A 245002-nucleotide genomic window follows, 5' to 3' on the forward strand; every position below is an offset into this window, starting at 1 on the left:
AAAGGGAATAGGTCTATAGGATTTGACACATGGCCTTGAATTTGAGCATGCCATTTTGATAACAGCTGGTTTATTATGTCTGTTTAGCAACTGTAGTCAGAGCAAGTCTAGGCATTAGCACTGAGCTCAAGGCATAGCTGAGCCATAGGTCACCTCGCATTTCTACCATCTGGCAAAGAATGGTGGATTTTCCATTGTCTGTTATTACCAACTCAGTTCACACATTCAACAAATACTGGATTGGCCAAAAAGCTCATTTGTGTTCTTCTATAACATTTGGTGGAAAAACCTGAATGAACTTTGTGGCTCACCCCATATTTAAGTGCCTGCTATGTACCAGGCACGGTGTCCTGGAGACTCTGTGGAGGGCAGAAATTAACCAGGTGGAGGGTGTATCATGCAAAGTCCCTGTGGCAAAAAGGAAGGGGGTCGGGCTGTCAGAAGAACAGAGAGGATGGCCCTGCGGCTGGAGCAGAGAGCGCGCCAGCTGCCTGCGGTGCGAGGAGGCTGGTGATATGGGCAAGGGCCAGACCTCCCCACGCCTTGCGGGCAGAGCCATAGCTGCAGACAGCATGGCAGGAAGCTGTTGTCTCCAAACGTGTTGCCTTTCAGCAACAGACTGACTGTCATTAAGACCTCAATAGAAAGACAGCATTAGGGAGGAGAGTGTGAAAGCATGATCATGACTCATTCAGAGGAGGTAACCCAAGGGTGGCACATTTGTATTTGGTTCCCTCCCAGACAAAACCACAGGTCTTGCCCCCACAGTTATCCTCCGTGATAACAACAGCTCATCTACACTGAGAGCTCAGTTTGTGCCAGGCACGACTGTGAGCACTTGATTGCCTCACGAAGCTCCATTACGCCTCCGTGAGATACGAACTACTACTGTCCCTTTCTGTTTGTTTTGGAGAGACATGGAGAGATTAATAACTTGCCCACAATTGCATGGCTACTAATTCGGAAGACTGGGAACTAATTGGAAGACTGGGAGCTAATTAGGAAGGCTGGGAACTACTTAGGAAGACTGGGAAGTGAACTCACGCTTTCTTTCTCTGGATGGACAGTTGATGATGGTGATGTTCAAACATGATGGTGGTTTTGTAGGGCTGGTCCGTGTTGAATTTTGTTTTGTTTTGTTTTTTACTGACCATTTAAAAAGTCTTTATTGAATTGTTACAATATTGCTTCTGTTTTATGTTTTGGTGTTTTGGCTATGAGGCATGTGGGATCTTAGTTCCCCGACCAGGGATGGAACCTGCATCCCCTGCATTGGAAGGTGAAGTCTTAATCACTGGGCCATCAGGGAAGTCCCAGAAATGGTTTATTTTTATTCAGAGAAAAATGGAAGCCATGATGAGGTTTCAAGCAGGTGGTGACACAGTCAGATGGCATTTCCTCTCTGTTTGCACGGATGATGGACAGCTGGTAGAGCATCATCCCTCCTGTGAGGTGATACACAGTCTACGAAACCACAAAACGAAGGAAACAGTAACAGCTAATTGAAATTTTAGGGGAACTTCAGATATAATAGGTATGATAGAGTTACTGCTTTTCAGGCTGATTGAATGAGCTCACTTGATGTACGTGCTGTCAGAAAATTGCCCTGCCCCAGGGAGCCACGTAACACCTTCTTGGAAACAGGATTCAAATGTTTGGCTAGATGTTTGTAAAGCCTGGATTGATACTCACACATCCTATACTTTGGGGTAAGAAACAAGAGTACTCTGGAAACCACCTGGGAAAATTATGTGGAAATTGTGGTCTTATGTATGTAAGCAGCCTACGTATAATCCAGGGAGATCAGTTAATTGCCAAAAGCCTTAGGGCTCGTCTGCAAATATCATTGCCACCACTGACAGCAAGTACTGTGTTTTGAGGTTTTTGGTTTTTTTTTAATGAACTAGAGTTGATTTACAGTGTTGTGCCGATCTCTGTTGTACAGCAGAGCAACTCAGTTATATACATATAGACATTCTTTCTTATATATTCTTTTCCATTGTGGTTTATTACAGGATATTGAATATAGTGCCCTGAGCTACACAGTAGGACCTTGTTGTTTATCCTTCCTATATATAATAGTTTACATCTGCTAATCCCAAATCCCAGGCCTTCCCTCCCCCACCCTCTCAAGTACTATGTTGTGATGGTCTGTAATTACACGGTATTTGGTCCATGGACCCATTAATAAGAGGGACACAGATATTCATTTAATTGATGGGCTGAAATAGTCCACAGTCAAACCAACATTTGTTGAGTACCTTTCTATACCAAACAGTATCTCATTTAATTTTCAGAGCAGAAGAGGCAAGGGAGATGAACGCCCCCATTTTTAGAGATAAGGAGCATGCCCAGAGTCTCTCAGTGCATCTGGGAGTAGGTTTAGGGTTTGATTGTAAGTCCACTTGGCTCCAGAGCTGGTACTCTTGGTTCTCGCTATGAAAACATGTGAGATTTCATGCCCATTGTCTGTATGTCTATCCAGCATTCAGGAAGGACTGCTTTTTTGCAGACAGGGATGTGAAAGTGTGCTGGTCAGCTGGCTACTCAAACCTGGATGCTGGCTGAAGCAGCAATACTATATACAGTCTGTGCTCCCTTCCCTTTTACAGTGAAATGAAGAAAGACTCAGCTATGGGGCTGTTTATCCAGACCCACACCTGGGGGCTGCCAGGCGCCCTGGCACCCCCCTATCAGCCTGGCAAGAGTTGATGGAGGGTGATCTCTTTTGTCCAACAGCTGCAGAACCAGGAACTGCTGAAGGCAATGATGAGGAAGGCTGAGCAGGAAATCAGCAGCAAGGTGATCGAGACGATGAAGAGACTGGAGGACCCTGTGCAGCGCCAGCGGGTCCTGGTGGAGCAGGAGAGGCAGAAGTACCTGCACGAAGAGGAGAAGATCGTCCGGAAGCTGTGGTGAGTCCGGGCCCTGCAGTCAGTCCCTGGTTGCCTGCATAGCTGGTCAACCTGAAAGGCAAGCCTGTCTTGGCCAAGGAGGCGGCCCTTCCTAGGCAGTGTTCTCATCCTCTTTCTTTGCTGTGCTGTGTGCACATTAGAGTTCTGCTGGTTCTGGATATCTTCGGACACTCGGCTCGTGCCCTCCATCCGAGGTCAGGAAATTGAACAATCCTCAGGTGACTGAGCTTATTAGTCTCTTTGGAAGCATCACACTGTTGTGTAGGGCTTGGCAACCCATCGAACTAAAAGGAGCCAGTGGCACAACCCAGTGATAAATGGGAAGTCTGAATTTAATCTCAATAAATTAAAACTAATAGCCAAAATAACACAGCACTAAAATTATCCGCCTATTATTCAACTGTAGTTAAAATCACAAAAGAAGAATTTCAGTGTAAAATATGTCTGATGCACAATGAAAGATGCTGCTTTGAATGCTACACATCTTCTGTGAGGTTCTTATTGAAAGCATCTATCAAGTCACACTACTGAAATAAGCGGAGTTTTATTAGGCCCCAGTCACTGGGGCAGGCCCATCTGTTATGTTAATGTATGTTTTGTTATGCAGTGAAGATTTATCATAGAACAGTTTCACCTTTTAGTATAATGAATAGTCATTTGTGTGGGTTCTTCTAGTGTTGGTAGTTCTCCTGTTTGTTTTTTTTGAGTTTCACAAAGCCATTTTAATTTTTTAAATTATTTTTTAATACTTTAAGTATTTAAAATACTTTAAAATATTTTAATTTTTAAAGATTTTGCTCCATTTACAGTTATTACAAAATATTGGCTATATTTCCCATGTTGTACAGTACATCCTTGTAGCCTGGCTTACACTAAATAGTTTGAACCTCCTGCTCTCCCACTATATTCCCCTTCGCTGCTCCCACTGGTAAGCACCAGTTTGTTCTCTGTATCCGTGAATCCACTGTTTTTTTTTGTTATATTCACTAGTTTGTGAATTTTTTAGATTTCACGTATAAGTGATAAGCATACAGTATTTTTCTCTCTCTGACTTGTTGTACTTAGCATAATGCCCACCACACCCATCCATGTAAATGCTGCAAATGGCAAAATTCCATTCTTTTTTGTGGCTGAGTAGTATTCCATTGTAGATGTGTAAATTCTCTTGCTTTTTGGAAAGGGGAAGCGTCCCAAAATGGGACTGTAAGGGAGCAACTTTCAAATTCTTTCCATGACTATACTCACCAGAAACCTACAGGATGGGGAGTGTTATGCTCATTGACCTCTTTGATATTTGAGCTGGAGCTTATGTCAAATCAGATGCCAACCCAGTGTGCCTGATTAAAATTAGAATACCCTTCTCAGTGGCAGTCTAGAGAGTCAGATAATAACTTTGACCACTCTTCATCAGCACCTCAAAAACAGGCTCCAAATTTGTGCTTAGTCCCTGCACTTACAGACAAGCACCCCCCGAGAGGTGTTACGGCTGTTGTTTGTCTCAGATGGGTCTATGACAGCCCAGCTGTCTACAACTAGGTCTCAAGGTTCTCCTTGAAAAGTTCCTTTAAAACAATATGTAGCCTTTTAATGTTTTTATAGAATTGCCAGTTAAATTTTTCTCCCTGTTTTATTGAGATGTAATTGACATGCAGCCGCATATAGTTTAAGGTGGACAGCATAATGATTTGACTTCCACACATCATGAAATTATTGCCACAATAAGTTTAGTGGATATCTACCATCTCCTATAGATACAAAATTAAGGAAACAGAAAAAAACTTTTTTTCCTTCTGATGACAACTCTTAGGATTTACTCTCGTAACAAATTTCATAAGTAGCATATAGCAATGTTAATTATATTTATCGTGTTGTTGATTACACGCCTAGTCCTTGTAACTGGAAGTCTGTCAGCTTGCTGCCTGCCCCACACTCAAGGTTCTGGCGCTGGAATCGCTGTCTGCTTACTGCCACCTAGTGATTCTTCAAATCAAAGCTCTTTTCCTGTTTCTTTAATAGCAGGGGTTTCTACTGTCAGATCAGCAAGCAAAATGAAATCATGCACACATCTGTTTAGGGTGGGGTTGTTGACGTGCTCAGGAGACAGGATGTTATTACTGGTGTGTTTGTTGAAGTGGGAGACGTACCCTCAGAGGTGAGTATGTGTGTGCACATGCACCCCGTCCAGAAATCAGACCCGTGATCATTCATTCTCTTTGCATCCTGGAGAGGACACTCAGTCCTTACTGATGGGACAGTCAGTATAAACCAGAGGTTCTCAGGGGCAAGTCTGTTCCCCTCGTGACCCCTGGGGACATTTTAACAATGTCTGTGGAACATTCTTGTTTGTCTCAAGTTAGGGGAGGTTGCTACTGTCATCTATCATAAATGGGTGTTGGATTTTTGTCAAAAGCTTTTTCTGCACCTATTGAAATGATTATGTGGTTTTATTCTTCAGTTTGTTGATGTGGTGTATCACACTGATTGATTTGCAGATACTGGAGAATCCTTGAATCCTCAGGATAAATCCCTCTTAATCATGGTGTATGATCCTTTTAATGTACTGTTGAATTTCGTTTGCTAGTATTTTATTGATGCTTTTTTTTTTTTTTTTGTATCTGTGTTCATCAATTATACTGGCCTGTAATTTTCTTTTTCTTGGGGCATCTTTGTCTGGTTTGGTATCATGGTGATGGTGGCCTCAGAGAATGAGTTTGGGAGTGTTCCTTCCTCTGCAATTTTTTGGAATAGTTTGAGAAAAGGATAGCTGCTGTCTCTTCTCTAATGTTTGATAGAATTTGCCAACAAAGCCATCTGGTCCTGGACTTTTGTTTGTTGGAAGTTTTTTCTTTTTAATTAATTTTTATTGGCGTATAGTTGCTTTACAATGTCGTTAGTTTCTCCTGTAAGCACTGTGAATCAGCTGTATGGGTACATATCCCTCCTTGGGATTTTCGATTCCCTCCCCATCAGGTCACCAGAGCACAGTAGCTTCTCGTTACTTATCTATTTACACACAGTATCCACAGTGTGTATGTATCATGGCCATCTCAATCCCCCAGCTCATCCCACCACCCCTGCCCCCTTTGGTGTCTATACATTTCTTTTCTATGTTTGTGTATCCATTTCTGTTTTGCAGATAAGATCATCTGTACCATTTTTCTAGATTCCATATATATGTGTTATATATTTTTCTTTCTTACTTCATTCTTTATGATAGTCATCAACAGAGGAATGGATGAAGAAGATATGGTATATCAACAATAGACTATTAGCCTTATAAAGGAACAAAATTGGGTCATTTGTAGAGATGTCAATGGACCTAGAGACTTTTGAAAGTTTTTTAATCACAGTTTGAACTTCAGTACTTATGACTGGTCTATTCATTTTTTTTCTGTTTCCTCCTGGTTCAGTCGTGGGAGGTAGTACCTTTCTAAGAATTTGTCCACTTCCTCCACATTGTCCATTTTGTCGGCTTAGAGCTGCTGCTCCTGGAGGCTACTGTGTCAAGGTCAGGGGTGCTGCTAAATATCCTACAGCACACAGGACACCCCTCATCCCCCTGCAGAAAACAATGACCTGGCCACAGAGGTCAGCGCCACGGTAGAAAAGCCTGATCTGCGGCAACCTGGGCCTCCTCTTGCTGTCTCTCTCCCTCTTTCTCCTCTGTCACATCAGCGTCCACGCAGCCCTCCCTTAGCCGGCATCAGCGCCGCTGAAAACAAAGAGTGGGTCCTTTGTCAGCCAGGTGGCGGATCCAGGCCTCCCGGAGAAACCTCACCTCACACCCCAGAAGGGTCTCTTAAGCCAAACCAAGCTACTCCTCCCTAGCTGCTGCTCCCACCTCCGTGGGCATGGAGGGACCCGCGGTACTGGGGGGAGGCCAGCCGGCGAGGCCCAGGGTCCTCTGCTCTCCACTGTCCGTAGGGAAGGCCCCCGCGCTCACTCCACCTGTGGTCGGCTTTCCCCCTAGTGACCTGGAAGACTTCGTTGATGATCTGAAGAAGGACTCCACCTCGGCCAGCCGCGTGGTGACTCTGAAAGACGTGGAGGATGGGGCTTTCCTGCTGCGCCAGGTGGGAGAGGCCGTCGCTTCCCTGAAAGGTGAGCATCCTCCTTGGAGGGGAGGGGAATCCCGACAGCCCGTCCGACGGTGAAGGATTCTTCCGTGCACATGGGCAGGTGTTCGTCCAGCACCCACCGTGCTCTGTTCTGGGCGCTCAGGATGCATCCCTGAATAGCAGAAGAAGCGCCTCTCTTTGCCAGGAGCTGGTATTAATATTTTAGTGGCTGCTGTAACATTTAGGAATAAATGATTCGAATAACCCTTTCCCTTCTCTGGGCTCTTACAATGCACCAGGGCACCTGTGCCAAATTCACTGATACAGCTCGGGGCCCAGTGGACACCCCCCACACAGAGACGGGAAATGAGACCTCGAGGGGCTGCACCCTCCACCCAGGTCACATTGAACCTGCTCTGCCTCCTGAACCCCCACACTTCCCAACCGTGTCCAGTGTTGGGGTCTGAGGGGGGCCTGCTAGTCTTGCCTTTGCTCCTGTGGCTCACTCGCTGTTCTTGGTCTGCAGGAGAATTTCCAACCTTACAAAATAAGATGCGAGCCATCCTGCGCATAGAAGTGGAGGCGGTGCGCTTCCTGAAGGAGGAGCCACACAGGCTGGACAGTCTTCTGCAGAGAGTGCGTGGCCTGACCGACACCCTGACCATGCTGCGGAGGTGAGCGGGCGGGCCGCGGGCGGCGCTGGGTGGGACCTGAGAGTCTGACACCAGACTTGTTGATTCTGATCTCATGGCCAGGCAGTCAGTCATATTTGGACGTTCTTATCTGTTCCAGTCCTGGTGTTGGGTGTCAAGAGTATAAGAATAAACCAGACAGAACCCCTGCCCTTATAAAACTTCCTTTCCCACATGAGAAATAGACACAGCTACCACATAAACCACCTCCCAACAGCATCAGTCCTGAATTTTCCTTTTTTTAAAAAAATAGAACTAGGAAAATTACAGAGATGCTACCCTTTAGATCTTAAACCAGATTTGAGAGCCAGTCACAAGCATAAGTAACATCTAAATTCTTGGGAGAATTTTAATCACTATCATCTTTTGATAGGTTTGCAGGAGAAATATGTTAAAAGTGCAGTTGACTTTTAGATGAATTATTAACCGTAAGGAGCAAGTGAGATTTTTCTAGTAATAGTGACCTCAAGGAAAGAGCCTCTTTTGAGATGCTAATGCTACAAAGAGCTCTATAATCTCCTGCATAAGTTTCAAGAGGCCAGCAAAAATCTGAATTAAGGCAACTCTTGCCTCTTCCTGCAGTGAAAACATCCGGCTGGGTACAGGAAGAAATTGTACTTGAATTACATTTTCTCATAGGCTCACTACTGTAAATTGCCAGAGTGAACTTTTTCTTCCAGTAGGATAAAAATATGTTAAAAGGATTCTTCATTAAACTCTTACCTAAATGTGGTAACCCAACCACAAAGCCTAAATCAAACCTTCCTTATTAAGTGTTTACACAGATAGCAGGCTGGCTGGTAACAGTGCCCACCCTCCCTCTCTTCCCTGAAAAACAATTTTAAAATATGATATAGATAAAGACAGTTAAGTCACTTTAAAAATAAAATAAATATAGCCTCCATTAAGCTGCCCATCACAGGTCTTTATATTATTTAATTATTTCTTGGGATCTTTCTAACGTGCTGTGGAAGACACAAGAAGGAAGGTAGGAATACACATGCCCCCAGGGATGGGCACATGTCCTGGCGCCCGACAAAGACAGAGGGGGTGACAGTCATGGTTCAGAGCAACTTGAGCGGGTTGGGAAGATGCTGGAGGGGTTCTGTGTGTCTTGAATTTGAGGTGCTGGAAGGACAGCAGAGCAGAGTTGCCCAGGAAGCCCTTAGAAATGCAGACTGAAGTTCAAGAGACAGTTAGAAGGAGTCCTTGGCCTCACTCAGAGGGAGGGGGAAAGAGGTTTAGAGTTGAAAATTGCCTTCATGTAGGTGATTACTGAAGATGGAAGAGGTAGCTCTGACAGGAGAAGGAAAGGAGGAAACAGACCCTTGGGGATTTGAGATTGAAGGAACCAGACAGTTAAAGAAGTATCTTGTTTTCAAAGCAAAAGAAAAACACATTTTGGTAAGAAGAGAATGCGGGGCTAATTAAAAATTATGGGTTGAGTATCACGTTTGACATGCCTTTCATTTGACTATGTTGATCGGAATTAGACCATCATCATCTTCACGATAATCCACAGAAAAGTACCTGAGGCCCACAGAGGTGAAGTTGCCAGCATTACAGGGCTAGAACACGGTAGCTGATAGTCGAACACAAGCCTGTCTGACCCTGAAGGTCATGTCTTTCCCACCATAGTGTGGGTGGAGCTGGACAGAGCATCAGACGACTGCCTTTCCCCCCACCCCCCACAAAGCAGAGGAGGATGAGGACTAACCCGCAGTCAGATTCACAGTCACTCTCGATGTTGCAAAAAGGCTAGTCAGGTCCAGGTGGGGTGGCCAGATGGCTGAGCTGTAGGAAGAGCAAGTAAAAGGAACTGGCATGTAAACCACCCTCCCGAGATATGCAGCAGTGAAAGCAAGAGAGAGTGGAGGAAGCTTTGGGTCAGAACCGAGCACCCGAGAGCTGCCCAGGCCTGGAATAGGTGCAGGCAGTGTGCTTAGAATCATGTGTCCACTCTAGGACAGCACCACCCCAACAGTGGACACAGCAGCACGGGTGGACCATCTCCTGAGGGAAGAAGAGGAAAGCCGCTGCTAAAGATCACTCGGAGGCAGTTCTGTTGCTATGGAAACCCTCAACTCTAAGCTGCTACTTGGGGTTTTAGCATGTCTTAATTTCTGCAACAAAACTCTCGCCTGGTCTGCAGATGACACAGCACTCAAGTAAATACCGTACAATGAAAATGCGCAGTACCTGGTTCACTGGTTGATGCTGCTGTGTGGTCTCTTCCCAGGCATGTCACTGATGGGCTCTTGAAAGGCTCGGATGCAGCCCAGGCCGCGCAGTACGTGGCTATGGAGAAGGCCACGGCCGCCGAGGTCCTGAGGGCCCAGGAGGAGGCCCCCCACACCTCGGGCCAGCCCCTCCCCGGCGCGGGCGTCCCCGGCGACGTGAAGGCGGAAGTGGTGCCCCTGACCGTCCACCACGCGCAGAGCTCTCCCGTGGTCATCCAGCCGTCGCAGCTCTCCTCCGCGCTGCTGAACCCCGCCCAGCACGCGCCCGGGGGCCCGGGCCCTCACCCCGCCAGCGCCCCTGCTGCCACGCAGGAGGCCCCCTCCGCTCTGCCGTCCCCGCAGATGCCCGGGGACGGCTCCTCCGTGCAGAGCCTGTTCATCGAGGAAATCCACAGTGTGAGCGCCAGGAGCAGGGCGGTGTCTATCGAGGTAGGTCCTCCTTCCATTTCTCCTAATTCCGTGAAGGGGGAAGGATGGGGTCCTTTCCCACCAAGAACTGACAGTCTGGTTGTGGAGACAATGGATATATGTATCAAAGATGTATATAACTTTATATTTTTATCAGAAAATAGATTTCTGATATTTTTTTGATAAAAATATAGTTTTCTATTTTATATACATATATGATAGATTTTTTTGTTTCAATGGCCAGACTAAGAGAAAGGCCATCAGATTTCAGAGAAGAATCAGGCACCCAACCTGTAGGAAGGTGAGACAGTGGTATGCTGGTCAGTGTTTAACAAAGGGGAAGAGCCTGATTTGTAGCATTTGCCAGTTTCTGTGGTGGAAAGACTTAACCATTACTGATTTTGAGTAAAGCAACAGTGTGACATCACTGAATGTGACTCTGGGAGGAAAGGTGACAGTCAGCGCCCTGAGCCAGTGTGAGCTGGCTCAGACACACCACTGGTGAACGCAGGGTTCACCAGTGACCTGGAAAATGAACTAGAGTCTGCATAAGCAGAGAAGGCTGATGAGGGCATTCTCAGATACAGAAGGTCGGGCCTTGAGTACACCTGTTTACTGGGAAGAGGAGGAAAAACGCTGGCCAGAGGGGCTGGAAGCTGACTTGGGAGAGATTACTCCCCGGTCTCAGATGACCACGGTTTTATTCCATGGATATCAGAGAAATGCTGCTGCTTGGACCAGTGATAAACGTGGTGTCTTCAGAAAATTCATGTGGAAACAGTATGCAGAACTGATTGAGGTGGTGGGTCTCAAATAAAGGATGCTGGATGGGAAGTTGTTACCAAAGTCTCAGAGGAGACAAGAGAGAGAGGTCTCAAAGTCACAGGGTATAGAGAGGAAACCTGCTGTGTTTTTAAAATATTCTTTTCAGCAGGAGCTGGAGTCAGTGTTCGTGCAGCACACTGCATTCCCCTGGGTCTCTCCTTCCCCTTCTCTAAAGTTTCCTCCACTCAGGACTGTGTCCTCGGTCCCCAGTCCTGCCTCTCTTGCAAGTCAGCAGTGGATAACTTATTTCAAGAGGTGACATCTTAAAACCACGAAGGTCAGAGTCCTGGCCACTGGACCTCTGAACACGAGGCGGCTCCCCTCTGCTCCAGACTCAGAGGCTGTGCCCCCGAAACTAAGTTAGCTGCTTATAAAATGCGTATTGTAAGATGGGGTGAAATGTGATTGATGATGATTCTGCCTGTCAGGGTGGGGAGGAGGCTGCAAGCACATCTTGCTCCTGAAAGTTAGTGGACCTGCCACATTAAACATCTCTGCATTGCAAAGAGGTCAGTAGGATGATTCTTTTATTTAAAAATGTCTATTGAGAATCTACTAGGCATAATTACCATTGTTATGTGTGTATTTTAAATTTCAACAGCACATTCACAGGTCACCTCTGAAATGCTCTGATTCTGGTAAGGAGGCCCGAGTCTTCCTACTGGCTCTGCCTTTGAGCTTGATTCACTCAAAAGATGTTACTGAGCCCAAGTGAGTGCCAGGCCTTCATAGGTTCTGGGGTAGGCAGTAAACAGAAGGGACCAGGCTCTGGTGATGATAAATGCTAGGAAGGAAAAAACAGGAGGCTCAGGATGGTGACAGTGCTGGCTGTTACTCCTAGAGAATGAATCTTGGGCAAATCCTTCATCTCGCCGGGCCTCCGTGTTCTCACTGTAAAATACATTGATTCCGTGATCTCCTGGGTCTTTTCTTATTCTCACAGTATAAGGTTCCACTGATCCTGGTACTCATTTCCACTCTTTTTTGAAATGATAATGTAACATGTCAAAATCACAGGAAAATGTTCTTTCAAAAAATGTACAGATATTTTAAAATGCATTTTATGTATTTCTGTGTAGAGACTGTAGAACTTAATGGAGCTTAGAGATTATCTCAATACCCGCTTCATTTGGTAAATAGTAAAATGTGACCCAGAAGGTGATACGGCAATTCTTTTGACAGCAGCAGAACTAACACATAGGATTAGTGAGTGTTCTGCTGTTTATTTCTATCATTTCCTCTATGATGAAAGCTCAGTGTAGAAAAAAAGAAAGTTATGGGCTACATGCCTTTGAATGTGTATCTCTATGTCCCTCTCATGAGTGCTGGGAGAGGAGAGTATGTAGTAAGTGCTCAGTAACAATTTAGTGAATGAATGGTTGGGTTTCTGAGCTTGCTGCTGTGTGAATGAACATCACTTGGGTGTCTGTGGCAGCCTGTTTAAGGAGATGTAGCAGACAGCATAAGGGTCAGGTTTGTCTGATGTGCAGACATGTCCCTGGACACAGAAGCCAGAGCATCATTTGACCAGTGCTTTCACTGAGTTATACTTTCTCCCACCCCAGCATCAAATCTCAAAACTTACAATTCACGTTCCCGTCTGACTTTTGAACTTTCTTCATTGCTGTTTTCCTTTAGAAAGCAGAAAGGAAATGGGAAGAGAAAAGGCAAAATCTGGACCACTATAATGGGAAGGAGTTTGAGAAACTCCTAGAAGAAGCCCAGGCCAATATTATGAAGTCAATTCCAAACCTGGAGATGCCACCAGCCTCAGGCCCCCAGCCAAAGGGTGATGCTCCAGTGGACAAATTAGAACTTTCAGGTAAGGTGCTATCCGAGCTGTGTGGGCTGATCACCCACAAGGGCACAAGCTGGCAAATGGGATCAAGCTCTCACTTCCTAAAGATCTTATATAATATTGTACCTCAACTATGCCTCAATAAAAAACTTTTATAAGTTTTGGGTGCACAATAGTGATTCACAATTTTTATGGGTTATATTCCATTTATAGTTATAAAATAGTGGCTATATTCCCAGTTTTGTACATAAATCATTGTAGCTAGTTTATTTTATACATAATAGTTTATAACTCTTGGTCCCTTACCCTTATCTTGCCCCTCCTCCCTTCCCTCTATACTCACTGGTAACCACTAGTTTGTTCTCTGTATCTGTGAGTCTGATTCATTTTGTTATATGTGTACTACTTTATTTTTTTAATTCCACATATAAGTGATAGCATAAAGTATTTGTCTTTCTCTGACTTACACCCTCCAAGAGTCCATGTTGTAAATGGCAAAATTTGATTCTTTTTATGACTGAGTAGTATGCTATTGAATATATACACCACACCTTCTTTATCCATTCCTCTGTTGATGGACACTTAGGTTGCTTCTATATTGTGGCAAATGTAAATAATGTGACTATAAATATTGGGGTACACGTATCTTTTCAGATTAGTGTTTGTTTTGGGAGGATATATACCCAATAGTACTATACTACTGCTGGTAATTCTGTTTTTAGTTTTTTGAGAAACCCAATACACACAGATGGCCAACAGTTATTTGAAAAGTTGTTCAACATAACCAGGGAAATTTATTAAAAAAATCAAGATAACACATGTTAGCAAAGATTGGGGAAAAGAGTGCCATCGTCCACTGTTGATGGGAATGTAAATTTGTACAGCCACTATGGAAAATGGTATGAAGGTTTCTCCAAAAATTAAATATAGAACTACCACATAACCAGCAATCCCACATCCAAGTATATATTCCAAGGAAACAGAGTCATCTCAAAGAGATATCAACACTCTCATGTTCATTGCTGCATTATCTGTGAAGGGATATGGAAAAGTTCATAGCTAAAATGATAACGAAGATGTGATATGCATATGCCTATTATATATACATGTGTACATTATACTTATTGTATATTTATACATATAGTCTGTGTATATGTATATAGTGTATACACATGTATATGTGTGCATAACTGTGTTATATATATATATATATATATGAACATTATTCAACCATAAGAAATAAGATATTCCTGCCTTTTGTGACAACATGGACAAAAAGTGAAGTGAAGTCACTCAGTTGTGTCCAACTCTTTGTGACCCTATGAACTGCTGTCCACCAGGCTCCTCCATCCATGGGATTTTCCAGGCAGGAATACTGGAGTGGGTTGTCATTTCCTTCTCCAACACGGATGAAGCTGGAGCATATTATACGAAGTGAAGGAAGCCAGACAAAGAAAAACAAATACTGTATATCCTCACTTATAGGTGGAATCTTCAAAAAAAAAAAAAAAAAGTGAACTCACAGAAGCAGGGAGTCACGTGGGGATTAATGGGGGCAGGGAGGCTAGCAGAAGGGGGACACAGGGTCAATGGGTACAAGCTTTCAGTTACAAGATGAATACACTCTGGGTATCTCAGGTACAGGCAGGTTGACAATAATTAATAATACTTAATGTATACTTGAAATTTGCTGAGAGAGTAGATCTTAAACATTCTCACCACACACACACGTACAAAACTATGAAGTGATGGATGTGTTAATGATTATGTTAAGAATTTCACAGTGTTTATGCTTATCAAATCAACAGGTTGCATACTTTACATATGTATAATTTTGTTCAATTATATCTCAAATCTGGGAGGAAAATAAAGTCCATTTTAACAAGAAAAAAATTTTTTTAATTGGAAACAACAAACCCTTAGATGTCTCTAGAGTCTACTATTTTGATTTTTATTGACTAGTTCTGTTGAAGAACTATAACCATAGCAGGAAAGCTGTGTTCTGCGTTAGGATTCTAGAATAGTATACACTAAGGAAAAATGTAGCTTCTGCCTTTCTTACAATTTATGACCCTTTGCCACAGCTGGGGGAACAGGAGGGCTGTGTTTAAATTGAGACCTCTCCTTAGAAAACACCAGATTTTATGAGCTCCCAGAGGGATGTTAGATCACAGTGAGGATTCACATTTTTTTTAATCAAAATTATTAGATGGTATATTTAACCAACCACACTATGGAAATTAAGCATCACTGTCTCCATAATAATATAAAATAGCTGTTAAACTCAAGCTGGTAAATCTTCAACCAGTTACAAACCATGTGCCTTATTCTGATCTTAAAATTATGGACAAAGACATTATTTTACATGCAGCCCAGTGCATTTCAAGTTGGTCAGAGACAGAACCTTTGTCATTACACATGGGAGGGAGACCAGAGCCAGGCTGTTGGCCTTGGGACGGGACCCTATAACCCAGCACCCTCTGCACAAGCCAGAAACCGTCCACTGCAATCACTGGCCTGTCACCCTGATGACTTACCCAAGCCTTTATTAAAAATTTCAGTAGAAAGTCCTCAAGCACCTCCTCTGAACAACTCCACGTCATTTGCTCAGAACAGACAAACACTCCTGGGAGGCCAGGCCTGTGAGTCCCCAGAGTTGGGGCAAAGGCCAGCTGGAAGCTCCGATTCCGAATTTCTGGCTTTACCACATTTGTGAGCTCTTGGATAGAGTATTGGTAAAAGGAGGAAGGGAAGGATGTTGATACACGACAGGAATGAAGCTGTTTGAGTAAGAAATGCCTTTTTCTGGGCATTTTGGCAGGAAAGCTCAGCAGATAGCTGCATCTCCTAACCTTTGGTGTCAGTACTCCTTTCTGATTCCCTCATTTCTGCATTTGCTTCTTCCTTTAATTAGCAGAGAGACCTTTTCTAACCACATAACCACAACCAAAAAAAAATCCACTTTCTCCCCAACTCTGTCCTGTGACCCCCATCTGCCTCCCGCTCTCCCTCTGGCCCTTCCTGGGCCAGATTCTACTCTCACCTCCTCCGCCTGAAGCCTTCCTCCAAACCCTCCTTTTCAGACTCAGGGATGAAAGCTCTGGAGGCCCTGCAAGGGGTTCTGACCTTTCATTTCTCCAGGTAAAAGTTTTTTGGGGTAAGAAATTTGTTTAAAAGTCACACTAAGTAATACTTGCATAGCATTTGCTATAAGCCAGGCATTATTTTAAATGCTTTATGTGCATCAAACCATTTAATCTTCACAACACCCAGTGGAAACAATATTATTAACCCATTAAACAGATGAGAAAACTGAGGCAGAGAGAGGTTAATTAAATTGTTCAGGGCCTTTCTAGGACTTCAAACCAGTCAGGCTTCAGGGCCTATATTTTTAGTTGTTGCACCATGGAGAGAAGAAAGAAGTTTTGAATCAAGTTGCACTGACATTCTAGAAATACAGTGGACTTTCTGGATGTTATCTTAAAAGCTGATTTTGCAATGACACACTGTTTTCCAGAAGACTCTCCAAATTCAGAACTGGACTTGGACAAGCTAGGGGGTAGGTCCCCACCACCTCCTCCTCCACCTCCACGGCGGAGCTACCTTCCAGGATCTGGGCTCACTACCACGAGGTCGGGCGACGTGGTCTACACTGGCAGGAAGGAGAGCGCCACTGCTAAGGTCTGATGGGTGAAGCCCTGCTGAACTGGTCTGTGGGTTCAGATGATGTCCCTAGACAAGGTCTTCTCTGCTCTCCTTTAGAACATAAAAGGTAGCAAACAGGAGAGAATGAACTAGATCTCCAAGGAATCGCCACAGATGGGAAAATGTCAGTCAGTATACTATTGGAATAGACTCAGCCCCAGGAGTTTCCTATCCTTACTTGACTTTTAGCTGCAACTATGTGAAATTCAATTCACCAGCTACTTCCCCAGCGAAGCACACTAAGACGGAAAATGGGGGCCTGAGGGGCAAGCACAAGAAAGATCATCTTACAAAGGTAACTGCGATTAGCTGACACTGTTATAGGCGTCAACAGAGGTTCAGAGAGCTTTCACTTCCACTTAATCTGGCAAGCTTTGTCTTTTATGTTAAATGAAAATACAGTTTCCAAGGAGGACCTTTCTAAAAGGCATTGAAGTTAAGGAGTTTTAATACTTCATTTGCCAAAATGACACCTTGGGCAAGGAAAAACCCAAACTACATGCGAGTGGACAAAACAGCCTTTTAGCTTGATCTGAAGAGCTAGGAAGCCGAGGCACCTAGCAGTGAGGCAGTGCATGCTCTTCTGTGATCTGACCCCCCTTTTGCCAGCACCTGGGGGTGAAAAGCCAGTAACTGTGGTTCAAATCTTCCACAGGCAAGCAGTGAAGATGCTGGACCAAGTCCACAGGCTAGAGCCACAAAGTGTCCGGCCGAGGAGCCGGTGACAGCCTGGGCCCCATCGCCACCCCCTGTCACTGCTTCTGCAAAGGAGGAGGAGGAGGAAGAAGACGGAGACAAAATCATGGCAGAACTTCAGGTATGTGGAGAGGTGACTGACCGTGGCTCCCGGCCGTTCCCATCTGGGACCCCGGCTGTGTCTCTCACAGATTCATGAGCCAGAGCAGGCATGGGGAGAGCCCTGTGGGACCTGGGCCATGTCACCTGCATCTCTGGGCTGGGCCTCAGGTGGCGCTGAATATGTGTAAGGCATGACCATTGCATAAAACAGCTCAGGAAGCGTATGCCCAAAAATTAATTCCAAGCTTTCCTAGCTCTGGCCAGTAGGATTTACTTTCCTTCCAGTGTGAACAGTCTCTGCTTCATTTTAAAAGCACTTATTTAACACATTATTGACTGAGGGATTTTTGCAGAAACTAAGGCCCATGGCCAGCAGTTTGTTAAGTGAATACTGAAACATCTCAGGTCACTACCATTTGGGTAACAAAAGACCTATGACTACGTTTGTGGTCAATAATGAGTTAAGATGGGGATTAGAAATACCAGTCCTTTCTAAGGACTGATTCAAGCCCCCTTCGAGTGGGGCACCCTTCTTCCACTTTAATTCTTAGAACGACAGGCCTGGGATCATGTGGCCTTCTGTCCTCCATGCCGAATTCCCAGTCAATGTCAACATCATCTTTTCGGGTATTCCAAAAAGCAGAATGATCTTGATTCCCATTTTCTTTGGTCTATTTGAGAAATGTTACTGTATTTTTAGATTTTTATTTGTTAGCAGACCCAGTCTACTCGTAGGAATGATGAAGGGGTGTAGGACTACACCCAGAGTTGGTCCCACATTCAGATCCTTGGTGTAAATCGGCGCCAGGTGTACACTCTAAGAACTTGTCTAATCAGTCATAAAGCACAATTCCTAGACCAAAGTCTATTTGTAGACTATTTCATTTTGATTCATGAATTAGTGTGGGACTTTTCTGCCCCTTCGGTGGTCAGATCAAACCTCTTTAGGGCTCCGGAACATGTTCGCCAAGGTACCAATGGTTTTGTGCAGCCCAAGGATCTGCCTTCTTCATTTGGAGCAGGAGAACTTTCAGACCATGCTACATGTCCACCTTCGCTCTTCCATCCTGCTCTCCATGGTAACAACTGCCAACATTAAGCTGCTTGGGTTTTCCAAGGAAAGCCGAGCTGCTGGTTTATTTGTCACATGCATGAGCCCTGTCTAGCCTCATTAAAACTTGGACTGGCCTGAGACATCCCCTCCATTAAACAGTTTGCTTACAGGTTTTTAGACTGGTCAGAGAATCTCATTCATAGGAAGCATGGATTATAGTTAGTGACTCATGAAACAGTTGAGTGCATGGAGGCCTTATCCACTGGGGGCCCTCTGACCAAGACACTGGTAGGTCAAGGCTACTGGCTGCTGGGCATTGGTGCCTATCCTAAGATGCACAGGCAGATGCTGGGGCCATTCATTATAGCATTTGCTCCCAAATTATGGAGTAAATAACAAATATGAAGGGGAAGAGGACAAGCTAGTGGAGTAGAAGGATGTCAGCTTATCTGCTCTCACAAAAACACCAAAACCATAACTAACTGCTGAACAGCCATCAACAAAAAGGACTAGAACCTACCAATAAGAGACACTCTACATCCAAAGACAAAGAAGAAGCCAAGATAAGATGGGAGGAGGGACACAGCTGCTGCTATAACATCAAATCCAGTACCTACCAGGTGAGAGACCCACCAACTGGAAGATGACTGTATCGCAGAGGTTCTCCCACAGGAGTGAGAGTGTGGAGCCCCACACCCAACTCCCCAGCCTGGGGGGCTGGTGTCAGAGGAGCCCGCACAGCATGTGGCTTTGAAGGCCAGCAGGGTTGGCGTCAGAGGACTCCACCGGATGGAGGGAAACAAACTCCACTCCTAGAGATGCACACCAGGTCTTGTACACTCTCAACCCAGGGAGAAATCAGTGACTTCATAGGAGCCTGGGCCAGACTTCCCTGCTGGTCTCAGAGCGTCTCTAGGGAGGTGTGAGGTCACTGTGGGGTCAGAGATACTGGAGGCAGACATCCTGGAAAGTACTCATAGGTGTGAGCTCCCCAAGCAGTCACCATTTTGACCTGGCCCCACTCAACAGCCTGTGGGCTCCAGTGCTAGGACACCTCAGGCCAAACAATCAATAGGAACACAGCCCCGTCTGAGCCCACAGCCCCCTCTAAACACCCACCCCTTGACACAGCTCCACCCACCAGTGGGCAGGAAGCAGCCACTCTCACCGGAAAGCCTGCACAAGCCCCTTAGATCAGCCTCCTCCCTCAAGAGGCAAACACCAGAAGCAAGATGAAGGATAACCCTGGAGCCTGTGGAAAGGAAACTACAATCGAGGAAAGGGAATCAATCAGTGTGATACACCCATATTAACAAAGAATAAAAACCATATGATCATCTCAAGAGATGTAGAAAAAGCTTTTGACAAAATTCAACACCCATACATGACAAAAACTCTGCAAAGTGGGCATAGAGGGAACCTACCTCAATGTATTAAAGGCCATATATGACAAACCCACAGCCAAATCACTCTCAATGTTGGAAAACTGAAAGCATTTTCTCTAAGATCAGAAACAAAGTAAAGATGTCCACTCTTGCCACGATTATTCACCATAGTTTTGGAAGTCCTAGCCATGGCATCCATAGAAGAAGAAAAAAAATAAAAAGAATCCAAATTGAAAAAGAAGTAAAACTGTCACTATTGGCAGATGACATGATACTATAAATAGAAAATCCTAACGATGCCACCAGAAAACTACTAGAGCTAATCAGTGAATTTGGTAAAGTTGCAAATTACAAAATTAATGTATAGAAATGCAAGGGATTTCTGTGCATTAACAACAAAAATATCAGAGAAATTAAGGAAACAATCTCATTTACCATAGCAACAAAAAGAATTAAATACCTAGGAAAAAACCAGTCTCTAAGGAGGTAAAAGACCTGTATTCACAAAACCACCTAAGATACTGATGAAAGAAATCAAAGATGACACAAACAGATGAAGAGATATATACCATATACTTGGATAAGAAGAATCAATATTGTGAAAACGAATATACTATCCAAAGCAACCTACAATTGAATGCAATCCCTATCAAATTAACAATGGCATTTTTCACAGAATGAGAACAAAAACTTTTTATGATTTCTGTGGAAACACAAAAGACCCCAAATAGTCAAAGCAATCTTGAGAAAGAAAAATGGAGTTGGAGGATTCAGGCTTCCTGACTTCAGACTCTACTGCAAGCTACAGTGATCAAAACATATGGTATTAATAGGCAGGATAGAAAGCCCCAAGATAAACCCATGCATCTATGGTCACCTAGTCTATAACAAAGGAAGCAAGAATATACAATGGAGAAAAGACAGCCTTTTCAATAATCTGTGCTGGGAAAACTGGACAGCTGCATATAAAAGAAGGAAATTAGAATACTCCCTAACACCATACACAAAAATAAACTCAAAATGGATTAAAGACCTAAATGTAAGTCAGACACTAGGAAGAACATTCTTTGACATAAATCACAACAAGAAGTTTTCTGACCCACCACCTAGAGTAATGAAAACAAAAACAAACAAGTGGGACCTAGTTAAATTTAAAAGCTTTTGCACAGCAAAGAAAACTATAAACAAGATGAAAAGACATCTCTCAGAATGGGAGAAAATATTTGCAAACAAAGCAACTGACAAGGGATTGATCTCCAAAATTTACAAATAGCTCATCAAAAAATTAAAAAAAAAAAACAATAAATGGGCAGAAAACCTAAATAGACATTTCTCTAAAGATGTACAGATGCCCCCAACATCACTAATTTTCTGAGAAATGCAGACCAAAACTACAGTGAGGTATTGCCTCACACCAGTCAAAGAGACCTCACACCAGTCAAAAATCTATAAACCAATAAATGCTAGAGAGGGTGTGAAGAAAAGGGAACCCTCTTATACTGTTGGTGGGAATGTAAATTGATACAGGCAACTATGAAGAACAGATGAAAGTTCCTTAAACTAAATATAGTACCACATATGATTCAACAATCCCACTTCTGGGCATATCCAGAGAAAACCGTAACTCAAAAAGACACATGCACCCCAGTGTTCATTGCAGCACTATTTACAATAGTCAGGACATGGCAGTAACCTAAATGTTCATCAGAGGAATAAATTAAGAATAGGAAAAAAAAAAAGAATAGGTGGTACATATATATACACACACACACACCAGAATACTACTCAGCCATCAAAAAGAAATAAACAATGCCTTTTGCAGCCACACAGATGGGCCTAGAGATCATCATAATAAGTCAGAGAAAGACAAATATATGATATCACAAATATCAGTTCAGTTGTTCAGTCTTGTCCAACTCTTTGTGACCCCATAGACTGCAGCACGCCAGGCTTCCCTGTCCATCAGCAATTCCTGGAGCTTACTTAAAACTCATTCCATTGAGCCAGTGATACCATCCAACCATCTCACCACCCTCTGTTGTTCCCTTATCCTCTGGCCTTCAATCTTTCCCAACATCAGGGTCTTTTCCAATGAGTCAGTTCTTTGCATCGGGTGGCCAAAGTGTTGGAGTTTCAGCTTCAGCAGCAGTCTTTCCAATGAATATTCAGGACTGATTTCCTTTAGGACTGACTGGTTGGATCTCCTTGCAGTCCAAGGGACACTCAAGAGTCTTCTCCAACACCACAGTTCAAAAGCATCAATTCTTCGGCACTTGGCTTTCTTTATAGTCCAACTCTGACATCCATTCATGACTACTGGGAAAACCATAGCTTTGACTAGATGGACCTTTGTTGGCAAAGTAATGTCTCTGCTTTTTAGTATGCTGTCTAGGTTGGTCATAGCTTTTCTTCAAGGAGCAAGCATCTTTTAATTTCATGGTGCAATCACCATCTGCAGTGATTTTGGAGCCTCCAAAAATAAAGTCTCTCACTGTTTCCATTGTTTCCCCATCTATTTGCTATAAAGTGGTGAGACCAGATGCCATGATCTTAAGTTTTCTGAATGTTGAGTTTTAAGCCAACTTTTTCACTCTCCTCTTTCACTTTCATCAAGAGCCTCTTTAGTTCTTCTTCACTTTCTGCCATAAGGGTGGTGTCATCTGCATATTTGAGGTTATTGATATTTCTCCCAGCAATCTTGATTCCAGCTTGTGCTTCATCCAGCCCAGTGTCTCTCATGATGTACTCTGCATATAAGTTAAACCAGCAGGGTGACAACATATAGCCTTGATGTACTCCTTTCCTGATTTGGAACCAGTCTGTTGTTCCATATCCAGTTCTCACTGTTGCTTCCTGACCTGCATACAGATTTCTCAGGAGGCAGGTCAGGTGGTCTGCTACTCCCAAGCTCTTTAACAATTTCCCACAGTTTGTTGTGATCCACACAGTCAGAGGCTTTGGCGTAGTCAATAAAGCAGATGTTTTTCTAGAACTCTTGCTTTTTCGATGATACAATGGATGTTGGCAATTTGATCTCTGGTTCCTCTGCCTTTTCTAAATCCATCTTGAACACCTGGAAGTTCTCAGTTCACATACTGTTGAAGCCCAGCTTGGAGAATTTTGAACATTACTTTGCTAGTGTGTGAGATGAGTGCAGTTGTGCAGTAGTTTGAACATTCTTTGGCATTGCCTTTCTTTGGGATTGGAATGAAAACTGACCTTTTCCAGTCCTGTGGCCACTACTGAGTTTTCCAAATTTGCTGGCATATTGAGTGCAGCACTTTCACAGCATCATCTTTTAGGATTTTGAAATGACTGAACCTAAAATATGACTTATTTACACAACAGAAACAGACTCACAGACTAAGCAAACAAACTTGGGTTACCAAAGGGGAAACGTTGTGGGGGTTATAAAGTAGGAGTTTGGGGTTAATGTGTACACATTACTATATATAAAATAGATAATAAGCAAGGACCTACTGTACAGCACAGGGAATTCTACTCAATATACGATAACATAAATGGGAAAAAAATTAAAAAACCAGATATGTGTATACGTACAACTGAATCACTTTGCTGCACACCTGAAACTAACGGAACATTGTCAATCAGTTATATGCTAATGTTAAATAACAAATACAGTATAAACAATCAATCATGGTATATAAATCATGACCCACTTTGATCCAAATGAAAGCAAAACACTAGGTAATTCCAATTTGTGAAAGGTGAACAAGCACTAATAATCAAAGAGCTGTAAGCTTTTAGGCTTGTGAATAGTCCTGCACTGCCCCCCCAAGAGAAGTAATTTCTGTGTTCCAGCACTTGAGGATATTTTCCTCCACTGATATCTAAATGGCTGGGATGCTTTCTTTGAAGGCTACACAAAGGCAGAGTATCTAGCTTCCTGCTGTGTTATTGGTGGTCAGGTGACAGTGGTGAGTAGAGGGCTCTAACCCTAAGGTAACCACCCTCATCAGTTAGCCTGCTGCATTAGAAAGTCAGCCAGTGGCCCCACTGGAGCCTTCGCCTCCACAGGCTCTACAGAGTTAGGCAGCCCCCAGCCCCGCTGAGGCAGGACAAGCAAGGAGCAGCTGCAGCCCCAAGTGCAACTGTGGGACAACTTTCCTGCTTCATGTCACTGGGCATCAGAAGGAGAAAACCACTGGCTCTGAAGTCCAGGGTCTAACAGCCCAGTGGAGATGGCGAACGGCCTTAGTAAGCAGAGCCAGGGACCTCTCCAGGATCAGAGAGGACAGGGTGTCTAAGCAGGGGACCGGGAGCCAGAATGGCTGGGGAAGATGCTGGGCATCAGCTCTATGTGTATTTTAAAACCTGTGCTGGGAAGTTCATGTGGGGAGGGCACAGGTTATTCTTTGTGTCTACAGGTATTTCCAAATGACAGTACCTGACATTAAGAAAATATGAGATGATTATTTGAAATTATTCATTTAAATAACTGTTCTTTAATCTTGCCTGCACATTAGAATAATTTGAGGAGTTAAAGTCCTATGACACTATAAAACTCCTAGAAGAGAGCATAGGCAAAACATTCTCAAACATAAATCATAAATAAATCAGTATTTTCTTAGGTCAGTCTCCTAAGGGTATAGAAGTAAAAACAAAAGCAAGCAAAATGGGACCTAATCAAACTTACAAGCTTTTGCAAAGCAAAGGAAACCATTTTTCAAAAATGAAAAGATAACCTATGGGATGGCAGAAAATATTTACAAATAATGGGACAAACAAGGGTTTAATCTCCAAAATATACAAACAGTTCTTACAGCTCAACAACAACAACAAAAAATCAAAAAATGGGCAGAAGACTTTACAGACATTTCTTCAAAGAAGACATACAGATTGCCAAGAGGCACATGAAAAGATGATCAACATCACTAATTATTAGAGAAATACAAATCAAAACTATAATGAGATACCATCTCACAATATTCAGAATGGCCATCATTAAAAAGTCTACAATTAACAAATGCTGGAGAGGGTGAAGGAAAAAGGGAACTCTCCTACAGTACTGGTGGGAATATATGTTGGTACAGACACTTGGAAAACAGTATGGCGGTTCTTCAGATCACTAAAAATAGAACTGCTGAGTGGAAGGCAGCAATTCCACTCCTGGGCATATACTGGACAGAGCTCTAATGGATTGGATACTATAAAACTCTTTAAGAGGAAAACACAGGCAGAACACTCTTTGACATAAATCACAGCAAGATCTTTTTTGACCCAAGTCCTAGAGTAACAAAAACAACAGTGGGAACTAATTGAACTCAAAAACTTTGCACAGCAAAGGAAACTATAAACAAGACGAAAAGACAATCCTCAGAATGGGAGAAATACTTGCAAACAAAGCAACTGACAAGGGATTAATCTCCAAAATAAACAGTTCATGAAGCTCAATACCAAAACAATAAACAACCCAATAAAAAAATGGGTAGAAGACCTCAACAGACATTTCTCCAAAGACGACATATAGATGCTCAAGAGGCGCATAAAAAGATGCCCAGCATCATTAATTATTAGAGAAATGCAAATCAAAACTACAATGAGGTGTCCCCTCACACTGGTCAGAATGGTCATCATCAAAATGTCTACAAACAGTAAATCCTGGAAAGGGTGTGGATTGAAGGGGACCCTCCTACAGTGGTGGTGGGAATGTAAATTGATACAGCCACTATGAACAGTATAGAGTTTCTTTAAAAAATAAAACTAAAAATAGAACTACCATATGATCCAGCAACCCCACTCCTGGGCATATATCTGGAGAAGACTATAATTTGAAAGGAACATGCACCCTAATGTTCACTGCAGCTCTATTTACAATAGCCAGGACATGGAAGCAACCTAGATGTCCATCAACAGAAGAATGGACAAAGATGTGGTCCATCTATATTGGGTTTGCCAAAAGGTTCATTTGGGTTTTTCTATAACTCCTAAACCAAAAAACCTGAAAAAAGCTTTTTGGGCAACCCAACACAGTGGAATTCAGTGCAGTTCAGTTCAGTTCAGTCGTGTCCAACTCTTCATGACCCCACGGACTGCAGCACGCCAGGCTTCCCTGTCCATCACCAACTCCCGAAGCCTGCTCACACTTATGTCCGTCTAGTTGGTGATGCCATCCAACCATCTCATCCTCTGTCATCCCCTTCGCCTCCTTCCAGAACAGTATGAAAAGGCAAAAAGATATGATGGTGGAATTACTCATCCTTAAAAAGGAACAGATCTGTGCCATTTACAGAGTCATGGATAGACCTAGAGACTGTCATTCAGAGTGAAGTCAGAGAAAAACAAATATTATATACTGATGCATATATGGGGAGTCTAGAAAAATGGTACAGATGAACCTATTTGCAAAGCAGAAACAGACACAGATGTAGAAAACAAACATACGGACACCAGGGGGTAACGGAGGGCGGTTGGGATGAGTTGGATGCTGGGATTGACATGTACACTACTGTGTGTAAAGTAGATAACTAACGAGAACCTGCTGCGTAACACAGGGCACTCAGCGCTCTGTGGTGACCCAGGTGGGAAGGAAACCCAAAAGGGGGATGTGTGTGTACGTATAGCTAACTCACTCTGCTGTACAGTGGAAACTAACACATTATAAAGCAACTCGACTCCAGTTTTTAAAAGATAAATGCACCCTTATGTCCATAGCAGCACAGTTCACAATAGCCAAAACATGAAACATCCTTCATGTCCACAACAGATACATGGATAAAGAAGATGTGGCACATGCATACAATAGATACCATTCAGCCATAAAACAGGATGAAATAATGCCATCTGTAGTAACACGGATGGGCCTAGAGGTTATCATACTAAATCAAGCCACGAAGAGAAAGAAATACTATCTGATGGCACTCGTATGTGGAATCTAAAAGGTGGCACAAATGAACCTGTCTTCAAAACAGAAGCAGACTCACAGAGGACAGACCTGTGGTTGCCAAGAGGGGAGAGGATGGGGGGGGCTGGGAGTTGGGGATTCGCAGATGTAAACTATTATATAAAGATATATAGTATGGATGAACAAGGTCCTCGTACATAGCACAGGAGCTATATTCAGTATCATGTGATAAACCATAATGGAAAGGAATCTTTAAAAAAGAACGTGCGTTATGTATATAACCGAGTCACTTTGCTGTACAACAGAGATTGGCACGATATTATAAATCAACCCTAGTTCCATTAAACAAAAATTTGAAAACTTAAAAAAAAAAGTCCTACAGTGCAGAGTCTGGCTTAATTCTCCAGGCGTAGCCCAGGTAATGGTATTTTTTAACTGGATGTCATGCAGCCTGACTGAACCAGTAATTTCAGGGAACGTCGCTGCTTGGGTTACTCTCCTGCTCTTACCATCGTATGTGTTGTCGCTCCCTTTCTGCCCTAGACACAGTTGATGCTTTCTCTCTGAAAGCTGGCTGCCCTCACTCTGTTCACTAGAGTTTCCCTCCACTCCTGTAACTACAGTCATTAGTTTTCAGAGACAAGTCTGTGGGGTTCTGGTTGCTCCCAGGCTGCTCAAAATTCACTTTATTCTACAGCAGAACAGTCCAGAGCATGGGAGTATGTTGCTACTGCAAACAGTGAACTGTTAAAGATGACTTCCATTTTAAGGTTTAAAAATTTACAGTATCTTGTGCCCTTTCATCTCAATAAAACTGGCAAAAATATACTGGAAACTGGAAGGATAGCTTCTTAATTCGTTTACACAGTCAGCATTTTTAAGGGTCAAAACTCTTTCAAACTTAGCCCTACTAAGTACAAATCAGGTTCACCCAGACAGAATTAAAGGATTTCAAAGGCTCTGTCCATTTCATCTTGGCCCCAAAAATAAGGGCTTTGCTGACCCGAGGTCAGCTGGGGAGCTGGTTTTCAGGGCACCGACTCCCTAGCCCCAGCGTGTCCCACATGCAGGACCAGGCTGGGGTCTCAACCGGGAAGTCCTCTGGATTCCCAGCTGTTCCCTCTGACCGCCTCACTGCACTCCATCCTTGTTAACCTCAGTATTTTAATTCCTTAGGCATTCCAGAAGTGTTCCTTTATGGATGTAAATTCAAACAGTCATGCTGAGCAGTCCCGGGCTGACAGCCACGTTAAAGACACTAGGCCGGGGGCCACCGCCCCACCCAAGGAGAAGAAGGTAACGTGGCAGTTACACGTTGGCCACCCCGTGGACCGTCCTTCTTTCCTGGCTCTGACACTAACATCGCTCTGTGCTTGAGCTTCTGTGCGTTCTCTTTTCCTCACCTTTCCCCCACCCCCTAAACTAACGGAGACACAGCTTGGGGCTCACTAGAGACCTCTGGTTCGGGTTTCCAGAGTGGATGCTGTGTTCTGCGCACGGCACACAACCGTAGATGCAGAGTTAGGCCTTTTCTCCCCAAACCAAAGATAAGACATCATCTAGATTCTCTAGAACTCTTAAGAGAAAAAAAACGGAAACATGAAGCAGGTAGCACTTTTTCTAATTTTTAACGTGTCTTCTGGACCAAAGATGTCTACATTGAAAGTAAGCAAAAGCTTTAGATTCCAGAAAGAAAATGCACAGCAAAATTGTTGACCTGCCATCCACAGGTGTATCCATGGAGACGTTCACACATGTTTGAGGATGCCCGAGTTTTTGTTACTACTACAGATTCTCAAGGTGCACCTTCCAAGTCAACAAGCTCAGTATCACTTTAGTGCTGCTATACATTGTGTCATTCTCAAAGTTTCCAAAGAGATAACTAGGCTCTGAAACAAGGTCACTGTCATGACATAAGGACTTATTTAAAGAAAGTGAAAGTCACTCAGTCATGTCCTACTCTTTGCGACCCCATGGACTACACAGTCCATGGAATTCTCCAGGCCAGAATACCAGAGAAGGTAGCTGTTCCCTTCTCCATGGAATCTTCCCAACCCAGGGATCAAACCCAGGTCTCCTACACTGCAGGCAGATTCTTTACCAGCTGAGTCATCAAGGAAGCCCCTCGTGGCTTAGCTTAAAGTCCTTTCCTCTACGGACTTTAAGGAAAGGAGATTAACCTGAATGTCTGAACTTCAACTCTGTAAATTGAATCTGGAGCTTTGGTGATTTTTGGAAACAGTCATCTTCTATGAATGAAGCCTCTTAGTTTCAGGGTAAAAAGTCTTAACATCTTCTGCCAGGAACTCGTATCTTAGAATTCAAAGCTTCTAGCTTCCTTTAAGTAAAGTCAAAGAAATCAGCCATAACATAGAGCCAGTAGCTACTTCATGTAGGTACCTCGGTCCAGGGATAAGTAAGTTCAGTGAAAAGATACAGGATCACAAAACCAGAGGGCTATTCAAGCACAATCCTTCAAGAGATGCAGATGCTGGCTTATAGCTGCCAGCCATCCCAGAGCCTCATGTCAACTCCCCCTGCCACGTATTTGGCAAATGAAACTGTTAACCAGGTGATAGGGGGATCTCTATGCACCAGGGGAGATTATTGTTGATTTACCTTTCTCATGAAGAAAATCTCCTATTAGTATGAATTGAATGTGTGACAGTCACAATGGAAATACGTTGCTTCTTCAGTCTGAGCAATTTCCTTCTGTGGCCTTATAGAAGGCTCTGGTGTGTCCTGAGTTACGTGCTGCACTTGAACCAGTGTGACTGTTTCTTCTAAAATACTAACCAGGAGCTTCTTGAGGATCCCTCCAGAAACTCATCATCTCACTGTAGAAATATTCTAATTTGCTAAAATGCTGCATGGGGTTTCTTGCCCTACAATTAGAAATCCATATCCCATCAATCACATAGATCTCAATCAAGGGTCCATCAAATACAGAGCAAGTCTATACTGATTGTCCAACACCAGGCCATTAAACACTAGGTTTAATTACAGGTGTTTTTTCTGGATAATCATGTTGAGTAGACTTATCTCCTTCATAATAACCATGACTGTCAGAACTGTCCCCAAATTGTTGTCATTATTAACCTCTTCCTGGGCTATTCATCTTCTCTTCCATAAATCAAATGTTTCTTAAAATTCTTCTCCTCTATTGTGAAGTGCTAGCCTAGTACTTACTTGTATAACTTATGTTTCTAATTTTGGTTTCTTGTCCAAATGCTTATTACCTCTGCTTCACCAGTTGTCTGAACAGTCAAATCTCAGAGTCCCAAAACAGATACATTCATGAGACTTAATTACATTTCATGCAGAGTCTTGACTATCTGAGACTAAGTTATCATTGTGAGATTACATGACAACTGTGAATAAGTTACCCTTGATAAAGTTAATTCACTTGCTTTGATCCCTGCCTTCATTTTTCTAGCCCGGCACCAAAAACGCTAGGTCATGTGAAACCTACACTTGACATCTTTACCTTAGTGACTTTCCATCAGAGGAGAGTCATTTTCCTTTGACGAAGCAGATCCATTCTTGCTGCTAGATCTGTTTTAAAATACATATATTTCTGGGTGGCATTTGAAATATTTCACTGGGTATGACGTGGACTGACCAATCAGAACAGATGCCAGTCCTAACCCCCCAGTAAATGGGGTCAGCAGAACAGCAGCCCTGCACATGCCAGCTCCTCCTCTGGGTATATTCACACTCAGGTCCTAGCAGACTATGCTGACTCCCTCTTTGGAGTTGAAATCTTAAGACAAAACCTCATTTATTTTTCTTCTTAGAACATTTTACATCTAAATTTAAAATCTGAATTTTAAATCCCACAAGAGATACTGTTACACTGTAGCAGCTGACCCTCACTGAACCTGTCTGGGGCCCGATGGGGATGAGGAGAGGTTAAACGGGAGGTGTTTGATGGCTGCCGCGCTTCGGACCCTCTGCCGTATTTCCACGTGATTAACACTGACTTTGTCGTTTCTCTGTTACTCCTTGGATGTGTACAGACACTCTCCTTTTCCGGCTGGGCAGTAGGGTTGATCGAGGCTGTCCCTGGTGGGGCCTGGGCTCTTGTGCTTCGTTATGTTGTCATTGCTTTAAACCCAGCCGCCTTCTTGGGGTCATGTCCCAGTCTGCTCTGACCACCTCTTCCTCTTGGGCTTCTGCAGCCAGAAGAAGGGCCAGCATGGCCCTGGAAGTGACAAGGCGGGGCTGGTGTCAGGGCTGTGGACGGGGCCCGAGGCTCCCCCCAGGCAGCGCGTTCTCCACACCCAGTCCTCTCCACTGGGCTCTTACCCTCTGAATCTTGGTGGGAACCTCAGACACATCTCCCTCTAAATCAGAGCACCCAGCGTCTCAAAGCTGAATCATGACGGCACAGTCACCACTTCAGCCTCAAGTATCTGTTTTCTAAGTGTATAGATGACATTTTGGAGGCACTGTCACTCTGAATAGGGATTTGATCATCTTGGCTATGATTAGTTTGAAGGTTATTTTGACACTTTGCTTGGCAAGTGCAAGTACAAACTACAAGTATGTTTTCAAAGCTATGATTTGACCGGGAAAAATAATGGTTTTGGGGTTTATTTTTTAATCTCAAAGTACCACATCCAACCAATGCAGAGCCCTTATAGATGATCCCCATACAAGAAGCATAGCTAAGACTGAAATAACCATCTGGCAGAGATGTGGAAACTTTCCTGGTCTAGTTCCTTGGTTTATAAGCAAGAAACCTGAGGCCCAGGGAAGTGAGATGACTTGCCTAAAATAACAGTTAAGTGGCAGATCCGAGCCAGAATCAAAATCTGCCTGCTGATATATTGTGCTTTCTACAACGCCACCCCAATCCTCTGGTTTTAGAGTCGGCTAAGCTCACAGTCAGATGGTGAAAAGAGGACGTGCTGGTCCAGAATCAGTTCCTTTATATTCTCTTAACTGCTCCCCCTACCAACATTTGAAATCCTTGAAGCATTTTGCTAATTGAGATTTTCATCTTGTGCAAACACAGGGCATTTTTGGAAGTTGGAGAACCAAGCAACCCAAGGTAAACAGCTGTAGGCTTGGACTGGTGTGTAACAGACGTGCTTGGCCCGCATGTTTTGGAAGTGTAATTAAAGGAACACTCTAGTTGTAGTCCACTTTGGGGGCGGGGGTGTGGTTTTGTGGAGTAACGTGTCCTACACTATTCTACCAGAATTTGGAATTTTTCCATGAAGACGTACGGAAATCTGATGTTGAATATGAAAATGGCCCCCCAGTGGAATCCCGGAAGGTGAGTTCACCAGATATGTGTTCCAACTGATACCATGCAGATTGATTCCCTTCCTCTGCAGATCCATTTCTGATCACTCTGTGTGGTTTCCCCCCTCCACTCTTCCTCTCAGGTTACCCCAGGGGCTCTCACACCTAGTGACCATCCTAAGTGGGAAAGAGGAATGGAAAATAGTATTTCTGATGCAGCAAGAACAGCAGAATACAAAACTGACATCTCAATGAAGGAAAGTTCCCTCTCCACTAAGAGTTTACTTAGAGACAGTAAAAACCATTCCCAGAAAAATGTGTCTAAGGTCAATTCTAGTTTCTCTGGCGTTAGTTCATTCGAATATGAAATCAACAAAGGACCTAAAATCTCCGGGCTGCAGTGCCCTGCATCTGACGCTGAGAATCAGAAGATGAATTATGGGAAGACAAAGGGGGTGAGTCAGCAAGGACAAGAAGATTCAGAGAAGGGTCACCTTCCCTCTCCCACCAGATCAACCGAATTGACGACTCGTGATGTCAAAACTCAAGACCAAGAAGTTCCCATGACAGAATTTGGCCAAGTTGTCCTAAGACCAAAGGGAGCTAAGCATGCTAACACGACCCCTAGTGAGGAAGGGGAGTCCACACCAAGTTCTCCCAGCGAGGAGAAGGCAACCGACAACATTGCCTTCATGATCACCAAAACTGCAGTCCAAGTTCTCTCCAGCGGGGAGGTCCACGATATAGTGAGCCGACAGGGGGAAGATGTACAGACGGTCAACATTGACGCAAAAAAAGAGACGATATCCCAGCAGGAAGGCACTGAAAGTGAAGAACCTGTGGTGTGCCTGGACAAGAAACCCGTGATCATCATCTTTGATGAACCCATGGACATCCGGGCTGCATACAAGAGACTTTCAACCATATTTGAGGAGTGTGACGAGGAACTGGAGAGAATGATGAGGGAAGAAAAGATAGAGGAAGAGGAAGAGGAGGAGACTGGAGACCCTGCAGTCCAGAATGACACTCCCCAAAAGTTTCCTAAGGAGGGGGCTTTGGGCAGCCCTCGAGCAGGGCAGGAGGCTAAGAGTAAATTGCAGCCACACTTCCTTTCAGTGGAGACAGGAGTGTCAGGAGGACAGGAAGTGAATAAAACTGAGCAGATCAAGTTCAACGCAACCGATTCTCCAAGCTCAGAAAGCCAGGGTGACGTGACCGATGACCAGTTTGAAAGCCCCAAGAAAAAGTTCAAGTTCAAATTCCCAAAGAAGCAGCTTGCGGCTCTCACGCAAGCCATTCGCACAGGCACCAAGACTGGGAAGAAGACGTTACAGGTGGTGGTCTACGAAGAGGAGGAGGAGGATGGCACGCTGAAGCAGCACAAGGAAGCCAAGCGATTCGAGATCAGTAGGTCTCCATCTGAAGACGCCCCTAAAAGCTTGCTCAGGAGACTAGAGCATCCCAACCTGGAGAGCACTGCTCCGGTTTCGAGAACTGATGAAATCAGAAAAAATACCTACAGAACGTTGGACAGCCTGGAGCAGACCATCAAACAGCTGGAAAATACCATCAGTGAGATGAGTCCCAAAGCCCTAGTTGAGACCTCGTGTTCTTCCCACAGAGATTCTGTTGCAAGTTCATCCCACACGGCCCAGGAGGCCGGTCCCCCGTCCTTGCTAGTCCTGGATGAAGCATCCACTGCCTTAGAGCCCCCCTCATCTATACCTTCAGCTTCACGTAAGGTATCTTGGTCTGATGGAAAAATGAAAAGAGCCAGCTGCTTTCTTAAACCTGCCATAATCACCATTAGCAAAGGGTGTCTTGTGATTGACTCGCTTCCTTTCAGGTGGCTCGTTGTGTTTTGTTGTCTGTTCACCATGACCCCTTTCTCTCACACTTCTTCCCTCGCCTTCAGAACAACAACAGCTAGGTGTCTAACAGCTAATCGATTTCTGTTTTTACCTCTGTTGCTGACTGGTGTTGGGAAAACCCCAAGGATGCTGGGCCAGCTATTTGCCGTTGAAGTGATTGCTCTGATACTCACATTAAAATCCGTTTGATCAGTAGTGGGGCAGTTTCCTTGTTTGATTCTCCGAATTAACCCCAGTGGTGTCTCCTGATGTCCGTCTCCTAGATCTGTCCTGCATGTAGGGCTGTGGCTTCTCACGTTGAGCTTCTCTGCACACAGTGGGGTGGCCTCGGATGACCCACTCACACCATCCTTTCTCTCCCCCCTCTTGCCGCTCCTCCCCACAGGGCTCCAGCGGGACCCCTCAGACGAGCAGGATGCCAGTCCCCATGAGTTCCAAGAACAGACCCGGAAGCCTGGACAAACCTGGCAAGCAGTCCAAACTGCAGGATCCCCGCCAATACCGCCAGGTAGTTTTACCTTAAACCCACTTTTGGATGGACACTCTTGCGCTTAAGAGAAGCAAGTCACTGACTTAGTTTATACCAAATATTGCATTTTTTCTTTGTTAAGATATGGTTTATCTAGACATCCTGGATTTGGGGGCATGAAGAGAGAGTCTCAAAGCCTTTGTTGAACTTCTCACCACGCTTTTGCATGCTCGCAATAAAACATCTTTCACTGTGTGACTCCAAAGTTGACCTGTAAAAACAAGGTGGCAGGCCAGGTGGCTTTCCTTGGGGGAGTGTAGTGGTTCATCAGAACACCTAGGGAAAACCGAGAGAAAAGGCTGCCCTGAAAGTCACCAGTACTAATGTGTGTGTGGACTGCATCGTACTAGAGGCCCATTAACCATCATGATGCCCCACCCCCACCCCAGTAACAGCCCCCGCATGCCCCCCGCCGCCCCCCGAACCCAGAGATGGTAGGAGAATGATGTGCCTGTTCTCCAAGTGCTCTTCTTCCTTCTTCCCTGTTCTGTACATCCTCTGCCCGGCACTTGGGGGGTTTCTACCAGGCCCAGTACAGCATGACAAGACTTAGCTCAGGCCTTGAACTGGTTTAAGTTTGGTTTGGTGTCTTTGATTTAATGATCCTCAGAAGGGCTGTGTTGCCAGAGCCTGTGGACTGATGGTGTTACCAGCTTTCTGACAAACTGTCTCCCGCCATCTTTGTTTGCAGGCTAATGGAAGTGCTAAGAAAGCTGGTGGGGACTGTAAGCCTACTTTCCCCTCCTTACCTGCTTCTAAGATTCCAGCCCTTTCTCCCAGCTCTGGGAAAAGCGGTTCTCTGCCTTCTTCTAGTGGTGACGGCCCTAACCTCCCTAATCCGCCTGCTACTAAACCATCGGTTCCTTCTAACCCTCTCAGCCCCCAAACAGGACGACCTGCTCCCTCCGCCTCCCTGATCCCCTCTGTCTCTAATGGCTCCTTAAAGTTTCAGAGCCCCGCTCATACAGGTAAAGGTCACCATCTGTCATTCTCACTGCAGACTCAAAATGGCCGAGCAGCCCCTCCTTCCTTCTCCTCCTCCCCGCCCTCCCCTGCCTCCCCCACTTCACTGAGTCAAGGTGCAAAGAGCATCAGGAGCAGCCACACTCCTAGCCTCACCAGCTACAAGGCACAGAACGGAAGTTCAAGCAAAGCCACCCCATCCACAGCAAAGGAAACCTCTTAAAGGCCAAATCCAATTAAACACAAGTTGGAGTTACATTTAAGAAAAAAAAATTTTTTTAACAGTCTTACTGTTTTCACAAGAGAATGTAACATATTGCTGTACTTTGAGGCTTAATGCAAAGTATGTGCTAAATACTGGATTAATAGACTTCAGTAAAGCTTATTTTTTTTTTTTACTTTGTTGCTGTTCTAATTACATAGTGTTGACTGTCTCTATTCAGTACCTGTTAAATGAAGCAAGCATGTGTTACCAAAAAGGAGAGTATGGCGAGAGAGAAGGGTGTGTGTGAGACAGGAAAATAAAAAATGTATTAAGCATGTAAAACATGTATGATTCCAGAATTTTAGTATGTTTTGTATAAAAATATTTTTCATTACGGAGACTAGAAGTGAACAGAGAAATACACAAGTGTGACTATACAAATTGTAAAACAGATACTATTATATTTCCTTTTATTTTAGTGTTATTTAGCTTTATTACAGATTTCTATTTTTGTCAAAACTTCATGGTTCCTTTCGAGATCTTTTTTGCCAAAACATTTTGATACTATAGCATTGTACATTTGAAAGTAGCGTGCTAGACAAGAAGCCAATGAACTTCTACACAAGCCGACACAGAGGCACATGTAGAAGGCAATTATCAACCCTACTGCACTGCCATAAAAATTATGTATAATAATTTGCCAGCCCAAGCAAGCTAGTTCTGCTTTTCTTTCTTTTCAACATGTTGGGATTCTCTAGTTGTTTTCTTTGCAGTATCTAAATCCTCCCTTTGTTTTCTGAGACCTGGTAACCCACACTACTGCATTGTGGATTTTAAAATGTACACTTCTGTACGGTTCTGTAAACTGATCAATTTTTGTAAATATATAAATAGACACCAAAAATACTGTATGTGACAGCACATAGAGTAGTTTTCCCACACCAAAGTTCATTTTTATGCATGCTTTAAACATCTATCTTGGGATGGGCAGAAATGGGACTTCCCGGACATTTTTAAAAAGCAACAAGTTTGCACAGCTAGAGTGTTTTTGTAAATAAGTGTATTTGTATAACACAGTCATGTAATATACAGAACTATAAGCAGAGACTTTGCAAAACTAAATAAAGGGCTGCATGCTTACTATTTTTTGTACCTCGTCCCTATAACTACTTCCTAGTCAAAGAACAAACATAACTGTTACCAAGTTAAATGCTTTTGGCTTTGAGGGCATGATAAGAAAACATGTAACCAGATGCAGATGGGTTTTCTGAAAGCTCTGGGGCAGTGCATGGTGAGTTTCTGAGAAATTCATTACAAATATAGTGCCTTCCCATGAAACCTCCGACCTTCTTCGTGGCTTAGCAAGGGTTAGCTGACAGCAAGCAAACCAGATAGAGTGTCTACCACCCTCCTTTCCTAGATGGACTCTTACTAACTTTTGCTTCTTCATCTCCAGTAGAAGTAAAGTAGAAATAAAATGCCTTTATCACTAAGATTTTGGTTTTTTTGAGTTCTCAATTTTAAATGAGATCACTGGTCTAGAGGGAAATATTCTCACTAACATTACCCTATTATGTATTCATTTTAAATATCAGCAGAAAAACTAGTGAAAATAATACCAAGATTATGAACTGACTACAAGAAGTCTCAGGGACTTGCTTATCATTATTTTTTGACCCTCCACCCCCAATATTTAACTTGGTTTGGTGCTAAATACAAATGTTACTATTGCTTTAGCACCTGATTATTAATGTTCTCAGACTTTAGGTTTACTGAGCTGGGATGCCTTCACCAGAACTGTTAGTACATCTCTACTAAGTAGTCATTGTAATCACATGTTTCATGGTGCACTCAGGGCAGGTATCTTTTTTGTCCACTTTTAAGGCAACGCAACTGGCACAATATGCATATTGCTGCATGAGGTGTGCAGTGTGCTGATCTGACTCACATATGTCATGAGATGATGACCACACTAGATTTAGTGTCCAGAGACGACATACAGATGACCAAGAGGCACATGGAAAGATGCTCAACATCAATAATAATTAGAGAAATGCAAATCAAAACTACAATGACATACCACCTCACCATGGTCAGAATGGCCATCACTAAGAAGTCTACAAATAACAAATGCTGGAGAGAGTGTGGAGAAAAGGGAACCCCTCTTACACTGTTGGTGGGAATGTACACTGGTGCAGCCAATATGCAACACAGTACAGTGTTTCCTCCGAAAACTAAAAATAGAATTATCATAAGATCCAACAACCCCACTCCTGGGCACATACCCAGATAAAATTATAATTTGCAAAGATACACTCACCCCTATGTTCATAGCAGCACTACTGACAAAAGCCAAGGCATGGAAGCGACCTAAATGTGCACTGACAGAATCGAGAAGACGTGGCACATGTGCACAGTGCAGCATCACTCAGTCATCAGAAGGAATGAAATAATGTCATTTGCAGCAACAGGGGTAGACCTAGAGACCCCATACTAAGTGAAACACAAATACCATGTACATCACATATATGTGGCATCTGAAATGTAACAGGAATGAACATACCTATGAAAAAACAGACTCAGACACAGAACAGGCTTGCGGTTGCCAAGGGGGAGGGATGAATGGGGGGCTTGGGCTCAGCAGAGGCATGCTGTTATATACAGGACCATCAGCAAGGTCCTCCTGTATAGCACAGGGAACTACATGCAATATCCTGTGACAAACCATCATGGAAAAGGGTAAGAAAAAGAAGATGTATGTATATGTGTAACTGAGTCACTTTGCTGTACAACAGAAATTAACACAATATTGTAAATCAACTTCAATAAAATTTTTTATAAATTAAAAAGAAATAAGTTTAGTGAACATCCATCGTCTCATATAGATACAAAATTAAAGCAATAGAAAAGAAAGTCATTATCTTATACTTTTTAAGTATAAAGACCTCCAACATTTTAATCATGTCCCATAATCTCAACAACTAAGTTATATAAATTATAATGTATATGTTACAATGTATATTGAAAATATATACACAAACTAGCTGTTCATGTCAGCTTATTTGCTCTTGTGCATGGACAAGCTGAGAATTCTTTGTGAGCCGCTAAACACAGTTTCCAGTTGGAACGTCAGACTTCCCGGAGCCCTAGCCAGGATGCACAGGTGAAGGTCAGCATCAGCCAATGTAATGAAGGCTGCCTGCTCAGGAAGTTGGAGGGGAAACTACCATACCTGAAGGGATTGAACCCAGGTGCCCAGAGCTCCCTTCACAAAAGGGCACCTTGGTTCCTTTAACTGAGGGAATGATGTCAGGTAGGGTGAGCTCTCAGATTTTGTTAAACCACTAGTAACAGACTCTCACTCAGTTCAGTGGCTCAGTCATGTCCGACTCTTTGCGACCCCATGGACTGCAGCACGCCAGGCCTCCCTGTCCATCGCCAACTCCCAGAGCCTACTCAAACTCATGTCCACCACGTCGGTGATGCCATCCAACTGTCTCATCCTCTGTCATCCCCTTCTCCTCCTGCCTTCAGTCTTTCCCAGCATCACAGTCTTTTCAAATGAGTCAGTTCTTTGCATGAGGTGGCCAAAGTACTGGAGTTTCAGCTTCAGCATCAGTCCTTCCAATGAACACCCAGGACTGATCTCCTTTAGGATGGACTGGTTGGAGCTCATTGCAGTCCAAGGGACTCTCAAGAGTCTTCTCCAACACCACAGTTCAAAAGCATCAATTCTTCGGCACTCAGCTTTCTTTATAATCCAGCTCTCACACCCATACATGATCACCATATGGAAAAACCAGAGCCTTGACTAGATGGACCTTTGTTGGTAATGTCTGCTTTTTAATATGCTGTCTAGGTTGGTCATAGCTTTTCTTCCAAGGAGCAAGTGTCTTAATTTCATGGCTGCAGTCACCATCTGCAGTGATTTTGGAGCCCCCAAAAATAGTCTGTCACTGTTTCCATTGTTTCCCAATCTATTTGCCATGAAGTGATGGGACCAAATGCCATGATCTTAAATTTTCTTTTAAGCTCATCATTCAACCAACTGGCTGCACCTGAAAAAAGATTCTTAGAAATAAACCATGGGGGCTTCTCCGATTCTGTCAATAACCAATCCATCAACCAGGTCACTTGCTGGCTATGCAACCTGGGGCTTGTCTTGGCTTCCTTGTCTCTTACTAGAAAATAGTAATGGAGTCTGCCTCACAGGGACACTGCTGAGGTTAAACATGATGTAGTAATGAAAACTTTTAGGACAGAGCCTGACATATAGCACACTCAATAAAGATTAGTTGGGGTCGGTGTCTTTGTCACTGCTACAATCATGACTGGAAACTTCCCTTAAAAACTGGCTGGCTGGCTGGGAGGGCAGCACAAAAGCGGGCAGGCAGGGAGTAAGACATGTCTCACTGGCTGGAGGAGTCTAGAAGAGTGACCATATGGTGGCAGTGAGGGCACTGAGCCCTCACTGGTACAATATAGAACTTTTAATAGTGTCTCAGCACTAAAGAGGCTGCTTTTATTTTAATGCTGCTTGAGGCTGAACTTCTTTCCAAAATAAATACATATTTCTAAACAGACTAGGAGCCAAGCCAAGGCCCTCCAATTGTGGTTACAGAAAAGTCCTTGGTGAGACCTATTTTGCATTTTTTTCAAGCCTGGGAGGAAATGTCCCCAAATCACTCCACCCAGATGCCTTGGGTGGTGAGAGGTGCTGGTGGCCATCCCTGAGCTGAATCCCATGAGGAACAGTGGACACAACTACTAAAGGGGACCCAGAGCAGGGGTGGCCAAGCCTCACCCCCAGCCAGATTCATCTCAGATGGCTTCCACCACCTGCCCTGTGATTAGAAGGAACTTTCTCCCCTCTTCGTGTTCTGTAAATGACAGCATTTGAGAACAACCAGGAAACCCTTTGGGAGGGAGTCAAGGAATAAAACTGCTTCAACCCAAAATTCAAAAGTTAATTTTGCTAAAGTAACCAGGGGATATCATCTAGGAAAACACACCACTCAACCACGCTCCTGAGGGGAGACTGTCCAAAAGGAAGAACTGGTCACAAGAGTACTTTAGGGGACAGAATCCCAGACTCTGCCAGGGCTCTTGGCCCTCTAGCTCCAGAGCCACTTTAGAGACAAGCTCTCCCTGGAGGCAGGTAAGTCAAGTCACACCACACACACTCCACCAAGAAGGTAGTGGAGCTCACAGTGGAAACCTTAGATTTACACAAAATGCTGAATTGATTCAACAGCCTTGCATGTATGGGTGTGTGTAAGTGTTTAATCCTCAGGTCTGTAGTCACATCAACAATAACTGCCATCTGTCCCCTATCACGAGCCAGATTATGGGCTAAAGTGAAGTGAAGTTGCTCAGTCGTGTCCGACTCTTTGTGGCCCCATGGACTGTAGCCTGCCAGGCTCCTCTGTCCATGAGATTCTCCAGGCGAGGATACTGGAGCGGGTTGCATTTCCTTCTTTAGGGGATCTTCCTGACCCAGGGATCAAACCTGGGTCTTCTGCGTTGCAGGGAGATACTTTGGGCTTCCCTGGTGGCTGAGATGGTAAAGTGCTTTGCATATATTGGCTCTTAATCGCTCAAAAGTGTGCGAGATACTTCCTGCCCTTATCCTCCTCCCATATAGCTGCAGACACAGGCTGGTAAGAGACAGAAAGTGCAGGTCAACCATCTGGGATGAGGCTAGATGATAAGCACTTGACCATTCAGATCAGAGTAGGCAGTGTTTCACTCCTGGACCAAATGGAGCATCATTCAGGAAGTCGTCCATTTAGGGATTACTGGATGGCAGATTTTGCCTGCCTCAGTCAGTCCTAAGGGAAATCAACCCTGAATATTCATTAGAAGGACTGATGATAAAGCTGAAGCTCCAATACTTTGGCCATCTGATGCGAAGAGCTGACTCATTGGTAAAGACCTTGATGCTGGGAAAGATTGAGGGCAGGAGGAGAAGGGGATTGATAGAGGATGAGACAGTTGGAAGGCATCATCAACTCAACGGATATGAGTTTGAGCAAACTCTGGGAGATAGTGAAGGACAGGGAAATACAGCATTCTACAGTCCACAGGGTTTCAAAGAGTCGGACATGACTGAGCAACCTGAACACCACCACCTTCAAACCCTAATGGCAGAAAGCAAAGAGGAACTAAAGAGCCTCTTGATGAAGAATTGATGCTTTTGATCTGTGATGCTGGAGAAGACTCTTGAGAGTCCCGTGGACAGCAACAGAGATCAAATCAAGTCAATCCTAAAGGAAATCAACCCTGAATGTTCACTGGAAGGACTGATGCTGAAGCTGAAGCTCCAGTATTCTAGCCACCTGATGTGGGGGAGCCAACCTATTGGAAAAGACCCTGATACTGGGAAAGAGTGAGGGCAGGAAGAGATGGGAGCGAGAGAGGATGAGAAAGTAATGACAGAGGATGAGAAGGGAGCATCATCGACTCAATGGACATGAGTTTGAGGAAACTCTGGGAGACAGTGAAGGACAGGGAAGCTGGGGTGCAGCAGTCCATGGGGTAGCAAAGAGTCAGACATGACTGAGTGACTGAATACCACCACCTTGAAAAGAAGGGGTAGGCAGAGAAGTGCTCAAGTCAGGGAATTAATAGTCTCATCTTACATCCCTGGAGGGCAGGTGAAGGTGGGTGGGTAACTCAGATCATGACTCTTTTTTTCCTTGAGCCCCAGGAGGACTTAAACCCAAAGGGCATGGGGCAAGGACAGCAGAGAAACCCAGCCAGGTGACCCCAAACATCCCACCCCTCCTGAACAGGCCACCTACCCTTTCACCACTGTCAGGCCAGGCCACGCCCCAACCCCTATGGCCACGCCTTCTAGACCACTCCTTAATCACAGCGCATAATCTTCCCCACACCTGGTTGAACTGCCCCTTTTCCGGTCCTGGGGTAAGAGGCTCCCAATTGCCTCCTAAAAGGCATTTCTAGAGGGTTTGTTTCCTGAGGCTTCCCAGGCCCAGATGTGAGTGGGCAGTTTGGCCCCTCAGCGAGCCTCTGAAATGATCCTTGCTTTTAAATTACAAATGTTTTAACAGTAAATGCTGGAGAGGGTGTGGAAAAAAGGGAACCCTCTTACACTGTTGGTGGGAATGCAAACTAGTACAGTCACTATGGAGAACAGCGTGGAGATTCCTTAAAAAACTGGAAATAGAACTGCCATATGACCCAGCAATCCCACTGCTGGGCATACACACTGAGGAAACCAGATCTGAAAGAGACACATGCACCCCAATGTTCATCGCAGCACTGTTTATAATAGCCTGAACATGGAAGCAACCTAGATGCCCATCAGCAGACGAATGGATAAGAAAGCTGTGGTACATATACACAATGGAATATTACTCAGCCATTAAAAAGAATTCATTTGAATCAGTCCTAATGAGGTGGATGAAACTGGAGCCTATTATAGAGAGTGAAGTAAGCCAGAAAGAAAAACACCAATACGGTATACTAACACATATATATGGAATTTAGAAAGATGGTAACAATAACCCTATATGCGAGACAGCAAAAGAGATACAGATGTACAGAACAGTCCTTCAGACTCTGTGGGAGAAGGCGAGGGTGGGATGATCTGAGAGAATAGCACTGAAATATGTATATTATCATATATGAAACAGATCGCCAGTCCAGGTTCAATGCATGAGACAGGGTGCTCAGGGCTGGTACACTGGGATGACCCTGAGGGATGGGATGGGGAGCAGGTGGGAGAGGGGTTCAGGATGGGGAACACATGTACACCCATGGTGGATTCATGTCAATGTATGGCAAAAACCACTACAGTATTGTAATTAGCCTCCAACTAAAATAAATAAATTTAAAAAAAAGAAAAAAATTATAAATGTTTTGTAAGAGATAAAATGATTGATGACATATCCTACCTACTTTCCCAGCAAGACATAATATAATGCCCTAACTAATGATAACATAAGGAAGCTGTCACAAGCCTATACCTGATAAGCAAAATTCAATAACAAATACCTTCCACTACATTTGGAGACAAGCCACATGTTTGCTGATATGACTTATTCCAAACCGTGAACAACTCTGTTTAAAGCTTCCAACAAAGCAAATTATGAGTCTCCCTCATTTTACCCATTCCTGGAAACTGTATTGCCTATTTTAAGAATGCAGGGGCAGAAAAAAGCTTCTTATTTGCAAAACAGAATTACCCTCTAGACTCAGATCATTATAAACAGGTTTTCACTACATAAACACCCAGTGGGACCTCACATGGTCCTGCTTGGAGGGGACAGTTCTTCCTCGGCAGCTCACTGCAGGACACCTAGTATCCCTGGCCTGCATCCATGTAATGCCAGTTTTGTCTCCATCACTGTGACGACCGAAAGAAAAAAAACACATCAGATACCGTGAAGTGCCCCTAACGGGCATTGCTGCTTTGGCTGAGAACCACTGGCATAGAATAAGGAACACGGACTCCACAGCTGAAAAATGCAGGGCCAACTCCAAAGGCACAAGGATCCAGCAGAGAGGATCCAGGCCAGAGACACCCTCCCCACAAAATAACAGCACTTAGGGTCCATGTGTAGAGTTCAGGTCTACTTGTATGTCCTTCTGCCTTTTCTGGAATGTTCCCATGATGCCACTAACCATATTAGCATTTTTTCTCTCTTCATTCACACCTGGAAGAGCAAGCGATCAACGACAGAAGAAATCCCACCTGTAAGTCACTGCAAGGAGGACAGCAAGAGAAGTCTCGAAACGGTCAGGGGGAGCGAGTTTTTCTTTTCTAAGAGCTGAGCCTCTGGGTTTAGCAAGGGGCTGCATCATTTAGAACCAGGTCCTAACCTGCTACAGACACTTTCTCCTCTCTGATTAAATGTGAAAAGATGGGGAACAGAGTGGTCAGTGGGCTACAGCCCAGCAGCCCAATCTTTCATGTGGGAGAACCCCGACTCACATTCCAGGTTCTCAAACATAGCTACAATCTGGGATCATATAGAAGGCTTTAAAATGCTGAGGCCTGGGTCTTACCTGCAGAGATTCTACATCAGGGATCAGAAGTGCTGCCTGTTCAGGGGACTGTCAAGTCTTTCCAGGTGATTCTAATGGGAAATCAGGGCTTAGAATCACAGTCTCACACTAGGAAAACAGCAGTTTAGGAATATTAAGAATAAGCTCTCTCTTAAAAATAAATGGAATGGAATTCCTTTAAGGTCATCAGCTGAGTTTTCAGCAGAAACTGCAGGCCAGGAGTGAGGCAGGATATACTTAAGTAGCAAAAGGGAAAAACCTACAACCAAGATTACTCACCCTGCCTAGCAAGGATCTCATTCAGATTCAGCAAGGATCTCACTCAGATTCATCAGAGAAATCAAAAGTGTAAAACTGACAAGCAAAAAGCTAAACGATTTCATCACCACCAAATCAGTTCTTCCACAAAAGCTAAAGAAACTTCTTTAGGTGGGAGACACAAGAGAGGAAGAAAAGATCTGAAAAAATAAACCCCAAATAATAAAGAAAAGAACATACACAGCAATAATTATTTAAATGTAAATGGATTAAAAGTTCCAACCAAAGGACCGACTGGCTGAATGTATACAAAAACAAGACCTATATATATATACACTATCTTCAAGAGATCCGCTTCAGACGCAGAGACAATACAAACTGAAAGTGACAGACTGGAAAAAGGTAATTCCATGCAATTGGAAATCAAAAGAAAGCTGAAGTAGCAATACTCATATAAGGTAAACTAGACTTTAAAATAAAGATGGTTCTAAGAGACAAGGAAAGACTACATAATGATTAAGGGATCAATCCAAGAGGAAAACATAAAATTATAAATATCTATGTACCCAACATAGGAATACCTCAATACATAAGGCAAATGCTAGCAGCCACAAAAGGAGAAGCTGCCAGTAACACAATACTAGTGGAGGACTTTTAACTCTGCTTACACAAATGAGCAGATCACCCAGAGAGAAAATAAACAGAAGCCTTTTTTTTTTTTTAAGTATTCAAAATGTATTCATAATCTTACCTGGCACACAATGCATAATAAAAGTACACATGCAAATATCAAACCAGCAACTGAAAATTTCCCAGAGATTTGCCTTATTAAAATAAGCCCCATTTCCAATGGTTTCAAAGTGCAGTTAAAGGATAAGTTACCTTATTTCTTTTTAGGAAACACAAACTTTAAATGACACCATAGACCAGACTGACATAACTGATATTTATAGGACATCCTAAAGCATCAGAATGCATTTTCTTCTCAAGTGCACACAGAACATTGTCCAGGACAGATTACATCTTGGGTCAGAAATCAAGTCTCGGTAAAATTAAGAAAGTTGAAATCAAGCATCTTTCAAACCACAGCACTGTGAGATTAGAAATTACAGGGGGAAAAAAAAACTGTAAAAATCATGAATACATGGAGGCTAAACAATACTCTCCTAAATAACCAAGAGTTTACTGAAGAAATCAAAGAGGAAATTTTAAAATATATAAAAACAAATGACAATGAAAACACGATCCAAAACCTAAGGAAAGTAGCAAAAGCAGTCCTAAGAGGGAAGTTTATAGCAACTCAATCCTACCTCAAGAAACAAGAAAGATCGCAAACAACCTAACCTTATCCCTAAAGCAACTAGAGAAAGAACAAACAAAACCCAAAGTTAGTAGAAGGAAAAAAAATCACAAAAAATCAGAACAAAAATACATGAAATAGAAATGAAGAAAATAGAAAAATAAATCAATGAAACTAACAGCTGGTTCTTTGAGAAGATAAAACTTACAAGCCATTAGCCAGACTCAACAAGAAAAAAAAAGTGAGAGGATTCAATTAATAAAATTAGAAATGAAAAGGGAGAAATTACAACTGACACCACAGAAATACAAAGGATCATAAGAGACTGCTATAAGCAACTATATGCCAATAAAATAGACAACCTGGAAGAAATGGACAAACTCTTACAAAGGTACAACCTTCCAAGACTGAACCAGTAAGAAATAGAAAATATAAACAGACAAATTAGAAATAATTAAATTGAAACTGCAATTAAAAATCTTCCAACAAACAGAAGTTCAGGACCAGATGTCTTCACAGGAGAATTGTGTCAAATATTTAGAGAAGAGTTAACTCCATTATTCTCAAAACTCTTCCAAAAAATTGCATAGGAAAGAACACTCCCCAAGCTCATTTTATGAGACCATCATCACCCTGATAGAAAAACCAGACAAAGTTACCACAAATAAAGTAAATTACTCACCAACATCACTGATAAACAGATGTAAAAACCTTCAACAAAATACCAGCAAACAGAATCCAACAAGTATCAAAAGGATTATACACCATGATCAAGTGGGATTAAAGAATTAAAAACCACATGATCATCTCAATAGGTGCAGAAAAAGCTTTTGAAAAAATTCAACACCCATTTATGATAAAAACTCCCCAGACAGTGGGCATAGAGGGAATCTACCTCTATCAACCTAATAAAGGCTACATATGACAAACCCACTGCAAACATTCTCAATGGTAAAGAAACGAAAGCATCTCCTCTAAGATCTGAAATAAGATAAGGGTGTACATTCTCACCACTGCTATTCAACATAGTTTTGGAAGCTCTAGCCATGGCAATCAGAGAAGGAAAGGAAAAGAATTCAAACTGGAAAAGAAGAAGCGAAACTGTCACTGTTTGCAGATGACATGATAGATGACTTCACATAGAAAATCCTTTAGGAAAATCTTTAGATGCCACCAGAATACTACTAAAGTTAATCAATGAATCTGATAAAGTTGCAAGATACAAAATCGATGCACAGAAATCTCTTGCATTCCTAAACACTAATCATTAAAGATCAGAAAGAAATTAGGGGAAAATACCATTTTTTAATACTACAGCAACAAGAAGAATAAAATACCCAGGAATAAACTGATTCAAGGAGGTAAACCACCAGTACTCAGAAAACTTATAAGACACTGATGAAAGAAATCAGAGAAGACACAAACACAGAGATATACCATGTTCTTACATAGGAAGATCAGTCAATATTGTGAAGATGACTATACTACCTAAAGCAATCTGCAGACTCAATAAAATTCCTATGAAATTACCCATGGCATTTTTCATAGAACAAAAAGTTTTATAATTTTGTATGGAAACACAAAAGACCCCAAATAACCAAAGCAATATGGAGAAAGAAAAACGGAACTGGAGGAATCGGGTTCCTTGACTTCAGACTATATTGCAAGCAACAGTGATCAAGACAGTCTGGTACTGGTACAAAACCAGAAATATACATCAATGGAACAAGATAGAAAGCCCAGAGATAAATCCATTCACCTATGATCACCTAATCTTATGACAAAAGAAGCAAGAATATACAATGGAGAAAAGACAATCTCTTCAATAAGTGGTACTGGGAAAACTGGACAGCTATATGTAGAATGAAATTATAACACTCCCTAACACTATACACAAAAATAAACAAAATGGATTAAAAACCCAAATGTAAGACCAGACACTATAAAACTCTTTGAGGAAAATATAGACAGAATACTCTTTTTCAAAAATCACACCAAGATCTTTTTTGACTCACTTCCTAGAGTAATAAAAAATACAAACAAAAATAAATGGGACCTAATTAAGCTTAAAAGTTTTTGCAACACAAAGGAAACCATTCAGTTCAGTTCAGGAAACCATAAACAAGGTGAAAAGAAAACCCTCAGAATGGGAGAAAATATTTGCAAGCAAAGCAACTGACAAAGGGTTGATCTCCAAAATATGTAAACAGCTCATGAAACTCAGTATCAAACAAATGATCCAATCAAAAAATGAGCATTAGACCTTAGTAGACATTTCTCCAAAGAAGAGATACAGATGGCCAAGAGGCATGTGAAGAGAGGCTCAACATCAGTAATTATCAGAGAAACGCATATCCAAACTACTATGAGGTATCACACCTCATATTGGTCAGAATGGCCATCATAAAAAAAATCTATAAACTATAAATCCTGGAGAGGGTGTGGAGAAAAGGGAACCCTCTTGCACTGTTGGTGGGAATGTACACTGATACAGCCACTATGAAGAACAGGATGGAGGCGCCTTAAAAAACTAAAAATAGAACTAACATATGACTGAGCAATCACACTATCAGGCATATACTCTGAGAAAACCTTAATTCCAAAAGATTTTGGAATTCCAAATGAACATCCCAATGTTCATTACAGCACTACTGACAATAGCCAGCACTTGGAAGCAACTTAAATGTCTGTTGACAGACTGAATGGATAAAGAAGATGTGGTACATGTATACAGTGGAATACTACTAAGCCATTAAAAGGAGCGTCACTCAGTCATTTTTACAGACGTGGATGGTCCTAGAGTCTGTCACACCTAGTGAAGTAAGTCAGAAAGAGAAAAACAAATATCATATATTAACACATATATGTGGGATCTAGAAAAATAATACAGATGAGCCTATATGCAGGGCTGGTATAGAGATGCAGATGTAGAGAACAGACATGTGGATGGGTTGGGGGGGGGGGCTGAAGGTGGAATGATCTGGGAGATTGGAGTTGATGTACGTGCACGGCCACCTGTAAGAGAGACAGCCAGTGGGAGCCTGCCATAGAGCCCAGGGAGCTCAGCCTCGTGCTCTCTGATGACCTAGACGAGTGGGATGGGAGGGATGCCCAAGAGGGAGGGAACAAATGCAGGCATACAGCTGATTCATTTCATTGTACAGCTGAAACTGACATAATAGTGTAAAGCAACTACACCCCCAATTAGAGAAAAAAACCAACCCTTGCAGATACAGAGAACAAGCTTGGTTACAAGTCGGGAGGTGGTAAGGGAGGGTCAAGATAGTGGAGGGGGATTAGAGATACGAACTATTGGTAATAAAATAAACAAGATGCAAGGATGTGATACACAGCACACGGAATATAGCAAGTATTTTCTAATAACTTCAAATGCAGTATAATCTATAGAAATACTGAATATGTTGTACGCCAATATTTCTTCAATTAAAAAAGGAAAAAAGGAAAAAAAAATACAAAAAGATGGAGGCTAAACAATATGCTACCAAACAACCAATCGATCACTGAAGAAATACAAGAAGATCACAAAACACCTAGAGACAAATGAAAATCCAAAACCTATGAGATGCAGCAAAAGCAGTTCTAAGAGGGTCGTTTACAGCAAAACAATCTTACCTCAGAAAATGAGAAAAACTGCAAACAACCTAAGCTTATGCCTTAGAGAAAAAAGAATACAGAGTCATTAGAAGGAAAAAAATCATAAAGATCAGAGCAGAAATAAACAAAATAGAGATGAAGTAAGTAGAAAATGTCAGTGAAACTAAAAGTTGGGTCTTTGAAAAGATAAAACAAAATTGATAAACCTTCAGCCAATCAAGAAAAAAAAAAGAGAGGGTTCAAATCAACAAAATTAGAAATGAAAAAGGAGAAATTATAACTGACATCACAGAAATACAAAGGATCATAAGAGATTACAACAAGCAATTTTTAATGTATGCCGATGAAATGGACAATCTATAAGAAATAGATAAAATTCTTAGAAAGACACAATCTCCCAAGATTGAGCCAGGAGGAAATGGAAAATATAAACAGACCAATCACAAGTATTGAGATTGAAACTGTGATATAAAAGCTCCCAACAAACAAAAATGCAAGACCAGATGACTTCATAGGTGAATTCTATCAAACAATTAGAGAAGAGTTAACATCTATCCTGAAACTCCTCCCCAAAATCACAAATTCTGTGTGACCACCCAACATCTTGATACCAAAACCAGACAAAGATACCATACACAAAAAAGAAAATTACAGGCCAATATCACTGATGAACTTAGATACAAAAATCCCCAACAAAATTCTAGCAAATCAATAATACATTAAAAGGATTATACACTATAATCAAGTGAAATTTATCCCAGGGATGCAAAAATTTTTCAATATCCACAAAACAATCAGTGTGACACACCATATTAACCCACTGAAGAATAAAAATCATATGATCATCAACAGATGCGGAAAAAGCATTTTAACAAAAGCCACCCCTTTATGATAAAAACTCTCCAGGAAGTGGATATTGAGGGTGCATACCTTAACATAATAATGGCCATACATGACAAACTCACAGCTAACAACCTATTCAACAGTGAAAAGCTGAAAGCATTTCCTGTAAGAACAGGAACAAAACAAGGATGTCCACTCTTGATACTTTTATTCAACATAGTCTTGGAAGTCCTAGCCATGGCAATCGGAGAAGAAAAAGAAAGAAAGGAATCCAAATTGGAAAAGAAGTAAAATTGTCACTGTTTGCAGATGACCTAATTCTATACATAGAAAATCCTAAAGATGTTACTAGAAAATTACCAGAGCTCAGAGCTCAGCAATGAATTTTGGTAAAGCTGTGGATACAAAATTAATGCACATAATCTCTTGAATTCCTATACAATGATGACAAAGGATCAGAAAGAGAAATAAAGGAAAACAATCCCATTTACCATAGTAACAAAAAGGATAAATGCCTAGGAATAAACCTACCTAAGGAGGTAAAAGTCCTGTACTCAGAAAACTGTAAGACACCAATGAAAGAAATCAAAGATGACACAAACAGATGAAGAGATATACCATGTTCTTGGATTGGAAGAATCAATATTGTGAAAATGAATTTACTACCCAAAGCAATCTACAGATTCAATGCAATTCCTATCAAATTAACAGTGGCATTTTTCATAGAATTAGAACAAAGATTTTACAATTTGTATGGAAACACAGAAGACCTGAAGAGCCAAGCAATCTTGAGAAAGAAAAATGGAGCTGGAAGAATCAAGGCTATACTGAATTCAAGAATTCAGGCTATGCTGCAAGCTACGGTAATCAAGACAGTATGGTACTGGCACAAAAACAGAAATACAGATCAGTGAAATAGAATAGAAAGCCCAAAAATAAACTGATGCACCTATGGTCAATTGATCTATAACAAAGGAGGCAAGATTATATAATGGAGAAAAGACAGTCACTTCAATAAGTGGTGCTGGGAAACTGGACAACTACATGTAAAAGAATGAAATTAGAATATTCTCTAAAACCATACACAAAAATAAACTCAAAATGGATTAAAGACCTATATGTAAGACCAGACAACATAAAACTCTTAGAGAAAAACATAGGAAGAATACTATTTTACATAAATCACAGCAAGATCTTTTTTGACCCACTTCCCTGAGTGATGAAAATAAGAACAAAATAAGCAAATTGGACCTAATCAAACTTAAAAGCTTTTGTACAGCAAAGAAAACCATCAATGAGATGAAAAGACAACCCTCGGAAGGGGAGAAAATATTTGCAAACAAAGCATCTGACAAGGGGACTAATCACCAAAATCACAAAGAGCTCATGAAACTCAATTAAAAAAAAAAACACCAAAGAATCAAATCAAAAAATGGGCAGAAGACTTAAACAGATATTTCTCCAAAGAAGATATATAAGATGGCCAAGAGGCACATGAAAAGATGCTCAACACCACTAATTAGAGAAAGATCAAAACTACAATGAGATATGACCTCACACTGGTCAGAATGGCCATCATCAAAATATCTACAAACAATAAATGCTGGAGAGGGTGTGGAGAAAAGGGAACCTTCCTACACTGTTGGTGAGAATGTAAATTGGTGCAGCCACTATGGAAAAAAAGTCTGGACGTTCCTTAAAAAACTAAAAATAGAGCTACCAGATGATTCAGTAGTCCCACTCCTGGGCTTTTACCTGGAGAAAACCATAAACTGAAAAGATATATGCACCCAGCGTTCACTGCAGCACTATTTACAAAGTCAAGGCATATGGATTAAGAAGATGTTGTACAAACAACGGAATACTACTCAGCCATCAAAAAGAATGAATAATGCCCTCTGCAGCAATACAGATGGACTTAGATTATCATACTAAATCAGACAGAGAAAGACAAATATGATATCACTTGTATGTGGAATCTAAAAAAAAAATACAAATGAACTTATTTACAAGACAGAAACAGACTCACAGAATGAGAAAACAAATCTTTGGTTTCCAAAAGGAATTGGCTAGGGCAGCATAAATTAGGAGTTTGGGATTAACATGTACACACCACTGTACATAAAAGAGATAGCAAGGACCTACTGTGTAGCACGGGGAGCTCCATTCAACAGTTTGTGGTAACCTAAATGGTGCAAGAATCTGAAAAAATGACACAAATGTATGTATAATGAGTCACTTTCCTGCACACCTGAAACTGACACATTATAAATCAATTATATTCCAATATTAAATAAATGACATAAAATATGGTATAAATAATCAAATCATTGCATAAATAATCATGATTCAGTTTATTTCAAATGGATGACAAAGCACTAGATAACTTCTAATTTTTGAAAGGTGAATGAGCATGAATAATCAAAAAACGGCTTATCCTGCACTGGCCCCAAAGAGAAGTAATTTCTGTGTTCCATCACTTGAGGATATTTCCCTTCAGTAAGATCTAAATGGCTTGGATGCTTTCTTTGACAGAAAGCTTTACAAAGGTAGAATATATATCTAGCTTCCTTTTGTATTACTGGTGATCAGGTAGCAGTGGTGAGCCAAGTGCTCTAACCCCTAAGGTAACCAACCTCATCAGCCAGTTGCTGCATCAAAAAGTTAGCCAGTGGCCCTGCAGGAGCCTTTGCCTCCACAGACTGGAGAGTTAGGCAGCCCCCAGCTCCCCCAAGGCGGGACAAGGAGCAGCTTCAGCCCCCTGAGTGTAACAACCTTCCTGCTCCGTGTCACTGGGCATCAGAAGAAACCACTGGTTCCAAAGTCCAACAGCCTGATGGAGGCAGAGAACGGAATTAGTAAGCAGAGGCCTGGGGCATCTCCAGGATCAGAGAGGGCAGCTGTCTGAGGAGGGGACCAGGAGCCAGCAGAACCAGAGAAGATCCCAGGCAGCGGTTCCACTTGTACTTTAAAACCTGTGCTAGAATGTTCATGTGGGGAGGGCATGGTTATTCTTTGTGTCTACAGATATTTCCAAATGACAGTACTTAGTATTACAAAAACATGAGGTGATTATGTGAAATAGTTCATTTAAATAACTGGTCTTTAATAGTGCCTGCACAATGGAATAATCTGAGGAATTAAGAAAGTATTATGAGACAATAAAACTCCTAGAAGAGAGCTTAGGCAAAACATTCTCAGACATAAATCATACCAATGTTTTCTTAGATCAGTCTCCCAAGGGAATAGAAATAAAAACAAAAATAAATAAAATGGGACCTAATCCAATTTATAAGCTTTTGTAAATCAAAGGAAGCCATTTTTAAAACAATGAAAAGACAATCTACAGAATGGACTGGGAGAAAATATTTGCAAATAATGAGACAGATAAGGGCTTAATCTCCAAAATATACAAACAGTTCAAATAGCTCAACAACAACAACAAAACCCAATCAAAAAATGGGCAGAAGACTTTGTAACAGACATTTCTCCAAAGAAGACATGCAAATGAAAAGATGAATCAGGCACATGAAAAGATGCTCAACATCAATAATTATTAGAGACATGCAAATCAAAACTACAATGATGTACAACCTCAAACCAGTAAGAATGGCCACCATTTAAAAGTCCACAAATAACAAATGCTGAGGAGAGTACAGAGAAAAGGAAACCCTTCTACACTATTGGTGGGAATGTAAGTTTGTGCAGCCACTCTGGAAAACAGCATGGCAGTTCCTCAGAAAACTAAAAATAGAACTACCGTAAGATCCAGCAATATGATCCACTCCTGGGCATATATCTGGATAAAGCTATAATGCATTAAAGACCTAAATGTAAGGGCAGAGGCTATAAAACTCTTCAAGGAAAACATAGGTAGAACACTCTTTCATAGCAAGATCTTTTTTGACCTACCTTAGAGTAATGAAAATAAAAATAAACAAACAGGACTCAAGTAAACTTAAAAGCTTCTGTACCGAAAAGGAAGCCATAAACAAGACGAAAAGACAAGCCACAAATGGGAGGAAATACTAACAAAGCAACTGACAAGTGATTGAACTCCAAAATATACAAACAGCTCATGACACTCAGTATCAAGAAAAAAATTAACCCAATCAAAAAAAGGGCAGAAGACCTAGACATTTCTCCAAAACAGAGATACAGATGGCCAAGAGGCACATGAAAAGATGCTCAACATCACTAATTATTACAGAAATGCAGATCAAAACTCTGAGTACATCACCTCAAACTGATCGGAATGGCCATCAACAAAAAATCTACAAACAATAAATCCTGTAGAGGGGTGTGGAGAAAAAGCAACACTCCTACACCACTGGTGGGAATATAAGTTGGTGCAGATACTATGGAAAACAGTATAGGGTTTCCTCAGAAAACTAAGAATTATCCTATCAGCCAGCAATCCCACTAATGGGCATACACCCTGAGAAAAATAAACTTCAAAAAGACATCTGCACCCCAAAGTTCACTGCAGCACTTTGCAACAGCCAGAACATGGAAGCAACCTAAACGTCCACCTACAGATCAAAGGGTAAAGAAGATGTGGTGCATCTACATGCACAGTCATAAAGGGAGTGACACTGGGTCATTGCAGAGACATAGATGATTCCTACATAAGGAGTGAAGTCAGTCAGAAAGAGAAAGGACAAATCCTGTATATGATGCATGTATACGGAATCTGTATGGTACAGATGAACCTGTCTGCAGGGTGGGAAGAGACACACGAATGTAGAGAGCAGATGGTGAAGGGTGGGATGAACTGGGGGGCTGGGACTGACATACGTGCCCTGCCGTGTAGCCAGTGGGAACTTGCCATATAGTGCAGGAAGCTGGGCTCTGAGCTCTGGGGTGACCTGGGGCGGGGAGGGTGAGAGGGAGGGGATGTATGTGTACACACAGCTGATTCACTTGCTGGTACAGCAGAAACGAACAACACTGTAGAGCAACTATACTCCAGGTTTTTTAAGTGGCTATTACCACATGACAGCAGATTCACCCTTGAAAAGTATGGCTCAGTCATCACAGATGCTTTTTCAAACTTTCCAACTGTTTTTTTTTTTTCCTAAATAGCTGGAATTTATGGACATGTTTTTTACCCTCTGAGCAGATGTTGTCACCTGGGGCTTTTTAGAGTCTTGCTTATGTTTTGATACTTCCAGTGGGGCCAGCATCTGCTACAGTGACTGAACTTAAGAGTCTGTTTGGTCTGCAGGTAGCTTAACACGCATAGAACTCAAACGCCTTTTGTAGTTGGAGTAATTTAAGGATCTGACTTCAAAAAAATGCAGATGTAGCCCCTCCCTTAGTTTCTAGAAATCCCTGAAGTCCCCAGAATGGTTTCCAAGATTTGGTTAAATGAGACATTTCAAGTGCAGTTATCACAGAGGCCCCACTTGACGGTGAGTATTATCTTAGTGATTATTCCAAATGTTGTGTGTGGTCTCTGTTTACAGGTTATGAATGTAGAAAGCAGAAAAGCAGAAGTGGGGAACCACTCCTACTGGGGAAAGGGCTGGCAGGAGGGTGGCTCGTGTAGACACAAGAGCTATCCGGGTGACACAGGGTCTGGGGACAGGGCAGGAGAATTCAGAAACAAAGACGCCCACATAACAGAGGAAGACGGGACAGCAAGCCTGTCTCTGGCCTCACAGTCTTAGAGTCAGAAGGTGAGGCGTGTGGGATGGAGACTGTTCCAAGAGGCCCCATCTGAGACAGGCTGGGGCCTGGGACCCTCTGCTCTAGCACTGCAATGCTTACCCCAGGCACCCCTTTCCTCCAGCAACAAAATACAAAGAAACTGGATGGGACTAAAAATAACCGCATGCATGTGCACTAAGTGCAAATTCCTGAGGAAGATACAAAAAAACTGAAATGCCACCTCTAACAGCCCAGCAAAAGCGGAGTACTGACTTGCCTCCGGCACACAATACCACCTAAGGGTCCACCCCTCTGGCCTGACACACCCCTACCCTCACCCCATATAAGAATAAGCTTGACCCCCTCCTCAGGAAGTGAGCGAGCAAGGGAACCTCCTGTTACTTGTTCAGCCAGCCCCCACCGCAGCAAGGGCCCCAGTAAAGCCTCGCCTGAACAATTTCTATCAATTAAGGAGGCCAATAACCCTGTGCGCATCAGGACCCAGGAGAAGGAGCAATGACCCCACATGAGGCTGAGCCAGACTTGCCTGTGAGTGTCCGGCAGCCTCCGGCGAAGACGTGGGTCAACAAGTGGCTGCTGTGGGGTCAGGGGCCCTGAATCCAACCGTCCTGGGAGCTGCAGCTGTTGTCAGAAGCCCCTCTGAAGGAGATGCTATTTCTGTCTTTACCCCTACCATAGTTTGGCCTCAGGCCAAACTACAGGGAGGGAACATAGCCTTACCCATCAACTGAAAATCGGATTAAAGAGCTACGAGCAATCAGATTCCCCCACAGCCAGTTCCTCCCATCAGGAAGCTTCCATAAGCCTCTTATCCTTATCCATCAGAAGGAAGACAGAAGGGAAACCACAATTACAGAAAACTAACCAAACTGATCACTTGGATCACAGTCTTGTCTAACTCAATGAAACTATGAGCTATGCCATGTGGGGCCACCCAAGATGGACAGGTCATGGTGGAGAGTTCTGACAAAACGTGGTCCACTGGAGAAGGCAATGGCAAACCACTTCAGCATTCTTGCCATGAGAACCCCATGAACAGTATGAAAAGGCAAAAAGATATGACACTGAAAGATAAACTACCCAGGTCAGTAGATGCCCAATATACTACTGAAGAAGAGTACAGAAATAGCTCCAAAAAAATGAAAAGGCTGGGCCAAAGCAAAGACAATGCCCACTTGTGGATGTGATTGGTGACGGAAGTAAAGTCTGATGCTATAAAGAACAATATTGCATAGGAACCTGGAATGTTAGGTACATGAATCAAGGTAAATTGGAAGTGATCAAACAGGAGATGGCAAGACGGAACATCAAAATTTTAGGAATCAATGAACTAAAATGGACTGGAATGGGTGAATTTAATTCAGATGACCATTATAATTCAGATGACCATTATAATAGTAGTACTGTGGGCAAGAATCACTTACAAGAAATGGAGTAACCCTCATAATCAACAAAAGAGTCCAAAATGCAGTACTTCGGGACCATCTCAAAAACAACAGAATGATCGCTAATAGTTTCCAAGGCAAACCATTCAATATGACAGTAATCCAAGTCTATACCCCAACCAAAGAAGTTGAACAGTTCTATGAAGACTTACAAGACCTTCTAGAACTAACACCAAAAAAAGTCCTTTTCATCTTAGGGGACTGGCATGTGAAAGTAGGAAGTCAAGAAACACCTGCAGTAACAGGCAAGTTTGGCCTTGGAGTACAAAATAAAGCAGGGCAAAGGCTAACAGAGTTTTGCCAAGAGAACGCACTGGTCATAGCAAACACCCTCTTCCAACAACACAAGAGAAGACTCTACACATGGACATCACCAGATGGTCAACACCAAAATCAGATTGATTATATTCTTTGCAGCCAAAGATGGAGAAGCTCTATACAGTCAGCAGAAACAAGACCAGGAGCTGACTGTGGCTCAGATCATGAACTTCTTATTGCCAAATTCAGACTTAATTTGAAGAAAGTAGGGAAAACCACTAGACCATTCAGGTATGACCTAAATCAAATCTCTTATGATTATACAGTGGAAGTGACTAACAGATTCAAGGAATTAGATCTGATAGACAGAGTGCCTAAAGAACAATGGACAGAAGTTCATGACATTGTACAGGAGGCGGTGATCAAAACCATCCCCAAGAAGTAGGAATGCAAAAGGCAAAATGGTTGTCTGAGGAGGCCTTACAAATAGCCAGGAAAAGAAGAGAAGCAAAAGGCAAAGAAGAAAAGGAAAGATACATCCATCTGAATGCAGAGTTCCAGAGAATAGCAAGGAGAGACAAGAAAGTCTTCCTAAGTGATCAACGTAAAGAAAGAGAGGAAAACAATAGAATGGGAAAGACTAGAGATCTCTTGAAGAAAATTAGAGCTTGCAAGCGAACATTTCATGGAAAGATGAGCACAATAAAGGACAGAAATAGTATGGACCTAACAGAAGCAGAAGATATTAAGAAGAGGTGGCAAGAATATACAGAAAAACTATACAAAAAAGATCTTAATGATCCAGATAACCTCAATGGTGTGATCACTCACCTAGAGCCAGACATCCTGGAGTGTGAAGTCAAGTGGGCCTTAGGAAGCATCACTACGAACAAAGCTAGCGGAGGTGATGGAATTCCAGTTGAGCTATTTCAAATCCTAAAAGATGATGCTGTGAAAGTGCTGCACTCAGTATGCCAGCAGACTCAGAAAACTCAGCAGTGGCCACAGGACTGGAAAAGGTCAGTTTTCATTCCAATCCCAAAGAAAGGCAATGCCAAAGAATGTTCAAAAGTGTATATGAGTTGCTCAGTCATGTCCAGCTCTTTGGGAACCCATGGACTGTAGCCTGCTAGGCTCCTCTGTCCATGGAATTTTCCAGGCATGAATACTGGAGTGGGTTGCCAGTTCCTTCCCCAAGAATGTTCAAACTATGACACAATTGCACTCATCTCATATACTAGCAACCTGGAGAAGGGAAAGGCTACCCACTCCAGTATACTGGCCTGGAGAATTCCATGGACCGTATAGTCCATGGGGTGGCAAAGATTTGGACACGACTGAGTGACTTTCACTCACTCACACACTAGCAAAGTAATGCTCAAAATTCTCTAAGTGAGGATTCAACAGTACATGAACCAAGAATTTCCAGATGTTCAAGCTGGATTTAGAAAAGGAAGAGGAACCAGAGGTCAAATTGCCAACATCCGCTGGATCATAGAAAAACCGAGAGAGTTCCAGAAAAACATCTACTTCTGCTTTATTGACTACACTAAAGCCTTTGACTGTGTGGATCACAATAAACTGTGGAAAATTCTGAAAGAGATGGGAATACCAGACCACCGGACCTGCCTCCTGAGAAATCTGTATGCAGGTCAAGAAGCAACAGTTAGAACTGGACATGGAACAACAGACTGGTTCCAAACTGAGAAAGGCTGTATACATCAAGGCTGTATATTGTTACCCTGCTTATTTAATTTATCTGCAGAGTACATCATGCAAAATGCTGGGCTGGATGAAGCACAAGCTGGAATCAAGATTGCCGAGAGAAATATCAATAACCTCAGATATGCAGATGACCACCCTTATGGCAGAAAGTGAAGAAGAACTAAAGAGCCTCTTGACGAAAGTGAAAGAGGAGAGTGAAAAAGTTGGCTTAAAGCTCAACATTCAGAAAACTAAGATCATGGCATTTGGTCCCATCACTTCATGGCAAATAGATGGGGACACAGTGGAAACAGGGGCTGACTTTATTTTTCTGGGCTCCAAAATCACTGCAGATGGTGATTGCAGCCATGAAATTAAAAGACGCTTATTCCTTGGAAGGAAAGTTATGACAAACCTAAATAGCATATTAAAAAGCAGAGACATTACTTTGTCAACAAAGGTCCATCTAGTCAAAGCTATGGTTTTTCCAGTGGTCAGGTATGGATGTGAGAGTTCGACCATAAAGAAAGCTGAGCACCAAACAACTGATGCTTTTGAACTGTGGTTGAGGAAGTCTCTTGAGATTCCCTTGGACTGTAAGGAGATCAACCAGTCAATCCTTAAGGAAATCAGTCCAGAATACTCATTGGAAGGACTGATGCTGAAGCTTCAATACTTTAGCCACCTGATGTGAAGAACTGACTCACTGGGAAAGACCCTGATGCTGGGAAAGATTGAAGACAGGAGGAGAAGGGGATGACAGAGGATGAGATGGTTGGACGGCATCACCAACTCAATGGACATGTGTCTCAGCAAGCTCCGGGAGTTGGTGATGGATAGGGAAGCCTGGTGTGCTGCAGTCCATGGGGTCACAAAGAGTCAGACACGACAAGCTAAACAACCCTGATCGGTAACATATTTTGTGGTGCTCAACGTGGGCACTTGTCCCCTTCTGGGAAGAGGATCTGGGCACCTCCAGGGCCACCAAAAGCAGCTTACCCGCAGGTCACAAGTGGCCACCTGAACCTTCTGTCTCACTGTCTACCTTCCCATCCCCTGGGGCCTTAGGACCCTCATTCAAGAATCACTTCCCCCTCCCCTTTATCCCCCTCCCTCTCCAAAAGCTTCCCTAGTGGCTCAGCTGGTAAAGAATCCACCTTCAATGCAGGGACCTAGGTTGGATCCCGGGATTGGGAAGATCCCCTGGAGAAGGGAAAGGCTACCCATTCCAGAATTCTGGCCTGGGGTCGCAAAGAGTCGGACATGACATAGAGACTTTCACTTCACTCCCCTAAACTCTCTACTTCTCCATCCTCTCCTCTGTCCTCTTACTTCCGTCCTCTTCTGAGACTGGACATGGGGCAGCTCCAGCATCACTCCTCTCAGCCTGTGAGGTCGTTGGCTGTCAGGGCCTAGCTCGACGGTGGCTAGCACAGGTGGGAGAGCTCGCCTCTCACTTTGCAGACTTTGGGCCCATGGGTTCTCCCTAACCAGAGATTTGGGAGAGTCACCTTTATTATCCTGCCTCCAAGAGAAGTCCTGTGGGGACAGGTTTTTTGGATGTGGCAGATTTCTATACACTGGTGGATGTGTGGATGAGGGTCCCACCTGTGGGTTGGGGATCCACAGATGATCTACAACTAGCCAGTTTCTGGTTTTGATCACCTCAGTGGGCACTGGACAGGGTGCTCCCTCCTTCCTGGATCCCTTCCAGAAACTAGCAGGCTGGTGCTTGAAAAGGCACATGCAGGGTGGGCTGAACTAGCAACCTCTGTCTCTTTCTGTTTCTCAGTCTTTCCTATCCCTCCTCCTCTACCTTTCCCTTGGTCCTCACCCCTACACAGCTGTCCCCTTTATCCTGAAAACTTCTAGTTTGTGCATTTGTTTTGTGACTGGTATCTCTGTGCTGTAGTTTTGTCTGTCCAGCTGCCCCTGGAACACTTAAGCCTTGAAATACAAACCCAGCCCACACTGCCTGAGACTCCAGCCTTGAGTTACCTAGTGAGATTTTAAAGAACCAAAAGAAAATACAGGAACTTGTACTTTTCTCTCCTCTGCCTTTGCAGTGTAACTATTCTGCCTGGGCTCTCGGGAACTAACTACCTGGTTCATCTGTAGTCCCCAAAACTGAGGGAAAAAAGAGGGCCATTTTAGATTCAAGTGGGAAAACTATAAAATCTCTGGTTCCATACAAACTAACTTGTCTAGCTTAAGCTTGTGGGTTTTATACAGACCTGTCCTTACCATAATAAGTATAATATTTTCACTTACCTAAGGTTACTTTCTGTTAAAATATCCATCAACAGGAAAAAAAAATCTGACATGATTAAATTTTTAAGTAAAATTTAATTTAAATTTAATATTTCCTTGGTGGCTCAGGAGGTAAAGAATCCACTTGCAATGCAGGAAATGTGGGTTTAATCCCTGAGTTGGGAAGATCCCCAGAAGGGAATGGCTACCTACTCCAGTATTCTTGCCAGAAATATTCCACGGACAGAGGAGCCTGGCAGGCTACAGTCCATGGGATCACAAAGAGTTGGATAAGACTGAGCAACTAATACACCAAAGTAAATGTAACTGAAATAAGAGCTTTTTGGAAAACGCTATAGGAATAGTTATGTTTTGGAAATGTTCATCTAAAGCAGTCTCTAAATTTTGGCAAATTTGAAACTAAAAATCAAGTTAAAAGATAGGAAATAATTGAATATCCAGGCCATTTCAAAGAAGATAAAATACTGGAACATTAATTTCTAAACAGGTCTAAATTTACCTACTCTTGTCTTATAAGAGAGAAACTAAAGATGTTTGGTGCCAACTTGCCAAGTTCTCTATCAGCTTATGGATGCTAATGTAAAGAACGATTCATGGTTGCTTAAGGGAAGTAGGATGTGTGTTTTCAGAAAAGAATGCATGAGGAATGGAAATATATTTTGTTGAAAGGAAAAAAATGTGATTTTGTCCTAGAGCTGGCTATTTCTGAATGAGGAAAGAATAGGGACAATGTATGGTGACAGAAAGTTGCAAAAGGTTTGAAGAAGAGAAACACTAAGAATTTTGTAAGTGGTCAGGATTTTCTAAGGTTGGATTAAATTTAATTAGGCAAATGGATTTTAAGAGTGAAAAGAAAGGAAAGTGAAAGTTAAGTCACTCAGTCGTGTCCGACTCTTTGCGACCCCGTGTACTGTGCCCACCAGGCTCCTCCGTCCATGGGATTCTCCAGGCAAGAATACTGGAGTGGGTTGCCATTTCCTTCTCCAAATGGCAAATGGATTTTAAGAATAGGCTGGTGCAAAACTGGATTTGGTTCCTCTCAAAAGAGAACAAAGTTGTCCTGGAATGCTATTTGTGATAATAGATCATGTCAGTTGCTGTGCTTTAAAGTGATCTGTATTTACCTTTGATTTTTTTTTCCCCCGACTTTAGCTCAAGGAGTATTGTTCACAGAAACCTATGATACTATCTGACCAGGTGTTTTAAAACTTTCTAAAATTTTTGACAGACTTCTCACATACGAGATTCTAATTGAGATTCTCTTTGACTTTCAGTAACTTTGGGGTGCTTGTTCAAGGGGCCCCTTCTCATCCCAAAGAGATCCTAAACTAACTGGGTTAATTTGTAAGGAGAGGTTTGTCGGGTTCTCAGAGAACCTTGACTAGTTTAGGGATGAATTTATCAGGCTGAGGCTGGCACTCTCTCTCACCTGGCAGAGCATTGTGGTTATTCTGGCCCCCTGTTGCACCCTGGAATAGAAGGAGTGTATACTAAGAAAGGCGAGGAACATGCAGACGGCCTATTGGCTACCAACCCACACCACCAAACTCATCAGGAGGGTGGGGATGCACTCCCAGAACATGACTGACACTGAGACTGTGAAGATTGTGTCAGCCAGAAGATGAGACATTATTCGTTTATCAGAAGCAATGAAAAGGCGTATGTATGGTGAAGCCTGTAAGTTATGAGAAGGTCCAAGAGATTACACAGGAAAAAGATGAAAACCTGGCCGTCTTCCTGAGCTGGGCAACAGAGGCATTCAGGGAAGACACCAGACAGACCCTGAGTCCACAGAGGAAGGACATTATTGGCCATGTGTTTTATCATCCAGACCATTCCTGATACCCAGAGAAAATTACACAAGCTTGAGGCTGGGCCCCAAACCCCACTGTCAATCTTGGCAGATGAGGCCGTCAAGGTCTCTAACAACTGAGACTTAACAGTTATCCAATAAGGATAAGAGGCTAATAAAGAAAACAGAGCTTTTAGCTGCTCTGATTCACCTACCACCCCTAGGGGAGTCTGGAGGGCTGAGAAGGCTGGACAGACCACCAAGAAGCTCCTGGTCTGAAGCAGTGTGCATTCTGTTGGAAAGGCAGGCACGGGACGGGGAATATCCTGGGCACCCTCCTGTGGGATGCCGAGGGGCAACCCCTTGCGAATGTCTCGATGAGAGGTTCCTGCCCACACACCATCTGACAGGGCCCAGTGCCTGCCCAGCTCCACATCCCACTAGATCCATCCTCATCACTCCAGCAGAGCCTCAGGTCACCCTCGATGTGGCGGATAGGAGAACTGAATGCCTTGTAGACACAGGAGCGGTCTCCTCTGTTCTGACATGGCCAATTGGCCCCCTCTCCAATCGTGACTGCACTGGACTGGAATTGATGGATGGCCAAAGGTAAGTGATTTATGTCTCCCCTTGACTGCAGAGTCAGGTCCATTATTATTACTCACTTCTTTCTGTACATGACAGAGAGCCCTGTCCCCCTCCTTGGGAGATTCACTAAATAAGTTAGGAGCCAGTATATTCTTAGGACAGGGTAAAGTCCAAGGAGGGAAAGAATCCAAACAGAGAATGCATCTATAAGGAGTCCCAGATGACCCACATGTTGGGCATCAAATATTCACCAAGACGGCCCCAAAGAAATTAGAGAATAAGTAGCTCCTGCAGATCAGGATACCTCAGTGCCAGGAAGGGCAAAATGTGTTCCCCCAACAAAAATAAGGTGAAGGCCTGGGGAACCTACCTGGGAAGAGACAATACCCCTTAAAGCTGGAAGCCCTGAGGGGACTCCAACTGCTGCACAGCAATTCCTAAAACATGGATTCCTTAGGCCCTGCCAGCCCCTTTGCAACACCCCGACCCTCCCTGATCAGCAGCTTGGCAGGACTTCCCTGGTGGTCCAGTGGTTAAGAATCCACCTGCTGGCAAATTACCTACATCAGTACAGGAACATAAATGCGTGGAGTCAAGGCTACATCACCTAGCTGAATATTCTACCAAAATGATACTGATTACGCTGGGCAAGTAGAAAAGACAAATTGCTCAAGTGATGCTCCTTCTGATCCTTCTCCAGGATTTAGGACCAGCATGTTCTCCAAGACCTCAAGTCTCTCCATTGAAATGAAGATTCTCTGGGCTGTGAGTCTCAAGGTAGAAATTAAAATGCTGGAGTTTGAGAACTACCAGATTCGAGTGTTGTCTCTATAACATATAAAGGATTTGCACAATAAAGACATGGGTGTTGGACAGCCCTGACTGCACAAACTGACTCTACTTCAGTGAAAACCATAAACAGCAGTTGACTTTCTTTACTCTGATCTCTTCAAAGAAGGGAGAAGGAAATGGCAACCCACTCCAGTATTCTTGCCTGGAGAATCCCATGGACAGAGGAGCCTGATGGGCTACAGTCCATGGGGTCGCAAAGAGTTGGACACGACTGAGCGACTTCACACTTCACAGAAAAGGAATAGAGTGGTCCCTTGGTCTCTGCAGGGGATCAGTTCCAGGACACCAGTCCCCTCATACCAAAATATGCAGATGTTCAAGTACTGTACATAAAACGCTATAGTATTTGCATATAAGTTATGCATTCCACCTGTATACTTAAATCAGCTCTATGTTACTTATAATACCTAGTACAATGTGAATACTATGGAAATAGTCAAGAGCATGGCACATTCAGCTTTGCTTTTTGAAAGTTTCTAGAATTTTTTTTCCAAATACTTTTGAGCCACAGCTGGTTGAGCCATGAATATGGATCCCTAGAATATGAAGGACTAGCTGCAACTATACCCACAAGATATTGTTTAGAGAGATATTCAATAAACGATAGCTATGACTGTTAGTTATAAAGGATACATTAAAATTCTCAAAAATGCTTTCAAATTAAAATACATTTAACTCAAAATCACAATGAGGTACCACTTTAGATATATTCGGAAGGAAGGCTATATTCAAAAAGACAGTAACAATATTTGGCAAAGACGTGGAGAAATTGAACCCTCACACACTACTGAAGAGAATATAAAATGACGTATAGACACTTTGGAAAACAGGTTGGCAGTTCCTTAAAAAGTTAAGCTTATGGTAACCATATGACCCAGTAATTCTACTCTACATATCATCCAAGAGAACTGAAAATATATATCCCCACAAAACTTGCACACGAACATTCGTAGCAACATAATAGCCTAATAGTGGGAACAACCCAATGTCCACTAGCTGATAAATGAACAAATAAAATGTGGTATACCAGTGCAACAGAAAGAAACTAATAACTGATATATGTTAAAACATACATTGTCAGGAAGCATTTAACAGGAGGCTTCCCGTGTGTTCTTATGGATCTGTCAGGAAACCTTTGGCCCTTATTAATTCCTGAATATTCAGGAATTAAGAGGAGAGGCACGCCTTTCCTGGGACTGAGGAATCCAGGCATTTCTCATTACAGTGATAAGTACCCTCTTCTTTTTTATGAACCATACGGTAAAAGGTGATTGTTTGCAACTCTCTCTTTGATAGGGATCATCTTATGTTTTGTATACCTGGAATTTTAATCTTTATCTTTGCTGAGAATAACTCCCTTGTAAGACAGTATATATGCCCACAACAAGTTGATTAAAACACCTTTGCTCCATCAGAGCTTGGGTCCCCGTGTCTTTCTTTCTTCCCTTCTCTCTCTCTTTCAGGCTAATTTCTTGGAGCCGGAGGCCGCTGAGCTCACTTTCTTGCCCAGGCTTCTAAGACCCTCTAGAGAAGGCGCACTGTGCCTTCACCCACTCGAGAGGGTGCCTGGTGCCTACATGCAGCAGCGTGAGATCTAAGAATAGAGCTCTATTGGCTTTCCGTGTAAACCAGGGGACATCAGCCTCTTTCTCTTACTTTCTTATTGTCGACTCTGGACCACCAGGTTCCGGTCCATTAAAGGACCAACAATATATGAATCTTTAAAACTTTGTGCTAAATTAAAGACGTCAGATGCAAAAAGCTACATATTATATGATTCCATTTATATGAAATGAAAATAAATGTCAGGACATAAATTGGATTAGCAATTGCCAGGATCTAAGAAGAGGGTAAAATGGGGAACACTGAACTGTATGCTTCAAAAGTGTGAATTATCTTGTAAATAGCCTATAATGGAAAAGAATCTAAAAAGAGATTATATATATATATATATAACTGAATCACTTAGCTATATAGCTGAAACTAACACAACATAGTAAATCAACTATATTTCAATTAAAAAATTTTAAAAGGGTAAAAAAAAAAGAGTCCACCTGCCAACACAGGGGACACAGGTTTGATCCCTGGTCTGGGAAGATTTCACATGCCATGGGGCGACCAAACCTGTATACCACAACTACTGAGCCCGCACTCTAAAGCCCATGCCCTACAAGAAGAGAAGCCACTGCAATGAGAAGCAACACCTGCAGCTGGCATTGGTTCACAGAAAGGGCCCAATTCTTCATGACAACACCCAAACACATATCGCATAACCAATGCTTCCAAAGTTGAACGAATTGGGCTACAAAGTTTTGCCTCATCTGCCATATTCACCTGACCTCTTGCCAACTGACTACCACTCCTTCAAGCATCTTGACAACTTTTTGCAGGGAAAATACTTCTATAACCAGCAGGATGCAGAAAATGCTTTTCAAGAGTTTGTCAAATCCCAAAGCATGGATTTTTGTGCTATGGGAATAAACAAACTTATCTCTCATTGGCAAAAACGTGTTGACTGCAGTGGTTCTTATTTCGATTAATAAGGATGTGTTTGAGCCTAGTTATATAATGATTTAAAATTCAGGGTCTGAAACTGTAATTACTTTTGCACCAACCTAGTAACCCCTAGAAACTCCTCCACAGAACATAAAGATCTGGTTCTGGCTCTTTTAGAAGCAGTGCAGCTCCCGACCTGGGCAGCAGTAGTTCACTGTGGGTGTCATCAGAGGTATGGATCCTTTGTGTGCCAAGGGCATGGCAAAGCTGATCAAACTGCAAAACAGGCCCCTTGATTGTTCAAGTTATGGCTGTAGGGATGGGCCCCCCTGCACTCCCCAGCCTGGCCCAGTACTCCCCACAGGAACACAAACATGCTGAGAAATGAGGCTCTGAGAAAGGAAGCATAGGCTGGTATAAAAAGGAGGATAAGGTTCTAATCCCTGAGGCCCAACAATGGAAACTCACCAAGAGCTTACATGATGCCATCCACCACAGGAGGGAGGCACTATGGGACTTGATACAAAAGGCTTCTTCAGGGGTGGGGCTCAAAAGACCAGTAAAACAAGTGATGCTTGCCTGGGATTTATGTGCCCATAATTACCCGCAGACCCATCCAATTCCCCCTTCATTACTCAGGTCAATTCAATGCAGAGGGACATATCCTGGGGAAGACTGGCAGTTAGATTTCACCCAGATGCTCCCACGATCAGGATGTAAATATCTTCTGGTGATTGTTGATACTTCCACAGGATGGGCTGAAACCTTTCCCACCTGATCTGAAGAGGCTATGGAAGTCTTTTTTTAGATTTTTAGCCTTGTCTTTTTAGATTTTTTTTTTTAATGTAGACTTTTTTTTTTAAGTCTTTCTTGAATTTACTACAATATTGCTTCAGCTTCATGTTTCGGTTTTCTGACTGTGAGGCAGTGGGATCTTAGTTCCTCAACCAAGGATTGAGCTTGTACCCCCTGTATTGGAAGGCCCAGTCTTAACCACTGGACCATCAGAGAAGTTCCTGTAAGTCCCTTCTAAAAGAAACAATTCCTCACTTGGACTTCTGAAGTCCTTGCAGAGTGACAGCGGGCCCTCTTTTACAGCCAAAATCACACAGGGGCTCACATGGCCCGAGGGACAGACTTCAAGCCACACACCTTATGGCACCCCAGGCCTCAGTGAAGGCAGAGCAAATGAACCACACTTCAAAGAAAACCTTAGCAGAGCTCTGCCACGAAACTCATGAAGCCTGGACCAACTTGCTTCCTACTGCACTCTTCAGGGTCTGTGTAGTCCCCAGGAGTGGTCTGAGGCTTAGCCCATTTGAAGGCGGCCTTTTCTTACTACTTACTACTTACATTCTGCTAAATGAGGTCGTGAGCCAGGCTCTGGGTACATTATTAATCTAGGACAAGATCAGATGGCAATCCAGGACTATGCCCATAAGGCACTGCCAGTGTCCACTGAAAATACAGAGAAAGGAGCAGCTCCTTCACAAATAAACCCCAGGGACCAAATTTTTCTTAAAACCTGGGAAGAGGGGTCTGCTGATGATCAACTACTGCCAAAATGGAAGGGCCCCCTATAAAGTAATTTTAACCACCCTCCTGCTGTCAAACTTCAAGGGATATCAAATTAGGTACATTTGTCCAGACTAAAGTTTTCACCTCCAGAAGCCCCACAGGTCACAACAGAAGAACAATACACCTGAGTGTCAGTGGAAGATCTGAGACACCTGTTCAGAAGATAGGCACCATCCACAGACGAGTAAAATGATGTAGTGGGAGGGGGCTCCAACTGGAAGTCTTAACAAGACTGGGGACCTCTCCTGTTTCCTTGGTTGGTGTGGTTCTTGACAACCGTCTGCCACTTGAGTACTTTCTAGCAGAACAAGGTAGTTTGTGGAGTAACTAATACTTCCTGCTACACGTGGATCAAGGCAATAGGACAGGTAAAAGTTAATATTAAGGAAATATATGCCCGGGCAGAGGGGCTTCATAATTTTGGCAGGGGCAAAAGGACCCTGCAGGTTCTTGGAACAGTCAGTGAGGGACTTCACCTCTAGGGCAGGCTAGGGTCTGTGGCCCCTGTCCAGCAGGAAGAAATTTCAGAAGAGAACTTGAGCCCCTAAAGAATAAGTTTGTAGAGTCTCTCAGGAAAGAATGAGATAGGCCTGGGACCCTTTGCTGCAGTGCTGCAATGCTTGCATCTGGACACACCTCTCCTCAATAAATAAAATACAGAGAAACTGTAAGGAACTAAAAGCCACATGCATGTGCAGCTGGGACAAATTCTAGACAAAAGATTCAGAGAGACCAAAGAACCCAGCTGCCACTTCTGAAGAGCCCACAGCGAAACACCACCTAAAGGATGGGCGAACCACCTAAGGCACCCTTCTGGCCTGACCCCCGGCCTCATCCCTTCCCTTCCCTCACACAAGGAAGAAGCTTGCCTGCCTCAGGAAGCAAACAAGCCAGGGAATCTCTTTGTTCTTGCTCCCTCCTGCTGCAGCAGGGACCCCAGTAAAACTGGCCTGAACTTCTTGTCTGGCTTTTAGTCGATTTCTATTGATTAAGGAGGCCAAGAACTCTGGTCGGTAACACGTCCCTCAGTCCCTATCCATGGCTTTACTTAAACACTTTGCCCACTAGTAATCCCTATGAAACAAATAAGAAGTCTCTGCTCTATGATGAAGGGCAGTAGGAACCAATTTTCACCTTTACCAACCCACACAGGGCAGTAGCAATACAGACTAAAGACACAGCTACCTTATATGAACCAGCAATCCCACTCCTGGGCATATATTCAGACAAAACTATAATTCAGAAAGATACATGCGTGTCTGTGCTCACAGCAGCATTATTCAGAACAGCCAAGCCATGGAAACAATCCAAATGTCTATTGATAGGTGGACGAATAAAGAAATCATTTATGTCCACACTGAGGCAGGAAAGAGGACTCAATATCGCCAACTGCAGCAACCTAGACGGGTCTAGTTGTAACATACTGAGTGAAGCAAGTTGGAAATAAAGACAAATATCATATGATATCTTTTACAGGTGGAATCTAAAAATTAGTAACAATATAAACCAATTAACAAAGGAGAAACACACACACAAAAGTAGAAAACAAAATTATGGTTACCGAAAAACAAAGATGTGGGAAATAAGAAGCTGGGATTGAAAAACAGAAACTATTATATTACATATAAAATAGGTAATCAACAAAAACCTAGGTATAGCAAGAGAAGTCTACTCAACACTCGGTAATAACTAATGTGGGAAAAGAATCCAAAGATGAATAGATATTTGTATATGTATAAATAAGAGATTATGTATACCTAAAACACATACAACACTGCATATCAACGTTAGTCCAATAAAAATTCAGTTAAAAAGGTAAAGAGACACAAGCTTTCACGTGTGTGCACACGCACTGGAATATCACTCAGCCATCAAAAAGCAGTAACATCGATGGACCTAGAGATTCTCATACTAAATCAGACAGAGAAAGACCATGTTTCAGTTATATGTGGAACCTGAAAAAATGATACTAATAAATTTATTACCAGATAGAAACAGACCTACAGACTAGGAAAACAAATTTATGGTTACCAAAGGGGAAAGGCTGTGGAGGGGAGGGATAAATTAGGAGTTTGGGATTAATATGTACATACTACTATATATATATGTGTGTGTGTGTGTGTGTGTATATATATATATATAAAATAGATAAACAACAAGAGGGATGTAGCACAAGGAACTCTTCAATATTCTGTTATAATCTACACAGGAAAAGAATGGATATATATATATGTATAACTGATTCACCTTGCTCTACGCCTGAAACTAACACAACACTGTAAATAAACCATACTCCAATATAAAAAGTATTTTTAAAAGTTGGCCAGCCCAGTAATGCATTAGTTAAGTGCTTCTCCATAGAAGTTAATCACATTCTGTTTGAGGCAACAGTTAAAGTGGTTTTCAGTGCTGCCCCTTAAGGGAGATTAGATCTGAGATTCCAGGCAGATTAGAGGGCTAAGATTCCTTAGATCTGTAAGGAAGATGAAGTTTGCCTTTGAGCCATTTAGTTTCCTTTCTTGTCTTTCCCCCCTCTCTGATTTTGCGATCTCTGGACCACACACACTACTGCCAGAGACTGGGGCCTCGGCGCCTCTCACCTCCTCACTTCTGGTCTCCTCTGGGCCAGAAAAGAGCCAGCCAGGCCTGGTCCCTGCTCATTCTGAAGCCGAGGGACCTGAACACCTCCAGTACCCTCAGAAGGGCTTTTTTATTTACCCCTGCCATCAGTTCAGGTAAACCAAGCCAAGTGGGAATATTTCACAAACAAGAAAGAGCTCAGTCCCCTGGAGGTGGGGTCAGGAAAGCAGAGTTTCAGGAATAAACTGGGCACTGTATGGTGCTTGCAGGCAGACAGTCTTCATTTCCACAGAACAGAAGCACACAGCGGGTGGGTCTGGCCGGGTCTGACACACCTTCTAGGTCCCAGAAGGAAAGAATGCCCTCTCACTGAGTGTCCTCCCTTCTGCCCCGTCTGTCCAAAATTCCTCAAGGATACACTCCCACAACAAAGCAAATTCCTGCCCTATGGGAGCTGGCTGCTACCCGCCCTTCATCTCAGCTCAAACCATCTGCCATGTCCCTCCCTCTGCTCCACCTGCCCTGCTGTCTGTCCTGTCCATCACACAAGCCTGAGCCACAAACTGTTCTCTCTGCCTGGAATATTCTAAGAAGCCAGGATCAGGGGCCCTGCTATAAACACTCTCCCTTGCATAATCCTTGGGGAAGCTGGCATACCCCCAAGTGGTGTGAAGTAGTCAGTAAAAATTTAAGAAGTACAGAGAGTGAAGTCCCTCCATACACACAGGGAGTCATATCAGGACCTGCTGCAAACCATGAAGGACCATGCGTTTTGGTGGAACCTGGTGGAAGATGGCTGAGAAGCTCACATCTGTGTCATCCAAAACTTAAAGGCTCCCTCGAATTCAGCAGCATTTTACCAAACAACTGTTTGCTTTCTGCCACCTGGTGGTCATTTCTGGAACTTCCTCTAAGATATTATTGCAGGAACTTCCCTTGCCGTCCAGTGGCTGAGACTCTGCAGAGGACCCGCATTGGAATCCTGGTCAGGAAACTAGACCACAGATGATGCAGTTAACAGTTTGCATGCTACAACTAAAGAACCCACATGCTGCAACTAAGACCCTGTCCAGCCAAATAAGCATAACACACACACACACCATTGCAAGCCCTGCTCCTCACTAAATTCAACTTCCTTCTCAGTTTTGGCCAGTAATCCAATTGAACCACCAAAAGGTGGTATGCACCGATGGCCCTGGATGAATGTGTGAGACAGGTGGCATTTGCCCTCATTTCAGGACCTCCCTCTCAGAACTACTCAGTACCTCCCATCATTCCTATTTGGGGGAAAGTGATAAATAAAGTTGATGCTTTTGAACTGTGGAGTTGGAGAAGATTCTTGAGAGTCCTTTGGACAGCAAGGAGATGCAACCAGTCAATCCTAAAGGAAATCAGTCCTGAATATTCATTGGAAGGACTGATGTTGAAGCTGAAGCTCCAATATTTGGACACCTGATGTGAAGAACTGACTCATTGGAAAAGACCCTGATTCTGGGAAAGACTGAAGCCAGGAGAAGGGTATGACAGAGGATGAGATGGTTGGATGACATCACTGACTGGGTGGACATGAATTTCAGCAAGCTCTGGGGGTTGGTGATGGATAGGGAAGCCTGGGGTTGCAACGAGTCTTGACATGACTGAGCAACTGAACTGAACTGATAAATAAAGCACTAGAAAACTAATGGTTCCCTCCGTTCCCTCTAAGTGCTCTAGGGCTGTAGGAAGAAGGCTACTTTTAATCACAGAGTCAAGCATAAAATGGTGGCATTCCAAGTGTCGCAGGCCAGAATTGTCATGGATTGAATGCTGGTGTCCTTTCTAAGTTAGGACTTCCCTAACACGATGGTATTTGGAGGCGGGGCTTGTGGGAGGTAATGAAGGTTAAATGAAGTGATGAGGGTGAGGCCATCCTGTTAGGATTAATGCCCTTCTAAGAAAAGACGCCTGAGAAGATGGTCATCTGCAAGGCAGGAGGAGAGCCTTCAACAGAACCCAAGCAAGCTGGCAGCCCTATCTTGAACTTCTGGCCTCTAGAGCTGTGAGGACATAAATGTTTGCTGTTCAAGCCACGCCTCCTGTGGTGCCTATTGGCCAGAGGAGCTAAGATAGGAACTGTGGTGGGATACCCTAAGAGCTCAAATCCTAAGGGCAGGAGAGTGACTCCACACAAGACAGCCCTCTCTCTTGCCTCTGCTCACCATGAACTTACTGTCCTTTCATTTTTACCTGAGGGATTTCCGCAGGAAGTTGTGTTGCCCACGACAGGGATGGAGGAGCAGGAAGCTACTGACATGTGGGTGAGGGAAGAAGCCCGGAAAACCCAGGGCCTGACTCAGGTAAGCTTACTAAAGCAAAGGTTCAACCCGGAACTGAAATCTGAACAAAAGACAGCCTAGTGAGAGGGCTCCTCTCTTAGTCTCATGATCCGGTTCCTATTTGAGCCCCCATGGCTCTAGTAGACTCTGAGCAGCAGGGCCCCCACAGTGCACTCACTGGTGTCAGCAAAAGCCCGCGAGGTCTTTCCACGTAAACAAATGCCGAGCCACCCAAGCCCCGTTCTACACTGTGCAATTGATACTCTGCCCTCAAGTACGAATTTATATGTATCCCTGTTGCATTTCCACCTGTTAAGAGTCAACAGATCATTCCAGGCGCCTTAAATAAAATCCAAACCCTTTACTGGGACCCACGGGGCTCCGCTATGCAGCTCCTACCAACATCTCCAACAGGCTCGGCAGACTCTTGTGCCTCAACGCAAGGAATGCCAAGACATCACCTTTGTGTTTTAGTAACTCTCAGCTTGTGGGAAACCCTAGTTGTACCCCCGAGCCCTAGCAGGATGGCGGGGTAGGTGTGTGGAATTTTCCTCCGCAACAAGTCATGTACTACCAAAAAAAAAGACATTCGGCCCTGGCGTGTTTTTGAAGCACCTGTCAGTACCTGCGCATCCAAAACTCTCAGGGGTCCGCACTCCTGGAGGTCGACTCACTTGGACTTGGCTTGGGGAGTTCTCACAGCGCATGCGCTGAGTCCAGTTGTCGCGGTTGTAGACTCCCCCTACTTCCTCCATCCCCACCCACTCCATCCCTCCCATCATCGCTGGCAGAGAGGATCCTCCATCTCCTGGGGACCAACAACTGCCTCCCAGGTTTCCGACTAGAGGGGATTTGCCCCCAGGAGACAGCTGGGAACATGTGGAGACAATTTTCAGGACTCGCAACGGGGGCCCTGGGTGGGCGCCAGGGTGCTGCCGAACATCCAACAATGCACGAGACAGTCCCCCACAACCAAGAACGACGCGGCTTGTCAACACTCACCTCTGAGACCTTCCGATCTCGCGGCGGAAGCTCGGGGAAGATGGCGTCTGGCTTGTATCCATCCAGTTCTCGGCCCTCGGAAGACGCCAGGGAGGGAGTGGGTTGCATTCCATTTTCCAGTCAAAAGCCGCCCGTCTGGGGGGTAAGCCCTTCAGGAGGAGTCGACTGTGACACTGGGGCCCCCAGCAGGGAAGAAGGAAAAGGGGCTCCAGTTCCCTGGGCCTGCTCCCTCTGGCCTTAACACCCCCAGCTCTTTCTTTTTTTTGCCCCCCAGTTTCGCCTTTTCAACATTTGACCCTTAGGCTACGTCTGTCGGCCGTCACAAGTAGGGTTTGGGAGGGAGGGAGGAGGCCGGGGCGTCCCAGGCTGCAGGGCCCGCCCCCAGCTGGCTCTGGAACGCTCCGCAGGGCGCGCCCGCCCGTGGGCCCTAAGCTGAGGGCGCCCAGCCGTTAACTGCCGGGCGTGGAAAGCTCGCTGACCAGGGCGAGGCCGGGAATTTGCTGTTAAGGAGAATCATCTGGTCTAAAGCTCAGCGAGGAGGAAAGGGCTGAGGAACAGGGGGCGGCTCTACGGAGCTGGAGAGGCAGAACCCACTTAGGGAAGCCGGCCTGGACACCCGCTTTGTGGCCCGGGCTGGTGGTGCCTGAGACAAGGAGCAGCAGCGATGTCGTCAAAGTCGGTTGGAGCCAAAATAAGAAAGGCCTCGCGCACGCTAGGCCACAAAGGCAGCTCTTTTCCATGTAGGCAAAAGGGGAGGAGTGTCTTGTTTCTCTCGCCCCTTCCTTCCATATCCACTTTCTGAAAAGGTAAACCTCGGGCTTGCCCCGAGATGACATAGACAAGCAGGAACTCCCAGGATTGCGGCAGCGTTAGTGGTTGCTTAGGCTGCCAAGCAAGTGTCCCTAGGCACTATGGTACCAGGAACTGTTACCATAGCAACAGCAGAGGCTTCTGGGAAGATGGCGGCACTGAGAAAAGCTGGCAATATTAAAACAAAAAACCCAAAACTTTAAAAAAAAAAAAAAAAAAAAACTTAAAAACAAACAAAAAAAAACTGGTGACCAAAGACTTGAAAGTTTAGCTCAATTACTAATTACTGAGTCACACCAAAGCCAAAGGAAGGAAAGCCCTCCCGGCCAAGGCCTTGACCCTTCCCCAACTTTTCTCAAGGAACCAGTATGGTGGGGGCAGCCACACTGTCCAGCTACCACCCTGGGCTCTAACCAGCCCCCTTCTCAGTCAGGGCAGAATCGTCCTGCCTTAGCTGTTTCCAAGAATGCCACCTACTTCGGATCGCCCTGGTGGTACGCAAACCCCCGACTTGAGAGCACATGCACTTCTGGAGACGCACACACGTGTCCACAGGGGACGTCAGCCCGGGGCGTCCCGGGGGCTCAGGCTGCCCTTCCCTCACAGGGCCAGCCCTTAGAGCACCAAGGCACGAACGAACGGGGCTTTCTGCCACGCTGTCTTCCCCGGAATTAGAAAAGACACAGCGCTGCTTTAAGTGACCTCATCTGCTTACCTCTCCCCCAGGAACTTTCCTCACATCTTTCCTAGTGGGAACCTGGGCTGGAAGTGGTGCCTGAGGGGAAGTGGCCAATATTCCAGGGATAAGGGAGGAGAAAGGAGGGAAGTGGCAGGCACACGAAAAGTGTGTGGGGAGAATTGTGGGGTGAGGTGGACCCAAGCTCCTTCAGTCCACAGACCCTTCTCAGCAAGATGAGGAACCCCATGAAGTTTGAATACTTAAGCTATAATTTTATGATTTAAGAATTTTGTTTGCCCGATGTCCATTGGAATGGACTAGAGGAATGGGAAGATGACTGTTTCCTAGTATTTACAATGGTATCTATCCTAGAAATATAATACAAAGTCATATTTCAGCTTTTGTGTTGAATTCTCTAGGAAACTAGAGACTTTATTCTCTGAATCTAAAGGACTTCTCTAAAAAAAACTCCGCAGAGGCTCTTGTGTGACTATGAGATACTAGGAATCTTACCTTGACTTACAAAGCTCTAAGTGGCATCTCAAATGCCTTTCTTCCTCCCACTTTCTCTTCAAAAAGCAGCCTTTTGGTATTCTCAAAAATAGACGGAAAATGATTATTTGGGTACACTGAATTATGGTGCACCATGACAAAGGTTTACTTTTTTGGCACAAAAATGACAATGATAAAATTATAAATCTCTTATTCTGACTTGTATGAACAGACACTCCAAACATACAAACAGAATCACCATAAGCAAGGATCAATAGAAATATCAGATTAAAGAATTAAGAGATTATGGACTTCCCTGGCAGTCTAGTAGTTGGCACTCTGAATTTCCAATGTCCAAGGAACTAGGATCCCACATGCCACACAGCACAGCCAAAAAAATAAATAAATTTTAAAAAAGAAAGAATTAGAAGTTAAAGACAAAAGAATCAGACCTGATAGAACTGAAGCTATGGCAAGCATCAGATCTAAAATATAATGACAACAGCAAACACATATAACAGTGAGACAAGGATTGTTCTTTCATTCCATATGTAAGGAAAGGCACAGAGAAGTCAGGTAGCTGTTCAAACTCATCCAATTTGTAAATGGCAGAGCCTTGATTTGAAGCAGGCAGTCTGGTTCTAGAATTCATGCTAACATCAATGGATTAAATATTTCATAGACATAAAAGACTTAAAATGTGATATAAACAATATGGATCTCAAAATTGATTAAGCTAAATTGAGACAACTAAACAGAACTTTTAGAAGTGAGACACAAGTGAAATTTAAAACTGGACAGATTTTTGTAAAATTTACTAATCTTTAAGTACCCATTATTTCTAAGAATATCTTTGATAGACATTTTGCAAGTACTGTGTGGCAAGCAATATTTTGGAACAGTATCTCACTTAAATCTAATAACCCTTATAGTAGATACTGTTATCATTGTTTGTATAAGGGAATAAATTCAGAGAAGTTAAATAATGTGTCCAAGTTTATGTATTTAGGAAGTATAGAGTTGGTTTGACTTCTAAATGCACGTTCTCTTTACTCATTATCTCCATGAAAAGGTAAACAGCATACAAGACGTCAGCCAGAAAAGTTAAATATTACCTGTATACACAAGTGAAGTTAGGCCAATGGAAACATTTGTAAGAGATCTCTGCCAGACACAGCCAAAAAGAGGAGGGGGGAATGTTAAGAGCAGGTAATTTTTTAAAAGGCAGAACTGGGATTTCTCTGGTGGCCCAGTGGTGAACAACACTCCTCGCAATGCGCGGGACACGGGTTCAGTCCCTGGTTGGGAGATGAAGATCCCACTTGTTGAGAAGCAACTAAGCTCACACACTGCAACTACGAGTCCATGTGGCACAACCAGTGGAAGACCCACGTGATACAGCTGAGACCTGATGCAACCAAAGAAATAAACAGATATTTTTCAAATCTAAAAAACTAAAATAAAAATTAGAATAATGGCAGTTATAAATGAATAGCATTTAAATATAAATTAGTAAGTAATAAGAGTAAGTTTCAAGCCATACAAAGTTCACCAAAACAATTTTTATTTCCAGTGTTTAATTGGGTATGCACACAGGCATGACACAGGTTTGGATCCATTAAGTCCTCATGCAGAATTATATTCTTCTCCATAAAGAAGCCAGTTCCATCCAGGTCACTATCTACACACCTATGTTACAACATTTATATCAAATCTGGTATCTGAAGAAAAGATACACATATAATATGTTCATTTAAGTTACGTATTTTACAGAAAGATTAAAAATTCAAGTCACACAAAACTCAAAAACTGTATTAAAAGTTGGAATAGAAAACTCAGAGATCCACCTGGAATGACTAGAGAATGGAAGTTCTGTATCCACCTGTGTTAAAACTGGTAAATGTGATGAAATTTGTTACCAATAAAACACATTTTTTTTTTTTTGCTCAATGTACGTTATCTAATTTTAATAATATGGCACCCTAAAACCCAAATGTATTTTTATGATGAGGCACTTTTGTTAGTGATGAAACCAAAAGAACACATCTGCCGCATACTAACGCCAGAGATTTTCTTCAGTTATCTTGGGTGTACACACTATGCAGTGAGTTGCAACAAATACCTTGCTCCTTTGTATACAACTATCCAATATATTTTAAATATATATTTATTTATATATTTATATATATATATATGTTCTTCTGGCTGTAGTAATGCACCGTAAAGCTATTTCACAGTGCAAAATGATGAAACCAGCCCAATTGAAGGCTGCATAATAACAATTCTGGTACAAGAAAATATTTACAGAGTTACTGGAAAGTGTAACAGTAGCTTTTATTCGCTCCAGAAAGGACCCCCAGTTTAAAGACAGGGATGGAACTGTGCTTTGTGGTCTGGGGTTTGAGACAGTTGATGAGGTTGGACCGTGGCTGCAGAACTGGCGTTTTGGCTCGTGTTCTGGAAGCTTTCTCCATTTATTTGGTCAGGTGACTGTGGTGTGGAAAGAGGGGCCCTGTTAGTTGAAGCCAAGGTGCTGGAAGAACTGTCTGCATCAGACTGGAAAGACAGGGGCGGGTCCCTGGTTGGTATTTCTAAGGTGCTGAGACTCTCAGGCTGGGGGTCCCCCGTGTCCCCTCTGCTCAGGTCAGTCGTACTGGTGCGTAGCCGCTCCCTGGCCAGCCAGTCTGAGATGGACAGGTCCTGGGCGGAGCATTTGGGCTTCAATCGATTCACAGCTGAAAGTTCGGATTCTCTGTCCCCGCTCTGCTCCTGCGCTTTCCAGAAATTCAGAACACTAATTTCAGTAGCATCCCTGTGCCCGCCCAGCGTGTGTCTGCGTTTGATGTTTTTCCTTTTGGCAGGATCGGCGATGGTTTTCTGACTTCCTACTCCAAACATGTCATCGGCCGGGGCTTTGGGCCTCAGTTTTAACCGATCGGCTATTTTTGTTTTCCAAGTGGGTTCCTGTTTGTCCGATTCGCTTCTGGCTGGTGGTGTCAGTAAATTTCCGGTGGATTTTCCTTTTTTCATAACGTCAAACACTTTGGTGATGGAAGGGGCTTCTTTCTCATTCTTGGCGTCTCCTAGACTCCCGCTGTCCGACTTGAACCTGGAAGATTTCTTCCTGGACAGAGTGTCACACTCGATCAGTTTATGGGAGCTGAAGAGCTGTCTCCGGCTTTCTAAACTCGGCGTTAAACTTCCCTCCGTGCAGCTGACCTCACTGCCTTCGGAGTTTCTCCGGCTGGTCCTCGCGGCCTCTTGGAGTTTCCCTCGCAAGAGTCTGTCGGAGGCCAGGGCGGCGGGGAAGACTGGGAAGTCGCTCTCGCTGTCCGTCTCCACCGGCCGGCCCTCGCTGACCAGCTCGCTCCTCTCGTCATCAGCTTCGTCTCCCCGGCTCTCGGCCATGGACTGCACCTCGGGGCTCAGCCTGCTGGAGTCGAGGCCGGCCAGGTAGGGAGCGGACGGTGCGCCGGCGTAGTCGGAGGTGATGCTGCCGACACTGACCAGGAGCTCGCTGTGCCTGGGCTCGGGGCTGGGGGGCTTCCTGGTGGGAAAGCTTGCAGGGGGAGCCGCGGTGTGAGTGCTGAGCGGGGTGCCGCAGTCGGACCCCGTGTCTTCCAGGTGGGAGGTCTTCTGGGCCGCGAGGGCCCTGGGGCTCTCTCTCAGGACGGCGAGGCGACAGCTCAGGGTGGGTGACCGGCTCTGCTTGGTGCTTTGAGGGGCCGGGGGCTCCAAGCTCTCCCCTCGCGGGGCCCTCTGCTCAGCTCTGCCGCCTCCGCTGCCGTCTTTCTTCGTGTTGTTTTCTTTGGGAGCAACGGTCCTTTGTTTTCGGCCCGGTGTCTCACTCTCTTTTTTGGACTCTTCTTTACTGTCGTGGTGACCCTGCTCTGAGTTTTCTTTCTTGAAAAACACATTGTCCAGCTCGTCTTCCGAGCTGCTGGGTTGTGCTTTTTCTTTTGGCTTTTTCCTCTTGCGACTGGCAGCCGCGAAGATGGAGGATACAAGCAGGTCCCTGCTGTACTGGTCTTTTCCGGATCCCCAAGAACCCTGGGAAGCAGAGAGACAACATTTTGAATAGAACGTTATAGAGTTCACTTTCTGAAAAAGTTTCCCCTCAAATATCTCTTTGTGTGTGTGTGTGTGTGTGCAATTTCTATTGCTTGATTTTTTTTAAAAAGACTTTTTTTAACTGAAATATAGTTGATTTACAAGGTTGTGCCAATCTCTGCTGTAGAGCAAAGTGACTCGGGTATAATACATATAGACATTCTTTTCCATTACGGTACATCAAGGATATTGATATAGTGCCCTGTGCTATACAGTAGGACCTTGCTGTTTATCCATCCTATATGTAATAGTTTATGTCTACTAATCCCAAACTCCCAGTCCTTCTCTCCCCCACCCCCAATTATTTCTTAACCACTAAAGTCAAGTACTAACAAGGTGTGGTTTTTACGCCTCCTTTTAATTTGTGCCTAAGTTTTTATTTTCAATTAATTAGAAATGGGACTAATTAATATTTATTTATCGGCCAAGTCACACAGCTCACATACACCTGTCTTTCAGGGACACATTTTGTGTTTGGTGGCCCCCACCCTCCATTGTTTTTAACTTTTCTGTATCTATGGACCATCCCCTTTTCTGCTATACTCTACAGGTCCTACAGGTCTACAGGTTCTTTCCTCTGGAACACAGGTTTCATAGTCAATATTCTGACAGCTGAATATAATATTCTGATGCTGCTTACTAAAATCTTATGACTACCTTTTTTCTAATTACAGATGTCACATGATACAGATACTGCGTCACATAAGCTGATTAAGATAAGGAAGCTTTTGGGTTCCCATTAGTTCAGTCAGGCTGGATCTGCAGAGACTGGCCTTAGGTAAACTAGGTTGGTAATGTCTTCAATGATCTCAAGGAACAATCGAATCAGAAAGCTCAAAAAACCTAAGGTCAATTCAAGACCTTAAATCCTTACCATAGAAATTCTGTCACGCCCTGTATTGAGAAAGTGGCAGTGCAGCCAACCAGCTTCATCAGCTATGCCTAATAGGTTCCTGATAACAATTGTTTAAGACCATTTAATTAACATGTTCATAATGCCTACAAGGCTCAGTTAATGGGGGAGTGGGGTGTCAATAAACCCTAGCTGGTTTAACCCACCCCATTTAAGATGAGCAGGCAGGCAGTATGCTGAGTCAGAAGCAGAAAGTATGGTTTTTCTATTGTCATAAAAATTTTAGACAAGCTAGAACTGCTATACTGAAGTCTTGAAAATTAAAGTAAAAATTTAGGCTGTTGTATTAAAAAGGGCTTTCCAAAATCAAATCAGATGTACAGAACTTTGTTTTTCTAAGTTATAAAGGACTGTCTAATTATCCAGGACTTTTCTGATGGTTATTCACATTTTAACACATTCTGCTGAAGACCTCAAGGAATGATGGCTATGACTGGGCTCTGAATTAGAAGATCTGGTGTTTCTTTAGGCTGTTCTTCCCTCACTTCCTGTGTATGACACTGACTAAGTGATTCATTTTCAACAACTCAATTTCATTGTTTATTTAAGTGAAAAAAATTAGATTATCTTTAAGATTCCCAACATTGATGATTCTGTGATCACATATATGTTAAAGCAAATGACTTTCACTTCTTTTATAATTGAAAACATTGTTACAAAAATATATCATTTGGATATCTGCACCATAATTGATTAAGATGAAGAGATTGCTATAATCACAGGTTAAGAAATATGCTTCTAGTAAGAGGGATGGAGAAAATTTCAAGAAAGTTTTTTAAACATAAAAATCTAAATCTGAAGTCTTATATTCTGGCAGAAAGAGGTGGAAAACTGGTCCAAAATAAGTAAGTCTAAGGAGACATGACAACATAATGCAAGGATCAATCCTTGATTGCACCCTGTATACAAGAAAAGAAAAAAAAACATCATTGGGATGACTGGTCGAATGTACGTAAATGTTGTACATTAGAAATAATAACGTATTGTACTCATGAACTGCCTGAGTACAATAATTATACTGTAATTATACAGAAGAATGCCCTTGTTCTGAGGTGACACCCATGGGAGCATTTAGGGGTAAAGTGTTATCATATCATAAGTAACTCAAATGACATAGAAAAAAGTCACATACAAATATATCAACAGTTACCAACTGAAGAGTTACCAACCTAGGGCAAAAGGTTTGAATGCTAAGTATTATTCCAGTAACTTAAAAATTTCCAAAATAAAAAGCTGGGGTAAAAAGATGATAAAAAATTTTTTAAAAAGACAGTAATAATCACAATATAAGTGATAGTGAATGATATATCATTAAATACTTTGCAATATTTTCTTCAAGAAATTAAATTATAATTTAGTCATATGTGACCTCATTATGCTTAGAAATGATATGTAGCATTCATGTCTCATTTCCAAATAGAACATTAAAAATTTTATTGACAATTTTACTTGCTACTATCTCAGCAGAGCAAAATTTGAAATAAAAAACTTTCTAACTATAAGAATGTCTTTAAAACTACTCAAATAGTTGTGAACTTTGGTGGTGTTGTCAACAGAACACAAATTGTGTAAACAAAAATTGACTGCAAAAACAAAATTAGTGACCTTGTTGAAAAGAAAGCAAGGATATTTTTATAAAAAATATATAATGATTAAGTGTATATCACTGCTGAAATGTTTACAGATGAAATACAATGTTTGGCATTTGCTTCAAAATAGCTCCAAGGAGGAGGAAAGTGGACGGGGTGCAGACTGGACAAATGTTGACTGTATGTTAATTGAGGATGGATAATGAGGATTCATACTAGTCTGTCTACTTTTGTGTATGTTAGAAAATTTCCACATATAAGAACAAAGGGAGAAATGCCTATTTCTTTGTATTATACTAAACTATGCTGATATAAACCCAACACCTCAATTCACAATCCAGTATTTCTCTATCATATTCTAATCATTACTTTTCCCCTTTATAATATGCAGTTATAGTCTGTGTCATCAGACACAGACAGGGGTGTACCACATACGAATCATAACCATCAGCCACAAAGCAATTCCCCCCTAAAATATTTCCCAACTGTAAGAAACAATTTACCTTAGATTTTGTTGAGTCACTAGTAGCTGAATCTGTGGGAAGTTAAGGAAAACACAGTCAGTATTGGTCAGATTCTTTACTGCTTCCCACAAACAATGCAAAAACTTATGGAAGAGACAGGCACAGAACAAAATGTGAAAGCAAAACTCAAAAAACAATAGAACACAGTGGATAGTCAGAGCTCACAAAGATGCAAGCTGCACCACAGAAAGCCACCGCCATGAAAGGATGCTGTGAATTGTAGGCAGAATCAGCTCAATGAGAGGGATGGCAAAGGAGCCCTGTACTAAACAAAACAGAAACACTAGTGTTTATTAAATTTTCTAAGTATTCAATCTAGCAATAAAGCAGCTCGAAGACCTTTAGAAGAATCGCACTATGTACCACATCCTGTATCTGAAACTGATACACAATGTAGAACGTTTAAGATTGTTGGCTGCCCTCGCTACAAATTGAGATGCTCAGATTTGGTGTTATCTCCTTTGATTTTTGTCAGACTGTCAATGGTAAATTTGAGAAGCATTTACTGTATGCATAATATGCACTTGGATAACCCTGCTTCTAGGTCACTTTGGTGTCATGTTAAATCATGCTGATCTCTGCTTTGGACCCTGGTTTCACATCTGTGCAGTCAGGGATCCTTTTGACTAGTTACACTGCTACCAGTTTTCCAATTATTTAGTAACAAATGCTATTATGAAAATGGAAAAATGGAGAGCATCATTTTACTGTCTGGCAAAAACTCAGATTGTACAAGTACAAAGAGGGTAGGAAGGGGCTAGCAGTCTTTAGGACAACACCAATTTTTGAAATTTTCTCTTTCAACTTCAGGGAAATGGATTTTCAGAGTTAATGAGCTGAGCCCCATGCCACGCCCCTTTCAACACATGGCTCAATGCTTTATGACTTTAAGAACTGGTAGACCATACCATGCTATTTCTCCTCATGGTCTGCTTCAGAAATAACAAGAAACAGCAGAAAAACTTTTAAGAAAGTAGTCGTGATCTGTTTACAAGAATTGTAAGAGAAAATGTACACCACAGATCAACTCGGTGTGCGTTTACAGGAATCGGGGGTTTCTGCAGATAAGGCAGCTACAGTGTGGACAACAGTCGTCCTTCTTCCTACAGTTCCAGCTGTCCATCAGGGACACCACGGAATCCACTAGCGACATTACCGTGTGATAGACTCCTCCCATCTCGCCTGTTCAACATCAGTATAGATTTGCCTGTGTCAGTAAAGTGCTGGAAAAAAAACCCTTTAGGACTAAAACACGAACTAGAGACAAAGGGAGAACATGGTGTAAAACATGCTAGGTTAGTTGCAACAGTTTGGCAGGAGAAAACTTTCATCAAAAGAGCCTGCAAGAACTAGTATTTCACCAAATATTAGGGTGGCGATAGAAAACAGAAGAAAATGTCAAAGAGGTTGACTTTTACGCTGACCTCTGTAGTGACAAGATAATATATACTGCATTTATGGAAATGCTGCCCGTGAGCATTTTACGTAATTAACTTGCTGCTTTTTCAACAGAACATCCAGCTCGAGAGTAAGAATTACTTGTAATAGTCTAGATCACACTTTCTGCCATCACAGCAACCACATACTCAGTAGCGGGTATCTGTTTTACCTTGTGATGACTATTACATGGAAACTGTGAATTAAAGAAAAAAAAAGAACAAAACAGTGGTTTGCATGCTCATTTTTCCTCATTGTTCCTTTCTGACAAGCATTACAACTCCATGCACTGCCAATGGCATTACAGTCACTGGAAGATAATCAAGATCAATCGGAAAAGGAAGATTACATTCTTTTATTAGTGGAAAGGGAAAAAGAGAAGAAAAGGAAAAAAAAAAATCACAGTGAATTGTTACTTATGATTGATTTGCTCTTTCACGTTATAAAAATTTAGCTTTTAACCTAAAGATCAATACTGCCCAGGCAAGAGTTACCTGATACATCTCCAGGGGAGACGCCTGTCCTTCCAATGTTGGTGAGTAAATGATCTATGTTTGGCACTGGCTGGGAGTCTACTGTGTTTTCCTCCTGCACTGTTGTCTATGGTTAATAAACAAAGATCTCTTCATCATCTCTTCAAAGACACTTTCTTTAAAATTCAAACAACATTTAGTAAAAGACACATTACTGAGTGGAGGGCATATGCTTAATTTTTTACACTGTTTGCATATAATTAATTACCAAACAGGCATCATACTTGGACTTTCATTAGATCAGAAACCGAGGTGCTATAGACCTGCTTCCGAGGTGCAAAGCAGACAATAGCATACGAAGCAGGAAGGTAACACTGTCGTAGGGTCAGCATCTCACGTGTCCCCAGTGAAAAGAACAGAGTATACATGCTGGCAGCCAATACTCACAAGAGGTTCTTCAGCACCTTCTTCTGTGAAAAACCAGTCATGCTAAAATTTAAAATAAAAAAGGTGAAAAAGAGAAATTAAATAACCCCCTAAAGAGATCTATAGTTTGGACGATAGCACAGAAAAAAAAGGTAATTTTCTTAGGGGAAAAAAAAAATTATAACCATATTCTACCCTGCCAACTATCAGCTGCTCACGAAAAAGAATTTTCTTGATGAGCCGAAGCCTGAACTTACGTGCTGGATAAGTGTCTCTACGATCTTGTACTGGTCTGGCATGTGAGTGACCATGTGTGTCATGTTATCTTCGGAGGTTCTCACTAGAGTTGGACCAAACACTATGGCTAGGTTTCTTGGTTCCATCTGCAACACAGGATATTAGAAAACATCATAATGTTTCTTAAGAAAGTAGGCTTCAATTCCCATTGCATGTTTGGCATTTTATCTCTGAAAGGTTCTTTTGATGAAAAAGAATTCAAAACAGTGATTGACTGACGTGTGTAAAATAGTAATAATGCTTCCTGGTTGGGATTTCCATAAACCAATCTATATGTAATTTTTTTTTTTTTGCTTTAATGACAATATACAACACAACTGACATTTTTTCCAAGAAGTGTCTGATTGAAAGCAATTTATCTAGTTCACAACTAGTATTACAGGGGATTCCCTAGTGGTCCCGTGGTTAAGGCTCCATGATTCCACTGCAGAGGGCACAGGTTCGATTCCTGGTCAGAGAACTGCACAACACAGCTAAAAAGAAGTATTACCAAAGCTGGATTAACTGACAAAAGTATTAAAATCAAAAGGAATCAAATTTGTAAAAGAATAGGGAAAACCTCTCCCCTCAAAAACTAAAAACTGGAAATATATAAAATTTTCCAATTTGCCCGAGTGGTACATTAAGATCATGAATATGTAAAAATCTAATGTCTGAAAATATTCTTTTGATAAAATCTTTACTTCAATCAAGACTTCCAAAGCCTTTTGCTCACCCTTGTACCAATATGAATACCTCAGTATTACATGCCTAGATGTTTGTATGTTTATTTCCATACTTTGTATTCCTGTTTAACTATCCAGTTATCAAAGGTACAAATCTTTTTTGTTATATCTTATAGCATTTAGTATAATCTTTTAACCTCAAGATTTGATTAAAACATTAAATAACCAATCCCAAAAACATACCAGAGAGTAAAACATCACTGTAGAATTAAAAAAAAAAATCAAACTGATCTAGGGACCCACACCAAAAATTCAGTTTCCATCCATCACTATACAGTCGATTCCCTTTACCCTGTCACCCTCCCTTCACCCCCACCCCTCCTTCCCTGCACCCCCAACCTTCCTCCCCTCTGGTAACCACTGCTCTGTTCTCTGTATCAATGCATTTTTTTGTTTTGTTTCATTTGTTCATTTATGTGGTATGTGAGTTTTGTTTTATTCCATATGATAGTCATAAAAAAGATATTTCTTTAAATCAATCAGGAAAAACTACACATGAATAGAATATTAGATAATATCAAAGGAATACTAAATTTTGGTGTGTTTGATAAAGGTAATATGGTGGTATTTTTTTTTTTTTTAATATGGTGGTATTAAAACAAAACAAAGAAAAGGTCTTATCTGTTTAAACCAAAACAAAGGAAACGTCTATTGTTTTTCACAGTATACCACTTGATACATTTTTACTGTTGTCTTATGCAAGCATTGCACATTCAAAATATTAAAATACAGTTGAAAAATAAAAAGTAAACTTTTTCATATTTCTTGCTGGATAAACATAAAAGAGAATGTCTTTAAAAAGTAGTAATTGATATTTTGGGGATCTTTTGCTTTTAAGAGTGATCTTTAGAGGGACTTGATCAGCAATGTGATGTATTTTAGAGCTTTTGTTTAATTATAACCTATTTTTGATTATTTGGCCTGAAGCAGGGAAGCATGTCTTTTCAGCTGAAGCCACTGAAAGCATATGTCTTCAATAAAGAGTTTACACACCTTATTTTTTTCTGAATTTTCTGCTACTGTCTTCAGATGAGCCGAAAGAAACTTGAGCGTTTCGTAATGATGTTCGGGCAAATCGTGAATCTGAAACATATTATTTGCATGATGGATTTAAATGCTGAACTTTTGTTGTACCTCCAAAAATACAAAATAATACCTACTAGTCTTTTTAATGTTTTCAGACGATCTAGAGGATCTTCCTTACGATTGGCTTCAATAAAGTCGGCGTATTTATCTGACAACAATATGTAAGAACAAAAGAAACAAATTCATCTTAAATTGTTCAAGTGAGCTGTAATCAAGTTTCCCTTTAAGATTCAATTTCAAACCACAATTAAAAAGAAAAACAACAACAAAAAAAGAAAAACAAAATAGTGAAGACCACAAATAGCCTTTGAAACGCTGTCTTTGAAACTGCTCTAGTTTTTAATATCTCCTAAGCCAATGCAGGAGACCCAAGAGACATGGTTTTGATCCCTAGTTTGGGAAAATCCCCTGGAGAAGGAAATGGCAACCCACTTCAGTATTCTTGCCTGGAAAATCCCTTGGACAGAGAAGCCTGGCGGGCTACCGTCCATGAGGTTGCAGAGTCAGACACGAATGGTCTGAGCACACATGCACATTCAAGCCTTATCAAATAAAGGAAATTCCCTAAAACGTGAGTTTGCTGAGGGTACATCAGTCTGTCCACTTTCTCTCTCTTCACTGCAATACCTGCTACAGGGTCTTATCTCAGTCAAATAGTAGGCTTGGCTGAAAAAATGTTTTTCTACTAATTGTACCTTACAGTGTCTGAAGGCTTTTCACTGAGAACAATAATAAACGTTCAACTTGGCTGTAAACATGAATGAACAGAATAATATTTATTTTTACTGAACTGTAACAATTTTTTAATAAACTCTACTTTTCCCTGAAATATATGAGGAGGGAAAAACAATCCAGATCACAAAAATAACACATGACTATCCTTTGTATACTAATAAGAACTAAACAAAACCTCCTGTTCCCTCTGACAAGAGTATTTTCTCCCAGTTTAATTGAATATGCTGTGGGTTCCCAACAATGTATGGTTCAACTGTTTCATCTGGTGTCTTTGGTGGAGGTAAACTCACCATTCGTGAAGAGGGGTTCTGGGAGTTTTCTGAAGAAGGATTTTAGTAAACTGCTGATCACATTCAAATCTCGCCATTTCTGGGTATGCAAGATAAAAATACAGTATTTTTGTAGTCAATACCACCAAAGGAAAAAAAAAATAACAAAAACCAACAACACAGACCAGTAAATCAAACAGAAGTACCCAAATTAAAAAAAAAAAAAGACACAAACTTACATCATCTTGTATATCAATATCAGCCATTCCCTTGTTGAGCTCCTCCTGCATACTGGAGATGGCTGCATTGTTTCCAGGGACTCTGTAAATACCTGTATATTCGAGACCTCTTTCTTCAACTAATTTACAACATATGTCAACTATTAATGGAATATACTGCAAAACAAGAAATAAACATTTATTTAACACCATATAAATGTTTATCTTCAGTTAGTAGATGTGTATCATAGCTAAAAGACCCTTTCCATCAAAAAGGAAACAGTATATGAATTGCTGTTATTTGATACGGAGAAAATGAATACAGACATTGCAGAACTGGGAAGAGATAAAACCAACAGGAGATATTTGAGTCAGTGGGGAAAGAATGAGTAAGTCAAGACAGAAAGGACAATCCATAGTAACAATAGTCTAAGGAGGAAATAAGAGCAAATAAGAGAATGTGGAAACAGTTCAGTTGAATAAAAGAAGAGTGGAGGGGAAGAAGAGGGTTAGAATAACATTCACCCACTCGTGATATGAATCTTAACATGGGCATTGTAAACACACACACACATTTACATTTATAACACCTTCTCAATCAAGCCCTTGTTCCCATGCTTCTTTAAACACACATGACTTGAAAATGAATTCTTACCAAGCATTTTGAATACATTCCCACTGGTTGAATAATTATTCCATTTTAGAGTCAATACATTCGCAAAAAACATTGCAAAAATTACTCAACACACTCATACAGGTCAGAAACACTTAGAGAAACTAAGGTTTGTTAAGACAAGGAAAATATTCAACAGATCGACAGACATGCCCTGTGATCTGCAGGGCTGTGTACTCAGGTCCCAATACGACTACAGCTGAATTAATAACTTTAGGAAGTCTGGTTGGCCGGTGTCTCCTACCCGGTTTGTGTGAGCTGGTGGGCAATCGTCCAGTCTGACCCCGAATGTTCCCGTAGCAGTAGGCTTTTTCTCAAATGTCTTTCTCATAATACTTGGAATGCCTTTTCTCCACGTGCCTTTGTCTTTTGGAGGACTGGTCTCATCTTTTGTTGTTTTTCAAAAGAAAATGACATAAGAAGAGAAAATGGAAACCAGAGTATCTAAATCATGACTTTAAAGATTCTTAATCAAGATTTATATAAGTCAGAGTCCTGTTCTATAAAGAATATAACCTTTATTTATCAAACATATTCTATTCTATTCTCTTCCAAATATAACACTCCTTTCAACCTTCCAGATAATCTATTAATAGTTGGAATCATGTATACTTCTTCACCTTTTGACTATCTGTACCATGATTTTCTCTAAAACAGTCAAGAAAACAATCAATGTGACATCTTTATAGTGAGACTTTAGCAAAAGGAAATGTATTGGTTCTATTTCAAAATGAAAGTGCCTGGATTTTCATTATTAATCAAACTGGTAGTTTTTGATGTGTATATATGTGTTGTATTTTCCCTCTCTTGGTTTTTATTGTATTAACAAGAACTGATGTCTTGGACTCCCATCTTAAGAAAGGCCCCACTAGCCTAGACCAGGGCCCAGTGATGTCTGGGTTAGTTCACCCTGAGCTGAGGTCCACAGAAAAATATGAAAACATCTTTGCAATCTCAATTTTGTTTTATTAAAAAATATTTTTAACTGATACTTCAACTATATTTAGTTGATTTACTACAATCCCTGTTTTATTTTACTTTTTATTTATTTATTTTTTTGGCTGCACCATGGGGCATGTGGGATCTTTGTTCCCCAACCAGGGATCAAATCCACACCCCCTACAGTGGAAGCCCAGAGTCCTAACCACTGGACTGCCAAAGAAGTCCCTATGGTCCCAATTTTAAATCCTACATTTATCTAGGAACACTGGTGTCAGTACCTTTACTGAGAAGCTTCCTTTCTGACTCCTCCTTGGGAGAGTGTGGACTCTGAGTCCGAGGCTCAGCTTTAGCACCAAGTAGGGTCTGCCGGATGCTGAGACTCTGGCGAGGGGTCTTAGGCAATGGCTCTGCTTTGCTGACGAAAGAAAGGGACGTTTGTGAACAAGCAAGCATTTTTACATCCTGATGACCTAGGAGGCACAGTGGGATTCTCACCTCATTAGACTGTTGTATTCTTTTATTCTTCGACTAATTAGGTCCCTGTTAGTGACTCCAGTGTCCTACAGAATAAACAGAAGGTAAAATGAGAAAGTCAATTCTAAATTCAAATAGGGATCCTACTTTTGGTGGCAGGGGGTATAGGGTGGGGGGTTCCATACTACTTTGCTCATTCAATACTGACACTATGGAGTGGTTTTAAAACCTCTATTCACATCACGACCCAACATCATTAAGTGACAAATGCTCCAAGTGCCTCTCCCATTTCCAAGAGCTTTCTGTTTATTTCCTGTACCCCCCCAGTACCTAGACAACCAGCAAGTTGCCAGTGTTCAAATTTATTGAACTCATCTGTTATTTTTAATAAATGACTGGGAAACAGAGCTAGTTTTTTTCTTGCTAACCCCAGAAAGATCGTTAGAATAGAAACGCTCAAAACTGTTTTTTTTTTTTTTTTTTAACCTCAACAATATGCTGTATGGAAAACTCAAGAGTTGACCATAAGAGGATGATTTTTCCCTACTGATTCCAGTTATATATTGACATGTGTCCCCAAATATATTTTTCACTTGTCTCATTTTGATCATAGTGAACATTATAATTTACAAAGAATACAGGCTTTGTAAATTCTCAGATTCAAATCTATTCTCCTCATTTACCAACTGAAAAAGGATATGGTTAAGACCTAGAATAAGATTGCCTGGGTTTAAGTCCTAGTCCTGACACTTCTAAGCTATGTGACTTTGGGGACACTACTTAGCCTCTCTTTGTCAAATAGTTCCCATGTTTGAAACATGGTAATGATAATAGTAGGTACACAGTTATATGATTACTGTGATTAACTGATGTAAAAATGCTTAAAAGACTGCCTGCCATATGGCATATGCTCAGTGAATTATTACTTTCTGAGCTATAAAACTGGGTGAAAATATCTGTGTCTGAAAAATCAGATGAGAGTGATGACGGCTGACATGAAGTACATGTTCATGACCTACCAGGCACTGGGCTGCATTCTTCGTAAGCATCACCTCCATCAACCCTTAAAACAGCCCTACATCTCAGAGATGAAGTCATCTACTGCCCAGTAGGACACCTGGCACAGAGCAGGTGCTGATTCAAACAGGAACTCCTCTGAACTACTACTTAGAGCTGAAATCTATATCCAAGTTCTGATTTTCCCTCTTTACTGTGACAAAACTCACTGATGTTTTTTTATAGTGGTAGTTGTAGAAAAAGGGTTGTATTGATACGGATCTGGGGTTCATCGTTAGTGACAAACAAGGCAGAGCATAAACTATCAGAGGGAAAAAAGCATAGGCATTTTTCTTATGAACTAAGTTTTCACAATTTAAATTGGATATAATGGAAATGACTAAATTTGAGAACATAATTTGCATAATTTTATGCTTGATGTAGGTGTTCCTGAATACCGTAAGAGGAAAGAACCTTGTGTTTTTCCTTTTTTGTCATAACAATGGGTCACACAAAAGGAGAACAGTATCTAAGAAAAACTGTATTGATAGGAAAAAGGCACCCTTGAGTGAAATCTAGACTTAATCATTGCTGAATCTGCTCTGTAGAGTTTATAGTTATGTACACATAAAAACAGTATCTTCACTATTGGAATTTCTGCTGTAAAAATATCTTGATGGCTGTGAGTCAGACACTCCTTATTAAAAAGAAAAACTGGCTTATCACATGATTTCTGATAATGCAAGTTTTCTCAGAATCCAAGTATTGTATTACTATAGGCTATATTATACTCTTGCCTGCACCATTTCATTAAAAAAAAAAAAAAAAATCACACGATCAGTATCTTTGAATTTACACTGTGATTTGAGAAGCATTTTCAGTGTAACTTAAGCCCCACAACAATCTTGGTTTTAAGATAAAGAAACAGAGTACTCAGTCATTAAGGTAATGACCAGGACTAGGAACCTAGATCTCTGATCAGTTCACTGCTTGACAAAGTATGCAGAATATATGAATAATCTATTTCTCTAGCTCAGTAATGATGATTTTCCAGTAAGTGAAAATAATATAAAATATTAATATGTATACTGAATTCTCCTTCTTCTTCTTTTTTTGTGGGGGGGAATGCAGCTTGAGGTTCCTGACCTCAGTTCCCTGACTACGGATTAAACCCATGCCCTCGGCAAGGGGAGCACAGAGTTCTAACCACTGGACCACCAGGGAATTCCCTGAGTTTTCCTTCTGAGCACCTCTTTTTAAGTGAAAATAGCATACTATAACTTTTTTTAAGTGATGTATCAGATTCTTTCACTCTTCTTTTAAAAAACCGTTGTGAAGGTTGTTGGTTTTATCGATGTCATTTTGGACAATCACCTCCTCGTTTAAATTGCTGCTCTCCTGGATGGTTTTGATCCAGGCTAACATGTCGTCCCTGTCTTCAGCCTGAAACAGGCACTCGCAGTCAGACGTGGTGAGTCGGAAGACGTTTTTCCTCTTGGTCTCGCTGTAAGAGATGTCTATTAAGCAGGCGTTAACACTGATGGGCTGCTCCTCCTCAGATGGAGTCGTTTGTTCTCGTTTATCTTTGTACAGGTACAGCGAATGGCCCCGAAGTACAACATACATCTGCTTCCATGGCCGAATACTTCCACCAACTCGCTGGAGAACATGAGACAAATCAGACAGGCTCAGCATTCGGCTAAATCTCAGTGCAGGACAGACACAACAAGTGGCGCTGTTAACACACAGAAACGTTCACCCAAGGTGGCAGGTGCCTGCTTTACGTCAACATACATCTGTCAGCGGGGGAGAGACAGAATTTGTGGAGTGCAAACCAAGTTGGGCACTGCATTCCTATCACAGTCAAGGGTGGTGAAACCCCAACTTTAGCTGGGCGCGGAAAATAAAATGAACAAAGTTAATTAGGATAAAGCGAGTGTAGCAAAATACATAAAAAATGCTAAGGAAATAGAAAATAAGGGAAAAGGTCAGTCAGAAAAATCTTAAAAGCAAGGCGTAAGACAAGTCTTAGATCACGCAAATGACAAACACTGCATAAGGAGACTCCAAAATGATATGTACAAGTGATGAATTTAGTTAACAAAATTGATCAATTTTACACGGTCAAGCAACAACATGCAAGGTGGGTTTTCTAAAGAAAAGAAATGTTTGATACTCTTTTGACAGTATTATAGTTTTCTTATAAATTAAGCTGCCCAAATATTGTAGGGAAGTTTCTAGTAAAATTTTTATTATATTGTTATCTGCTTCATGAAGCCTATATTGATACTGTGATATTCATTTAAATACCTCATGTTTATAAAATAAATGGAATGATAAAGCTATTTTACAGGCAACTTAAATCAGTCCTGGGTGTTCACTGGAAAGACTGATGCTGAAACTGAAACTCCAATACTTTGGCTACCTAATGCGAAGAGTTGACTCATTGGAAAAGACCCTGATGCTGGGAGGGACGGGGGCAGGAGGAGAAGGGGACGACAGAGGATGAGATGGCTGAATGGCATCACCGACTCGATGGACATGAGTTTGGGTAAACTCCAGGAGTTGGTGATGGACAGGGAGGCCTGGCGTGCTGCGATTCATGGGGTCGCAGAGTCGGACACGACTGAGGGACTGAACTGAACTGAACTAACATAGTAACCTGGAAGATGCTGAATAAAAGTTTTTAAATATTAATATGGAGAATTGCCACTCCCTAAAGGACCACCCTGTGATAATCCATGGGTAATAAATTATTTAATAACAGAAGCAGAGTTCCTTCTTAAATACTCTGATGTCACTTTAATGTTGCCACGATAAAAGACAATGTATCCCATATGTAACTGATATAAAGAATGAAAAAAGGGATTAAATTTTAAAAGATATTAAATTAAATCACTGATCAGAATTTTTAAAAATAATTTTTCCTGTATGTCCACAAAGATACTTATAAATGTTTTCAACTCTTCTTATTCTGGATATGTTGCCCTTTTCTGTATACAGACTGACTGCTTGGTTTTTCAAGGCCTGCATTTCACAAGCTCACAGTAGCTGAGAAAAGGTACTACCTTGCCCTTATCAGTGACGAGTGGCCTGAAATGAAGCCACCCTTCCTTGGCAGCATCGCTGAAAACCTCTGAGGAAGAGTCTTTCCTGGATCCGGAATCTTCTGATGACTTTTGACTGTCTAAGATCTACAGAAAAGGCCACAGAAAACACAGCAAAATATCAGCTTTTTCCTTTGTAAGTACTTGCATGTTGAAATTGTTTTGCTGAAAAACTATTCTACTAAATCTTCCAAATGAAAGGCTACTTTTGAAAACCCCTAATTTTATCAATTACATAAGACAAATTTTTATTTTGTTTTTTTTTTAAGATGAGCATCATTTTTGAAAGTCACCTGAAGCAATTTTTTTTTAACCATTAAAAAACAATAGAAATAGTATAATTTTCCTCTTCTCAAGAGCTCACAGTTTTAGTGGGGAAAGACAAAGAAGAATAAAAAATAAAAAACAAGAAAATGATCAGATTGTGATTAGTGCCATTTGGAGAGTGAAACAAGGAGATGCAATAAAAGGAACAATCAAGTAGTGGCTATAAATTGGTGATGCTGAGGCAAGTCTCTGCAGAAAGAAGACGTAAGATGAAATTTGGAGAAAACCTTTTTAAAAGGGGCAACCATGAAAAGTCAGGGGAAAGAAAAAATCTAGGGAGAATGCATAGCTAATGAATATACATTCATTGTTATCATCATCTTTTCTATTTTATTTTTTTGGCTGTGCCATGCAGCATGTGGGATCTTAGTTCCCCAACTAAGGATCAAATTCAAGTCCCCTGTGTTGGCAGGCAATCTTAACCACTGGACTGCCATGGAAGTCCTTTACTGTTATCATTTTAAACGTTCGCTGTGCCATGGGAGTAAGAGAAACTGCTAATTATGGATTGTTCAGGATACTCCAAGCTGTGGCAGGAAGTGTTGGGGGAGAGACCATGAAGTGACGCATCAGGGGAGAACATCATCTGATCACACAGCTGGAAGGTCACTCTGCTTGCTACCTGGAGTGTGGATTTGAAAGGACAACCTATGGGAATCCAAGCGAGGGATGATGGGAGCTGGGCCTACAGGAGCAAAAATGAAGACGGAGAGGAATGGAAAGATTCAGGGTATGTCCTGGAGGTGGAGTGGACTGGCATGTGAAATGGAAAAGAAAAAAACAGGCTAATTACCGTATTTGACATTTGAACAACTAGGTAACCTGAAGCAGATTTTGAGAGATGGGGAAAGCTGAGGGATACATGTCTGGGGGAGTCATCTAAGTCTACTTGGGTGTGTAAACCTTGAGCTGCTCATTACGCATCCCATTGCAGACGGTGCAGGGCAGGAGCCCACATGAGTCGAAGTTTGGGGAAGAGGTCAAGGCTAGTGATATACACTCAGGGAGATCTCTGGGGCAGATAATTGAGAAAATGAGGGTAGATGGAGAGGCCAGAGGAGTCAGAACCAGCTCTAGACCTTCCAACATTTTATATACTAGGCAGAGGCAGAAATGGAGGCCAGCAGAAGAAAGTGTTTCAGGAGGTGAGAAATCATGCTGGTTACTCCTGAAAAATCAAATATGTTAAAAACCCAAGCAACTAGGGACTTCCCTGGTGGTTCAGTGGTCAAGAATCTGCCTTCCAATGCAGGGAATGTGGCTATGATCCCTGGTCCAGAAACTAAGATCCCACATGCTGCAGGGCAACTAAGCCTGTGTGCTCTAGACCCTATGCTCTACAACAAAGAGCCCAGGTTCTATGAGAAGACCCAACGCAACCAAAAAAGAAAAAACACAAAAAGCCCTAGCAACTAGTCTTTTATTGGTAACCTCGGCCTAAACAGTGCCATCCTGATATGTGTGGGTTGAGAAAGACATGACATGGGGGAGTGGAAACCACAGACAATTTTTTCCCAAGGAATTTTGCTGTGGAAAATGGAAGAGTAAAATAGGACCAGTAAATAGGGGATAGAGAGGTTGCGGATTCCAGGAAGGTTTTTCTTTTACATACAGGAAATAGTAGAACATGCCCTTACATGCTGGTGACTGAATCACTGGAAAGAGTGATTCTGCAGAAGAGAGAAGGGTCCTGAGAAAGGGAAAAGTGACGGAATCCAAAGAAGAAATGTGGGTGTTTGTGTTTAACAGGATAATGTTCCAAGTAAAAAGGCACTTCCCTGGTAGTCCAGTGGTTAAGAACCTGCCATGCAATGCAGGGGATGTGCGTTCAATCCCTGGTTGGGGTACTAAGATCCCACATGCCATAGGGTAACTAAGCCCACGTGCCACAACTACAGAGTCCATGAGCTACAATGAAAGATCCCACATGATGCAGTGAAGATCCTGCGTGCTACAACTAAGACCCAAAGCAGCCAGATAAATAAAAATAAATTTAAAAAAAAGAGGTATAGGCATTTATTAAGATAAGGGTAAGGAAGGCAGAAAGTGTGAGTAGAAGTGAAGACCCTAATATTTTTGAAGAAGGCAAAATAACAAAATTCCTGTCTAACAACTTTGAGGGAAAGGTATGAGGGGAGGGTAGATAAGAGTGGATGGAGTGGATTATATTGAGGGGGTGATAGCTGAGTGAAGTAATGTTGAAGACAGAAAAACAAACATACTGCTGGACAGTCAGAGTTTTGTCCATAAACCTATATCAACAGAATAAGAAAATCAGCACAGTGTATGTGAAGTATTATATATTTGATGAATATGTTTATAAATCACAACTTAGAAGGCAATTTTCCAAATGCACTTGAAGCTTAGAGAATAAAGGGTTATGACACTTAAATATAAAATACCTAATGATAAAAAAAAAAATTCTCTATGAAGAGCTAAAGTAAATTAAAGTTAATAGAAACATTTATCATTTGCTGGTATTTTAAAAATATTGACTACCTACCTTGATTCCCTTCAGGCTAGATACATGTTTAAAAGACCTGTTGGAAAAGAAATCTATCAATATTTGTAATAAGTGCATAAAAATAACTTAAGATATAAAAGTAATTTGATTATTATAACTCCTCTTTCATTAATAAGATGACCTTTCATTTTTACCATGTTAAGTGTTTGGGGTTCAATGCAAGTAAGGAAAAACAGCTAATTTTATAAGTACTTAAATTTTTGATTCAGTGACAGAGCTTTCTTAAACTATAAGTTAAAACCATCTCTGTATAAAAGGTGAGATTTTGTTTTCTTGGTTTTTTTAGATCAAAGAAAAAGCTACTCAGGATAAGCACTGGGCTTTATGTTATTAGTTACCTGTAGCTGTAATGCTCTATTAAGGATTTCCACACTGCCAATAATGAGTGGTCTGTGGTCACCATCAGTGGTCAGAGACCAGCACGTGCACACTCCCCCAGCTTGTGGCCATGCTGGCAGCAAGCGCATTATCAGGGCTGGTCACGGCCACCACTCCTCCCTCCGACCCTATTCTGGGTGTTTCAGCATGGAGAACAACTCTGAAAGCCACTAAAAAAGCCTAGGGCTTCGGAGGACAGGTTCACATTGATTTTTCAAAACAATTTAAGTTCATGGGACAAAGCTGTTTTGTGTTGTAATTCAAAATTCATTTAAGGAGCACAGGATTTTAATGTGTGACTGAAGATGGCATGGTCCTTTCCTCTCAGTCCCACCATCTTTGCAGGAAGCAGTGTGTAGCTGGGGATAAGGTGATGCTGACTGTGAAAGGAGGCTGTTACCGATATCTTTTTGTGAGGGACAGTAAAGGCAAAGATGGCTCATACATCCCATCCTGCATCGTTAGAATAATCCCTGCCAGTCACTGCCACTGCCCTGGCCACACCTCACACACACTCCCCTAAGGCAGCGAGTCTAGGAAGAGCAAACTGGACAGCAACTGGCAATAGATTTTGGAGTAAAAAATATACATACCCTTTGATATAACAATCCTTTTTCCAACTGTACTCACTCACATATATGCTAAATGAACTATGTGTAAATATAGTCACCGAAGGATTATTTGCTGTGGCATAAGATTTGATCATCGAAATGTCTACTAATAGAATATAGAAGACGAATTAAATATATTACAGTGTAACTACTCAGTGGAAAAGTAAACAATCATGAAAAAGAATGAGCCAGGAATACACACATTGAAAGCTCTCCAAGATCCGTGTGTAGAGCACATATCATTTGTTTATAAAAATAATTAGAATACACACATGAATGTATATAAGCATATGCAAACGTGCATGATTTTACACAAGGAATAGCTCTGGAATTACATAAAAGATAGCATAGCTCTGTCTGAGAGTAGGACTGCGTGACTAGAGGTCTAAAGCAGGAATAATTTTATGTGTATTTCTGTATCATAAAATACAACTGTATTACTGATTTTTAAAAACTTTTTAAAAAATTCAGTTGAATGTATTATCAGGTAACAATTGTTATTTTTTATTTGCATTTCTAATGTCGAAGTTAGAAAATACATCAGTAAATTCAGTATTTATATGTCAAGGGCATACTGAGCACCCACTAACAGACATTTAAAACAACACGCTTGAGACTTACAGTTTTGCATCTTCTCTATAATCATCCAGGCCCTCATCATATGATTTGGATCGTTCTGTCTTTGAGCTGGGCTGAGCATCCAGGCTGGGAGGTCCAATAGATTCTGTAAGTAAAACCCAACATTCAGATATGTGCAAGCAGTTTCCAGATTCTTTTTTCAGGGTGAGACAATTACCACAGTACCCTAAGTGGAAAACTGAGAACGTGAGACAATTCACATAACTACTCAATGAAACGTACCCTGGTCATGGGAGAGCTGACGTCGGATTAATGGAGCTGAAGTTGTGAGGCTGGGAGGGACCGTTGCTATGGAGGGTACCTGGGAGGTGGAGGCAGAGATGACCGCAGAGGCGGGGATGTGAGAAATGTCGTGATCGATGCTAGGGCTGGTAGGTTCATCTATAAGATAAAATGAAAATAAATATTGGGATGTTAAATGGCCTCATCATCATTAATGATAACAATGACAGAACTAATCATCGGTACCCAGTATTAAAAGAACCAGATACAGATCTGAACACAACCACAGCAATAACAGTTAATGACAGAGTCATCTGTTAAAAGTCTACTCACACAGTTTCTACTCTAGTAATTCCAAAGAATTCCAAGAATATGGTCTAAGAAATGAAATGAGCTGCTTTTACCCAAAATTAAATTGTTTGCTTCTACCAAACAATTAAGAGAATTCCCTCATGGCTCAGATGGTAAAGAATCTGCCTGCAATGCAGGAGGCCTGGGTTGGATCTCTGGGTCGGGAAGATCCCCTGGAGAAAGGAATGGCAACCCACTCCAGTATTCTTGCCTGGAGAATTCCATGGACTGAGGCTACCGTCCATGGAGTGGAGAAGAGTTGGACACAACTAACACTTTCACCAAACAATTAATACTTTCACCAAACTGATCATCAAGATACCAAAGTTCACAGGTATTCAGAACCTAAACCTATAAAAGCAGCATGTTTGGGTGTATGTGAGAGGCACATGTGTATGAAAGATGACCCAGCTTGCCAGCTGACGAATGCCAGAAACATTAATTTTGAGGAATCTAACATTTACCTTAAAATAATTTAATAAATATTAGGCACCAATTTCACAAATTTATCTTTAGGATGATTAATTTTAGCACAAAGAATGAGCCAGCTGTTAGGAATGGGGAAGACTGAGCTGCGGGTCAAAGGATTTAGATCCTGTTTTGCTGGACTTTGTGAAAGCTACTTAATTCCTTTGGATATTAAATTCATTCCCTATAAAGAAATTGGGTTAGGATTATCAAAAGGGTCATTTATAGCTCAAGAGGACTACAACAATAAATCCACAATAGGGGTAAAATTATCTGTTTAATTTATGTAAGAACATAAAATACTTAGGGGCTTTCATAAGCTGGGGATTTCTTAGGGGGCTTCTGAGATTTGAATTTATTTTAAAAACTGACAGATCCGACTGAGAGTGTAGTTATTATTGGATCTACTTTCAATATTAAAGGAACTAGTTGAAAATCCAGAAAATCTGATTGAGGGAAACGATTCTATAATTTTTATAAGTACAAGGTTTTTTAAAAAATTTATTTTCCTAAGTAAATAAGCCTAGTATTCTACAAGGTGTGCTATAGATCAGACTGAAGTATTTCAGGATAAAAGTCAACACTACTACCAAAAGGAAGATAAATGAACATCTAAAATTATTCTGTGGTGAGCAGTTTTGTTACACTTGAAACACATAAATTTATCTAGTAAGAAGATGCCAACTCAAACTTGGGAAATCTGAGCAAAGAAGAGTGAATATTAAATTCAGAATTATTGTTCAGTCACCCAGGCCCATGCCTTTTGGGTAAATTTCAGATAACTAAGTTCTCCTGAACTGGAGAAGAAAATGGCAAATCACTTCAGTATTCTTGCCTTGAGAACCCCATGAACAGTATGAAAAGGCAAAAAGATATGACGCTGAAAGATGAACCCCCCAGGCCTGTAGGTGCCCAATATGCTACTGGAGATCAGTGGAGAAATAACTCCAGAAGGAATGAAGGGATGGAGCCAAAGCAAAAACAACGCCCAGCTGTGGATGACTGGTGACAGAAGTAAAGTCCGATGCTGTAAAGAACAATGTTGTGATCCAGCTCTATCCTACAAGCTCTAAGATTTCTGAATTGGTTTAAAATGCCAGTGTCAACAAGGCTGTATCAACCAAATTCAATTTTAGTTAGGCTAATCCTAATTTGGTACACACGTACTGGCCAGCTCTGGGGTGAGAGGAACAAGAGAAAATATTTAAAATATGGCAAAAATGAGGGGAGTGCGAATTTTAGATGAAATTAAAGTGGGTAATACAACTGGCTTTTTTATATTAATAGTTATGAGTAGTAGTATGATGACCTAGAGGGGTGGCGTGAGGGGGTGGGAGGGAGGCTCAGAATGGAGGGAAGGGACATATGTATACATATAGCCGATTCATGTCAATATACAGCAGAAACTAAGAAAACATTTTAAAGCAATTATCCTCCAATTAAAAATAGAAAAAAAAAACCACTAAAAATCTAGATTGGAGAATATTCCTTAATACCTGCTACTAAAGAACAAACTACTTAGGAACTCATTATTCATTTTGTATTTTGTGTTTACTTGTGACAGGTGTTGAAATTTATTTTCAGGACATACTTTGAAGCTTTACAGGGTATGTGTGTATAGTGAAAGTGAAAGTCGCTCAGTCGAGTCCGACTCTGCAATTCCATAGACTATACATTCCATGGAATTCTCCAGACCAGAATACTGGAGTGGGTAGCCTTTCCCTTCTCCAGGGGATATTCCCAGCTCAGGGGATGAGCCCAGGTCTCCCGCACTGCAGGTGGATTCTTTACCAGCTGAGCCACAAGGGTGAGTAGGTATAAACAAAATACTGCTAATGACTGATCTTCCTAATTTACACACAAAGTGGTTTATTTTCTTCATTTTTCTAAATCTTGTGACCCCAGAGGACTATTAGATGTTAAATGTATAACAAAAGGCTGGAAAATTTTCTTTCTGCAAGATGTTTCATTATCTTTGCATTACACGGATAACGAAGTAAATGAATTGGCTCCATTCTCTGATATTTTGGGAAATAAAGCCAAAGCACCTATTTATTTATTTGCATTGGTTATAATGCTTTCAAGTAACAAAAATAATTATTAAAATCACAGACTATGATGACTCTGGAGTGTGATGCTACAAAAGCAAGCCTTAATTCTTCTTTTTCCTTCTAATTTAAATGTTTCATAAAAAGCACAAAACATTGTCCAACATTCTCCAAACTATGATTTATGGTACACTAAACTGAAATGCTCTAAATAAAAGAAAGGATTCATGGTCAAATACTTCTGAGACAAATTATACGATATCCTGCCTAGAAAATTCACAAGATATAAGGAGTACATTCATGATCCTGAGAGTTCTATGACAGACAAACAAACTTAATTTTTAAAACTCAGCATTTCTCAATTTATTTGATCACTAATCTTTGCCCCCTGCCTTTATCAAATGGAATTAGTGTTCCCAGAAAACACTTTGAGAAACATTGCAAATGGTCTCTTTTACTCCATTTCAATGCTGATATCTATCCTAGTAAGACATATATTTTAAAAAATAGCTAGATTGGAAAGACAAACACCAGGGACTTCCCCGGCAGTCCAGTGGTTAAGACTCTGCCTTCCAGTGCAGGGGGAGTGGGTTTGATCCTTGGTTGGGGAATTAAGTTCCCATATGCCATGGGATGTGGCTAAAAATTAAAAAGATAAAAAAAAAAAGATCTATTCAGATAAAACTCTGAAGCTCAACAATATAAAAGGGTTTCAATATTAAATTTTGGCACTTAAGAACACTTACATCCATGTAAAAATCCACTGTTTACATCTGAAACAGTGAAATCAATTCTGTGTTCATATCTCAGTTCTTTATTCTACCCTTTTCCATGGGTGCCAATCAAATGACATATAAGAGTAATCATATGCAGTACATTAAGGTCCTGGGAGGCATATAAGAAATAAATGGATTATAAAGTCATTTCTATATTGTGGGACTTTTAAGTCATGATTCATAAAACAAAAGATGTCATTCACTAGGAACTATAAAAGAGATTCAAGTAAGTACTTGAAGTAGAATTTGATCAGAAGTAATTAGTGAGCATTTTTATTTTATAACGAACAAACAAAATGGTCTCTTTTAATCATTTTTCTAAGTCTTTATATGTATACACAATTAAATAGATTTTTGTTTTATATTTTAGCCAAAGTTCTCTTTAATAACATAACTGACCTTTTGGTTTATTCCTATACCTAGTAGTAACTAGGAAGAAATATTAACAGATGTAACTAGAAAACTATTTATTATTCTAATATAATTGGATTATATTATTCTTATTAAGTAGGAACAAATATAATGCCTTTATTCTGGTCTCACAGGCCTGTGAAATACAGACATGGGTTGTAGGGCTTTTTTTGTTTTAAAAAAAAAATCATGACAATCATTTCTATACCATTTAATCTACAATAAAACTATTTTGGGGGGCTGGCCTTAAGGTTACAGATATAAACATGTGCACAATTTAGGCTGAGATTCCCTACAATGTTTACAACTTGAATATGTCATATATATTTTTAAAATGTGAGTTATGTGGAATTTTTTTTTATAGCTGATTCTGATAGTGTCACATGACAGTCCAACAGCGCAAGAGCTTTAAAAAATTTCTCTAGAAAAGAAGAAGTCTGAACTAGCACTCAGAGATAACCACATTATATTACAAAATCATGGCAAACTCTTCCTGAACCTACCAGCTGAAGAAGTGTATGTATGACCTTGGCCTCAAAGCAAGGCTGGCATCACACACCTCCAGGGGGCGCTCTGGAGTTGTGCCCTGAGATGAGGCTGAATCAGCGAAGTCTCTGTTGCTTATTAACTGTGTGACTTTGGGCAAGTTATTTAACCTCTCCATAGCTTAAATTTCTCATTTACTAATGGACATATATGATAATGTTGTTAGCAGATGGTATCTTAGACATGATGAAAGTTTGTTTTGTTTATACATTTAAACTATCATCTCAATATTATCATTCATTTAGTATTTCAACAAATATTTATTGAGTCCCTTCTCTACGCCAGGCAGTGGTTCCAGACACTAAGGACAAAGATGTGAATACAACAATCTAAAATCCTGGCTCTCACAAAAGTTTAGGCTTTAGATCTGCAGAGAAAGATGCAATTAAAAAAAAAAACCATGTCAAGTGGAAACACCCGGTATAAAGATAAACAAAGTAGCTTAAGGACATAGAGAACCTCAGGTTCTATGTGTATTTCAGATAGTCTGGTCTGGAAAGGCTGCTTTGGTAACGAAATGTCTGAGCAGAGGCCCAGATGTACTGAGAGGCAGTATTGTGAATATCTCTGGAATGCATTCCAGGGCTGGGAGCTGGTGCCAGGGCACCGAGGCAGGGTGTGCTTAGGGCGTTCCAGGGCTGCTGGGCGGCTGGCGTGTGTGAAGACGGGATGAGCAGAAAGTGAGAGGTAGGGGCAGAGAGGTGCGGTGCGGTTGTGGGGCAGATCATGGAGGGCCTAGCCTGCCATAGGATTTTGGATTCTCTTCTGAGTAGCATAGGAAGCTAAACCAGGGTTCTGATCAGGAGTGAAATGATCTGATTTCTATTTTTAAAAACGTACTGGTTGATGTATGGATAATATACCTGGGGCGTGTGGGAGCAATCTAAAGCCTCGGTGAACATGATAGGTGCTCCAGATCAGGGCACATGCTTGTCATTTAAGTAACTTCTCCCCATCTATTCCAGGATTTATTCTAAGATAGAGTAATTTAACAACAAAGAAGTCTTTTCAGTAGGCCCATGAATTAAAATTTATAAAGAAATCAGCTTCAGAAAGTAAAAAGCACTGATGATATGAAAGGTTGATTGCCAGTGATCCAAACTGTTCTACTTGACTATTGTTTCAGCTGAATCAACAACCAAGCACAATTTGGTTTGCTGAGTCTCCCCCAGATGGTGGGGATATGTTTCATCAAAATCAAAATTAACAATGGGTATTGGGTATGCAAAGTTTAAAATTAAAAAAAAGGAAAATTGATACTAGAAATGATTTTTGAGAGTAAAAGCTTATGGCTCTGGGGACTTCCGTGGCAGTCCAGTGGTTAAGACTCTGCCCTTCCACTGCAGGGGGCACGAGTTAGATTCCCGGTCAGGAGACTAAGATCTCTCATGCTGTGAGGTGCAGCCTGAATAAATAAATAAAAATACTTAAAAAAAGAAATTAAAAAAAAAGCTTATGGCTCTGGTTTTTAGCAGAGTGTAGAAAATTCAGAACAAGTGTTTCAAGATCACAGAGTAAAATTCCTGGACCCGTTGAACTAGAAATAGTTTGCTGGAAGATTTGTGACATATTTGACATGTTAACCAACAACTATGAGGTGAGCTCACCTATAAATGGGATGGAAGCCAAGGAATCACCAGGTGGAGTGGTACTTGAGGCCTTCCTCTCCTCCATCCTTTTTATATGGACCTCCCGGCGAGCATCATTAGGCAGCCAGCAGGTGGTGTCTGAGCCTGTCTCCTGGTCACTCACTGCTAAGATGTAAGACTGATGCCTTAAAGGCTGTGGTGTCTGGCGACCAGACGGAGGTTTTTCTCTTAGGATGACAATTTCTTTATTATCTACAGCATTTGATTGCTGAATTTCCACCTCTTGTACACTTAAATCTTGGTTCCTCTGAGTGACGGATAACTCAAAATCTGGAGTGCTAGTAATCTCACTTGCCAGAGCCGGGGGCTTAACAGAAGCTCCGGAAAGAGAGGGGGGCTTCCCAGGGTCCACGTGGTGATCGGGGGCACTTTCCGTCCGTAACCATGTTTGCTGATTCAGTAAGCTGTTTTGATGCAAATGATTTACTGGTCTTTGGTCTTTGATAGAAACAAATGAGTTCTGGCTGGAGGGTGGCTTCACAACATGCGTAGAAGGCGCTTTCAGAGAATTACTCCGGACTTTCCCAAGAGGTGACCTGTCTTGACAAATCCCTCGAGGCTGGGACATTCCACAAGTAGTTTGAAAATTTCTGCTGGGCTGCAGAGGTTTTAGATCTGCTGGAATTTTTTTAAACTGAGACACTGATCCCCCTACTCTGCTGCTCACTCTCCTGTTGTCAGAATTCACCACACTCGGAGCCACTGTAAAATTGGAGCCTCGGAAAGATTTGTGAATTTCTTGCTGCCTGGGTCTCTCGTAAATACCTCGCCGATCGTCCTGTTCGGTGAACCCACTCCACTTGTAAGTCTGCTTTCGTTCACCATTTGCATCCGGTGGTGGACATTCAGAATGGACATTTTCCGAGGTTTCACCCTGTCCCTCGATGTAATCCCACGAGCGAGTTCTGTGGTTACTAAAGCTAACAGAAGGAGATGTCAGCGCGCCTTGAGAGGCACTCCTCGGACAATACGCCACCAACACAGAGTCCTCCAGCCTCTCCTGGGACACGCTGCGCTGCCGGACCTGGATGGACTGGGGCACTCGGTCCTGAGAGGTGCTCCGACGCCGTACCTGCAGGGCGGCGCGGTTCAGCACCACCTGGTTATAATCCGCTGTGCTCTGAGAGGCGGCTCTTAAACTGTCTAACCTTTCTTGAATGGTCCGGCAGCCCATGTGCAAGCGCCGGTTATCAATATACTCTTTGTAAGTTTTATAGTTTTTCCAGTCTATGTGCTGATGGGAGTTGGGAGAGTAGGGGTTGACACTTACGGAGGCAGGCTCCACAGCTGGAGATCTGCTCACCAGACCTTCTGAGTGTCCGCCGTAGTGGCCAGATTTAAGTAAAATGCCAGAAGGTTCCAACGACCTGGAGCCGGGCTGGTGGATGAGATGGGCAGTGGGAACTGAGGATGGCGGCGAGGTGGCTCTCGTCGCGGTTTTGAAAGAGGGCTGTTCGTTTCGGCCATACCTCACTTCCTCAGTTCTGTGAGCGGGAACTGTGTGGTTGCTTCTGTTAGGTAATAAATCTACAACCTTCTCAGAAGGTACAATGACAGTCCTTACACTCTCATTGCAGACACACACTGCTGTGTTGGACTTGGCCACCTCTGGTGGTGACGGAGGCACTTGGATTTCCATCCTGTAGGCCCTGCCGGGCTGCGTCAATACTGGGGGGCTAGTCTGCGGTTTGCTTGCTGTTGAGTCTGGAGGAGGTGGTTCGGGGGGCTGCGCCATGGCGGGAGCGGCGGACGGCAGCCAGGGGTAGCAGACTGGGGGGGGCTCGGGGATGTTGCGGGCATTGCCACTGTAGGCTTCATTGCCTTTCAGGTAGGCATCTTGAGAATACGCCTACATGGAGAGGAGAGAAACGGGTCACTTCAAACTCATCAAAGGAACACATTTCCAATCTTGCGATACATTCTTATTTTATGGTGCCCTGCCTTGCTCCCGAGTGGCATTCGCTAAAGCATGCATGCAGACACAATGTAAAGGGACTCCACAAGTTCAGCTAGTCTCTCAGAAAGCAAATAAATTGTAGAATTTGCAAAAAATATAAATTACAATTGCCTACTTTCTCAAAAGACCTGAAACACACCAAATTCTATCCATGCCACCCGCCATAACAAGATATGGACATCTTGCTTTCAAAAATTTCCCCTTTTAAGTTTTATGTTTGTTTTTTCCCCCCCAGCAGTTGGCAGGTTAAATGGCTGCCGAATAAATCTCACAGCAAAAGAAGAACCTGATCTTTTGCCAGAGTGAGGTGAAAATATTAAAAATCTTCACCAAATACATCTTTACTCTAGGCACTACTGCTATGATAAATACTATATTGAACATTGTCTTGCCAATTAATAACTGCTGAATCACTAAAAATAATCTATTTTGATAAATTAGGTCCTCCAACAGCCATGTTAACTATTAAAATTTTTCAAACAGAGAATATGCACATATTAAAGGTATAAAATATGAATAAAGGTAATTCATCTTCCTGTATATAATTTATATTTTTTATTTTACACTCATGCAAAATTGCATTGTACAAATTTATTTGGTCTCTCTTACCTGTTTTAATGAGACATTTCTCTATCATGAACAGGCAAGCATGCAGTTCCAATTTTTTTTTATCAACTATTTATAAAATTATCTAGGAATATTTTTAAAAACTTAAAAGCAACAAATTAAATACAGAGACTCTACAAAACAGAGCTAATTAAGGTAATTCAGAATTATGTTCAACAGCTGAGACAGTTAGGTGTGGTGTCATGTTACATATTCTTCCCTAATCAAAACAAGCTTAATTCAAAACTATCTCATATCCTGTCTTTGCATTAGACAGCTTGCAAAGCTCAAGTGCAGCCACAAACATAACATAACGTAACAGCAAAGTACTAGGAAAGGAGAGAAGGTGAGATGCTTCAAAAATATACAGGGATGCAGATAAATGTTATGTTTTAACACCAGTTATGCACAGGATACAAAAATCAAACATAAAAAGAAAAAAATAATAAAGGAAACAATGTATCACAAACACATTCTGCAAATTAGTAAGATTAACACCACGAAGAGATTCCTCTAAGCAAACTGACAGTTTTAATAGATTGGCTTATTACAAATTTCTACAAAACATGACTTAAAAAGCAAGGAAATGGCTTCTGTGCAGTTCTTACCAGAGCTGTGACATCCTTTGTAAATTGTAGCTAGCAGAAAATAGGAAAACATAGTAGAAGCTGCTTACTGACATAAAGACAGAATCATGTTGTCATATTGATGCTGGAAAACAGCAAGCTAAAAATACATCTATACTGAATCCTCTGGAAGGTACCAAGAGAAGTAAAGGGCAGTGAGGCGTAAAGATTAACTTCAGTTTCCTTCTGAGCATCTTTTTCTCAGGCTTTTATCTGGCTCTGATTTGATTTGTCTACCATTCTTGAAAGCAAAATACATCTGGTAACATGCATTCCTGACAGATATTTTCTTCGATCTGCGCTGCTGTCTGATAATGTGCTAGGAAGCTTCCCTTCCACGAGAACAACATTGATGCCTCTCAGTTCCCCTGAGCTTCTTCCATCTCTGCTTCCAGATGACGAAACGAATGCTCTATTATGCATTTAAAATAGTACAACCTCCTCCTTCCCCTGTAAATCGGAGCACAACCACCAGCTGCCAGCTGACTGCTGCTGCCTTGACACTAGGACTTTGGAATGAAAGAACGACTGTTGGGTTAAATGGGTTTCCCTCAAAAATTAAGATCTTTCCACGCTGTCCCTTTTATCCTGTTTGATTCGCTTAGAAAAAATAACTACTTAGTGGACGTAAAAAAATACTGCTTCTAGAGTAATTCTTTTTCATGTATAATGAATACTATAGAATCTGAACCAGGAGACCGTGAGAAATGAAAGCCAAGTAGATGAAAGAAAACATGCATACCATAATACTGTAAAGGTATGAAAACAGTCAATCCAAATAGACATTTTGGGTATTTGCCACTGATGTAATAAGCCTATCTTTTCCATGCTGATTACAGTCGCACCGATTCTGACGGGAAAGCTGTGTGTGGATGAGTGTACTGTCTGGTTCGGTATTTCCAGAGCATGTGTGTGCAGTTTTAGGAAACATCACCTGAAAGGGGAGGCGGGTGGGTGGGGGGAATATTCCCTATGCTCGAGAAAGTAAAGGTTGGCGAGTAGGTTTCGTGACGTCTCAAAACCTCTACCACATTAACATACGCTGTAAAACTTGACATGAAGTTACAAATTTATTTGGCCTTGGAACCCATTTTTTTCCTGGGGGTTTTTACACAGTTAGAATTTCTGCTAAGAAATGCTGCTCTAGAACTAATAACTTAGAGATATCTCCTTTATTCAAATTTGGGGAGGAGTATTATCTTTTAATAATAGAAGTATATAACCAGAACTATTGGGTTGGCCAAAACAAACTTTTTGGTCAACCAGTATTAAATACTTGAAAAGGTATTTGACATACTTTAGATAATGCTAAAATTCCTAAATAGTCTATATTCATGGGTCCCCACTTCTGGGTAAAGTGATGGCAAAGGGGTCCTTAAAATACATACACATGGACCACGCATTACCAGTGGACTGACTGAACAGAATACCTTATAGATACAGTACTGTTGTCTAATGTAAGCACATATGCTTGAGACAACTAAAATATGAATGTGTTCAGTAGTAGTATTGAATTTCCTCACACAGTCTCTCATTTCATGGATACTAAAAAAGGCTGTTATCTATTTAAACGTTTCTCTTTCTCATAAAGTTTGGAGACCAACACATTCAATTCACATTCCTGGGGAAATCAGCAGTGCTCCAAGGCCCCTGTTGTTTAGTATGTGTTCCAGATAAGTCATGAGAATAAACTTCAACGGCTATGCTGAGAGGTGTGGAACAGACAGACATTAGCTCCATGATAAGCTAGGGGAGTAGCCTAGGAACAGATAATATGCATTGTAAGGAGTCCTCTTCTCCCGTAATGCCATTAGGTTTTCTTCTGGAAAACAAACAGCCTACTAAGGAAAGTTGTAGCCAGGGCTTGGGCAAACACTGGGGAGGATTACAGCATTCAGCTCTTCCAGGTGAACATGGAACCCACTGACAAAGTTTCCCATTCTGAAAACAAAATTTAAAACTCTATAACTTGCTCATAGCTGTGACTGTGGCATGCTTTCTCGTGAGTCAGAAAATAAGTCTTTCACTGAGACGTCACGGTCAGACATTTCAATGTTTTAACTACTCAATGGGAATCTCTGAATTGTCAACAGGCACCAACTAAACAGAACAAAATATCACTTAAAGTATTCTTTATCTAATGATATTCTTTTATATAGTTTTATAATTATATTCTGTTATAATGATGTCAAAATAATCCTGTATTAATAAGTGTGTCTGCAATGACATGAATTTGAGCAGACTCTGGGAGACAGGGGAGGACACAGGGGCCTGGCATGCTGCAGTCCAAAGGGTCGCAAAAAGTCGGACATGATTTAGCAACTGAACAACAACCATCCATGGCAAGGCCCAGAAATTTTTGAGACCAATGTCATAAGAATTGCATATTTGGCTCATAATCACTTTTACATTTAAGTCCAAATGGATACTTCATAGTATATATCCAGAAGTTCTGAAGAGAATTAGATAATACTCAGATTTTTTTCAGACAGATTAGCACTTGGGAATTCAACAGGATATGACCAAAAAAAAAACCTCTGGCCAATTTTTTTCGTTAGTCCTTTCAAATATCACTCTATGTTTTTTCTTGAATTTCCTTTACCCTTGTTCTTAAGTTTTATATCTTATAGTAGCTTAATAGTTTAAAAGTATATAATGTTAAAATTCAAGTCATATCTAATGAAAACAGAATAGTAGCAACCCTGTCATGCCTACAGAGCCAAAGGGTTCTCTAAGCAGGGGTTGAGGGGAGTGAGTAAGGAAAGATGACTTACAGATGTCTCCATTTGGAATTAGCGTTGTAAAGAGCATTTAAATAAAATGAAATGTTAACAGTCTGGATCTTGATTATGTGTACAGGGCCTAACAGTAGCTAAATAATCCAAAAATACTCTTTCAGTTCAGTTTTAGTAGAACTGCATCAAAATCACTATTACCATACCTATTACTATAGTATTACTATTACCATACTGTATTTACTGTCTAGTAAATAATAAAAACAAACCAACAAAAAGAGTGCAGAATAAATAAGCTCCTAAGATTAAAATTCCTGCCTACCAGTTCACTGTTAACAGGATGATCTGTTAATTTTAATATCTGTACCTATGACAAAAACAAAAATAACCACCTATCATGTTTGTATAATTTTCAAATACATGCCAGATATGCCACAGTGAGGCATGGGAGAAGTGGATGTTGTGGACAGCTTATACCTTTCTAAATCATTTGAAACTCTTCTAACAAGCATGTATATTCTTATAATTATTTTAAGTGAAAGTCGCTCAGTCGTGTCCAACTCTTTGCGACCCCATGGACTGACTATACAGTCCACAGAATTCTTCATAATACTAGAGTGGGTAGCCTTTCCCTTCACCAGGGGATCTTCCCAACCCAGTAATCAAACCCAGGTCTCCCACATTGCAAGTGGATTCTTTACCAGCTGAGCCACAAGGGAAGCCCAAGAATGCTGGAGTAGGTAGCCTATCTCTTCTCCAGCAGATCTTCCCGACCCAGGAATTGAACTGGGGTCTCATGAATTAAAGGCAGATTCTTTTTAAAAATATATTGAAAATAAGATTTTTGAAAAAAGCAGCAGAAAGTAACTGCTTCAAACTTTCAAACTATGAAAGAACCTTCCAGAATTCCTGTTCTTGCTTTCCTATTCTAAAGCAGGACCACCCCGATGCACATGTGACACATGGACACCTAATTTTAAATCAAATAGTATACTGAGTGTGGAATAAATAATTATTTTATGAAAGTACTTCTGATAAATCTAAAGGAAAATTTTGGTTACATTACGTTTCTCAATGGACGTCACAATATTCATGGAGTGGTAACTAGGGCAGTGGGTGCACAGCCCAGAGACTGGTTGACCTGATAGCTCGGACCCTGACTGGCAGTGTGACTCTGTCAGCCACCGGAATCCTTCATCTGGACCCAATGGCGGTACTGAACGGTGGTTTAGCTTCAACTACAGGCTATAAACAGTCTCAGACCTGCATGGGTTCAAGTCCTAGTGCATCACTTTCTTCCCTGTTACACCAGAAAAGCTGTTTAACCTGGCTGTGTTTAACAGAGAACAACATGAAGTAGGCTCCAAATGCCCTTGTCAAACACCAGACACACCTGAGAATCTCCACAGCCATCGCAACCAATCAACTCAAAATTCAATTTTGAGTCCATGGTGCTAAAGGCTTAACAAAACGTCTTGAGGTGTGAAGGGAAAAGAATGCTCAGACCTAGCCCTCCTACGATGGGTCCCTTTGAGGACATTTTTTTTTTCCCCATTAGCATTGCCCTTCAGGGACTTCCCTGCTGGCTCAGACAGTAAAGAATCTGCCTGAAATGTAGCAGACCCAGGTTCGAGCCCTGGGTCCAGAAGATCGCGTGGAGGAGGAAATGGCAACCCACTCCAGTATTCTTGCCTGGATAATTCCATGGACAGAGGAGCCAGGTGGGCTACATTCCATGGGGTCTCAAAGAGTCAGACACAACCAAGCAACCAACACTACTACTATTACTATCGCCCTTTAGGCGACTTGATGGGTGATGACTATTTCATTCAGTGTCTGACACGGCAACACAATCATTTTGCTTTTTTAAAAGTGCAACAGGAAGTGCTCTTTATTTTGTAATATCACCATAAAAATATGAACTTGTCTAAGATTATGATCATAGTCTAAAATATCATTACATAAGACCATCACACGACTGAAGTGAATACAAAACTAAGCATATTGTGGATCTAGATATGTTTAAAAAACAAGGGTGCCAAGTACAGGAGTACTATTACCAGCACTAGTTTAATAACATAATGAAGAATTCTTAGTTTTACCAATACTTTGTGCTTTTCAACACTGTATCACTGTCTTCTGTAAATTATGAGATTTATTATTATATACCAGTCCTTCCGTGAGGCAAGTTTTAAATCAAATTTTCTACGTCACCTCTCAAAGAGAGCTGAGGACCTCTAGAACCACTTGGTCCATACATCACTTGAGGAGCAAAAGTTCATGGACACCCCATCCTGCTGTTACCCAGGCAAACATATGTAAACTGAGAAAACAAGCTTTCTCTTGGGTAAATGATGTTTACAGTGGCTGTAAAAATGTTCATGTTTTCTTTACAATGAATATTCAACCTCACAGGGACAAATACATCTTTACAAGCATGTATTTTAAGTAACAGATTTAAGAGCAACATAAATATTTCTGAAGGCCCCTTATTTTCACACATATTTTTTTAAATCCCAGATTCTCTCTGTATTTTATAATAGCTTTTTAAAATGACACTTGTAGATAACCTAGCTAAAAACATTTATGTGGAAAAGAAGTTTCTGCATTTTGATGTTCTTTGGGGAACAATGCATAACCTACATTAACTATATACACTCCTTCAATTTCCTAACAAATTACAGGACATGCAAATTTGAATGAAGACTGGGTTTAAAGGTGAGGTTTTCTTTTATTATCAAGGATATGGGCTTTTCTTTCTTTTTTTTTTTTTTAGAATTTTTATTTATTTCTTGATGTAGACCATTTTTAAAGTCTGTGTTTACTTTGTTACAATACTGCTTGTATTGTTTCATGTTCTGGTTTTTTGGCTGTGAGGCATGTGGGATCTTAGATCCCCAAGGAGGGATGGAACCTACACCGCCTGCATTGGAAGGTGGAGTCTTAACCACTGGACCACCAGGGAAGTCCCTGGGCTTTTGATTTCTTATGCTTAAAATAAAACAACAAGTTGTAAGAATATGACTTTTCTGTTACAATATATCAGGACCCTTTACTGAGGAACTTTCAGGATCTGTGTGCTTGGGTCAGACCAGTGAACCAACTTTTCCCTGTGGTGCAACAATTTGTAGTTTCCCTCTACTTTAGATAAACCACAAGGAGACTCATCAATTAAATTTCCCACTGATCACATCCTTAGAACATTATTGCACTGCTGATCCCCTGCATCAACCACCCAGCATGCTAGGATGATCATTCTGTGCTTGATCCTTCCCTCGGCATTTATTCATTGCCAGCCACTCTGAAATGAGCTATTTCTTACACTGTTCTAACAAAGTCCCACCAGTGCCTTCACCTTAGCAAGCAAAGAGTCTACTAAAGATGACTCTTCAGTAGAGTTCTGTTTTGGAAGAGCACTCTATCTCTGAGTCAGGAGAATGCAACAATTCAAGGTCAAGTCTGCCCTCCCCTGTAAGTATCACCTCCTGGTGCTTTGCATAAGTAGAGCCCTAGAGAATAAGCCCCTCTTTATTTTCAATCTAGTGACTTCACTGCCTTCCACGGTTATGACTTTTACTCCTTCATTGTGCTGAATGATCAGGGTAGGAACCCTGCAACTAATTCTACTTGATTAAGAAAACCATCATGGATGGTTATCCCTCCTTGATCAGACACCCCGGACATCAACAGAACTGTGCACTTAAGAAGGATAATCTTTTATCAGTAAAACTGCCATTTCAAAATGAAATCAGCCTGCCTTGAAAACACAAGGTTGATCTCCACGAATTTTGGTTAATTATATCTTATGTGTAAGTGAATCAGTTCAGTTCAGTTGCTCAGTCGTGTCGGACTCTTTGCAACCCCATGGACCGCAGCACACCAGGCTTCCCTAAGTGGAATTATTAGGATTAGCTTTAGTAATATTTTTTGTGGAAAAAAAAAAAAAAAAAGTGTTTACAAAGATTATTTAGGACTTTGGTTGAGCCAAGTTCAAATTAACGCCTTATAAATGAAAAGCATCCCTATTTTGATTCCTATCACAAAGATTCCATTAGTTCTGAGTAAAACAGCAATTCTGCTGCTGCTGCTGCTAAGTTGCCTCAGTCGTGTCCGACTCTGTGCGACCCCATAGACGGCAGCCCACCAGGCTTCACTGTCTCTGGGATTCTTCAGGCAAGAACACTGGAGTGGGTTGCCATTTCCTTCTCCAGTGCATGGAAGTGAAAAGTGAAAGTGAAGTCGCTCAGTCGTGTCTGACTCTTCGCGACCCCATGGAGTGCAGCCTACCAGGCTTCTCCATCCATGGGATTTTCCAGGCAAGAGTACTGGAGTGGGTTGCCATTGCCTTCTCCAAAACAGCAATGACAATTCTCTAAAAGGAAGTTTTTTAAAAACCACAAACTTCAGCAGCCACTACTATTTCCCCAATCTAATTGTTTTATTCTGCTGAACTACAAAAGTCAATTGAGGAAAAGTATTCCTGAACGAAATTTGTCATCTTTTTTTACCATCAGCAATATCTAAAGGAGTTAAGAACTCCATTCAATTTGTTTTCTTTCTCAAGAGGAGAAAGATATTTTAAGACAAATGCTATAGGTTTTCCGCTATCTAATTCCACTCCCTCCCTAAGATGTTAACATATTTTTCCCTTAAGGTGTGGACTGTACTCATTGTGAACATTCCTTCTAATGGAATGAATGGATACTATTGAAAATTGTTTGGTAAATTAATTTATAAGCAGTAATCCTTATTGAAAAATTAAGAAATGGCTTTCATAAAACTTCTGACTTTATAATTTTTTTAAAAAGTCTAATTCCTGGGGATATGTACTTGCATTCTGAGATTTGGCTTTTGGTCAAAGGAATAATCTAGAACGCAACACTGGGGCAAACAAACTCTTTAGGAATCTCATTCCAAATGACAACAGCAAGTTTACTGTGAAATTAATAAAACATTCTCATGTTGCTTAACTGTAAAAAATTGACAATGGTCTGTCTGTCTCTCTCTCTCTCTTTGATAAAGCATAGAGAAAAAGTGTTTAAGGGTTTTCCCCCTTAGAATCTTTTTAAAAAAATCTAATTCACCTCTATCTTTAGAGAATTCTTATTAACATTCATAACTATAAAACAATCCACAAATTTGAACAAATAAAACTTACCACTTGGAGAATGTCTTCATCTTTTGGCATAACACTAAGTTCCAATGTTGTATCACTGAAATTGAATATACATAAACTATTTTAAGGGAGGCAAAAATTATACAGGAAGGACATAAAGGAAAAAAGAGGTAACTCAAGTATTTTTTAAGTTGATTATGAGTTTAACTTGCAGATTTTAAAAATCTTTACTTTCAAATCCAAATCATTAAAATGAAAAGTAATAATTTTTATGCATATATAATAATTATGTACATATGTTTGAGCTATTCAGAATTGGTCAAGTGTTCTTTACAACATGCTTCTAATTTAGAAACACCAAGCATATTACTTATATTGAATATTCCTGGAACAAAACTCATCAATATATAATTATGTATTCCTTTATCTCAGGTCACAGAACAAATTACAAATTTTTACTACATAGTCTCATTGTTTATCAAATGAAAAATCCATTAACATGAAAATAATCAAAGAACCCTAAAATTTAACATTTTAGGCAATACTAAACATCCTAATTTTGAAATATTCCCTCTTGGCCTCAGAAGGGAAGGAAATAAGAGTTCACCATCACAACCATCAAAATGATGCCTTATCTTTAAAAACCATATAGCATCTCAACTATTTGCTTTCTTCTCCATGATTTAACTTAGAGCTTTTACAGGAATAGCTCAAAGTCTCATTTTATTTTGGTACTGTAAACGTCCTGTTGAAATAATAGACAAGTTTCTCTAGGTTTAAAACAGCTCAAAGGGAAAAATTATATTGAGTCCTGTGATATCAGAATTACATTGAGATATGCAAGGATAGTGGTGCTGTCCCAAGCTAGGGCTTCAGTATCTATCCTAACAATACTGGATAGACTTCCCCCCAATACAATCATGAGATTGAGAAACAAACAACAAAAAACCCAAAATCTAATAATTTACTGGTGTCTCTATTTGAACCCTTATTTTTAGGTTCATAAATGCAAAGAGAATAGTAAATCAGTAAGAACCACAGGTTCAAATAAATTTTACTAAGATATATGTAAGTACTTGAATTTCAACATTTAGAGTTGGTAGAAAATACATACTGATGCTTAGATAAATTCTTCTGCAAGGATACATTTTTACATTAATACACTGCAGAATCTCAATGGCTTTGTGCTGCATTAATCCATTTGCTACCAACTGCAGACAAAAGGAACACAATTTTTTAAAAGAAAAATAAGATCATAAAAAAAAACATTTATTTTATTTATTTATTTAATTTTTCAAATTGCTTTACTGGTGAAAAATTAAGACTGTCATTCCAAAATGCTATTACCGTGAAAGATGAACTGCATCAGTAACAAAAAAGAAAAAAAAAATAATGTGGAGTTTGAGGAAAACAAAGATTAAATTATGGTTGTTTTGGGAAAATGGTACTTTTAAAGAAGACATGTTAAGAAATACCCTGAAAACTCTTAAATTATAGGTTGACAAAACATACTGGTATATTTATCATGATCTAAATTATTTTCAAAAAGAAAATTTGGGTAGATCTCCCCACTGCCTCTGGGGAGGCTTTCAATTCTTCACCAGTCCCCAGGTTTCCTCAATACTTAAGATCAAATAGGTGTCACTCAGGAACACCTAGACTCTAACAGTAAAGAGAATACTCTGAGATCAATAAATTATGATCACTCACCTCTGAAAGTGGCAACGTATTAGGGCATTTTGTGTAAATTGTTGTTATTGCTTAGTCGCTTAGTCATGTCCGACTCTTTGCGACGCCATGGACTGTAGCCTGCCAGGCTCCTCTGTCCATGGGATTTTCCAGGCAAGAATACTGGAGTGGGTTGCCATTTCCTCCTCCAGGGATATTCCTGACCCAGGGATTGAATCTGTGTCTCTTGTGTCTCCTGCATTGCAGGCAAATTCTTTACCCTCTGAGCCACTGGGGAAGCCCAAGGAGAAGCTGGAGTGGGATGCCATTTCCTTCTCCAGGGGATCTTTCTGACCCAGGAATTGAACCTGAATCTCTTACATCTCCTGCATTGCCAGGCAGGTTTTTTTTTTTACCACTAACGTCACCAAAGATCCTTGTGTAAATAAGTGAGATTATAGCATGAACTGCTTTAGACATGGTTAGAGGAGCCTGACAAAAGTCTTCAGAAAACAGTGAACTTCAATTTAATTACAGACAGCTGAGTGTGGCTAATATAAAGCAACAGGTCACCTAAAAGTTACTGAATTTGAATCTGGGTAGAACCTCTTGTTGGAGAAGGAAATAGCAACCCACTCCAGTACTCTTGCCTGGAAAATCCCATGGATGGAGGAGCCTGGTAGGCTACAGTCCATGGGGTCTCAAAGAGTTGGACACAACTGAGCGACTTAACTTTCAATTCACTTTCATGCATTGGAGAAGGAAATGGCAACCCACTCCAGTGTTCTTGCCTGGAGAATCCCAGGGACAGAGGAGCCTGGTGGGCTGCCGTCTATGGGGTAGCACAGAGTCGGACACGACTGAAGCGACTTAGCAGCAGCAGCAGCAGAACCTCTTGTGATGTTGATCTGGAAATCAGACCCTAGTAGAGTCATGGTTTATTCTTGATCAAAATTTAATATGGCAACCTCTTTGGCTTTTGATTTCTGTATTTGCAATTTTAAGAAAAAGTCTAGGTATGTGACAGAGAGAAAGAGGGTTGTACTAAACTATCTTTACAGTCAGTCACTCTATAAATATTACTCTACCTTTAAAACTCAAAATCTTATTCTGTAGAAAGTAGGCAAACAAGTGGATTCAAAGATGATTTCTTGTGGTCTTTGTTAAATGAATTTGAGCAAGAATATTATTCAGTAAGCTATTTAAAGATAAGTTATCTTAGTGGTTTTAAAATAAATTATATATGCAATTATTTATATACATATTGTAGACAAATTTGATTTTCACTTCAAATAAAAGTAACAGACTTAATGACAAATCTGAAATGTATGCCTCTCAGGCTCAAAAGGATTTTAATTACAAATCTAGTAAACTTGCCGAAACAAAGCCACCAAATACACCATCTTCTGGTAGTATGCTCTTGGCAACTTTCAAATGCATTTTCAACTTTAAAGGAAGGTTTCCTATCTTTACATCGCATCAGCTTCTTATAGGAATACAATATTGTATTAAATCTACATTCTTCATTGATTTATAAAACCCATCTTTGGCCAAAATTAATCATGTCAAGACTTACCTGTTCTGGATTAAAGCAATTACTTGAGAATAGGTCTTGCCAATAACACTTTCTCCATTGACTTTTATAATTCGATCACCTTCAAAGAGGAATTAAAAAAACACATGAGGAATTCCTTTACAATGTCACTTCTGAGTACTTTTGTAATACTTCTTGAGTAAATACTTATTTTTGATATATCCTTGCTCATTGTTTTGTAAAGTATCTTTTATAAAAATGAACCTAAATTTTAATATATCCAGCTTATGAGATATAATGATGTTTTAAATGAAGAGTGCAGCAACTGATGAATTTAGAAACCTCAAAAAGTATTTTATTTCTAAACGTTTATATATTTATATAAATAAAATAAATCCCCTAATTTTATTTACTTATTTTTTAAGTTTTTTGGCTATGCAGTGCAACATGTGGAATCTTAGCTCCTCAACCAGGGATAGAACCCTGGTGTGGAGTCTTAACCACTGGACCACTAGGGAAGTTCAGTGTTCTCCAATTTTAGTCCAACTGATTTCTTTGTCCTGTTCTCCCAATCTCTTTAGTTTACTGATTAGTGCTACACTGCAGAACTGAAATATGGGTATGCACATGGGTTTGGCTTTATATATACTAACTTGTTCTTCATTTTAATGGGGTAAAGGACCTCTGGATGACTCAAAAAAATTCAACAGAGCAGAAAAGAAAATAAACGAGAGAAAGGACAAGGGAAAGAAGAAAATAGAAAAAATGTACTTTTCGTGTGCCTAGCACAGCCCCTCAACTATGACCAAAAAAAACAATTAACAAATTAACAGTGCATCCTAATGTATCTTAGGAATGATACCCAATACTTATATTTGTGGCTGAAAAGATTATTTTAATCAAAAGGCAGTAAAAGCTAGTTTTTCATTAATTGCCATTTAAAATTATGTTTAAAAATAAGAGAAAGGGGTAACTATTTCAGTGTCTGCATTACTCTAAACTAAATCCTGGCTAGTTTTTATGAAAATCACAAGTCACAAAATATTTCAGAACAAACAGACCACATCCTGCTGATATGCAGCTGGGCTTGCTTCCATTGCACTGCAGACTTCAGTTACTCTTTGGGGACTTGGGGGGATGGAATGAATTGGGAGATTGGGATGGACACATACACACTACTGGTACTATGTATAAAATAGATAACTAATGAGAACTCTACTGTATAGCACAGGGAACTCTACTTGATGCACTATGGGGTGTAAACGAGAAGGAAATCCAACACAGAGGGGTTATAGATATAAGTATAGCCAATTCACTTTGCTGCATAGGAGAAGCTAACACAACACTATAAAGCAACTACACTGATAGAAATTTTAAAAATAAAGAAAATTTACCATTTTAATAAAAAAAATAAGCTACTCTTTGAGGTGGAATGAACTAATTCATCTCTGGCAGGCCAAGCTCTTCTGGAATTTGGAGCTCCAAGATTATTTTAGTTAGATCAATAAATATCTTCATCATTTTACTATTTTGTTCATTTTTGTCAAAATTAAATGTATGCAAAATAGGTTGTTTTAAAGGGCCTCTGAGAGTCCATTATTAAGTGGTAACTAAAAGTGCCCACTTTTTTTTAAATTAAAAGATCCTTGCTCCTTGGAAAAAAAACTGTGACAAACTGAGACAGTATATTAAAAAGCAGAGACATCACGGATCTTTGCCAACAAAGGTCTGTCTAGTCAAAGCTGTGGTTCTTCCAGTAGTCATGTATGGATGTAAGAGTTGGACTATACCGAAGGCTGAATGCCAAATAATTGACACTTTTGAACTCTGGTACTGGAGAAGACTCTTGAGAGTCTCTTGGACAGCAAGGAGATCAAAACAGTCAATCCTAAAGGCAATCAACCCTGAATATTCATTGGAAGGACTGATGCTGAAGTTGAAGCTCCAATACTTTGACCATGTGATGCAAGGAGCTGATTCATTGGAAAAGACCCTGATGCTGGGAAAAACTGAGGGCAAGAGAAAGGGGAGATGGTTGAGAGGATGAGATGGCTGGATGGCATCTCTGACTCAATGGATGTGAGCTTGAGCAAACTCAAGGAAATAGTGATGGAAAGAGATGCCTGGCATGCTGCAGTACATGGGGTTGCAAAGAGTCAGACACCACTTAGCAACTGAACAACAACAACAAAAGTGCCCACAAATTGCGTGTGTGTGTGCTAAGTTGCTCAGTCATGTACAACTCTGTATTTCTGTCAGAATGTATCTGTTTAGGTATCAAGAAGCTTATAACAAACTAGGTCTCAAAAACAGTAATAACTAATATGAAGAGAAAGGAAGAAACACACAGAAGGAGAAAGAAAAATATGGAAAATGAAACATGGAAGAAACAAAGAAATTTAGAGTCTTTTAATATCAGCACCTGTGCATAATCCAGCTTCAAAAGCAGGTCCGCCCTCTTTCACCTGTTTAACAAAGATGGTGTCCATGGGTTCCAAGCGGTTTCTTTGTTTTCCTGTGGGAGAAAAAACATCCAAGGCATGGTTTTACTTCACAATATTTTCATAAAATAGAAAAACAGGAAACTATGTTTAACTGAGACAATTAAGCCAAGATCTCTTAATGAAGTGTTAAACACATACCCTGAATTTGAATGCTGAAGTCATTATTAAGAGTATTTCACGAACTCAAACATTTATTTTGCTTCTTTCATAACACAACCACCACAGCAGCAATGGTGTCCATTTATCGGGAACATTCTGTATGTAAATTACTACACCAAATACTCCCATGCCTGAGAGCTAATTTCCATAGTGAGTAAACATTACTACCACCATGGAACAAAATAGGACACTGGGACTCAGGGAGATTAAGTAAGTTCTCCAAGATCACAGAGCTAAATTATACAGGTAGTACTCAAGCCTACTTTTTTTTTTTTTCATTTGTTCAGTAATTTATTTTTATCAAGTCTATTGCTTTTTAATACTGCATGGTATTAAGCACGAAGTCATAATGCTAAGTAAAACAGTTCTTTCCCTTTAGGGATGCTGGAGGGAGACAGACATATAAATGAAGAATGATACTACAGTATTAAAAAACAGAGACAAATACAACAGACAGTTATGATGATGAGGAGCAGGTGATCAAATGCGAAAGTCAGGACTTCACCAACTGCTATCTATAGACCAGCTCAGGGACTTGCTAAAAATCAGTGTTTGAAGTCCAATCAGAAATCTGCTTTGTCAACAATTTTCCCTGGTGATTCACCTACACACTAACATTTGAGAACAACTGACAGTCTCAATACACAGAAGTAAAAAAAAGAGTCATGGCTGAGAGAACGTTTAAAGTAAGTGATAAGTATGAAGGTAAGCACCGAGAGAGGACAAACAGGTAGATACTCAGAATGTGGTCCCCAGACCGGCAGTAGTGACATACCCAGGAAGTGCGTTCAGATCTATTGAATCAGAAACAGAAGCAGAACACACAGCCCTGACTCTTTAAAAAGAATGTAACTGAGAAAAGAATGCATATACGTGTATGGGGGTAAATTTAATCCATTTTGTTAGACTGCAATGCTGGGCAGAATTTGCTTGAGTGTCAAATATAAAGAATCCATAATTGTTGTCATAGAAAACTGAATTTTTATCCATTGTACAGGATGCAGGGATCAAGACCACACCAAGGAAAAGAAATGTAAAAAGGCAAAATGGTTGTCTGAGGAGGCCTTAAAAATAGCTGTGAATAGAACAGAAGCGAAAGGCAAAGGAGAAAGGAAAGATATATCCATTTCAATGCAGAGTTCCAAAGAATAGCAAGGAGAGATAAGAAAGTCATCCTCAGAGATCAATGTAAAGAAAGAGAGGAAAACAATAGAATGGGAAAGACTAGAGATCTCTTCAAGAAAATTAGAGATACCAAGGGAATATTTCATGCAAAGATGGGCACAATAAAGGACAGAAATGGTATGGACCTAACAGAAGCAGAAGATATGAAGAAGAGGTGGCAAGAATACACAGAAGAACTAAGCAAAAACGATCATCACGACCCCGATAATCATGATGGTGTGGATCACCAACCTAGAGCCGGACATCCTGGAATGTGAAGTCAAGAGGGTCTTAGGAAGCATCATTATGATTAAAACTAGTGGAGGTGATGGAATTCCAGTTAAACTATTTCAAATCCTAAAAGATGATGCCGTGAAAATGCTGCACTCAATACGCCAGCAAATTTGCAAAATTCAGCAGTGGCCACAGGACTGGAAAAGGTCAGTTTTCATTCCAATCCCCAAGAAAGGCAATGCCAAAGAATGCTCAAACTACCGCACAATTGCACTCATCTCACACGCTAGTAAAGTAATGCTCAAAACTCTCCAAGCCAGGCCTCAACATGATGATGAAACGTGAACCATGAACTTGCAGATGTTCAAGCTGGTTTTAGAAAAGGCAGAGGAACCAGAGATCAAATTGCCAACATCCGTTGAATCATCGAAAAAGCGAGAGAACTCCAGAGAAACATCTATTTCTGCTTTATTGACTATGCCAAAGCCTTTGACTGTGTGGATCACAACAAACTGTGGAAAATTCTGAAGGAGATGGGAATACCAGACCACCTGACCTGCCTCTTGAGAAACCTGCATGCAGGTCAGGAAGCAACAGTTAGAACTGGACATGGAACAACAGACTGGTTCCAAATAAGGAAAAGAGTACATTAAGGCTATACATTGTCACCCTGCTTATTTAACTTATATGCAGTGTACATCATGAGAAATGCTGGGTTGGATGAAGCACCAGCTGGAATCAAGATTGCCAGGAAAAATATCAATAACCTCAGATACACAGATGACACCACCCTTATGGCAGAAAGTGAAGAAGAACTAAAGAGCCTCTTGTTGAAAAGTGAAAGAGGACAGTAAAAGTTGGCTTAAAGCTCAACATTAAGAAAACTAAGATCATGGCATCTGGTCCCATCATTTCATGGCAAATAGATGGGGAAACAGTGGAAACAGTGACAGACTTTATTTTTTGGGCTCCAAAATCACTGCAGATGGTGACTGCAGCCGTGAAATTAAAAGACGCTTGCTCCTTGGAAGGAAAGTTGTGACCAACCTAGACAGCATATTAAAAAGCAGAGACATTACTTTGCCAACAAAGGTCCATCTAGTCAAAGCTATAGTTTTTCCAGTAGTCATGTGTGGACATGAGAGTTGGGCTATAAAGAAAGCTGAGCACTGAAGAATTGATGCTTTTGAACTGTGGTGTTGGAGAAGATTCTTGAGAATCCCTTGGACTGCAAGAAGATCCAACCAGTCCATCCTAAAGGAGATCAGTCCTGGGTGTTCATTGGAAGGATTGATGCTGAAGCTGAAACTCCAATACTTTGGCCACCTGATGCAAAGAACTGACTCACTGGAAAAGACCCTGATGCTGGGAAAGACTGAAGGCAGCAGGAGAAGGGGATGACAGAGGATGAGATGGCTGGATGGCATCACCGACTCGATGGACATGAGTTTTAGTAAACTCCGGGAGTTGGCGATGGACAGGGAGGCCTGGCGTGCTGCAGTCCATGGGGTCGCAAAGAGTCTGACATAACTGAGCAGCTAAACTGAACTGAACCACAAAAGTGACTCAAAAAAAGAAACAGATAAAGCAACATCTATCATCAACTCCTCTTACATATTTAGCTGTTTATTTTGAAAGAAATCCTCTAAAAGTAGTGAATGCTAACTCTCCTTAAAATGCAAGACGACACAGTGGAAACTGTTTGTGCTTCCTGCAGGAGACAGGTATCCAAATTCCTTGCTTTGCCACTAGACAGTCCAGCTGTAATTAAGTAAACTTTTTTACTTAAAGAAATCATTACTCTTTCATTGCACAGAGATACGTTTTAACATTGCTGAAAAGTTTCTAGGACTCAAAAAGATAACTATAAATGTGCTCAGCATAGCTTATAACTGGAGCAATTTCTCAATAAATGTTCATTTCCACTCACAGTGTTTAGATGAAGACTAGCCTTATATTTTGAAGAATTAAAAATTTGAGACATCATAAAAATACACCTGCAAAGTAGCTATCATTCAACTTTTAAAACTATTTATATTTATCAGATCTCTTCCCAAGGAAACTCTATAAACTCTGTATGTTCAGATGACCTGAAAATATTCTAAATCCTTTGGTCACTTTTGATTAGCTATGACAGCCCCAGCTGAAGGAAGTAAGAGAACTAAATGCTAGTTAACTCCCTACTAAGGAAGAATGTCCTCATTCTGAAGAGATGTCTGTTGAAATACTTAAGGATGAAGTATTAGTAATCATCAATTATCATATTTTATTATTATATTGTTACATTTCCATTATTATAATGATATCTGCAACATAATTTCCAAATGATTTGAGGAAAAAAAATAAACCTAGATAGCCACACACTCAGACACACATATAGATGGACAGATAAAGCAAATATACCTTAAACATGTAAATTGTTGAGTAAGACAGGGCATTTGTTGTACTTTGAAAATTATAATACAAAGTTTGGAAAATTTTTCTGTATGTGCCAAGCTTTTACTTCACAGAACTTGTCATCCACCACTTACAATTACACATTTATTTGCTTACATGTTGCTTGTCTCTTCAACTAAAATGAAGAGCAGGGATTTGTGTCATGTTCACAAATTTGTGTCATTGTTCACCTAACAATGCCTGGTACAGAATGGACATTCAATAAATCATTACTCAATAAATGAACAAATTTCTTATTTAAACTTACATCAAGCTTTCGCTTACAACTAGTTTGAAAGGGGAAAAAATTATTTTCAATATAAGTCACTTAAAATTCAAACACTTAATTCCAAAAAAGTTGGTAATCAAGCTAGGTCCTTATGTAGCCGACTCAACATTCACAGCAGTGGGTGTTTAAAGAAAACCATTTACTTTTTTCTTGACTAGAGATTTGAAGGTTTAATAAGTTTTGCTGCATCAAGTCAGTTCTTTCAGGAAAAGATTTATATAATAAAAGAAAGGACACATTTTTCTTTTTATTAATGACTTGCATTCCACCATGTCCCAAAGGTGATTATATCACACCTACATTTAAAAAACACAAAAATATAAATGACTATTAATGACTTCTACAAAATAGTAAAAAGCTGGCTGGATAGCAATATGGTGACTTCTGAAAGTTCTGATAGGAACTTCCACTTACACAGAATAAATGCAATTCAAAATAATTTGGTTTTAATTTCTATAAAGGAAACAGTAACTTGGCAATGACTACCACTAAAGTTCAGACAGACTTTGCCACACATTGACCAATCCTTCAATATACTATGCCTGAAAATACATGAAGATGGAGTAGACTAAAAGAAGGGCCAATCTTACAGCAAACACTATTGTAACTAAGAGTTATACTCTGATCCTTCTTGTTCACTTGCCTTCCTAGACTCTCTACAGAATTCTAACTTGCTATTACTACTATAGATGTTACCCAATTTCTTCTGGACAATAGAAAAATTTTCCAGAGACATCCATTAATTACAGACAGGTTTAATAAGAAATATCCCTCTCTTCAATTTCTATATGCCTTGACTCTAAGTCTTATGTTAAACACATAGTTCATTAATTTTAAGAGTGTCTTCTTTTTAATATATGCTCTCTGCAATTCCACTAGAACTGGAAATCACAAGCATCAAATTTAAAGTCTGTGTTATTCAATCTCTTACGCCTTTGGTTTTTTACAGTTTCTAGATATGCAAAACTAAAAGTCCAACCCTGTGGCAATTCATCAGGAAAATTTGCCCCTTACTTCCCTGTAGGATCATTTGGTGGAGTTAGTTGGTTTCCTTGGCAATTCTCAGTAAAAAGTCTCTTTCAATTCTGCATGTGTATTTTATAATTTCTTAGTTTTCTAAAGACCTTATTCAAGTGTCATTTTCCTTATCAGAAGAAAAGGGAAATGTGTCTTTTTAGCACACACATGTAACTAAATCTTTCTGTCTTTGAGAAAAGGAAGAAGATGGTGGTGATTTTATGTGAATAAGAATGGTTAAAATGAGCATGTCCTCCAGAAAAGTCCCATTTTATTCTATTTTGCCATTTAACATACAATTAGTAAAGACTTAGATAAGAAGATGTAAAAAGCATATATGAATTTACTTGAAGTCACACTTTGCAATCAGAAAGAATGCAAATACTTTTACATTTCAGTAAATATAATTAGTGGGGGGAAAACAACTAAAAGAAACGATAATGACTAGGTAGTAGCTGCCATCCAAACGCTGAATGAGCATCCAGGTTGGCAAGATTTTTACTCTCCATATCCAGGACAATGTAGCAGTCAACAGCTTGAGACCTATGACCGCATTATAGGGTTTAAAATCCCAGCTCTACCACATACTTCCCAAGAAGGGTTACTGGATTCTGCAAAAATTATTGTCTATCAGAAATTCAAATTTAATTCAGCATCCTATATTTTATCTGGCAATCCCATCCCCAAGGGGTTTTAAACAAATGATTTATTGGTGCTCCAGTTAACTCATGGGAAAAAATCAGAATGATGATCATTTATTTACTTTCACATGGCAAGGTTGTTGTAAGGATTAGAAGAGAGAATCGATTAACATTTACATGCTGCCTCGTACAAGTAGGTTTTTAAGGAATGTTACTACTATGCTAAGTCTGATGATAAACCTTTAGGTTTACATAGAGAGCAGGGATGAATGAGGCCGGGGACACAGCCCTGTCATACTGTCGGGGTGTGATTAAATACTGGTCTAGAGAGGAACGATACAAACTTAACTGCCATATTAGAGGGAAGCTGTAGAGTAGAAACCAAGGACCAAAGAACAACGAAAAAAAGAAGTAAGAGAGACTGTACTAAAACATTTCCAGTAACTCTGACACAGACTACAAATCTGTCTTAATTACTCAGTCGCTCAGTCACGTCTGCCTCTTTGGGACCCCAAGGACTGTTGCCCTTCAGGTTCCTCTGTCCATGGAATTCTCCAGGCAAGGACACTGGAGTGGGTTGCCATTTCCTTCTCCAGGGATCTCCCCAACCCTGGGATCGAACCCATGACTCCAGCATCTCCCGCACTGGCAGGAGGATTCTTTACCACTGAGCCATCTAGGAAGCCCAGTGTGTAAAGAGATTGGTGTCTAAAAGCCAGAAGCTCTAATGACCCTCTTCTTTGGAGAATGCTAAAACCTAAAACAATTGGATTTAAATTGTTTCAAAATTTGAAATATGAAGTACACAGAGCAAGCAGACTAAAGCAAACCGATTATTTTCCGAAGCAACAGATTTTGAACTATACCGGTTACAAACAAAAGCCTGTAACGAAGACACACAGAGGGACAGACCAGGGAATCCTATAGTTCTCTGTTCCGTATAGGGACAAGAGAAATGTTTTTCTTAGCAGTTAAAATAAAAATTCTTTAAACAAAGAAATACCGTCTTACATTTCAACCAAAAGCAAAGCAGCAGAAAACAATGGCTATTACTCAGATTGAGACTTTTTTTTTATTTTCCTTCTCTCTGAGTTCACAAGCATGTTATCAAACAACTTTTTTAATGAAAACAAATCTATTTTCACAATGACAGATTTAAGGTTTTTTTTTAATCAATTTCTTTGCTATAAAAAAAAGAGAGAGACAAAAACAAAGAAATGCTGTCTCTCTCTCTACACAAGAAAAGGCTGTTGAAACTAAACTGGGCTTAATAAGAAAGTTAGATAAGCCTTAGAAGGCATGTGCTCTCCACAAAGGCGGAAAGCTAAAGAGGTCACATAATGGAATGCTAAGGCTCCACGTGTTAATTATTTAAAGAAAATCAATTAAATAGCTCATTGAAATTAAAATCTATTTTTCAGACCCCTAATAATTGAAACCACAATGTAGATTGAGACAGATATATCAAAGTTCAATTTGAAGAATGAAGAATGATCTTTGCTTCTCTTTGCTGGGCTGTAGACTGCTACAGGCAAAGAAAAAAAAAAAAAACCCAGGGCATGAGGAAGCACTTGCTAAGCCTAAGTTTAGGAATATGACTCTACTAAGGCAGGGGCGGCAGCCGAGAGGAGCTACCCCACGTCCAAGGAGCGGAGGCTGTGTGGGCGCAGGAGGGCCGAGAGGAGCTACTCCACGTTCAAGGTCAGGAGGGGCGGCTGTGAGGAGATACCCCTCGTCCAAGGTAAGAAGCAGCGGCTGCGCTTTGCTGGAGCAGCCGTGAAGAGATACCCCACGTCCGAGGTAAGAGAAACCCAAGTAAGACGGTAGGTGTTGCGAGAGGACATCAGAGGGCAGACACACTGAAACCACAATCACAGAAAACTAGCCAATCTGATCACATGGACCACAGCTTGTCTAACTCAATGAAACTAAGCCATGCCATGTGGGGCCACCCAGGATGGACGGGTCATGGGGGAGAGGTCTGACAGAATGTGGTCCACTGGAGAAGGGAGTGGCAAACCACTTCACTATTCTTGCCTTGAGAACTCCATGAACATTATGAAAAGGCAAAAAGATAGGATACTGAAAGAGGAACTCCCCATGTCGGTAGGTACCCAGTATGCTACTGGAAATCAGTGGGGAAATAACTCCAGAAAGAATGAAGGGATGGAGCCAAAGCAAAAACAATACCCAGCTGTGGATGTGACTGGTGACAGAAGCAAGGTCCAATGCTGTAAAAAGCAATATTGCATAGGAACCTGGAATGTTAGGTCCATGAATCAAGGCAAAGGGGAAGTGGTCAAACAGGAGATGGCAAGAGTGAATGTTGACATTCTAGGAATCAGTGAACTTAAATGGACAGGAATGGGTGAATTTAACTCAGATGACCATTATATCTACTACTGCGGGCAGGAATCCCTTGGAAGAAATGGAGTAGCCATCATGGTCAACAAAAGAGTCCGAAATGCAGTACTTGGATGCAATCCCAAAAATGACAGAATGATCTGTTCGTTTCCAAGGCAAACCATTCAATATCATGGTAATCCAAGCCTATGCCCCAATCAATAACGCTGAAGAAGATGAAGTTGAATGGTTCTATGAAGACCTATAAGACCTTTTAGAACTAACATCCAAAAAAGATGTCCTTTTCATGATAGGGGACTGGAATGCAAAAGTAGGAAGTCAAGAAACACCTGGAGTAACAGGCAAATTTGGCCTTGGAGTACGGGATGAAGCAGGGCAAAGGCTAATAGAGTTTTGCCATGAGAACGCACTGGTCATAGCAAACACCCTCTTCCAACAACACAAGAGAAGACTCTACACATGGACATCACCAGATGGTCAACACTAAAATCAGATTCATTATATTCTTTGCAGCCAAAGATGGAGAAGCTCTATACAGTCAGCAAAAACAAGACCAGGAGCTGAGTGTGGCTCAGATCATGAACTCCTTATTGCCAAATTCAGACTTAAACTGTAGAAAGTAGGGAAAACCACTAGACCATTCAGGTATGACCTAAATCAAATCCCTTATGACTATACAGTGGAAGTGAGAAATAGATTTAAGGGACTAGATCTGATAGACAGAGTGCCTGATGAACTATGGACGGAGGTTCTTGACACTGTACAGGAGACAGGGATCAAGACCATCCCCATGGAAAAGAAATGCAAAAAGGCAAAATAGTTGTCTGAGGAGGCCTTACAAACAGCTGTGAAAAGAAGAGAAGTGAAAAGCAAAGGAGAAAAGGAAAGATATTCCCATTTGAATGCAGAGTTCCAAAGAACAGCCAGGAGAGATAAGAAAGCCTTCCTCAGTGATCAATGCAAAGAAATAGAGGGAAACAAGAGAATGGGAAAGACTAGAGATCTCTTCAAGAAAATTAGAGATACCAAGGGAACATTTCATGCAAAGATGGGTTTGATAAAGGACAGAAATGGTATGGACCTAACAGAAGCAGAAGATATTAAGAAGAGGTGGCAAGAATACACAGAAGGACTGTACAAAAAAGATCTTCATGATCCAGATAATCACAATGGTGTGATCACTCACCCAGAGCCAGACATCCTGGAATGTGAAGTCAAGTGGGCCTTGGAAGGCATCACTACGAACAAAGCTAGCGGAGGTGATGGAATTCCAGTTGAGCTATTTCAAATTCTGAAAGATGATGCTGTGAAAGTGCTGTACTCAATATGCCAGCAAATTTGGAAAACTCAGCAGTGGCCACAGGACTGGAAAAGGTCAGTTTTCATTCCAATCCCTAAGAAAGGCAATGCCAAAGAATGCTCAAACTACCGCACAATTACACTCATCTCACACACTAGTAAAGTAATGCTCAAAATTCTCCAAGCCAGGCTTTAGCAATACGTGAACTGTGAACTTCCAGATGTTCAAGCTGGTTTTAGAAAAGGCAGAGGAACCAGAGATCAAATTGCCAACATCTGCTGGATCATCGAAAAAGCAAGAGAGTTCCAGAAAAACATTTATTTCTGCTTTATTGACTACACCAAAGCCTTTGACTGTGTGGATCACAATAAACTGTGGAAAAGAGATGGGAATACCAGACCACCTGACCTGACTCTCTAGAAATCTGTATGCAGGTCAGGAAGCAACAGTTAGAACTAGACATGGAACAACACACTGGTTCCCAATAGGAAAAGGAGTACGTCAAGGCTGTATATTGTCACCCTGCTTATTTAACTTATATGCAGAGTACGTCATGAGAAATGCTGGGCTGGAAGAAGCACCAGCTGGAATCAAGATTGCCAGGAGAAATATAAATAACCCCAGATATGCAGATGACACCACCCTTATGGCAGAAAGTAAAGAGGAACTAAAAAGCCTCTTGATGAAAGTGAAAGAGGAGAGTGAAAAAGTTGGCTGAAAGCTCAACATTCAGAAAACTAAGATCATGGCATCTGGTCCCATCACTTCAGGGGAAATAGATGGGGAAACAGTGGAAACAGTGTTAGGCTTTATTTTGGGGGGCTCCAAAATCACTGCAGATGATGACTGCAGCCATGAAATTAAAAGACGCTTACTCCTTGGAAGGAAAGTTATGACCAACCTAGATAACATATTAAAAAGCAGAGACATTACTTTGCCAACAAAGGTCTGTCTTGTCAAGGTTATGGTTTTTCCCGTGGTCATGCATGGATGTGAGAGTTGGACTGTGAAGAAAGCCGATCACCAAAAAATTGATACTTTTGAACTATGGTGTTGGAGAAGACTCTTGAGAGTCCCTTGGACTGCAAGGAGATCCAACCAGTCTGTCCTAAAGTAGATCAGTGCTGGGTGTTCATTGGAAGGACTGATGTTGAAGCTGAAACTCCAGTACTTTGGCCACTTCATGCAAAGAGTTGACTCATTGGAAAAGACCCTGATGCTGGGAGGAATTGGGGGCAGGAGGAGAAGGGGACGACAGAGGACGAGATGGTTGGATGGCATCACCGACTTGATGGACATGGGTTTGAGTAAACTCCGGGAGTTGGTGATGGACAGAGAGGCCTGGCGTGCTGCAATTCATGGGGTCGCAAAGAGTCAGACACGACTGAGTGACTGAACTGAACTAAGGCAGAAGTGATAAATATGAAATTCAAGCGAGTAATTACATCTGGGGGGAAGAGAATAGAAAAGAAATGGTATAGAAAGGCCTTAGTCATATTTATAATAATTTATGTCTTAGAGAAAGAGAGAATGAGGTGGTGTTGACATATTAGGATGACAAAGGTAGTAAGCATTTGGAAGTTACATTTCCCCTTTATTTTTCTGTTTGCCTGAAATATGTTCTAACTCCTTTTAAACTGTTTAGAATAGACTTCTAAAAAAAAGAAGAAAACAGGCTTCTAATTTTCATTTTAGGGGTCTGGTTTGCTAATGGCATACAAAACACTTCTAAGAGCCTAACAGTCTGTTTAACATCAAAAATCCACATGTATCAATGATGAAAAAAATCCTATATGAAAATTAAGTAGAATCCAATTTAAGAGGACTGTCATGGCAGATTACTGGGCCCTTTTCCCTTCTCTTCCCTGTAAAGGCAGAAGCACTAAGAGAGAGAGAAAAAAAAAAAATCGCATTCCAGTTTTCTAAACCTAGGTGTTTCCAAACTTCCACTTAAGACAACTCTCATTTCCATAGTGATGGCTAGTACTTTACATTATAGCTCCCAGGCCTCCAATCTGTTGTCCAGCAAATTTCACGAGCTTTAAAGTCCAAATTCCAATAGTCTCTAGACAATGTCAGTATAAAGTCACCTGTCAGGTCTCAATCACATTTCATCCATTATAAGCAAACACACACTTGCGATTCAACCTCATCTTCAAAGAACATCAAATGGAACACAGCAAAGCACTAAAATCTGCTAAATATTAAAATACAGATCATGTTCTAACTTAATCACAACAAACTTTCTTTCTACCCTCACCAGTCTAATTTTTTTGTTTACTTTTTAGTGTGGAAAATGTCCAGAATTTACAAAGGTAGAGAAAAACAGTAGAATAACCTCTGCCCATGAACATAATTTAAATAATTATTTAAAACCTGTCATCTTGTTTCATTTACACTCGAATTGTCTTCCTGAAGTATTTTAGTGCAAATCCTAGGTATCATGTCAATTCATTAATAAATACTTCAAATACTTCAGCATGATTACTAAACATATCAGAACTTTACTTCCTGCTCCTTGGAAGAAAAGCTATGACAAATCTAGACAGCATATTAAAAAGCACAGGTATCACTTTGTCAACAAAGATCCATATAGTTAAAGCTACGGTTTTTTCAATAGTCATGTACAGATGTGAGAGTTGGACTATAAAGAAGGCTGAGCACCAAAGAATTGATGCTTTTGAACTGTGGTGCTGGAGAAGACTCTTGAGAGTCCCTTGGACAGCAAGGCGATCAAACCAGTCCATCCTAAAGGAAATCAATCCTGAATAGTCATTGGGAGGACTGATGCTAAAGCTGAAGCTACAACTCATTGGACACCTGATGCAAAGAGCTGACTCACTGGAAAACATTCTGATGCTGGGAAAGATTGAGAGCAGGAGGAGAAGGGGGTGACAGAGGACAAGATAGTTGTATGGCATCACTGACTCAATGGATATGAGTTTGAGCAAGCTCCGGGAGACAGTGAAGGACAGGGAAGCCAGGTGTTCTGCAGTTTACGGGGGTCAGAAAGAGTCGGACGTGATTTAGTGACTGAACAACAATGAAGGAAAGATAAAATCTGTTCACAGTTCTCCATACTACAAAGTTATCTTGCACAACGTGTAGCATATAAACTGACAACAAACCCGAGACTTCCTTACCTCAATCTCCCTGAAAGCCTATCTAAGATTAATGAAAATTATTTCATGACAGAAATGTTAGCACCAAAAGCTATGAAATAAATTTAGAAAGGTCTCGCATGTAAAATCACAACAACAAAAAAACCCCTAAAATTAAGTTCTGGAACAAGTTTTCCACTTTCAGTGGAACACTCTATGTATTCAAATTCAGTGAGGTCCTATATACAAGGTCCTATATTACAGCACATGAAAATCTCTGGCACACACAACAGTGTCTGGCATACAGTGGACGTTCTGTAAATATTACTGCTGATTGTTTCAAATTAAAGTCCTGGTAAATGCCAATAGCAAGACTGCCCAAAATCAACTCAGAGACTTGTTTCAGGAACAAAGCTATTACTGTTCAGTTCAGTTTAGTTCAGTCGCTCGGTCGTGTCCGACTCTTTGCGACCCCATGAATCGCAGCACACCAGGCCTCCCTGTGCCACTGATCTGTATGATTTCTCTGAAATAAGAAGGAAAATGCTGTCACTGAATAGTAATTTGAGTACAACACCACTAGGTGTCAGCTGCGAACCATAATTTTCCAGCATTATAAATCTCCCAGTCAAGAAATACTCTGGAGGGTGTTATTCATTCAACAAATATTTACTGAGCTCGGACAACAGACAGCTTGCCAGGAGCGGGTTACTCTGCGACAAACAAAACGGAACTGGGATCCGTCTTCCGGAGAATTTGAAGTTTCTGCAACATCGTTTTTTTCCCTCTCTGAAGCTTCAGGAATTTCACAAAGTATGTACTGCATGTGGCTTCACAGTCCTGTCATTCCAGTTGTACTAGATTTTAAGTTCTCTGCAAACCCAGAAAAATGTGCCGCCGTGCACTGACCCCAGGCAACTCTCTTTCCATTTCTGACCATACCACTGCCTGACCACGTAACTGATAAAACCTGCCCATCTTTCTTCAAACCCTTAGTCCTCTCTAGTCTTCAAGACTCTCCAGTCTCCCTCAGAAATCACTTTCTCATAAGTTTACCCACAGATCAGTATTACAACCAAAGTCACCAGCAACCTCAACTTCCTCTCCCCCTTGACCTTCCAAAGCATTCCACTTGCCAGGGTCCAGCTATGGACAGTGCCAACCAGACCTTCCCTCTGCTCTTGTTCTTGGTGCGATGTCAACTGAGTGAAACTGCGTAACCCACTGATTTAGAGTTCCCCAGTTGAGCTAAGCGTTTGATACTGCTGACGAGACTCTCTTGCTTGTGCTGAATATTTTAATTCCCTTTCCCTTGAGGTTGCCATATCAAGCTTCTCATAACCTTCGAGGACTTGCTATGCCACCTTGATTCCTCACACTGTTTAGGTAACTGTATCTCTTACTTCACTCTATCTCAACTACTGTATCCTCATTTTTTTCTCTTTTAAAAAATCTTTTCCTACCCATACCTCCGCTTCCCTGATGGCTCAGTGGTAAAGAACCTGACTGCCAATGCAGGAGATGAGGGTTCAACCCCTGGGTCGGGAGGATCTACTGGAGAAGGAAATGGCAACCCACTCCAATATTCTTGCCTGGAAAATCCCAAGGACAGAGGAGGCTGGCAAGCTACAGTTCATGGAGCTGCAAAGAGTCAGACACAACTGAGCGACTAAACAGCAAAAACACCCTTACTTCCCTTTGTTCTATCTCAGGTGAGGATTTAGTTACCACTATTCTTCAGGACTTTGCTCCCCAAATGGTCTCTTCTCAACTGTAAAACCAATCTCTTTCTTCTTCTCTCCAGATCTCGTAACACACAAAAGCTTTCCAAACTTAAAAAAAAAGACAACAGAACTTCTCCCCACACTGCCACACAGCTACCATCTCTCATTCTCCATCCCTTCATTTTCTTACTTCTTAAAGAATAGTCTATACTCACACCTACCTTCATTTCTTTACTTCTAATCCACGGTTTCTCAGACATTGACAAGAATCTTTGGGGGAGAGCACGCCCACCCCCACCTGCCACCCATTCCCTGATCTAATTCATGTCACAGCCCGCTGACATACCTGATCCCCTCTGCCCACTGCACTGAAACTGTTCTTGGTAACTTTACCAATCTGCTTTTTGTCAATTAGGTCAGATCAAACAGTATCTTTTTAGTCTGTATCCTAAAGAATCTTCTAGAATGAACGACAAGTTATCCACCCTCCCCTAAAATGATCATCTCTTAATTAGCAAGCCATCAACTCCTGCTGGTTGCCTTATATGTTCCAAAATTTATTATCAGATTTCCTTTCTGATTCTTCTTTCTCTGACCAGCTCTAAGATGTTGCATTCCCTAGGGGTCTACCTTTATGCTGGATGTCATCATGCTCTCTGATTCTATTTATGACTAGTGCTTAACTGTAGCATACATAATGATGACTTCCAAATTTATCTGCAACTCTCACCTCTCCTTATGAGCTCCACTTCCAAAACTTCAACTAGGTACTGAACATTCTACAGGAATTAGAAATGCTGTTGTTGTTGTTGTTAATGTAGAGTCACTAAGTGGTGTCCGACTCTTTGCAACCCCATGGACCTCAGCATACCAGGCTTCTCTTTCCTTGACTATCTCCCAGAGTTTGCTCAAACCCATGTCCATCGAGTCGGTGATGCCATTCAACCTTCTCATCCTCTGTCACCCCCTTCTCCTCCTGTCCTCAGTCTTTCCCAGCATCAGGGTCTTTCCAGTGAGTTGGCTCTTTGCATCAGGTGACCAAAGTACTGGAGCTTCAGCTTCAGCATCACTCCTTCCAATGAATATTCAGGGTTGATTTCCTTTAGGATTGACTGGTTTAATCTCCTTGCTGTCCAAGGGACTCTCCAGAGTCTGATCCAGCACCACAATTCAAAAGCATCAATTCTTCAGAACTCAGCCTTCTTTATGGTCCAACTCTCATATTCATACATGACTACTGGAAAAACCATAGCTTTGACTGTATGTAATTTTGTTGGCAAAGTGGTGTCTCTGCTTTTTAATACGCTATCTAGCTTTGTCATAGCTTTCCTTCCAAGGTGCAAGCATCTTTTAATTTCAAGGCTGCAGTCACCATCTGCAGTGATTTTGGAGCTCAAGAAAATAAAATCCATCACTGTTTCCACTTTTTCCGCAACTATTTCCCATGAAGAGATAGGACTGGATGCCATGATCTTCATTTTTGAATGTTGAGTTGTAAACCAGCTTTTTCACTCTCCTCTTTCACCCTCATCAAGAAGCTCTAACTTATCCCAAACTAAACTCTTTTCCCCAGGGAAGGAGGAGGGTGTGTTTCCCTTCTGTATCCCTCAATCAATGGTACCTCCATTCATCCACTCACTCATACCAGAAAAACCAAGCAAAAATCACACATCTTTAACCAGTGACATACATTCTACCCCCAAGTCCTATCACCAAAGTTGGGCAAATACAATTTCTAAATACCTCTGAAATCTGTTCTCAAATGCTGGTTTTCCTTTGACCTGATAAAATCCTATTCAGCACAAGCACACCCTATCTAAGAAACCCTTCCCTGGTGGTTGGATGACTCTCCAAGCTCAGACCCTGCCACAGTTGTGCAGACTTCTTTTTTCCCACACTTCTGTAACTGTTTTACACCTTCATCTTCTATCATCCTATAGAGTTATTAAATGTATATGGGCCAGAAACTGTTCTGCGTTTAAGGAAAAAAGTAATAGACAAAGTAAAATTGGGAGGATTTTCCTGGTCATCCAGTGGTTAACACTCTATGTTTTCAAGGCAAGGGGTATGCGTTTGATTCCTGGCCAGGGAACTAAGATCCCACATGCCGTGCAAGGTGACCAAAATAAATACATAAATAAAAGCTCATTGAACTGTAATACCTAAAAAAGATTCAAAAATAAAATAAAGTTGGGAATTCCCGGGCAGTCCAGTGGTTAGGGCTCTGAGTTCCCAATTCCTGGTCAGGGAACTAACATGCTACATGCTGTGTAGCCATAAATACATGCAAACAAATTATTTTTAACATTTAAAAAATAATAATAATCTTTCCACTCGACAATCCAACTGAGGCAGAAAAACGTCTGAGAAAAAAAGTAGGAGGCGGGATGGTGAAAGGTGTGAAGGAGAGAAATGAGCAGGGTGAGAAGGGGAGGAGAGGAGAGGCGGGGTGGGAATGCTATTTTTAGGAAACAGGCAGGGAAGTCCTCTCTAGCAGGTGACATCTGAATCACTAGCTAAAGGAAGTGAGATTAGAGGCCATATTGCTCCCTTCCCAGCAATTAGTTTAGTGACTGGCTCATGGCAATGACTCAACAAATATCAGCTAAGAGAATGAATAAACAACAGGAAGGATATTTCTAGACTTAATGCATTTAGCACTCATACGCAAAATATTTCTATTGCAGTTCCACACCGGAGATGAAGTTATCTGCTAAAACTTTGAAAGCAATTTAAACATCATTATTAGAATTCACTTTGGGGGACTTCCCTGGGGGTCCAGTGGTTAAGACTTCATGTTCCCAATGCAGGGGGCACAGATTCTATCTCTGGCTGGGAAACTGAGATCCTGCATCCTACATGGCATGGCCAAAAAAAAAAAAAAGAATTCACTTTTTATTATTAACTGGATCTATGAATCATATTTTGAGTACAGACTAACTGGGAAAAAAAAAAAAAGGGCTTATTTGGCTGTGTCTGTGATCAAGGTCTTAAGTTACAGAGCAACTAAGAAAAGATAGCTCAGAATCACCTAGTTACAGGTAATCTCTGGAACAATATTTTCTTTAGAGAAGTGATTTCCAGGACAGGATTTTTGGAACATTAATACTTCAAACATGTGCTTCCCTGGACTTTCACCTTTATAGCTCTGTTGTTCAGTATCTCCAATTAGTTCTCTGAACTCCTAGATTTCATATTTCATAAAGGATTTAGAACCATTAAAGAGATTTTAAAATTGCATTTATCATCTTGACCGCCAAACTACCTTCATAAAATGTCTTACAAAGCCTTAAAATCTACTCCAAAAATTGGATTTCTGACAATACCTACTTGTAATGTAATCAAATTCCCTTCATTTTAGATTGTAAAAATGGTTTCCTGGGACCTTCTAAAGTGAATTTTTTTTTTTTAAACCTCTCATCAACTTGACCAGTGTACCAGTTTATTTTGCAAATTCCTACTAAGGTCCTGGATTACTGTATTTTTGCTATTAGTGTTCCAGTTCATACACTTATTAACTGTGTGAAATAAGATTCCTAGCTTTAAAAAGTGTCACTGAGACTTTGTGTTAAAGGGGGACTCTTGGGAGAAAGAAAAATAGAAAGGAACAGTTTTGGGAAAAGAGACAACAGTCCAACAGCTGAGGTCAGATGCTAATGTGCTAACTTCTGCAGTTTTGGGAAAAGTTATTTGGGAATAGTGCCATGTGAAAGCTGTGGCCCCCCCCTTTATTCAACACATTTACTCAACAAATGTTTGTGGTCCTACTATGTGTCATGCACTTAACAGGCATGAAAATTCAATGATGAATTCAAAATTCAATGAAAATTCAAAAATTCAATGATAGTTCTCCCCTTAATGATCTCTGTTCTCAAAGTAACACATAAAAACATTTTCTTAATAAACATAATGACTAGTCCGAGTACGTAGGAAAATTTTACTTTGAACCTTCTGATGACCAATTATTGATAAAAGACAGAATCTCCCTTCTTATTTTTCTATTTTCCTGTATCAGGTCTGCGTTACTGTCTTCACTTCTCAGGAACAGGTATATGAGGAAGCAGAAAGTCTCTACTTGTTTACCACAATCACTTAGATTAACTGTGTCCAAAATACGAGAAGGGATTTTCCAGAAGAGAATCAGGGAAAGAGGCTACCTGCATCTTCCACTAGCTGTGAAATGGCATCTACTCCCCCTTGTCCAACATATCCTTTCAAACACTTGAAAACTATTGAATATGTGGAAAGCTATCAAGTTCTCCCTTTAACAAAAAGTTCCATCTTTTAAAAAAATGCATATTGTGTTGTTGTTGTTGTTCAGTTGCTAAGTTGTGTCTGACTCTGCGACCCCATGGACTGCAGCACACCAGGCTTCCAAGTCCTTTACTATCTCCCAGAGTTTGCTCAAATTCATATCCATTGAGTCAGTGATACTATCTAACCATTTCATCCTCTGCTGCCCCCTTCTCCTTTTGCCTTCCATCTTCCCCAGCCTCAGGGTCTTTTCCAAAGAGTCGGACAGTCACATCAGGTGACCAAAGTATTGGTTGCTTCAGCTTCAGCAACAGTCCTTCCAATGAGTACTCAGGGTTATTTCCTTTAGGATTGACTGGTTTGATCTCTTTGCTGTCCAAGGGACTCTCCAGAGTCTTCTCCAACACCACAGTTCAAAAGCATCAATTCTTCAGCGCTCAGCCTTCCCCATGGTCCAACTATCACATCCATACATTACTGAAAAAACCATAGTTTTGACTGTACGGACCTTTGTCAGCAAAGTGATGTCTCTGCTTTTTAATATGTTGTCTAGGTTTGTCACATCATAGTTTCAAATTATATATATAAATCTCTTTAAATTTATATATAATATATTTTATATTTATATATTTTAAAAACACTTATATACTTATATTCATATTTATTATACATTTACTATATAAATATTATAAATAATAATATAGTCATATACATAAATAAGTAAATAATATAACACAAAAATAGAAATAAAATACCATCATGTTCACAGGAAGGTCACATTTGCCACTCTCCTACCCCTGCAAAGCAGGATTCCCCTAAGGGCCAGTTTGGCTTGGGGACTTCTCTCTGGCCCAATACAGGCCTTCTAAGAGCTATGCCATAATTGCCTTCCTACCAAATCCTTCCTTTTCTCTCTTTCACAGGTGACAGACCTGTATCACAATTTTAAGTCTTCCCCATCCTTGCCTGCCCCTTTCTACAGGCATTTCCTGCAATTAACCTGTGCCATGTCTAATAGTATTTTGCCATTTTTTCTGTCTTGGTGTTTGCTTCTCAGGGAACCCAAATGATACACCAAATATCAAAAAGGCCAAAGTCTACCGTTATGTGAAAGCTATCCTTGAACAGAGATGCAGAAATTCTAAATAAAGTAGAAAACCAAATCTGGTAATATACAAAAAGTATCATACATTAGGAACAATCTTGGTTTAGTTCTATAATGCAAAGTCAATTTAACATTTTAAAAATAACTCAATGTAATTCATTATGCTTAGTTCCTCAGTCATGTCCAACTCTTTGTGACCCCACAGACTGTAAGCCTGCCAGGCTCCTCTGTCCATGGGATTTTCCAGGCATGAATATTGGAATGGGTAGCCATTCCCTTCTCCAGGGGATCTTCCTGACCCAGGGATCGAAACCAGGCCTCCTGTATTGCACGTGGATTCTTTACCATCTGAGCCACCAAGGAAGCCCATAATTCACTATTTTAAAGAGCTTAAAGGAGAAAAAAAGTTCAATGATTATCCGAAAAGATGCAGAAAAATTCAAAATTCATTCGTGGAAGAGATATACCACATTCATAGATTGAAAGATTCAATATTTCAAATATTTTCAAATATTCAACTACTGTGAATAATATAAAACCAATCAAAATTCCAGAAGAATTTGTATTGGGTTGAGTAAAAAGTTCATGCAGGATTTTCCATAATATCTTCTGTGTGTGTGTGTGTGTGTGTTACTGCAAATGGACAAGAATAGCCAATCCAATCTTGAAAACAAAACTGGAAGACTTATTCTGTCTAACAGCAACCCTTATTATATAGCTGTGGTAATTAAGATCAGTCTTGCTCCAAAGAAAGTGACCAATGGAATGGAACAGAGTTTGGCAAACTCTTCTGTAAAGGGCCAGATGCTAAATATTTTAGCCTTTGCAGGATTCATACAGTCTCCGTCTCATATTCTTTTTTTAAATAACCTTTTAAAATATACAACTATTCTTAGTTTGGAAGCTGTACAAAAATGAGCCATATGTCAATCCCTGGAATAGAATAAGGTCCAGGAACCAACTAAAACATATAGAGACACTGTGTGATCAGGTGGTATTACTGAGCAGTAGAAAAAGTACAGATTTTTCACTGAATATTGCCAGGTCAATTCATATCCATATGGGGAAAAAATTAACCTTGATCCTATACTACATGTAAAAATAATCAATTGTAGGTTTAATTGTCAATGACAAAACAATAAAGTATTTGGAAAATAATAAAAGAGAATATCTTCATGATCTTGTAGTAGAAAAAAATTTCTACAATAACATTCAAAGTATTAACTTTATAAAAGAAAAGATTGATAATCTGGGATCTTCCTGACCCAGGGATTGAACTCGGGTCTCCTGCATTGCAGGCAGATTCTTTACCATATGAGCCATAAGGAAGCCCTAACCATAAAAGAAAAGATTGATAATTTGGACTAAATTAAAATCAAAAACTTCCCTTTATCAGAATTACTAATAAGAATTTCCCTTTATCAGAATTACTAATAAGAAGTTGAAAGGCAAGTCACAGCAGAATATCTGCTAAATACAAAACTAAGAAAGTCTTCATCAAAAATATTTGAAGATTCCTACAAATTAATTATTTAAAAGGACTGATACCTAATAACCAAATGAACGGTAATCAACTTCATCAGTGTCAAGAAACTTTAAATTAACCCAAATTCCACACCACCACACACTCACTAAAATGAATAAAATTAAAAAGACAAATGTCAAGTGTTAGGGAAGATATGGAACAACTAGAATTCTCATACCCTGCTGACGATGTGTGAACTGGTATAATTACTTTGGAAAAAGTTTTAGCCATACCTACCAAATGTGTGCATACCTATGTGCATACCTATGATTCACATCTATGATTCAGTAATGCCATTCCTAGATATACACACCCACCAGAAATGAGTACATACACGCACAAAGTATACGTAACAAGATGGCTCAGAGTTGTACTGCTTGAAACAGCTGAACACTGGAAACAAATCTAAATATCCACCAACAGTAGACTGAATAACTGAATCGAATACGTTCTTTTTGTTTTAAATCAACTTTCTTATGTCTTAACATAAAATGTACCCATTTAACAGTTCGTAAGCTTTTCAAATGTACACACCCATGCAACCACCACCACAGTCGAGATCTAGAACCTTTCCATCAAGCCAAAAACTTCCCCTGTGGCCCTTTCCAGTCCACCCAGGCAACCACAGATTTTAGATTTGTCTTTGCTAGAGTGTCACATAAATGGAATTAGACAGCGTGTACTCTTTTGTGCTTGCCCTCTTCATTAATCAAAATAAAGCTTCATAGGAAAAGCATGAGAAACCAAAGTAGACAAATGGGATTTCACCAAAAGTTAAAACTGTGCATCCAAGGACATTATCAAGAAAATAAAAAGACAACCTACAGAATGAGAGAAGATGTATGTAAATGATATATTGCCAATGGAAATGTAAATATGGTGCAGGTGGTATGAAAAACAGTTCAGTAGATCCTCAAAATGTTAAACAAATAATTACCACATGACCCAGCAATTCCACTCCTGCATACATATCTCAAAGAATTAAAAAGAGGAATGTAAACAAACACTTGTACATGCATGTTCGCAGCACTAATCACAACAATCTAAAGGCATCTTCCTAGTGGCTCAGACTGTAAAGAATCTGCCTGCAACGCAGGAAACCTGGGTTCAACCCCTGAGTCTGGAAGAGCCCCTGGAGAAAGAAAATGGCAACCCACTCCAGTATTGTTGCCTGGAGAAATCTATGGACAGAGGAATCTGGTGGGCTATAGTCCATAGGGTCATAGTGACTCAGACTAGAGAATCTGCCTGCAATGTAGGAGACCGGGGTTCAGTCCCTGGGTTTGGAAGATCTCCTGGAGTAAGAAAACGGCAACCCACTCCAGTATTCTTGCCTGGAGAATTATGGATAGAGGAGCCTGGTGGGATACAGTCCATGTGGTTGCAAAGAGTTGGACAGGACTGAGCAACTAACACTTTCACTTTCAAAGGCGGGAACAGCTCAAATGAATGGATAAACAAACTGTGGTATGTGCAAACAACATACCATTGTTCGTCCATAAAAAGGAATGATGTATTGACATATGTGACACATGTACAAACCTCGAAAACATTAACACTGAAGTGGAAGAAGCCATTCAAAAAAGGTTACACATGGTATGATTCCACCTATATGAAATATTTAGAATAGGTTAAGTTCCTTGGGGACAGAAAGCAGATTGGTGGTTGCCCAGGACCAGGGTGAAGGGAGAACAGTGAATGACTGCCTACTGGACATGGGTTTCTTTTTGGGGTGATGGAATGTTCTGGAACTAGACAGAGGTGACAGATACACATTGTACACACGCCTTTTAATTCTGTGCTAAATGTCACTGAATTGTTCACTTTTAAAATGGTGACCTTTGTATTAGATGAATTTCACCTCAAGAAAAGAAATGTTTTTGAGATTGATCGCTGGTGATATGTGTAGTCCACAAGCAGATATACCACAATTTAGTCACCCATTCATATGCTGTTTACTATTTTGGTCAGCTCAATCCAGGGTTTTATTTAATATGAAAAACCAACTATGAACATTTCTGTACAAGTATTTTTGCAGGCATGTTTCATTTATCTTGGGTAAACACCTATAAGTGCTCTTATCATTTCATGCATACACACACACGTGTGCGCGCACACACACACACAAAAGTGTTAGCTGTCATTATGTAACTGAATCAAAGATGAAAACCAATTGCAGACATTAAAGTTATGATGCTTTATCCTTAAGCCCAGCAGATTTAAGCCAATAGTACATGTTCAATTATAAAAACAAAGAAGGAACTAAAGAACAAGTCTGCAAGGCTAATACAATGTTAACCAAATTTTATCTCAAAGTTGAATCAGTGATTTTTTTTTAATACTGCTTGACTTTCAAGGGAACAGAACCCTCTTTATTGCACATTTTCAAGAATGAATTATGTGAGAGTAAAGAGCTTTCTGAGAAGCTGGGGTGGGAATTGAGAGAAAACTCTAGAATCAGACTGTTCAGTTCTACCACTCGCTACATAGACACTTTGTGCCTCAATTTCCTCACCTTAAAAATGAAGGTGTCAATGTATGGCAAAAACCACCACAATACTGTAAAGTAATTAGCCTCCAGTTAAAATAAATAATTTTTTAAAAATGGAGGTGATAATATCCATCTCAGAAAGTTGTGATGATTAAGTGAGTTAACCACACAGAGTCTTACAACAGTCACCGGCACATTGTAAGTTAGCTGCTGTTGCTGCCACCTCCACCCCATCACCACCACCACCACCATCACCCCCCCATTATCATCACCCCATCACCATGAACATTATCATCATCAATTCTACTTTGTAAAATACTTTCCAGACAGCTTAAGACACTTATGTTCAACTGAACGGCACTAAAAGTTAATAAAAGTATGTAACTAATAAGTCTATTTACCAAGTAATTAGTATATTTACTATATGCTAATATGGACTTCCCTGATAGCTCAGTTGGTAAAGACCTAAATACCAAATATTAGTATATTTACTAAGTTATATTTAGTATAACTACCAGAGGAATTCAAAGCTCAAATAATTTAACTGTCAGTACAATTAAAAATGGATCCAAAGAGGTTCAGTTAATGCTCCTTTTCAATGACAAGAGATGAGTGAACCCCACTCAGTATTTTTACATTTCAAAAGTAACAAGAACACAATCCTGACACCCTACCACCATGCCACAGACCGTAGATCTACGCATAATAAGAATTTCTTCTTCTAACCAATTTTCAGGTCCATATTTTAGTGTTATATTATCCTGAGGGAATAGATTTTCAGTCTATTAATGGAAATCAATGGCGTAAAATATACTCAATTTTCTCAGCTCTTCAGAATTTAGCTCTTCATTAAAGTGAAGAACATTTGCTCTCTAAACATAGTGAGTGCTGTTCATTACATGATGAACTAGGCCAATTATATTTCTCTCTGGGGGAATTTGGAATTATTATGATAAGAGAGGAAGGAAGGAAGGAGATGGTGAACGTGTACTTTCTACAGTGGTCAGCATGTGAGACAATCATGTATAATCAAAACTATCTGTAAACATTATTTAAATCATCCTGTAAATAGAGTTTGGGCCTCTGGAAGATCATATGTCAAGATTTTGTTGTTGACACTCTGGTTTTAGTTACTTTCCAGGTCCTATTTCTGGTGTCTGGCACATTTGGGTATCCTATGGTGTTTAACTTTGAATTTGGAAATGCCCTATTTGTTTTTTAGAGTTAACACATCTTCCCAAGGTGGCTTAGGCATGGCGGGGGGGGGGGGGGGGGGGGGGCGGGTTTCTATTTCTTGCCACTAAAATATCCTTCATTAGAAAACTCTAACATAGTCTATAGAGTTGTTTTAGTCAAAAGTGACTGCAATCACAAAATACAAATTTTTACTACTGAGAAAGTTTACAGAATCCCCAGGTATCTTTTTTCCTACCATTAACAAGCTTGAATATAAAATTTAATGCCAAAGTAGAAATCCAACAGTTGCTGAAGCATCCAACAAAATGATATACAAATTTTAGAATCTTGGACGTGTCCCTACATCTAAGCTGAGTTAGAATTTTTCTCATAGAACAAGTGAAAAAGAAATAATGGTAATTACAAACCTTCAATTATTCTTATTTTGACTATTTATGAAGTTATGATTTAAGGGACAACAGGATGTCAGCAAGATAGCAATTATTATTGTCACCAAAAAATATTTTTCTACCTCAATGGCCTTTTTCTTGTATACAGCATCTGTATTACAGTGCAGAAAACTAACCAACAAGAATGAAAAATCTTAAAAAAAGAGAGAGTACACATATATACAAGATATGAGAAATAATACATAACCGAATGTAAAACTTGGTTAAAGAGAATAATCAGAAAGTTAAGTGGCAAAAACAGACTCCGCTAAATTGCCAAAAGGAAAAGAACAACAAAACAGAACCTTTCGACTGTTGCACAGAATTCTGGCAACCGAGCAGGATCTCTTAGGAGCTTGAATAAAATTCTGGGAATTCTTTTCTCTCCAGTGATTCTAGGCACTGACTCGGATCACTGCACCGGAGGCTGGGATTCTTGTTCACTACATAAAATTCATAGAAAAGGATTTTGTAGTCTCAATAACTCTTGAAAATAAGTCTGAAAAGGAAATGAGACTATAAAATGAATATTGAAACGTTCAGCTGAATCAAAATAACAGATTACAAGTCGTCTGTCTCCAAATAGGTTGTATTTTTAAAACAGGTCTATAAATAGCTGTTCTCAAGTCAGAAGAAATTTTTTCACAGAGAATATGTTCTGACGGACTATCTGATCAGTTTATTTGAAATGGTACCATTAGTACTAAATGTAAGTTCAGTGGGCCCCTGTAGACCAGCCTGTAACCCCCCACTGCCAACTGGGATGACAAAAGCAAGCCTGGCCCTGGGCGGCAAAAGGATACAGAGCACCAGGAACCCTTTCAACCCGTTCAGCTTTCCAGGTCCACTGCCAGCCGGCTATTCAGACTCCAGGAACAAGGGCCGGCTGCTTCTCTAAGATGTCTCTGGGGCCTCTGACTTGGTGCTTCCCTGACCTTCTTGTGAATTCTTTGTCCTTAAGGGTTCACAAATATGGAACATTCGTTCTCAACTTTTTCAATTCAGAGACATTTCACAGAATTAATTTCCTAATGCAGTGAATATATCTGGTATTTATCTACTAATTCTTGACACTATATAAGTAGAACAATTTAAGTCAACAGAACAGTTTCAAAAAGCTGGACTTCAGAGTTATACAAGCCTGATTTGGAAGTCCAGCTCTGTCACTTAGCTGTATGATCCTGGGCAAGTTACTTTACAGATTTTTAACCCTTAGTTTCCTCATCTACAGAAGGGGAATATTGTCCTACACCTCAAAGCATTATAGCGAGGCTTAAATGGGATAATACCATGTATTATGACGCCTAGTATAAAGTCTTCGATCATATATTAATTTCTACCGCCCTCCAAAACTTTTTTAAAAATCAAGCAGTTCTTCAAGTATATTACAAACATACCTAGATGATTGCTTTAGGTATTCTCATAACTTTCCACATTCTTCTTCTTAGGAAGAAAACATACAGATGCTCTGGACTTTATAAATAATTTTAATTTGACAGATCTTGCTCTGCAGGAGATAAGGTGCTTGAATTTATATTTCTCTTATTTTAAAAATCTTAGCTATACTGTGTTTATTTTAATTCTATAAATAGCATTTTAGGGTTCCTTTGTAGTTTAGTAGGTAAAGCATCTGCCTGCAATGCAGGAGACAACGGTTCAATCCCTGGGTCGGGAAGATCCCAAGAAGGAAATGGCTATCCACTCCAGCATTCTTGCCTGGAGAATTCCATGGACAGGGGAGCTGGTGGGGTACAGTCCACAGGGTTGCAAAGAGTCAGACATGACTGAGCAACTAACACATATACTAGCCTTTTAAATTAAATTGTTAACCAAGCTTATAATTATTATCTCCCTCCATCTGTTGGACTCCTGATGTTTATTACATTTAAATCATTTACATTCTTTGATTTTTAAGCTATTAACTATATCTCTTTTAGTTATTATTAATATACTGACTCTGTATTTTCTTAAACTGTAACATTTTTCTTACGTATGATTATTCCCTCATTGACAGCATACAGTGCCAGGAGAATGGCCAGATAATTTAATCTCAAACTATAGTGATAACTTTCAGATCAAAATTCAGTTGTGAGGGATAATAATCATTAAAGATCACTGGATATGTAGTCTTGAATGTCCACTCTCCTAAATAGTCTTAAGTATTGATCACCAGATCAAGCTGGACTGTTGGGGAACTGTACTCTTGGGGGCCACAGTTTTAGTGTTCATCTCTATAACCTAAGGATTTTCTATCTTGGCACTACTAAATTTGGGGCCAGGTAATTCCCTGGGGGTGGGGTCTTTCAGGTGCATTGAAGGATTCTCACCGGCATCTCTGAGCTCTCCCTGCTGGGTGCCAGCAGCACGCCCTCCCCCCCACCCCAACTGCGACAACCAAAATGTCTACTGATGCTGCCGCGTGTCCCCTGGGGAGAAAACCTGTCCCCAGCTGAGAAGTTCTTTAGACTAAACTGGACCACGGGCTTTTGAAATCAACTTACACTGAGGAATGTGTTTTAAAATATTCATATAAAAGAATGGTACTGAGGATGTTACCTACTACATTATCTTTGTTTCCATTATGAGGAACCACAGGAGAAATCTGTCTCAGACTTCAGTGCAAGTCAGATGTTGTTTTCTTACGGACAACAGGAATCCTTGCGCTTAGTCACTCAGCCGTGTCCAACTCTCTACGACCCCATGGACTGTAGCCCGCCAGGCTCCTCTGTCCATGGAATTCTCCAGGCAAGAATACTGGAATAGGTTGCTATGCCCTCCTCTAGGGGATCTTCCCAACTCAGGGATAGAACCTAGGTCTCCTGCTTCACAGATGGTAACTGTGAATCCTCAGCTAATCCTTAAATAATAATCCTTCCTTCTTTCCCTCTTCTTTTTCCCCACTAGGAAAGCTCAAAAGTGAATTTATAGCCTGTCTTTGATAACAGTGTAAGATCTACAGCACACATTCATATTGACTAAACCTCCTGAGTGTCAGTTTAATTCATCTTTTCCCCCATGAAAAGATGGGGCTTTTCTCCTAGCTCAGTCAAGAATCCGCCTGCAACGCAGGAGAGCCCAGTTCGATTCCTGGGTCGGGAAGATCCACTGGAGAAGGGATAGGCTACCCACTCAAGTATTCTGACCTGGAGAATTCCATGGACTGTATAGTCCAAGGGGTCATAAAGAGTCGTATACGACTGAGCCACTTTTCACTCTCCCCCATGAATGTTTTAATCTCATTTTTATCTTAGTATAATACATGCATGTGAAGACAAATTCTTTTTTCAATGAGATTAAATATAAATTAATAAATAAAACAGCATTTAAACTGTAAATTTTCGCAGCAGACCACACCCTTTAGTCTCGCTTGTTCACGCCAGTCCAAATCTTCAGCTAGATCTGTATCTTTCAAGTTTTCCCTTATGTTTTATTCTCTCCAGTCAAAGCATGTAATGAAACCTGCTCACTTCAGTGGACAGGTATGTCAGAAATATAATCATCTGCAGAGTGCGGTTTTCTAACTGAGCCCTTCTACATTTATTAGCAGTGTATCTCTCCCAGTAGAAACTGGAGCACGAGAGGTGTTAGACTCTAGGTGCAGTGTGTCCAGTAAGTAGCCCAGGCATTAGCACATCAATCCACAGGGTGATGGGGAGACAGAGCACCCACGCCTTTCTCAGGCTGATGCTGGTTTTGTCAGTTTTGCCTTTCACCACTGAGGCCAGGGAACATTTGGAATCCATCCTGAGCCCTGGAGCACGACAGATGGTGACACAGGAGTGGCCCATCTTGCATAACGGTGATAACTATGAAGGGTCCTACCTCACCCTGCACACTCAGATTATTTTTTCATAGTGCTGAAAGAAACCATTTTCTTCTCATTTGAACCCTTAACATAACACCTCAAATCAGAGATGCTATTACAAAGGTGTATCAACTGGGAGAGAGGATGAACACTGTATGGCCTACTCGGGCAGGGGAAAATCACTCAGGAAAAAATAAAAAGTAGTGCCATTAGTACCTACACGTACAATATGATGAATCTCAAAAATACTATGACAAGGTGTGGGATGGATTAGGAGTTCGGGGTTGGCATACATATACCACTATGCATAAAGTAGTGACTAATGAGGCCTACTGCGGTGACCTAAATGCGAAGGGAATCCAAGAGGGGATGTATGTATACACGTGGCTGATTCTCTTTGCTACACAGCAGAAACGAACATGGCACTGTAAAGTGACTATACTCTTATTGAAAAACAAAAACAAAAACACCATGCCAAGTGAAAGAGAAAAAAAGAGTATACATTGTATTTTCTGTTTATAAGAAAATTTGGAAGACGCAAAACTCATCTATCGTGAAATAAAGCAGATCAGTGGTTGCCTAGGGCCAGCAGTGTTGACGGCACAAGGGAACTTGACGGATGATGGAAAGGTTCTTTTCAGAATCACACCTTGATTGGACTAGTGGTTTCCCAAGTGATGTATTTATCAAAACCAAACCTTAAGTAAATAATACACTTAATTGGTGCAAATAGGTATTCTTGCTAAAAAGGCACCACTTCAAACAAAAGGTAAGAAAACATCAGACAAAACCAAACTGAAGAACACTGTACAAAATAACCATACTACTCAAGGCCACGGATTTTAAGGAAAGACTAAGAAGCTGTCGTAGACTACAAGAATCAAGGGGTCGTGAAAAGTGAATGCAATATGAAGTCTGGGAACAGAAAAGGGGCAAAATCCAAATAAATTCTGCAGTTTAGAGAGGAGTGTCCTACCAAAGCTGATGTCTTGATTTTCTTAGTTGTACCATAGTTATGTTTTTAACGTCGGGGGAAGTTGAAAGAAAGAGTATACAGAAACTCATCACTATTTTCACAAGTTTTTAAACATCTAAAATTATCTAGAAATAAGTTTTTTAAATGGGTGCATTTTATTGTGCATAAATTTTAAGTCATTAAAGTTCATATAAAATTAAAACAAAAATAAAAATGGCAGTTTTTACAAAATAACCCTATCCCCAGGCTGATTTTCCTTTCAAGCCCATTAAATAAGTTTAAATCAAGAGTAACTAGAAGGATCAAAATATTCCTCAATATTTGAACCAATGAATGTAGTAGATAAAACACACACCAAATCACTAAATTTATAAGATTACTAATTGCAAAAAAAAAAAAAAATTACTAATTGCATTAAAAAAAAAAACTCAACTACTTTCCTTAGAACCATGATACATTCCCCTACATAACACTAACATATAATTGACAATAAAATCATCACACATTCAGATGATGGGGACACAAGGGAATCCATAAAATTTTGAAGACTACAGTAAAAATGTTTAATTTCTATGACCCTCACATCTAGAGACTCTTTTATACGTGGGCTCCAAAAACTGTATCATCTCATTGAATGTTACTTAAAGAATGGTAGGACATGAGTAGAAAAACTATCAGAGAAAAATTAAAACTTTTATAAACATACCTCCTCTGTTGCCATTTTCTTCATCCTACAAAACAAAAAGTATAAATTCATGTGAATACATGTTTAAAACTGGTAAAATCACAGCAAGGCTCAACTAAATTCAAACTGCTCTCCTGAAAATGTGCCAATTACAATCTCACTAACAATGCCTTTTGGCAGAAGGATGAAGCTGTCATGCATGGAGATGGAAAAGCTTCAGGTAAAGCCAATTTAAGGAGGACAACAGAAGTTCAGTCTCTGACATACTGAGTGTAAGCTGTCTAAAACAGACATCCAAGGGGAGCTGTCAGAAGCGGGCAACTGTATGGATGCAGCTATTACCTGGAAGAGGGGGCCGGATTGGTTCATCACTTATGTACTAAACCTTAAAAAATGTGCCTTTTAAGGCTATTACCGCACTCAGAACTATCTTTGGATAAATTGGTTCCAAGTTGCTATATCTTTAAAACTTTGAGGTTTATCTACTTGGTTGTGTTCATTGCTACCATGCTGTCTTGCTGCCATGTTGTCTACCTCTAGCTGGGAAATTAGAAAAGCAATTTTGAAAACCTAGCATAAAAATGCATTTATTCAAATAGCTGTTGAGTATCATATGAAAAGCAATGTACTATGTACTATGGAAAGAAAAACAGACATTTAGTGAAGGCTGATAATTTGTTATGTAATTTTTGACCTTTATTTTGGCTGCCCAAATACATAATTTTTTTTTTCCTGGTTACAAGCTCTGCTCTGAGCCTGTTCTGGCAACAAGGTTGCCAGCTACATAACATAATAAAGACACTGTTGTATTAATGGTACATTTTCTGAAAGCTCTACAAATATTAATTTCTATACACTCCTTTGAAGTGGATGAACAAGTTTTCAAATGGAAAAGAGTTCAATAAATATTTTCCATGTAAAAGTTATAGACTGAGACCTATTTGCAAGAACATCTGTGTTAAATAACAGCATTAATCACTGAGGTTTAATGAGCAATTACTGTCTGCCAATTTCTGTGCTGTTTCACATGTATTATATCACTTAATCAACCCAGCCACCCATGAGGAAGGGGCTGTCACTCTCTGTTAAGAGACTCATTCAAGGACACAAAGCTGGCAAAGGACAGAGACAGGACTCAAACCCAGACGCTCGACTCCAGACTGTGCTGCTAACAGTTACACTGCGCCACTGAAATTTCTAGAAATATTTTCCAACAGTAACAATGCATTTTAAACCTATGTTTGGTAAAATTATCTTTTAAAATCCGTACTCTCTATATCATCACGATCCACACTCTTCTTCAAAACAAAACCAAAAGACAAAAAACAAAATTCAGTCTTAATATGTAATTAAAGCAAGGGACTCTATTACTCTCTTACGTGACCCCGTATCTAAGTTATACTACTTACGGCATTTTTTAAGGTAAAGTAGATGTTTAGGGAAGCCAGTTCAACTGTTTTATACATTTTAGGAACACCAATCTGGTCAGTTTAAATCCCAAAGGTAGCAATAATTCATAATTCTTAAAAATTCTTTAGTAGTTTTAAAAGTTTATCTTATAAGATATTTTCCAAGAAAAATATAGTTTAAAAAGTGTGTTGTCTTAGAAGCAATATGACACTATGTTATAAAAGACAGCCCTAGATTCATAGATATTTAGATTTAGAAGAGACTTTCAAATCTTCTAGTACGATTCCCTGGAATTAGAATGGAAATCTAGAGCCCAAAAGAAGTTAAGTGTCTAGGTCAAAGTCCCCCAAGTCTTATGAATGTCATTATTTCCATTACACTGTTGTATAATAGTTAAGCATCAGGCATTCACGTTGGCCAAATTCAAATCCTAGGTCCACCACTTACTCATTACATGACTCAGATCAGTCTCCACATCTGTTATATGGGGCTAATAATAAAGTGAGATAACGCTCATAAAGAATAATAAAGAATACAGAACAAGTACTCAGCACATCAGCTGCCATTACAGTGATTCCATTTGCCTTTTATTAGATCATGTTCCTATATGTTGAAGCGTATCAGTGTAATTCACTCTAGTGAGAAGCTGTGTTTTTAAATTCTGACTTGCCATCTTATTACATATCTGAAAGTTAAGTATGAATCTAATTCCAATAACTCTACAACTATCCAAATATTTTAATGAACTATTTCTTCTGCATGCTCTGCCCAGAAAACCTACCCCTTTCTAGATTTTAGAAAAAGCAGAATGAAGTTTAGAATTAGAAAAAAAAAAAAAAAGGTAAAAAAAAAAAGATACATAGTTCAAAATTAGTATGATCTTTCAGAGGAGATTAAAGTTTCATTCTAGAAGATAGGAACATATCTAAAAGACGGGAAAGAATGTAATAAAAATGCAAACAGACTGGGTTGGCCAAAAAGTCTGTTTGAGTCTTTGCACAACATCTTATGGAAAAACCCAAATGAACCCTTTGACCAACCCAATAACACTTAATCCTTAAAAGACAGAAGGCAGGATGAGAGGAAGATAAGGAGACAGCAACTGCCTTGTGTTCTACTTTAACTACTTCTCTTACCTTAAATGAAAACTGAATTGCAGACTCTGGGGGATAAACAATAAAATGCCTCAACGTAAAACCAAAGCCTTGAGATGTTCTTTTCAACATAACTGTTTTGGGACCTGGCCAGGAGAACATTTCATCTTCGGATGGTGATACAGTTTCACTTTGTTCTTTTCCATCTTTACTTTTTGATACCTAAAAGGAAAAGACATTTAAATGTTAACTATATAGCACCATATATTTCATCATTTGGGGGAAATGTTATGTGTAAAAATATAGTAACTGAGTGCAGAGGGGAACTGGCTGGAGAAAAAGAACCGTATTCTGATGCATGAACTACATGTGGCATAAAAAATCACATAGATTATCAAAAACTCAATTTTTTCCGAGAAAGGGATGCTATGAAAAGTTAATCAGAAGCAAGAAAGAACTCTTGAAAGTGATACATATAATGACAGGTTAAAATTTTAAATGCAATATCTAAGGCTAGATAAGCAGCATGGTTTGTGGAGACAGAACTGACACAACCAGAATAACCCCAGCAGGAGAACTGAATAAATTATAAAAATTCATACTATGGACTCTTAGGGTCATTAAAAATGATGGTAGTAATAAGAAAAATGAGTTATGGCTGGGGATATTTATTACACACAGAATTTTAAAAAGAAGTCACACAAAAAAATTTAATGCAATAGAAAAACTGAAAGACAACACAAAGAAAATCTCAGAGCATTAAGGATTAAGAAATAGAAACCATGAAAAAAAAACACGAAACTGTCGCTGAGTAAGAACCCTAAACATGCTGTCAGTCCAATGGCAGCAAAGGACATTAGAAAATAAGAGACCAGGCTTCAGGTTCTAAGCGTAAATTCCGTATCCACATAAATAATCCTTCCCAAACCCCAGCTTTCCGGTTGTGTGCTTTCCTCTCCCCCCAGTCTTGGCTTTTATCTGCTCAGGAGTAAAAGCCCTCTACAATCTCAAGCTGAAGAGCCCACCCCTTCATCCCTCTCATACATCATCCCTTACAAATTCTTCCATCTGAGGCTGACCCTACTGCCCCTTCCCAGCCCCTCACCGCCCCATGGCCTCACCTCCCGCTTAAACCAGCTTCAGTTCACTCCTCTGCCTTCTCTCACCTCCTCCAAGTCATGTGAGAAAACCGAACCCTGGAAAAAATCAACATTGCCTGCTCTGCACCTGCACCCGTGCCATTGAACACAGGCAGACAAAAACAGAAAATTAAGTCAACTGCTTTCCAAGTTCATGATCACTGAGCGCACACCAGTCTTCAGTGTTGGCGTCCATTTCTCTGCAGTCCATTCATTCAATGACTATTCCATACCTTCTCCCCTGCCCTCACCTGGCACTGATGACCCTGCTTTTACTACACCGAACACAGAAGCACCAAGATGAGTCCCTTGTCGCCTTCCACATCTCCCCACCTCTTTACCACCGTCCCACGCTCTCCTGTCTCCTTCCTGTGACAATGGCTGCACTCCCCACTGCTCTAAGGTCCCACCACTTAACACAGTAGATCCCAGTCCCTCTTCCCAGACAAAGACACGGTCCCACCCATTCTTCCCTCCCTCTCTTACATCACGCTTTCTCCTTACGACCGCATTCCCATGGTACGTGTGTACATTTTTGTAAGTTCTTTTATCTTAAAAGGACAACAAAAGTCCTCTCTGACCACAGTCTTCTCTAGCTTCCACTTTGTTTTTCTACCTTTAGAGCAAGACCCCTTGGAAGTTATCTATGAATGCTATCTCTAATTCTTTTTCTCCCATTTGTCTCTTAAGTCCCCTTAAATCAGGCTGTGGCCTCCCTATATCCCTGAAACTGCTCTTTCGTCAAGGCCCTGAAGGCTTCTACATCGTTACACTGAATGGTCAATTCTTAGCTCTCAAATTTGGTAACCAATAGTTGGTGCAGGGATTACTTCCTGCTGGAAAAATTTCTCCACGTGACTTTCCACACTGAATTTCCTCCTAATTCCCCGGCTCCCTCTGCTCAGTCTCCTTTGCTATCTCTTCAATGGCTCAACTTCTGAATTAAGGAACATAAGAAATCAACCCTGAATATTTATTGGAAGGACTGATGCTGAAGCTGAAACTCCAATACTTTGGCCACCTGATGCAAAGAACTGACTCATTGGAAAAGACTCTGATGCTGGTAATGACTGAAGGCGGGAGGAGAAGGGGATGACAGAGGATGAGATGGTTGGAGGCAATCACCGACTCAACGGACATGAGTTTGAGCAAGCTCCTGGAGGTGGTGATGGACAGGGAAGCCTGGTGTGCTGCAGTCCATCGGGTTGCAAAGAGTCAGACACGACTTAGCAACTGAACAACAAAAGGGCTCAGCCCATGGACCTTTCTACCTCTACTCTGGCTTTTGGTGATATCTGCAATTTTTATCTCTAGCCCAGACATCTCCCCAATCTAATAGGTATCTCAAACCTAATATGTCTACCTGGCTGTTAAGACTTTGTATGAAATTACTAGTTCATCACAGCAGTTTTGAAATGTCACCTTTATCAAATGACAAATACGTGAATATGATTGATTCTACTACATTTTTAATCCATTTCACTGGTGAATCTTATCTATTCCTCTACAATGACATACCTTACATGAAGGTATTCAAATTCAAAAAAAAAAAAAAAGTTCCCGGAAACCATTTTTCAAGAGTCCTCCTAAATATTTTCATCATAAGTCAATATTTTGTCTGTTACTAGTTAGAAAGAAAGTGAAGTCACTCAGTCGCGTCCAACTCTTTGCGGCCCCACAGAGTGTAGCCTACCAGGCTCCTCCATCCATGAGATTTTCCAGGCAAGAGTACTGGAGTGGGTTGCCATTTCCTTCTCCAGGGGATCTTCCCGACCAGGGATCAAACCTGGGTCTCCTGCATTGCAGGCAGACGCTTTACCTTCTGAGCCACCAGGGAAGCCCCATTACTAGTTAGCTATTCATCAATTTCATTTTCTTTTCCATTAGGGAAGACACTAGATAGTAGCATTCCCCCAAACCTGCAGTAGGGGAGACTGGACCAAGTCCTATTCAATGGAATGCAAGTATTATAAAATATTAAAAATGAACAGTATTTCTATATACTGTCTGTTCTCAGTTGCTTAGTAATGTCCAATTCTTTGCAATTCCATGTACTGTATGTAACCCGCCAGGCTCCTCTGTCCATGGAATTTTCCAGGCAAGAATACTGGAGTAGGTGACCATTTCTTTCTCCAGGGGATCTTGCCAACCCAGGGATCAAACCTGAGTCTCTTGCATTGGCAGGTGGATTCTTTATCACTGAGCCACCTAGGAAGCCCTTTTACAGACAGCAGGCAATTGGAAATTTAAATTTCAAAAGTAACATTTTTTAAAAGTTTTATTTTTAATTGGGGGATAATTGTTTTACAGAGTTGTGTTGGTTTCTGCCATATAATGTGAATCAGCCTAAAAATAACATTTAAAATACAAAATACTTAGGGATAAATATGAGAAAAGATTTGCCTGACCTATAAATTGTAATTCCAAAACTGACAGATGTAAAGAAGATCTAAATAAATGGAGACATATGCCATGCTCACAGTTTAGAAGACTCGGTATTATTATACTGTCAATGCTCCTGAAACTTATCTATAGATTCAATGAAATCCCAATCAAAACCCCAGATTTTTGTGTACAAGTTGACAAACTAAAATTCACTTTGAAGTTAAAAGGACCTAAACAACCAAAACAAACTTTGAAGAAGAACAAAACTGGAGGACTCACATTACAGGACTTTGTTTAAAGCTACAGTAATCAAGACTCTGAGTCACTGATGGAGACTTTGCCCATTTGAAACTCACTTATCATAAATGCATTTTACCTTATTCCCCCCTTCTAAGACTTGGAAATTTTGAGGCGGGGTGAATAACAGCAAACACCAACATGGGGGACTCAAGCTGAGTCTCAGTTGCAAAAGTGATACATAATCAGGTAGAATTTGTAGCAGGAAAGTTTTTATTCTAGGCTTAATTATCCAAAGAGTTTAGTTAAGCTTTAGGTTGTGACTGAATCCTCCTTTTGTGATCCAAAGGAGAAATTATTTTATCTTTGCATGTAAGTTCATTCCCTCCATATCTGTCTCTCTCAAGTTTGTATTCTCGAGCGCATTTGGTATTGTTATTTTTTTCTTTTAGTCACTGTGATATGTGTGTGGTGGTATCTTGGTGTGGTAGTATTTGCATTTCCCTAATGGCCCATGATGAACACCTTTTCAAGTGCTCAGCTGCCATCTCCTTATGTAATTTTAAAGCCCCAAAGAATCTCAGATATAATAGACATAAGTGAATCGTCTTCTGTTACATGAGGAAACTGAGGCCCAGTTTAGCTAAGTGACGTATGTAAGATTTTTGTAGGCTAATTCAGAGTAAGAACTAAAATCATAGTTCCTGAATCTGAGGCTAGAGTGTTTCTCCTGTGTCACACTGGGTGTGTGCTTAGTCACTCAACAGTTTCTGATTCTTTGCAACCCCATGGACTATCCTGCCAGGCTCCTCTGTCCATAGGGATTCTCCAGGTAGGAATATTGGAGTGGGTCGCCATGCCCTCCTCCAGGGGAATCTTCCCGACCCAGGGATTGAGCCCAGGTCTCCTCATTGCAGGCGAATTCTTTACCATCTGAGCCACCAAGGAACTTTTCATCATCTTTTCTATTGTGTGATCTGCATAGATTTTCTCCCCCAGTAGCGCTTTGATCTAATGTATTGGTTTTATTTTTCTGCAGGACTCTAATTTTACAACTTTAAACAGTTTACATGCATTAAATTTATTTCTAGTGTATTATTATGACTTGGGCCTCAAAGCTTCCAAACGTACTCAAGCTTCCTTTTTCCTTTGAACCATATAAATTAGGCTCTAGGATCCTGGTGCCATAGTTCAAGTTGCTGCATAAAGCCTGCTGTGTCTTGTTCTACTGAGTTCTTTACAAAATGGAGAAAACGGGATAAAGAGTAAGCAACTTCGTTTTTGCTCTCTGCAGACAAAGTTTTTTTTTTTTTAATATCACAAAGCTCTGCTGTCTCAATTATTTCACCCTCCCAAGAACATCACATTGAATCCTCTGCAGTCTCCTTACCTTCTCCCTACAAGGGAGAAGGGAGGGTTACCATTCTTCCTACATAAAGAGAGAAGATGAAAAGAAACACACACATGTGCCTCACTCTTTCTCCTCCTTACCCGCAGAGCCTTTTGATCTGTTGGATTTTATAACAAGGGCAAACTGCAGGCACCCAGCGAAGGACACAGCAGTCAGATTCCTCCACTTGAGAGGACCCTTCAGACACTCTCTCTCTATAGATGTTGCAGCTCCCCACCATGAGCACCAATTTGTGTACTAATAGCCTCAGAGTGTAAGAAGCCTAGAAGTGGATGGAAGCATAGTGGTCACATGCCTGTGAACGAAGAACTGTCATCTGATTCCCTCAGAAGACTTCATAACAAGGTCGCTTGATTGAATAATATCTCAAGGTTAAAAGAAACCAAAATAAAACATAAAAACTAGATACAACTAGACAAAGCAAAGAGGAGTGAGAGAGAAAGTGTTGGGGGACACACTAATCATATAACAATAAAGGTAATAAAAATCTCACAGAAGGGAATGCACACAGCTATGACAGCACCGTGGGGGATAATGGAAGAAATGTTCTCAAAGTAGATTATAAAGAAAGTTTCACTACTATATAAATTTACCACAAGCCACTAAGATGTACACTTACAACGGGTGACTTTTTATGGTATGTAAATTATACTTCAACAAAGATGCTTCCAAAGAAAGACTGGCATAGGTAAAAAGTACAAAGTCTATATGTGTGCCGGAGGTTAAAGATATAGGGCTGTCATGAAAGCAAACACAAGTGAGTTAAGAAAGAATCCCTGTATACACACTAACTATAGAAGCTCTCAACTATCTTTTGTAATTACTTTTAATTTAAATAGAATGGGGATAGCTTCCTAGTATACTCCAGGAATCATTCACAATAAAGCATAAGAAAGTATTATATTATGTTCATTCTGTAAGATCCTAATACTGATTCCATTATATACCTAAGATTATAAGCCCTCAGTTCAGTTCAGTCACCCTGTCGTGTCCGACTCTTTGTACCCCATGAATCGCAGCGCGCCAGGCCTCCCTGTCCATCTCCTATGGATTATTGAAAATGCTTTGCTATTTTTTAAAAAAATTTTACCACTGATAATGTTAGTAGTACCAGTTACTTAAAGTAAGATTTTTCTTCCTTATTTTAGGGCCAGACTTATTCACAGTGATGCAACCCCTTTTTAAGATGACACCTGCTTCCATGTTGCTGTAAATGGCATTGTTTTGTTCTTTTTATACCTGAGGAGTATTCCATTGTATATATGTATTGCATCTTCAGGGGCTTCCCAGATATCTCAGTGGTAAAGGATATGCCTGCAATGCAGGAGACCCAGGTTCAATTCCCGGGTCAGGAAGATCCCCTGGAGAACGGAATGGTTACCCACTCCAGTATTCTTGCCTGGAGAATTCCAAGGATAGAGGAGCCTGGTGGGCTACAGTCCAAGGGGTCTTTTTTTTTTTTTTCATTGGAGTGAACAGAGGACCCTGGCAGGCTACAGTCCACAGCGTCACACAGAGTCGGACACAACTCAAGTGACGTGGCCTGCACACACATGCTAATTGTACCTGACAACTCTGGGCTTGGAGCTTCTCTTGACAGAGGAAGTCTCTTTCTGAGCCAGGTTGATAACAGTTGAAACCACTTTGATGTTTATTATCTAGATGCACCCAGATATACTTTTCCAATAATTAATTCTAGTTTTCAATAGACATTTTAATATTTAAGTGATAAAAGATGATGACCAAAGAAATTTTACCTCTCTCAGGAACTGAAGTTGAAAAATCTAGATAAATCGCTTTCACTGCTGAGGGCCTGGGTTCAGTCCCTGGTCAGGGCCCTAAGATCCCACAAGCCATGCAGAGCAGCCAAAAAACAGAAAAAGAAAAAAAGAGAAAAATCTAGATGCTTGGATTTAAGTTTTAAAATACTACTCAATTTTTTTTTTTACAACTTAATTTTTAAGTTCATTATTGGACATTCATTTATAATATCTTTCATCTTGGTTGACTGTCAAGATGGGTCCTTTCTCCTGCTTTTCTGTATGGTTTCACTATAGATTGTTTTGAACTGGCTGATATTTTCCTATGTGATTTCCTTCTCTATTCAGCATTCTGGTTTTTAATATAATTTTTATCTAGACAGTACTCTTCTTTCTTCTCTCTCTAAGATTTACTTTCAGATCCCATCATGTTGAAGACATGAGTTCTTAGTTCGGCAATTTTAGAACTTCACTCTCACAGAAGATGGCTATGTTAGAACCTGAAGTAAATGAAAAAAATTAAAAAGAATGGTGTGAACTGTTTATAAATAGCTTAGTTTTGACTACCACTATGACTTTGAAACGTTATCTCTAATTTACTTATGACACGTTATGTCAGTAAAAGTTGCTCAGTCGTGTCAGACTCTTTGTGATCTCTTGGGCTATACAGTCCATGGAATTCTCCAGACCAGAATATTGGAGTGGGTAGCCGTGCCCTTCTCCAGGGGATCTTCCCAACCAGGGATGGAACCCAAGTCTCCCGTGTTGCAGGCAGATTCTTCACTGTCTGAGCCGCCAGGGAAGCTCAAGAATACTGAAGTGGGTAGTCTATCCTTTCTCCAGAACATCTTCCTGACCCAGGATTTGAAACGTGGTCTCCTGCACCGCAGGCGGATTCCTGACTAGCTGAGCTACCAGGGAATCTGTCAATATTATCAGCCTCACAAGATGGTAAAAATCAGAATGTACTTCTCTTCACAAATTACCCATTTCCTGGGCATTTTCTCATAGTTGTCTTACTAGTAGTGATGGTGGGATCAGATTACACTTACTTTTGTCCCTTGGACCTTCTGTGACCAACAATAAACGTTTTTGTGGTATTAAAGGAAAGTCTGAGCTTGTTTCCTAAAATAGAAAAAGCATTTTCAAGATGATACCTTAATGGTATCATCATGTGTCATCTGGCATTTGTATAACTTTCCATATCATTTGAAAGAATTCCTCTTTATTACTGATTCCAGAAGCAAAGATGACTGAATCTAACTGGCATGCTTGCTGCATTCACCCTTTCATCTTTAATAGCTTCTGACATTACTTCCTAATTCTGTTATTAAAAATATTCACTAAAGTAAAGGAGGCTGGGGAACGTGATTAGCTATTTACCAGGTAGAAGAAGAAGAGGGTTGATGAACAGCTAGCCAATCTCTGCTGTGGTTCATTGATTTTCACTGATACATAAAATTTCATCGTGAATGTACCACTTTTTATCTATTATCCTCTAAATTGAAATAGGGTTTTCCCATTTTGCTATTAGCAAAAAAAGAAAAGAAAAAACCAAGTTGCTAAGAACATCTCCTGTTCATAAAAACATCTTTTACACCATAGTTTCTTAAGGTATTTACATAGTAGTTACCTGGTTTATTTTTTATGGTATTTACCTATGTTTACATAGTATTTAGATGGTTTCTTTAAGGTATTTACCTGGTATTGGATAGATGTTTATAGCTTAACATAGTAAGTTTCAAACGTGTAATTCAGAAGCCTGACCTAGACCATGACCACCATCAGCCACTACTCGCCATGTAGGCCGTCTCTCTTCTCTATCAAAGGGGCAAGCGGACTAGGAGAACTGCCTGCCCTTTGCACGTGCACAGACTGTCAACATACCACTCTCAAAGTTCCACATATATTCCTCTAGTGCTATCCTAAGAAATAATAAAAAAAAATTTTTTTTTTTAAAAACCTCTCATTTATTTAAAAACGTTTATACACTGCAGGGCTGTTTCCTAAAGGAGAGAAAGCCTACACTCTATGTAGGGGGAATATTTCCACTTTAAGATACATCACCAGCCCTATACCAAAACCTCTCTAATTATTAACTAGCATTAACTATGAAGATGAAGGTTCAACTGGCACCCAGCGAGCAGGCGCAGGGTCCGGTATGCTCCACGTGTTACGTTCGGTATTGCCATATTGAACGACCATGATGGCGCTGACTGGCATCTATTTACATCTTTCTAAAATGAGGCTCAAAAAAAAATAAAGTGACTTCCCCATAGTTGTAAAACATATAACTTCAATTCGAGAGCTCTCTAAAGAAAATAACTCTCTACCCAAAAAGGTACAAGAACTCAACTCAATCTGAATCCAATTTTATTTTAAAAAAAAAGTTCATCAGTCCACTGATTAGCAAATAAAACTAAGCACACACTAAACTTACTCAACAATTTATTTCAATACATTAATCTCTTTACATTACACGGCAGACTTAAATCCACATAGGAGAATCCGTACAGAAGAATGACCTACTGTATACCTCAAGTATTTTTTTTTTAATGAAGCCTTAGATAACTTAAATTTTTTTAGAAACAACAATTCCAAACTAAGTTCCTATCAAAAACAAAACTTTCAGAAGTTCATCAGTTTGATTGCTGAACATCTTCTAAACATATTAAAAATGGGTCTGTAACAAATGATGACTGCTATTTGGATGGCAAAAACTATTTAAATCTGCTTTCCATATACCTTTTTCTCTTTCCTTTGGTAAAGGAGCATAGAATAGAATGACTGAATGAAATATACATCTAAAATGAAAAAAAAATCTAAAAATGTTATTTTAGCTGCGCAAGTACTTCCCCAAAAAACTATGTAGTGGCACTATGTTAATATTTAATATTTAATGTTTTAATAAATATATTAATATTTAATGTTAATTGCTTTTTCCTTGCCTATATTTTAATAAATATGAAACTTCTACAGGCAAGAAGAAAGCCAATTATATAATATAAAGAAATAAATAAGCCATTAAATACATATTTAAAAGTACAGTGGTGGTCAACCACATTCAGCACACACCCAAAATAATAACTGAGCATTATATCACTACAGATATCTACAGCCTCATACAATTTACACTAGTAGGAGCACCTCACCCCTGCTCTCAGAGCCTAACTAGCCATACGGAACATTTATAATCTATTTCTAAGCATGTCTACCAGAATCGGGGGACATAGTTTTATCTACTTTCCTCATTTGCTGCTAACTCGCCAGAAAGTTATTTGCTAATCACAAAAATGGAATGACAGAATGACCATTCAGTACAACAACAACAAAACCTTCTTTCTCAAATTTAATACCATACTGATAGAAGTCTTCTTAAATTATTAAGCCTAAAATCTCATTCCATGCCAAAAGATTTTCAAATTATAAAGGAAAGGTATTAAATTTCCAAAATATTTTTCTGCAAAGGACTTCTGAAGGAATTGCTTTACTAGCCTAAAGTTTAGTTAAGTCTCTCATTAACAATATTCTCTACTAGCAGGAAAGGACACTGAAGAAAAGATATTATTCTAAACTCAATCAGGAAAAACCGTGAGAATTCTCATACCCATCTACTGGGAGTACAATCTTTCTGTAAACCCTCTTGACAACATTTATCAAGAGACTTAAATTTTATACCTTTTATCCTAACAACTAATGAAATAATAAGAGGGTGAAGATTCATTTTACAAAATGTTCAGCCTAAGGTATAATAAACTCAACTCAGAAATTATTTCAAAGTCCAACTACAGCAAAAAAAAAAAGGAAGAGTTACATAAATTATGATACAGCTGAAATATGAAAAAAAAATTAATGACACGGGGAAATGCCCAAAATATAATATTGGGGGGAAAGTAAGGTTAAAATGTCACAGTTTGACAAAGTGTTGTAGTCTCTCTCTCTCATACACATACACACAGAGTTTGGAATAAGGGGCCAGGGTTCTTTTTTTTTAGACAATTCATCAGTTTTTATAAGGAACCCGTGTAAATGGTAACTTTTCACACCAGCTTGCACCGCTGTGCATCATTGTGTATCACACAAACTGCGTTTTGAACACTTTGTGTTAGTGGAATAATGCACTTTTTTCTTGGTACCAAAGTGCCTTACAGCAGAAATCCCCAACCAGTGCCTTGCAATACTAAGAGGCCGTGTCCCAGGGCCTGTATCTCATAGAGCCCGTGTAGCGAAGGGTATAACCTACCATCTTATAATTACTTGTTTATACATCTATATTTTCAATCTTAAAGTAGTTTCCTGGGAACACAGGAGAATAATGTCTTAATTCAGTGCCCATCACAAATTCTGACAAAAAATAGGACTCAAAAAAAAAAAAAAGAAAGAAATGAAATCTACATGAATTAAACAAGTAAAGTTGGCATAAAATAAGGACAATGAAAAACAAAACGATTGCTTTAAAACTCCGATGGGGAATTACTCCTGTTTAAGTACTTCCCCATTTTCCTCATTAGAGACAGTAAGGGCATATAGCTCTATTTCATATCAAATAGACAGAGAGTGAAACAGACAGAAGCTCAAATATAGATGTCTATTTTTACACATATTTTCTTGTAAAGAGTCTCTATGACCAGATAATAGGGTTATTTTCAGAAGCTGCTTTTTTTCTGATAGGAATAAAATTTTGTTTACTCTGAATCAGAGAACAGACTGTATTTTTAGGGGAAAAACAATCATCTCCCTATCCTTTGGGCAGACAGGAATCTCCGAATTAAGAAGCAAGCTTAAATTTCAGTTCATCTTAGCTACTAATGAAATACTGCGGCTCCCTCTGAGCAGACACAGTGATACTGACCGTGTATAGAGCTAGTGAAGAGATGGTTACAGAAGGTCAGACCCATATCATGTGGTTTCCCTGTTTTGCTTGAAGCACTGTAATGACCTAGAGTACCAGAGATTCATCTTGCTAAAAGTCCATACAAAAAAGCTTTCTGAATCTACGCTGATTTTAGATGATCAAAGACACTATGCTGGCAACCAATGTTAACAGTTGCCTCAATTTCCTCAGCCTGAACTATGGAAAAATTTCACAGACTTTTATATAGCTGGAAGGAAACATGGAGATAATATAATCCAACTTGGCCATTCACCATTGTATTAAGCACTGAGTCTCCAAGAGGTTGAGTAACTTGCTAAAAGTTACATGCTGATCGGTGACCCCAACTATTCATTAGGGTCCAACTGAAGTAGGATAGACTGGGCAGAGAGTATTACTCCATGGACCAGGAGCAAATGGGAAAATAATTCATAAAAGATGTTGAAATGGTTTTTGAAATGTGTAAAAATATAGGTCTCTCTCTGTTAGCTAGGATGAAGGCACCCCATATCATGTGAATTATTCTTTTACTCACTAGCTCTCAAAGAATGTAGATCATCATAGTCTGCTATTTCCAGAACAAGGGCGCCCTGATACATAAGGTAAGTTCTGTCCTACAAGAAACTTGCCCTCATGAATGGGAAGAGGTGTAAACCTTAAAGGAAGTCACATAAAACTACATCTTCGAAAGAGGATTCTCTCTCCCCTCACCTTGTCCTTACCTTTTGTTGAAAGAAAGCTTCAAATAGAAGCTCTATATACAAAATATCAAATATACAGGGCTGCTCTGTCTGCAAACAAGGGCAGGAGAGTTTGTAGAGAAACCTGCTCCCTTTTGCTAGTTCCTCAGAAACCTGAACAGTCTGTTAAGGAGTTTAAAGATCAGAGAGGTAGCTCAACCAACTTAAATTTACTAAACACAAAAACAGAGACCCAGAGAGACTTGCTGACGGTCTCAAGGCTAATCAGTGACACAGTTTAGGCTAAAACTTAAGTTTCCAATCTCCTGATCCTGGAACTTCCTCACTGTATTATACCACAAACAGATTGGTTTAGCAATTCAAGGATACCAGCTACTGGATCAGGCACCCTTTGCTTTTTCCATTATAAGTGATATTTATCAGATGTATATATTCATTCAAGACAAATTAGAAAATAAAAGTTAAGCAAAAAAACTGTAATAACTTAACTTACGTACCATTACCCCTCTAGAGAAAACTGATGCCAGTATTTTGGGATATATTATACATATATAAATATATATATATATTAGATCTTTTCATATGAAAATATATACAAACACACACAAGAAAAATGCTCTTCTAATCTTATTTTTACTTAATATGTTATGAATGTCTTTCTGAGTTAATATAACATGTGTGTGCATACTAAATTGTGTCTGAGTCTTTGCAACACTGTGGACTATAGCCCACCAGTCTCCTCTTCCATGGAATTTTCCAGGCAGGAATACTGGAGTGGGTTGCCACTTCCTACTGAAGGGGATCTTCTTGACCCAGGGATCGAACCTGCGTTTCTGGCATCTCCTGCATTGACAGGCAGATTCTTTACTACCAGTGCTACCTGAGAAGCCCAATATAACATATACCTATACATTATGTTTAAAGACTGCATGGTATTTCACCACATGGATAAATAAAACTTCATTTATTCGCTCTTCTTTTTGCTATTTGGAATGCACAGTTTATTAAGCCTTTTTATACTACTACTATTATTATTGCTTATTACTACTGCTACTACAACCATCTGTGGACCAATTTCTGTGAAAAACCAGGAATAGGTCATTAGGATAAATTCCAAAGAATGGAGTTGCTGTAACATCATTATGCTGTTTCTTTGTTTTATGGTTTTATATTCAAAGTGTCAAAGGGCCATCTATGAAACAGGGACAAAGTCACACACCTACTGACAGTGTATCAGACTACTATATCCATATACTTGCCAACATTGGGTAGTCATTCTTTGCTAATAAGCTAAGATGAAAACTGATTCTTATTGTTTTAATTTTTTATTTCTTTCATTTGTAGTGAAACTAAACATCTTTGCAGGTAGCATCCAATTCTTAAAGACCTATAATATAAATAACACAGAATGGACTTCCCAGGTGGTCCAGTGGCTAAGACTCCATGCTCCCAGTACAGGGGGCTCAGGTTAGATCTCTGGTCAGGGAACTAGATCCCAGCTGCCACAACAAAGGATCCCACATGCTACATCTTAAAGATCCCACCTGCCACAACTAAGACCCAGGGCAGCCAAATAAACAAATTAAAAAAAAAAAAACATAGAAAAGAATACACAAGTCTCAAGTTGTTTGAGACTGAATTGCAAAAAAACACATTGTCACTGTTCAGAACACAGTTCTCAGACAAAATGAGGGTTGACAGCAATGTCTTAAAACACAGTAATAGAAACCAAAGCAAAATTCCTGAACTGGAAAGGGAACTTAAAGTGCACAGGGACCCAGAGGTGACAACTGGGGGAAGCAGACCCCAGATGGCAGAGAGGAGACAAGCTCCCCGAGGAAAGAGGGTTAAAGTGGCTCATGCTCAAAATAATCTGAGCACTGGGATGCACCCTAACTTCAGAACACCAGACACCAGGGCAGATCCCGCTTTGAGTTGCTATGTCCAGCCAAGGCAGATGACGTGACGCTCACTAACTGCATCCATGATCCCCCAGGGGAAGACTGGCCTTGGAAATGGAGCTCTCCTCTGACTTCCAATGTGGTAATGTACTGTCTGTCTGCTTACAGCCTTTCAGATGCACAACCCAATTGTGTCTTGTTTATTTCAAAAACCCAGCTAAGTGAAAACATTCCAAATGCAGGAGGTCCTTGTTTTATAATTTGTTCATGAAAAGTAATGATTAAATACCAAGAAGTATTTTGAACATATTTTACAGGCCCTGGTGGAGCTTACTATTTAAAAGAACCCAGGGAGAAAGCCTTTGGGAAGGCAATAAATTATTTTAATCACTCCATAATTTATGTCCCATAAATACAATTGCCTTTCAACATAACGTTTTTTCTGGAAACTACATTATAAAATGAATCGCTTGAATAGATAATATTTTTACATAGAAAAGAATGCTTTAATTGGTTAAAACACAGAAATGATTCAACAACACATCCGGAAAGTAAATATATAGCAATTAGAAATCTCTAAAATCATTTCCAAGTGCAGTCACAATTTTTAAATAAGCATAATTAAACCAGCTGGATATTATATGAGGAGGAGCTTAAAGTATTATAAAGTACACACAGTACTCATAAAAATACAAATCCAATCTATCTTAAATTTTACTGAAAATTTATAAGGCAGAAATAAGAACCATTAATCATTCAGATCAACCTGAACAGCCCAAAGAAAATTTTGTATTAAAAGAAGGGCTTTTTATGCTCCTTTACATTCCTTTGCTTTGGGTATAGTGCAAGCAGTTTATGGTTCAGTTGGATGCCACAGGGCACTTCTTTAAATACTAGCTGGTTGGACCATCTCCCAAATCAATTTTCAGATCCTTGTTAGTGATATTGATACCCTTGTGATTGTTGCAACTATTGCATTAATTCAAATTTAATTAAATAATTATAATTTCCATAGAAAGAAACAAGAGTCTGCCTATAAAATAACTTTATCTTTGGAAAACCACTTTCCTACATCCATCTTAGCAAGGCTAAAAGGGCAATCCCGTTCTCTGTGGATCTTTATTTTTTAAGATTTTTTTAATGTGGACCATTTTTAAAGCTTTTATTAAACTTGTTATAATATTACTTCTAATGTTTATGTTCTGGTTTTTTGGGGAGGAAGCATGTGGGATCTTTGCTCCCTGACCAGGGATTGAACCTGCAACACCCTGCACTGAAAGGTGAGGTCTTAACCACTTGACCCCCAGGAAAGTGCTTGCTCCTTCTATCATTAAAAATCTTGGCATTCAAGTAGATAGAGTCAATGCAGAAAATATTTAATATGCAGCTCCTAAGAACATCTGGAAGATAAAAGCTGCTTAAAGGAGACCAACTCGCTTTGGTCACTCAAACGTGCTTAGTTGCTCAGTCGTGTCCGACTCTTTTCAATCCCATGGACTGTAGCCCACCAGGCTCCTCTGTCCATGGGGATCCTCTAGGTAAGATACTGGAGTGGGTTGCCACGCCCCCCTCCAGGGGATCTTCCCAACCAGGGACCAAATCCACATCTCCCACATTGCAAGCGGATTCTTTACCATCTGAGCCACCAGGAAAGCCCAAAAATACTGGAGTGGGTAGCCTATCCCGTCTCCAGGGGATCTTCCCAACCCAGGGACTGAATCAGGCTCTCCTGCATTGCAGTGGATTCTTTACCAGCTGAGTTACCAGGGAAGCCCCAAGACTTGTCTATATTATTATTATTATATCAAAAACTTAAACATTAATACCAGGTACTAATTTAATATTAAATACTTCCTAGTTCATGTGAACCTGAAACTCAAATTAACCATGGCAATGTGATTTTAAAAAAAGAGAGAGAGAGAGACACATACAGACGCACGGTGAGGCCTCAGTTCTTATTTTTGTTTCAATTCTGAGTCAGGTACAACAGTATAAAACCCATTAGTTTACAAATTCAAATAGACTATTCAAAGAACCTGAAAATTCGATGACATTATTCCTCTTTTGTGTATTTTTAACACTGTACTCAAAGACATTGGGTGACTTATCCAAGTTCTTACAACTAGTGAATAATGGGCAAAGAAATCCAAGGGGCCAGTAAAAGATGCTCAAGCTCATCAGTCATCAGGCAAATGCAAATCAAAACCATCATAAGACACTATGACAAAGAGACCAAAATGGCTAAAAAAATTATTTTTTAACTGGCAAACAATTATTGGCAAGGACATAGTGTAACAAGAATTCTCAAATACTGCTGATGAGAATATAAACTGGTACAACCACTTTGAAAAGCTGCTTGGTAGCATCTGTCAATGTTGGGCCATAAAATGTGAACATCCCGTGTCCCAGGAACTCCACTCCCAGATCAACACTCAACAGAAATCCATACATGCAAAGCCATGTGCAAACATGTCCATAACAGCATTATTGGGGATGGTTGAAACTGGAAATGAGCCCAACGCCATCAAAAGTAAAATGGATAAATTGTAGTGTATTCATAAAACTACTAAACATAACTTTTTTTTAGGTTTACAGCTAAGGCAAGAACCTGGATGAATTGAAAGCTAATCCTAAGTGAAAAAGTCAAACACAAATGCAATAACATTCATACTAAAATTGACAAAGGTGAACCAATACATGGTGATGGATGCCTAGAGAGTTATAATCTTTGGAGGAGAGGATAATATGCAGGGGTACAAGAGGCTGAAGGGCTGCATCTATAGCTTTATTAGGGTAATGATGCCACAGGTGCATTCACTTTGTAAAATTCATCAACCTATGTATTTATGATTTAAAGGTATTTTAGGTATTGCTATATTTCTAGGTACAATGTTTACATGTTTGTTTAAATACAAATCTGGATCAGTGAGTTTCATGCTGAAAACCCTACAGCTGGCTTCTCATCACACTGGGAAGAAACTCCAAAACCCTTCTCTTATAGACTCTCCCTAACCCAGTCCTGGATATGTCTGATTCCCTCCTTTCCCTCTGTTCACAGATTCCTGCCACACACATCTCCTGGCTGCCTCAAACACACCAAGCTCTTTCCATCTCAAGGATTTTACTTTTGCAATTTCCACTAGCTGGCATCCAGATATTTGTATGGCTTGCTTCCCTAATTCATTTAGGATTCTGCTTAAACATCATCAACACAGAGAAGTGACTTTGAAATAGGAAGAAAGGGGGACTCTTTCACCATCTTGGACCTAGTTGGTTCTAACCAGGCTTTGTCATGTCCTATGACTATGTCAATCCTAAAGGAAATCAACCCTGAATATTCATTGGAAGGACTGATGCTGATGCTGAAGCTCCAATACTTTGGTCACCTGATGCAAAGAGCCAACTCACTGGAAAAGACCCTGATGCTGGGAAAGATTGAGGCCAGGATGAGAAGGGGGTGACAGAAGATGAGATGGTTGGATGGCATCACCAACTCAATGGACATGAGTTTGAGCAAGCTCTGGGAAATAGTGAAGGACAAGGAAGTCTGGTGTCCTGCAGGCCATGGGGTCGCAAAGAGTCGGACATGACTTAAATTTGCTACGTCATTCTTTTAAAGGTTGCACCCTGCTCCCTCCCCTCCTGTCTCAACTTCAGAGGGGCTTTTCCTGACCACCTTTATCTAAATTCGTCTCCCCATTGGGGCTTCCCTGATAGCTCAGTTGGTAAAGAATCCGCCTGCAATGTGGGAGACCTGGGTTCGATGCCTGGGTTGAGAAGATCCCCTGGAGAAGGGAAAGGCTACCCACTCCAGTATTCTGGCCTGGAGAATTCCATGGGCTGTACACAGTCCATGGGGTTGCAAAGAGTCAGACACGACTAGGCAACTTTCACTTTCAGTCTCCCCATTGCTCCATCCTGTTTTAGTTTTTCCTCATACTGCTTGCCACAATCTGAGACAATATTGTTTGTTTGATTATTTATTGACTCCCATTAAAATGTAAGGTTCATAAGAGCAGGGACTTTAGTTCACGTCAGAATAGGAGCACAAAGTAGGTGCATAAAAAAATGTAGCAAATGAATAGAAATTGAGCATTTTCTCCTCCTGGAAGGGAAAGTTTTATTTGCAATTATATATTTATTTCTGCTTATGTGTTTAATATCTATCTTCCCCACTTGATTACAATCTCCAGGAACACAGACCTACATGCTCACCATCTTATAGGGAATGCCTAACCTAGCAGCCAGGCAAAAACCAGGCACTGAGTCAGTATGCCTGGAAGCAAAAGATGCAGTACATCAATACACCACCAACGGACTTCCCTGGTTGGCCAGTGGCTAAGACTCTGTATTCTCAATGCAGGGGGCCCAGGTTCAGTCCCGGGTCAGGGAACTAGATCCCACATGCCACAACTAAAGATTCTCCAAGCCACAACTGAGACCTGCTGCAGCCAAAAACATAAATAAATAAAAATAAATTTTTAAGAAATACACCACTGAAATTTTTTTTCCTAAGGTCACTACAAATATGCATCGTAACAGGCCAGTCAGAATCTAAACACTGGGATTATTGCCTGAGGTAAACTTCTTTCATCTCCAGGCCATAAAAAGCACCATCCCCACTTCCCCACTAAACATAGGCCCAGAATTATCAATGTAAGAGAGTATTTTGACTGCTCACCATTATTTATGGTAAACTTAACCTGTTCTCATTCGTGCAGAAAAGAGTTCCCACAGCAGGTCTGAGACTGCTGTCTCAGAGAGGCCTGCTTAAGAGGTTGGTCATGGTTGGCATCTGGGAACTTGGACTTCAGGGGGGCTCCCCTCATTCCCTCACAGATAAGAGTGGCCCTCCGGGCCTCAATTGTTAGTGTAAACAATGCGGTTTATGCTGACCCCCTGACTTCCTTCTGGGGGCCTGGAATTTTGGCATATGCTAGTCACATGATCGGCCCCCAATGAAAGCTTTGTCTTAAATGGGCCTCCTTGGTGGACAGACGTGTCACATGTGTTGTCACAGTTTGTGCTGGAGGAACTGAGTGCATCTCATGTGACTCCGCTAGGAGAGGACCCTGGGAAGCTTGTGCATGGCCTCCTCCAAGCTTTATCTCACGCGTCTTTGCCCGTTGCTGATTTTGCTTTGAAACCTTCTGCTATAATCAATGACCGTTCTGGGTACCACTGCCTCATGAATTCTCTAAGTCACTGAACCAGGAGGTGATCTGGAGGGCCCCCCCCCTTCAAATCTCCCAATTCTTAAGCAGATAATGATCAATCACAACTGTGGAAAAACAGAGGAAGAAAGAGAACAGTGACCCCTGCCTTCTGGCATTCCTGCCTCGGAAAAGTCCCCTCCTCTTGAGTGTGGGCTGGGCCTGATGATTCGCTTCTAATGTTTGGAATTCAGCCAACGTGATGGATGTCACTTCCGAGATTAGATTACCAAAGACTGCATCCTCTGCCTTGCCCACTCACTCTGTCTGGCTCTCCTCCTTGGCTTTGTATGACTTAAAGAATTACTTATGGTTATAACTGGAAGAAGGAAGCCCTGAAAATCCGCTAATCAGATTATAGATAAGAACACTAAAATCCAGAGAAATGACAGAATTGTTCAGAATCACACAACCAAGAGACAGCAGAGCAGACAGATATGCAGGAACCTCTACTCATAGTCCAAGGCTCACTCTTTCCACCAGGCCATCCAACATGCCAAGCAGTTTGCCCCAAGGCTGGGGAGGAGGAACACAAAAAGCTAATGTTTGTAAGTGCTTTTCTCCTTGCAGTCAATTTCAGCTATCATCTAAACAGGCGACTCTGTCATCCTATTTATCCGCAGACCATTTGCTCTGTCCAGAAATCTGCCTTTTCCTTCAGAGATTTCCATTTCGTCTTTCTCATTCATTTAAACCTGATTTCACCCATCAAAAGCTCCCAGGAAGAATACTAAGCCAAGACAGAGTCAGCCTCTGGGCCCTCTAAGTGACAAGTCCAGAGGCAGCTGGCTTGAAGCTCAACATCAATATAAACTAGATATTTAAACTAACTAAACTAAGCTCAACATTCTAACTTCACCAGTTTTCAGCCCAAAAGCAATTATGAATATCGCTAAAGAACATTAATGACATTACTTTTTGAAATTTTTTAAAAATGTGGACCATTTAAGTCTTATTGAATTTGTTACACTATTGCTTGGCTCAGCAGTAAAAAATCTGCTTGCCAATGCAGGAGATCCTGGAGTCAGAGGTTCAATCCCTGGGTCAGAAGGATCCCCGGAAGGAAACAGCAACCCATTCCAGTATCTTGCCTGGAAAATTCCATGGAGGAGCCTGGCGGGCTACAGTCCATGGGCTCACAAAGAGTCAGACACAACTTAGCAACTAAACAACAACAAACAACAACATTGCTTCTGTTTTATGTTTTGGTTTTTTCAGCCGTGAGGCACGTGGTATCTTAGCTCCCTGACCAGGGATCAAACCCAAGCCCCTTGCAAAGGAAGGTGAAGTCTTAACCACTGAACTGCCAGGGAAGTACAATGCTACTTCTTAAAACTTTATTTCAACATTTTTCTCTGTTCATGCAGACTCAATATTTATCAAGAATTGCTTATATTAACACGGTCACCAACTCATAATATATTTGTTTATATTTTTATATATTAACAAAGCTAAAGTTTATCAAGAAGGCTGAGCCCAAAGAATTGATGCTTTCGAACTGTGGTGCTGGAGAAGACTCTCAAGAGTCCCTTGGATAGCAAGATCAAACCAGTCAATTCTAAAGGATATCAACCCTGAATATTCATTGGAAGGACTGACGCTGAAGCTCCAATAGTTTGGTCACCTGACGTGAAGAGCCAACTCACTGGAAAAGACCTTGATGCTGGGAAAGATTGAAGGCAGGAGGAGAAGCGGGCAACAGAGGATGAGATGGTTGGATGGCATCACCAACTCAACGGACATGAGTTTGAGCAAACTCCAGGAGGTAGTAAAGACAGGGAAGCCCAGTGTGCTGCAACCCACGGGGTCAAAAAGAGTCAGACATGACTCAGTGACTGAACAATGAACAACAAAGTCTCAGTATCAGAAGGACTAAGAAAGTGACATCAATTAACCAACATTACAAGGCACTTAAATCTCACAGCTACCACTATTCACGGCAAAATCAAATTGTTTGTTTCCTTTACCTTTCTTAGCCAGCTCTTCAACCTTTTATCTCTTCTTCAATCCTGTGTAGTCATCATTCCAGACATTCCTACCCTTTACGCCCCCTTTCCTGATCCTTTTTCCTTCCATTTTTCTCTGTTGCTCCCTACAGCAGCAATTAATTGGAAATATATATATATATATGTATATTCCAATATACATACAAATTTTTTTTCATTTACTCCACATTCTTAATGTGATGGTTGGATGGCATCACTGACTCTATGGACATGAGTTTGAGAAAGCTCTGGGAGTTGATGATGGACAGGGAAGCCTGACATGCTGCAATCCATGGGGTCGCAAAGAGTCAGACACAACTGAGCAACTGAACAGAACTGACATTCTTTTTTTTTTTTCTTTTTTCTTTTTTTTTATTAGTTGGAGGCTAATTACTTCACAACATTTCAGTGGGTTTTGTCATACATTGATATGAATCAGCCATAGAGTTACACGTATTCCCCATCCCGATCCCCCCTCCCACCTCCCTCTCTACCCAATTCCTCTGGGTCTTCCCAGTGCACCAGGCCCGAGCACTTGTCTAATGCATCCCACCGGGGCTGGTGATCTGTTTCACCATAGATAATATACATGCTGTTCTTTCAAAACATCCCACCCTCACCTTCTTCCACAGAGTTCAAAAGTCTGTTCTGTACTTCTGTGTCTCTTTTTCTGTTTTGCATATAGGGTTATCGTTACCATCTTTCTAAATTCCATATATATGTGTTAGTATGCTGTAATAGAACTGACATTCTTAACACAGCTTTAGAATGACTAGTTTTAAAAGCTGATGCGTTGAATGTTGTATCAAATCCCTCAGCACAGTGTGAGTGGTAAGGGCAGAGACTTCAGAGTTTGACCCACCCCCATCCCTCTCCCCATGCTTACATCCCATCCTGCTTGGCAGCTTCTAGGCTGTGTGGCTGGCCACTTAACCCCTACTTCATCTGTTTCCTCACCTGTAAAATGGGAACATGAAAGTAATATCTCTGAAGTCAGACCCCAAAGACTAAACACTATAGGATTCCCATTATGTAGGGACAGAAATTAGATCAGTGGTTTCCAGAGAATGTGGACTGCAGCAGGGAACTGACCCCAGAGGGATATGAATGAGTTTTTAGGATGAGGGATGTGTTCTATATATGAATTATCATGACGGTTACATGACCAGATGAATTTGTCAAAATCCATTAAATTATATGCTTTATGAAGTGAATTTCTGTAGACAAATTATACTTCCATAAGCCTTTAAATTTTTTAAAATAAATTTTAAAAAGAAATAATATCATCTCTGTAGAAGAATTAAAGGAGGTTAACAACATAAAGTGCCTGACACCTACTAAGTGGTCGCTAAATGTTTCCTATTTTTATCTCTTACAAAATATCAAGCTCTTGGAATGGTTTTTTCAGCATTTTCGAGCCCTGGTGTTGAAAGTCTGGTCACAGAGGCACATGGGATATTTTTTTTATCTCTTCTGCCTTCTGCCAGTAATTCTCAGAGTTCCAATTTTAGGTCAGCAGTTCTCAGACACTGCTGGTGAAATGCAGAAATGATCTGCTTGGACTTCTCTTAACAACAGTGAAGAGGCCTCTGGCCGTGAATTCTCAGCCCCCCTGGTCTCACCTGTAAGCTCCACCTGTGGAGAATCAGTCATCAGCACATCTTGGCAACGTCACTCGTATTCCCTGAACACGGACGTTGTTTCTGCTAATCTTATATTCACCCTGCCCGACAGCTAGCTTCTTCCAGCTGGAATCACCTACACATCTCCAGGCCCAGGCCATCTGCACAGAAGTGAGCAGTCAGCACACCATAGGCTACACAGAGGGCTGAACTGGAGGTCAAGTCAAGAGAAAAGGCCATTGACACCATTATGCCTTGCAAGGCAAAATCCTCAAGGTCCTTAACCTGAAGTCCTCGTTTTCAGGCTACCTGAATTAAAATAATAAAAGTTAAAGATGGTTCCGGTTTTTCCTTCTATGTTAATAACAAAGCATAAAACAAGGAAAGTTGAGCTCTTGTTCTTTACGTTCAGGTATTCTGGATTAACTGGTCTCTTATCCAGTGATTAAACGGAAGCACTTAATCCCTTAGAACTTTACTATAAATATAAGTATTTAAATGGGGCTTCCCTAGTGGCTCAGTGGTAAAAAAAAACACTTGCCAATGCAAAAGATATGGGTTCGATCCCTGGTCAGGGAAGATCACCTATAGGAAACAATGGCACCCCACTCCAGTATTCTTGCCTGGAGAACTCCAAGGACAAAGGAGCCTGGCAGGCTACAGTCCATGTAGTCGCAAGGAGTCAGACACGACTGAGCAACTAACATACACACACACACACAATGTAAATAATATTTAAAGAAAAGCAGTTAAACTAAGCATCTGTTTAAAAAACAAGCAAACAAAAACCAGCTTTAGGGCTTCTGTGGGGGCTCAATGGTAGAGTCCACCTGCCAATACAGGAGAGAACCCAATTACGGGTTCAATCCCTGATCCAGGAAGACCCCACGTGCCACAACTACTGAGCCTGTGCTCTAGGGCCCGTGCTCCACAAGAGAAGCCACTGCAATGAGAAGCCTGCTCGCTGCAACTGGACAAAACCCGTGCAGCAACGAAGACCCAGTGCAGTCAAAAATTAATAATAATAATAAAAAAAACAGCTTTAACTCTTTCCAGGTGGAGCTTTAAAGTGCAGAAGAATCACTGGAGGGTCTTATTAAAATGAAATGCTTAAGTCTGGGCGGGGCCCTGAAAGTCTCAAAGTTTCTTACAAGCTTCCTGGGAGCGCACACACACTGCAGGCCTGTGGACCATACAGAGTAGCTTAAGTGTCAAAAGACCTATTTCCCAATTCCCTCAGTTACCAAAGGAAAGCCTCCTTGGAGTGGTGTGAGAAGCAGCAGCTGGTTCTAACAGCTCTAAGGAAAAACGGGAACCTTAGGCTACCAACTACTTCTCAATAATGAAGAAGAGACACTCAAGGGAGAAGCAATAAATTTTTAAAAAAATTTTTAAAGTTCTCCGCCAGCCTCTCTGTCTTCCATTTGGTTTCCTCATAGAAGGGAGGAAAACCTTAAACCAAGATCCTCAGTATGACTCTCTCCTGGTTTCCAACTCAAGGAAACAACCCAGGATTCCTCTCTGGCTCTTCTTCCTTGAAATAGATCTTTACACACACACACACACACACACACACACACATATCCTTGAAATAGATCTTTATATATATATATATATATATATATATATCTCATGAGAAACGCTGGGCTGGAAGACGCACAAGCTGGAATCAAGATTGCCGGGAAAAATATCAATAACCTCAGATATGGAGATGACACCGCCCTTATGGCAGAAAGTGAAGAGGAACTAAAGAGCCTCTTGATGAAAGTGAAAGGGAAGAGTGAAAACGTTGGCTTAAAAGCTCAACATTCAGAAAACTAAGATCATGGCATCCGGTTCCATCACTTCATGGCAAATAGATGGGGAGACAGTGGAAACAATGTGAGACTTTATTTTTTGGGGCTCCAAAATCACTGCAGATGGTGACTGCAGCCATGAAATTAAAAGACGCTTACTCCTTCGAAGGAAAGTTATGACCAACCTAGATAGCACAGTAAAAAGCAGAGACATTACTTTTCCAACAAAGGTCCGTCTGGTCAAGGCTATGGTTTTTCCAGTGGTCATGTATGGATGTGAGAGTTGGACTGTGAAGAAAGCTGAGCATTGAAAAATTGATGCTTTTGAACTGTGGTGTTGGAGAAGACTCTTGAGAGTCCCTTGGACTGCAAGGAGATCCAACCAGTCCATCCTAGGGGAGATCAGTCCTGGGTGTTCATTGGAAGGACTGATGCTGAAGCTGAAACTCCAATACTTTGGCCACCTCATGCAAAGAGTTGACTCACTGGAAAAGACCCTGATGCTGGGAGGGATTGGGGGCAGGAGGAGAAGGGGACGACAGAGGATGAGATGGCTGGATGGCATCACCAACTCGATAGACATAGGTTTGAGTAAACTCCGGGAGTTGGTGATGGACAGGGAGGCCTGGTGTTCTGCGATTCATGGGGTTGCAAAGAGTCATACATGACTGAGCAACTGAACTGAACTGAACTGATAAACATATCAACAGAACGACTATTCTGTGAAACAGTAAAGTTTCTAATCATCCTTCTAATTTTCTTTCAAAGGAAAAACAATGGCTCTTCTTGGATGATATGATTATTTTCCCCTTTGTAACACTTATAACAAATTTGAACAGAACACTTCAGTGAGAAAGGGACAGGTGAGTAAAAACCTAAAGAAAGTGAAGCAGCAAACTAAGCACAGATCTTTGAGAAAAGCATTTCTGGAAGAGGGAACAGACAGGCAGGGCAAAGGTCGTGGGGCTGAAGAGCAAGGAGCCCAAGGAGACCTGGGCGGTCTTTGGGGACCCAGACTAGAACAGAATAACTATAGAGTTAGAACATTATGAACAGAGTAACAACATTCAGATGTTTAACAGGATCAGACCGGCTGCTGAGCTAGAAACCGATTGTGAGCTCTACATGGACATACATAAAGAATGGCGAAGCCAGGACCTCCCATGCCTGGCGCGTCTGCGTTTTCCTTCAGAATGGTGCAATGTTGTCAGTGGACTTGTGGGAAAATCCAGAACTAGGATGACAGGCTGTCATCGACATGAAGCTTTAATACCCAACATCTGACTCTGCTGTCCACATTCAGGCCCAAGTTCTAAATGCTGATAAGAACATCTAAAATTTCTCATGTACCAACATGGAAAAAGAGGGAAAAAAACACAGGATTCTTCCCTTCTGAATGCTGTTGTTGGCATTAACAGTACTGCTGTCTATAAAACTTAAAACGTCATTCGTCTCTCACAAAGCCTAAGAATTTTTTCCTATGATTTTCTTAATCCAAAATGCGTTTTGCTAAAGTTATGCATCACTCTGACCCAGTAATTTCACTTCTGAGACTGTATCCAATGAAAATGATCCTACACAGGAAAACAAATTTTAATCACAGAAATATTCACCATACTTTATTTCCAATGGCAAAAAATCAGAAGCAATTTAAATCTCCAACAACAGATAAGCAATTATATTATTTATATATATAAAATATTAAATGTTACAAATGCATGTGTGTATGTGTGTGTGTGTGTGTGTGTCCATCCTCTGGCTAGAACATTATACAGCCATTAAAAATGATATCACACATACACAAAAAAATGACATCCCAACAAGACAAAATGTGCATATTACGATTACAACTTAAAAAAATGCCCCTCACACACACAGAGGGAGAAAACACTGTGCATAGGAAAAAGAAAGCTGGCAGTAAACATAGCAAAATATTAATAGGAATTGTACTGAACTAAGTAAATCAACTTATATTTGCCAGTTTTTACACATGACCATGCATTTTATTTACAGGTATTTTTTACAACTCTAAACATTAAATTAATGGAGCCCCCTTACTCCCATCTTTTTATTTTCAATATAAATCTCCCAGAGCATCACCTCTAGGTACACTGTATCAAACTAGAATATATTAATGATAGCAAGTATGTACTGAGTGGTTATCCACACACTGTGTGAAATACTGCACCCAGGTCACCTCATTTAATCGTCACAACACTCTGTGACGCAGGTACTGGTAGAAAAGGAAGGAGAGGGAATGAGTGATGCCGAGTCACACAGAACCAGCTCCTCCCTCATCCTGCCTTTTCATTCACTCTTCTCCTCTCCCACACTCCCTACCAACACCCTAAGCTTCCAAAGGTGTTCAGCAGCGTCCCTGGGCAGCTTAGCTTCATAATAAAACTCAAATAAATCCAGCCATTGCCCTAAGTCCTTCTATAAGTCAGAACATTGAAAGCTGAGAGCCACATCTGGCCACAGATGTGTTTTGCATAGATCTCAGTGCTTTAAAAAAATCTGAATCAGTCAACATTTTTTAAATAGCATGAATTGCGCACAAAAATGCAAATTTTTAGTTTCTCTTGAAAACTCAATGATGTGACAATAGGTTCGACAAGGCGTCCATCTCCCGAAACTGAATCCCCAGTTGGCCAGTCTCCTCCAGGCCCGGGTAGCCTCCACTTGACTCTCCCCAGCTGTCTTTACCCTTTTATGGAAACTGCCTAGACCCCAAAGCACCGAGCTGGCGACTTCCACCAAAAACCTGAAGCGGTGACATAAACGCCAGGGCAGTGCCCACGTGCCAGTTTTACTTCATACTGTGCTGTGCTTAGTCGCTCAGGCGTGTCTGAGTCTGCGACCCCACGGACTGCAGCCCACCAGGCTCCTCTGACCATGGGGATTCTCCAGGCAGGAATACTGGAGTGGGTTGTCATGTCCTTTTTCAGGGGATCTTCCCAACCCAGGGATCGAACCCAGGTCTCCCCCATTGCAGGCGGATTCTTTACCATCTGAACCACCAGGGAAGCCTTAACTTCACGCTAAGTTCTGCAAACTCTTCTTCTGAGAGATGCTAGCAACTAAATGGCCTATTATCAGGTCTAAACCACAGGGTAGGTAGCAGCAGCAATCCTGCGAAAGCCCAGGCCAAGGCATGTCCAAAAGCACTTTCGGTTACTGACTTACTGGATCACCTTATCCCGTGATTCTTTTGCAGCCCAAATATTTCTTTAGGGTTAACTACAATGAAGATGTCTTGACGAGGTCCTGAATCTCAAACTAGAGTTTTCTGACGATGAGACCAATAAGTTTAGTGATGGGGCAAACTGGTGACTAAACACTCTTTTTTTTTAATATAAAGTTTCAGCTCTGGTAAGCTCTTGACATTATGAATTTTACATGCTAAGATAATTGCAGTATCTATCTTCTTTCATTCTCTAAGTAGCCATTTGAAATCCATATATTTACGGTAATGTAAATCCATTAGGGAAAGAACTAGAAAGTGCATTGAGGGATCAATCTCTTGCTGGATGAAATATAGACTAAATGACCTTCTCCATCTCTAATGTCTCTGATACATTAGTCTATTGCTCCCAACATAAACCATGAAAATATCTTCCCACCATTCCAGAACAAAAAGAATGGGACATAAAGAAAGGTACAGAGACCCAAACGTCCCACTTGGAACTAAGTTCATGTTCCATAAGCTTCTGTTAATGCCATGTTTATAGGGGCATGAGAGATGGGGGAGGGTTATGTGGGGGGGGTGGGGGAGGGGGTGGTACGTATCATGTCATTCACTGCTTTCAATATTTTAAATTTAGTTTTGCTTCTATTAATAAACTTGAAATAATACTAAAGAACTTTTTAAAATAACAAAGACAGAAACCCACAGTGATGAATAATTCTATGAGGTAAATAATTCATAAGATTCACTGATCACTGGAATAGAAGATATCAATAAGGCTTCTATTTTGTAACAGAAGCTATTATGCTAAATACAAACAATATTATTTATGAATTACAAAAGCAGGCTGTACTTGATAATAATGTTGATTGAAGGTTGAAGGGAGAAACTAGAGTTTTTGCTTCCTAGGGGAGAAAACTCAAAAGCATATGATAACTGCCATTAAATAAAAAATACGTGGCAAAATTTCTCTATCGCAGAATAACTACTTTCTCAAAAGGCAATGTAGTAGTCTAGTAACAGAATCCAAAAATAAACTTACATTTAATCCCATAATGAAAGAAATCAAGAACTATTATTTCATTAAAAATGAAAAACTAGTTAAAAAGCAACTCATTCCAACTCTTGCCTACCTTCTCATAGATATAATATTAAATGTCTCTAAAAAGTCTAACATTCATCATGTCTCAATTCTATTGCTTTAATTTTTCCTAGTTTTATTTTTTCACTAATTTGTTCTAACTTCCCCTCCCCCACACTGAAAGCTCTCCAAATAAAGTCTCATCAGAGTTAACTCTTTTAGAGAAATTCAGATGATGAGAGTTGAGATACGCCAAGCTAAACAAGTATTTCAAGAAAAGTCATAGTCTAAAGATTGCTTTTTCACTGTTAAAGGAAGACAGTGATTTCATAGCCAGCATTTTCACTGATAATTTTTTTTAATATATTACAGCAGTTTTGAATTAAAAAAGCAAATATATATATACACGTATCCAACAAACCTGACCACTCCATGCACAATAGAGATTGCATAACAAATTCCAGTTGTGGTTGATCATGCAGTCTAAGATCCTGAGCTGGGCCATGACTGCCTAGAGTGCAGCCTGCGTCTTCTCTGACTCAGCTCCTGTTCCCAGAGCTCTGCAGTGATGCGACCGACAAGGAGGATCTTCCCCTCCCTTTCCTGTCCAAACAGCAATAGCTCACGGGCAGAAAAACACCATCTTCCGAAAGATGCTACACTCACTCTGTTACATCAGGAAGGACAGTCTCTTCCGAAAGTTCTTATTCTATATTTATGATCACTTGCTGTTTAAAAAGATTACTGTTTTTTCCTTCTTTCTGGATATCACAGGCTCACATTTATACATTCAATGAAATCACAACTTGGGAAAATGGCATAACCTATCATGCCATCCACGACAAGCCAGCTCCCAACACTAGGTTGAGGCAGCATCAACCTACTTCTCTGACCATCTCTTTCTTGTTAAAAAAAAGAAAAAAAAGCCTAGACCTTTAGTAAAACAGATATCATTTCAACTCCTGCTTACAAATGTATGAACAGGAGCTAACAGCTTAACTTTTGAGCCTCAACTCCTTTGGTTGTAAAATGGAGACAATTTCAACACCTGCTCTCATGGGGTTTTCAGTATGAAATAACATCGTATCTGTAACATACTTGAAACAGTATCTAACAGACACCTAATAAATGATTGCTGTGGTTCAATCGCTCAGTCATGTCCGACTCTTTGTGACCCCACAGACTGTAGCCCGCCAGGCTCCTCTGTCCGTGGGACTCTCCAGGTAAGAATACTGCAGTAAGATGCCATTTCCTTCTTCATAAATGATTACTACTATTCTTAAGATGGGCTTCCTTCCTGTCTCAATTAGAATTCTACCTCTCATATCTTATACTATCCCTAGATGATGTCATCCTTCATGATTTTCATTATGAATAACTGCCAAACTTCTCTTCAGCCCTACCCTCTCCCCCAAGCTCCAAATCTGTGTGTCTGAATTCTCACTAAGTACACGCAAAACCTTAGACCACGTGTCCAAAATGGAACTGGTCTTCCCTTTCACAACCTGTCCCAGCTCTGTATCACCTCCTTTGCATAAACGTGCATCATAAGTTCCCCTGGTCAGGCAAACAGAAAACAGAGTCCTCTGTCACTGCCTATATTGAGACCCTCATCATCTTGCTCCTGGACTTCCACAAGCGCCTCCAGCTGATCTCCCAAACATTCTTGCTCACTGCTTCTGGGATCTTCTGGGATCTTGCCCACAGAGGACCACCTAAACAATCTTTGAAAAAGCCTTCAAAAGCAAATAAGTTCAAAAAGCCAGGTGAAACAAAGTTGTAAGGCTATTCATAGTCTATGTAGGAGGTCAGATTCAAAGGCCTCAAAATCTAAAAAGTGAGGCTGTGGGAAGGCTTATTTTTAACCAGTTCTTTATCCTTAGCTGGTTTGTCTTCTCTCTCTGCTTAATTGGCGGTGCTCCCTAAGGTTTTAACCCTGGCCCTCTTCTCTCTCCTCACCCTTTCTCTTATGAGCTCATCTTACTCCCCAAACTATAATTATAGTCAATGTTGGTTTAATTGACCTTTGTCTAACACACTTGCTGGACAAACCAGAATTCTCAAGTCCCACTGTATGAAGGCTGGCTGGTCCCAAGGCAAGCTCACCTGCCATGTCTGGGAAAATTTTTTCCAGCCACTTAATTTCTGCTCCCACCAAATGAGACTTATGCTTAACACAGTTTACTTTTACACAAATCTCTGAATCACTTTTACTTTTGGTAGCATTATGTAGCTTAGCTTAGACAATACGGAAACTGATAAAATATGAATAAAACTGAGAGTTGATATTTCTATGAAAACGTAAAAGCTTTGAAAAGACCCAATAAAGGCTAATGTTCACTTCTATATTTTTCTCTTCTCTGGTCTTGTATATTTTTCTCCAGTAAGATACCAGAACCTTTTCCTTGCTGGAGTCATGGGGTATATTCAGAACCTAAGGCTGTTCCTTCTGCCAGAAGATTCTTCTTTCTATCTAACTAACTCCTACCTGACATAGCTTGAACACAATCTTCCCAGGAAGATTTTCCCTGATCCCTATACTAGGGGAGGTCTGCCTGCTGTGTATACTCATAGCTCTCCGCTCTTCTCTTACGATACTGTAACTCACAGCACTCTGTTATCATTCCTTGTTCACTTGTTCCCACTTCCCACCATCCAAATACATCCATGAATGCAGCAACCAGATCGTGTCTGTACTTTTTCACTGCTGCATCCCCAGTGCCTGGTATTTAGAAGGTATTAGTGGCTCAGTCGTGTCCAAGTCTTTGTGACCCCATGGACTATAGCCTGGCTGGCTCCTCAGTCCATGGAATTCTCCAGGCAAGAACAGTGGAGTGGGTAGTCAGTCCCTTTTCCAGGGGATATTCCAAAACCAGGGATCAAAACCACGGATCAAACCCAGGTCTCCCACATTGCAGGCAGATTCTTTACCGTTTGAGCCACCAAGGAAGCCCATTTAAAAGGTTCTCAACAAATACTTGTTGAATGAGTATGGAATATGGAAAGACAGTTCTAAGTATAACAGGAATCTTTGGCACTAGAAGCAGTAAACATGAATCATTTTAAGATAGTTTTGTCTTGGAGTCTAAAGGGGTCATTATCACCACTTGAGGGCCAAACACAAATTGTACCTTTCCTCAAATGATCTCACTAAGTTGTCAGAGCAGATTTCTAGCAAAACCCCTACATCCCTACACCATATATTGTATCCCCATCTTGAGATTCTAAAAAATTCTGAAAGAGGCTGGGGATGGGGGGGAGGGTGGGCTGCGAGGAAAGGTTTCAGGTACTTGATTTTCAGAAGTTCTCAGGTGATTCTTAATAGTTAAGAACTACTAAAAAAAGGTTCATACCCAAAGAAAAGAACTTGGAAACTAAAGATACAGCTGTAATCAAGCTTTTACAACTCATTCCTAGACACAGTGTGTAATTTAATAATAGTGCAGCAATACTAATTGCCTTGTTTTTGATTATTGTACTGTGATTATTTAAGATGTTTACAGTAGGGAAATCTGGAGGAAGGATATAAAGGAATTCTCTACATTTCCAACCTTCTGTGAGCCTAAAGTTATTTCAAAATGAAATGTTAGTTCGAAAAGGACCATAAACAGTTGCAACCCAGTAGCAACGAACGTCTCTAACTTCCAGGTGCAATCTTGCATACAATCTACCGCTAAAATAAAGCATGATAGACTTCCCTGGTGGTCCAGTGACTAAGAATCTGCCAACGCAGGGGACATGGGCTTGATTCCACGTGCCCCAGGACAACTAAGGCCATGTTCCACAACTACTTAGCCCTCACTCTAGAACCCATGTTCTGCAACGAGAAGCCACCACAACGAGAAGCCTGTGCAGAAACTAAGTGTAGCCCCCATTTGCTACAACTAGAGAAAACCCACACTCAGCAACAAAGACCCAGTGCAACCAAAAATAATTAATTAATTAGTTAATCTTAAAAAGAGCATGGCTTCCTGGAGGAATAGCTGATTCTGTGTCTTGGGCAGGAAATATACATAAAAGATATGCTGGAAGATCATACTGCTACCAAAGAAATTTAGGTTTATGTATAAGGGACTCAGGAGAAAGCCTGAAAAGGCTACCACTAGTCAAAACTGGGATAACTGGAGCTACAATAAGAAATGAAACATCTACCAGTTAATACTAGATATGCACAGAATACACACATGGGTCACCTCTGAAAGCTGATCAGAGTACTGATTCATTTCCACTAGGGAAAGAATGAAAAAAAATCATAGTAGCATATGATTACTAGGTATTTTCCCAATATACAGTTTATGTTGTTCAGTCACCAAGCTGTGTCCAACTGCAACTCCATGGCCTGCAGCAGGCCAGGCTTCCCTGTCCTTCACTATTTCCCAGAGTTTGCTCAAATTCCTGCCCACTGAATTGGTGATGCCATCCAAACATCTTATCCTCTGCCATTCCCTTCTCCTCCTTCCATCAATCTTTCCCAGCATCAAGGTCCTTTCCAATGAGTCGGATCTTTACATCAGGTGGCTGAAGTGTTAGAGCTTGAGCATCGGTCCTTCCAGTGAATATTCAGGGCTGATTTCCTTTAGGATTGACTGGTTTGATCTCCTTGCTGTCCAAGGGACTCTCAAGAGTTTTCTCCAGCACCGCAATTAGAAAACATCAATTATTCAGCACTCAGCCTTCCTTATGGTCCAACTCTCACATTCATACACAGTTTACACTCCTAAAAAATTAGGCAATCTGGACCTATAATCCTATATCTACACTACCAAAAGTCAAACAGATTTGAAAGTCAAAACATTTTTGCAACTCATTGATAGTGAAATCTGACCTGCCCCAACCTGACACAAATAAATATTCATACATTTTACAGCAGAAATGACTACTCTGATAGCTGCGGGCTGTCTCACAACCTGCATCATCACACATTTCTAAAACCTGAAAACTTCTGAATTCTGAAAAGCTCAAGGATTTTGGATGATGGATTATAGATCTGTACAAACAACACTGGAAATAAGGGTAAAAGGACAGCAAGGAGTTCAGAAGGGAAAAAAAAAGGAACAGGGCAAGAAGATTACAGAGCATAAGACCATCTCCCAGAATATCTTTTCTACCTGCTGCAACGAAGGTGAGACAAAGCTTTCTAAGCAAGTATTCAAAATGTGAGCCAGACCTGGAAGGAAGTGTGGGGTTTACATAAACAAGAAGACATGGGAAAGGCATCTCAGGTAAAATGAACATGAACAAACATGAAAATACTTCAGATTCCATGTATCTTCAGGAGACAATGGACCTCCCATTTCTTCTGAACAAATGTTTCATGTGGGACAAGAAGACATCACATGTGGAAGCACCTATACCTTAAATCCTATCACAGCCACTCAGCTCTAAATGAACTGCAGGCTTTCTTCATCAAAATACGTCTTACATATGACCAACCTACCACTCTGGAGAAAGGATAAGCAGAAACTTAAAACACTTATAGAAAGTTCTCTTCCAAACCTTAGTCTTAAAAGACCATTCCTGAGACTCAATAAATTCAGCACACGGCTTTAGCTCAGGAATTTAATACACTGAAGCAACAGAAGAGGCCAGTCATCTGTGTACCATAAGTTGACACTTTAAAGACATAAAGTCATCGGGTTCTCTGGTTGCCAAGAGACGAAAGAGAGGGTTGACAAAATTTTCAAGCTGTCTATCAATCTGCCATTGAACTGTTTACCATTTAGCTAATGGAACACAAACTATTTCCATCTAGGCGGAACCAGTAAATCTCAATCAAAGTAGAGACTTTCTCCTTGAAATTATTTTCTTCCTTCTACTAAAGCTGTTATGGTCATATTAACACACTATCCATTAAATTTCTATCTTCCCCTTTCGGCTGTGTAACCTTGGTGAAGTTAATTAAGCTCTCTCTACCTCCATTTCCACATGCTTAAAATGGATATAATAATAGTAAAATGTCATGGAGTTGCTTTGAGGAGTAAACAAGGTAAATGATCAGTATTATGGTAATTAGTAGGGGTTCAGTGTTCTCTCTGAAAACCCCAAAACATTTTCTGAAGTCGACTTTGCTTCACTGTATGTGTCTGCCACTGCTAAGTCACTTCAGTCGTGTCCAGGCTCTGGGCGACTCCACAGACGGCAGCCCACCAGGCTCCCCCGTCCCTGGGATTCTCCAGGCAAGAACACTGGAGTGGGTTGCCATTTCCTTCTCCAATGCGTGAAAGTGACAAGTGAAAGTGAAGTCACTCATTCCTGTCCGACTCTTCACAACCCCATGGACTGCAGCCTACCAGGCTCCTCCATCCATGGGATTTTCCAGGCAAGAGTACTGGAGTGGGGTGCCATTGCCTTCTCTGGTATGTGTCTAGGAAACAGTAGCACTTATAAACAGTATATCAAGATGAAATAAATATTAAGGTTAATGCAAAGAGCATAGATATCTAAATTATTATAGGAATAAAAAAACATTAAAAGGATGTGATACAAAACTGGAGACAAATAGATACACACTGTATGCTGGAAATCAAAGGACTACTAACTTTTTATTCTGATACCTATTTTTAGGCAAAATAAATAATAAACTATACAACCTCATGGAGCTTCCCAGGTGGCTCAGTGGTAAAGAATCCACCTGCCAACGCAAGAGATGAGGGTTCGATCCCTGGGTTGGGAAGATCCCCTGGAGAAGGAAATGGCAACTCATTCCAGTATTCCTGCCTGGGAAATCCCGCGGGCTGAGGAGCCTGGTGGGCTACTGTCCATGGGGTCGCAAAAAGGAAGACACAACTGATCGGCTGGCTAAACACCAGCAGTAGCCTCGATTCCCTACGAGGAATCTGAGACTATGTTGGCAGACACACAAATACATGCAGCTAATCTAAAAAACAAAGACCAATTCACTTTTCCTGACCTTGCCTGTTCAGAATATCTATAGAAAAGCAAAACCACACCATAAAACCCCAGCAGTTTCACAGGTTATAAAAGAGTAGAGGAAGGAAATGAAGCAAAGATTAAACAAATGAAGGCAGCTACAAAACCAGGATACATTAAGATCTTTAACAAGGAGAATTCTCTGATTTAACTCTTTTTAAAAGGAAAGCTTAAAAAAAATACTGTCACCAATATCACTGTTTCTCAGGGTCCCTGGGTCAATTGCTTGTGAGAATTCACAGATATTACAGGTTGACAAAAATTACTTGCTTACAGCTAGCTAGATCGAGCTTTTATAAAAAATCAGATTCTTGTTACCAAATACACTAGAGGTCCTCTATGGAGAACTTTGTCTCAAAAACAGTCAGAACTGGAAAGAAAAGCAGCAAAAATCAGTTCCAAACTCCGAGTTGTGTTTCATTCATACAATACATACATCCTTACTCAGAAGCAGAGGAAAGAGGAAGGGGAAGCAGAGGGAAAGCAGAGGCAGAGGAAAATCTTAAATGGAAATTTATGTATAGACTGTCAAGCGCTTATTTTAGTATGACTTTTCCTCATCTTTTGGTGGGTTTCCTCTTTTACCATTCTCTCACACTCTGCCTCTGCCATCCTGTTCGCTCCGCCTGCAACATTCTGCCACCACCTGCTTCAGAAATTTCTGCGTGTCCTTTAAGACTCTATTCAAGGGCCACCATCTTTCCTCCATACAAACTCGAAAGGTTGAGGTTCAGAGCGCTTCCAGGCTGGCGAACATATGGGGATTTGGGGAGAGTGGAGCACGTGGAGAGGGGGTGGACCCTCCACACCTTCCCCCACACCCTGCCCTCTATGTCCCTCCTATCTGGCTGTCCCATGTTACACTCTATTATAAAACCCATGATCTAGTAAGTAGCATGTGTCTCTGAGTTCTGTGAGCCACTCTAGCAAATTAACTGAAACCAAGGAAGGGGTCATTGGAACCAACAATCTAAGTCAGTAGGTTAGAAACTCAGGTGGCAACTTAGACCTGCAACTGGACGCTGAGGTTGCAGAAGGTAGGGAGGCGGTAGGGCGGGAAGGGGGCAGTCTTGCGGGACTGAGTCTTTAACCTGGAGGATCTGATTCCATATCCAGGTAGACAGCATCCAAATGAAGTTCAATTGTAGGACACTCAATGCTCTGAAGTCAGAGAATTGCTTGATGAGGAAAACTCCACCATCACCACCCCCAACACACACACACAGCCCTCTGAATTGGTGTCAGAATTTTACACAGAATTTGCCCATTTCATCTAAATTGTCAAATTCATTGGCATAAAGTTATTCAAATATTCCCTTTTTATCTTTTTAATGTCTGTGGGCTCTAGTGTCCCCCTTTTAATCCTGATGTGGACACTTTATGTTTTTCCTCTTCATTCATTTATCCTGCAAACTGATTTCTGATGTTCAAAATCTTTTTCATGGGTTACCAAAAGATGCCTGTCTTGTCTGCTGTCAATTCAAAGCCAGCGAGAAAAGACGAACTCTTTGCCTGTCAAATCCATGCCAAACAAACACGTCAATGGAGTTTATAGAAATCAAGCAGTATTCATTTTCTAAGCCATGTGTTTTTGGGTATCCTTATGCTTCCTGAATATATATAAATTTTAGGCTTTATATATCTGCCTTTTTCTTAGAGATCCCACTTGATCCAAACACAATGTTTGAGTAACTTATTTGAAAGTAATAGTTAGACAAAAAGATGATGGTGATCAAATGAAAAGACAGCCAAGAATGGCAGCAGTGGCCAAGGATTAAACAGGGAAAAATGATTCTTCTTCCAAGTTCCTCTCCTACATGGAAGAGAATCTGCATTCCTCCTTGGTCCAGTGCAGATATAGTTATAGCTGCCATAAATGATGACGTTCTGTCAATCTCTGTCTCAGCTAGGGATTGCAGTTCTGCTCACACCACTCCAGTATTCTTGCCTGTGAAATCCCATGGACAGAGGAGTCTGGCGGGTTACATTCCATGGGGTCACAAAAGAATCAGACATGTCTTAGGAACTAAACAATGACATATTTAAAATTTGCTAAGGGGGTAGTTTTTTTTTTAGGGGGTAGATTTTTTATATTAAGTGGGCCTCACACATGTTACACTAATACCAATAATAATAAAGAGTGAGTTAGTGTTAGTTGCTCAGTCGTTTCCAATTCTTTGAGACACCATGGACTGACTGTGTAGCCTGTCAGGCTCCTCTGTCCATGGAATTCTCCAAGCAAGAATACTACAGTAGGTTGCCATTCCCTTCTCTAGGGGATCTTTCTGACCCAGGGATTAAATTCAGGTCTCCCACATTGCAGGCAGATTCTTTACCATCTGAGCCACTAGGGAAGTCTCTTAATAAGAAGGGTGGGAGGAAAACTGGAGAGGTAAGGAATATGTTTATGGCCTTGATGGTGGGAATTGTTTCATAGGTCTATAACTTATCCTCAAATTCACTGAGTGTATACATTAAATATATACGGCATTTTACATGTTAATTGTACCTCAATAAAGGGGTTTTTTACAAAAGAAATGAAGACATCTAAAATATTCAGACTCTGAAGTGTTTGTACATCTAAAAATATTACACTGCAGGACTTCTAAAAATGCTACTCCTAGACCTCTGTGTAAACAGCTTTATCTCTAAGTCAACTAGAGAAGATTTTCTATTCCCTCTTAGTGGCACTGTCTCTACTTAGAAAGCACAAAAGAAATCTATTCATCACCTTCTTCTAGATTCATGCCCACTTTTTTAGGTCCCTTGGTAAACAGAGCTTAAGACATGGGGTCCAAACTAAGCATCACTTCCCAGAAGAAAATGTCACTTCTCCATATTTGTAAATGCCCTCAAGGGCGTCAGTGTTCTCAAAGCTTCTCTTAATCCTTTGAATTCAAATCAGTCTCTCTAGAGAAGCCTATCAACCTTGATGATGCTCTCTGCATCTCTTCACTGGTCTCAGGCTGATTCTATGAGTAGCTTTTTGCTCCTTGTGCAATATCACTTTCACTGACTTTAAGAAATCTTGCTTCTTTTGCAGAACTGGCAGTTGGACTCTGTTATTAGTTCAGATTGTCTTTGTAGCATACCATCCAAAGGATCTAACAAATCAGTGACATCAAAAGACAAGATGGATTCAATGAACAGACGGAACAGCTGTTGGTATTAAATGAGAAGGGTGTGTAAAGAGAAATTATCTGTTTAATGATTAGTTTATTATGATTTATGTTAGAATGATTTCTTAAACCCTTCACAATGTATACTTTAGTAAAGAAAGACATTTTTTTCTTTCACTGTTAACTTCTATTCTTGATGAAGAGTTAATATGAACAAATGATTTTAAGATGCAAGTGAAATCATTCTAACGGCTATTTGCTTAAAGAAAATATGCCTTCCTGGAACTGATATGAAACAAATGATTTTTATAAGTCTAAAAAGTAACAACAATAGTTTTGATATAACCAGAGCTCTATCACTTTAAAATATTTAACTTTTGATTAAAGTGTAACAACAACAGAGAGTATTACGTACAAAAAAGTACACCTATTACTGTCGAATTTTAAAGTGCTCTTTTGACATAATGTTTACTTTATGTAAAGTATAAGAAAATAATATTCTTTTACTAATGACATACAGAAATACATTTGATTATATAAAGAAAATGATTATAATTTTAAGCTTGAAATATTCACTGATTTACAAGCATTTAAATTTTCTCCCCCTATTTTTATTATTTTCTTTATGTTGATTTTAATTTGGTCACAACAATTCTGAAATCAGGCTGCCCTAAGAACCCAGACCTTGAATGTCATTTTGTTTTGTTCTTCTCAAACTCAGAAGATCACCATGGGACTTTTTTAAAAGCAAAGCTTTGGGGGGGGGTCTCATCCTCAAGGATTCTGATTCATTAACATAATGATGGGGACAAGAACCTGCTGTCCGAAAGATGGTCCAAGGGATTCTAATGATCATCCAGATTTGTTTGATTTCCTACCAAAGCAGGAATTCCCTCTGTAATTCTGTAAAACAGAAGATCATCCCACCTCCGTGAGAAACACATTCAATTTCAGTTAACTTCTAATTTAACAAAAATTTTTCTTCTGAATTCTGGAAATTGGCCCATCTGTCTATCTGCTGATCCTAGTTCTGCTCATCACAGCCACACAAAACAAATCTAACCTCTCTGGAATATCTTTGTACAGGGCTTCTTAAGAGTTTCTTTTCCTTCATTTATAAAATTGATTTTATATATATATATATATATATATATACACACACACACACACACATATATATATATTTCCCTTATAAGCAGAGGAGAGTTCTATAATGTAGTATTAAACTAAAAAATAAGTAAACCAAAAACAGTTTCCTAAAAGCATTATAATAAAGATCTGATTTAAACTGGGTGCCCAGAGTACTTCCTCTCCATCACATTTACTAAGTATTTAATGTTTCCAGAAGTCAGTATGTAGAACCCAAAGGAGAAAGTAGGTCTCACTGATCTAGCTAAAGCAAATTCTTTTTTTCCAATGACTTTTCAAAATTTCAATGATTTTTTAAAATTTCATTTTATTTTTTTGGTCATGCCACACAACATGTGGGATCTTAGTTCCTCAACCAGGGATGAAATCCGAGCCCCTGCCTTGGAAGCAGAGAGTCTTAACCACTAGACCACCAGGGAAGTCCCAACACAAATTCTTTTAAATATAGAATTTTTAGGAAAACACTGGGAATTAAAAACATCTAGATATCTCAAGGTTAAAAAAAGAGAAAGACTCTTAATCCCCAAGATCATTCTAGCTCCTAATATTTAAGGATACTCTCCATTCTGAGTAAGGAAAAAAATCAAGCAGTTCTTAAGAATATTAGTCCTGTCAAGATCTATTAAAGATTAATGCAGTGAACCAAAGAGTGTAAGTTAAACGACTACATCTTCATTAGGTTATAAAAAGGAAAACGAATTTGTGGGATTATAAACAGACTATGTACATATCACCACCACTCATAACTACACCAGGTGTCTATTCAGAACAGAGATAAGCCACCAGGGGAAAAGGCAATAAGCAACCAAGTCTGAATGAAGAACACGCCCAGTATCAAACAAAAGGAAGGCTCAATAGTAGCTGGCCTAAGGAAAAAAAGAAATACGCTCTTTAACTCATCGTTTTTTGATTACAGTTTTTCTGATCCACCTAAAAACTTTCCCCAAAATAGATGAATATTTCAGAAATACCCAATTTGGGTTCTAAATCCATTCTTTTATTCACAAATCTACACAGTGCAATTGTTTCCATGTTAACAGATAACTAGAAAGAAGAGGACTTTGAAAAAACAATTTCCATCACACTAAACTTCTTAAACCTATAGTACAGAAATCAACTCATCTTCAGATTATCTTAGAGGTACAAAAGGCTATCTTCCAGATTTTTTTGTGAAATTAATTATCTGCATAATTCAATTTTTTTTAAAGAATATGACAACTTAAAGTAAAAAATTATTTTGGTGGAAGCAATCCAAAACTGAGTTTTTGACTGAAGATGTCTTCCTGCTTCAAACCAACAGAATATATAGATGGCTCATAATATTTTTAAGACATTTAATGCCTTATGGTCAATTAAAATTAAATAAATACTAGGACAATCTAAGTCCAATATCCTTTCATTTTAGTAATGTAATCACATCAACCAGAGAGAAAAACAAGTGCCTACCATATGGTCTTTCTGTAACAGAAAATAGCTGCATTTGATAACAGCATCTGTGCATCTCCATTCAGCACTGCCCATACTTAAATCAGCATGTTGTTAAATATAATAAGATGATGGGTCCCTTCACAAAGCAAAGAACAAAAGAATCTGAGTATCACGCTTGTATCAGATTCTGTGACCTAAAGAAATGAGGACAGGGTTAGAGATTCTGTAAGCAAGGCACAAGGTCTTCATAAAATGTTTCCTTTGGAATGAACACTACAAAACACTAATAATGTGAAGAGGGATCTTCTTAGACCTTGGTACCCAGCTCTAAGCTAGACATGACAGCCAGAGAGGGGTCCCACTCTATACCTCCAATTCTAGACTTCTGTTGCTGCCACACTTCTTAAAATCCAACAGGCTGTACTTTTCACCCTAACTTGCAGTGTAAAGCTTCTGCTATACAATGGTGTTCTGTCATTTAGATTCAGGTATATGAAGGAACACACATTTCAAGTTAAATAACAGTGTTATGTTATATTGTACTATCAGCAGCCTACAAAGAATCTAGCTGACATTAAAGAAGACATATGTTTTCTTTAAAAATGTCTAAGTATTGTTTTGTGTAATGTGTATCCTTTTCAAAAAATGTCTAAGTGTTATTTTAAGCAATGTAGCTTTGCTAGAAACCAGATTTTGACAAGACTGATAACATATAACCTATTTAAATCTGTAAATGCTATCATTTTCATTGCAACTTTGGAATTAAAACAAAAAAGAGAAATTCCAAAAATAATACTATTCCAGTGTACTCCCCATCCAGAATGAACAACTGTTAACATTTTGCCATCGTCAAAGTTGTGATCAATTTTAAACTTCCAATGAAATGTTTATGACATCAAAAATATTAAAAACATAAGGAGCATTCCTATACTGGCCACTTGTTTTAAGAAAGAAAACCTCAGACATACAGTTGGCCCATTGTATCTGAAGGTATTGCATCTGTGGATTCAATCAATGAACAAAGATATTCAGAAAAAAAGTTTCCAGAAGGTTCTAAAAAGAAAACCTTGAATGTGCCGTATACTGGCAACTATTTACATACCACTCACATTGATGAGGTGCTATAAGTAATTGAGAGAGGATTTAAAGTATAAAGGAGGATGTTAAGGGCATATGCAAATACCACCCCATTTTATATAAGGAACTCGAGCATCCGAGGATTCTTGGGTCCACAGGGTGGGGGGTCCTGGAACCAAAGCCCTGTGGATACAGAGGGATGACTGTATTTCCTTTTTATAGTTTTGCCACCCATCTGATTCCCCTCCCATTAGTCTGTTAATTACCAGTATCTTACCTTAGCGCAAATTACTTCACACATTTATACTACACACTGCCTTGGTTACTGTTTCTTGGTTACCAGCTTCCCAAAGGTAAGAAAGACGTGAGCAGCCATCCTAATGGAAATGGAAGTCTGAGGAAGAACCTATATCTCACACTACACCTTGTTGTATAACCTAAATTAAGAATTCACGTATTGCACACCTACATGTAAACTCAAAAGCATTTTGGATATTTTCCTTAAGTATTCATTCATTCATTTGAAAAAATATCTGAGGCCTACAATGTGCTAGACTCCTTTCCAGGCACAAGAAAATACCAGGTGAACCAAACAAACTGTACTTTTAACACTTACATAAATCATCTGTCCAGACCCATAAGCAAAATCAGATGGTCTGAGCAGGTCAGATGGAGAGTAAGTGACGGGGAGGAAAAGTGAAGTGAGGAAGGAGGCAGGTGGTGTCATGGGGAGCCGGGAGGGGAGATTCTCCCTGAAGGTGACTTCTGAGCAAATCTGGAGGAGACAAGAAGCAGGCAGGTGCAGACACCAGGGGACAGTGTTCCGAGGAGGCGGTGCCCAGTGGGAAGGCTCTGGGGCGCACCAGGAGGGCGAGGGTGGGGTGAAGCGGGGAGGATCGGGAGGTGAGCTCAGGGAGGGCGGGGGAGACGGTCCAGGGCTCTGCAGCTGCTCTGAGAACCTTGCCTTTTCATCCTGAGAGCGATGAGAAGCCACTAGGAGAACCAGAACAAATGAGTGCCAGGACCTGACGTCTGAAAGGTCCATCAGATGACTGGGGGGCACAGACCGCAGGCAGGCGAGGCTGAGGGTTCGGCGGCGGTCAGATCTGCATGAGAGGCACCAGAGAGAAAAAGAGGGAGCAAAGATTGCTCCGGAGCCGCTGGCCTGGGAGGGTGGGGCTGCTATTGCTTAAGATGAGGAAAACTGTGGACGGAGTGAAAGAGCAGATGGGGAAGCTGGGCAGGGGGAGGGGCTGGAGAGGAGGAGGAATTTGGTTTGGGATGTGGCTTCTTAGCACGCGAGCGGGCAGGTCAGTTGGATGGGGGAACACGAATTCAAGGGCAAAGTCGGGGTGGACACACACACACACACACACACATACCTGTGTATATATGTATGTATATGAATGACCAGCTTATACTTGATATTTAAAACTGTGAAACTGAGTCTGGAGAGAAGAAGAGAGGGCCAAATTGAACCTTAAGATATATGAAGACTTGACAGATCAAGAGGCCAAGGAAACTTCCGGAACTGAGAAGGCGGGAACAGTGAGGCAAGAAGACTGTCAAGACAGTACGCTGTGTTGGGGTCTAAGATAACTGTTCATAAAAAGTAAAGCCCTTTCTGCACATTCATTCATCATTTCGACACATTTACTGCACACCTACTATGCACCACACACTAGAAACAAACATGGGCCAGTTTTCATGGGACTTGCAATCCAGGGGAATATACATAAATAAACTAGTAAGTGATATTCCTGATAAAGCTCAGGGTGCTGGAGGATAAGGCACTGGAGCCAACTAGCCTGGTTTGGAAGGTCAGGGAGGGCTTTCCTGAGGAAGTGATGTTGAAGAAAAGACCAGAATGAGAGTAAAAATCAGCCAAGGAGGGGTGGCAATGGAGGAGGGGAGAATGGAAGGAAGCCTGGGAAAAAAACAGGATTTGTAAGGACCTAAAAGGAAGAGAGGGAGATTGTCAGGCCCGGGTTGTTGTGCAGTCACTCAGTGGTGTCCAACTCTTTGTGACCCTATGGACTGTAGCCCTCCAGATTCCTCTGTCCGTGGGATTTCCCAAGCAAGAATACTGGAGTAGGCTGCCATTTCCTCCTCCAGGGGATTTTCTCAACCCAGGGATCAAACCCACATCTCCTGCATTGGCAGGCAGGTTCTCTACCACTGAACCAGCAGCCATGGAGGGAACTGGAAATCATTCAGCACAGGAAGCTCAGGGTGGGCACAGATGAGCAGGAGAAGGCGGGCCAGAAGTCCTCTAAGACTGTTCTCAGGAGTCTGAGCCTTCTTCCAAAGGCAGTGGGAAACCAGAAAACTGTTTTAGGTCAGGGAATGCAATGATCAGCTTTCTATTTCAGGAGGCGCCCTCTGGCTACAGAGGCAGGTCAGAGCGGGAAGGGGGCAAGGCAGAGAGCCTGGGACACTAGCTGGGAAGCCTGGCCGGTGATTCATCACCACCGCCGAGATGCCGCTGGCCTGAGCTCAGGGAGCGGCAGCAGGACCTGGAATGTAGACTCAACAGGACTGTGACAGGAGGGAGGGGAGAGGGGGGTCAGGATGGAAGGCCGGGTTTTGAGTTGGACAGATAACTAGCAAGACTAGTCCTTAAAAGAAGGAAGTCAGGGAGATGGCAGGATATTGGTTGGAGGAGAATCTGATGAATTTCAAAAGCATGCAGCTTATCTCCCAAAAAAGCTTTTGGGTAAATAGGCAATTGGCTATCTAGGTCTAGAGAGTAGCCATATAATCTGAGATAGAGTTGTAAATTAGGAATCACGGGCATGTAGATTAATGCCCTGGGAGAATGTAAAATGAAACCCAGGGAGAGAGAAAAGAGGAGAGGAGTGGAAAGGCCTGGCTTCAGTAAACACCAACAGGAAGGAGGTAGAAGAGGAAGAAGCAGCCTAAAGAGAGAGAGAAAGAGAGAGGGACAGCCTGAGAAGGAACAGGGAAGCCTGGGATAGTAAAGTGTACAGTGTTTCAGGAAAAGAGCAAAAGTGCAAATTTTTACAAGAATGAATTCCTGCAGAGAAAATGTCTTATTACTTAAACACTGTTCCAAAACCAACTAACAAACATTTTTCATCAGCTTACAGGACCTTTTAGTCACAGAATCATCTGAGTCTAGGTGAAGAAGCAAGACATAAAATGAACTAAGTTAATTTGCATGAGTAAATAAGATTGTTCTAATAATAGACAGCGAAAGTGCTACACACTTGGACAACCCGGCAGACTAGAGATTAAACATGAAGTAACTGTTAGAAATTGGAAAACCAGTATGACCTAGAGAGCTTTGCCTAAAAAGAAAAGAGAAAGAAAAAGTAAGTTGAGCCATAAAGAAGAAACGCTATGTGATATTAAAAAAAAAAAAAAAAAAGGTGATACAACAGAGGATTCAGGAGTCTATACAAAGTGATTTTGTAAGCAGTTATTCAAGGCTAGGTATCACAGATCAGCCTACACGCATGTCTGCACAACACACACACACACCAAAGAAACACTTATCTGGCTCAGAGTGAATGAACTTTGAAATATATATCTTTAGATGTTCAAACACATCTCTCTTGACATCTATGCTATCTTTATTGTATTATGTTGGATATATTTTATTAAAGTGTCGCAATTCTTTATTGGAAAAGGATTGTTTGTTATTTGTTTGTTCTTTACCTTTCCAATCTACTCTTGGGGGGAGGGGGTGATGCTTATCCACATGGCAACACAATTAAATTCTAAACATTTAAGATAAACAAGAAGCTTCTGTTTTTCAACAAAGCAACAGACCTTACTCATAGCAGGTGGAGTTAGTCAATTAGATAAGGCATAAGACAGGGACTCCTCTAATTCCCTACATTGATTTCTCCTGTGCTGCCAAAGTTAATTTTTGGCTAATACCATTAATATTAAGATATATACTCTCATTTCTTGGTTAGGTAAAAACACACAAATTTATTATTCAAATACACATTTCAGGGGTGTAGCTATTGTTTTTTTCTTTGTTAGTTTTTTAGCCAGTGATTTTTAAAATTTTAAAAAGAATAGCAGTACTACTCCAGAATGTAATTCTTCTAACAAAATTAATCAGAAAATTTAAGTGTGGTATTAAAAAAAAAAAAATTAAGTGTGGTATTCAAAAACTTAAATATCTATCAGCCCAAAGTTGCTACCCAAAGTATTTCAATGGCAACTCTCTTATTATTAAATATTCACAAGATTTAATGTGCACGGGAGTATGAGACAACTAAACAGACAGTAATTATACAACTTCCCCTCATCCTGAGATTTTAAAATGTTTTCTGACAACACAGAGCCCCTTTATTTCTGCTTCGATATAGAATCTAAACAAACTATCTGCCTATTGTTTAAAAAGCCAAACAACACCTGAGTGTAATATCAAATCCAACTACTGAATAGTGTCTCTAAATGAGCATAATACAGACAATACAGTATTTCCTTGGCTTTCAAACTAGAAATACTATGGTTATATCAGCAGTAAGGTCTAAATGAAAACAAATTTCACCGCCCTTAAAAGATATATAACTGCCATTGTTAATAAAAGCCAAGTTTGCAACTGGAAACTGCCTTCTAGCTGAGGACAAGATGTGTCTATTACAAATTCTTGGTTTCCGGGACATCCTTTAAATGACAAAAAAAAAAAAAGAATCAAATAACATTAGTTCCTGCAAATATAATGCAAAATAGCATGCTAATTAAAGTCTTCAGGAGTCAATGACAAATAAGGCTTCAGGACCACAGTACCTATCATTACGGAGCAACAATACACATTAAGCAATCACTAGGCCTTCCAAAAGGCGTTATTATGGTTCACCATGATCAGAGGATTGTGGTGTTATACTTAATCACATTTTTACCTGGAAGCAGGTGTTTGCAGGTGTCGAAAAGTAAAACACTGTTTCTAACTGTAAACCTATACTGTAGTTCTAATCGACTGTATACTAATGGCACACTGATCTAGCTCACCGTGATTTCTGGATAAACTTTCTAATCCAGTACGAGGTCAGCTGCATGAAGCAAGCTCCTCTGCTGCTTTACCAACAAAAATGTAACTTGAGTCATTTTTCTCAAAATGCCAAAACTCACACACTTAGAACTAGACCCAGTTTCAACGACCAGAAAGTTAAAATGTAACACAAGGCACAAGAAATAAACCATGACAGTGATGTCTCACTGGGAGATGTTACTGTTATCTAAAGTAACTGTCAACCTTTCCATAAAAACAGAGGCATCTCAAAAGCAAAGTCTGAAAGAATCTAATTACAGAAACCATCAATAACAAAGTAAACATAAAGAAGCCATTATAGAAACAAACACCAAAAATAATGAGGAAAAAAGACAGGAGAGGCAAGAGGCCATAGGGGTGCCACCAATACTCGGCTTTTCTATTGCTGTCCTGCCTGCTCAAAAAATTTCAGGAAGCCTGGTGTAAAACCTTCTGGGCTCTTCGGAAGATGCTGGTATAAAGGCTTTACGAGCCCCCTGACAGCCCAGGCTGACACTCATGGGACTTCTAAGCAGTGAAAGGAAGGGCATAAACAGAACAGGGAAGGCAGGAGATTTTTAAGGCAGTTGGAATGACAGTTCCATTGAGCCATTTTCCAAAGCTGTGCCTAAACCGTCCAGGGGGAAAGACTTGGTTTTCTACCCAAAGCAGAGATTCACAGCAACAGCAAGCAGGCAGGACCTGCATCAGTGTCAGAGAAAGAAAGTGGTCCAGGAGCTACAAGGATTCCAGCTGCCCCCTCTCAATCTCCAGAGGGAACCCTGGATGCACACATGAAATATACAAAGCCAACCCCTGTCCAGCCCTACTTCAAAATTATCAGATGTTGGGGAGTGAAGGAAAACAAGCTGGTGGTATTCCCAGTCACCTAAAAATGGAGAATTCTGTGATCTGAGATGATCAAGATAAGGACACTTCAAAGTAAGGAAAATGCCCTTGCAAAAGAATCACTAAAGTGTCTAGAAACAAAACCAGGCAAGGTTTCACCTCCCTACCGGTATGGCGGGGACACTCCCACCATTCAGCCCAAAGCCCCCAAAGCCGATCGATCTTCTTAGACCCCCAAGGCAGCTGACCCCCGCCCCCCACTGGCAGGACAGACACCTCGGAGACACAAGCCACACAGCAGGGCAGGGACATCAGCTCTGCGCTTACCTCACAGGTGGGGGACCCGCAGACCTTGAGCTTGGTGTCACCATCTCCCTCAGGCAGACCAGTCCGACGTGTGGCCATCATTTCATTTCAAATTACAAAGAAGGGACCAACCCTTGGGAGTCCACATTGGGAGGGAAATGCCACCATGCACCAAAAAGGTAAGAATTCCACACCAGGTTCCGAGAGGGTGCAGGGTTGCTCAGACAAATGAAGGTTTCAATGAAGCGCCTTTCAAATGCCCTGATGATGATTTCTTCCGACTTCAACGGCCTTCACCGTCTTCGTCCATTTCTCCAGACGTAAAAAACAAAGACCAGTCTCCTGGGCAGCCATGAGGCCAACTGCAGAAAGCGGTCCCCTTCGTTCCTAGCGCTCCTCCCAAGTCCGAGAGCAATGCGAGCGCGTCGTGAAGGCTCTCCCAAAGAGATCTTTCCTAAAGAGGGAAAAGTTAAAGGACATGAACTTTCTCCAGACGCTGACCTTGGCCTTGCCCACGCGTCTACTCCAAGCTCGCCCTTCCAACACTTGGAAAGATAATTCGGCCCATGCTGATGAATCAAAAGATGAAATAATCTTCCCATACAAAATAAGCAAGAAAAGGAGGGGAAATCTTAAATCAAGGGGGAAATGAGAAACATCAGAACGGCACGATGGTTACCTCAAACATGCCCAGACTTTGTGCAGCCGTCAAGAAAAAAACATTCCCCTTTCAAGTGCATTTAAATTCATGTATTTTCTGGGCAAATGAGAGGGAGCTTATGTTCTTCTGCATCACCCGGATAAGAAGACTTTAGAGGAGTTTTGTCCCCAAGGGGCGAAAATGGGAGAATACTTTTTCAAAAGCACGCCTTGCTCCCCGCCACCCCCCAGCTCCCTAAAATAAAAACAAAAAGTCAGGCTCGGACGCGCGTTTCCAGGCAGCCTAGGGGACTTGGGGCGCCCGCCCTCCGCCCTCCGCCCCGACCGGCCGGTGTCCCCGAGGAGGCGGCTGTTTTCCTTGGCCCGCGGCGGGGCTGGGCGGGGACGGCGCGGGGCCGGGCTGGGAGGTGTGCGCAGCGGCGGGAGGGACTCCCTCTCCGGGGCATTATTCCGGAGCCACAGAAATGATACCGCAGCCCCAGCAACTTTTATTTAGTTGCCGCGCCCCAAACTACGCCTCGACACGACCGTCCCGTTTCCCCGGAGCCGCCTGGGGGGGGGAAATTTTTTTTTTTTTTTGAAAAAGAAAACCACCACCCACCTACCACTGTTTCCTCCGCCCCTTCCAGAGGCGGGTCGGGGAGCGCGATCTCCCGGGAAGGGCGGCCCAAATATGTACTTTCAAAAACGAGTGGGAGACCCGGGGGAAAAGCCACAAGCGAGGGGGCTCACCCCCCGCGCCCTGGCTGGCCCGGCTTCCAAGGCGCCGCGGCGAGCGGCTGGGACGCTGGCCGGACGCCGGGCCCAGCCGGGGAGCGCTAGGCCGCAGGCTCGGTTAATATTCATGAGCGCACGGGAGGCGCCCCTCCTCCACGGCCGGCCGGCGGGACCCCGGCGCCCGCCGCCGGCCTTTGTGCCCTTCCCTCCTCCCGCCGGCCCTCCCTCGCTCCGCACACGCGGGCGCGGCCCCTCCGCCCCCGCTGGGCTCCCGCCACCACTCTCTCCGGCCCCGCGCCAGCGCCGGGTGGGGTGGCCCGGGGTGGCGGGAAGGGAGGGAGCCCGCGGCGAGCCCGGCTCTCCCTCTCCACCCGCCCGCCGGCGCTGCGCCCTGTCCGCCGAGGCGGAAAGTCAAGCAGACACGCACCGGAGCAAGCGCGCCGAGTAGATCCGCACCGGGCCCGGCCTGTCCCCCGGACGGCGCGCCCCGCACGCCGGGCGCAGAGCGGAGCGAGCGGGAGGACGAGCCGGCGCTACCAGCCGCCGCCGCGCTCCTAGGCCGCCGCCCCCGGCCGACCGCTCCCAGACACCGCCGCGACCTGCCCCGGCCGGCCCCGGGCTCTCGGCCGCCGCGGGAGGGCGTGGGGCGGGGCGGCGGCCGCCGGACTCTCCCCTCGCCTCGCCGGGCCGGGCCGGGGCCGCGCTCGGGCGCCCGCGATCGCCAAGTGACAGAACTGCTCCGCTCCGCAGCCGCGCCGAGCTGTTTCCCGGGGGCGGATTTCTCGCTTCTTCCTCCCTGGATCCACCTCCTCCCACTCCACCTCCTTCCCCTCCCCTCCCCAGGGGAGGCTCTGGGGCTGAATATTTTCTGTCTTGAATAATATGGTCCCGGGAACCGACGCTGCAGCAGGGGGATTAGCCTGGGGCGGGGGTGGGTGGGGGTGCTCGCCAACCCCCTCCCAATGTACGTCGGGACCTACAAGCCCTCACCCGCCCCCAACACCTCCCCAAAAACCAAACACAGAAAACCCTCCCCGCCTTCTCCAATCTCCCCAGCGCTGAGCGGGAGCAGCCAGGAACCTGGGCTTCCACTGGGAAGGGACCCTGTGCTCGGCGTCAGGGCTGGGGAGCGGGGAGGATTCTACGGCTAGATACTCAGATGCGGGGGGCGGGGGGCGGTCAGGGATCACGAGTCCCAGACTGCGGGGTACGCGTCCGGGTGAGTTTTTGCCCCTATCTGCAGCAGGAGGGGTGCGATATGGGACTTCAAGAGAAGGGAGTGTCCTTTCAACGCCTGACAGCAAAAGAGCTTCTCTTTAAGGAGGCTGGGGGCTCGCAGCGAAGCGTTATTCATTCAACCCTTTGCCCTTTTCATATCTTCAGGGCAGCTGAACAATTCGGCGCGTCTAGCGGAACTGGGAGGGAAGGTGGCGGCGCTTCTCCCCGCAGGTCGCAGTGGTGCGGGGCCGGGAGCACCACCGCCGCCCCTCCCCGCCAGATCCCGGGGCTTCGGCCCAGACCCCTGGCGGCTCGCTCCGCCCCGCCGCGCTTCACAACATCTCCCGCTGCAAATGGCCCAATCGGAGGACGCGATGAGAGAACATCAGCCAATCAGGGCCTGCTGACTCAGGCTTCCCTCCACCCTTTGCCCCGCCCCCGCTGGGAAAGCCACCGCCCCTCGGTCTCCCCTTCCCACCCCGCCCCGCTCCGGGGTGGTGGCTCGCAGCTCTGGTCCGCGCCCGGCTGCAGTGGAGGAGCGGGTCGCGGCGGCGGGGTTTGTCACCTTGTCACCCTCATCCTCGCCTCCTCCCAGACACGCCTCTCCTCCCTTTCCCAGTCCTCCCGCTGATGCTGTTGAGGGGCATTTTATCTTCACGCGGGCGGGGAACTACCAGCTTTTGTGTCTGATCAGCCGCCACCACTCTGCTGAGGGAGGAAAAAAAAAGAACAAAACCAAGAAGCTTTGGGGTCTGCGTATCTTTTCCTTCTTTTTTTTTTAACCACACTCTCCCTATAAGATTTAGACACAGTTCCCCGCTCCACCCACCCCGCCGTCCACACCCAGCTCGCAGTCGCGAGCCTCCGGTCCTGTTTTTTTGTTGTTGAGAAAAAAATCCAAAACCACTCTCAGGAGCCTGAAAACCTGTGCTGTGGTTTTTTAGACCTTCCTAAGAGTGGAAGGTGCCAAACATTAGAATATACAGCTAAGTCCTTCGCCTTAATTAGAGGAAGGACTCATTTTTATATGGCTGTGAAATTTGCATGGTCTGGACAGCCCCTGACAAAACTAGTCAGCCAATAACAAAGTAAAAAAGAAAAAGAATAAAACAAGAAATGCCTGCCAGTCAGTGGGTAATTTACTGAACAGCCCACTGGGCTATAGCAGTATCCACTTCTGGATACTGTAGAGTAAATGAACTAGAAGTGAATAGAAAGACAGGGTTCAAGTAGTGTACCTCTAGTGGGCTTACAGACTATGTCCAGAAAGAAAAAACAATTTTAAGCACAAAACAGCTTCTTTACAAATGCAAATGGGCATGCATGGCATAACCTGAGTCTCTCACAGCTGAGGACATCTAGGGTTAAGGTTTTTGTCATGGAAATTTTTATAAACGTCGATTTTGGAAATAAAGGCTTTCAGTTTGGTCAGTCAGTCAGTTCAGTTCAGTCGCTCAGTCTATCCGACTCTTTGCGACCCCATGAATCAGAGCACGCCAGGCCTCCCTGTCCATCACCAACTCCCTGAGTTTACTCAAACTCATGTCCATCAAGTCGGTGATGCCATCCAGCCATCTCATCCTCTGTCCTCCCCTTCTCCTCCTGCCCCCAATCCCTCCCAGCATCAGTCTAGTAAAGGAGACTTTGGCCATGGAAGGAGATGTGAAAAGAAGGTAAAACACATTTTGGGAATTGTGGGAAAAGAACATAATCTAGGGGGTTTCCTAGGTGGCTCAGTGGTAAAGAATCCTCCTGCCAATTCAGGAGACACAGGTTCAATCCCTGGGTCTAGAAGACCCCCTGGAGGAGGAAATGGCAACCCATCCCAATATTCTTGCATGGAGAATTCCACGGACAGAGAAGCCAGGTGGGCTACAGTACATGGGTGGCAAAGAGCTGGACATGACTGAGCATGCATGCCCACAATGTAATCTAGAAAGTCATTTCTATGGGAGATAAGTGGAAGGATGGGGATTACAGTCTAGCTTCATCATTTACCATGTGACCTAGGGCACAGTTTTACTTCTGTAAAGTACTAGAGCTAGCAAGTAACAGTGACTACTCTCTATGTAGCACTGCCATCTGAGTATTCCTCTCAGAGCTTTCAGTTCAGTTCAGTCGCTCAGTTGTGTCCTCCCAGAGCTTTACACAAAACTTAATGAGACAAGTACACTGCCGAGCAGGAATTCAAGCCCAGGGCGTAGGGTTCAGAGTCCATGTTTTTCTCTACAACACTATCCTTACTTCTAACACAAGTTTTAATAATAACAACAGTAGCCAGCATTTACTTAGCTTATCCTGTACTGATCATTGTATTTTGTGTGTAACTGACTTAACCCTACATCTGGAATCTGTAGGATTCTGTTGTTCTTGCTACCATATGTATCTTTTTTAAATTAATTAATTTATTTGGCTGTGCTAGGTCTTACTTGTGGCATGCAAGTTCTTCCATCTTTGTTGCAGCATGTGGAATCTAGTTCCCTGGAAAGGGATTGAACTCATAACCCCTGCATTGGGAGCTCGAAGTTCTAACCACTGGACCACTAGGAAAGTCCCTACCATATGTATCTTATGTGCATTAGGCTATCTAGATGCAGAAGAAAAAAAGCACAGAGCTAAGATTTGGGAAACCTGAGTCCTAGTCCTCTCCTGGGATCTCCAGTATGACAGGACCTTCCCACTCTTGTTGGGCTGTTGAGAGCATCAAATGAGAGAATAGACATAAAGGAGTTTTTAAAAGGTAAAAACATTATTCCAATTAAAATATTACTATTTTATTACTATTATATTATAGTAATAAATATTACTATTATAAATACATGTAAATATGTATTTACATTACATGGTAATATAAAATATTACTATGAAGGAGGGGTTTGTCCTGTTTTCCCAATAGGAACTCTATACTTTTATTTCATTGGCATTTATTGGGAACATATTAACCCAGCTTAAAAAAAATTAGGTCTATTCCTTTCTAAGGCATGAACAGTAACAATACTTTAATAACTGCCTGATCGCTCATTTAGATGCATTCTGAGTAGACCATGTGGACGCCCTCTAGGCATCTGGGAAACAGCAGTCTTCTCCTTTCCAAAGGCTGACAGTATAATTGGTGGAGGATGCAAAAAAGGCTTGGCTGTTGTTTTCAGCTGCCCATCTTGGGTGTTTCACTCATTAACACCTCCACCAGAGGGAGGGCAGGAGAAAGGAAAACCAGCCAAACCTAAATCCTGTGGCTACTTGTAAACTGTTCCAGTGAGAGATTTGGTGAAACAATAGGTTTGGGGATCTTTGGAACTGAGGAAATTTGGAATCAACTGTGAGTTTCGCACTTGGTACCTTGGTATTCTTTATCCCAAATATCATGGCTAAGCAAGAACTCACAGTAATTCTAGCTTTGTTTACTTTGAAAGGCTGATATTTTCTTCTTTTAAGCATAACTGATAAATGTGTAAATTTCCTTTGACAAAGGAGGCAAGGATATACAATGGAAAAAAGACAACTTTTTTAACAAGTGGTGCTGGGAAAACTGGTCAACCACTTGTAAAAGAATGAAACTAGAACACTTTCTAACACCATACACAAAAATAAACTCAAAATGGATTAAAGATCTAAATGTAAGACCAGAAACTATAAAACTCCTAGAGGAGAACATAGGCAAAACACTCTCTGACATGAATCACAGCAGGATCCTCTATGACCCACCTCCCAAAATATTGGAAATAAAAGCAAAAATAAACAAATGGGACCTAATGAAACTTAAAAGCATTTGCACTACAAAGGAAACTATAAGTAAGGTGAAAAGACAGCCCTCAGATTGGGAGAAAATAATACCAAATGAAGAAACAGACAAAGGATTAATCTCAAAAATATACAAGCAACTCCTGAAGCTCAATTCCAGAAAAATAAATGACCCAATCAAAAAATGGGCCAAAGAACTAAACAGACATTTCTCCAAAGAAGACATACAGATGGCTAACAAACACATGAAAAGATGCTCAACATCACTCATTATCAGAGAAATGCAAATCAAAACCACAATGAGGTACCATTACACGCCAGTCAGGATGGCTGCTATCCAAAAGTCTACAAGCAATAAATACTGGAGAGGGTGTGGAGAAAAGGGAACCCTCTTACACTGTTGGTGGGAATGCAAACTAGTACAGCCACTATGGAGAACAGTGTGGAGATTTCTTAAAAAACTGGAAATAGAACTGCCTTATGACCCAGCAATCCCACTTCTGGGCATACACACTGAGGAAACCAGATCTGAAAGAGACACGTGCACCCCAATGTTCATCGCAGCACTGTTTATAATAGCCAGGACATGGAAGCAACCTAGATGCCCATCAGCAGATGAATGGATAAGGAAGCTGTGGTACATATACACCACGGAATATTACTCAGCCATTAAAAAGAATTCATTTGAATCAGTTCTAATGAGATGGATGAAACTGGAGCCCATTATACAGAGTGAAGTAAGCCAGAAAGATAAAGAACATTACAGCATACTAACACATATATATGGAATTTAGAAAGATGGTAACGATAACCCTATATGCAAAACAGAAAAAGAGACACAGAAGTACAGAACAGACTTTTGAACTCTGTGGGAGAAGGTGAGGGTGGGATGTTTCGAAAGAACAGCATGTATATTATCTATGGTGAACCAGATCACCAGCCCAGGTTGGATGCATGAGACAAGTGCTTGGGCCTGGTGCACTGGGAAGACCCAGAGGAATCGGGTGGAGAGGAAGGTGGGAGGGGGGATTGGGATGGCGAACACATGTAAATCTATGGCTGATTCATATCAATGTATGACAAAACCCAGTGAAATGTTGTGAAGTAATTAGCCTCCAACTAATAAAAAAAAAAAAAAAAAAACTTCTGAGAGTCTCCCTTGAAACAGTCCCAGAAATTCCTCACCCCTGCCCCTGCTTCTCTCGTGTCCAACTCTTTGTGACCGCATGGACTGTAGCCTGCCAGGCTCCTCTGTCCGTGGAATTTTCTAGGGAAGAATGCTGGAGTGGGTTGCCATTTCCTACTCCAGGAGATCTTCCCAACTCAGGGATCGAACCCATGTCTATTCTGTCTGTATTGGCAGACGGATTTTCTTTTTTTTTTCCTTTTTTACCACTGGTGCCACCTACACTTGTATTAATAGCAACTCTAAGACAACCTTGTACACTGTAATTCTTACAATGTAGGCAAGACATTCTTAAAGATGGGAACTATAACCTCAAAATGTTCAGCTTTGAGTTTGTTAATGACACAATAATATTGTTTTGGTAAATCATTATCTTTCAAAGCCAAAAATAGAACTATTAATAAACTGTCCTAGCCCCTGGTCTAATGTCATTTGGTGATAATCTATGGATGACTTCTACTCTCAGTATGGAAGTTGGCAATTCTAAGAAGCACAAGTGTTTGCCAGCAAATTCCACAGATGAAATGTGTAATTGGGATGAAGCATTTGCAGAACTATGTGTCTGAGGCAGTTAAGACCAATGGCCCCCAGAGGATTAAGCCTTTTTTTGGTTTTAAGACTATACTGTATATTTTATTTATTACTCATACAATAGAAAAAGACACACTACCTACTAATATTTCTTTGAAAAAAGAATTGCTTGTTGAATTGAAAACTCACCTTTCTGGCAAGGCATTTAACTATTGTAATCAAGAAGAGGCAATGATTTTCCACAATAAGTAATTTCTAGGGAATTCCCTGATGGTCCAGTGTATCGGAATCAATACTTTCACTGCCAGGGGCCCAGGTTCAATCCCTGGTGGGGGGAACTAAGATCTCAAAAGCCATGCCACAGTCAATAATAAAATAGAAATAATGAATAATAATAATATAAAATAGTGAAATAGATTGCCAGTCCAGGTTCGATGCATGAGACAGGGTTGGTACACTGGGATGTACCCTGAGGGCTGGGATAGGGAAGGAGGTGGGAGAGAGGGTCAGGATGGGGAACACATGTACACCCATGGCTAATTCATGTGAATGTATGACAAAGACCACCACAATATTGTAAAGTAATTAGCCTCCAATTAAAATTTTTAAAAATTTAAAAATTAAAAATAATAATTTCTAAGTTTCTCTTTCTTTCATCACCTCTTTTAAATAGTGTAAATATTTACTAATTTAATGCTCTGCATCTGCTAAATATGTGATTTATTATTTCTGTCTGCAAGATCACTATCTATCTTCAATTATTAATTTCTAATCTATAAGGTATTGATGCTGTTTTATTCAAAGTATATAGTGTGTAGCAAGTGTATAGTCACACACAATAGACACACTTGAATAATTTCTCTGCCTTCCACTTAACCTGGTCTTTCGTTACTTTGGACCAGTACTCTGCTTGAATGTTTCTTTGTGGTTTATATGTTTATTTGTTGCTATTAATAAGTTACTTGATCATAAACAATCTTATATTATTATTTGGTAGTGGTTTAGTCACTAAGTCATATCCAACTCTTTGCAACCCCATGGACTATAGCTGGCCAGGCTCCTCTATCCATGGGATTTTCCAGGCAAGAATACCAAAGTGGGTTGCCATTTCCTTCTCCAAGGAACCTGATTATTATCTCCTTTTCTACCTAGACTATAAACTTCTCTAGGGCCAATTCCTAGGGCATTTGGTTCTTCTTCAGACCTCCATAATATCTACCACAGATTTTGCACATTTCACTACAAAATTATTCAAGAAAGGAATGATGATTGTGTGACTATTATTGATAAATATTTATACCTCAAGAAATTCCTGGCCTTCCAACAACACTCTGAGTTGCTGGAAGATATATATGTGTCTGTGTGCACGTGCCTAAAAGGGAAAATATAAATTACGAGAGGTGCCCACAAGAAGAACACTTGACGTGGGCCTCAATTTCCAGAAGTACCACATTTTATCTCTTTACCTGACTCTACCTCTGGTGACTGATTTTTGACCACATTACCATGCCAAGAACTCACAAGGACTTGCACTTTGGCAATAATAATAAAGCCCATAGTTAACCATAATCATGTAGCAGACATTCTCTTCTGAATTCAAATATTTATTTCAGCACCTCCATAATTAAAATTGAGTGGCATGGTATTTATATTCATCAGCATTATGAAGAGTTTATGTCTATATTTTGAGGAAAAAGAATTAAAATGTCCACGTTTTTCTTTTACCCTGAGAATCGTGACTTCCATTTATAAGCAATCCAGTTTTCCTTAAAAATATGAGACCAGTTTTTTAAAGGTTTCCACCCACCCAACTAAATATGAGCTGGAACATCCTGTGAAAATACTGTGCAATCTGGGTAGCAATCCAGAGTCAAACTGGAGAAGTGAAATATGTCTTCATCATCTTGGGGAAAAAAAACTAAATACCAACCATTCCAACTAAGAAACTGTGTTAGCAATTGATTTTGATATTGTAGGCCTGATCCAGAGCAATCAAATCTTTTTCTTCAGAATGAAAACAATATCCTAGCCTTCCCGTTCACCTTCTCAGGGCAGAAAGAGGAGGGACATCTAAAGACCCCACCAATCCTTGGCTCAATCAAACTCACTATCTTTCAAAACTCCCTTGCACTGTAGATCCCACTCCTCTATTCCTATCACTGCCTGCATTCTCTTCTAATCCCAAGGTCAACTAACCAAGGATTCTACTTTCAGATAGGAAAGGTTTGCACGATGATATAGGGCAATTCATATTTGGGCTTCAGTAGGATAGCTGCATGCTTGCATCACTTTTCTCCCCAAAGATTTTTCAATTACATTTTAATTTTCTAAAATTGCAGCACAGAAAGAAAAAAAATAGATATTGCAACTAAGAGAGAGCCCAATCTTGTGCCACTTTATATGAACCCACCCTCTTGCCTTCTTCCAAACTCTTACTATGGCTCTTTATTGGATGAATCAACTCAAAAATAATTCAGCCACTGTCTCTTTCTCTATATATATATGTGTGGGTGTATAATAACTGAATTATAAGGAATAAGAAGAAACATATGGGGAATTCCCTGATGTTCTAGTGGTTAGGACTCCATACTTCCAGGGGAAGCAGGGGGCATAGGTTGAATCCCTGGTTGGGAGAACTAAGATCTCACATGGGTACAGTAGGGACAAAAAAAGAGAAGAAACATCTGACAGAAAATGGGAAGGATGACAGGCTTTTAAAAAATTCTTCAAATATTTAAGAAAAAGACAAAAAGGTTAAAATGATTAGACAGGTGGTGAAAAATATGGAGGACAAGTAACCAAAATCCAATTTGGAAAAACCAGTGCATCTAACAAAGAGTTTAGAAGTAATGGAACTAAGAAAATTATTAAAAGATGTAATATACCCTCCTATATCTGTTCTCTCCTTTCATAAAAATAGCATTTTGGCTGGCCACGTGGTCAGTAAGCTAGACCTGGTTTCTCAGCCTTCCTTCTAACTAGGTGTGGCCCTAAGACTAAACTCAAGCCAATGAATGGTGGGCAGGAATGAGGGTCTGCCACTCTGGAGATTTCCCTTAAAAGACTGAACCTGTGCCTTTCTAACCCCTTGTCCTCTTCATGATGGCTGAAAAAAAGGGATTCCAGATTTAGCAAATAAAGATAAAGAATGCCCAGTTCAATTTGAATTTCAGGTAAAGGAACACATTTTCAGTATATCTCAATTATTGCGTGAGACATACTTGTACTAAAGAATTATTTGTTGTTTATCTACAATTCAAATTAAACAGAGTGACTTATGTTTTACCTGGGAATCTTACAGTAGGTACTGAGAATGTCAGCAGCTCCTTTGACCCACAGATGGAAGTCACCTGTGGAAGATGCCAGAGATGTGGCCTGAATTGACTACTTCTGGATTGCTATTAATACCAGAAACAGATACAGCCTTCCATCTCGCCACTTCTATATATAAGGACCATCATATTTCTAAGATCTTTTTGGTATAGGACCTTAGCTTTTGTCTAAACTATATGTGAACTTTTTTTGTAATGTCAAAGATTAGAAAGACTTACCATGCTTCAGGAATTATTAAAAGAGAATATTTACTCGTGGGGAGGGGGAAGTTGTTAAACTCAGATTATTTTAAAAAAGAAAAGAATCCTAAAAGTGAATTGGCTAAAGCAGGGAGTGATAAACTATAGCCTACAGACTTAATCCAGTCTGCTGCCTGTTTTTTGGAAAAAAGAAAAGAAAGTTTTATGGGAATACAACCATGGTTATTTGTTTACTTGTCTGTGGGTGCTTCAGCACTTTAATTGCAAGAGACCGTATTGCCTGCAAAGCCTAAAATATTTTCTATCTGGGTCTTTCCAGAAAAAGTTTGCTGACCTCTGATCCAAAGAAAAAACATTACTGACCTCAGAACTCTTCTCAGTATGAACTGATAGGAACAGAGTTTTGAAGAAAAAAGGAATTTGACAAAGCTGACAATCAAGTAGTGATCCACATTTAAAAGCAGCAGATGACTTCCCTGGTGGTCCAGTGAGGTGGACCCACTCCACCGGAAGTGAAGACTCCCCATTGCCAAGGCAGGGGGAATGGGTTTGATCCCTTGTTGGGAAAGGTCTCATATGCCATGTGGCTAGCACCACAGCCAAAAAAAAAAAAGCTGCAGAAAGACACTCAACTATATAAAGATTTGGGAAATACATCACATCACCTTTCCTCAAAACAATTCTCTGATATAATTGTGTCATTCACTAAGAGAAGACTTGGAGTAAATATAAAAGGAATGAAACAACTAATTATTCTCGTGATTATATAGCATGTACACATTGTAAATCTTGAAAGAAAAGTACTAAAATGAAAAGTAATGATGCTGTCAGTATAATATACTAGAATAGGAATGAGGGTACAAAAAATCGAGAGGTGAAAGGACAAAGAAAGGTGAAAAAAGTGTTAATGGTAGTAATTTTCTCAATGGTTACAGGGAGTTATGGAAATAGTATTCTTACGTATTTAATGTAGAAGTGTTGAGTGACTAAATAATATAAATAATGTGAAAAGACAAGCCATGAACTAGCAGAAGATGTATGTTGTTGAGATATAACCCACCAAAGATTTATATTGACAGTTTATAAAAAGCCCCTATAAACCAATAAATAAAATACAAAAAGATAAATAGGCAGTTCACAAAAGAGGAAACACATGTGGCCACTAACCATAAAAGATGCTCAGTATCACTGGAATCAGGATAATGCAAATTAGAATGATAATGAGACCATTTCAAATCCATCAGACTGGCAAAAATAAGTCTGCTAACATCAAGTGTTGACATGTTGATGAAAACAGAAGCTCTTACACACTGCAGGTGGGAAATATAAATTCATCAAACCAGCAAATGGCAACTCTGGTTGCTCTGGCCCCACCCCCTGGATTGTCTGCAAAAACTGTTATGACTGTTATCTCCACCTTGAGATTCAAAAGAGGTCTCAAGTGTAAGATGCCCTCATCTCTTTTTCCCATATTAACATCATCCTGTTGCTTGAGACCAAAAGCTTTGAGACAGCCTTGACTGACTTTCTCTCACACCCCACATCTCACCATCAGTAAACTCGCAGCTCTAATATCAAATTGTATCCAGCTTCTACTCACCTCCATAGTTCTCATGCAAATCCAAGCCAATCATCTGTCACCTGAATGAAGATGACAGTCTTTAACCAGTGTTGGAGCTTCTGCCCACAGCTTAAGTCTGCTCTCAGCATGGCAGCCAAGGTCATCCCTTTTAGGACCTAAGTCAGATCACATCACTTCTTTCCTTAAAACCATCTACTGGCTTCCCATTTCACTTGGATAAAGAGCCCTAACTTAAAAATATATATATATTTTATTTATTTGGTTGTGCTGGATCTTCACTGTGGAAAGTGAGATCTAGTTCCCTGACCCGGGATGGAACCCAGGCCGCCTGCATTGGGAGCACAGAGTCTTAGCCACTGGACAACCAGAGAAGTCCTCCAAATTCTTACAATAGTTTACCTTGGTTCTGTTTGATCCACCTCCTAGCTATTGGATCTAGTGCAGCCACACCCATACCCTTGCTGTTCCTCATACACACACACACACACACACACACACATACACACACTCCTGCAGCTCACCTGCTGTTTGCACCTGCTGTTCTCACTTCACTAGACAGGTCTTCCCTGATCCCCTGCCCCCACTTAAAATAGTATAGTATCCACCCACCCCACCCCAAGCCAACTGCTCTCTCCCCACCCCTTAGACTTTAATTTTTCAAAGCACTAATTGCCACCTGGTGTTTTATATTTTTATTTATTGCCTCTCTTCCCAGCTTAGAACGTAAACCTCAGAAGAACGGGAAATGTGTCTCTTGTTTATTGCTAAATCCTTGTGCCTTGAACAGACCTGGCTTATACTGGACACCCAATAAAATATGTGTTGAGTAAATGAAAACCATTTTGCCAAGCATATTTAAAAATATAATAGCTAGGAAAATGGCATAGCTACATAGTCTATTCTAGAAAAAAAATTTACTTCTATATGTCTCCCCCAGAGAAATTGCCCCTTTTGTATCCAAGGAGAAAGTATAAAGTAACCCTTTCTAGGAAATCAGATATAATATGTTCTTCAGTAGGTGAAAGGTAAAATCAGTTTTATGTAAGCAAAGCAAGTCTATTTAGCAGGTAAAATGAATATGTCAACAAATATCAATTTATATCAAGAGAATTATGTTGAGTGAAGAGGTAAGTTGTGAAGGAATGAGTGGTTTGAATAAATATTATATGCCTATGTATCCATATGTGCAACATATATTGTTTATGATAAACACATCTGAATGAAAAGTGTAAAAATCATAGAATAATACACATTAACTTCAGAAGGGAAGAAGGAAGGACAGAAAAGAGGGGTGGGGCAAGGGTTTAGCTGCACTATTTTAGTTCTTTAAAATAAGCTCTGGGTTTCCCTGTAGCTCAGCTGATAATCTGCTTGTGATGCAGGAGAGCCCGGTTTGATTCCCGGGTCAGGAAGATCTCCTGGAGAAGGGATAGGTTACCCACTCCAGTATTCTTGGGCTTCCCTGGTGCCTCAGTTGATAAAGAATCCACCTGCAATGCAGGAGACCTGGGTTCAACCCCTGGGTTGGAAAGATCCCCTGGAAGAGGGCATGGCAACCCACTCCAGTCCTTGCCTGGAGAATCCCCACGGACAGAGGAGCCTGGCAGGCTGTAGTCTATGGGGTTGCAAAGAATTGGACACGATACAAATGAGTGACTAAACACACAAAATAAGCTCTGAAGACATATCAGAAACACATTCTATAACATATACAATATATTTAGACATAATATACAATACAATCTATTTCCACAGCACAACGAAAATCAGAAACTTAACAGCATTTGTCTTTGGGGTGTGGAATTGAGAGCGGGGAATGAGAAGAAGCAGCGCCTTGATCACCATTTGATCACCATTTCCCCCTAAAATTATTTATGAGAAACCATTACTTCCATTTTTTAAATGACAAATTTAACATGCCTTTCTTCAGTCTCTGTCAGGGCAAACTGATAGGAGAATAAAAACACTGAGGGTCTGAAAAACATAATTAACAAGCTTAAAATAAGTCTCTATCAAACTCCTTCTCTGAAAATAAAAGACTACCTGCCATCAGGGCTCCCAGGAAACAGTGATGACAACTGACCATATACCACGCCATGAAAAAGGCTTCAGTCCTACATTGACTACAATATTGTGGGGTAATTAGCCTCCAACTAATAAAAATAAACGAAAAAATAAATAAATAAAATAAAGGCTTCAGTCCATTCACAAGGTATTAACAGAAACAGCATAAGATAGTTTTTCCATTTTCAGTTGGGAGGATGTACACTACGGGGCAAAGAAAGGATGAGAGTGAAGTCATAGGAAAAACAGGATGGTGATAAGGAGGTAGAGTTGGGAAAGAAGAGATACTTGCTACTTCTTTTGCTAAAATACACTATAGAAATAATTAGGGTCTTGAGGGGACTTCCTTGGTAGTTCAGTGGCTAAGACTGTGTTCCCAATGCAGAAGGCCTGGGGTTAAGGGGTTAAATCTCTGATTAGGGAATTAGGTCCCATATGCCACTACTAAGACCCAGAGCAGTCAAATAAATAGTTTTCAAAAGTGGCTCTTGAAAATGGTGGAGAATATGAGTGCATATGTTGAGGGGTGGAGCAGGAAGGTGAGTAAATACATGAATATAGAAACATGGAAATGGTTCACAGTGGAATGTTTTTGATGGATATCTTCACTCCAAAAGTGAACTGATCTTTTCACTTTCACCAACATTTTCTTTGGCCATTTCCAAAGGTGCTCATGAAGATGCCATACAGTGAGCCTAGCCATAACAACAGGAAAATTGCAAAATTGAATGGAAAAGTACATGCCCCAGCTCTCCAGCCTGTGAAGTGTCTCATTCAAATTTGTGCTACAGCCAAATTAGAACCTGCTACATGTCAGGGGCCTCCAGTTTGTTCATGGACACCCAAACTGCAAAATCTAATTTACTAAAGTTTTTTACTAGTAAAATTTAGGAGCATTTTATTTTATTGAGGAATAGTTGATTAATAGAGCTGTATTTAAAGGGTACATACAACCTGATGATTTTATATAAATAGATGTAGAATGATTACCAAGATCAACATCACTAATTTGTTTACTAATTTAATTATTTATTTATTTATTTTTATTCAGTAGGTGTTAATAAGGGTATTTACAGTACTATGTGTTTTCAGGTTATAATTTAAGATACTGTTGCCAAAGTCACCTTGAGGATTTTAAAAATCACAGTAAACTCGGAAAAGGTTGCCAGAAAAAAATAAGTTATCTATAAAATTAGTATTATAGTATCACTGTGTTATAGTGTTCTGCCCGTAGTCTGAGTCCCCGGTTGGGAAAGAAGACTCCTCGAAACAATGCAACTCGAAATAGGGGAATTTATTACTGACTTGAGCCAGGGCCTCCCGCCCTCACCAGGTGTGTGAGGACAAAAGGCCTAATTAATTTTTTAAAATAATTTATTTTATTTTTATTTAGTTATTTTTGGCTGCACTAGGCTTTATTGCTGGGCGGGCTTTTCTCCAGTTGCAGAGAGTGGGGGCTACTCTCTAGTTGTACTGAGTGGGCTTCTCATTGTGGTGGCTTCTCTTGTTACAGAGCATGGGGTCTAGGGCTCATGAGCCTCAGTAGTTGCAGCTCCTGGGCTCTAGAGCACAGGCTCAATAGTTGTGGCTCACAGGCTTAGTAGCTTTGCGACATACGGGATCTTCCTGCACCAGGGATTGAACCCATGTTTCCTGCATTGACAGGCAGATTCTTTACGACTGAGCCACCAGGGAGGCCCTAATTTACTAATTTTAAAAATTGAGCTAATTACTAAAGAGGGAACTTAGAACCTTGATGTAAAATCTGATTTAGAATTCCAATTATAATTTTGAAAATTGTAACTTCATCAGGCTAGGAACTGAGTTGATAAAAACAGCAAATTAAATAGCACGTGGATTTGATCAAATGCATAATGATTTGTGCTTCTCAATCCAGGCTAATTTCCAGGAGCTCTAAAAACTCCTGAACCCTCCTACACTTTGGTGGGAATGTGAATTGGTACAGCCACTATGGATAAAGTATGGAGGTTCCTTTAAAAACTAAAAACAGAACTATCATATGATCCAGCAATCCCACTCCTGGGCATATACCCTGAGAAAACCATAATTCAAAAAGATACATGCACCCCTATGTACATAGCAGCAGTAGTAACAATAGCCAAGACATGGAAGCAATCTAACTGTCCATCAACAGAGGGATGGATAAAGAAGATGTGTACATACATACAATGGAATATTACTCAGCCATTAAAAAGAATGAAATAATGCTATTTGCAGCAAGATGGATGGACTTAGAGATTATCCTCCTAAGTAAAAAACACAAATAACACACACACAAAAAAGACAAATATCATATGATATCACTTACATGTGGAATCAGAAAAGGTGATACAAATGAACTTATTGACAAAAGAGAAAGACTCACAGACCTCAAAAACAAACTTCTGGTTACTGAAGGGAAAATGTGGGGGGAGGGAATAAATTAGGAGCTTGATATTAACATATACACACTACTATATATATGAAATAGATAATCAACAAGGATGTCCTATATAGCATAGGGAATTCTACTCAATATTCTGTAGTAATCTATGTGGGAAAAGAATCTGAAAGAGAATGTATATATGTATATGTATAACTGAACCACTTTACTGTACAGCTGAAACTAATATGATACTGTAAATCAACTGTACTCCAATATAAAATAAAAATTAAATTTAAAAAACTCCTGAGACTCAAGTCACACTGGAAACCTATCACTACAGCCCTCTGGGGATGGGGCACAGGCATCAGTGTTTTTGAAAGCTGCTTAGGTGATTGCATCCTACAGCCAAGACTGGTACCCACTGCTCTGGTTGCAAGTAGAGGAAAAGAGAATGGTTACATCACAGAAGTGTGCAGAAGCCTGACTCTTCAAAAAGTGTGTAAAGCTTCCCATCTCTCTGCTCTTTTATTCTAGAGCAGAAGGCATTTCAGAAGTTCTGATTTAGCCCAGAAATGTGAACTGTTCTGTTTAGACTTCATCAAAGCACGTGTGGGCGATGTCGCCATGAAATCACTAGCCATCTGGCAATGCAACAGGAAGTTATTCTGGTTTCAAATAAAGTCAAACAAGTAGGGTGAGGTGGCAATTAAAACTTATCAAAATAGCTTTGATTTTCTGAGTGGTACAGAAGAGTATTCATCTTTTCCAAAGGGATTTTTTTTCCTTCTTCCTTATTTCCATAGAAAAGATTTTTTTAAGCTAAGATTTGAGTCTATTATTTTAAGAAACAAAATAAACCCTAATACTTCAAAGACTAATAAAAACATAAAGCTTTACTTCTTAGTCTCCTGGAGAACAGTATATAAATCCAATTAATGGGAATTTGAAGTAAACATTGAAGCTTTAAAACTGAAACCGCTTTAAAATGTATGAAAGACTTGACAGGTACACGATCAAGGTGGGAACAGGAAGCATTAATGTAGGTGGGTGGGTGAGGGAAAACGGTCTCCATAATATGTTTTTACCATCACTTGGTGGGGTGTGGTGTCTTGAGGTAATCACCATAACATCAACTGTTCTGCAACCAAGAATTGGCTGTCTTGTTTTGCAATCCACCTATCTCTCCCACTCCACACCTCTTCTTAACTCTTGGCAATTATAGTGTCCTCCATTTCTAGAATTTTGTCATCTCAAGAATGTTGTATAAATGGAATCATACAGTCTGTAAGCTATTGGGATCACCTTTTTTCACTCAACATAATTCTCTGGTGATTCATCCATGCTGTCGTGTGTATCAGTAGCTTGTTCCTGGTGATTACTGAGTAGTTCTCTATGATGTGGCCATCTCTGTCTGTCTTACTGTGCATGTGAGGAAGGACATCTGGGTTCTTTCCAGTTTGGGGCTGTTACACGAATCAAGCAGCAGTAAAAATATGTGTGTACAGGTTTTTGCATGAACGTAAGTTTTCATTTCTCTGGGATAAATACCCATGGGTGCAATCGCTGAGTCAAATGCTAATTACAGGGTTTTGTTTTTTCTTTAAGAAACTGCCAAAGTGTTTTCCAGAGTGACTCTACCACTTGGCGTTCCCTCCAGCAATGTGTGAGTGATCAAGTTTCTCCACATCCTTGCCAGCATTTGGTGTTATCATTATTTTTTATTGTAGCCATTCTGATAAGTGTGTAGTAAAAGCTCATTGTGGTTTTAATTTGCATTTCCCTAATGTCTACTGACACAGAACATCTTGTCATGTAGTCTTCTTATGTTTGTTTTATATATACTGTCCAGGTTTTCAGTTGTATTTAGCCGCAACAAGAAGGAAAGTACTCCATTATCTTTTATGGTAAGTCAAAATAGAATAGCAGTTAAGGCATCAAGTTCTGCTCTCACATGGCCAAGGTCCACATCCTAGCTAAATTGAATCCTGGCTTTGCAAACTTGGTCAACCACTCTTTCCTCAGTTTTCCAATCTGCAAAATGGGAATAACGTTCATCTTATTTTGAGGATTTAATTAAGGCAAAGCACTTCAAGTAATATGGGCAATTATTTCTATTAATAAAATTCATATGCCTTTTATGAGCCAACTCATTAGAAAAGACCCTGATGCTGGGAAAGATTGAAGGCAGGAGGAGAAGGGGATGACAGAGGACAAGATGGTTGGATGGCATCATTGACTCAATGGACAGGAGTTTGAGCAAGCTCCAGGAAATGGTGAAGGACAGGGAAACCAGCGTGCTGCAATCCATGGGGTCACAAAGAGTCGGACATGACTGAGTGGCTGAAAAACAACAAAATGCCTTTTATAAAATTGATAACATGATTTCACAAAATTTTAATATTTGCTTCACACTCATCTTGTTTTTTAATATTACAGAAAACTATTTTGATGACAAACTATTTTCCTTTTTAAAATGACCTTTCCTGGGTTTATCAAGATTGCCTGACATGAAGACTAAGGGATAGTAAAATCTTAGTTGAATCACCTTCATAAATATCTGTTTAATTTATCTCCCTGTCTACACCAATGGAATGAAATGGCTGAATAAGAAAAATTAGGTTTCTTTCTGTTCATTCTGAAAAGTCAAGAAATGAAAAAATTAGAGAAGGTTGAAAATATAAAGAAGGACTGATATTGTAAAAAATAAAACATTCCTGGAAAACCACACAATGATCAAAGGCTATCAGTGTTTCATGCTCTATTTCTAGAGTTTCTTGAATGGATAGCTCAGTATATGTCACTCAGTTTCCTTTAACTAAATCCTTGTGTGTGTAAGTCACTCAGTTGTGTCCGACTCTTTGAGAACCCATGGACTGTAGCGCTCCAGGCTCCTCGGTCCACGGAATTCTCCAGGCAAGAATACTAGAGTGGGTTGCTGTTCTCTTCTCCAGAGGATTGCCCCAACCCAGGGATCAAATTAGGGTCTCCCGCATTGCAGACAGATTCTTTATCATCTGAGTCACCAGGGAAAATACTTGTTAAGCTTTCAATTATTTGGGTCAATTGTAGGCATGCCCATGAATTAATGACTTCAACATATAAAATGATGATTTACTCTTTTTAAGGCATTGTGATGGAGGCTATTAACACACACAGATGAATAAGCAATATCCTGTAGGGAATTTATATTCTGGTAGAATAGATTAAAACTTTTCTAGAAATAATCATGCTTTGAGGTAGAATACGAGATACCAAAGGACATACAGGAAAACCCCAACGTCTAGGGAATCAATTAGAAGTGAAATGAGATTAAAAGGAGTAGAACTGGGACAGGCAGAATTGGAAGAAAGGGCATTTTAGAATTAGTACAATCACAAAAATAGCAAAGTAGGATGCATCCTCAGGGCCCAGTGAGCAGTTCATGTTGACTGGACCATAGTTGGCAGGAAGAAGGTTCATGAGAAAGAAAGCTGAGAAGACAGGTAAGGACTGAAAAGTCTAGAACCTTTAACGAATTTAATCTAAAGAGCAGAGAGTCTATATAGTAGATAAATGGCGGGGGCGGGGGTGGGGGGAAGTTCACTAAAAGTGTTGAGGCATGGAACTGAGTGATATCACAGGAGCTAATCAAGTAGCACCATGGTTGCCAGAGGAAATACTGGATGGAGCCCACATACAGAGAAGAGAATAGAGTCAGAAATCTGAGCAAGGACTGTGGCAGTAAGCCTAGGTATCGGGGGATAAGAGCCTGATCAGGATAGTCATAGTGGAAACAGAAGTACTAGAGAGTCTGAATCCACACGACTCGGATTCAATTGATAATTTGAGAGCTATTTGGGGAGGGGGGCTTTGGACGTGTTGACTTCCAAGTTCCTGCTAGATTTGGGGTGCACCAGCAGGGGGAAAGCTGAGCCAGGATGGCAGAACAAGATCAGAGCTGAAAATCCATCGTTTACCTTGTATCCACCATTAGTGATAACCTGGTAAAGTAAGCCTCTTTCTTTAGCAATATTTTTCTAATTTGTTTCGTTTAGGCTATTCTTGTTTGATGAGTCATCTCAAGAAATCCCATTATGATTTTAATCAAATAGTACTAAATGGATAAATTAATTTGGAAAGAATTCACTTTTAGTATATAAGAATAGAATACTGCATTTTCCTATTCATGAACATCGGCATTCTCTTCAGTTATTTGTCTTCCTGTATTACCCTCAGTGAAGTTTTATCTTTTCTTCATGTCATTCCTATTTCTTACTATGCTTGCATGCATGTGTGCTCAGTCATATCTGACTCTTTGTGACCCCATGGACTTTAGCCCACCAGGTTCCTCCGTCCATGGGATTCTCCAGGCAAGCATACTGGAGTGGGTTGCCATTTCCTACTCCAGGGGATCTTCCCAACCCAGGGATGGAACTTGAGTCTCCTGTATTGACAGGCAGATTGTTTTCCACTGCGCCACCTGGGAAGCCCTTATTTATGCTTATTCTTAGGTATTTTATACTTTATAGTGATTTATGATTATATATTTTCAAACCATTTATTGGTATACAGAAAAATAACCAATTTGTATATTTATTTTATAACCAACCAACTTACTGAACTTTCTCCATAGCTCTAAGAGCTTCTCTTTCCTCTTCTTTCTGGTATTTATATTGATTTAATTTTCTTATGTCACATGATGACTAGAACAACCAGAGCAATTCTGGATAGTAGCAACTACTAAGGGAAGAAACACTAGGTGTTTCCTTAGCCCTTGCATATTCAGAAAATTCAGTGTGTTTTCCTCATAAATGAAAAGCAATTTTATCTTACCTGTGCTGTTTTTGGGTTTTGATTTTTTTTTTTAATTCTTACTCACTTTGCTTTTTAAACCTTACTTTGCCTTTTTATCTCATCCTGTCATCTTTCAGACTTTTTGTTCCCTCTTTGTCACTCTGCTTTCATTCACTGAGATAGCATTTTCCTGCACTTTGTGGAGGAAGGCAAAGAGATTCCTGAAATTCTTCAAAACTTTGTGGAGATTATTCTCTTCCTCTAGCTTTATACCATATTTTATAGACCCTTATTTTTCTTCTGCTTCTCATTCTTCAGTAAGATCCACTCACACTTTTTGTCAACAGACAGAAGCGTGGACTGTCCTGGTCCCACTCTGTATATTTGTGGGAAGATGGAGTTCCCTTCTCAAATCTACCATTTGACAGCAGGTTAAAATTCTACTTGTCCACTTTCCAGTTTTTAGGGTCTTTTCAATTGTTGTGATTCTACTTGTGACATCTCACCCTTGCACTTCAAAATTATGGAATCACTGAAAAATTAATATCCTCACTAGGCACCTGTAATGGTTAATTTTTGTGTTAACTTGACTGGGTCAAGGGGTGCCCAGATATTTGATCAAACATAATTCTGGGTGTGTCTGTGAGCGTGTTTCTGGATAGGATTAATATGTAAATGAGTAGACTGAGTAACAGAGGGGATGACAGAGGACAAGATGCTTGGATGGCATCACTGGGTCAATGGACATGAGTTGGAGCAAGTTCCAGGAGATGGTGAAGGACAGGGAAGCCCAGCATGCTGCAGTCTATGGGGTTGCAAAGATTGGACCTGACTTAGCGACTGAACAACAGCAGACTGAATAAAGTGGATTACCTGCCCCAATGTGGGTAGGCCTCATCCAACCAGTTGAAGGCATGAACAGAGCAAAAAAGCTGAAGGAGAAGGAACTCCTTTTGCCTGACTGCCTTCCAGCTGGGGCATTGCTTTTTTCTCTGCCTCTCAACTCAAGGTGAAACACTGGCTCTTCAAACCTGCCAGCTTTAGACTTGAACAACATGATCAGTTCTCCTGAGTCTTCAGCTTGCCCACTGCAGTTCCTGGGACTTTTCAGTCTTCAAAATTGGGTGAGTCAATTCCTTATGAAAAAGTCTCTTTCTATATGCATTGCATTGGTACTGTTTCTCTGGAGAACCCTAATACAGCACTCCTCCTGGCATTCTCCGATCCTACCCCTCTGCCCTTGGAACATGACACATGGAATCTACACGTGCAATTTACTACCACCAGTTTTCCTGAGCCCTACGTTCTGTGCCATCACTCTCTGGAATGATAATCACCTCTGAGTCATAAAAATAAAAATGATAATGACAATGTCTGATATTAATGGGAACTTATTAGGACTCAAGGGCTACGCTAAGGACTTTATATACCTGTGTGCTATGTGCTCAGTCATGCCCGACTCTTTGTGACCCCATGAACTACAGCCTGCCAGGCTCCTCTGTCCATGGAAGTTTCCAGGCAAGAATACTGGAGCGGGTTGCCATTTTCTATTCCAGGGGATCTTCCCAACCCAGAGATTGAGCCTGGGTCTTTTGTATCTCCTGAATTGGCAGGTGTAGTCTTTTACCATTGCACTACCTGGGAAGCCCTCTTTATATACCTACTTCTCAGCTAATGCAAAAATATAGAAAGACAGGGGGTGGGGAGGAATGGAGAGTGTCATGAGGAGCAAGAAGAACGAATCAGTGCTCTGGCTTTGAGATAGATTAGGAACGCTAGACCAAGTACCATCTACCCAATATTCCAATTGCTACAGATACAGGGTGTCTGAGTGCAAGAATCACTGGGATGGTAAAAAGCATATTCCTACCTCTTTTGGGGCAGTTTAGATACACTATGAATCTATGTCTGAGAGATTAGAGTCAGTGGAGCTAGACTGTGAACTCTGTAAGCGTGACTGCAATTGTATTTACTGAAAAATACATTCCCAGTACCTTGCACCATGCCTGGTACAAGACAAGTGTTTACTATATTTTCCATTGATGTTTGTCAAATCTACTTTTCTGTTGGTCAAGATTCACCCCAGATTCTAATAAGTTGTATAACTGTATTAATTTTCCTTTAGGATAACTTTTCTTTTTAATTCTGTAGTTTCATAGTTATTTTAATGGGCAATTGGGAGAAATTTTATATTTTTTTAAATCAGAAGTCACCTTAATGAATTTTATTTTTATTTTTTTGAGACTTTTTTTATGTGAACCATTTTTAAAGTCTTCATTGAGTTTGTTATAATATTGCTTCTATTTCATGTTTTGCAAAACATTTATTTCATGTTTTCAAGGCAGAAGGGATCATAGCTCCCCAACCGAAGATTGAGCCTGACCCTCTGCTTTAGAAGGCCAAGCCTTAACCACTGGACCACCAGGGAAGTCCCAACCCTGATGAATTACATGATAGTGTATCAAAGATGAGGAATGGTTTTACTACAGGTCAGTAAGACTACACACTTCATAAACGGAATCAGAAGGTCAATGTATACCTATAAGAGTCAGAAATATGAAGGAGGAACATGATTTTGTGACTAATACTTCCATTGCTCAGAGTCCATTTCTTATCTGTACAATGAACAAAATTAAATCCACCCCCTTGGTTTAGGGTGTGTGTGTGTGTATGTGTTGGGGGAGGAGGGGCTATAATCTGTGTAAAACTGCTTTGCAGACTGTACATCCTGTATATATTTTAGATGTTTTGGCTGCTATCACTAGAATCATTTTCTGTCTCACATGCTAATCTATGTACAACATCTTTCTGGACCAAGACTGCAATCACATATTTTGTCCAGCATTCCCAGAAACAACAGTACAGTATTATACTCAATTTCTCTACCAGATTCAAGGGTCATGATCTCTTTGGCAGGGAGAGAGTTACTGTCAGGGAAATCTTACTGCTGGATTGAGGACAAACCATTAAAAAGTTGCATAAGTCTTCGTCAGCTTCGAGTTGTTGTCCCGCAGGTGTTTTGCTCTGTTGACACAGCTCATGTTTGCCTTGCTTTATTTATTGCTCTTTCTTTTGGAGGAAATCATAGAGAAAACAGGACTCATCCCATGGATGGAAACAGTTTCTCTATTTAGCTGCTGAGGTCCTTGGGAAAGAGGGAAGAAATAAACGAGATGCACGAATGAATAAAGGGCTTCAAATATCAAAACACACTAAAGAGAGCAATGAAGATGCAGACTAGAAGAACTTGTGCCTGAGGACTCCAAGTGCCTGGAAATGGAGAGGAAACGTGAAAGCCAATTTGCTTAATTTTAATTGAGAAAGCAATGCTTAACCTCCAGTCATGTTCAAGGCTCTGAGGAAGATACAGAGAGGAGTAAAACAGTTCCTGCCCTCTTGTTGTTTACAGCTGAACAGAGACAATGGAGTGAACAAATCACAAGAAAGTGGCTGCCAGGACTTTCCTGGAAGGTCCAGTGGTTAGGACTCCGTGCTTCCAATGCAGGGGGCACGGGTTCGATCTCGGGTCAGTGAACCAAGATCCCACATGCTGCTCGGCCAAAAATAATAAAAAATAAACTTACATGTCCTTGGTCTCATAACCCCAAGATTCTATTTAAAAAAAAAAAGTGGCTGTCACCAGCATGCCACCCCCATTCTAGATCTTTATAATTATTAATTATATGAACATAATTTCTCAAACTATGTATTTTCTTGAAAACACATGTTAAAATCTCATTCTCAAATAAAGCACTTAATGAGTTCAGTGAATAAACTTTCAGAGAATAAGACTGAGTTGTCTGGGAAGAAATAAAGGTTTTAGAAAACTCAAGTAAGCTTCGGTCCAAACATCTGTCCCTGGGCTTATTGATGGCCCTTGGAAAGGCCGAGCATATAGGAAAGAGTCTTCTTTCTAATATGAAAGGCATATTTGTGTCCCGTGGAATGAGAGGTATGTGTGGTATGAGAGCAGGACCAAGGTCACGGCAGGGCTCCCAGCTCTAATGCATGTTTACTGACTTAGGTTCCTCTACATGGATTCTGGCTTGTGGGTTATTCACACTCACGACTTCTACTGCATTTGTCCTGTGGCACTTAATTATTCTTGTAATTTTTAATTGTTCTTCCCTTTCTTCATCGTTCTCTATTTTTGTTATAGTGGAGTTTCATTTCTTGAAGTCCGTTCTATCTCATCTCCATTTCAGTAACATGTTTTACAGACATGGTTCAGTGGTTTTCTGGTTTTTTTTTTTTTTACTTCTTAAACCTTTTAACTCTTTGATGAAGTAAAGGCTTGAAATTTTTATACAATTTGTAAAAACAGATGCATTTTAAGTCTGAATAGATGTCATATATTTGATGACTTGACAGAGTAAAAAGTTAAAGCCTCCTTAAAAAAATTAAATACTCAGAAACACAAGCTTTATAAGCAATCACTCATCATCTATCTGCTAATTACCCGACAAGGTTAATATTTGTCTAATTTTTAAAGCAAGATGTATATAAAGGGCAGAAAACTGAAGCACACATTTTGATAAATTTTGACAAACGTATAAGCCCATGAAACCACCACCCCAATCAAGACAACGAACATTTCCATCAGTCCAGAAAGTTCTCTCATCTCTTCCAGTTAAGCCTCAACACCCAGGGGCAATTACTGTTCTGACTCTTATCACCATGGATCCGTTTTGCCTGTTCTTTAACTTCCTGTATACAAAGACACGGTTCTTACATTTTTGTGACTGTCTTCTTTCACTCCACATCCTGTTTTAGAGATTGGTCGGTATGGCTGAGTATAAATATACTGCATTCTATGAATATGCCACAATTTGTCCATTCAATTGTTGACGGATCTTTGGGTTATTTCCAGTTTTCGACTGTTCTTAATTAACATTTACAACTAACCCAAGTCCACTTTCAAGCAGTTTCCTCACAGACACCCACTGATCAATTCCTGGCTGCGTACCTGACAGGGACCTTCTGCAGGCATCTGGATTTCTCTTTTTCTGCAAAATTTCCTTCTCTATTCCTCTGTCCTGAATATTCTAGTTCCCACGGTCTCTCTGGACCTTCAGTACCATCTTCAACTCAGGAAGTCAGCTGGGTTTTGCCTGGTTTTGTCTCTGCATGTGCTGAAGTCGAAAAGCTCCCAAGCTCTCGAGCTCATGAACCTTGGCCAGCAACCATGGCACACCCCTTGTTTACGTTCTGCTTCTGAGCAACCTCTCCTTTGCCTGTTGCTCACTGGCTTCAGTCACTGCTTCCTCTGTCTTGTCTGGGTTGATCTATTGATTCATTTATTAGTTTTCTAGTTGTTGCTTGGTTGTTTCAGCTGGCAGTGTAAAACTGGGCTGGAAGCAGAAGTTTGTGTTTTATCATTTTTGATGCTATTTCAAATGGATTCTTACACATTCATCTTCCATTTGCTTCTTTCTAATACCTAGACATGCAACTGACTTTATTCTGTCTTGACTTCCAAACAAGTATGGTTTTAACAAGATCATTGGATCATTGGATCAAGGGAACAAGAAATCACAGATGAATGGACAAATTACTAACAAAGCTACATGGAGGAGGTGGGACTTGAAAGACACACAGAATATACTGTAGATAAAAGCTTCAGCATGAACAAAGCACAGAAGAAGGCATAAGCAAGGATTCCAAGTTGTGCAATTTGAATGAAAGTTAGATTATGAGTAGAGGATTTGAGAAAACAAGTCTCTACATATATGATGGGCTTCCCAGGTGACGCTAGTGGTAAAGAATTTGCCTGCCAACGCAGGAAATGCAGGAGACAAAGGTTTGATCCCTGGGTCTGGAAGATCCCTTGGAGAAGGAAATGGTAACCCACTCCAGTATTCTTGCCTGAAAAATCCCACGGGCAGAGGAGCTTGGTGGGCTATAGTCCACGGGGTCGCAAAGAGTCAGACACGACGGGGTGACTGAACACACAACAACATAAATGATGCGTGTGTGTATGCTCAGCTGCTTCTCTCCTTAGCTCTAAGAGCTTCTGTTTCCTCTTCTTCCTGATATTTGTATTGATTTCATTTTCTTATTTCACATGACAAGAATAACCAGAGCAATTCTGGATAGTAGCAATTTCTAAGGGAAGAACCACTAGGTATTTCCTCGCTTGCATGCTAAACTGCTTCAGTCGTGCCCAACTCTTGGTGACCCTACAGAATGTAGACTCCCAGGCTCCTGTGTCCGTGGGATTCTCCAGGCAAGAATACTGGAGTGGGTTGCCACGTCCTCCTCCAGGGGATCTTCCTGACCCAGGGATCGAACCCATATTTCCTGTGTCTCCTGTATTGCAGGAGGATTCTTTACACTGAGCCACTGGGAAAGCCCTACATATATGATATATAAACATAAAACTTCTGTGTGAGAGCCTTCATGGATCCTTCCAACCAGGTGAGGCCATTTGAAATAAGCTTAATTTCTCTTGCATCAACTGCTAACAATTCTAATCAACTTTTTGTTGCCTTTTCATGCAATGTTTGTCTTCCCTACTAGGCTTAAAATTCAGCAAGGACAGGAATCATGCTTGTTTTTCTCATTGTTGTATTTCCATCCTTTAACAACGAATATTCACTGAATGAATAAGTGGAACCAGGAGAGGAAGTCTGAATTTGACTTCATATCCAATCAGAGTCTTTAAAAGTATGTGCTTTAGGAGAATGATTTAGGGAGATTTTTCTGGCAGCATCTAGTGAGCGAACTAGAGAGGAAAGGATGAAGAGAAGCTACTGGAATAGTTTAAACAAGAGGCAAGGTAAGCCTGAAGCACAGTGATGTCACAGAATTTGGAAGGAAACAGACACAGAGGATTTTGTAGAGGGCAAACCAACAAAACATGAAAACCAAGGAGGAGAAGGAACAGGGGAGTCAATTATATACCCAATATTTGAGAGTGGGGAATTAGGGGGAAAACAGTGCTATTTAGAGAAATGGCAATCTAGTAGGCAGAGCTGGTTTGAGGGGTTATTTATCTTGAGTGTTAATTATCTATGAGCTTTTTAAGTGGATCTATTGATCATGCAATTGGAAACAGTGTGGATCCCAGAAGAGAGCTGTGGATTAGGGACATAGACATAAGAATCATCTTCTAAAGGGGAAACTTAGCCCTAGGGGACAATGAGATTCTAGAGATAGAGGAGGAGGAAGAGGAGAAGCCCAAAGAGATAATTTCTGGAGTATTATCTCCAGAGGCAGGAGAAAGTCAACAAAAGATATGGATATATAAAGTTTTCTAAAGTTAGAAGTGTGCTACATTATGAAAGGAGAGTTTGAGGCTACCTAACTGAATATGTGGGGAGCTTGAGTAATGTAAAGACAGAAAGGGCCATTGACTTTGATCATTAGATCACGAACAAACTTCAAGATAACAATACATGTATTCTAATGAATAATCCATTAAGGCAAAGGATGGGGGCATTATTTCCCCCACTGTGTAGATGAAGCAGCAGAATCTCAGAGTGTTCAAGTGGATATTTCAAGGCCACACAGACAGGAAGCATCACAACTGGATTTTACCCCAATGTCATCCCTGACATCTCCTCTAACACCACACTGCAACCTATCCTTTCTAAGATTATTCAGAAAAATGTATTTGATCTCAGACATATACTGGTTTTAATTCATCTCATTATTGCCTACTGACAGAATGTGGTCCACTGGAGAAGGGAATGGCAAACCACTTCAGTATTCTTGCCTTGAGAACCCCACAAACAGCATGAAAAGGCAAAATGATAGGATACTGAAAAAGGAACCCCCCACGTCGGTAGGTGCCCAATATGCTACTGGAGATCAGTGGAGAAATAACTCCAGAAAGAATGAAGGGATGGCGCCAAAGCAAAAACAATACCCAATTGTGGATGGGACTGGTGATAGAAGCAAGGTCCAACGCTGTAGAGAGCAATATTGCATAGGAACCTGGAATGTTAGGTCCATGAATCAAGGCAAATTGGAAGTGGTCAAACGGGAGATGGTAAGAGTCAATGTCGACATTCTAGGAATCAGCGAACTAAAATGGACAGGAATGGGTGAATTTAACTCAGATGACCATTATATCTACTACTGTGGGCAGGAATCCCTTAGAAGAAATGGACTAGCCATCATGGTCAACAAAAGAGTTCGAAATGCAGTACTTGGATGCAGTCCCAAAAATGACAGAATGATCTGTTCGTTTCCAAGGCAAACTATGCAATATCACGGTAATCCAAGTCTATGCCTTGACCAGTAATGCTGAAGAAGCTGAAGCTGAACAGTTCTGTGAAGACCTACAAGACCTTTTAGGGCTAACACCCAAAAAAGATGTCCTTTTCATTATAGGAGACTGGAATGCAAAAGTAGGAAGTCAAGAAACACCTGGAGTAACAGGCAAATTTGGCCTTGGAGTATGGAATGAAGCAGGGCAAAGGCTAATAGAGTTTTGCCAAGAGAACACACTGGTCATAGCATACACCCTCTTCCAACAACACAAGAGAAGACTCTTACACATGGACATCACCAGATGGTCAACACCGAAATCAGACTGATTATATTCTTTGCAGCCAAAGATGGAGAAGCTCTATACAGTCAGCAAAAACAAGACTGGGAGCTGACTGTGGCTCAGATCATGAACTCCTTATTGCCAAATTCAGTCTTAAATTGAAGAAAGTAGGGAAAACCACTAGACCATTCAGGTATGACCTAAATCAAATCCCTTATGACTATACAGTGGAAGTGAGAAATAGATTTAAGGGACTAGATCTGATAGACAGAGAGCCTGATGAACCATGGACGGAGGTTCATGACATTGTACAGGAGACAGGGATCAAGACGATCCCCATGGAAAAGAAATGCAAAAAGGCAAAATGGTTGTCTGAGGAGGCCTTACAAATAGCTGTGTAAAGAGAAGTGAAAAGCAAAGGAGAAAAGGAAAGATATTCCCATTTGAATGCAGAGTTCCAAAGAATAGCAAGGAGAGATAAGAAAGCCTTCTTCAGCAATCATGCAAAGAAACAGAGGAAAACAACAGAATGGGAAAGACTAGAGATCTGTTCAAGAAAATTAGAGATACCAAGGGAACATTTCATGCAAAGATGGGCTCCATAAAGGACAGAAATGGTATGGACCTAACAGAAGCAGAAGATATTAAGAAGAGGTGGCAAAAATACACAGAAGAACTGTACAAAAAAGATCTTCATGACCCAGGTAATCATGATGGTGTGATCACTCACCTAGAGCCAGACATCCTAGAATGTGAAGTCAAGTGGGCCTTAGAAAGCATCACTACGAACAAAGCAAGTGGAGGTGATGGGATTCCAGTTGAGCTATTTCAAATTCTGAAAGATGATGCTGTGAAAGTGCTGCACTCAACATGCCAGCAAATTTGGAAAACTCAGCAGTGGCCACAGGACTGGAAAAGGTCAGTTTTCATTCCAATCCCAGAGAAAGGCAATGCCAAAGAATGCTCAAACTACCGCACAATTGCATTCATCTGACACGCTAGTAAAGTAATGCTCAACATTCTCCAAGCCAGGCTTCAGCAATACGTGAACCATGAACTTCCAGATGTTCAAGCTGGTTTTAGAAAAGGCAGAGGAACCAGAGATCAAATTGCCAACATCTGCTGGATCATGGAAAAAGCAAGAGAGTTCCAGAAAAACATCTACTTCTGCTTTATTGACTATGCCAAAGCCTTTGACTGTGTGGATCACAATACACTGTGGAAAATTCTTCAAGAGATGAGCATACCAGACCACCTGACCTGCCTCTTGAGAAACCTATATGCAGTCAGGAAGCAACAGTTAGAACTGGACATGGAACAACAGACTGGTTCCAAATAGGAAAAGGAGTATGCCAAGGCTGTATATTGTCACCCTGCTTATTTAACTTTTATGCAGAGTACATCATGAGAACGCTGGGCTGGAAGAAGCACAAGCTGGAATCAATATTGCCGGGAGAAATATCAATCGCCTCAGATATGCAGATGACACCACCCTTATGGCAGAAAGTGAAGAAGAACTAAAAAGCCTCTTGATGAAAGTGAAAGAGGAGAGTGAAAAAGTTGGCTTAAAGCTCAACATTCAGGAATCTAAGATCATGGCATCTGGTCCCATCACTTCATGGCAAATAGATGGGGAAACAGAGGACACAGCGTCAGACTTTATTTTTCTGGGCTCCAAAATCACTGTAGATGGTGATTGCAGCCATGAAATTAAAAGACGCTTACTCCTTGGAAGGAAAGTTATGACCAACCTAGACAGCATATTAAAAAGCAGAGACATTACTTTGCCAACAAAGGTCCGTCTGGTCAAGGCTATGGTTTTCCAGTGGTCATGTATGGATGTGAGAGTTGGACTGTGAAGAAAGCTGAGCACCGAAAAATTGATGCTTTTGAACTGTGGTGTTGAAGAAGACTCTTGAGAGTCCCTTGGACTGCAAGGAGATCCAACCAGTCCATCCTAAAGGAGATCAATCCTGGGTGTTCATTGGAAGGACTGATGCTGAGGTTGAAACTCCAATACTTTGGCCACCTCATGCCAAGAGCTGACTCATTGGAAAAGACCCTGATGCTGGGAGGGATTGGGGGCAGGAGGAGAAGGGGACGACAGAGGACGAGATGGCTGAATGGCATCAGCGACCTGACGGACGTGAGTTTGAGTAAACTCCGGGAGTTAGTGATGGACAGGGAGGCCTGGCGTGCTGAGATTCATGGGGTTGCAAAGAGTCGGACACGACTAATCGACTGAACTGAACTGATTGCCTATTTCCCTAGGAAACCTGTAAAAAACATTTGGATCCTGCTAATATAAAGATTGATACTAGGATTTTGCTGGTGGTCCAGTGGTTAAAAATCTGCCTGTCAATGCAGGGGACATGGGTTCAGTCCCTGGTCCGGAAAGACCCCACATGCCTTGGGGGCAACTAAACCCGTGCATCACCACTCCTGATCCTGTGCTCTAGAACCTGTGTCCCGTAACAAAGAAGCCACTGCAAGGAGAAACCCGTGCACCACAGCTAGAGAAAGCCCTTGCACAGCAATGAAGCCCCAGAGCAGCCAAAAATAAATTAAAAAAAATTTTTTTAAATTGATTTTAGCTATTGTCAATAAGTTAGAAGGAGTGAAGGCTCAGAATCCTTGTTTACCATCATAGGGTGTTGTCTCTTGAAATAACACAGGTATATAAATATTAGGGGATTTCTTTTTCTATTGGAACAGAGAATACCAACTAAAGGGAAAGGTCGAATTTTTCTCAATTCTGTAAGTTTCCTTAGGTTTAAACTTGATGAAGGACTCAGGTAGGTATTTACTTACTTCATCTAATTAATGACTTGTAGCTATTACCTGAAAAGTCATATAAGAACATAAAAAACCCACTTTATTATAGTACCGTAAGGCCCAGAGCAGCATGCTTATTGTCTCAATGTTATTAAACATACATCCTGAAAGACACAGGTGTGTGGTGTGGGGTGGAGATAAGGCTCAAAGAATTCTGGTTACCTTTTATTTTTTTAACCTTAAGAAACAAAAAAGAAAGAAAGAAAGAAAGAAAGAAACTCATAGGAGATAGTTAAGGTGATAGGCTTGCTTGCTGTCTTAAGATGCTAACTTGGGGACTTCCCGGTGGTACAGTGGCTAAGACTCAGCGCTCCCAATGCAGGGGGCCTGGGTTCCATTCCTGGGTGGGGAACTAGATCCCACATGTTGGAACTAAGAGGTTGCATACTGCAAGTAAAGATCCCACGTGCCACAGAGAAGATCAAAGAGCCCATGTGTTGCAACTAAAGACCCGGCACAGCCAAATGAATAATTTTTTTTTTCAAAAAGAAGCTAATATCAGATGATAATATGTGCTGTTGTCATCTTCCAAAACTTCTGAAACAGATAAGCAGATAAACAAACAAGAAAATAACTGTCCAACCTGCAGAATCTGTTGTTGGAATCTTTGAATATAAGTTTGGGTCTGCTGATTTCTATGATGGGCACTTACAGGTAGGAAGAACTGACCCCATCACACTCAATAGTCATTAAGAGGCCAAAGGGGCTGGTTCATTTAGTTCACTCTTTAGAAAAGAGTTGCAGGTATTGCCCCAAAGGCTTGATATCAAGGCCTCATGGAAGGCAGCCAGTGTGAGCGAGAGGGAGCTCTTCATCATGAGCTAAGGTGTGGGCATGTTCTGAAAGACAGGCGTAAGCTGTCTAACTAGTGCCCCAGCATGTGAAGCTCACACCAGAGTTTTGGGTAGTTTCATCCTTCTTTGAGAGGCTCCATTTGGTGGGTATGCTAGCACTACAATTTCTTTATGAATTGGTATGATTTCTCAAAAGAAAATAAAGATAATTTTAAGAGCATCTCCGTGGAGATTCACTTTTCCCTCTTTCAAAAAGTAATAAGACAAGCCTACAGGCTGGGTTTCATTTTGGTCAAACTGCAAATATGTGACATTTTAGGAATCTTGGGCTATTTTATTCTTCACACCCATTTAATCACGGTTTGGTGACTGGGGTTTGATGGAATAAAGCAGTGCTGTAGATTCAGGGCAGTTCTGTTTCTGGGATTTTGTAGCAACTATGGTTTCAGGAGAGAATGGAAAAAATAAACACACTTAGTAACTCAAAGGCCAGCTGCTTGAAAACTGGCTTGGACATTCTGGACTCATCACCATGACTTTTTCTATTTTCTTCTTGTTGTTGTCCTAAATTGTAAACAGATTTGTGTGGATTCTTCTCTTGTATATTTATATTTGAGGAAGAAGCAGGCTGGGCATTCCTCTTTTCTACATTTATATAAACTTCAGAAATCTAAAAATATAAGGCCCAGATTTTCTACTGACTAAAAACCAAGAGCAAAGAATTGAAAGAAATGTAATTGATTACGGGTAACTTTTCCTTTCACTGTAAGTGAACTTAGTTAACAGTATCCTTCACCCTAAATAATACCCTCTAGAGTGTCAAAGAGCTTTAGAAAATATTAATTTAGATGCAGAAGCCTCAACTGTGTGGACTTGTATTATAAGGAATGCAAGAGAAATGTTTTTTTTTAAATATATTTATTTGACTGTGCCAGGTATCAGCTGGGGCATACAGGATCTTTTTTAGTTGCGGGATCTAGTTCCCTGACCAGGGATCAAACCAAGGCCCCCTGCATTGGGAACATGGAGTCTTAGCCACTGAACCAACACATACATAATTTTGGAGAAGCAGTAAAAACGAAGGTACCGTGGATATTTGGAAGGCAACTCACCAAAATTTATTCTTTTCTTCTACTTAAAGTACTCTGATATTTTTTTTGGGGGGGAGGGGTGGAATCTCTTTGTGAATCTGTTGTAAATTAGTCATGAAATTATAGCAATTACAGTGGAACTGATCCAGGCATGGGCCTGACTGGCTTAAACCCAGAACATTCTATCTCTCTGGCCATAAGGATTACTTAGGGACAAAGATCATCAATTTTGGATCAGTGAGACATGTCTATACAGAGCGTAAGTCTTTGGAGAAGTTAGTTCCCTCACTCTTCTCACTACTCCCTCTCCTCTCACCAAATTCTTCCTCTGATGGGAAGGTCTGGAATAACTAGAGCTATTGTTACGATGAATGGATCTGGCCTTAAGACAAACAGAGTCACTGGGTGGAGGGGAGGGTAGCCAAGAGAAAGAAACAGATAACAGGAGTAGGTACCCACTTGGCCTTGAGAACCCTGAGTCAAGTCATGGATTATCCAGTTACGTGAACCAAGAAACTCCCACTCTTTCACTCTTTGGTTAAGTCATTTTGGGCCAGGGTTTCTTCTACTTGCAACCAAAAGCATCCTGATAGCTACAAAGGGGTTGAAGTACAATGTAGTTGCTGGAAATTTCCAATAGAAATTTCTGTGACAATGAACATATTCCATAAATGTGCTGATCAATGTGGTAGCTACGTGTGTCTACTGAGCTGCAGGTGGTGATTGAGGAACTAAGCTTTCAAACTAACTAGTTAAAATTAAAATTTCAATACAGTTATCCCCTGGAGTAGGAAATGGCAACCCACTCCAGTATTCTTGCCTGGAGAATCCCATAGACAGAGGAGCCTGGCGGGCTGCAGTCCATGGGGTCGCAAGAGTCGGACACTACTTAGCGACTAAACTACCACAGTGGCTACTATTTTGGACACGGAATCACTAGATGTCTTTAAGAGCTCTGATGGTTCTAACATTGTATGATTTTATGAGTGTACTCACTGCACATAAATAACATCCACAAATAGATCCAAATGTTACCTAAACTAAAATCTGTTGCCAGTACACACAAGACACGCACGTCTGATTTCCAGTAAAATTGGATATATTAGATTTATGTGTCCATTTAAAGCCGCTGCTATGGCAGCTAATTTATGAGCAGATGATAAAAAGATCAACATGCACTACTTCTTTCCACATTAGACATTTTATAGCTGGGAAGACTTGGACTAAATACACAAACGCTCTAACAATATTTTGAGGATTAAGTGAGATAATACATTTAAAGGATTCGGCATAGAATCTTGCCCAGAGTAAATGTCAGTGAATGGCAGCTATACCTGCTACCACTACTATTGCTCAAGAGGGACACTGATGATCAAATGTCACTCCCACGCCCTTAGTCTCTAGAAATACCTCTATCTGAGTAGACTAGTGACAGGTTACTGAGATACTGAAGTCGGAAAAGGCTTAGAGAGCAAGTCATCCAAGGAGATATATTAATAGTTGCAGAGGGTTAAGTTAAGTATCAGTCATCAAAGTGACCAGGAAGTTAGTATAGGAGAGAAATTAAAACCAAGACCTCCTGGCTTCAAATTCAGGACCCTATGTATTTCCTTTTTGTTGTTGTTTAGTTACTAAATCATGTCCAACTCTTTTGCGACCCCATGAACTAAAATCCGCCAGGCTCCTCTGTCCATAGGATTTCTCGGGCAAGAATACTGGAATGGGTTGCCATTTCCTCCTCCAAGGGATCTTCTGGACCCAGAGATCGAACCTGCATCTCCTGCATTGGCAGGCAGATTCTTTACCACTGAGCCACCAGAAAAGCCCTATATATACTTTATTTGATTTCACATTTTCCTAGATTTTTCAAACCTCCTAGAATTCTCTATTGACCTTAGCAAACAAGTTAATACTGGTGATTTATGGAAAACTCTATATTTTACAATAAGACAATCTTCTCAAGACCTTTTAATCTCAAGGCTGACTCTAGATTTACTCTTTAAGAAGTGATTGAAGACTTTGTCTGTCAAGGTTATTGAATGTTTGGAGCATAGTTATTTGAAAGTGAAGTGAAAGTGAAAGTTGCTCAGTCATGTCCAACTCTTTGCGAGCCCATGGACTATACAGTCCGTTGAATTCTTTAGGCCAGAATATGGGATTGGGTAGCCTTTCCCTTCTGGGGATCTTCCCAACCCAGGGATCGAACCCAGGTTTCCCACGTTGAAGGTGGATTCTTTACCAGCTGAGCCACAAAGGAAGCCCAAGGATACTGGAGTGGGTAATCTCTCCCTTCTCCAGGGGATCTTCCTGACCCAGGAATCGAACCAGGGTCTCCTGCATTGCAGGTGGATTCTTTACCAACCGAGCTATCAGGGGAAATATTTCAAAATTCATCACCGTTCAGATCTCTTTCTCTATATCTTAAAAAAAAATCTTTTCTGGAGTTTTTAGTACTGTATTATTATGATCAAAGGCAGAATGAGAACATAAATCCCTTACCGGATCACAGATTTTCCTCTTCCCTCCCTTGTTGAAGGGCTACCCTTTCTTTGCTTTCAAAATGGAGCTGCCGCCGCTGCTACTGTCAACTCAAGTCAGTTGTATCTGACTCTGTGTGACCCCATAGACGGCAGCCCACCAGGCTCCTCTGTCCCTGGGAATCTCCAGGCAAGAACACTGGAGTGGGTTGCCATTTCCTCCTCCAATGCATGAAAGTGAAAAGTGAAAGTGAAGTCGCTCAGTCGTGTCCGACTCTTCGTGACCCCATGGACTGTAGCCTACCAGGCTCCTCTGTCCATGGGATTTCCCAGGCAAGAGTACTGCAGTGGGTTGCCATTGCCTTCTCAAAATGGAGCAAACAAGGTCTAAAACCAAAATCCCTGCTGATTTAATATTCAGCAATATTTAATAACAGCTCATCTATGGGTCAAGATGACAGAACACAGCCCACCCACAATTTATTACTAAATAAGATCCACACCTAAGCTTAAGAGGTTC

General features: G+C 40.8%; 2 protein-coding genes across 8 annotated transcripts in view; one reads left to right on the forward strand and one right to left on the reverse strand.

The window, feature by feature from the left end:
• KIAA1217 (KIAA1217 ortholog) overlaps window positions 1–37056 on the forward strand; it is a 361116-nt gene extending 324060 nt beyond the window's left edge. The window contains exons 12-21 of one of the 3 annotated variants that reach the window (XM_043478953.1): window positions 7500–7647; window positions 9905–10334; window positions 12777–12960; window positions 16454–16617; window positions 17297–17458; window positions 27920–28039; window positions 31950–32027; window positions 32140–33738; window positions 34253–34375; window positions 35088–37056. In XM_043478953.1, the coding sequence (XP_043334888.1) occupies window positions 7500–7647; window positions 9905–10334; window positions 12777–12960; window positions 16454–16617; window positions 17297–17458; window positions 27920–28039; window positions 31950–32027; window positions 32140–33738; window positions 34253–34375; window positions 35088–35582 (3503 nt within the window). In that variant the 3' untranslated portion in view covers window positions 35583–37056. The remainder of the gene's footprint in view (window positions 1–7499; window positions 7648–9904; window positions 10335–12776; window positions 12961–16453; window positions 16618–17296; window positions 17459–27919; window positions 28040–31949; window positions 32028–32139; window positions 33739–34252; window positions 34376–35087) is intronic. The other 2 variants (XM_043478954.1, XM_043478955.1) reach the window with 2 other exon arrangements.
• Window positions 37057–78690: 41634 nt separating this feature from the next.
• On the reverse strand, window positions 78691–208540 carry ARHGAP21 (Rho GTPase activating protein 21). Of its 5 annotated transcripts, none has more exons than XM_043478483.1 (26): window positions 208202–208540; window positions 206419–206851; window positions 157280–157459; window positions 154755–154779; window positions 123757–123849; window positions 121377–121455; window positions 118175–118229; window positions 110264–110293; window positions 107051–108941; window positions 100844–101002; window positions 100604–100706; window positions 98973–99009; window positions 96104–96229; window positions 94410–94694; window positions 92061–92125; window positions 91844–91980; window positions 90868–91010; window positions 89972–90127; window positions 89754–89832; window positions 88803–88876; window positions 88636–88725; window positions 86878–87003; window positions 86642–86683; window positions 86216–86321; window positions 84264–84295; window positions 78691–81198 (listed from the first exon to the last, which is right to left on the reverse strand). In XM_043478483.1, exons 2-26 carry the CDS (start codon window positions 206497–206499, stop codon window positions 79510–79512), a joined length of 5883 nt encoding a protein of 1960 aa, XP_043334418.1. In that variant the 5' UTR covers window positions 206500–206851; window positions 208202–208540; the 3' UTR covers window positions 78691–79509. The 5 variants fall into 5 exon arrangements, with proteins under 5 accessions (XP_043334418.1, XP_043334420.1, XP_043334421.1 ...); XM_043478485.1 differs by lacking the exon at window positions 208202–208540 and adding an exon at window positions 207790–207943; XM_043478486.1 differs by lacking the exon at window positions 208202–208540 and adding an exon at window positions 207659–207676.
• Between the last annotated feature and the right edge of the window lie 36462 nt (window positions 208541–245002).

This window comes from Cervus canadensis, chromosome 10, assembly GCF_019320065.1.
Source record: "Cervus canadensis isolate Bull #8, Minnesota chromosome 10, ASM1932006v1, whole genome shotgun sequence".
NCBI lineage: Eukaryota > Metazoa > Chordata > Mammalia > Artiodactyla > Cervidae > Cervus > Cervus canadensis.

Excerpts from the sequence above, each read along its gene's own strand:
- ARHGAP21 (XM_043478483.1), bottom strand. The coding sequence starts at position 206,499 with ATGATGGCCACACGTCGGACTGGTCTGCCTGAGGGAGATGGTGACACC. Across the intron at positions 154,780-157,279 it reads CAATTCAGTTTTCATTTAAG|GATGAAGAAAATGGCAACAG; the intron begins GTAAGAGAAGTA and ends TTTGTTTTGTAG. Across the intron at positions 99,010-100,603 it reads TATAGAGAAGATGCAAAACT|GTCTTTTAAACATGTATCTA; the intron begins GTAAGTCTCAAG and ends CTTTTCCAACAG.